This window comes from Ovis aries, chromosome 21 (genome assembly GCF_016772045.2).
Source record: "Ovis aries strain OAR_USU_Benz2616 breed Rambouillet chromosome 21, ARS-UI_Ramb_v3.0, whole genome shotgun sequence".
NCBI lineage: Eukaryota > Metazoa > Chordata > Mammalia > Artiodactyla > Bovidae > Ovis > Ovis aries.
This window is the reverse complement of record NC_056074.1, coordinates 40,556,044-40,805,699: the sequence shown is the minus strand read 5'-3', so window position 1 is coordinate 40,805,699 and position 249,656 is coordinate 40,556,044. Positions and strand designations below refer to the sequence as shown.

The window sequence follows — 249,656 nt, the reverse complement described above, 5'->3', positions numbered from 1 at the left end:
CCCATCCTCTGAAGCATTCATTGCACCAGCATCTTCTCTGGGCTCTTGGTGAACTAAGATGAGTCAGGCTGAACAGGACTGGCCAGAAGACCACAACAAGCCCCTCTCTACCCCTCACCTAGATCCACTATGCTTGCCCACCACACTCCCCATCCGGATTAGGGTGGGAAATTCTTGGGTGGCTTCCACCTTACCTCTCCTCACCTGGCCGAGGGCACAGGTGAGTGTAAGATGCCCACCCAAACTGGGCGCCCTGGTGCCTCTCCAAGGCTCATTCTCTACCTATCAAACCCTTGGTCTTCGGGCAGTCAAGGGTGGCCCCCTGCCCCCACCACCGCCAGCCACCCTGGCTCAGGCTTCCCTCCACTTGCCCAGCTGGGCCATCTGGAATTTGGTCCTTGACCCTCCTCCTCCTGGGTCTCTTGCCTGCTCCCCAGTGCCTCACCCCCACTGAGGCTATAGTCCTGACCTCGGATCTGACCCACGCACTCGCCAGACGGCCTGCAGCCTCCCCTCAGACGCCCCAGCACTGGCCATTGCCCGAATCATGACTGGGCCCGCCACACCCTTGGACCAGGCTCCGGCCCGCCCCTGAGGAGCCTCCAGAGGCTGCCTCCCCCAGCCTGCCCCGCCTTCTGCCCGGCTCTCCAGCCAGCTCCCTCCCCCCTCCCAGACTATTGCAACAACCTCCTAACTGGTCCCTGGCCTCCAGCCCCCCCTCCATCCACTGCACACCAGCCACAGGGATTTCTCATCATTCCGCCTCTGCCCTGTGCCCCTATGATGGAGACCAGCCTTCCAGGAGCAGCTCCACCACTTCCCAGGCCAGGCCTCTACCCTCTTTCTCTCTCCACTCTCCGTTGTCCCTCTCATCCTAACCGCTCTCCAGACCCAGCAGCGTCCTTCCTATTCTCCAAACTCATCAGGCGCTCTCCCAGCTCAGTAACTTTGTTTCGGCTCTGCCTTCTTCCCATCCTGCCTGCCTTCCTTCCTTACTTCTTGACATCACACCCATCTCTCAGACCACTCCAATGACTCTTCAGGATGCTGCAGCAAAAAGGGATCTAGAAGAAGGGTCTAAGGCCTTGGTTCTAGTCCCAGCCCTGCCACCGACTCACTCTAGGACTCCCTGGGCCTCCTATGCAAAAAAAAAAAACAAAAAACAAAAAACCCTTGTTGCTTTCCTGGAATCTCTCAGGTCTAGGATGGATGACTCCTGGGGGAGGCTGGTGAATGTGGGAAGCAGGTGGTCTTTGGCTACAGGTAGAATTCCACCATCCCCACTGTGTTGCCCTGAGCCAGGTTCTTCACTTGACTGAGTCTCATCCCCACATTCCTTCCTTCCTTCCTTCTTTTTTTTAAACGTCTTCGGTTTATTTGGCTGCATGAAGCATGTGAGATCTTAGTTCCCTGACCAGGGATCAAACCCAGGCCCACAACACTGAAAGCATGGAGTCCTAACCACTGGACTACCAGGGAATTCCCCTTTCATTCATTCGTTCATTCAGCAAACCCCACTGAGCAGCATCTGTGGGCCAGGAGCTTTCCTGGCTTGGGAAATACAGGAAAACAAGACAATGACCCTACAGGAATGGAGCTTCCAGTCTCCTGAGCAGGGATTCTCTAGCTGGGGCAATGCTGCCCCCAGGGGACATGACATTTGGTGATGACTGGAGTCCTTTGATTGTTCCACCTGGAGGAATGCTACTGGCATCCAGAGAGAAGCCAAGGATGCTGCTAAACACCTTACAATGCACAGAACAGTCTCCACAAGGTATCACTACCCAGCCCTGAGTCTCAGTCATGCCGAGGCCGAAAACAGGCTACTGGGGAATTCAGGAAGTGAAAAAAGTGAAACTATTAGTTGCTCAGCTGTGTCCAACTCTTTGTGACCTTATGGACTGTAGCCCGCCAGTTTCCTCTGTCGGTGGGGTTTCCCAGGCAAGAATATTGGAGTGGGTAGCCATTCCCTTCTCCAGAGGATCTTTCTGACCCAGGGATCGAAGCCAGGTTGCCTGCATTGCAGGCAGATTCTTTACCATCTGAGCCACCAGGCCAAAAAGCAAACCTATACTATGTCAAATAATGGTAAGTGCAACGGAGAAAAATGGAATAAGACCAAGGTATGGTGGGGCCAGGGGAATGTGGGATGCTGATACTTGAGCTGAGACCTGAAGAAAGTAAAGAAGCAGAGACTTCATCTCTTGCAGGAAGAGTGTTCTAGGCAGAAAAACAGCCAATGCAAAGGCCCTGAGGTAGACACGTGGCCTGGTGAGCTTAAGGAACAGCCACAGGCCAGAGTGGCTGGCGCAGCAGGAGTGAGGGGAAGGAAGACGGGTGAGAGTGGGAGTTTGCAGGGAGATCACAGGGCCTGGGGGCCGTATGTGGTGAGGACTTTGGCCTTCCTTCTGAGTGAGATGGGGGCCGCGACAGTTCTGAGCAGGAGAGTGATTGGATCTGACTTGGGTTTTAAAAAGATCTCACTGACAGGAGGGAGAAGGCAAGAGAGGGACCAGAGGAGAGGCTGTGCAAGAATCTAGATGGACAAGTGTAGTGGCTTGGGCCAGACATAGGTGGCAGAGAAAGTGGTGAGAAGCAATCAGATTCTGGATCTATTTTGAAGGTGAAGCCAACAGGATTGCTGAGAGATTGGACGTGGGGTGTGGGAGAAAGAGGAGTCAAGGATGATCTCAAGGCTTTGGGCCTGAGCCAATGGAAGGATGAACGGCCCCATATTGACTTTCCTCCCCTGAGAAAGGGGATAAATCTCTATACTTCACTGATGGAAACCTTGAAAGAACCACCTTCCTGGAATCGGGCAAGCCCTTCTGAAGCCTTGGCTCTCCAGGCGACTGGCTGCGTCTGCAGGGCCAGTCCTGCCACTGCAAAAAGGTTAGCAAGGCTGCCCTGGTTCCACCTCCCCCCAACCCAGATTTGCTCAGAAGACTAAGGAACATTTGTCTCGTGCTTTGCAGCTGACAAAGCACATTTGCGCACACTGAGTGCAGTGATACAATAGCCCTGCTGAGCTGAAGGGCCCTGGCACGTTCCCCTCATTTTGTAGGTAATGAAAATGAGGACCCAGAGAAGGTCAGCCACTTCCTGCTGTCACACAGCAGGTCAGGGGCAGAGTGGGAAGCCGAGCCAGTCCGGGGTCAGCACACGGAGGGGCAGAACTTCTCGGTGTCTCCAGCCTTGGCTCAAATTCCTGCTAGGAGCGCAGTGGGTGTGCAGGGGTTAATCTGGCAAACAGCTCCCGGGGGACCATCCTGAATGATGGTGCTCAGTGCACACGCCTCTAGAGGCTTCCAGGAAGGGCGGGAAGAGGACCCCAGCCAGGCCTACAGAGCAGGCCCTGGGGGGAGGGAGGGCGCCACACATGTGATGCCTGTGTCACACACACGTGTGCATCATTGTGTGCCCCGTGCCCATACACGGCCTCTCCCAGTCGGTCCCAGCCAGCCCTGCTCACCCTGCCTGGCCCCCTCCCCCATGCACCCAGCCCTCCTGCAGCAGGAGCCCAAGCGAAGCATTTCCTGTTTAGGGGCCGCCTCCGCCCCCTCTAAGCCCAGGTTCCCAGGGCCCCAGGCTGAGCAGAGGTGAAGGGAGGGCAGCCCCCTGCCCCTCCTCCTTCCCCCCAGCTCCCACCCCCAGTCCAGCTGGAGCCAGGAGGCTTGAGGGCAGAGGTAGCGGCAGGAGCCCTGTAGAGAAATGAGGCCGGAGGATGCCAGTGCCTGGGTGATCCAGGTGGTTCCCACACCCCGGGGCTGCACGCGACCCTGAGGGACTTTGCGTCTTAGGGCCCGTAGATGCCACCTCCCTTTCGCAGGGACACCTAAAGCGGTCAGCGTGTCAGAGAGGAGGCCGATCTGGGGCGGAGGGACAGGGTCTGAGAGAGAGCGCACACACGTGTGTGTGATGAGAGGGCCTGAGTCAGAGCGTGTTTCCACCCACAGGACGGGAGGTTGTTCACGGGTGTGATGAGGTCGCTGTGTCCCCAGTCAGATCTCCGTCAGTCTCTGGGAACGACCTCACCCCACCGCCAAGAGCCCCAGACGGCGCAGGACGTTTCTGGTGGGTCCTCCTGCCTCCTACCCGGACTCCCCAACCAGTTAGCTGAGCCTCCTCCCCTCCCTCGCCCCCCCCCCCTGCACCCCCCCCCCCAACCCACCCACCCCCTCCGCCCCGCCCGACGGCTTCCTGCTCTGGCGGCCCCGGGGGAGCGGGAGCAGGGAGCTGGCAGGGCCCCAGCCCCACTCCTTACAAGGCCCGAGCCCGGCCCGGGCCCGCCCCGGGCCCGCCTCCGGCCCGCCCACTAGAGGCCCCAGCCCCTCCCCCTGTCAAGAGCCGCCGCCGGCCGGGCCAGGGCCAGTCGGGGGGCGTCGCGATGCTGCTGCGCCTGCTGCTGGCCTGGGCGGCCGCGGTGCCCACCCTGGGCCAGGCCCCCTGGGCCACTGAGCCCCGCGCTGCCTGCTTCCCGGGCAGCTGTTACGCACTCTTCCCGCGGCGCCGCACCTTCTTGGAGGCCTGGCGGGCTTGCCGCGAGCTGGGGGGCGACCTGGCCACCCCGCGGACCCTCGAGGAGGCCCGGCGTGTGGACAGCCTGGTGGGCTCCGGGCCGGCCAGCCGGCTGCTGTGGATCGGGCTGCAGCGGCAGGCCCGGCAATGCCAACCCCAGCGCCCTCTGCGCGGCTTCACGTGGACCACGGGGGACCAGGACACCGCCTTCACCAACTGGGCCCAGCCTGCCACGGGCGGGCCCTGCCCAGCCCAGCGCTGCGCCGCCCTGGAGGCAAGCGGCGAGCATCGCTGGCTCGAGGGCTCTTGCACGCTGGCCGTCGATGGCTACCTGTGCCAGTTCGGCTTCGAGGGCTCCTGCCCCGCACTGCCTGAGGAGGTGGGCCAGGCTGGCCCAGCCGTCTACACCACGCCCTTCCACCTGGTCTCCGCCGAGTTTGAGTGGCTGCCCTTTGGCTCTGTGGCTGCCGTGCCGTGCCAGGCTGGCAGAAAAGCCTCTCTGCTCTGCGTGAAGCAGCCTGAGGGTGGCGTGGGCTGGTCGCGGACAGGCCCCTTGTGCCCCGGTACCGGCTGTGGCCCCGACAATGGGGGATGTGAACACGAGTGCATCGAGGCTGCGGATGGTCGGGTGTCCTGTCGCTGCAGCGAGGGCTTCCGGCTGGCAGCGGATGGGCACAGCTGCGAGGACCCATGTGCCCATGCCCCGTGCGAGCAGCAGTGTGAGCCTGGAGGGCCGCAGGGCTACAGCTGCCACTGTCGCCTGGGTTTCCGGCCTGCTGAGGATGAGCCGCACCGCTGTGTGGACACGGACGAGTGCCAGATTGCCGGCGTGTGCCAGCAGATGTGTGTCAACTACGTCGGTGGCTTCGAGTGCTACTGCAGCGAGGGCCACGAGCTGGAGGCTGATGGCATCAGCTGCAGCCCCGCTGGGGCCATGGGCGCCCGGGCATCCCAGGACCTCGAGGACGGGTTGCTGGACGAAGGGGACGAGGAAGAGGACGAAGAAGAAGCCTGGGAGGCCTTTGATGGTGGCTGGACAGAGATGCCTGGGATCCCATGGATGGAGGCCACGCAGTCATCAGACTTTGACCTGGCCTATAGACCTAGCTTCCCAGAGGACGGGGAGCCAGGGATGCCCTACCTGTACCCCACCTGGCCACCCCCACTTAGTGCCCCTGGGGTCCCTCACCACTCCTCAGTGCTCTCTGTCACTCGGCCTGTGGTGGTCTCAGCCACGCGCCCCCCACTGCCTTCTGCCCACCAACCTGCTATTATCTCTGCCACACGCCCACCCCTGGCCCCGGCCCCCCAGCCCCCCGTAATCCCTGCCATAAACCCAGCTTTGCCCTCTGACCACCAGTTCCCCACTATCTCAGCCAACTATCCAGACCTGCCTTCTGCCCACCGACCCCTTGTTATCTCTGCCGCACAGCCAGGACCGACCCCTGCCCACCAGCGCCCAGTGGCCTCAGCCAAATATCCCAAGCTCTTCCCCGCTCACCAGTCCCCCATGTTCCCACATACCCAGGCCACTGATACCCAGAACACCACGCCTTTGCCTCGAATCCCAGCTAACCACACCCCTCTGGTCACCACCTCCAGTCCCCCTCAACCCCCTGTGACCCCAGATGTCCCGATCCTCAAAGCCCAGGCCGGCCACCATCCCGTTACTTCTACGGTCCAGCCTTCTCGGACCACTGCTTTCAGGTCCCTTGTGCCCCCTGCCCATCAAGTCCCTGTGCCTGCTGCCTCCCAACCTCCAGCCTTCCACACTCCTCTGCCCCCTCGGAGCGCCACTAGCCAGACCTCTCTCACCAGCGCTCCACACCCCCACTCCAAAGCCCCACAAGTCCCAAGGGAAGGTACTCTTGACCCCAGCCTGGCTCCGTGGCTGTCCTCGGCAGTCCCCACATCAGCTCCTCCAGCCCTGGGGGAGGCCAGTCCAGCTGGCCGAAGCCGGAGGGATGACCGGTGGCTCCTGGTGGCACTCCTGGTGCCAACATGCGTCTTCTTGGTGGTCCTACTTGCACTGGGCATTGTGTACTGTACCCGCTGTGGCCCCCACGCGCCCAACAAGCGCGTGACCGACTGCTATCGCTGGGTCACCCATGCCGGGAGCAAGGGCCCAACGGAACCCGCGCCCCACCGGGGCAGCCTCACAGGGGTGCAGACCTGCAGAACCAGCGTGTGATGGAGTGCAGCCCCCCCCCCGTGGGGTGAAGGGGAAGGGGCATGCATTGGACTTATGGCCCAGGCTGCACCAGGGACCCATGGGGGCTGCCCAGCTGGACAGAAGGCTTCCTGCTCCCCCGGGCCCAGCCAGGCTCCTCTCTCAATCAGCCACTAGACTTGACTCTTGGGAACTCTGTTTTCTTGGCCCAGCACTCACAGTGGAGGAGATGCCGAGGCCCCCAGGACCTCAGGGGGTGGGTGCTGGGGACTTCTCCAATAAACGGGGTGCCAACCTCACCCAAAGCTTCTGATCCCCATTGGTGCCTGAGGGGAGGGTCTGGGAGGACTCAGAAAAAAAGGAGGGCATCTTCCTTCAGCTTGTTTGGGCCCACAAGGAAATAAGGTAAGACTCCTTAAGGGAGGGTATGTTTTAGAGATTCTCAAGGAAACAGGAACCCAGGGAGGGCAAGAACCTTGCCCAAGGTCACACAGTGAGCCTAGGAGTGGGAAGTTTGGCATGAAGAGAATTTCATGTTTGTTCCTCTTTTAACCAAAACTCTTAGAAGGTGGGACTGAGTCTGAAATGAGGGTTTCTGCTGACCTGGAGCCAAACTGGTGCTTAGGAGTCTGTCAAAGCTAAGCTCTAGGCCTGGTGATTCTGGGGAGTGCAGGGGGCCCAGAGGGTGAGCTTCTCCTGACTTCTGCTGGAACTTTTCTTCCTCTCCCTGAAGGCTGCAGAAGTTGGTGGCTGGGGCTCAGATGGTTTGAGTCAAGGGTGTTGTCACCCCTCTGGATTGTAGGTGCTCAGGAGGCACTCCTCTGGGAGAGCCTAGAAGGCAGGGCTGAAGAGAGCAAGGAACCCGGGAGAAAGATCCCATACCCAGCTCCCTGGGCAGCCTCCTAAGCAAGGCCTCGGTCGCTTGAGCTGCACGGAGCCCTTCTGTGTGCATGGTGCTGGGTCAGGGAGACCCCAGACTGAGAAAGGTTCGGGCTGCTCCAAGCTGAGCTGTCCCGTGAACGGGAGGAGGGGATGGTAAAAAAAAAAAAAAAAATCATCACAGCCTGTGGGGACCCAGCAACCCCCCTCATCCTGGGCTCATTGCCTTGGGGACTGCGAGAGGCGGGACCTGGGAAGGGGAGGCGCCGGTTCCCACCACCTCTGTAATTTTTCAGTTGCAGCTTCTAAGGGACCTCTAATTAGGACGGAAGAGAACCACCACGACCACCCGGGCAGGAGAGGAGGGGTGGTCCAGAGTTCCCTTCCCTACGCAGTGCCCTTTGCTACCCTCTGATACACAGGGGCTGAGCCTGGGCTGGAAGGTTCAGCTGGGCCCCACAGGACCCGGAGAGGAGAGATGGGAGTTGGGACGAATGGGGGCGCGGGGTGGGGGGCGGCGCGGAGGGGGGCGGAGGGAACGCTGCGCACCGCCCCCCCGCCCCCCCCACCCCGGTCTCACGTTCCTCTTAACTCAAACCAGACGCCCCCACCAGATCCCGCCCAAGCTTTTAAGGTCGGAGGTGCAGCCAGAGAGGTTCACTGGATGGGAGTGGGGGGTCGAGGGGTGTTCCAAAGAGTTAGATCGGAGGAGAAGGTAGGAGGCATGGCCTGTGGGGGTGGCAAAGCCCGCCAGGACGTGAAGGACTGGAATTCCCTCCTGTGACCCTGGGCAGGCGATCCAGAGCGCCTCGAGGACAGGAAGGAGTTAAAAGCACTGCTGTCAGAGGGCGGGGATGGGAGTGGGGCAGGGGGCCCAGAGCCGGCTTTTTGTCATCCTGTAATGAGCACCAGATGCGGAGCTGCGTGCGGGCCTAAACAGACGGCCTCCCAGGGCAGAGCCCCCACTAGCGCTGCATTGGGGCTCCGCCTAGAACCGGAGCTGTGCTCAGGCTCCTCCCACTGGCTCCGGCCCCGCCTCCTCCAGGCGCACCCGGGGACTGAGCTATCAGCCGGGTCTCTCGGAGCTTCGAGCCACGCCCACCCACGGCAGACTAGCGTCCCCTTGGGAACTCTTCGGAGGTCACGCCCACCAAAGCCGCAAGCCTCGCCCCTGCCAGCTCAGAGATTCTTCCGAATGGTTGACCCGCCCCTTCGTTCTTCAGCTCCGCCCAGGCCGAGGCGGTACTAGGTCCCGCCCACCTGGGCCGTAAGCCCCGCCCCCTAAGTGAGGCTTGCACTGGGAGACTGGCAATTATTATTATTATTTTTTTTTAATTTTTGAGACTGGCAATTATTAGTTCTCGCTTCAAGGTGCTCTGAACTCCGTCCAGAGTTAACACATTTTCTTCACTCAGCTCCGCCCTTTGCTGAGCTGGGGACTAGGTCCACGAGTGCAGGGAGTCCCGCAGAGACACTAACTCTGTCCGGGAGAGAGATGAAAACTCCGCCCTCCACTAGTTTACTCCTTCCTTCCTCTTCAGGCTACGCCCCAACCCAGTTACAAGCCACGCCCCCTCCCCGAATCTGAGATGGATGGCAGATAGAGAGTGAAGTCACTCAGTCGTGTTCGACTCTTTCTGACCCCATGGACTGTGGCCTACCAGGTGCCTCAGTCCATGGAATTTTCCAGGCAAGAGTACTGGAGTGGGTTGCCATTTCCTTCTCCAGGTGATCTTCCCAACCCAGGGATCGAACCCGTGTCTTCCGCATTGCAGGCAGACACTTTACTGCCTGAGCCACCAGGGAAGGCTCCCCGAGTACCCGCCCCCCCCCACCCGCGGCCAAATCGCAGAGGCGGGGCCCCAAGCCGGCCTCCCCAGGGAAGAGCTCCGCCCACATCGAGCTAACACGCCTTCCCTTCACACTGAGATAATGGCCCAACTCTAAAGAGCCCCAGGTCCCTCCGGCTAAAAATGCCCGGGAGTCCCGCCCACCCAGAGAGGGCTTCTCTCTCGGGCTTTGAACACGAGCATCAGCCACGCAGAGAACGGAACCCAACCTCCCCGCTCGAGTTCCGCCTCTCGTTAATTATAGCCCCGCCCACCGTCAGGCCCCGCCTTCTCGGGACCGAAGTCTCCGCCGCACCGGACACGGGACTCTCCGAGGTCGCTCACTGCCGGTGGGTGTGATCAAGGCCAGGATGCCGTTGGAGCCGGCCCTGGTGCTCTCTCCTTCCCTGCCCCCGGTTTCCAGTCGTCAAGATCGCGGGTTCTCTGGAGTGCGCTCGGAGTCAGTTGTCAGGAGTCCCGCGGACGGCGTCCAGAAGTGGGCCTTTGGCGCCACCTGTCTTCGGTGCTTGCAGCCACCAGGAAAGCACAGCACTGCTCAATGAACAATTGCTTCACTCGTTAAGTATTTGTGTAACTCTAACATCTGCCGACTCCCCCCAGCAGAACAGCAGATCTGCTCTCATCGTATTTGGAAGACCCTGGCCCTCAAGCTGAGTGGTCTTTGTGTCTTTATAGCAGCTTGGGGTCCTTCCTCTTGAATCCCGTTTCCCAGGGACAAAAGCACAGCCTCTCACCTGGGGGCCAAGAATTGTTAGAGGTAGGTCCCTTCTCACTAGCTTGCAAGTGTCCACACCTTTCTTGGGGGGAGGTGCGTATGGCGGGAGGGAGTGGGTTTGGGATCTGAGAGTCACAGTTTTTGGAGTAGGACTGAACTCAAGGATGTCCTCTTTATCAGTGCTCATCTCTACATTTGAAAATATTAGTCTGCTGACTCCCACGCTAGTTGGGGACTCCAGGAAGCCAGGAGATTGGAGTTCAGTGAGTGCTACGAACTCAGTAAAATATTCAAAAAATATTGGGACAGACCAGGGAGCTAAAGTTGAGGGGAATGAAAGTAACACCTACTGAGCACAACTAGGTGCCAGCACCCCCTGCTTCAGAGCCACCCCGGACAAACTCGGGGTGTGCGATGGCTTCCAGGGGAGATTCCAGTCCTGGTGTCCTGGCCTCTACCAATGCTCATGGGGCTTGGTGCCAAATAATAAGATGATAGTAGATGCCTGCAGCACTTATTTTATGCCTAGCCCAATTTTAAGGGATTTGCATTTAAGAATCTTATAAGGACCATAACATTAAAAAAATATTTAAGAACCGTAACAGTCCCAAAGAAGTGCTAGTTTTGCCACAGTTTATGGATGAAGAAGCTGAAAGCACTTGCCTGAGTACCTGTGTTAAGCCCTGCCCAATTTGACCGAGTTAGTAGGTGGAGGTTTGAATCTGATTCTGTGATTTCACCCCTAGAGCAGAGCCAGTGAATAGTGACAGCCATGTCTCTGGTCCGGAAATGCCCGCCTCCCAAGGAACTTGCTTTTGGAGGTAAGGCTGCAAGATGTGGGCTCCCAGGCTGATCATACTATGATTGGGGGGTGGGGGCGGGGGGCGGGTGAAGACTTCCTCACAGTCAGTTGTGGTTTTGATGAATGATAATGCTAACTGAGGCATTGCCTGTGACCTGGTAGGATCCAGACAAGGGGCCCAGAACAGGTGCAGCTTTAGGGTCTCTGAGACTGGCCATGATTTTACTGTGGTTTCGGTTGAGTTTGGGAATTCCTCTCCAGGAGACAAATTAGCAGTGGTTAAGACCAGGCACCCTGCACCAGACAGGCTTGCTTCCATTCCAGCTCTACTGCTTGAGGGTTGCAGACTTTAGGCAGATTCCCTAACCGTTCCTCATTTGAAAAATGGGCATACTATAATACCCATGATAGCCACAATAATCTGCTGGAGAAAAGAAAGAACTCTATCAGGAGAGACAGGTCTCTTTCTGGAACCTGGTGAGGACCTTCAAGGTGGCTGCATGAACCTCCTACAGGAAGTGCTATCTGTTTTAGCTGGCAGAATCCAGAAACTGATTGTGGGAGAGCTGAATCCCCAGAAACTGACATCTCACGCCCACCAAGTCCCTACAGTAAAGGTTCCCAAACATTGTCAGTTTACCATGTCCTGAGTGTCTCACTTGATTTTTTCATGGAGTCCCTTGGTCACCCAACAGTTCCATAGTTAGTAACTAGTTAGATATAAATAATGTAAGAAATGCTTGTGTTTTAATACTTCAGTAATCATTTGAGAAAATAATATAGAGGTATTGGAAGATACAAAACTATTTTCTTCTTAAATGACCACAGTCGCTTGCCGGTGGGGTGTGTGCACCACCTCTCAAAACTTGGAATCCGACTGGACATCATCACCTTCATTTCCTGTTCGGCATTGATTTTCACTGCAGTACTTGCTTTTTATCAAGTACTGCCAAAAATCCAGCTGTGCAAAGAGATTATGTCATCGAAAGGAATGTAGTGCAATCCGATGTTGAAACCGTGAACGGCCTCAAGCTAGCAGCTTGCCAGTTGTCTGACAGATGTCCAGTGTCTCTGTCTTTCCCTCAAAGTTCTATCTTTCATGGCACCCCATGAGTTTGCTGCAGTGCCTGGGCCCTACATCAAAGAAAGGATCTTGTTAGATGCCAGGATTCTGACTGAGGATGCGAACAAGGACAGGGAAGAAGGTGTGTGAGGTTGGGGGTGCCTGTAACCACCCCCTCCCCCTCGCTCTACTCTGTTGCCAGGTTGGTCCCATGGTAGCTAAGGAGAAGATGGAAAATAAAAACAAAATGGGTGTGGGTGGTGGGCAGAATCAAATTAGGAAGATACATCACACCCAAGGGGAATGACAGAAGCCTATGGCGAGGAGGCAGACCTAGCTTTGGGGGATGAACTCTTAAAACCAGGCAGCCAAAAAGTAAAGGTCTAGGTCTTGACTCATGCATGGTCTCAGAGGGCGTTATGGGAAGCTGGGTTTTCTTGCTCTAATGCAGGCATCCGACAGAAGCTTTGTCAGAGGACTCACAGCAGCCCCCACTAAGCACTGGCCCCATGTTGGGAAGAGTCAGGCTTCCTTGGAACAATATAGAGGAAAGAATTCCAAGGCTTCGGAGAACAGAATCGTAGTATCAATCTGTCCCACTTGGGAGCTGCCTACCCCACAGACTGATGTGTTATCAGGTCCCAGAGATTCTCCACTCTCAGTGGCCACTGAAATCAGGCTGATTAAAAAAGCCCCCAGAAAAAGAGGGCTTCCCTGGTGGTGCAGATGGTACAGAATCCACCTGCAGTGTGGGAGACCTGAGTTCAATCCTTGGGTTGGGAAGATTCCCTAAAGGAGGGCTTGGCAACCCACTCCAGTATTCTTACCTGGAGAATTCCCATGGACAGAGGAGCCTGGTGGGCTGCAGTCCAAGGGGTCGCAAAGAGTCGGACACAACTGAATGACTAAGCATGCATGCTCACCCGCAAAAGAGTGGTACAGTGGTTAAGACTCTGCACTCACAATGCAGGGACATGGGTTTGATCCCTGGCTGGAGAACTAAGATCCTGGGTGCCACCTGAAGCAATCAAAAATTGAAAAAAAAAAAAAAACTTCAAAGGGCTGATTAAAATGGGTGTTCCACCTGTATATTTCAGGATAATAATCTCCCCTTTCAAGGTTCTAACCTTAATCACATCCGCAGAATCCCCTTTTCTGTATAAGATAACATATGCACAGGTTCCAGGGATTAGGACTTGGGCATATTTGGGGCCATCATTCTGCTGACCATACTTGGGGACCAGAAAAAGGGTTCCAGGTTGGTGCGAGATCCCTCTAGCCACAGCAAGCTGGTCCTGTGGTGGAGCGCCCGGTAGGAGAGATGATAAAGCCTGCATTTTATTGTCAGCTTGTTTTGTTAGTGAGAACTTGCTACCACCTCCTGCTGCCGTCCAAGCAGCGGGGAGAGGTGCTATTGCTCCTGATTTACATGAAGCAGTCATTCCTGGTCACATGGCTCTGGGACCGGAGGGGACAGTGTGTGGACAAGCTGTCACAGCCTCGGGAGTGAAGGCCTGGGTCGGGAGATATTTCTGTGTTTCACGAGATGATGTTGACTTTTTCATCTAGGAAGCATCAGACCCTGTACGAATTTGTGTCTAGCTACTCCTCCCTCTTGGGGTCCCTTGAGGTTCTTTCCTGCCATCTGATCATAATTCAAGTCCATCTCCAGCCATCTGGGGCTATTTAATCAGTTTGAATCCCCAAAGGAGGGGAGGTCTCAAATGCTCACCTTCCAGGGGTACCTTGGCCCCCAGCGAGTCAACATCCTTTGATGACAAGCAAAACAGAAGGGAATCTTTGTAAGGCACTGGAAGCTGTGGGGTTAATGTGGGATGAAATTCAGGCCTGGAAACAAGCAGAAGCTGGGGTAGTGTGGAGGACGGAGCAGGGATTCAGGAGCAGTGTGATCAGGCCACTGCTGGATGCCTGTCTCCAGCCAGTCTCAGAGTCTTTGAGACTTTGCCTAGAATTTATATTCCAAGCATCCATTTGCCCTTTCTTGCACCACTTGCCTGTAATTTTGTTAGTTGAAGAGCAGGGGAAGCTCCGGATTACAGACCCAGCAGCTTTGTTGAAAGCAGCAGGCAACTGCTAAGTGGCAGTTTCTCTCACTAATAAGGAAATAATAAAAGAGTAGATTTTTATTTTCTTCCTAGTGGATGCTGTACCACAGAACTTGCTCACAAAAGACCCATCTTGGGTTATTTTCCTGGTTCCTGAATGTGTAACTTAGAACATTTAAACACATGCTGGGCCATGTATCCCCATGTGAACAAGGATTATTACAGGGGGAAGGGTTCAGATGGAGGCCAGGGAACCCGCTGGACACTAAAAAACAAATACATTTGTCCAGTGTTTATCAAGACACTACTGTGCCTCAGATGCTCCACAAGGGCTCAGGTCCACAGAAGTAACCAGAAGGAGAACAGTAAGAATATGTAAGATAAGGAGGGGGTGGGGGCAGGGAGAGAAATAGGTGAGGGGGATAAAGAGGTCCAGACCTTCAGTTACAACATGAATGAGTCATGGGGCTGAAACATACAGTGTGGGGAATACAGTGAATAATTACATGATAGCCTTGGGTTGACAGGTGACAGCTAGACTTATCATGGTGATTATTTTGAAATGTATACAAATATTGAATCACTATGTCGTATGCCATGAATTAACAGAGTACTGTAGATCAATCATACTTCAAAACCAAACAAACTCATGACAGAGATCAGATTTGTACTTACCAGAAGTGGGGGGTGGGAGGAAAACGAATTGGATGAATATAGTCAAAAGGTACAATGTTCCAGTTATAAAATTAATAAGTACTAGGGATGTGATGTACAGCATGACAAGATAATTAACACTGCTGGACGCTATACATGAAAGTTAAGGGAATAAATTCTAAGAGTTTTTAGAATATTATCACAAGGGAAATATTTTCCTATTTTTTTAACATTGTAAGTCAGATCATTATGCTATACACCTAAAACACATACAGTTGTTGTTGTTCAGTCACCCAGTCGTGTCCAACTTTTCACGACCCCATGGACTGCAGCACGACAGGCTTCCCCGTGCCTCACCATCTCCCGGAGTTTGCCCAAGTTTATGTCCATCGAGTCGGTGATGCCATCCAACCATCTCATCCTCTGTCGCCCTCTTCTCCTTCTGCCTTCAATCTTTCCCAGCATCAAGGTCTTTTCCGGTGAGTCAGCTCTTCACATCAGGTGGCCAAATTGTTGGAGTTTCAGCTTCAGGGCCAGTTCTTCTAAAGAGTATTCAGGGTTGATTTTCTCTAGGATTGACTGGTTTGATCTCCTTGCAGTCCAAGGGACCCTCAAGAGTCTTCTCCAACACCACAGTTCGAAAGCATCAGTTCTTCAACGCTCTGCTTTCTTTTCTGTCCAGCTCTCACATCTATATATGACTCCTAGAAAGACCTGTATGCCAACTATATCTCAACAAAAATGGGGGAAAAAGAAATAGAAAAGGTGACACCACTCAGGGCCCTGCCCAGGCAGGAGAGGGTGGTGATCTGAACCAAGGCAGAAGCAGAGTTCGGATGGGAGGGGACAGTAAAGTTGAGAGGTGGCTGGAGAGTGGATTTGGACCAGATCCAGTGACGGGCTGAAGATGAAGCCGGGAGGATGGTGGCCGCCAAGTTTTGGCTCCCCCTGGTGGTGCCATTCAGGGAGGAGGAGACCCGCGAGAAGCAGCCCTTTGGGAAAGATGGATGATATTCAACGTGGGCCCTGTCGAATTTGCAGTATTTGGAGGTCACCCAAGTGGGTCTGAATCAGACAGGAAGACACTTGGATGCCTGAATCAGAGCTCAAGGCAGAGGGTCAGGTTGAAAATGGAAATTGGAGTTTCCATTTTACCCCATGGTTGGGGGGTCCCTGAAACAACGAAAGCTGCCACTCACCTTCTCGCACAAGGGGAACTCTGATTCTTTTTGTTTTCTTGGCCACATCACTCAGCTTGTGGGAGCTTAGTTTCTTGACCAGGGATCACACCTGGGCCCCTGACAGGGAGAGTACCGAGTCCCAACCACTGGATCACTGGGGAATTCCCCTCCTGAAACAGGACCAAGGATCCTATGGTCCTAGACCCCATTTCTTCTGCCTGAGTTTGTCTGTGGAAAATTTTTAGCCAAAGATTAAGTTTAATGAGAGAAGTGAGAACAGGCAGAAACAAAGGGAAACAGTCAGAGGAGATCAAATCACAATAGTTTGGTCATTAAGCATAAAAAGGCCCTTTAGTTTCTTCTCAAGGGCTATAGATAATATTATGAGCCATATCCTGTGAGCTGTCTTGTAGATACTGAAACCTCCACCAGGCGGAGAAGTTAACTATATGATGCCCAGACTGTAGCCATAACATGAGCTGCCACAGAGAGCTGCCCTCAAGAAATGGAAACAAACCAACCCTGGAACCGAAGACTTGTTCAGTCACTAAGTCCTGTCTGACTCTTTGCAACCCCATGTACCCTACAGCACACTAGGCTTCCCCACCCTTTGCTGTCTCCCAGAATTTGCTCAAACTCACATCCATTGAGTCAGTGATGCCATCCAACCGTCTCATCCTCTGTCACCCCATTTTCCTCCTGCTTTCAATCTTTCCCAGCATCAGGATCTTTTCCAGTGAGTTGGTTCTTCACATCAGGTGGCCAAAGTATCGGAGTTTCAGCTTCAGCATCAGTCCTTCCAATGATATTCAGGACTGATTTCCTTTAGGATTAACTGGTTTAATCTCCTTGCTGTCCAGTGAACTCCTGAGAGTCTTCTCCAGCACCACATTTTGAAAGCACCAGTTCTTCAGTGCTCAGCCTTCTTTATGGTCCAACTCTCACACCCGTACACAACTACCAGAAAAACCATAGCTTTGATTATATAGGCCTTTGTCAGCAAAGCAATGTCTCTGCTTTTTAATATGCTGTCTAGGTTTGTCATAGCTTTTTTTCCAAGAAGCAAGCGTCTTTTAATTTTGTGGCTGCAGTCAGTGATTTTGGAACCCAAGAAACTAAAATGTATCACCATTTCTACTTTTTCCCCAACTATTTGCCATGAAGGGATGGGACCGGATGCCATGATCTTAGCTTTTTGAATGCTGAATTTTAAGCCAGGTTTTTTCACTCTTCTCTTTCACCCTCATCAAGAAGTTCTTTAGTTCCTCTTGGCTTTCTGCTATTAAAGTGGTATCTGCATATCTGAAGTTGTTGATATTTCTCCTGGCAATCTTGAGCCCAGTTTGTGAGTCAATCAGCCTGGCATTTCTCATGATGTACTCTACAGAGAGGTTAAATAAGCAGGGTGACAATATACAGCCTTACCATACTCCTTTCCCAATTTTGAACCTGTCATTCGGTTCATGTCTGATTCTAACTGTTGCTTCTTGTCCTGTATACAAGCTTCTCAGGAGACAAGTAAGGTGGTCTGGTATTCCCATCTCCTTAAGCATTTTCCACAGTTTGTTGTGATCCACACAGGCAAAGGCTTTAGCATAGTCAACGAAGAAGAAGCAGATTTTTTTTTTTTAATTCCCCTGCTTTTCCTATGATCTGATGGACGTTGGCAATTAGATCTCTGGTTTCTCTGCCTTTTCTAAATCCAACTTGTACATCTGGAATTTCTTAGTTCATGTACTACTGAAGCCTACCTTCAAGGATTTTGAGCATAATCTTGCTAGCATGTGAAATTAACTGTACTTAATCAAGGTGATGCTGGTCAGACCACTGATGACCAATTTCAAGATGACAGTCAGAACTGACTGTACTGTTTTGACACGTAGCCCCATCCCTCAGCCTATACAAGCTTTTGCCACTGATTGTCAGTGGAGGGGAACTGGTTCTCAGATAGGAGTTGACCTTCACCCCTGTTAACTTCTTCCAAAATAAAGTAACCTTTCCTTTCCTATCAACTCTTTTGAGAATTGGTTTGCAAGTGGTGGAGCCACCAGACCTGGATTCAGTAACACTCCAACTCCTAACTTCCTAAATATCCAGAGTCTGAATTTTTCAATGATACTATGTTTTATAAGTGTTTTTTAGAGTTGTGAGCTTGATCTTTGTTTAAATATTAGCCTAGTATTAAAATATTAGTTATAACACGTGTTTTATAACACATAAATTGAAACTCTTCTACTGAAAAAAAATCAGTATTTTAGTCAGTTTTATTTAATACGTTTCAGAAACAGCAGCCAAAAAGAAGAAAAATACACCTGTCTATTCCCGGCAACCACGAGATACAGAAAACTAGCCAGCTTTGATCTCAGCTGACATTCTGGGCAGGATCTCCCCCTTGGAGCAGTTTCGCATCCTCCGACATTTGGTGCACGGTTATCAATGTGGCCACTGCTTTCCTTTGTTCCTGTCAGATCTGACTTCCAGGAGCTTTATACCTTCACCCAGCAAGGCAGCAACTTGCCTTTCCTGCCTCGACTAAGGGTCGGGTCCTTGTCCTTTCCAGCCACCTCAGCGATGACTTCGCACTTAGGAACTCTGGAGGGCCAGAGCCCAGCGGGTGTGACCTAAGAGGGAAGATGACGGTCACAGAAACTACAGCAGCCTGCCACCTGGGGAGGTTCTGGGGCTCCAGTCGTCCTGAGTCTGGACCCACAGAGGAGGCACAAACCCTCATGGGTTTGTTCTGGATCAGGAAGGCAGCCTACACTTCCCTGGGTGCCCTTCTCGGGGCTGTTAGCCAAGGAAGATAAAGCTCCACTTCTGGGGAGGCTGGGCGAGGCAAATCTCCTTTGGCAGCTTTGGGCCACAGGATGACGTGAAATGGGCCACCAGCCCATTCTTGGGACCTTGGGACCTCAGTCACCCTGGAAGTGTAGGTAACAGCTGAAGGATCATTCACTTAATACATATTCACTGGACATCAATTGTGTGCTAGGCACTGTGCTGGCTGCTGGTGTGTGTGATTGTGTGTGTGTGTGTGTGTGTGTGTGTAATATGGAGTGCCTATTTATAATTAATAAAAACAGTATGAATGAGGATGACAGCTAAATTTATTGAGCGTTTTTTATGTCGTAAACCCTTTTTCTAAGCATGGCGGCATATTGTGCTTTTTTTTAGTATTGTAGTGATTTTATTTACGTATTTATTGAAGTATGGTTGATTTATAATGTTGTGTTGGTGTTTGTGTTGTTGCTGTTTTAGTCACTAAGTTGTGTCCAACTCTTTCGCCACCCCGTGGACTGTAGCCTGACAGGTTCCTCTGTCCACTGGATTTCCCAGGCAACAATACTCGAGTGGGTTATCATTTCTTTCTCCAGGGGCTCTTCCCTACCCAGGGATTGAACCCATATCTCCTGCACTAGAAGGCAGATTCTTTACCGCTGAACCACTAGGTGCTGGTGTCATATTATCTTATTTAATTCTGGTGATAAGCCTTGGAAGTCAGCAGATTCTATTATTATCTACTGTTTTGCAGCTGAGACAGGATAAGTAACTTGCTGAGGGCCACTCGGCCCACTGGCGAAATTAGAGCTCCATCAGATTGAGAGGTCTACACCTGTGACCATTTGCCTTCCATAATTTTAGTTCTAATAGAAGAAAAAAATCATAACCTCACGCATGCATAAATAAAAATAATTGCCACCTCTGCTGAGCAGCAGAAAGAACCTGCAGAGGGAGCCGAGGTAGGAGAGTGAATGTGTTCAGACAGAGCGGTTGAGGGTCAGGGGGAGAGCTGGGGAGGAGGAGGACTCCAGGAGCTAGAACCACGGGTGCCAAGACTGGAGGTGGGAAAGAGCCTGGCTTGTTGTAGGGTCAGGCGCAGGCCTCGGTGGCTGGGGGAATAGGGGTCTGAGGGCCAGAGCAGGAGTCTGTGTTTTCCTTGAGGCACTGGTGTGTGTGTGTATATATATGATATGAAAATCTAAAATGATCTTTTATTTATTTAAAATTTATTTTTTATTTAAGTAAATAAAATTTATTTATTTATGTATTTATTTTTGCACGACACTTGGGATCTTAGTTCCCTGTCCAAGGATTAAACCCGTGCCCCTCACATTGAAAATGCAGAGTCTTCACTACCAGGACCTCCAGGGAATTCCTGGTATGTTGAGTATGGTGGAGATGTGATTGGGTTTACATATTAAGGTGATTCTGCATGGGCTGGAGGACATTCGAGGAAGGGGAGGCCTGTCGGAGTCCAAGACTGACGCTGGAGGAGGATGCCCTGGGGGGACCTGGAGCAGGGTGGTGGCTGGGAGGAGCCTGAGGGCTGTTTAGAGAGATGTGTTGTAGGCAGGATCCTGGATGTAGATTTCATGTCAGGTGTGAGGGAGGTGTTCATGGATCAAATGCTATTAATACAACTTCCGGATCTTCAAAATGGAGGGGGGAGAAGTGGGGAGGCTGTTCAGTTCAGTTCAGTTCAGTTCAGTCGCTCATTCATGTCCAGCTCTTTATGACCCCATGAACTGCAGCACGCCAGGCCTCCCTGTCCATCACCAACTCCCGGAGTCCACCCAAACCCATGTCCATCGAGTCAGTGATGCCATCCAACCATCTCATCCTCTGTCATCCCCTTCTCCTCTTGCCCTCAGTCTTTCCCAGCAACAGGGTCTTTTCAAATGAGTCAGCTCTTCGCATCAGGTGGCCAAAGTATTGGAGTTTCAGCTTCAACATCAGTCCTTCCAATGAATACCCAGGACTTATCTCCTTTAGAATGGACTGGTTGGATCTCCTTTCAGTCCAAGGGACTCTCAAGAGTCTTCTCCAACACTACAGTTCAAAAGCATCAATTCTTCGGCACTCAGCTTTCTTTATTGTCCAACTCTCACTTCCACACACGACCACTGGGAAAACCATAGCCTTGACTAGGTGGACCTTTGTTGGCAAAGTAATGTCTCTACTTTTTAATACGCTGTCTAGGTTGGTCATAACTTTCCTTCCAAGGAGTAAGCATCTTTTAATTTCATGGCTGCAGTCACCATCTGCAGTGATTTTGGAGCCCAGAAAAAGAAAGTCAGCCACTGTTTCCACTGTTTCCCCATCTATTTCCCATGAAGTGGTAGAACCGGATGACATGATCTTAGTTTTCTGAAGTGGGGGTGTGTGTGGGTGAAATAAGAGTGATGGCTGTGATGCTGGGCGCTGGAGACAAAGGACTCTGTTGCACCAATCTCTCTACTTTTGTGGTGCTTGAAATTTTACATAATTAATGCAAAGTTAAAAAAGAAAAAACAAGAAAAAGATTGCTATACAAGTGTCAAGTTTAAGCAAGAGTGCTGACTCTATTTCCTGAGATGGAGAAGATAGAGAGGAGCAGGGCTGGAGGGGGTGAAGATCAGACATCCTCTTTTTTTTTAATATATATTTTTTAAAGTTTATTTGGCTATGCTGGGTCTTAGTTGTGGCACACAGGATCTTTGATCTTTGTTGCAATTAGTTGCCCAACCAGGGATCGAACCTAGGCCCCCTGCATTGGGAGCACAGAGTCTTAGCCACTGGACCACCAGGGAAGTCCCTCAGGCACCCTCTGTGTGGCACCGCTCTCTCTCTCTCTCCATCATAGAACGGAGACAGAGGCTTCTGGGATTTAGGGAAAAAGTTCTGGTCCCCTTCCTCAGCCATTATTCTCCTTTTGAGAATGGTTTAGAATGGAGCATCCTGGTTCACTGTTGGCTCTCATAAAGTCCAAACACATGAACAAAACACACCAGCTCAGTAGAGGGGAGCTGTCCAGTGACTCTCCACTAAGAGGTGGACGTGGGGATTTCCCTGGTGGCCCAGGGGTTAAGACTCCGAGCTTTCACTGCAGAGGGGCACAGGTTCGATCCCTGGCCGGAGAATTAAGGTCTTTCATGGTGTGACCAAAAGCTAGAAAGAAAGAAAGAGATAGAACTGGGTTCAGAGCCTGTATCAGTTACCCACTGCATGTAACAAACCTCACCAGAATGTAGTGGCTTGAAACAAGGATTCCTTATTTCTCACCAGTCTGTAGTTCAACAGTGTGAGCTGGGATCAGCTCATTGGTTCATCTGCTAGTCTCACCTGGGGGGCATTCTTGGGGCTACAGTCCTCTGCGGCTCCACTGGGGCTGACCTGTCTGAAATGGCCTCACTCCTGTATCTGGAAGGGCATGTGACCGCTCACCTCTCAGGAGGTCAGGCTGGGCAGCTTCACTGCCTGGTGGTCTCTGGGCTCCAGGAGAGTGTAGGTGGAAGCTGCAAGCCCTCTAGCAGCCCAGCCTCCAAAGTGGCGCAGCCTGACTTCTGCCACAATTTATTGGTCAAGGCAAGTCATAGGCCAGCCCAGATTTAAAGAGCGAGGAAATAGATCCCACCTCTCAATGGGAGGCACTGCAGAGTTTGCATCCATATTTAATCTACTATAGGCCAGAGGGTCCCAATAAACGACCGAAGCATGCCATTCTGCCCCCAGTAGGCCCACATCTCATATACCACCACCTTCTCCCTGAAACAAGCATTATAAAACGGTTGGAGTTCAGGAATTCCCTGGCAGTCCAGGGGTTAGGACTCTGCCCTTTCACTGTTGAGGGGCCTGGGTTCAATCCCTGGTCAACCCCACAAGCTTCGAGGTGTGGTAAAAAAAAAAAAAAAAAATCTGTTGGTGCTCATTTTGCAGACCAGTCTATAGACATTGATTGGTTAGGAATGGTGTTTGACTCATTGGCTGATTCCATTTTTTAAAAATTTATTTATTTGGTCTTAGTTGGAGCACATGGGATCTTCAGTCTTTATCACGGCATGTGGGATCTAGCTCCCTGACCAAGGATTGTACCTTCGCCCCCTGCATTGGAAGCAAGCATCTTAGCAACTTGAGCACCAGGAAAGCCCCTGATTGCATTCTGGAAGATGGCCGCTAATATATCTCCCACCTCACATGCTGATCTTACAATGTGATGCTGAGGAGCCTCCACGGAGAGGTGAGGGTCTTATGTTCCCTCCCCTTGAAACTGGGTGGGCCTTTGAAATAGGTTTAACCGATAGAAAGGGGCAGAAGTAATGTATTTGACTTCGAAGGCGAGATGGCAAACAGCAATACAGCCTTCACCAAATTCTCTTCGTGAATTTGTCCTTGGACCCTAGCCGCCAAGCTATAAGGAAGCCCAAATTTGGAGATGCCCTCTTTGGGTGTTCCAGCCAATAGCCCTAGTTAGGCCCCCAGCCATCAGCCAGCATCAACTGCCAAACACGTGAGTGAACGTTCTTTCAGATGATTCCACTCCTGGCTTTTGATTCTTTCAGCAGAGGCCCTAGAAGTCATGGAATAAAGATAAGCCATCCTCATTGTGCCATGTGTGAATGTGTGGCCCACAGAAATCAGGAGAGATAATAATGAGTATTGATTTTTAAAAAATAATTTTATTTATTCATTTATGTTTGGCTGTGCTGGGTTTTCCTTGCTGCCCTGGCTTTTCTCTAGCTGCAGTGACCGGGACTTACTCTCCTTTCTCGGTGTGCAGGCTTCTCATTGTGGTGGCTTCTCTTGCACAGCGCAGGCTTTTGGGTGGGCTTCAGTAGCTGCGGCTCATGGGCTCAGGAGTTGCCGCTCCTGGGCCCTCAAGCTCAGGCTCGAGAGTTGTGGCCCATGGGCTTGGTTGCTCCATGACATGGGAGATCTTCCCAGGCCAGGGATCGAACCCATGTCTCCTGCACTGGCAGATGGATTCTTTACCACTGAGCCACCAGGGAAGACTGATTACTGATGTTTTAAGCCACTAAGTTTTAGTGTTATCCGTGTTGCAGCAGTAGCTAGACAATAATGTAAGCTGTGGTAATAGAGACAAGAAAAAACAGTGGCTTAAACAAACTAACTCTCTCCTTTTCACTGAGAGAGTCTGGAAGTAGGAAACCCGGGGATGATATGGACATACCTATGATGTCATCAGAAGCCCAGGGTCTTTTTTTGTTTGGTTGGTTTTTTTGGCCACATCATGCAGCATGCAGGATCCTAGTTCCCCAGCCAGGGAAGCTTGGAACCACTGGACAACCAGAGAATTTTTGTCTTCCCAGGGTCTTTTTTCTTGCTGTTCTATTATCCTCAGCACATGGCTACAAGTCTCAAGGTCACCTCCTGATCCAAAGTAGCTACTGGAGTTCCAACGATCACATCTGCCTTCCAGGCTGAAGGCAGGATGAAGCAGAGAGGACAGAACTAGCCTTCACCAATATTGTTTCCATTTCGAGGAACATTTTTAGAAATCCATTCCAAGACCTTCTGCTTATATCTCATACCCTAAAATTAAGTCACACAGCCACACCATATGTGCAAGGGAGGCTGGAAATGTTGCCTTTTAGCTGAGCTCATTGCCATCTAAAGTAAAACTGGGGTTCTGGTGTTGGGGAGAGGAGGAGAATGGATAGTGACTCGTGGGCTGATGGTTGGTGGCTGATGTGTTAGAGCAGGACAGTGGAAGAGGGGTCTTCCCATGTTGGGGAGCTGGAGCTACACATTGGCCCCCAACCTGCTGCAGCCTCCTTGAATGTTTGGGGACCGCGGAATTTTCCATCTAAGTTGCTTCTGAACAAAGGATGGACTTCATTCCCTGTGAGGCAGTGGGCTGACGTATGAGGAAAGCTCTGGCCTCTAACTTCACCCTCCCCAGGTGAAAAGCAGGCAGCTGGACTTTTGCTAAAAATCTAACATGCAGCACTGAGCTTACCACTTCCTCCTTGACCACCTTGCATGGTTGCCCCAGTTTACTGGCAAATTCTTGGCATTGATGTTGAAGGCCTCAGCCACCTCTTCCACAGCTCTGCTTTGACCCCTACTTCATGCCTGGCACCCAAGCCTCTGTGTGGGTAGCTCCCACTGTCCAGAACACCTTCCACCCCTCTCTGCCTGGGAGAATCCCACCCACCTTTAGCACTCTCATGGTGCCTTTGCATGGACTAGAAAAGACTGTCCTTTATCCGGGCTTCCCAGGTGGCTCAGTGTTAAGGAATCCACCTGCCAGTCCAGGAGATACAGGAGACATGGGTTTGATCCCTGGGTGGGGAAGATTCCCCTGGAGGAGGAAATGGCAACCCACTCCAGTATTCTTGCCTGGGAAATCCTGTGGACAGAAGAGCCTGGTGGGCTACAATCCAAGGGGTTGCAAAAGAGTCAGATATGACTGGCTGAGCGCGCACGCACACCCTTTATCCAGGTGGATGCAGCTTCCAGGGCTTGAGGAGTGGTGCACAGGTGGGATTCCAAGCACATGTGCCCCTTGCCCAGCAAACATCCTACAGAGCTGTACAGGGAGATGTCACTTTAAGGACCTCCCTAGGGAGGGAGGGAGGTCCTTCCTTTACCCGCTCTGTCCTGGACCCCACGCCCTGATCTGGGGCTGGCTAGTTCCAGCTTTGCGTCCTCTGACCTGCTCAGTGCCCATTCCCTCAGACCCATGACACCAATAGCCATTCGGGGAACTGAGTTTGTGCCACAGGCCATACCTCTCTCTTCCCACTTCGGGGACCAGTCACCCATCCCTTGGGCTTCCTAGGTGGCGCTAGTGGTAAAGAAGCTGCCTGCCAATGCAGGAGACATAAGAGATGCCGATCCAATCCCTGAGTCGGGAAAATCCCCTGAAGGAGGGTGTGGCAACCCTGCAGTATGCTTGCCTGGAGAATCCCATGGACAGAGGAGCCTGGTGGGCTACAGTCCATGGGGTCACAAACAGTTGGACACGACTGAGCGACTAAGCACAGCACCCCTCCCTTAGTCTTCAGCACACCCAGCAGCAGAATGGAAACCCCTGCTGGGCTGAAAGAGGGGCCACTTGGATAGTCCCTTGGAAATGACCCAGATGCCAGTAGATTGGAGTCAGCTACTCAGAGCAACTCAAACCCGAATCTCAGAGGCCCCAGCCTGGGCGGGGAGCTCACCCTCTCCTGGGGGTGCTGCAGCTACCCCACCCCTGGCACACCACTGCCACCCCCCAGACCCTGCCAGGCCCACTGTGTTTGTTGTGGTGGCCTCGAACCCACCACCAAGAAATGCACGAGAGAAGACGTTCCATTTCATACCTTTTATTTTATCTGCATCTTCTCTGCCTTCTCCCTCCCCCACCGGCTCCTGAGAGGGGGTGGAAGCCCCAGTTGGAAGGGAAGGGACTACTCTCGCCTCCCTGGGGGAGGGACGGTGTCCCCTGGGCCAGGCCCCAGCGATGGAGGAAGCAGGGGCCTCCCTGGCAGAGCAAGGGCATCGTCCAAGAGGCTGTGGTCAGGGCTGAGACCCCTCGGATGCCCTGCGGCCCTGAGCCCCGTGCGTCATCAGGAAGGCGAAGAGCAGAGAAGTCAGGGGGCGATGAGAGGTGTGCGCATGGCTGAGAGGTGGACACGGATGTCAGGGGCCAGGAGCAGAAACTAGGGAAAGCGGACTCGAGGTGGGGCCCTGAGAAGGAACCCCGGGTTATAGAGGCGACTGGGTGCGGGGGAAGGGTGCACCAGGGAAAGCAGGGGGTGGGGTGAGTGGGACAGGGTTGTGCTCCAAGAACCAGGCTCCTGGTAGAGGGGCCGGGCTGCAGGGTCTGATCAGGGGCTGGCCCTGAGCAGAGGCCTGGCAGGGGAGGAGGACGGGGACCCTGGGAGGGGAGCGGGGCTGAGGCCGCGGTGCTGCCATAGTCAATTCTCCAGGTTCGTGGATGCCAGCCCAGCTGGGCGTGGCCCCAAACCACCAATTTGTGCTTCTGGGTTGCTTGAGGGCCCCCAACGTGGCCTCTGCCGGGCCGGGAAGGGTCCATAGGCAGCCAGCCCTCTGCAGCGGGCAACTGCTGTCCCCAGGACTCCTCCCCCAGCCCAAGTTTTCTGGAAACTTCCTTTCCTGCCCAGCCTGGGAGGTCCCCCAAGCTAGATCACCTGCCATCGCAGGGGGTGGGACGTGGTGGTGGTGGTGGCGGTGGAGGGGAGCCATGCTGGGACGGTTCCTAGACTCAACTGCGGGGGTGTCCCTTGGACCCCCAGATGACCAGGGGTCACTGCACGCTTAGTCTAAGGGCTCCACCCCACCCCCACCCCTCGTGTGCTGGTCTGGTTTCCCTCCTGTTTTGGACAGCAATCACTCAGGCACGGAAGCCCCTGGGGTGGGATGGTGGGGAGAGGGCCAGTCTGGGGGCCACATGGGTCTCAGAGAGCACCCTGGCCATCCCCCTGGCAGCCGCTGTCACCGTGGACGATGAGCACCGGGAAGTAAAGGGCGTCCTCATAGCACGGTGGGCTTTCCAGGGGCTCTGTGTCCTCCCCCCGGCGCCCCAGCGGCCCCCCGCTCAGGCTTCGGAAGACCCCCGGCGTGGCCCGACCCCCGGCTCCCAGCGAGAGGCGGCTGCGGCTGAAAGGCAGGCGGGGCCCACTGGGCCGGGCGGGCGGCAGCGAGTTGCTGCTGACGGAGCGGCGGCAGCGCTGGCAGCCTCGGAGGTAGGCGCCCGAGCCGGCGCCCATGACCACGGCCTCCGAGTAGCTGGGCACCAGCTGCCGGTTGGAGCAGATGTGCCACTCGAGCTCGGTGAAGTCCACCGTGGCCACTCGGGAGAGCGGGGGCCCGCTGGGCACGGCGCCGGGCGGGGGCGAGCTGGCGCCGAAGAGCTTCTCCACCTGGTAGTGGACGTGGGCCGTGCCGTAGGCCGCCACCACGCGCAGCGGCCAGGACAGCGTGGCCGCCGACACCAGCCAGAAGACCCAGGCGCGCGCGTACCAGGGCGGGCTGCGCGGGTCGGCGAACACCATGAGGGACTCGCGGAAGTCCACGTCCTTCAGGTGCATGCCCTCGCGGGCCTCCAGGTAGTCGTCCAGGCCCTCGTTGGCGCTGAAGAAGCGGGCCCGCTGGGTGAGGTACGAGGCCTCGGCCTCGGCGCTGCCGAAGCTGAAGCACTTGGTGAAGCGCAGCCGCGTGGCCGCGTGGTCGGCCAGGCCCACGAGCTCCTTGGAGACGTCGCGGACGCCGTGCGCCGAGTAGTCGAACTCGCCCCGCGCCGCGCGGCTGTCGGCCCGCTCGTGGTAGACCTGCGTGGTGGTGTAGGCGTCGCCGTTGCGGTAGCGGGTGATCTGGCGGGTGCGCCGCACGTAGTGGTAGCTGGTGGCCTTCCACCAGACGCAGGGCGGCGCCCGCTGCAGCCGGCGGATCAGGGCGAGCACGGTGCTGGCGTCGGTGCGCGGCGCCTGGCAGGACCGCACGTGACAGTGCCAGCACTCGGCCAGGTAGAGGAGGTAGAGGAGGGAGACGAAGGCCAGGGGGATGTACAGGTAGCCGTCGGAGCAGGGGCTGGCCGGGTAGGTGGGCGGCGGCCCCCCACCTCCGCGGGCCAGGGCGGCCTCTGGCCCCAGGACCAGCCGGGGCACCGTGGCCAGGCGGCACCAGGCCACCACGGCGCCGCAGGCGTGGATGAGCAGGGTGAGAAGCAGGCACTTCCAGTGCGACTCGCGGCACAGAGAGCTTCCCAGAGACTGCTTCAGGGGCCGCTGCTGCAGAAGGGGCAATGAGAGGGGAGGCCTGGGTCAGCCCCGTGAAGGCGGTGGGGCTTCGCTCCCCACTTTCCAGAGGAGGAAACTGAGGCTCTGAGGGATGGAGGGGCTTGCTCCTGGCCTCACCCCTCTAGCCAACTCACAGCAGAGCCGCAGGGCTCCAACTATGTGCCCTGAGCCTGGCCTCCACCGGGCCCTGTCTCCTCTCAGTCAGGCGCATGTAGGAGAAAACAGAGTCATCTCTGCCACCAGAAGGAAGGATACCCCAGCCCCTCAACGACTGGCTGTTGAGGAAACTGCCTTCTGGTCCTGACTTCACTCCCGATTTGCTGTGTGATTGCAGCCATATCCCTGCCATCTCTGGGCACTGACTCCTGGACCTGGGGGTATGGGTAGCCAGGGTGGCAGGGGGTCCTAGGGGTGGAGAGCCTAGGGGCAGCCTTAGGTGGCCGGGATTGGGTGCTGGCTCCACCACTGACTGTATGATTTGGCTAGTCCCCTCATCCTCTTTGGACCTCAGTTTCCTCATCTGTAAACTGGGATTGTTTACAGTCAATTGGGGTTGTGACAAGTCAAGGAGATCTTATGTGTGAAGATCTTAGCATAGAGTCTGGCCAATAGAATAAATATTATTCCCATTACTCTGCAATCCCTCTGGTCCATTGGTCTAACTAGGGATGGCAGGAGACTTGGGAGAGGCTTTTAAGTAAATGAGAAAGAGGAAGAGAGAGAGGTGTGAGTCTGGAGGGAGGGGAGCAGACGGAGCGCCGTCCTCCACTCCCCATCTGCGCTGAGGGAGGGGGCGGGACACAGTGCGGGGCAGCAGGGACCACTCCCTGGCCCAGGGACTCAGGCACACCCTCCCTGGCAGAGCTTCCAGCCTGGCCCCCACTTTATACCCAGATGCCCAGGGAGAAAAAAGAGGGAGGAGAGAAGGGGTGAAAAGGGGAAGAAGGAAGAGAATACAGCATAGGTGGGCTTAAGGGGCCACTGTGTCCGCCACAGTCCCACCAGGCCCCGAGAGACCCAAGAGGAGAGGAACTGTCCCCAGCCCACCACAGGTGCCACCACCCACCCCGACCTGCAGGTGCAGTCAGGTACACATACCCTCATCCACCCCCAGGATTCACTCCACGCCACCCCACCCCAAGTTCATCAAAGAATCCACCCACCAGGAATGTGATCACTGCCTGTTTATCTGACAAACACCAGCCCTCACCAGTGCCCAGGGTACAACCTCCTTCCCCATGGTGACATGGTGCCAAGGTGTGTGTGCACCTGCGTCCCGCCCCGCTGGCCCAGGGCCCACCCACCACAGGACACACAGAGGCACATACATGTTATACACTCACTGAAACCCAGGGACACACCTTACCTGTCACAGTGCACATCCCCCATCTCTACCCCTACTGCAACCTGACACCCACACCCTACAGACCCACCCACAACAGGGCTGCGCTCACACACACTCACTCATTAGCACTTCACCCAAGCCATGGGGGCCCCGGTCCCTCACCTGACTATAGGGCACAGATGTCCCATTCAAGGTGTGGGGAGCACCCACTGACATCCACACACCCACAAGCATCCTACATTCACCCAAACACACACATAGATCCACTCATCACCTATCACCCGGACACCCCACACTGGGCCCCGCACCCCTGCAGATCCTCTTCCTCCTTAGGACTGAGGAGGGGCCGTTCTGAGGGTCCCAACCAGCAGGATGGGCCCTGGGTCCTCACCTCTGGGAGAGGGAGAAGGGGTACCCAGAGGCCACCTCCCTTCCTCTTCCCTCTTCCCTTTGCTCCCTGCCCCCCCCCCCCAGTCCCTGCTACTGCTGCTGCATTGCAGGCTCCGCCCCGGGCACCTCATGAACGGCCGGCCGGGCCGGGCCGGGGGCCTGACCCGGGGGCTCTGGGGAAGAGGGACAGCGCTGCAGAATGGGGACGCGCAGGGGCCCGGTGCTGACGTCACAGGAGGGCGAGGCTGGATGAGGGGGCGTCGGGGGCGGGAGTTGTTCCCCATATCCCTTCCCAGCCGCCCCACCCCGACCCCCACGCGGGCCCCTAGGCCCCGAGACCCCTCGCAGGATGCAGATTACCCCAATGACGTCATTGACCAAAAGGGCTCCGGACTTCCCTCCGCAGGCCCCGCTTTGGGGGTCGCCCCGGCTCTTCTCGCCCTCTCCCCTCTGCAGCCCCAGCTCCGGTCCCCTATCACCCGGCGCCGGTACCTCCTCCCGCAGCGGCTCGCCGTCCGGGGTGATCTCGGGCACGTCCCCGCTGTCGCCACCGCCGTCCTCGGGCATGGTGTCCTGGCTGCTTGGGCGGCCCCCGCCCGGGCCCGGGGCATGATAGGGGGGAGCGCGGAGGACTGCGGCGTGGCCCCGGAGGGCGTCCGCTCGGCTCGGCGGCCGCGGAGGGAGTGCGCGGAGCTCGAGCGCGGCGGCGGTGGCGGCGGCAGTGGCGGCGGCGTTGGCGGCCGAGGTGCCCGGCGCCCCGCCCTCCGCTGACCCCGCCCCCACGGCACCCGCGGCGCCGCCGGCAGCGCCTGGCACCGCGGGCATTGCCCCCGCCCCCGAGAAGCCCAGGCTCGGTGGACGGACGCCTGGGTTCCCCTCCTGCCGCGCTCGCGCTTGCGACCTTGGATGAGTCCTTGCTTTCTGGAGCCCGAGTTACCCACGCTGTAAATAGAATCTCGAGGGTGGGTAGGTGGGTGGGTGCCGGCGGGGTCCTATCTCTGAGGAGTAGGCCCAGGTCTAAGCCCACTCAGACCCCATCTCTGAAGCCTCGCTTGTGGCGGTGGTACAAGGGGCAGTTACAGACCTGAATGCTGTTGTGAGCCTTATTAGCTGGACAGAGGCGCTGGGCTCTACTTGAAGTAGGCAAGCAGGAAGCCAGGACACCCTAGGCTTTGTGACCTTGAGTTGGCACCCTCCACCCCAACCTCAGTTTTCCCACCTGTGAAATGGGTACAGGAAGGTGTTGGATTCAAGGCACATTCATCATGTGGAACAGGGGTGTGGGATTTGTCCTGCACAAGAGGACCCCACCCCACCAGTGGTACTGGTGGCTCCAGTGCCACTCCCTGACCCTCAGAGGCCTCAGATCTTCACATCTGACCCTGAGTCAGAGCCTAGGCCCCAAGGTAGACAATCAGTGGGTAGGACATAGGGAGCTGCAATGCTGGGTGGATTTTGTTTTGTGATTTTTTTTTTTCCAAACAGTAACTCAAAGATCATTCTGTTCAACACCCCTACACATTTAAAGATGAAGTTGGTAACTGAAGTGATAGAGAGGAAAGGACTGAATCAGAATTTCATCCATTTATTTTTTTATTTATTGGGTGCACATATTTTTTGGTGTCATCTATATGCAAGTACTGTGAAGAATTCATAAACATTGTGAAGACAAGTGTAGAAGTGGAGAATGACACAGGTCCTATTCTCATGAAATTTACATCCAGGGCAAACTACTGCAGCCAGAGGGAGCCTGGAGCCTGGCCTCCAGCATCCATTCCAAGCCAGGTCAGGACTTTTCACTTTGTCTCTCTGAGAGGCACACGTTGAACTGACTCTCAAAGGATAATTAGGTTTGGGACAGGTGGATGTGAAGGGTAAGGACACACCAGGTGGAGGGGACTTCTGGGCAAAGGCACTGTGACTGGACCACATGGATTGAGTTTGGAGAGCAGGAAGGCCACCTGGTGTAACTGGACACTGGGCAGCTAACTAGAGGCAGGTCAAAGTGGCCCTGATCTTCCTTTGGAGAAGTAGTGGCTGGAAGTCTGTGAGAAGGGAGACCCCTGAAGACTGTCTTCAGGAGAAAGGAGTCCCTGAGGTCATGAGTGAAGCTTGGGGGTCTCACTTTGAGATGACTGCAGGGGTGAGAATGACTCAGGAGTTTCAACTGCAGCTTCTGGAGACGAACCAGCACACCTCCACTGACATCTTCTGGACCACGGGCGAGTCGATGGGACGAGCCTAGTGTAGGATCCTATTCCAACTATTACCACCCAATTTCTGGGACTTCAGACCCGGACCTCGGTTTTCAATAGGTGCAATGGGTGTGTGTGTGTGTGTGTGTCGAGAACCCAGGCCGGTGTAATGGGTTTGTGTGTCTGTGTGGTGTGTGTGTGTGTCTACCCCGTGTGTGTATATGTGCTTGTGTGTGTGTAGCACCCGGGCCCTCCGAGCACCAGGCCCCTGGGGTCTGCAGGATGGCAGCAGTGGCGGTAGGGAATTTCAGCACTAGACGACGGACAGCACCCGCGCGGAAAGGACGGGTGGGAGGCGGGAGGAGGAGTCAGAATCCCAGAGCTCGCTAGGCCCTACGGTCGTGGCTCAGCCCCAGTTCCTACCAACAGCGCCTCCCCGTGCACCCCTCACCTCCACCTCTCCTGGAGTCAGTACTGGGAGTAGAATGGAGGACGCGGAAGGAAAGCTAACGGTGAGAAGGAGAGGCAAAAGCCCGAGGGACAGGGCTTGATCACAGTTCCACCGTCCCAGTCCCTCTTGGAGTACGTCTCGGGAGTGAAGCTTCCTTCCCGGACTCCAGCCTCCGCCTGTTGTAGTCGTGGCAGGCCGAGCGTCAACTGCCCCATTGCGCAGGCGCGGAAATAATTATAACTTTAGCCCATCTATTGGCTGCTCTGCCGCGAACTAATAAACCCACTATCCAATCCGAGAGAGGCTCCAATAGCTCCGCCTATCTCTCCCGGAAGTTGATTACTGCCGAATCCGCTTCGGCGAGAGAGCGCCAGCAGCCAATTGGGAGAGGGGAGGGGCGAGCCAGCGCTGCGGAGGAGCCAATGGCAGGCAGCAGAGGATGACGCTGCCGACATGGCTGCTGTCGTCGGACAGTTCGGGGACGTGTCGGGCTTCTCGGTAACTTCGATCGGTGTCCAAGGAACGGAGCAGCTGCCTCGCTAGTATTCGTACCACGAGGCGACTCAGCGGGCCCTCGGAGAGAGCGAGCATCGGGGCCATGGCTTATCACTCGGGCTACGGAGCCCACGGTGCGTGGGGCGCGGGGCGGGCGGGGCGCGGGCCGATCCGCCCGAGGACGGTCGGCGGCGCGGCCCGCTCACCCTGAGGGAGAGGGGCAGCCGTGACTGCTGCCCAGGGCGGCGGATGTCATTCGGATTCCTGCCCCGTGAGGCTCGGCCACGCGTCCCGGACTTCGCCCTCTGCCCAAACCCGAGATCAGATCGGGCGGTGGGTGATAGCACTGTTGGGACCTCCCGTGCCCGACTCGGGCATGAATGGGGGGTCTGCCTCCCAAACTTTGCTTCCCAGCCATGACTCTGGTAGGATTCCTCACTAGTTCCTAGGGCCTCCGCGTTACCCAGCCGTCGCCTTTTCCACCCTTGTTCAAGGCGGGGATGTCCTCCCAGTTGTCTTCACCTAGCAAATTCAGCCTCCAAGATTCAGTTCAGAGATCAGTTCCCTTGAGGAGGCGCCCAGGAACCTTCAGGCGGGCAACCACTTCCAGGGGCTACCTCAGTTCTTTCTTTACCCACATTTAGCACCTCCGGAAAGAATCCCTCCTCACAGTTCTTTCTGGATTAGTTACCAGTGTCCCTCACTGATTGCTTGGTGCTCCCAAGACCCATACAGGACTGTCCAGCCTGGGGAAGGGGCGGTGGTTTGGGCTTATGCTTGGTATTCCTGTCACCTGCAAACCCACAGGCTCCAAGCACAGGGCCCGGGCAGCTCCGGATCCCCCTCCCCTCTTCGATGACACAAGCGGTGGTTACTCCAGCCAGCCGGGGGGCTACCCAGCCCCAGGAGCCGACGTGGCCTTCAATGTCAACCACTTGCTTGGGGACCCAATGGCCAACATGGCTATGGCCTATGGCAGCTCCATCGCATCCCATGGGAAGGACATGATGAACAAGGAGGTGTGGCCCACCCCCAGGGCAAGGGTGGCAGGATTTCTGGCCAGGGCTGGGGCATCATGGGATCCCACCTGATCCGCACAGCAGCCTTCAGGGAAGGAGCAGACAGAGGAGCACCCTGAGGTTCTGGGTGCAGCTCGTCCACAGCCTCCTCTCTCCCCTCCTAGCTGCACCGTTTTGTGTCTGTGAACAAACTGAAGTATTTTTTCGCTGTGGACACAGCCTATGTGGCTAAGAAGCTAGGGCTGCTGGTCTTCCCCTACACACACCAGGTGAGCTGCCTAGCAGAGGAGCTGGTAGGCCCCTCTGCCTCCCGCCTCCTGCCCCAGAACCTGGCCCCCAGATCTCAGCCCCCTCCTTTGCTCTCTTGTCTGCTCCTCCTCACCTGGCCGCTGCTGCCACCTCCAGAACTGGGAAGTGCAGTACAGTCGTGATGTGCCTCTGCCCCCACGGCAAGACCTCAACGCCCCCGATCTCTATATCCCCAGTGAGTCTTTGACCTGGGCTGGGGGATGTGGTGGGGGGACTTGTGCCTTGAGGCACCAATGAGGAGAGACAAGCTCATGTGCTGGTTCAGCATCTGCTCTCGGTGATCTTGTGTGTGGCTTTTGTGGTGTCCCTAGACACCAGGTAGACAGAATGGGGTGACCAGCCGCTTCCTGGGTGTGCTCCCAGGATAGTCCCCTTTGCGACCTCCTTGCCACCTGACCTGGACCATGTCCCTCCCCAGCCTGGAGCCCGAGGTGTAGACCTGGCTCAGCAACTTTCAGCTCTGGGACCTCACGGGGCTTCTTTCATGCTTCTGAAGAAGCTGGAATAAAAACAGTTCCTACCACAGAGAACTGTGGTGGACATTAAGTGAGATGTGTGTGCTCAGCCAGCACTTGGCACACGGGAAGCACACAGTAAATATAAGCTGTTATCACTGTACTACTTGTCCTCCAAGGCCTGCTCCAGCATCCCCTCCTCTGAGGACGTGGGCACTCCCTCTGGGTTCCCACAACCACCTGTCCGCATGGCATGGGTCAGGCCGCCCACACTGCGCTGTGTTCAGCAGACTCCGCGTCTGACTCCTCTCCCTGGCACGGCCAGGGTGGACATGCTGGAGGAGGGGAGTATGCCCAGGCTGGCTCCCAGAAGGGCAGCCAGACAGCCCAGGTGCCCTGGGAGATCCACGGTTCCTCTTCCCTCCTTCATTCCATTTCCCTCTCAGAGTCACTGCCATTCCCGTTTTACACACTGAAGCCAAGGCTTGGAGAGGTTTGAGCATCTTTGAGGACACACAGCTCACAGGTGGTAGAGCTACTTTCCTGACTCCAGACACTATGCCCTCTTGTGGGTACATCAGTTTTAGGGCTATCAGAGGGCAGAAGACAGGACTGATGAGTTTAAATTGCTGTGAAAAGGCAGCTGCCATCTGAGCTTTTGTGAAAATAGCAGAGGTGACTTTGGCACGCGAGGTAGTTTCTGAGACACAGCAGGAAGCTTTGGTGAGTTTCCTAGCATAGGAGAGGGCTTGGTGGTCCTGAGAGAAGGACATTTATACAACAGGAGGGCTCAGCAGGAAAAGGCCTCCCAAGCAGGGCACTGGGGGTCTGAGGGTAGAGGTGAAGCATGTGGGGATATTCAGGGAAGGAAGTATGGGGGTGTCAGTGGCTCTGAATACCTGGGGATGGGGTGTGGGGGCTCTGGTTGAGGAAACCAGTCTGATGGCATCTCTCTGGCTCTTGGCAGCAATGGCCTTCATCACCTACGTGCTGCTGGCTGGGATGGCACTGGGCATTCAGAAAAGGTCAGTGCCAATCCATCCCAATTCCCATCATTTCCCCACTCCTGACTCCACTCCCCACCTCCCTGGGGGATCTGTGCCAACTCCCAAGTCCATCCATGCCCCTAGTCTCACCCCTGCCTTAGGACGGCTGGTTCGGGACTCCCTTCACCCCACCCCCACATGGCCACAGGTTCTCCCCGGAGGTGCTGGGCCTGTGTGCAAGCACAGCGCTGGTGTGGGTTGTGATGGAAGTGCTGGCCCTGCTCCTGGGCATCTACCTGGCCACCGTGCGCAGCGACCTGAGTACCTTCCACCTGCTGGCCTACAGCGGCTACAAATATGTGGGGTGAGCACCTGTGGGCCAAGCAGGAGGCTGCCTGCTTCCCAGGGTTCCTGGCCTGCCCACTGGTAGCCTCGAACTGTGACTCTGGATCCCCTCTGCCCACCCAGCTCTTCTCTATTAGAGGGAGTGCCTGTTTTCAGCAGCCTCCTCATGAGCCGGTGGTGTTGCTCAGGAATGTGCTAGAGTCACCCGGGAGCTCAGGGGAGAAGGGTGAGCTGGGGTGGTGAAGGGGGTCTTGGATCCAAGTCCGAGGACCGAGTCCTGGCCTTCCCAATTCATTCTGAGTCTAGGTCCCTGGCAGGGGGTGGGGTGCAGATTGGGGGTAAAGGACCCCAGTGATGGTAGCTGGGGTCTAGGCTGGGCTCTGGGGCAGTCTCAGGCCTGGACCCTCGGGGTCTCCAGTCTTTTCTTCCTCCCTCCTGCCCCCACCCCCTGTAGGATGATCCTCAGTGTCCTCACGGGCCTGCTCTTCGGCAGCGATGGCTACTACGTGGCGCTGGCCTGGACTTCGTCCGCGCTCATGTACTTCATTGTGAGTCTGAGGCTGGCCCCTCTTTGCCTGGGGTCAGAGCTGCAGACAGGCGTCCTCCTCCCGGCCCAGCTTTAGCTCTCTCCTTTCTTCCAGGTGCGCTCTTTGCGAACAGCAGTCCTGGGACCCGACAGCATAGGGGGCCCGGCCCCCCGACAACGTCTCCAGCTCTACCTGACACTGGGAGCTGCAGCCTTTCAGCCCCTTATCATATACTGGCTGACTTTTCACCTGGTCCGGTGACCCCCATCCCCACTGGAACTGATTTTTCCATACATTGAAGATTTGATTTCCTTGATTCTGTTTGACCCTGTTTCTGGGGCTTGTGGGGGTGATTTGCTAACACTTCTCGGGCTTTGCATTGGCCAGGGGACTGGGACCGCCACTTTTTTCCAAGGAGGGGGATCCAGGGAGGTCTTCCTGGAGTCGGTGGCCTTGATACTGCCTTGGAAGGCAGATGGAAGTGTTTCAACAGAAATAGTTGTTTATATGTAGCTGGGAAAGCGCAGTGGAAGGCCTCTGATCCATCTGAGGAGGTCCTAGAGGGGTATGTAGGCTAGTGGGGTGCTTCCCCCTCTTTCCCCCCATCTCCTCTTTAAGCCTTTTAGGAGCAGAACTGGGGCCCATGTGTTTGCAGTAGTTTATTCATATTTTGTCACAAATGGCCGGGGAGGGGGTGCCGTACTCCTCCAGGCAACATAGAAAATAGGTTCAAGAGACTGGGTAGGCTGGGGTTGGGACAAGTAGGGACAGGACAGGGTCTGGAGAGAGAGCCTGGGGGAGGGGAGAGGGCAGACTAGGGGTGGGGCTGCCCCCCTGCTGAGCCTGCTCATTCCCGGTGTGGGTACCCCCCACCTGCAGGGGGAGCCTCAAGGTGGGGGGTGGAGGGGGTGGCCCAGAACTTCCAGGGTCAAGCCCTGCCCCTTGGCAGGGCCTAAATTCCCCCTGAAGAGGACAAGGCCGGAGGTCCCACCCCTTCCAGGACTGACTGCCATGCCCACAGGCTGGCAGAGGAGCTCCTGCCCCTGTTGAGAGCTCTGCCCAGCCCTAGTCCAAGGGGAGGGGGCTCTGAAGGCGGGAAGTCCCCGCAGCAGCAGTTTGGGGGGTGGAGAGGAGGCTGGGGGCACCAGTGCCCCCTCCCTCCCCAGGGCTGAGGCCTCTGTGGCCCAGGGGCAGGGCTGGGGGTGCACAGGCGTCCGGTCCGTTCTGGGCTCACTCCCTGGCCGGCTTCCCCCTTAGAAACTCACCAACGTATAAACCATACTGTGGGAAGACACGGCAGTGAGCCAAGTCACAAGCGCGCCCAACTACCGTCCACCCACCCTGTTGCACCCCAGTTATCAAGGGCAAAGGGCAGGAACTTGGGGCCCAACCATCCCTGGGATTGAAGGGATGGTGCCTAGCACATCCCTTCCCTGACTCTGACTGTAGCGGGCAGGGTCTCACCTGTACAGGTAATAGAAGAAGGAGAGCAGGTAGAAGGCGAGTTTGCACCAGGACTCCTTCTGGCAGTAGTTGAGGATGTCGGCATTCATGATGGAGACGGCGTCATACATGACCTCAGAGCCATCTGCAGGGCGGTGGAAGTACCTGGGGGGAGGGAGGGGTCTGAGTGCCCACCCTCAAGGCTCCCAACCACATCCTGCCGGCTCCCCCATCTCCCCCTCCCAAAGGCGGCGGCTGCCCTCACCTCCAGAGGTGGTAGAAGAGGAGGGGGATGTTGAGGCCCAGGGTCACCCACTCAGCTGCACACAGAAACATCAGACAGAAGAGGCCGTGGATGGAGTATTCTGGGACCACCAGCTGGGGAGTGAGGGTAAGAGGTCAGCGGCCAGGTGCTAGGACAGATCCAAGCTTCAAGGGTCCTTGGGAGGTGCCCACCCACCATGACCTCTGTGATTAAAAGGGCTTCTAGCCTCCCACTCCCTCCCACGTGGCAGAGCGGATCAAACAGGCCGCAGATGAGGAAAGCCTGGCTCTGGGTCACAGTGGGGCTGCGCTGGACTAGGAGCCTTCCGCCCCTAACGCTGACACTGACCTTCCTCAGTAGGCAGCAAATGCGTTCGATATTTTTTAAACGCTCGCGCTGTCGGGGAGGAAAAGACAGCAATGGTGAACGTGAAGGAGCGGGCACTGGATGCGCCCCGCCGCACTCCCACGCTCCCCACTCCCTGCACGTGGCCACCGGGGGGCGCCAGAGCAGGCTCTGCGGCGTTTTCGGCGGCGCGGCAGCAAAGCAGCCGCGCGGTCCCCATAGCGACCGTCACCATGGAGGGATCTTCACCCGCGTCTCCACGGCAACGGCCCAGAGCCCGGCAACTGCTGCCCCGCCAGGAGGAACCCGAGCCCTAAGCCCGCGCCAGGTGTTTGCTGGGGGCGGGGACAGACAAGAGGAAGGGGCACGGCCACCGCCCCCCCACACACACCCCCGTCTTCCCGTCTTCCCGCCGCCCTCCACCCGCGACATATGGAAAGACAGACGGACGGACACACCTCGGCACAGCACATGTATCACTTACTGCCCGCGCTGGGTTGCCCTGGTCGATAGGGTTCTTGAAGTCAGTCCGCAGCTCGTCAAAGGCTATGATCTGGGGGAGGGGCGTATGCCCGTCAGGGTTGGGGCAACAGCTTATGGCCCTCCCACCCATTCGTCTCTGGTGTGAGATTCACACATGGGGATCGACCCAGATGAAGCTTGCTGCAAAGGTAGAGAAACTGAGGCCCAGAGAGGGGGCCTGGCCCAAGGCCACACAACAGTTTGGGATGGAATTCTAGTGTGCTGATGCGCACTTCAGAACATGTCTACTACACCTCCATCCAAAACATCCCAAGAGATAGTGTCTTGTCTGCAGGCCCTGTGCTGAACACTGGGCCCCAGAAGCCTGGGACACAGCCCCTGTCTGGGAGGAACCTCAGGCTTAGAAGGACAACTGTGAACCGCATTCCAGGGTGATCGGGGCTGCACAGAAATTGGGGTGGGTGCCTGATCCAGCGTGGGGTGGGGTGGGGAGTTCAGGCTGGACTCGGAGCAGGTGTTTGTCTGGTGAACAAATGGGGGGAAGGGCAGTGGGAACAGCAGGTACAGTGGCAGAAGGTTGGAAGAACAAGGAACATTCAGGAAGCTGTAGGTTCTATGGGGCTAGAGTGAAAGTGTAAGGTGAGTGGGAATGGTGAACGATGGGCTGGAGTGGTCAGCAGTGCCAGACGTGGAGGCCTTGTAAGGCGGGACCAGATATTTGGACTTGAACACAAACGTACAGGGGAGCCATTGAGGGGTAGAAAGCAGCAGAGCGAGGGCCGTCAGGGTGATGTTCTAGGGCTCAACGAGCAGGAAGTACATACTGGCTAACAGTCCCCGCCAAGACATACACGATGCTTCCTTTATGCCAACAGGCTTTATGTTTAATGCTTGCAACAGCTTGATGATGTAGGAGCTGTATTATCACTTTCATTTTGCAGATGAGGAAACTGAGATAGATTAAATGACTTGTCCACGGCCACATAACTGAGATAGATTAAATGACTTGTCCAAGGCCACATAGCTAGTTGGTGGCAAGCCAGGATTCTAAACCACTTGGATTCCAGAGTTAAAATTGTAAACACTTTACTACACTCAAGCCAGACCAGTCAGGGGACTTTTGGATGTTTGGGGTGCAGGCTGGGTGCTGGGGGCAGGTAGGCGAGGCATGGCTATCCGAGTGAAGAGAGGGCAGCGGGGATGCAGAGGGGTGGATGGGTTCCAGAGCTATTTAGAAGCCAGACTCCGGAGGGCTTGAATGGCAGTGAAGTAGAGGCAGAGGGGCCCAAGGAGACTTTGGGTGTTGGGGCATCTGGTGGTGGGCACTGTCTTCATTGGGATGGGAACTCTTGAGGGAGCAGGTGTTTCAGAGGATGACGAGATGGACGTGAGGGGAGCTGGCCTTGGAGGAAGGCTGGCAGAGGAGCCTTCTGGGGTCCCCTCCCCTCAGCACCAGCCCCAGGATGAAGCAGTGGGCCCACCACCCCCAAGCATCCCAGACCCCATAAGGCTCGAAGCGAGAGAACATGGGCTTCCTGGAGGGAGCTGGGGCCATCTGGAGCAGCTCCCCCAATTCTCCCCCAACTCTGGGCAGCCGCCTGCCTGTTAGGCACAGCAATGGGGTCCAGCAGGGAGCGGAAGGGTGCCGTCTGTCTGCCCCAGAGCTGGCACCACCAGCAGGCAGCGGGTGTCGTGCCTCCCACCCCCCAGGCTTCCTGGCGCTGACTCAGCCCCCTGGAACAAACAACCCCCCCATGGTGACAGCAGACACGCGTCACTCATCACCAGGGTTGCCTAGTGACCAGCAGGGCCTGGGCTCAGGGTCTGTGGTGGGATCTGGGGTCCTGCCCTGGAAGGTTCTAATTCTTACCAATTTGGATTGAGAACCACACCTCCTCTCCCCAACCGCACACCCCTTGGCAAGCCTTGCCCTGGACTTACATACACTCGGCCTCATGTACAACAAGCCTACTTCACCAGTGAGGAAATGGACGCAGGACAAGAGACTTGCTATGACTGCCCAGCTAAACAGCTGAGCGAACACAGTGCCTGAGATGTAGTACGTACTCAATAAACATTTTCTGAGAACGCCTGCGCCCTTTTTTCCAGCCTGGGAGCCCCACAGGAGCAAAGCCTGAGTCTTATTCATCCTAGTCTTCCCCAGAGCCGCCCAGAGCCTGGTTCTGAGGAGCATGGACACGCTGAATGGAGGACTGCTCTGAGGACCCCCGGAGGACAGGGCCCCCCACAGAGGCTGTGGGAGGCCTCTGGGTGGGGAAAGGCCCAGAAAGGGGTTTCTTGAATTCCAGGAGACTTTCTTCCAGGAGCTGGTTAGCTCTGTGTGCCCAGCCTGTGACTCTCAATTCCTTCCAGTCCTCAGGACTCCAGCCACCACCCTACAGGATAGTCCAAGGCCCTGGCATGAGACAGAAGGCTCAGGGAGATCAAGAAGGATCCAGGGGAGATGCAGGAAGAGGAAGACAAACAGAGAAGCAGGCAGAGGAAAGAAAAGGCAACTGAAAAGCCCACAGAAAGAGGCAAAGTCAAGGGGAGAGAGGGCTGCAGAGGGGGGGTGTGTCTGAAGGTGCCTATGGGGGCTCACTCCTCACACAGGAGGGGCGCAGTCAGAGTCCATGGAATCCTGGTGTAAAAGAGAGAGGTGGCAGGGGGGCAGCAGGGGATGATGAGGGAGAGACAGGTCAAGAGCCAGAGAGGATCATGGAGCAGGCAGGCAGCAGGTCCCAGGAAAAGAAGGGAGTGATGAAGTGGGGAGACCCAGAGAGAAGCTGGTAAGGCAATGGGAAGGAAGAGGATGGAAGGGGGACTAGAGAGGGCTGGCAGGGCACAAACCGATGACCGGGGAGGTGTGCGCTGGACGTACAAGCAGAGGATGCGGAGCGGAGTGGGCTAGGGCCAAGATGCACAGGCTGGGCGGAGGGGATGGGGTGGTGGCCGAAACCTCAGGGGACAGAGGAGAAGAAAGGGCAGTAAAGAGGGGGGCAGGGGTCCCAAAAAAGAAGCTGGAGGCTGACTGACAGTTCTGCAGTGATGGAAGGGAGACAGTCAGGGGAGGAGAAGGCCCCAGAGAGTGGGGGAGAGGGACCCTCTCTCAGGGAAGGCAATCAGCATAAGGGATGAGAAACGGACATTTCGAAGAACCAGGTGTGAGGCAAGGCCGGAGCGAGAGACAGACCCAGAGAGACAGGAGACAAAGAGGAAAGTGGGGGCAGGAAGAGGAGGAAAGCTGGAAGTGCGGAGAAAACCTAGTGGGGGGAAGTCCAGACAGGAGGGGGCAGGGAAACCCAAGGTGAGCTGGTTAGATCTCTGGGGCTGCTTACAGCCAATCGATGCAGGGTCCTGGGTGGGGGTGGGGGCTTGGGGTGGGACGGGAAAGGGTTAATGGGCTCTGCGATCTGTGGGTCCTGTAAACAGATGCAGTTGCCATAGCAACCAGCTCCATCACTCTGGCTGGAAAAACCCACAAAGGGGGTGGGGAGAGCAGACAGACAAACTGCCCGTTGGACAACGGGGGCGACTAAATGGTTGGGGAGGGGGGCGGGAAACAGGAGGAGGCAAAGTAGCAAGAATCCCAGAATTTCGCCTCACACCCCAAGGCTGCATGGGGCAGGGGAGGGGGGTCAGGGACCCACTGACATACCCACAGACAGGCGGGGGCGGCGGAGAAAGGGGGCCCCCCGGAAAGGAAGCTGATGATGAGGGGGGTGTTCATGGGGTGAACAGCAGCCGACTGATGGGCGATAGCGGAGAGAAGGCTCCAAGTTTTCCGGGCCCTGAGACCATCCATCCGTCCCCCTCCCATTCCCTGTGCCCCTGCCCCCACCCCGCCCCCAGCCCCAGCCCGGCCTTACGTGCCAGATGACAAAGAAGATGAGGGAGGCGCACAGCACCAGGGTGAGCATGTAGCAGAACGCGGCGAAGGTGAACGCCATGGCCCCCGCGCCGGGCGGCGGCCCGGGGGGCGCCAGCGCGGGGCCCGGGCGCAAGGGGACGCCCCCCCGGCCCGCGCTTAGGGCCGGCCGGGCATGGCCCGCAGGGCTCGGGCGCGGGCTCGGGGGGCGCGGGCAGCGCGGCCTGGTTTGGGTCCGCGGGGCCGTGGGGCACGCGGGGCGCGGGCCGGTGGGCTCGGGGGGCGCGTCCGCTGCCGGCTGCCCGGGCCCCGATCGCTCATCCTGCGATCCCTCGCCCGCGGCTCCCTCGCTCACCAGCCCGCGAAGCCGGCGGGGCGGAGCCGGGGGCGGGGCCGCCGTGCGAGCAGCCTCGGGCGGGCGGGGCCGGGTCTCCGTGCGCCCCTCCGCCAGCCCGGCCTGGGCGCCACCCCCGCCCCAACCTCAGGGACACGTAAGCATGGACGCACATGCCCGGCATACCCCCCTCTCCCCACAACCAAACAACGAACCCACCGCAGCCACACTCGGACGGGCTCACACGGGCACACACACTGTTCTCACACACCGGCCAGGAGGCTGGGCTGAGGTCTGAAGTGCAAAGCACTTGTCACTGTCCGTCCACCGTCCGTGTGAGGGGCAGACGCACCTGGCTTGAACCCAGAACAAGCCAGGAGAGGGGGCTGAGCCAGGCGGCTTCAGGGGACGCAGGCCGGTAACACCGGGGCCGAGTCCGCAGGCCCGCCGCCTGCTCCAGCTGCGGCCCAACTCCCCATCCCGAGCCGCCTGTGTGGGTGTCGGCGGCGGCTCCCCAGGTGCTCACTGATGGCCGCTGCCTCCCTCCCTGCCGGAACCGTGCTGGGCCCGTGGGGACAGACCACAGCAGCACAAGCAGGCAGCTCTCCTAGCTCCAGGAACTGGGTCAAGGACTTCCAAGAGCAACCCTAGGACACAGCCTGAGCCAGGACCCCCGTGAAGCCCAGGGCTCCAGTTCCTTTCCTCCACCCCAGGGCGCCCCCACCACAGACCACACTCACAGACCACAACTTCCTTGCAAAAACCCTCGGCTCACCGAGGGCCAATGGAAATTTATTTATTTTTTGTCCTTTCGTCTTTCCCCAAGTGGCTTTTCCTTGCAAAATGCCTGACATGACACCAGAGGGGAACCTGGGAGTGGGGGGGCACCCCAAGGGGCAGCCCAGGGTCTTAAATACAAGCTGGAGGGCAGGGCACAGGTGGGACAGGCGAGAGACAGCACAAGGGACATGGCTTCTCAGGTAGAGACCAAAGGTTTGTCTTTGTGCAGGAAGAAGCTGTGTCACAGGGCAGAGGGCTAGGATCCTGGGTGAGGGAAGAAGTGGAGAGGCCCCTCAACCCTTGGTGGCACCCACATTCCCAGAGAAGTAGGGGGTGAGGATCCGCCCTCACGGGCTCCAAGGGACGGACAGGGCGGGGCGAATAAGCCAGACGTGCTGCCTCAGGGGAAGGAGGCGGTGCTGGCAGAGAGAGGGTTAAGGCTGGTGCCCAGCCTCTGGCACGGTGGGCCTTCCGCCTCCGCCTGCCTTGGGGACAAAGGGGCACGGTGGGCAGGCAGCACACGGGCCTGGATCTGGCAGGGCAGGGGGCGGCAGGAGCAGGCTCCCTCTGGGCTCAAGACACAGGCCCAGCGCAGCTGCCCACCCACCTGCCCTAGATGTGCTCACACCCCACCGCAGCTGGACGGCTGAAGCTCTGAGTGTGGGAGGGGTGGGGGGATGGGGAGAGTAGGCGGCTGGGCCCCTGTGGCCCCACGCCTGTCCTGAGGTCTAGCCCAGGGCCCTGGATCCCAGGGCCTTGGATCCCCTGGTCTCATTCCCGGCCCCAGGTGCTGACTGCAGCCAGGGCAGTAGAGGCCAGGGAGGCCCTCAGCTCTTGGGGAAGCAGGGCAGGTACAGGGGGAGAAGGAAGAAGAGTCAGGAGAGAGACCCACTGCAGCATACATGGGGGGCAGGGAAACAGACAGAGGCGCCCTCATCCCAAAGGTGTGTGGTGGGGTATCTGTTAAAGTCCCCTAGAGGCAGCAGCAGAGCAAGACCGCACCCCCACCCCAGCCACAGGTCCTGGGTGTCCTCCCTGGGGGGCCTGGGGCTCAGGGTGGCAGGCAGATGGGCCAGAGGGAGATTGGGAGCCCAGGACACCCCCAAAGCCACAGATTCAAATGCCCCGGAGAGGGAAGCCCCTCCTGCCCCCTCCAGGGGCATCATCTGGAGAAGGTGCCCCCTCCTGTCCCACCCCATGAACCCCTCCTAGCAACAGCCACCACCAGCCTGCTTCACCGGGGTGCTATCAATCTTGAGGTTGGGCCGCTCACCCCCCGAGGCTGCCCCGGGCCCCATCCGCTTTTTGATCTCAGCAGCCATGGTCATGAATGCCTGCTCGACGTTGGTAGCGTTCTTGGCACTCGTCTCCAGGAAGGGGATGCCCAGAGAGTCTGCAAACTCCTGATGAGGGGAGAGGAGAGGAGAGGAGGTAAGCAGTGGCAGGCCCTGGCCCCCTTGCCACGGTGTGCCCAGCGGCCTGGCCCGGCCCGCTCACCTTGGCGGTGGTGTTGTCCACCACCTTCTTGGTGGTGAGGTCGCTCTTGTTGCCCACCAGCAGCTTATTGACATTCTCGCTGGCGTAGCGGTCAATCTCTTGGAGCCACTGCTTCACGTTGGCATAGGATTCCTAGAGGAACCAGACCAAAAGGTATTTTGATCCCAACTGCTACCCCTACCCCAGGCCTGGAGAACAGGGGCCTTGAGGGGAAAGTGGATGTCCTGGGCTCCTGAGAGGCAGGCGTGCTGGGCTCAGGAAGCCAGAGGAAGCCCCATGGGGCTTAGGTCTCCTGCCTGCCCAACTCTGAGACCCCAAAAGCCAGGGCCAGAGCGGCCCAGCTTCTCCCAACGGCCCCAACACCTAAACAGCTTAGGCTGTGTCTCCCTGAGACACAGAAAAGGCCTAACCACACGTGGGGAGTGCATGGCATCAGAAGAGAGACAGGCCAGAGGGAAGACAGAAGCAAAGGCTAACAGGTTAGCAAGAATCCCACAGCAGCCTTAAAACCCCATTCACGTTGCAAACCTGGGAGCCCAGTGGCAGGTGGAGGACCCTCCCGGAGGCGGCCCTGGCCTAAGGAGGGAGACAGGGACCCTAGGAGCAGGGCCTAACATGCATCCTACTTTTGGCACCAACAGCCTCCTCACTCAGCCCAGCTCTCCTGGCAGCCTGCCATGCCCCAACCCCCACTCCTGGCATGCCGACAAAGGACAGAACTTTTAGGAACAGGATTGAGCTAGAGCCGCTTTCCCTTCTTAGGAGCCAGAGGTCTGATGATACCACACTGGGTTCAGACGTACACCTCCTGCCACATCCCAGGCTGGGCCCTGGGCTGGGCACTGGGTTCAAATAATGGAACCATGCCTGAGCCCAGCCCTAAAGCACTCAGGGGACGCACGCAAGGGCAAGACAGGGTGACCAGTGCTGTAGTAAGAGAAGGCAGGAGCTGGTGGAACTCCAGGACCATCTCATCTCGGGGAGATTACAGTTGACCTGCGCCTGCAGGGGTGAACTACCCCCATATGGGTGCTGGTTGGGGGACGGGGGAAGGTGCGGGGGGAGGAGGCAACATGGGAGGGGTGTGGCATCTTTGGGGGGAGGGGAAAGCTGAAAATTGCTGGGACTCAGGCCCTGGGCAGGGAAGCAGAGGAAGAAGAGGCAGGCCGGAGCGGGGAGGGTCCTGGCCTGGCTGAATCTTGGACGACCAGGAGCCGGCAGAGGTTTCCTTAGGAAGGGGGCAGCAGAAGCACACTTGGGTTCTGGGAAGACAGTCCTGGAAGGAGTGCAGAGGGCACATCAGACCAGCAAGAAGATGGAGACCCACTGGGAGATGGCCGTAATGAGCCAGGCAAGGAGGCAGGCGAGAGCACAGGATTTAGTGAGACGATCGCAGGCTTAGCCCCACCTCTGCCATTTACTGTATGACCCTAGATCCGTCACCTGACCTCTCTGAACCTCAGTTTCCTCACTTCAATAAAACAGTACCTCCCGGTGGGGGTGTTTTGAGCAAGAGATAATGAATGCAGGCCTGTCTCATAACAAGTGCTTAATTAGCAAGAGCTGCTATTATTCTCATCACTGCTATTATTATGAGGGGACAGATTTGAGAGACGATGGGGGAGAACAGAGGGGCCCGGTGACTGCTGGGATGGGGGAGGAAGAGTTTTCTGGTCAGGCCAACAGGGACACTGTTATAAAGATGAGGACGCAGGAGCCGGTTCAGGAAGAGAGAGTGAGACCAGCACAGGATACACTAGGTTTTGCAGACCATCCAGAGCTCTGTGGGGGGCCTAGAGGCAGGCTAGGGGCAGGAAAGGATGTGCTGGTAAGCAAAGAACCCTGGGTTCATGAACACTGGCTTTGCCTTCCCTGTCTGTGAAACCACGGGCAAGTAACTCAACATATTTCCAAGCCCGTTTCCTCATCTGGAATACAGGGACCCCACCATTTAGTTCACGGGGTAAAACCGTGAAGGTGAGAATTAACAGAGACGTAGTGCCAGCACAGCACAGGCCGCAGAGGAGGAGGTCCAGAGTGATGGCCGTTTAGCTGCAGAAAACACAGAGCAAAAGCCACACCCCAAGGCGGCCAGGGCTGCACAGGGGGAGTTAGGAGGCTGGGGGCCGTCAGGAAGCACAAAATCCGGGGTGCGGGGAGCAGCAGCGGACGGATCAGTAAAGTCACTGAAAAGAGAATCTAGGGCGCCAAGAGGTGGGAGAGCTGGAGACAGTCATTTTTTCAAGGAGAGGGAAGAGAACACAGTTAAAAGCCACGAGAGGTCAATCGTGGCAAAAACTGAAATGAGGTCACAGGATTTGGCAGTTCGAGGTCCATCGTGACCTGCGCCTGAGTGGAGCACAGTTCATCCACAGCCTGTTGGCCAGGAGGCAGCATGAGTCCCTGGCGAGCTGGAATCCAGCTGCCCCTTGGAGCAGGGACTCCTCCTGGCCTGGGGTTGATGTAAGCGTCTCCCATGTACCCAGGGCCGGACCCGCGTTAAGCAACAAAGTTTAAAAACAACAAAGCTGGTAGAATCAGTAGGCACGGGCTTTCAGGCTCTGCCACTTGAGCAGCTGCAGGGCCTAAGACCCATTTCTTCATCTGTGAAACGGGAATATAATCCAGACCTCTTTGGAATGATATGAGCATCAGAGGGCTGTGACAGAATCTGTGAACTGTAAGGCGGGGCAGGACTGTTTCTCACTGTTAACATCACCACTGCTACTGACATGCGACTGAAGTTGCCACAGCAGACTCAGGGCTCCCAGAACTCTGCTCACATGGGGCCCAGAGCACACAGCTCCTTTACTTCCTTGTGTAAGCCCCTCCCACTGCTTCGCCACAGGGTCTTTGCCCAGGAGGCCATGAGCCCAGCACAGCAACCAATCAGCTGACTAACCCACCAAACAGAGGTGCCTGGAAGGTCTAGAATAAGGTTTGACAGGGAGGTGAGGCCTGGTTCTGTCAAGGCCCTACAGCAGGGCCTGCCTGGGGAGGATCCATTTCTGCAGTTATTTGCCTCCTCGTGAAATAAATCCAGGAACAGTCTCCTTTCCGGGCAGCATGAGGAAGAGAGGATGGGAACAGTAAAAAGAAGCAAAAGCCGAAGACCCGAGGCTGAGGAGGAAAAGGGGGGACAGTGAGCCCAGGACTACCTGGTCTGTGACGTCGTATACCACGATGATGCCGTGAGCCCCCCGGTAGTAGCTGGAAGTGATGGTCCGGAACCGTTCCTGACCAGCTGTGTCCCACTACAAGACAGTCGGAGAAGGGGCAGGTCAGCCCTGGGCTCCATGCCCAGAGCCCCTCCCCTGTGAAGGCAGATGCCTCTGCACCGGGGCTCTGGGAGCAGCCACACTCACGATCTGAAGCTTGATGGTTTTGCCGTCCAGCTCAATGGTTCGGATCTTGAAGTCCACCCCGATGGTGCTGATGTAGCTCTCTGTGTATGTGTCGTCCTGGAAGACCGGGGGCCAGGGAGATGGCCTGAGCAGACAGGTCTGAGGCCCATCTGGAAAACCTCCCTCTGGTTCCCTGCCCCACCTGAGTGCCTCACTGCTGAGCCCCAGTTCTCACACTCCAACCTGCCAGCCCTATGCCCTTGCTCAGTCAGATATATTGTGGGCAGGTCCTGCCACTTCATCCCTGGTCTCCTGGGTCTTGCAACCACTGTTCTCTGTTGCCCCACCTCCCTCAGGCCACCAGCCAGGACCCTAGATGGATGGTATGGGAAGCTTCTTACTCACAGCAAACCGTAGGAGCAGGCATGACTTGCCCACGCCCGAGTCACCAATCAAAAGCAGCTTAAACAGGTAGTCACTGGAGAGAAAGGATGGGAAGATGTGAAGGAGGGCAGGGAGCCCGCCTGAAGCCACAACTACAGCATTCTCCCACAACACGATGTGTGCCTCAGATTAGGGTAATGAGGCACTCATAAGACCCTCCTGCAAGTCTGGGGCTGGGGAGGGCTGACCACACCCCATAACACCGCTGGCCCAAAGGGGAGCATCTGAATTTCCACTTTACAGAGAAGAAAACAGAGGCACAGAAAGGAACGTGACTTGCGAAGGATCACAATCAGTCAGGTGACAGAGCTGGGTATCCCAGACTGGTTCCTGATAGACTCCATGGTTTCTAGTCCAGCAGGGAAACCCTACTGCACTACCCTGGGCCTGTACCTGACTGGGCAGGAGAGGCCCCAGAAGTGGAGGCCAGGGCCCAGCCTAGAACTTATGAACTGAATTTCTACATAGAGAGCCTGGTGCGAAGCTTCTAAGAAGAGAGGGTCAACAAGTGCCAATGATGGTTAGGCAGCATCATTGACTAAGTGGACATGAATCTGAGCAGACTCCTGGAGACAGTTAAGGACAGGGAAGCCTGGTGTGCTGCAGTCCATGGGGTCACAAAGAACTGGACAGGACTCAGGAACTGAACAACAACAACAAAATGTATCAAGTTTACACTGGTGCCTGGCCCTGTGCTAAGTACTTCAAATTCATCATCTCATTTACACTTTACAACAGTCCACTGAAGTGAGTGCTTTTATTTCCAACTAATGAGGAAACCACAAGCCAGAGAACGGAAGCAACTTGCCCTAACTCACACAGCTGTTAACTTTAATACTGGAAACCAGGTTCAGACTCCAAAGTCTCGTTGAAAGCCTGTTGGTACCCTTCTCTGTTTCCCCTTATGATCCAGCTCAGAGCTTCACCCTTCCCCAAGGAAAATGTGAAGTCTGGATCTGGAGAGCAAAAAGGAAGTAGCAGAAGAGGAAGAAGATAATCGACACTTGGTGAAAGCTGTCAGTGAGAAGTCGAGGCAGAAACGCGGGCCACCTACCCGTAGGGGGAGTGACCAAGAAGTGAGGAGAGTTTGAGGAACAAAAAGAATCCCACTGGAAGGGTGGAAGCAAATGCCACATTCGTGTAAACTTCATCCGCAGGGTGACGGCGACGGGAAGGGGTGTGACAGTGGCGCCGGGGCTTGCGCAAAGGTGAGGGGAGGGCGGGAGGGGACCGGCCGCCGGGGGCGACCCGGCACTTTGATCCAGCAGCCTGGATGGGAGAGCCTGCGAGCGAGTTACCCAGAGGGCCAGCCTCCAGGAACCGGATTCCGGGAGGACCGGAGAGCAGAAAGTACCGCCCGACCTAAACGGCCCGAGTCTGGACCGAGACCAGAAACGCTGGTGACTGGCTCCACTATCAGGACTGTCGTCAGCTCCCCGATCGCCACTCTAAGGCAGCAGGTGGGGAAACTGAGGCCTGGAAAGAGCGGGGCTGCAGGGTCACCTGACCGACAAGGCCTGGTGGTGCCGGTGCCTCGGGCTCCAAGTGGTGCCCCTCGGGGTCGCAGTCTCCAGGCCCGTGTGCGAGAACTCGGGGTGTTGAGTCAGGGTCCTGGGGCCCCCGCGGGAGGGGCAGGACCCGGATGTGAGGGGGGGGAGGTCAGCGGAAGAAGGAGACCCGGATGTGGGGGCGCCGCGCAGCCCTGACCCGGGCCGGACAACCCCGGTAAGCGTACAGTCCCGTTCTCGAGATCGAGGCTGCGCCGCACGGCGCGGGCGGGGCGCACTCACTATTCGGGGTTCATGGCGGCGGCGGCGGCCCGCTCGGTCGCTCCCAGTCGGCTCTGCTCCGCCTCCCGTTCCAAGATGGTGGCCGCTCCGCCCCAGAGACCCCGCCCGCGACGCGCAGGCGCAAACGTTCCCGACTGGGGCCTCGACGCATTGCTTCTCGGAACTTGTAGTCCCCGTACGTTTTCCAACTCACTCCCGCCGCGCAGGCGTAGACCGGAGAGCCCGAATCTCCTAGCCCACGCCTCCATCGCCGCGCATTGCCTTCTGGAGCTTGTAGTTCGCCCCCCAGACGCACCTGGGCTTAAGGACCGCGCTCTGCAGCCTCACCGCGTCCCGGCTCAATTTAGTGCTGGGATTGGCGTTTCACACCTGACAGAGGCATTCATCCTTATACTCCCCGCTTCCGGGTATATTAGTAAAAGTTCACTTATCAAGGGTTTTTGGTGTGCTGGCACTCCTAACTCCCAGCCACAACCCCAGGAAGAAGGTGTCACCCACATTTTATAGGTGAAAAACTCGAGTCTCAGTAACTCGCCCAAGGTCAAATAGGTTGGTCAGGGATAAAACTCAAAATCCATGATCTATAGAATCTCAGAGATGAAGGTTGTTAGAAAAAACTCCTGAATCTGTGGGGCCCCCAAACAATTCCGGGATAGAAGCCTACTGGGCTCCAGCTGCGCGGAACCAGATGTGAACCACACACACACACACTCTCTCTCTCTCTCTCTCATACTCGCAGCCTCTCCCGACCCCACTCCCAACCTAGAGACGTAGAGACACTAGGAGCTCTCGGCCTCCGCCCAAAACAAGCCCGGCTCAGAGTCAAACCGTCTTTATTTCTACAGCAACATTTGAAAATAGAGCGCGACCGCCTCATTTCCCAACTGGGGCAGCCCCTCCTGCCACTGGGGGCCATCACTGCCCGTCTCAAGAAGCTGCAGACGCGGGAGGAGGCGTGGTAGGATGGCTCTGTGGGCGGTGCCCGGGGCGGGGTCAGGCCGAGCCTGGGCGGGGCGGGCGGGTCGGGCAGGGCAGTGCATAAGACCCGGCTGCAGGGCAGGGCCCGGCGGGGAGAGGACGGGTATAGGGCAGGCTTTCCGTCCTGGGAAACGGGGCGATGGCGGGTCCGGGCGCACCCCTAAGAGGCCGGGAGGAACGCGAGAAGGCCCAGGGAACCCTTTGGGGAGGCGCCGCCCCTGAGATGTGGAACCAGGGAGATACCACCGCGCGGAATAGGGTTGATTAAGGCCTGGGCGGTACCACTAGAGAAGGGTGGGGTGAGGGGAGGCTGGATAGTACCAAGGACGGAGGGGAGGGGTGTGGCCAATAACTTATTTCTCTATATACAGAAGCAACAGCCGGGGGAAGGCTGGGTGCTGAAGGGACCGCAGGTGCTTAGTGTTCTTGGATCGCGGGTCTGCGGAGAGCGGGCCACTGAGTCTCTCTACCTTGGAGACCCTGCCCAACCCCTCTGCTGGCCCTGAACCTAGGGAAGAGAGGCCCTGCTGGAAGGAATAAATAAGGGGGAGAGCTGGAGCGGGCGGGCCCAGCCTCCAGGGCTCAGTCTAAGATGATAAAGGGAGAAGGTTACCCTGAGATTGAACAGAAAAGATAGGGGTCCTTGGAAGAGACAGGAGGGCAAGCAGCAGGCCCATGCGCAGGGCTGGGGTGGGGACAGTGCCGGTGGAGGCTCTGGCGAATGGCTGCCCCTTCAGGATTAGCCCACGAGGGAGTTTCTTCGGGAGAGGTCCATGGAGCTGGAGCTGAGGGTGCGGCTGTCAGAGAGGCCTGTGCCTCCAGGCTGTGGGCAGAGGGGCAGGTGGCTCAGCCTTTGCTGCTGCCAGGCTGTGCTTCCCTGGCCGCAAGGGGCCTGGTCAGCCAGAGCCCCTGGTGCCCTGACACTCCCACCCACCTCCACAGTCACTGTGTTTGCCGCTGGCCACTCATAGGCAGCACCCAGCTTTCCCTCACGTTTCCCCAGGGTCCAGCCAGGCCTGGGATGAAGACAAGACCGGAAGTGTTGCGGGATGAACAGACAGGCTTGAGCAGCTTGGCAGGTACTCATGCAGGCCCGAGGCTGGGGCCTTAGCTGCCAGGTGCTGACCACTACCTACCCGTACCTGGACTGGCTCTTCCACGCTCTTGTTGAGGAAGTTGAGGGAACTGGCCCGCTTCATCCTGAGGGGAAAGGGCAGTCAGGATTTGCCCACAGAGGAACTCAGGGAGGACAGGGAAGGGTCGGTGAAAGGCAGGCTGATGCAGGGGCGGAATGGGGCTTGAGTGAGACAGAGTTCACCCTGGGTCCAGAGTTCAGCTGGGGTTGGTAGGTTGTTGGGTGGGTTCTTGAGAGACTCACCAGGGTGGAGGGCTTACCTGGGGTTTGGCGGCTCCTGGGGGCTACCCCCCTGCAGCTTCTTCACCAGCATCTCACTGCTGCGCCTCAGGGCATCCCGAAGCTTCCCGAAGGAGCCACTGCGCCGCAAGGAGCCGCTGCCATCCTGCAGGGAGGCCGACAGGTTCGTCTCTGCCTCACTGGCTACACAGCCCCCTGGGCCAGCCAGCTGCTGGACTCACCCCACTCCACTCGGCGGCAGGCCCTGCCTCCTCGAGGTCAGCCTCAGACCGAGCCCCTGCACCCCCGGGCGTGTCTCGGCTGCCACGGCGGTCTCCACGCCCACTGCCGCCATCCTTCAGGAGCTCCACCACCTTGGTCTGGCTTGCGGGGTCCAGGCCCTGAGCAGGGGCAGGGCATGTCAGGTGAGCAAGGGGCCCCAATTGGATCACACATCGGGCCACACGGGCCCTTGCCCACACCCCTTGTGTCTGTCGCCCTACCTGCTTGCGGCTGCGGCTGGCACAGTCCTCCAGCGTGTGCGCGGCTTCCAGCTTGCCCTGGCGCCGGTACAGGGCCCCCAAGCTGCGCAGGGTGGTGTTGACTGTGGGGCTGCGGACGGGGAGCAGGGCGGTCTCTGACTCCGTGCACCCAGGAATCAGGGCCCACCCTGACACCCAGCCCCCACTGGCCCTGAGGAGCCTCCAGCCAACCAAAACGGAACCCCTCTGGCGGGCAGGGCCCTGGTGGAGGTCTGTCTGGGTTCACCTCTATCTTGGGGGATCCCCTCAGGGCCCTAAGTGGGATGTTGCCCCCCAGGACTGAAAGCTGGGAACCCCGGGAGCGAGATCATCAGGTTTTCCCTGGAGGACAGAGCCTTTCTGGGACAGGTGGGCTGTGACCTGGGCCTGGAAAGATGAGCTGACAGAGACAAAGTGTGTGTTCCGAGGCTGAGCAGTATGGTGTGTGGAGCCTGGCCTTGGCACGCACCCATGATGCCGCCCCCCTCCTGCCTCTCTGTGCTCCTCACCTGTCTACTTTACAGGCCTTGTACCAGCTGCCATATTCCCCATAGGGGGTGCTGTCCCGGCGCTTATCCTGGGGGAGAGATACGTGGGAGGTGAGAGAAGGGCCCCCAGCATACTGCCCGCCTTGCCCTCTCTCCACAGATACCTGCCCCGGCCCTGCCCCATGGGGCTACCTTGCTCTCCTCCCGCTCCTCTGCGTGCATCCAGATGGGCTTGTTGTCCCCTGCCGAGGGAGAAGGACAGCCTCTCATGTAGGCCTCTCCTGGGTGGGCTGGACACAGGACTGGGGTTTTGGGGTTTTGGGTGGGGGCAGTCAGGGGCACTCAAGAAGAACCAGGGTTGGCCTTCGTTGGATGAATGAACGGACAAGAAACAGACCCCAAACATGACTGACCCTCTCCTGGAATAGAGGAATCTGGCCCAGGCCTGTGCTTGAGGAGCTTATGCCTGGGGGGTCTCGGTGAGCAGACCCTTGCAGACTTCAGGACCCTGGCCCGAGATGGTGCTAGGCCTGAGCAATGGGCTGGGTTGAAGGGGTCCGAGAGCAGGAAGTAATTGACTGTCAGGAGCCAGGAAGGTGGCTTCCCAGAGGGGAAGACATTTGGGCTGGGCCCTCCCACTGAGCATGTGTTGCCCAGTAGAGCAAGGGGTAGAAGCTCAAAGCTGAGGACACAGGTGTGCACAGGGAGGGCATTGCATGGATCCAGCCCCCTGGAGGCTGTGCCAGTGGGGGGGCGTGTGCTCACATGTGCACATACATGGCTGCGGACCAGCCAGACACCTGGCGCGAGGCCTGCCCAGCCGAGGTGTCTGCCGTGGATGCTGGTGGCTGAGCTGGCCTGCGCTGGGTGAGCCCCCGGCAGCCCTGCTCACCGCTGACAGAGCCGAACTCCTTCTCGTGAGCGCGGGTGAGGATCTCCTTGTACAGGGCCTCTGCATCCTGGTACTTGCCCTGCTTCAGGTAGCAGGAGGCCTGGAGGGGCAGGGCCCAGAGGTGAGCAAGATGGAAGGAATTGAGTCTTTTCCCCTCCTCCCCCCTCCTCCAGGCCCCCTCCGCCCCAGGACACCAGGTTGTTCTTGGTCTTGGCCACGTTGGGGTCGTCAGGCCCAAGGCGTGTGGCATAGATCTCCAGCGCGCGCCGGTAGTAGTATTCCACCTCCTCGGCTTTGCCCTGGTTCTGGCACAGTAGGGCCAGGTTGCTCAGCTGCTTGGCCACGTCTGGATGAAACTTGCCCAGGACCTAGCACCAGAGGAACCAGTGGCTGGGCTCGGGGCCAGCCTAGGGGCACCCCCAGCCCACCTGGCCGGCCCTGCGCTGCCTACTCCCACCTTCTCCCGGATCTCCAGCGCCCGCTTGCACAGGGGCTCAGCCTCCTTGTACTTGCCCCGCTTGCCATACAGGACTGCCAGGTTATTCAGTGTTGCAGCCACCTAGAGGAGGGGAGAACAGAGGCTCCGTGACCTGGGCCCTGCTGGGACCTGGGACCTACAGAGGGGCGGGGAGGAAGCCTCACTCACAGCTGGGTGGTCCTTGCCCAGAGTCTTCTCGCGGATGGCCAGGGCATCATTGAGCAGGTGGGCAGCCTCCTTGTACTTGTTCTGGTCCCTAGGGGCAGGTGCGAGCTGATGAATGGTATCCTCCAGCCCAAGGCCCTCCTCCCCAGATCCCTGGGGTCACTCCTTCTGCCTGTTCTGATGAGTGAGCACGATGGGGGTATGACCCAGGGCACTGAGAAACATGGTCAGCCCCTGCCCTCCGGCTTGGCGGGCTCTGGGCAGGAAGCACATGCAGTGCTGGGGTATGAGCCAGACACCCCCCATGCCCTGCCCTCACTGCCTCGTGCCCAGTGTTCCTTGTGGTCTATTCCCCAGGGCCTCTGCTCCTGCTGCTCTTTCTGCCAACAAAACTTCCAATCCCCTTACGTTTTGGGCAAACTCCACTTTCACCAGAGGCCCGCCTCAAGCCTTGGTGTTGGAGAGGCTGTGCCCAGCGCGCTTGTATGTTGCCCCCTCCCCAGTCTTGTCCAAGCCCATTTCCCGCACTAGACTGAGGCATGATGTGTAGCCCAGGCCCTGCTGTGGGCTCAGCCCTCTCTGGGGACAAGATCCTTCTGTCACCCAGCTTGCTGCCTAGTGGAGCCCGAGTCCTGGCCCACTGCAGGCACCAGTGCTTTGTCATCCCCAGGAAGAGTGCTCCCACAGGTGACCGTGGTCGGGGGGGTGCCTCACCGGTAGACCAGCGCCAGGATGTTCAGCATGGTGGCCACGTCCGGGTGGTCGTGGCCCGATGTCTTCTCCAGGTCCTCCAGGGCCTGCTTGCAGAGGGGCACGGCCACCTCATAACGGCCCTGGGAGGCGTACTGGATCACCAGGTTGTGCAGGGTGCGCAGCCGGGCCGGGATTTCATAGCCCCCGTGCTGGGCGGCCACATCGCCTCCTCCAGGGCTGGGGGCTGCAAAGCCAAGGAGGGGAGGCCAGATGTACCCCCTGAGCTGGGGGGCAGCTTTGACTGATCACACCCGTGGCCCTGGGCAAGTCACTGTCACCCTCTCTCACTTTCCGCATCTATAGAGAGGGTCCAGGCAAGCCACAGAAAGAGAGGGTGGAGGCCCAGCTCTGGTACTTCAAGCCATGTGGCCCAGAGCAAGCCGCCTCGCTCCCGAGAGGAGCGGCCGCCACCTCATCTGCAGAAGGGAGGCTCTGATTGGCACAGGAAACATGAGCAAGGCCAGCACTGGCCCGGGGCTCCAGCCTGGGGTTCAGTGCTGCGCGTGCGTCCTCCTTTAACCCTCGGGGGAGGCTCGGAGAAGAAAAGAAACTCTACCAGCGGTCACAGACCAAAGAGTGCAAGTCAGGGCTCGCACCCAGGCCGGGCGGCTCCAGGGCTCTGAATTGTGATGCCTGCTCCTCACGGAACTTGAGGGGATGAGAGAAGCAACAGGTAAAGCCAGCCTTTTAAGTGCTCATGCTGGGATGTTATGATCAGAAACGAGGCAGGGAAGCACCTGGTGGTCACTCAGTCAGACCTCGTTTCCTGTGACCTCTGGGTCCCAGGGACTGGTTCACCCAGTCTTCTTTTCCCACCCCCAAAGCCAGCCGCCCCTCTGCACCTGGGTTCTGCTCCTCCTCGCTGGGGAACAGGTCATCCAGAGAGTCTTTGGGGACATCCCCCTTGTCCTCCTGGGGAGGGAGACAGGATGAGCGTCAGGGAATGTGGGCAGCCCAGGGGTCAGCAGGCTGGGTGGGAACTGCGCTTGTTCCCTGGCACCTCCCCTGGTCCTGGACCTGCCCCCCACCCCCCGCAGTGGCCTTGCAATGGCTACACCGGGGCTTACGTTGGGGGGGGTGTCCTCATCCAACTTGCGGATCTGGCTCATGAACAGCAAGTGCTGCTTCTCCTCTTCGAGCTGGGCCACGGCCTGCTCGCTGCGCTGCAGCTTCTGCTGCGTCCCCGCCAGCTCCTCGCGCAGCCACTGGTTCTCCTGCACCAAGCGCCGCACCTGGGCCCGCAGTTTCTGCTTCTCCGACTCCACGGCCCCCAGATGGCTTGAGAGCGCCAAGATCACCTGTGGCAGACAGCCAGAATGGAGGTCAAAGCCCTATCCACCCGCCCCCACACCATGCCCAGCCTGGGCCTCCTGGGGCCCAGAAAAGAGCCAGGCCTGGAGGAGCTGCCAGCCTGAGGGTCCCAAGTTCTCTCATTGACAGAGTTTTGCCCCAGGGCCCCAAACAGACCACACACAGCCTGAGACCTGAACCCAGGAGGCTTGGGGATCCCCAGCTCCTTCCTTTTGCAGTAGGGACCCCTGGGCTCCCAGGCTGGCTCTGCTAGACTCTGAAAGAACCCATCATCCCCTTTCCTGGGGCCTCCAGCTAGCCCTCCGCATAGACGTCCAGTTGTTCTGATCATGAAGAGCGCTGACTGGGGTGCTGCCCGTTCTCCAAGCTGGCCGCTCTCTTCCTGTCTCTCTGAGGAGTTGTACTCAAGCCCTGTAGCCAGAGCCACTAAACCACTGCCCCTGGCCCAGGGCTAGCACTTTTCCAAAGATTCCTGAGAGATGGCTGAAAGGATACCAAGAGACCCCATCCTGACTTCTGCCCAGGGGCCACCTGCAGCTCCCAGGGAGAGGAGTATGTGTCCTAAACCCCTGGTTTTCTGGGGAACCAGAGAGGCAGGGAAGGGGATGCAGGGGCCTCAGCTCCCATCCCTCTTCCCCAACTCCCTGACTCCTTTCCTGAGCTTCCAGGCTCTTCCTGCCTTGAGGCCTTGCTAGGTGCTACCCTTTCTCCATTCCTCATGGTCAGAGTCATTTCTGCAGTGAAGCCTCTTCCCTCTTATGCTCTCGGCCCCAGGAAAGCAGGGTATCTCACCCACCCCCCCACACACCATTCTGTTGCCCACCTGTACCTGCCCTGGGAAGGTGCCCCGGTATGTTCATCTCTGTACCTAGCAGTCAACTGGCCAAGGAGTGAATGACCAACACATTGCCCTTCCAGAGGGCTGGGCAGTCTAGAACCATGTGCTTTCTAGTTGATGAGCAAACACCCAAGTGACACGTGTTTTCAAATTCCCTAAACAGCCTGGACATATATACAGCATATGGTGTGATCCTTCTTTTAAAAACAAGGAAACCAAGATAATACCACCTGCCCAGGGCTCACGGAGCCAGGCAGTGTCTCAGCCAGGATCTGAGTGGGCCAAGACTCTTTTCCCAAGAGTCTAACTCCTCGTGCACCCCAGTGCCTCCCAGATATCTCCATCTGCATGTCATCCTAGCAGCCCCAGCTCCTTAAGAGGACCCAAACAGAACTCCTGATCCATCACACTCTCTTCTCCTTTTTTTAAAAAACTTATTTATTTTTATATTTTTTATCTCTTGGCTGCTGCACACAGCGCGTGGGATCTTAGTTCCTCGACCAGAGATTGAACCCACGCCCCCTGCACTGAGAGTGCAGACTCTTAACCGCTGGAACACCAGGGAAGTCCCCTCCTCTTAATTTGCTCAAACCACAGACCTTCTCCCTCTCCTTTAGTCCATCCCCAGGCCCTGCTCAACCTACCTCCAGAATGTCTAGAACTCACCCCCTTCTTACTAGCTTCATGGCCACCCCTTTACTCCAAGTTGCCATTTCTCATTTGAATTCCAGTAGTGGCTTCCTAACACCTGCTACCTCCTTCTACCCTGACCCATCCTCATTCACTCTCCACACCTCAGCCAGAGAGTTTTTTAAAGCCTAAGCCAGGCCATGTGCTGTGACTGCTTAAACCCTCCAAAGGCTTCTTGACTTCCTAAGAATAAAACCCAGACTAATAAGGCCCCTGTCTTCTCCATAGACCTCTTCTGCCCCTCTCTTTCCTCATGAAGCTTCAGTCAGACAAGTCTTCTCTCAGTTCTCCCACCACGAGATCTTTTCTACCACAGGACCTTTGCACACACAATCTCTCATTCTCCTTTTTTGTTCTGTCACTCAGATCTTGATTTAAATGTCATTCCTTCAGAAGTGTAGCTTGACCAATAGATGAGACCTCCTGCCATACCTTTTTTTTGAGAACTCACCGTAACGTTGAATAAATATATGTGTTTCTGACTCTTCTCTTACTAGACTTGGCAGGGATCTTGTCTGTCTTGTTGGACCTGTATCCCTGGCACCTAACACATTTCCTGGCACACAGTAGGCACTTGATAACTTACCTGTTAACAAATGAATAAAAGAATAAATGAGGGGAGGGGTCCTTAAGGACTTCCTTTTTGTTTCCCTAGGCCATGCAGTCTCTGCTAGGTAGCAGAGAAGTCAGATAATCAGCCCTCCTGGGCTCAACCCATCCATTTTTTCAATAGATATCTACCAGATCCTACCATAAGGCTCCAAGGCACAGATTCTTCCTTCCATGCTGATTCTGTTACTACACTGCCAGGATTCCTCTGCAAGGCTCCATCCCTCCCGTGACCTCCCTCCTCAGCACCCCGGACCAGCCTACCTGGGCCTCGCCCAGCCCCAGCTCGATGGCCTCGAGGGAACGGCGCAGGAGGACACAGCGCTCCTGTGAGCCCGGCTCTGCCTCACTAGCTTCATGAGCGACCAGGGGAGCGAGAAGGGCACGATGCTCCCCGCGCAGGGTCTCTAGCCCTTGGATGACGGCCTTGGTGCCCAACACGATCTCATCCTGGCTCAGCTTCTCCTCCCGAGGAAGCACCATCGTGGCCATGGCTGTACCTCCTGTGAAGGCGAGAGGGCGGGCAGGGGGTGCCGGGCCTGGGGCCAAGCCGCTGTCCGCCCCAGATTAGGTAAACACCTAGGGCCCCCCGGACGCCTGGGTCCCCCGGGAGCCCGGTCCCCCAGATAGCAGCCCGCACCGTGCTCGCGCTCGGCCTACAGGGGGCGCGCTCTGCTCGTCTCGGCCCGGGAGACGCAATGCGGTGCGACCCGCGAGGCTGGACCCGGATTCGGCCCAGACCACTGGCTCAAGGCCGGCTTAGGCAACCCGGTCTCGGGGCTTCCCCAGAGGCTCCCTTAGAACAGGAGGCGCCAGAGGACGATCCTACTGGGATAGTGAGGGGTTTACTCCCGTGCGGAGACACCAGCCCCTCTCAGAGATCCGGTCCCAGCTCCCTCGGACAGCGCCCCCTCCCCAACAGGCAGGCCGAGCCACAGAGCCCTCCTCCTGGGGAGGCCGACCCTGGGAAGACGCTCCCGCTAAGGAGCTGAGATCGCGGGGTTCCTCGTCCCCTCCCCCCCAGGCCGCGCCCACGACGACCCCTCCCCGTAGGCCAGCATGACATCCTGCGGACCCCTCCTCCCCTGAAAGCTCCCGACCCCGGTCATCCAGAACCGCGCCCCCTCCCCGCGGGCCGGCCTGGTCCTCTCACGAGCCGCGCCCCAGACAACCCCTCCCCTAAGGCCGACCCCGAGCTCCCTTCCCCCAGCCCGATCGGCCCGCGCGGACCTCAGTCTCCCGCTCAGGCCCGCCTCGCGCTCCGGCTCCGGCTCCGGCTCCGGCTCCGGTGCCGCTTCACCCGGACCAGCCGCCGTGAGCTGGTCCCGCCGCCTCCATCCCGCCGGCCTTCCCAGCAGTCCCTGCGCTGCCTTAAAGGTGAAGCCGGCACCTTGGCGGCGTCGGAGGGGGCGAAACATTCCTTTAGGCCGGCAGGCTGCCTTAAAGGAGCACGCCTGCGGGGCCCACTCCAGGCCAGGGGGAGGGGCAGGGGGCGTAGCTGTTGGCGACGGGGCGTGGTCACCGAGGCGTGGGGCGTGGGCTAGACCCGCTAGTGTCCCCGCTGCCGCCGCCGCCGCCGACGCCACCTCCCAAGCTCCTGCGGCCTCGTAGTCCTCCGTTGTAACCAGCCCCGAGACCGCGGGAGTGTGGACTGGCTGGGGAGGATGTGTACCTGAACGTACCTTATTCTGCGGCCAGAGAGGACGGCGGGAGAAACTGAGGCCCGGAGGCCCAGGGAGAAGTCTCGGCCTCCTCAGAGTCCAGATCGGGACATTTGACATTTATTGGCATGGAATGAGGCGGAGTGCCACTTTCTGAGCGCTTACTGAGTGCCGCGCGCTTGGATGCCTTAAGTGCATTTAACGCTTACAAAGACCGAATAAAGTGGGCACTGCTATTATCCCAGTGTCACAGGTAATAACCCTACACTCATTTGTCTCTAATCGGTGGTTATGCCCCACCCAATTCCTTTGGAGCTTTCCTTGTCCCATGAGGTGGTTCCCGGCATCTTAGGGCTGCTTCTTGGGAGGAAGGAACAGAGGCTTCCGGCCATGAAAGAGAAAAAGGTGACAAGGGGCAGCCGGGCATTGGCAGAAACACTCTTGACCCTGTGGGTGAGCACCACCACGAATGCTGTGGACTGGACGATCAGGACAAGGTGATGTCATTCAGGGCTCAGGTGCGACGTCATCTCAGAGAGCCCTCCCCTGATTCCCCGCACCCTTATGTAGAGCAGCCCTCCAGCCCATCTCATGCACCCATCAGGCAAGATCTGCATGTCTTGTTCATTCCCAGAGAAACTCCTGGCCACCACATGGCAACACTCAGTGAATGTTAGTTTTTAAGAAGGGCGCACCTGTTGGCCCAGGTTTAGGCCTGGCACTCTGCAGCCCTGCGTTGCTGGCCACCCTGGCCTTGCCTCCACTGCTTTTAGGTCGCCATCTCTAGAAGAGTTCCCTCTGAGAGACAGTACCTGCCCAGCAACGCCTGGCACTGGTACCCAGGCATCTAGGGTGTTCCTCTTGAGTGGGGGGCGCTCAGACTCTACCAGGTTCAGTGTCCTGATGGATAAACCCTGTGAGCATCATCTCTGGCAGATGTCCTGATGCCTCCCAGCTTAAGTATGTTCGGTGGCAGGAAGGTCAGTACAGTCTGCAGTGAGCTCTAAAGGTCAGCAAGGTTTTCCTTCCACAGTCACTGTGGACACTGCTGCCCACACCAAACTGAAGCTCTGCCCAAAGGAAGGACAGCTGCTCCCTTTTGCCAAAAAGATGTTCCGGTGCCTGGCCAGACAATCCAGGACCCTTCACCCTCTCCTCCCCCCTCTCCCCTCTGGATATCTCTTTTTCTGGATGTGGCTTAGCATGTCCATCCAGACACTGCTCAGAATATGGGACTCAGTCCAGGGCGTAGGCATCCAGACCGGGAGGGAGATGTGAAGAGAGCAGAGGGCCAGTCCACTCCCAAGGAGCGCACCACCTGTCCACCGTGAAGCTGAAAGTCAGGCTGGCTTCGACAGCCGCTGGACCGTGTCTGTTCAGGGTGAGCTCGTCAATTAAAACCCTAGATTGCACGCATCCTGGTTTTAGCCAGCCAGGTTCTTCTCCCCCATCCTGTGCTTCAGTGAGTGATTTCCCCCCAGAGATTTTTAAAGGGAATTGATACATTCAGATGATGTGACATTCGAAAGGCAGGTACAAGATGCAATGAAACGTGACTCTCTCACTGACCACCTGCAAGTCTTGCAGGTCCCCTCCCCAGGAGCACCCGCTGTTATGTTTCTTGTGTCCATTGATTGCGTGGTTTGCCTCAGTGCAGAGCTTGTGTTTATCCTTGTGGGTTTCGTAGGGTCAGTTTTCCTCCAGGGCCCTGCAGGTTGGTGTCTTTTGCATTCAGAGTCTTTAGCCAGCACATCGACCCTACCTCCCGGGGTCGCACTGGCTGTGGTGTGACAAGCCTGCCTCTCTGCAGAGAGACTCCCATCAGACCATGGCTGTACTCCCAGCTGGCTGGCAAATTCACAGGGAGGAAATGGGATCCAGAGCCCAGGGCAACTTTGCTGTTCTTATCAAGGCTTTGTTGTTGATGTTCAGTCGCCCATTCGTGTCCATCTCTTTACAACCCCATGGACTGCAGCACGGCAGGCTTCCCTGTCCTTCACTACCTCCTGGAGTTTGCTCAAACTCATGTCCACTGAGTCAATGATACCATCCAACCATCTCATCCTCCGCTGCCCTCTTCTCCTCCTGCCCTCAGTCTTTCCCAACATCAGCGTCTTTTCCAGTGAGTCAGCTTTTCACATCAGGTGGCCAAAGTATTGGAACTTCAGCTTCAGCATCAGTCCTCCCAATGAATATTCCGGATTCATTTCCTTTAGGATTGACTGGTTTGATCTCCTTGCTGTCCACGAGACTCTCAGGGGTCTTAACAAGGCTGGGTTTCAGTAACTCTTGGGAGGGAACTTTGTTCCAGAAGTTCCTTCTAGAGACTGAGATTCAGTGGTGCCAGGGCTGGTCATGAATATCTCTTATTATTATGAAACTTCAGCAGTGCCCATGACATGCACCCTGGGCTGAAAGGCACTCCTTATACATCTTTGTTTTACAGATAAGGAAAGTGAGGCCCTGAGAGGGGACAGCAGCTGCACCAGCTGACCACTGTGCCCTTTTCTAATCCAGAGTCTGGTCATTTTGTCCCAGTGTGTAAAGGAGACTGACCCAACACTGTAGGGGTCAAGAGAACCAAGGTCACATTGCCTGTTCATAGACACATGAAGCACAGGCTCATACACCTTCAACACACAGCCTCAGGACTTCCCTGGTGGTCCAGTGGCTAAGACTCTGGCCTCGCAATACAGGGGGCCCAGGTTCGATCCCTGGTCAGAGAACTAGATCTCACATGGAGCAACTAAGAGGTCACAAGTGAAAGTGAAAGTTGCTCAGTTGTGTCCGCCTCTTTGCAACCCCATGGACTGTACAGTCCATGGAATGCTCCAGGCCAGAATACTGGAGTGGGTAGCCATTTTCTTCTCCAGAGGATCTTCCCAACCCAGGGATCAAACCCAGGTCTTCTACATTGCAGGCAGATTCTTTACCAGCTGAGCCACAAGGGAAGCCCAACAATACTGGAGTGGGTAGCCTATCCCTTCTCCAGCGGATCTTCCTGACCCGGGAATTGAACTGGGGTTTCCTGCGTTGCAGGCAGATTCTTCACAGACTGAGCTACTGGGAAGCCCTAGGAGGTCACACGCCGCCACTAAGGATCAAGTATGCTGCCAAACGCTTCCCAGGCGGCGCTAGTGGCAAAGAACCGGCCTGTTAATGCAGGAGACCTAAGAGACTCAGGTTCGATCCCTGGATAGGGAAGACCCCCTGGAGAAGGGCATGGCAGCCCGCTCCAGTATTCTTGCCTGAAGAATCCCATGGACAGAGGAGCCTAGTGGCCTATAGTCCACGAGGTCGCAGAGAGTCAGACGTGACTGAAGCGACTTAGCACAGCACAGCACATGCTACCAAATAAATCATTGTTAGGAAAAAAATATAGCCTCAGGCAGGTTCACCCAGAGGCACTGAAGGCCTGTGTGCCACACGTACACCTCCGCGTGTGTGGGTTTACAGGCCCGGGGACCTGCATACCAAATGTAGCCAGGGGCACACACGCCGGGCTTTCTTTGCTTGTGCTTTCTCTCCGGCTCATGACAGAGCACGTTCCTTTTATCACCTAAACAGAGAGAGCATTTTTCGGTCCCCCTTTATGGCTTGTGCTGGGTTCTTGGCTCCAGCCTTTCTGCTACCTCTCTGCAGGCTCCCAGGGTTTCTTTGAGGCTCTCTTTAGGCATCTGGCCCTGCTCCTCCCTGTGCGCCCTACAGAGGAAGGCCTGGGCCTTCCCCGCCGGGTTCCCAGGCTCTTATCTTGCTTTTGGTTCATAACCTTGCATGTGTTCAATCTCTTTAGTCACTTGGCTTTTGATCTGGTCTCTGGGGATTATACTGTGCGTCTCCCAAGGGAAGGGACTGTTACTTCCCCGCTCCCCCCCGCTGCAGCTGCTGGTCTGGTGCCAGGCTGCTGATGGGTGCTCTGTTGATGGAAAAGAAAGGAAGGCGTCCATGCCTGATGGTGATTCAGCTCCTTATGCCATTTCCACAGAGCTCATCTGGGGAAGTTGTTCTTGCTACTTTTAAGATTGTTTTCTCCCTGAAAATCACTCCCACTGCTCCCACCCCTTCCCCTTGGATCCTTGGAAGCATTCATCCCACTGAAATCTGCTTTCTTAAGTTAATCTTCTTCCGTTGGCTAGCTTCATGCCTTTTCTTTGAAGTGGTGGTCGGGGCGGGAGGGGGTACATTTTTCCCAAGCATATCATCCCCCTTGGAACATCAGCATATTGGGACTTCCCAGACAGTTCAGTGGTTAGGACTCCACACTCCCAGTGTAGGGGGCACGGGTTCGATCCACGGTCGGGGAACTAGATCCCGCAAGCCATGCATCAGGACAAAAACTAACAAAAACAGCTAAGCCCACGCACCACGACTGAGCCCGAGCTCTGGAGCCCGTGATCCACAACAGAAGTGACCGCAGTAAGAAGTCCTCCCACCGCAACAATGAGCAGCCTCTACTCACGGCAACTAGAGCAAAGCCCAAGCAGCAACAAAGGCTCAGTACAGCCAAAAATAAATGAAAAAAAAATCAGCCACCGGTTCACATCGTAAGTGCTCAAGATTGGAGCTTTCTTAAAGGCCATGTCTCACGCACGCCCCCCACTCCATGACAGGCAGCTCATCACTTTCCGAGGGGCCGGTTTCACCTTGGATGCCTCTGGTTGCCAGGTTTTCTGCCACTGAGCTGTGAATCAGCTCTGCTCAGAGCCCCCTTGAGGCTCTTGACTTCTGTCCTGGCAGCCACTGGGCACATCGGCACACACTCTTCCTTGTGGCCTCCCAGACAGACCCGAAGTGTCCCGGTCCTGCTCAGCGGGAGGGCACACAAGCTTTGGGGGCAGACTTAGCTGCATTCAGAGCCCCCCATTTTCCATTTGCTGGCTGGGGAACCCTAGGCACGTACTGCAACTTCATCTGTTTCCTTGTCTGTAAAATGAGGTTCCTGATACTGACCTTGCTGAGTCCTCAAGAGAGTGGAATAAAATAGTAAAGACTGTAACATTATGCTCGTACACAGTAGACGCTATTGGGACTTCACAGGTGGCACTAATGATAAAGAACTCACCTGCCAATGCAGGAGGCGTAAGAGATGCAGGTTCGATTCCTGGGTCAGGAAGATCCCCTGGAGGAGGGCATGGCAACCCACTCCAGTATTCTTGCCTGGAGAATCCCCGTGGACAGAGGAGCCTGGTGGGCTACAGTCCACAAGGTCTCAAAGAGTCGAACACGACTGAAGCAACTTGGCACACACGCAATGGGTGGTATTACTATTAAATCTTATCATTAAAAAAAAAAATATTATCATTAGTGCCACCAAGCTTACTATTGGACAGGTCCTGTGCTAGTGAATGGAGAGTGGGGAGAATAAAATAGGGAATATAGGGCAGTCTCTGGTTATAGCGTTGTTGGAGCGGAGACATTCAGAATGAAAGCAAGCAGCAAATGAGGCAGCAATAGAAAGGAGAGCCTGAAGATAGCAAGCACTATGATGTCTGGTGCTGGCAGTTGGTCCCCTGCATGGTCAGGACCGAGGGAGCTCAGCCTGGTTGGGAGCAATCTCCCCCTCTCCCTAGAGTCAGCTCTTCCACATGCCAAGGATGCTCAAATTTCCATCCAGCCCAGAGAAGCACCCTGTAGACCTACATACTCAATTCCACCTCTGACTAGCACACACCCACCTTGCCCTAAACCGACCATCTCCCACCCAAATCTCCTCCAGAGATGTTTTACCATCCACCTGTTCACCCCGCAGATGGCCAGTCCCCATCCTCAACTGTCTCCTTTGACCCTGTATCCTTTTCTTTTTTTTTTTTAATATATATATATATATTTGGCTGTGCCGGGTCTCAGCTGGGGCAGGTGGGATCTTGGGATAGAACCTGGGCCCCCTGCCCTGGAAACATGAAGTCTTAGCCACTGGACCACCAGGGAAGTCCCTCAACCCTGTTCTCTAACCAGCCACCTACATTTCTTGATTCTGCCTCTTTTTTTTTTTTTTTAAATTATTTATTTCTGGCTGTGCTGGGTCTTGGTTTCTGCATGGGCTTTTCTCTAGATGCAGAGCACAGACGGGCTCTTGAGCACCCAGGCGTCAGCAGCTGTGGCACGTGGTCTCATTAGCTTTGGATCCCAGGCACTGGCTCAACAGTTGTGGCACACAGGCTCAGTTGCTCTGCGGCATGTGGGATCTTCCTGGACCAGGGATTGAACCCATGTCTCCTGCATTAGCAGGTGGATTCTTTACCATTCAGCCACCAGGGAAGCCCTGATTCTGCCTCTTAACTATACAGGACTTAAGTTTCCTTTCTCTGCCACCTCTTCTTCCTGATCTTGGTCTATGTCATCATCATCTTTTCTAAATCGCTGCCTTTCTCTGTGAACTCCACTGGTCTTTATTCTTATTTCCTCCAACATGTAGCAAGGTGATCTTCCTAAATTAGATCATCTTGCTTTTCTGCCTAAAACTGTTTGTGAGACTGCTGCTGACCTCGGGATGAAATGCATCGTCCTTGCTCTGGCTCAGAGTAGTAACAGTCACAGCTAGGAGGCTCCTCAGCGCTGTGGCCACTTCCTTTCTCTTCCGCCCCATCGCTCCCCACTGCTTTCAGCCCCACTAAACCACGTGTGCTTCTCGAATAGGCAGGACTGTGTCTTATCTCTAGTCTTGCTATTTCCTGTCCCAGGACATCCGTCGTGTTGGGTGTCAGTTTCTTTGAGACATCTTCTTGGACATCCCTTCCCAGGCTGGCTCCGCTGCCCCTCCTTCGTCCTCCCAGGCAACCCTTCATGCTGTGTGGCTGTTGTCTATTTGTCTGTCTCCCCTATGAGGATCAGAGTTTCCATGTAGGTAAAGACCCAGCCCTAGATTTGTCCATGTGTCATCGTGCCTAGGACAGGAACTGGCCCATGGCAGGAACTTAATCCATGTGGGATGGATGGAGGCTTGGGAAGTTGGGATCTGAGCAGGCCCTTGAGAGATGGTCTGGAGTCCCATGACCTGGGTCAGAAATCCAGCTCCTTCTCAGCCACTCTGAGTGTATTGGACAAGCAACTTACCCATCCCGCTTTCCTTCATCTGGCCTTTGAGTGTTTGCGAGAGACTAACTGGGGTTTGGAGCAGGGTGGTTGGGAAGACCTCTCTGAGGAAGTGGTGTGCAGGCTACAGCTGAAGGGGAAAATGGGAACTTCCCTGGTGGTCCAGTAGTTAAGAATCCGCCTTCCAATGCAGGGGATGCGGGTTCAAACCCTAGCTGGGGAACTAAAATCCCACAAGCTGGAGCTAGGGCGCCTGTGTGCTACAGCAGGAGACGCCCAAGTGCCGCAACAAAGAAGAGCTTGCACGCAGCAGCTACGAATAAATAAAAGGAAAGGGGATGTTCTCTCTGTGGGGCAGGGAGAGCGTGTAAGGTGCAGAGAGTGACATGTCTGGGCTCTTGTGCAGGGAGGAGGCATCTGATCACTGAAAGATCAGGTGTGGCCCGAGTGTGGTGAGCTCTGGGGTGGTGCTGGGGGGCGTGAAGCAACTGAAAGTGAAGTTGGAGCAGTACGGGTGGGGAGATGGGGCAGGCTGATGGACTGCGGGTTGGGTGAATACAAAGGTATTAGGAAGCTGCTGAAGGACTCTAGCCAGGGAGTAGGGCAGCTGGGAGGCAGAATGGACCAGAGTCCCTAGGATGACACAGGATGACTCGTGGGTTTCTGGCTTGAGTAATAGGATGGATGCTAGTGTCATTTACTCAGTCTAGGGAGGAGCCAGGGAAATCAAGTTTCTTGATTTTGGCCATATTAAGTTTGAGACGTCTGGGTATATTCGAGTCAAGTAAATGATCAAAAATGAGAGTCGAGCATGTTGGGAGGTGCGGCTCTCTGTTGTTTGGCATCCTTCTCGGTAAAAAGGAAAGTGAAAGAGAAAATCACTCAGTTGTGTCCGATTCTTTGCAACCCCATGAACGATAGAGTCCATGGAATTCTCCAGGCCAGAATACTGGAGGGGGTAGCCTTTCCCTTCTCCAGGGGATCTTCCCAACCCAGGGATTGAACCCAGGTCTCCTGTATTGCATTCGTAACCAATTGAGCCACAAGAGAAGTCCAGGGAGGTGCTATTCTAGGCTTCCGAGGCAGCCAAGACTAGAGGGAGCAAGTCACATGACCAGGGGCAGGCGCAGGAAGGGCAGGGGGGATGGCTCATGCAAAGGCCCTGTGGCAGGGTGTGCCCAGTGTGTCTGAGGAGTATAGAGGAGGCCCTGAGCAAGGGGGAGAGTGACCAGAGGTGAGCAGCCCCCCGGAGGTCAGCACTGCAGGGCCCTGGAGGTTGTGTGGAAGGGTTTGGATTATATTCTGGGTGAGATGGGAAGCCATTGGACAGTTTGGATAAGTAATTTAACGCGTTCTAATTAACATTTTAAAAGGCTTCCTCCGGCTATTGTGTAGAGAATAGGCTACAGGAAGAGTGGGTGGAAGCGGAGGTAATTAGGAAGCTATTACAATATCCAGAGAGAGCAGTGAAAGCGGCAGGAGCTGCAGGGTTCTGGTCTGACGGGAAGGCCTATAGGATTTGCCATGGGGATGGGTGCTGGGTGTGAGAGAGGGGACTCAGGGATGATGCCAAAGAGTTAGCAACTGCAGAGTTAGGGCCTCCCAGGTAGCGCTAGTGGTAAAGAACCCACCTGCCAATGCAGGAGACGTAAGAGACTTGGGTTCGATCTCTGGGTCAGGAAGATCCCCTGGAGGAGGAAATGGCAGCCCAGTCCAGGATTCTTGCCTAGAGAATTCCATGGACAGAGAGGAGTCTGGCAGGCTCTGGTCCATGGGGTTGCAGAGTTGGACATGACTGAGCAACTAACACTTTCACGACCTGGTGGGCTACAATCCATGGGATAGCAAAGAGTTGGACACGACTGAAGTGACTTAGCACGCATGAACGCTCAGCTGCTGAGTCAGGGGGATGTCTGCACACCCGGAGAATTTCCCAAGGCCAGGAAGACGAGGAGGAAACAAAGGAGGCCCAGAATGAGGAATTAAAGAAGCAGGGGTAGGGTGGGGTGGGGAGAACACCGAGTGCCATTCAGGGCCAAGTGGCCAAGGACATCAGTGACCTTCGCAAGGGAACGCCTGATGGGGTAGTGAGGAGGAGGCCAGAAGCCCCCACCTTTTGAAGACTTTCGCTGTTGGGAGAGCGGAGAGGTTTTAGAACCAAGGAGCTATTACTGCCTGTGTACATGGGACGTGCCAGATCTGGTGTGGGGGTGCACCAATGATGCAGGGGCAGCGGGCGGGAGGAAGCCCGAGAAGGTGGGAGGGACCTGGGGCAGGGCCAAGGGGTACCCCGGGCCGGAGTGAGACTGGGAGTCAAGTCAGCAGGGAGTTCCCACTCCGGTCTCCATCATCTGCTTCCCCGACTCGGCCTGAGCTGGGGCATGCTAGTCCTGCTCGGGCCTCCCACCAGCTCCCAGGCCCCCAGGCCCTTGCCCTGAGGAGCCTCTGGGGGGCTCTGCCCGCTTCTCTAGCCCACCTCAGCCTCCCTCTCCGGGCGTTGTGTCTCACTGGCCAGCTTGTACCCTTCATCAGAGAACTGCAGTGCAGACTGCGTTTCTGGAACACCATCTGGTACCCGACTGGACTCTGCCCCTCGGGAGGCGGGCATTCGTTCCATCTTCCAGGCCCTGAGAGCCTGGGTGGCCATGTCACTGGGTCCCAGAACCTCCATTAGGTGACTGGCCACGAGGCTTGGGGAGCTGGGGACGGCCTGAGCACCTGGCCGTCCACTTTTCCAGAGCTGTGTCCTGCAATGGTGAGGGGGCACACAAGCCCCCATTACTGGGCACTTATTTGGTGAAGGAGGCTTGGTGTGCAGGCCTGTGTCCTGGGAGCACGTGAAGAGCCGGGTGTCCCAGGAGCGGGAATCTGTCACCTCCAGGGTTAAGGGCAGGCAGGAAAGCGAACTGATGGTGGACCTGAGCTCACCCCCTCCCCCCAGGCCTGAGGCTTCACCAACTTCCAGAAAATACAGCCCAGCGGGGGAGAGAAGCCGAGTTCTCATCTCACGTTGGAAGAGTGCAGATGACATGTCACTCACTTGGGAGGTGGGATTTGGGGATGGGGGTCCCTGAGAAAAATGGGGTTTCGGTGTGGGAACGGCGTGACTTCTATTCCTGACCTCAGTTTGCCTCGTGGGGCAACACACCTTCACACTGTTTCTAGAATCAAGTAAATGGGAATAGGCTTCTTTCCAACCAGTTCCCAGTCGATTTTGTTGTTTTTTCTTTTGGCCACAGCACGTGCCATGTGAGATCTTAGTTCCCTGCACTGGAAGCACAAATTCGGAACCGTGGGCTCTCAGGCAATTCCCTCCCAGGCGACTTTTAATATTTATTCGGCTGTACCAGGTCTTAGTTGTGGCCTGTGGAGCCTAGTCAGGATCGAACCCAGGCCCCCTGCATTGGGAGTGCGCAGTCTCAGCCAGTGGACCACCAGGGAAGTCCCCCTCCCAGCTGATTGTGAGTGTAGTTAGTGGCCACACTGTGCGGCGGTGACGAGCGAGGCTGGACAGATTCCGTGTCACAATGAGGCGCGGAGGCCCAAGGATTGCTCGTTGGTAAGAAATCACCAGTTTATTGAATGAAAAACCCAACATCCTCTCAGTCCCTCCCACCCTGCCCCTCTCTCCGGCCAGTGAGCAGCACAGCCCTGGAGACGCTCTGGACGGCAGGGCTGCGCTGGGGGAAGGGCTGGAGGAGTCTGGGGGAGGTATGGAGAATGAGAAAAACACTTTCCAAAATGAAGTTCTGTGCAAAAACTTCTAGAAGGGGTGAGAGGGCCACGAAGCTCTGGAGGCGAGCCACTGGCAGGCTGTGGCCGGAGCTCTGGCCCATGTGCCTCAGGTCTCCAGGATGGTGGGGGCTGAGGAGGGGCACAGGCGCCCGAGGCCACAGAGGGGGAGGCCTGGCTGGGAGGAAGGGGCCTGCCCAGGCCAGGGGCCCAGGTGAAAAGGGGAGGACAGCGCAGGGAAAGAAGACCGGCGGACACAGGGTGCAGGGAGTGGAAGGGACTGGGCCGCAGACGTGTTGGCAGGGTCTGCCTCCCACCTCTCCGGGTCCGGAGGCAGGGCTGGGGAGGAAAGTCCTCAACAGGGGGAGAGCCAAGGACGGGGACCAGCCCCCAGGCGAGTCACACTAAACCACTGAGAGACTGGTGGTGCAGAGAACCAAACAACTGCTCAGGGACACATGTGACACCTCCAGGGGACCCGGCGTGGGGGAACCATGCATGGGTGAGACCACGAAGGCTCCTGCACCCCAGAGACCCACGCATCACAGCAGCAACTCTGTCTTGGGGTGGCCTTGTCACTCCCACAGCAGTGGGAAGTGGCCTTGGTGCTGGGTGTCCCCAGGGGGAGGCTGGCGATGTGGTGTCTGGCAGCTGAGCTTTAGAAGATGATATCCTGGGGGTGGCAGGAGGAGGCTGGAATGCCGGCCGTGGGCCAGGACCCCAGGTTTCCTAATTCCAGGAAGAGAACTGGTGCCACATGGAGAAAGAGGCTGAAGTCAGGTGAGGTGAGGGGAGGCCTGGAGGCCCAGAGGACCGGGGTGGGCGCCGAAAGGCACAGTCAACATGCCTCGGGCCAGGAGCCAAGAGGGAGGGAAAGGAGGGAGAGAGGAGGGGCTGCCCAGGACTGGGCCGGAGCAGTGGCGGGGAACGGTGGCCCCGGTGGGTGGCAGTGTCCTGCAAGACCGGGCCAGGGAGATGCAGGCCCTGGGGCCAGGAAGGGGGACACTGGGCCCGGGGCCTGCTGGCCTCCCCTGGCCCGCAGGCGGTGAGGCTGGTGGCAGTGCCAGGAGGGGGCGTGGCTGGGAGACGGTGCCCTCAGGTGGCCTTGCTGCCACTGAACAGTCCCACTGGAAAGTGCTTGACGTGGGTGGGCCACTGGGCTGCCAGCTGGAAGAACTTGATGTCGCTCCACTCGACCCCGTCGATGGACACTGGGGGTGACAGGGAAGGCGTGGGGATGACCAGGGCTGCCGGGGAGGGCCGCGGCCTTCCTGCCACCCCCTCCTCCAACCCCCACGCCCACACCTCTCAGCATGGTCTGCTGCTGCTTAGCAGAGCAGATGAGGCGGCTGATGCCCTCGATGACCTGGCTTTTAGAATCCACCTCCTTTTCTCGAGGCTTCTTGCTCAGGAAGATGGTGGGAACTGGAAAGCAAGCGGGAACCACGTTGTCACCGCCCCTGGAAAGGTGGCTGCACTCTCCCCCACCCACTGCCCACTTTCCCTGGGAAGGGGGGTGATTCGTGATTCGAAGAAAGCAGACTCCCCACTCCCCCCAGCCCCGCCTGTCTGTCTCCAGGGCTATGTCTCAGGATCTCCAAGCTCCTGCCCTTCTCCCTGGGCCTTGGTATCTTCACTGAGTAATCAGAACCTGGGGCCAGATGCGCTCCGAGTCCCTTCCGGCTCGAACGTTCTGAAAGCCTGTGGGTAGGGGGCCAGCTGCCCTCTCGGGCACCTCTGTCAACCCACTCAGGTGCCTGCATGGGGCTGTGTCTGTGTGGCTGGTGGTGAGGCTACACAGAATCTCAGCCCTGGGCCACCCTCGGCGGGTCTCTGGGTGCCACGGGAGGTTCTAGCTGCGGGCCTGGCACAGGGCCTGCTCGCCCTCCCGGGGCACCTCTGAGGGCAGAGGCATGAATACAAAGGCCCAGCTGCTTTGGATGCACCCAGAGGAGGAAGGCGGGGCCCAGCAGAGAAGGAAGCCCTTTCCTGACATCTGGGAGGCAGCGAGCACCCCAGAGTCAACCCACCTGCTCCAGCGGGTGCAGAGCCAGCTGTGGGGGTTCACCACGGGAACTGACGTCGGCGAGCACTGCCTGCCCCCCTCCCGGGTGTGGGGGCTCCCGCTTCACCTCCTCAGAGTGCAGGATCCCTGCCCCCGCTGGTGCTGAAGATGTCCCCCTCCCCCCACCCAAGGGCTCTTGTCCCCTGAATTCTTAAAAACCACACCTTTTGTTCAAGAAGGCTCGGGTAGCCTCCAGGGCTGGGGGTTGGGGGCCATGGCACAGGGACGACCTCGGGCCACACCACCCACCCCTGAGGGCACTGGCCAGGAAGCCTCCCTTGTTCAGGGCAGCGCAAACTGCCTTGCCCCAAAGGTGCCGAGGCTCAGCAGGCAGGGACCAGCGACTCCCTGGGGACCCGGTTTCCTTTGTGACAGAAGGAATGGCTTTGTCCCCTGGGGGGGGGCGGGACCCCATGACACAGGTGCTTGCTGCCTCCATGCTCATCCGGAGTCTTTCTCCCAGAAGCGGACCCTGTCCTGACCCCAAGAGAAGGACGGGCAGGCCTGGAGGCCCTGGTCGCCCCTGGCCTCACGGGTCACTTGCCTTTCTTGTTCTTCTCTTTGGTGACCACGGTCATGGCCATGGTGCCGGAGAGCTGGGCCTCCCCGCCGTGGGGCAGGCGGGAGACCTGCACTGAGCGGAAGACGCTCTTGAGGGTGTTCTTGGAGCTGGCGTCCCTCTTGTCGCCTTCCCTCCTCCGCTCCCCAGGGTGGCCCAGCCAGTAGTCCACCTGGAGGCCAATCACGTCCCCGTATGGGCTGCTGGGGCTCCTGGAGAGGGGCAGTAACGGGGAGGGGGCTCAGTGTCCGCCAAGGGCGGACGGGGCGGGAGGGCCTGGGGGAGGCGCCAGCCAAGTGGCTCCCGGGTCCCTCCAGCCTCACAGAACAGGCTGGTGGGGGAGTGGGGAGTCAGGCTGACCTGAGGACATGGCCAGGAGAGGGCGAGGCCCCAAGTGCCCACAGGGGAGCCTAGGAAGACTCGCCCAGGCAGGAGGGAAGCAGAGAACAAGGAAGCTCTATGAGGGAAGAAAAATGTGTGCGTGCGCACACACACACACACGCACACACACACAAGGACATGTGTGCGTGAGCACGTGTGCAAACATGTGCACACACACGACCCCCAGCAGGCAGAACCCCCCGCCGAGGGTGGGAGAGACTAAGTGGGGCAGAGGCGGGCACCAGGCGGCTGCAGAGCAGCCAGGGGCGAGCAGCCGACCTGTGGCTTTCTCTCTCGTTTATGGCACTTCTAGCTCAGGAATAATTTTAGCTCCAAGGAGAAAAAGAGCTGATGTTTTCTTGAAAGGAGGCGTCAGACACAATAGGTACAGGCTACACAAATCATCTGATGTTTCTTTCTGCCTGGATTCAGCGGTTCCATTAAAAAACAAGCTTAAACCGGATGGGAAAGGAGGTCGGGATAAGGCGGGTCCCCAGGCCCCAGGGAGCCTGGACCGCGAGGTCACTGCGTGACCTGCTCGTGGGATTCCCTCCTCTTCCTGCACTTTCACAGGTCAGTGGCAGACCCCCGACTGGGAGCGAAGAGGGGAGACAGGGCGAGTGAGGGTGAGGGATGGGGTCCGGGCTCCACCCCGAGACGCTTAGGACTCTTTGGGGACCATTGCACTGTTGCCGGGGGTTCTGGCAAAGCCACCGGCCAGTGCCTGCCCTCTCTGCTGTTCACAAAGCGTCCCCAGGAGACCAGGAGGAGACCAGGAGGCCAGGAGGGAGCAGAGGAAGAGACAGGAGTGCCTCTGGCTCTTCTCTGCTGCCCCCTCCCCCGCCTGGGGCTGCCCTGACCCCGCATCCCACCCTCTCCCCTGCCCCAATCAGCTCCCCCAGAGGCCTCCTTGACCACCCCGTCTAAACTCTGGACATTTCAGATCCTAAAGGGATTCCCTCCCCATTTCCTAGCCACCGCTCCCTACTCGGTCACAGCACTCTCTCCGTGGCTTTGGCCTTGCTGGGGCCCAGGAGCCCGGGGTCTGACCTGCCCGCGTCACTGGCCGCGGGGGCCCTTGGGTGACGGACACACTGGGTGTCTGGAAGGAGGCCGTGCCTCCTTGGGCCAGGCGCTGACAGTAAGGCTCTTATTTCCACCTCATAGCAAAACCCCGTGGCTACGTCACCTTTACTTTCATGGGGTGGAGCCGAGTAGCTTGCCCAAGTGACTGCGATTCTTTGCTCAAACTAGTCAGTCAGGCTCCTGAACCTCTTTCTGGGCCTCAGAAAATCCAGTCCTCACAAGAACCCCCCCACCCCACACTTCTGACCACCCTGTGACTCTGATCGGGGCTCCTCACCCTCCACCCCCTCAGGAGTGTCTTCATGAGACTTCTGGCAGGGCAGCTTAGCCGGAATTGGAATCCCCCAGACCCCCAAGTTCCTCTTAGTACTTTTACTGCCTCTACCCCAGTCCTGCTCCCGCTCTACCCAGAGTCCCGGCTCCTGCTGCAGAGTCCGCCGCGGGGGTGCCCCCACCCAGGGTCCCGGCTCCTGCTGCAGAGTCCGCCGTGGGGGTGCCCCCACCCAAGGCAGCTGTTTCCACCTTCGAGAGAGTTGCTCTCGCTTTGACAAGTGTCACTGAGTGGTTTGTTCTTTAACACAAACACACACACGGTAGACGCAACTGTGTGGACATCATGCAAGTCCAACTGTCTGACGCCCAAGCCCACACTCCCTCTCCTGGACCAGGCAGTCCTACCCCCAGTACGTGCAGCAGCTGACAGGCTAGAAGGGCCTCAGTGCCTCGGGTTTCATCCACCCTTACACCCGGGAGGCAGATAGGACAGACGGGAGCAAGCTGTGTGATGACGGGCTGGGCCAGTGACCTGACTCCCCCCGCTGACCTTCTTGGGCCTCGGTCACCGTCCTACACGCTGGGGCAGCGGGGAATGAGTCAGGCGCTACCCTGATGCGATGGAGGCGCGTGGAGGGACAGATGAGAACGGACCACAGCCTTACCCCATGACGGCCAGGGCGCTGCTCATGGACGGGGAGGAAGGAGGGGTGGCTGTGGCATCTCGGCTCAGGCCTGAGCTGGAGGGCGGCGACGTGGAGGGCACAGTCAGGTTGACCACGGGTGCATCGTCACCATCGCCTGCAGGGGGACACACACAGTCAGCCAGAGGAAGCCGCCCTGACCGGTGTTGGCTGCAGCCTGCTCCGCCACTGCCCTGGGGCTCGAGCCCTGCCTTGGCCTGGGACCCCCTTGTCTTCACCCTTTGGCTTCCTGACTAGGGAGCAGGCGGGCAGGATGCACCATCCTTGCCTGGTAGAGGCCAAGGGGCCCCAGGCTCACCTGTTGTGGAAGGAGAGTCTTCGACCAGACCCACCTTCACCACCTGTGAGGGAGAAGACACCCTGCGTTAGGTTTGCCCACCCAAGCCAGACACCTTCAGGTCAGCTGGACCTGGTGGCCACAACCGCACTGTTTGATCGCAAGCTTCGAAACTCTCTGCCAATTCTTAGCAGCTGGGATCGTCAGGAGAGGTGAGCAAACCCAACTGCAAACAGTGAGTCGAGGCACAGGAGACCTGTAGCTCTTCTCTGGGGACGTGGGCAAGGCCACCCGGTGGGGCAGGAACTCCTTTTGTAACCTGATCTCATTTCTTCTGAGATCACTTGGGCAGGAGGCCGTCTTCTCAGGTCAGAGAGAAAGGAGCACCGGGAGAAAACCTCGGCAGATGGGAGTGGGGTACCGGTGGGGGCGCGAACACACTGGAACAGGAATCTGGAGGAACGCCAACTAGCAGGGGTGATCCCAGGGACCCCGGACCCCAAGCCCAGCCCTAGACAGCGATACTGATGTCAGTTCCCCAGAGAAAATTCTGGCAAGGGCAGAGGGGGCCCTCCAGCGGCCAGCAAAGGGTACAGCTAGAGACAGACCTGGATGTCAGGGCAGGGGCCTGAGGTCAGCAGGGCTGGGGGCCCCAGGGACGGCAGGGAGCGGGGGTCACACACACATGGTGGTTCCCTTGAAGGTGATAAGAGCACAGTGCTGCCACTCCGTGGAATCCGCTCCTGACTCTGCACATCCTGATTTTAATTCCTGGAAAGTGGCACACTGGTACTCCAAACTTCCTGGACACGAGTCCTCTCTCCTTGTTCCTCTGGTTGCTGCACGAGGCTGCCAGCTCCTTTGTTTGCTTGTTTCAATTTTTAATTTTTTCTTTCTGTTTTGCTGCAAGGCCAGAATGGCAGTGACCCCACAGCTCCACACAGATGTGGGTCAGACTGCCAGCCCAGGCTGCACATCACAGCCTGGGCCCTCTGATGTGGCCGTGGGACCAGCCCCAGTGGCTGATGGGGACTGACTGGACCAGGCAAATGGGAGCCTTGACAAGGATCCACCCACCCAAGCTCAGGCATTTCCCAGGATCACTCGAGGCTCACAGGATCTGGGATGAGCGGAGAGCAGGGATGGGGGCCGCTGACCCCTCACCTGCACAAGCCTCTTCCTCCCTAGAGGTGGGGAGGAACCTTCCCCCTCCCTCGGTGAGGCTGCAGGAAAAGATACCAGCTGATGCGGAAGAGAAACTCGGCCGCCTCAGAAAGGGAGATCTGAGTTCTCTGCCAGAGAGAGAACTTCTGTGTCGTGCTTCAGCCCCAGTGGGGGAGGGGCGTCAGGCGTCCCCTCTAGGCTCCCTCTCTCGGTCAGTCTCAGCCCCGGGGCCCAGCAGCTGCCAAATGCAACCTGGGCTGGGATCACCCGACGCCAAGGACACCCAAGAGGTCTTTCCTTCGTCTTCAGAATCCACTCATGCAAAGATTGTCCCCTGACCAAACAGAAGGGGAGAGAGCCCCTTCCTCTCTGTGTTCCCCACTCTGAAGACAGAGCTACTCATGTCTCAGACTCCCCTCCTCGGAACAGCTTTGTTTTCTTTTCCTTGAGGCTGGAGAACCAGTGCCCTGGATATCACCCCCTGGGATCCCAGAACCACAGTAATAACATGTGGTACCTGTGGTGACACAGGGCCAGCCCCCTAAAGGGGAAAGGACTCCAAAAGGAGCAGCTCGGGGCCTGTCCCAGCCCACGGCTTCCTCTCCCCGGATTGCTGACCCTTGGGGCTCTCTGTCGGGGGCCTGTCCTGGGCCCTGCAGGGTGGTTAGCGTGTCCCTGGCCCCACCCACAGATGCCGGTGCCACCTCCACTCCCAGCCGTGCCCAGCCCCACTCCCAGCTCTGACAGCCAAATGTGTCCCCAGACCAGACACTGCCAGATGTCTCCTGGGAACAAAATCGCCCCTGGATAAGACCTGCTATCTAGATGAGTCTCTTGCATATGAAGTCAAAGTCAGTCATGTTGGACTGTGTGCGGTGGACTATAGCCTGCCAGGATCCTCTGTCCATGGGATTCTCCAGGCAAGAACACTAGAGTGGGCTGCCATTCTCTTCTCTAGAGGATCTTCCCGACCCAGGGATTGAACTCAGGTCTCCTACATTGCAGGCAGATTCTTTACCATCTGAGCCATCAGGAAAGCCCCTTGTGTGTGTGTGTACGCGCGCGTGCACGCGTGTGCACGTGGAGGCCAGGTGGGTGGGTGGGGTACAGAGGAGAGGGGGGTTCGTACTCACGCCAATGAAGGGGATGAACTTCTGATACGAGTCTTCATCAGGGCTGTGAGAAGAGAAAGAAGAGCTTTACAGCTGGCGGGAGAGACTGAGTGGAGAGCTGGGGACCGAAGCTTTCCATGTTTTACTGAGGCTTTAAGGGAGCCCAGACATCACTTGCCATCTTCCCTCTGCCCTCAGGATGGCACAAGGAGCCTCCAAAAGGAGGCGAAAGCCCCGATTGTGCACGCTCTACCCCCTGCCCCCAAGTCTGTACTGAGGGGGCGCCCACGGGGGTGGGGGGAGGCCGGGGTCGGGGGAGGCCCAGGCAGAGAAGGGAAGGCACAGCCTCTCATACTCTCTTGGGTTCCTATGAGGGAAATGTGGTGGGGAGGAGGAGGGTATGAAAAAGCAAAAGAAATGAAGATTTATCTAGCCCACCCAAGCTGTTTCCAAGAGTCCACCTCGGGTCCACTCACAACTTGTGCCTGCAGGTGAGCATGGCCTCCGCCACGGGCAGCTGGTGCGTCACGGCCGCCCCATTGACATACTGCATCACTCGCCCCACCACGTCCAGTTGCTCTGCGGAGAAGCCGAGACGTGGGCTGACTTATTTCAGCAGGCGAACCCGAGAACCCTCTTTGAGAGCCCCCCTGCTGAGTCCCACCAGAAGACCCCAGGAGCTGAGGCAGACAAAGGGCTCTAAAGACCCACTGGTTTGAACCCAAGGAATTTTTTAAACAACGTTCATTTATTTATTTGGGTGTGTTGGGGCTTAGCCGTGGCATATGGGTTTAGTTGACCTGTGGCACAGGGGACCTCAGTTCCCTGACCAGGGTTCGAACCCATGTCTCCTGAATTGGAAGGCAGATTCTTAACCTCTGGACCACCAGGGGAATCCCAGGAGTTTTTTAAAGATATTTTCTTTGATGTGAACTATAAAGTCTTTACTGAATTTGTTACCATATTGCTTGTGTCTATGTTTTCATTTTAGATCCCCTTGACGCATGCAGGATCTTAGCTCCTCAACCAGGGATTGAACCCACACCCCCTGCACTGGAGGGTGAAATATTAACCACGGGACCACCAGGGAAGTCCCCTGAATCTAAGGAATCGTGCAGCCAAGAGCTGTCCTCCCGTCTCATCCATGCTCCCTTCCCCCTAGCCTGCTCCCTTCCAGGCTCCTGCCTCCATCTTTGCTCTGATCAGCCCTGGAACCACCTGCCACCCCCGCCCCCATCACTTCCTGCCCAGCCCGTGGGAGCACTGACCACCTCTCGGCCTCGCTGGGCCCAAGCTCGCTCCCGTCCCTGCTGCCTCTGCTCTGTATTTCAGGAAAAGACATGGTTGGTGGCGTGTTATTTGTTTATCAATAGACGCTTGGCAGCTGCTCTCTGCTTCCACATTTGATCTCCACAACCAGATACTTCCTGACACCACCCCCTCGGCCTCCTTACTTCTAAATGTGCAGAGACCAAACACATCCAGCGTGGAAGGGCTGCACTTACAGGGCCTCCTTTTAATAAAATGCTGGAAAAATGAAAAGGCCGCGGGGAGGAGAAGCAGCACACCCCCCGCCCCTGCATGCAGCTGAGCCCAGCTCCCTGTGTCTCGTCCCCCACGAGGGGCCAGTACCTGACACCGGGGGCTCCGAGCGGCTGAACAGATCTCTCCAGCCAGGATCAAGGAAGGTGCTGCTATACCTGCTGTCGACGGAGCCCAGGTATTTGGCCACCGGGTGAGAACCTGGGAGACGGAGACCAGAGAAGGTGAGCTGGTGAGGAGGAGGTCAATGAAGCCCAGCCTTCAGTCTCCCCGACTGGCCCTTCCCAGGACCCAATGCTGCCCGCCACTTCAGGGGTGGGCTCTGCCACACCCTCACCGAGGGGAATGATGAGAAAGCGCATGTAGCCCAGCCAGTCGGAGGTCTTGCTGGCCAGCGACTTGACGAAGAAGCGGAGGATGGAGCTCAGGTAGCTCTGGCCGCCCACCGCCGCCACCTTCACCGGCCTCGGCATGGAGGAGTTACAGTTGCAGCTGGGAGCGAGGGGTCGGGGGGGACAGGGCCACGTCAGGGGGTCATATCCTGCTCAGAGGAAGCCTCCCCCCAGCTCTGACTTCACTTGACCTCAACAGCCCCCAGAGGAAAAACAAACCAGTGAACAAAATCACACAGAGAGAGGCAACACACCACAGTGCTTCTGCAAAAAGAGAGAGATTCAGGGTCAGAGAGGACAGGGGACTGTCTAGAAGGCAGGCAGAACCGGTTGAGGCTAATGGGAAGACGAGTCGGCAGTGCCCTCTGGTCACAGGCGGGCATGAGCCCAAGACGTCTGAGGCTCTTCCCATGGCAGGTCCTGAGAGAGAGGGCCCCAACTCTGGGTAGGCAGGGGGCAGGAGGAGAAAGCCTTGTAGAACCCGGTCACCGCCCGGCCTTCTCCATCATGGGTTTAGGAAGAGGATGAGACAGGTCAAGGTGTGGCAGGAGACCAGGCGGGATGCCGGCAGGCAGGAGGGTGATGTTTTCATCCCGACCCTCCGGGGCCAGCAGGGATAACAGAGCACCCGGGCCTGACGCCGCCCAACCAACTGTGAGTTCCGGGTCTGATGAGCCAGGGGGCCCTCTCAGAGCTTGGAAATGAGGGTGGGAGGATGAGGCGGGAGGGGACCCCAAAGGGCAGGAGAGGAGCCGGCCTTACTAGCGCTGGATGCGGGTGAGCAGGGCCGACAGCACGGCCTGGACCTCCACCGTGGAGCACGTGCACACGACGGGCTTCCGCTGGTCCTGCAGCAGCTCTGCCACGTACTGCCGGGGGGTGGGGGCGGGGGGACCACACAGGTGAGGCCGTGCAGCAGGGACACCGCCTTCCACAGGCCATGAGGGCGGCAAGGCCCAGGCCGGGCCCACTGTCCGTCCTTTAGACCACAGCCGGCCGAGGTCAGGCTCGGACTGCCAGTCGGGAGAAGGTGGGGCCAGCCCCCAGGGAGACGGGATCAGGAGGAAACGTGGGAAGGCCCAGGACATGCAAGATTCTACACGGCCTCTGCGGCCCACACGCTGGGTGGATGGAGGGACCGGGCAGGGCTGGGCTGCTGTTGCTCCGCCCCTCCTGAAAACCAGGGCACCGCTGGCGTCTCTGCTCTTTTAGAGATAAGGAAACTAAGGTACAGAAAATTGGTGACTTTAGGCCCATCAGGCTGGAAAATGATGGGACCGGGACCAGAGCCAGACTGTGGGCTTAGGTCAGGGTAGGAGGAGCCGGAAAAGAAGGGGGTCATTTCGGATTTCCCCGTGCCCTGGCTTTCGGATCCACACCCGGGGAGTCTCTTGTTCCCCAGCATCCCTCCTTCCTGGCCCCCTGATCCTGGGTGATGTACCTGGCCCTGCCAGTCAGCAGTGTTGACGAGGATGACGTTTTCCGGGAGGGCCGCGTCCGACACCAGGATCTGGTTCAGCTGGTCATAGACCACCTTTCTGGGAATCTGCAGGGATAGATGTGTCTGTTGATCCCCAGGGAGCTTGGGGGTGGGGTGGGGTGACTTGTGGTCCAGGGTATAGAGAAGAGCTCCCAGGAACCTATGTAGGAGACCCGGTGTCCCTGGCCAGACCCGGCCAGAGCACAGCAGACTGGAGCGGGATGAGAACACTCGAAGCCAGGCCTCAGGGCCCAGGCTGCTGCCCCAGGAACATGGCGGCTGTCCTGCCGAGGCAGGAAGGGCCCCAAAGGGGAATGAAGCAGGGGCAGTGGGAGGGGAGGAAGGAGCGGAGAGCAGGTGCTCACAGGATGGAAAGGAGGGCAGCGGGGAGAGATAATGAGAGTGCGCCATGTGGGGAGTCCTCCGACTCAGGGAACAAAGGTATTTCAGGAACAGTGATTAACAAGAAGGACAATACCTCGCCCCAGGCACCAGGCTATTCTTGTCCTGGGCTCATTTTCAGCTGCAGAGCGTTAGCTCTGGAAGCCACATGGACACAAACCCCCCTCCCAAAGGTATTTATCAGGAGAACAAGCAGGCCCACCGCTAACTCCAGGAGCACAGGAGCTGGGTGAGGCCCGTTAGGGAGACTCCTTCCCTGGGAGATTGGCCTTCAGAGAGCATACGACCCCAAGGGCCAGTTCCTTCTGGGTGCCTACTCCAGCCACTCTGAGGTCTGGCACTCAAAAGTTTTATGTTGCCATGTCGGCTTCAGATCATTGTAACTAGCCCACAGCAATGCTAAGGGCATCAGAGTACAGGGCAGACCTTCCGGGAGAGCTGATGTCCCCTATTCCGTCCTGCAATTCCTCAGCAGGAGCAGATAACAAACATGCTGGACTTCTCCCTTTAGGCCTCTCTTTATTCAGAACAATCAAATACACCCCCTTCCTCTCCACCCGACCTCCCAAGGAGATGACGGACCAGAGCTGGGGATCCAGGGTGCCTGGCGGTGGGTACCTGCGTGCTATGGCCCAGGTCTGGGGACCGCTCGCTGTCGGAGCTGTTGGTCCTCTCACTCAGCGGCTTGGAGAGCTGCCGCTCCCTCAGGGGGGTGCTCCTCTTCTGCCGGGGGGTGTGCACTCCTTCCACTTTGCTGCCATGGACGTGGAAGGAGGCGGTTAAATGGCCCCCCTTTCCGAAGCCACTCTCGCCGTGCTCCCCTCCTTCCACCTGATGCCTCAGGAGCTTCTTCCCACCCTGAGTACCTGGGGGAGGCGGAGCCCTGCAGGTCCGTTTTGCTGGACTTCATGGGAGTTTTGACTTTCTCGGGCACAACCAGACTCGTGCTCATGTCTCCAAACATGTCCTGGTCAGTGATTTCCTGCCACAGAGCAAAGGAAGCCACGAGGGTGACCCTCTCCGTGATCACGAGAGCCTGATGGCTCCTGTCTGGGCCGTCAGCACCACGGGCCATCAGCCCCCTGCGCTCTTTTCCAGAAAACACATGGCTCTAAAACTCCCGCCCCCCTCCCCTGACAACTGTTTAATTCAGCTGAGGGTGCCCGCCGTGCTGGGCACTGTCGCCTGCTATCCGACCTGATCCCTACATTTATGAACCATCAGCCCGCAAACCTGGGCTGATGATCTGGCTTCTCTAGGTGGGAAGTAGAGCCTTTTACTCAGGAAGTGATGTGATGGGAATTTCATTTTTTGAAATGCCTGCTACGGAGTACAGACCAAAGAGGGGAACAGTGGAGGCTGGGCTACTTGGACTTTGGGTGAATCACAGTCCTCTTGAACCCAGCCTAAGGTTCTGCTGGACAACAGATCTGTAACACAGTATTCTTTACTATGGGAGATGTGAGCCGGAAAGAATTCCTCCTTTCAGCTGGCAGCTCCCACCGGGAGGCTGAGGTACAGCACACCCCCGGAGGGTATCCGGTCAAGTTCTCTGCTCCCTCCTCCCAGCTGGGGCTGGCCTCCAGCCCCACGTGGGCTGAGCTCGGGCCCAGGCCGACCGTGTGCTCTGGCTGGCTTTCCTCCCGACGGGGCGCCGTGGTGTTCTCATTTTGGCACTGTCAGTGCTCAGCACTGTGTGTGTGTGTGTGTGTGTGTGTGTGTGTGTGTGTGTGTGATTTCAATCTGCGTGAAACCACACTGGGTGCCCCAGGCGATCCACCCCATGCACCCCTGAGCAGCCCCAACATCTCTCAGTGGGAGGAGATGACCAGTAGGTAACCACTTGGAGAGCTGATGCTGTGGACTATCCGGCCATTGTAAAAACAACACTGGAGAAAGGGATGGTTTTTCAGGGAAAGATACTGCTCATCGTCCCCCAGGAGTAAGTGAGGGGGTGGGGGCGTCCCCTGGTGGCTCAGTGGTAAAGAATTGCCTGTCAGTGCAGGAGACACAGGTTTGATCCCTGATTCGAGAACGTCGCATGTGCGGAGGAGTGACTCAGCCTGTGTGCCACAACTACTGAAGCCCTAGAGCCGTGATCCCCCAAAAGAGAAGCCACCGCAAGGAGGAGCCTGTGCAGGGTAACTAGAGTAGCCCTGGCTTGCTGTAACAGAGAAAAGTCCCTGCAGAAATGAAGACCCAGCACAGCCAAAAGTGAATAAATCAATACATAAACATTGAAAAAAAAAAGAAGTACACGAGAGTGACAGAGAGTGAGAAAGTACTCAAACCAGCATTTGCTCAGACCTAATGAAAGAGAGGAATGGGGACATTTCTGGTTTGCTAGTTTGGGCACCAACCTGATACTCCACAGGTAAAGATTTTGGGAGAAAGAGAATGCAGGACCTTCCCAAGTCCACAGATTTAGGTGAAAGTTTCACGATGGTCCTGAGGGTCTTTTTGCCTCTGTTTCTAAAGGCACCCAAAAGTATTTTCAGCAGCTGGAAGCAGGAGACAGAACCGTACATACCAGAGCGTCTGCTTCAGTCAAGCTGTCATCTTGATTTTTAATCCGAGCAGATTTGACTTTTTCTAGCGCAGCCAATTCCATCTGCAAAAATTATAATAATTAGTCATCACCAATCCAAATAACCACCACTCTAACTTGCTCCCTAAGTCCCTTGGAAGCTTAAAATACTTTCACTTAATCTGAAGACCTCATGACATCTTTCATAACATCTTTGGGACTTTCACCTTAACAAGGAGCGTATTTTTCTGTGAAAAACCGAGCTTCAGAAGGTCAGTTATTCTGTGATCATTAAATCAGTAACATGGTGAGACGCTGAACCCAGAAATTCTGATTCTCAAAAGATGCTCTCAGGGAAGAGAGGCCCAGCCTTCAGACGGCGTGGCTGTGGGATCTGCCAGTCTTGACTCTGGGATCTGGTGAACACCCCTGCCCAGGAGGGGCACAAGGGGCCACTTCTGCTGTCAGCGGTGCTGAGAAGAAAGGGGACGCTCAGCATCCAGGTCTTTGATTTCAAGACTAAAGACATCCATGGGGGCCAAATGCGTTTGGCTTGGTGGAAACATCTAGAAAACCCTCAAACAGAATATTCTAAGCCATTTAGGTGTGAAATAATTCTCCCTTTGTCCTCAACTCTTATTAACAGGTCTCATAAATATTAAAAATGTACTTTGCAAATGCAGATAAAGAACCAGATTTTTCACACTTGCAAATGCTGCTTCTGGCTGTGCAGACACCAGTGTCAGAATCCCGAGCAGCTGTGGGGTGTGAGTCTCAGCTGTGGGAAAGGCACTGGCCTCAGTGGGTCTCTGGTTCTTCTGGGGAACCAGGGAATCAGGAAGGATTGAAGATGTCCCACACTTCCTCCCAATGACCTTTCTCTGAGTAATGGGGACATTTTTCCAAAGAGCTAAGAGCCCTATGAATTGTGTATCTTACATGAAAATGGGTCTCTGGTTCTTCTGGGGAACCAGGAAATCAGAAAGGATCGAAGATAGCCCACTTCCTCCCAATGACCCAAAGTCCTTTCTCTGAGTAGAGTACAGAGAAAAAGCCTGAAAAAGCTCATGGGGGTCACTTCGCAAACTAAAGAACAATGATCACACAAGTCAGCCCATGTCACACGCTAAGTCAGGCTTTCTCCACCTGGGACCGCTGGCATCTGCGGAGGGCCCTTCGCTACTCTGGGGCGTCCTGCACAGGATCTGAGCTGCAGTCCCGCCTCCACCCACTAATCACCCCTGCTGTGAGAACCAAAAAAAAAAAAAAGTCTCCAGTCCTTGCCTAATATTCCCTGGGAGGCAAAACCACCCTTGGTTGAGGACCACTGTTCTGAGCCATCTGTAAAATCAACCCAAGGCACTTTAGCCAGACCCCGTGGCCCTGGAGTGAGAGACAGTTTGGTTCAGAGCCACGAACGGCAGGCTGCCTCCTGTCTGCACAGCTAGCTCATTTACACACTGCCTATTGGGATAACCGATGTTAACGGTCTACAGTCACAGAACTCTGGGTCGGACTTGAGACTGGAGATGACTTCACTCAGTGTGGGATCTCAGCATGACGAGCGACTTAAACACATTCGAGAGAGGATGGAGGAGGGCGGTAACACCGCCCTGCTCGAAGGTTCTCGGGCAGCAGCCCTGTGGTCAAGCCCTCTGACAACAAAGCAGTGTCAGAGTGCTCTAACCCAGACTAGAGTTGGGGGCACCTGCCGGCTATGCACTGACTCTTCTGGATGTTCTGGTCGATCCTGCCAGGAGTAAGCTCCTGACTCTCCAAGTCCCTCTTCCTGCTCCTATAAATACTTTAGGCTTTTCTCGCCCCAGCAGCACAGCCGCTGTGTTGTCTCGCTGTGTGGCGCCGAGACAGTTGCGGCAGCCTGAGGTGTGGTGCCCGCACTCCTGTGCGTGTGGGGGGCCAGAGTGGGGTGGTACTTTAGGCTCTCACTTTTACCAACTGCTGGTCTCCAGCACCGTTCGTTACAGTGCCATGCAATTTGCAACTTTTAGCAGCAGGCGGTCCTGGCAGAACGTCTCCATCTCTTGGCTGCCCCAGCTGAAGTGCTGTCAGGGCCCATTGTTATCAGCTTCAAGGACTAGATCATCTGCTCAAGTCTTGGGAAAACTCACAACTGTAATAATTTGTGTTGGCAGAAATCCCTTCTGGTTCTAGTGATCAACTGAACTCTCTGAAATTTGGGGAACAAAAGGGAAGCTTAAGGAAAAAGAAACAAATGACAAGGCTACGAAACCAGGGAGACAGGACGAAAGCTGGTCGGTGAGTGCTCGCCTGCCTACGGCGCACCAGCCCCGTGTGTTTCCCCTCGAACGTCTCGAAGCTCGCTGTGTGAAGAGCACAGCCTCGCTCTGTAGTTCCCAAAGTGCCTTTCATCCTAAAGGATTCCAAAGTTCCACACCCACGTCAAGACATATGGGGCTCTTCAAAATAGAAATATCACAGAGAACCAGCAAAGTCTGAAATTTGGCCAAAAGAATCAGAATTTGAAGGACTCACTAAAAAGACAACTGGAGTCTATCAATTTCAGGAGTCCGGAACTGGAATGGCTCTCTGGGCCCAGAGTAACAGTGGCAACGCTGCTTACCGTACTGCTGCTGCCCCTGCTGTAAACCAACCCAAGCACCAATCAAGCACCACGCTGGAGGTTTTAGCTGCCTCCTCCCACTGGATCTTCACTCTGCCTTGCAAGGCATGTCCTTTTTACATGCAACTTGTGGACGAGGACACGAAGCCTTGGTAACTGCCCAGAACAGTCAGTGGAGTGATAAGAGTCAAGATTCAGACTCAGAAGACTGACTCCAGAGTTTGTGCTCTCAGCCCAACCCTGCCCCAAAGCAATGTTTTGCCTGAAGAGGGGTCCTTAGGCCATCACACTGTCAAGACTGATACTCCACTGATTTCTGAGCTAACTGGGCTCCTGTGCTGACACCTTTTGTTCAATTGCTCAGTCGTGTCTGGCTCTTTGCGACTCCATGGACTGCAGTTTGCCAAGCCTCCCTGTCCTTCACCATTTCCCGGAGTTTGCTCAAACCCACTGAGTCGGTGATGTCATCCAACCATCTCGTCCTGTTTTTCCCTTCTCCTCCTGCCTTCAATCTTTCCCAGCAGCTTCACTTTACAAATACAGCGCCTGAGGCCCAGACCATCAATTGATTTTTCTCTTTAAATTCTGTAAGTCATGCAACGGAGACTAAAAGCAGAGTCTACAAATTGCATCAACCCAGAGACAACTTCATTAAGACAGTTTCCCTTACTGGTTGACTGACAATGATCCCTAACGTTTCTTGAGTGTTTGCATATGTTAGGCATCAGGCTTCGTGCTCTGGGGTGCTATCTCAGTTCATAATTTGCTTGCACTGTGTCACAGGAGGGCCCTTGTTCTGCATTCCTAGGATGCCTGGAGTCAGTCTCCCCCTGGCCAGGCCCCAGGTTTCTCTCCGGAAGAGTCCGCCCCTTTTATTTACACTTGCAGTGGACTCTGGCCCCCGAAGCCAGTGACCCGTCCACGTGGACAGTGAGGACTCAGCAGGGCCCCTCAGTAGCCCCGCCAGAAAGAGCAGCTACAAGGACATCCTGAATAGAAGCAGCAGCAGTGTGACGCCTCCTCCGCGCCAGATCACAGGAACCTGGGCTGGAAAGGCAGAGAGCACGGGGTGTGCCAGGGTTAGGCCTAAGGTTTCTCCGTGGAGGGACCAGGGTCCATCCCACGTTTGCTCGCTAAGGCCACGTGGTGCCGCTGTTCCAGGGCCGGACCACACGTGCTGCGCCTTCAGCGGGAGGACGGATAAGGCGGACGACAGCGCCACCTGGTGGCAGCAGGCAGTCAGGCCGTCTCTGAGCCAACGGTTCACAGACGCCGGGGAATGGACGGGGGTGGGGGCGAATGGAGGGCCTCACCGGTTTCAGGACGTTTCCTCACAGGTTCATACCTATTTGCCGGATGAGTTTTGTATTTTCTTTGTTAAAGCAGCAAGAGCAGGAGGACTTAAAGGATTCAGTTTCTTTGATCTACAGAGAAGACACTCGGCTTTCAGCTGCAAACCAAAGACCCTACTAAAATCGGGCCGTCGGCTGTAAATGAGGGCAAGGAGAGCTTCCAAGGACTTGAGGCAGGTGCAGCATCAAGATGGGCTCCTGCTCTTCTGCTCCACAGCTGGGGAGGCCTTCCCAGGGAGGGGCAGGGTGTGGTCCGGGGTGAGGCTGGGCTCTGGGGGGGTGCCGGCTCCCTCTGGCTCACCAGGCCAAATGGAAACCTGCCCACTGAATTCTCGATTCTGAGAGGGCGCTGCCCGCTTCCTCAGCAAAGCCCACGTAATTTCTCCTGAACAGACCCTGGGGGCTTCCTGCCCCATCCCTTGCCCACCAGGAAGCAGAGTCTCTACTCTTGGCTGGATGCCACACTCCCAGCTACTGCGTGAGGGGTGCTGAGGGGAGGTGTCAAGGCACCGCGTGCTTTGGAGGGAAGGCTCCAGGTCACGGCGGGAAGAGATCAAAACGGACATCTGCCCGGCCACAGCAGTGCCCTCAAAGCACTAAGCGCCAGGCAGGACTGAGATGACGACCGAGGTTGAAAAAAGATGAGACCACTTGCAGGTCCCAAATGAGCGGGGAGCAGAGGACCCAGTGTTATCCCAACTCCCCCAGCCCCACTCTGCACGGCCCCCCTCCCTTCGTCGTGCAGGAGACCCCGTGTTAAGCCCACTCCCTGGTCCCACGCCCCCACCGCCCTTGGCCATGCTCACAGGGCTGGTGGTGTCTTTGCCAAGGCTGCCCTTGCTGTTGAGGCTGCCGATCTCCGTCTGGGAGCTGGACTGTGACATCCCCTCAAAGAAGGGCCTGTGGGCAGCAAAGAAGCACAGCGAGGGTCAGTCAGGGGCCACCAGGCCCCAGAACAGCAGCTTGTGATCAGCCAGGGAGAGCTGGTGTTCTAGAAAGATTGAAAACCCGGGCTTCAAGGATGTCGGGAGGAAGACACAGCAGAGGCTGGACAAGGAGGGGCCTGGACTGAAGGACTTGAGAGAGTTCTATGGGGGCTTCTGTCAGTTAAACGATGACCTTTATCCAGAGGGCTGGAGGTTCGTCAGGGCTGAGGAGCCAAGATCCCCTGATCACGGGGGTAGGGGAGGGTCTGGAGACGGTGCGGCCTCGGGAAGCCAGGGTGCGGGCCTCACCTGAGCTTGGGCTTCGGCGTGCTGAGGACACTCTCTGTCTCCTCCATCTCGGGGCCGCTGTCGCTGGGGTTGTACATCTCCAGGCTGTCGTACAGCTCGTCCAAGTCTTCTTCCACTTCTCGAATCTGCTCCCGGGACACATGTTCCAGCCCAAAGCCCACCTGTGGGGGAAGACAAAACCTCTGAGCTGGGGGCTACCCCTGTTCACAACATGGAGACAGGCAACTTGTTCCCACGGCCACCCTGCGCAGTGCCCTCAGGGGACTTGCCATAGCTTCACCCTCCTCAGGGTGGTCTTGGGGGCCCTTCTGTGATCTGACCCTGAGAGCAGGACATGGTGAGGCCAGGGTCCCCCCTCAGTGCCTCCCTGGCACTCCCCACCAGGACCCAGCATCAGGAAGAGGAGCGGGAGCGAGACCATGCTTTTCCCGAGGAATGGCTGGAGAAAACTCGGAAGCCTGGGACCCTGGCAGGCTCCTGCTGCCCTCCCCTCGAGTCCGCAGGGAACAAGTCTGCAGTCTCAATCCACTAAGGAGAGAGCCTGTGAGGACCGGCTCCGGCCTGCGAGAGCTGAGGGTGGGGGGGAACTGTATCTCTAGTGGCCAGTTCCTGACACCACGGAGGATGCTCCCACCTCAGGTTGCTCCTCACGATGTTCCCCATGGGGCAGGAGTGACTACTGAACAACAGCGCTGCCAGACACCCCACACCGAGGCCCGGAGTCACCCCACGGCGGGGAGCACCGCAGGCCTGGGGTTACCCCACGGAGGGGAGCACCGCAGGCCCGGAGTCACTCCATGGCAGGGAGCACCGCAGGCCCGGAGTCACCCCACGGTGGGGAGCACCGCAGGCCCGGAGTCACCCCACGGTGGGGAGCACCACAGGCCTGGGGTCACCCCACGGAGGGGAGCACCGTAGGCCCGGGGTCACCCCACGGAGGGGAGCACCACAGGCCCAGGGTCATCCCACGGAGGGGAGGACCAGGCACCCTGTGTTCAAGATGGTGGAACCTTGGGCACCGCCTGTCAATCTCTTCTCCTTCCAAGCAGCTACCGTCTCACGTGGGGGCCTGGAATCTCGACTCCCAGCGCCAGCACCAACTGCACCCCGGGAACCAGGGCGACACTCCAGAATTCCACTCACCGTCCGGCTTGGGAGTAAGGGTTCGTACCTCGTCTGAAACTTTAAACCGCTTCAGGAGGGCCACAAACTTCTGCTTGATGTTAGGTTGCTGTAGGGACAAAGCCACAGAGGTTCTCAGCCAGCAGCCCCGTGTGGAAGGCGATCACTCGTCGGAAGGGTGACCGAGGGCCCGCTTTTGTAAAGAGCTGGGGGAGGACAGCGGTGGGGACAGTCTCTACCCCAGGACCCCCCACCCCAGTAACTCCCCACCATCACCTCCTGCTCACCCCTTTCTCTAGTCTTTCAGAAACCCGGTGTGGACGGGCGAACGCCACCAGTATACACACAGGCTCCTCAAACTCGACGCTTTTCCGTGCATTTTGGTCCCCCAGCCACCAAGTCTGAACCTGGAATCTCTCCCCACACCTCACCTCCCGGCCCAGGGCCGCTGACCCCTACTCTCACCCACCTGCAACAACACTGCTTCTGTCCAGCCTCCTGGGGCCACTGACCACCCTCCGCCAGCCCCCTCCAGCCCACCTCCCGTCTCCTTCCCTCCCGAGTCCACGGCGGCTGCGCCACAGGCAGATCCCAGGGCCTCTTAGCGTCACTGTGTGTCCCCTGAGGGCTGGCGCTGCCTGTCCCCGGCCTTGCCCACCATTTAACCCCTCACACCCCACTTAGGTGGGAACTAACTGCTTACAACTCTGCAAAGCTGTGTGTGTGGTGCCCCCTTGTTGGGCCTTTTATACGGTAACTTCTGCCTTGACTAAACCTCGGCCCCAAATCCACGCGGTGAAGGCCTGCTGACAAACCCGGCATCTCTCGGCGTCTGGCCCGTGAAGCTGTCCAGCTCAGAGTCATTCACTCCCCCTACTGCCATCGCAGCCCTGATACAGTACCCGCCCGGTGCCTGCCCTACACCGTCACGGCCACTCGTGAAAATGTGTGTCGGTGGACACTGTGAGTTCCCTGACGGCACAGACCAGGCCTTCCTTGTCTCTCCGGGGCTGACCCCAGCTCCAGGGACTAGCCTGTGGCCACCAGCACCTCCTGACTGGACGGCAGACACGCCACCTGGGGATGGAGGAGACTAACTCGTGGGCGACTGAGCTGGGCCTTCGGGAAAGGGCGGGGCTCCCCTCCACGGCAGGGCACCCCGAGTGGAGGAGACTGGGAGCCACAGGGGCCGTTCAGCCAGCGTGCCTAAAACAAGCGCTCTCGGTGGAGAGAGGACGAGTGTGTGCAGGAGACAGCAATGAAAGAACAGTTCCTCTGAAACTCTTGACTGGAAAGCCCTGCAGTTAACAGGAACAAAAACACCCTCGGGGGAGGCTATCAAAGGAGTGCGGAGCGCTGGGTAACCAGGGAGGCTGGATTGACAGGAAGAGGCAGCTATAAAGCCCCAGGGGGCACCCAAGGGAAGAAAATGGGACCTCTCTGCGCAGGAAATAAAAACTTAGCCGGAATCACAAAAGACAGCCACCCTGCCTCACCCATCCGTCATCAGAGCACAAGTGGGGCTGGAGGCCAGGACGGGCCTCACTTGGCCTAGGAGCCCAATCAAGGGTGAGAAGCCTGAGGACAATGAAACAGTTCAAACACACTCTAGACGTCTCTAGAGCTCAGGGACAGCCCAGGACGCCTGGAGAGGGGACAGCATGTCTCACAGTGGACCGGGCTCAACCAGGCTCAGACACACACGCTGGGAAGGTCTGGCCTCTGCTTATTTCACTCCTGAAGGTGGTGGGAATCTCTGCTCTCAGGGTCCCCAGGCTGGCTCTGCCCAGAGAGGATCAGGGATGCCTCTGGGGACCGATGAAACCGGGAATTTCTCTTCCAAAAAGCTCCTGACATTTGTGACTCTCCTACACTTTGGCACTGGAACCCCAGAATAGGTCAGAGTTAACCTAGAAATTCAGGTATTAAGCATCAGGAGGTGCAAGAGATGCAGGTTCGATCCTTGGGTCAGGAAGATCCCCTGGAGGAGGGCATGGCAACCCACTCCAGTATTGCTGCCTGGAGAATCCTGTGGATAGAGGAGCCTGGTGGGCTACATACAGTCCATGGGGTCACAAAGAGTCGGACACGACTGAGTGACTGAGCATGCTAGCATCTCAGTCCAGGACTCTAATCTCAACAACACCAGTGGCTCCTTAGGAAATCTTATGCAGGAGACAGATTCCATGGGCACTGGTCTCTAAGGTCATGGACCCATTAAGGCAACTATTATATCAAGCCCACAGTTCCAGGCACCAGCCTATTATCTCTGGGTACGTTCAACAGATGATTTGAAGTGGAGAGTCCCCTAGAGAGGACTGGACTTCTCTATGCAGTGGACAGTACGAAATCCACAGTGATCACCTGGAGAGGGGAGGCAGGCTGTGTGAGGGGCTCTGCTCCCCGAGGAAGCATCTGTTCCAAAGCCTACAACAAGGTTTCTCAGCTTTTCTTCTACCCTAAGAGAGCCTGAAGAATGTGACAGACTGCCATCAGGAATGCCGGTTCTCTGCCACGGTGATTGGTGGTGGAGGAGGTGGAGGTGCTGGTGGAGGAGAATGTGGTACCAAGGGGTGTATCAGAGCCTTGAGGGGACGGCCCTGTGTGGATGTTATTGATTACAAAAAAAAAAAAGCCCCCAGGAAGTCTGAAAACACCACTCCCATCCTACCCGCCCCCAACTGGAAATCTCAGTGGAAACGTTCCCCGGACCTTGGCGGCTCACCCTTGTGATGGCGGATGTGGAAGTGAGTTTCCTCCGGGTCTTCTTTACTTTCCGCAGATCCTCGTCCTCGTAGAACAGGTCCTAAGCGGGCAGGGGATGGAATGAGGTTGGGAAACCCCAACCCCAGGAGGTTCTGGCGGGTCTGGAGGGGCTTCCCGGCCGGTGTGTGTGAGGGGTTGTGGGGAGTTACCTGGCCGTGTAGCGGGTCATCACTGCCCTCCTGTTCCGATGAGAAACTCTCCTCCTCTTCCTCAGAGTAATTGTCAACATCAGGAGAACGGTCTGGAAATAGACACCTTAGTAAGAGAACCTCGCAAGGGGCAGATCTGGCCTGGTGAGGGGCTCTGGCTGGCTGGCGTCCCGCTATCCTCAGGGTAGACGAGAGGGCCCCGGCCCCCTTTTATTTTCAGGGACCCCTAAACTCCTCTTTCCCAGGAACACTTTATTTCCCAGGATGGAGACAGGGGGGCTGGGCAGGGCTTCCCGATACCACTCATCTTACCAGACAGCTTGGATTTGATCCCCTCGTGGTCAATGGGCTGGCTGGACAGGGAGTAGATCTTTATTTCTGCCACAGGCACGGAGACATCCTTCACGTTGCTGTGCAGGCCGAGCACCAGGGCGCCTTCGTTCGGGTGTTGCATCACCTACGAGCACGGGTGGCCATGAACGAGCCTCACACAGAGCCCCGCAGTGTGGCCCGTTTTCAGATCCCAGCAGACACGCGAGCCACCGGGAATAGCGTTCTAACACATTTTCTTTCTCACTCTCCCCCGCCCGCTATTCTTCTATTGCCTTCAGCCTCACTTTACCTTTTTTTGGCTGAGCAGTTCAGCTTGTGGGATCTTAGTTCCCCGACCAGGGATTGAACCCCTCGACAACTGAACTGGCCCTCAGCGGTGCAAGCGCAGAGTCCTAACCACTGGACTGCCAGGGAATTCCCTTGTCTCACTTTATTTATTTTTAAAATACTTCTTTATCTGTTTGGCTGTGTTGGGTCTTAGGTGCGGCACGTGGGACCTTTCATCAGGGAGCCTGGGCTCAGGAGTTGAGGTACAAGGGCTTAGCTGCCACATGTGGGATCTTAGTTCCCTGATCAGGGATTGAATGCGTGTCCCCTGCATTGAAAGGCAGATTCTTAACCACTGGACCACCAGGGACGTCTCCGTGGTCTCATTGTAAAACTGTCTCCAGAAGTGCCAGTCATGGTTCTGGTCGTGTGCTCAGAGATGAAAGTCAAGGCCTGAGATAGAAAATGGCTGCAGTATAATTAAGTCTTTCACAGAGCAAGCAGCCCTCAGGCTCAGGGGTGGGGTGACTCCTGCAGGCCGTGGCCACCTGTGCCTGGCAGAGAGAAGGACCTAAGGGCTAGACACGGCGTCCACAGCCTTCGCGACCCCAGGCCCTCGTTCTGATACAAAACAGGAAGATGACGGAAAGATGCGCTGGGACTACCTCACCTTTTGTCGTGGCCGCAAAATTTTTTCCTGTTTGAAGTATGAAAATATAGAAATGTGTTTTAAAATTGATCTGCAGTCGCTTTCTTCTTCCCCTTTATCCGGGCTGAGAAGATTGGCTGCGCATACAGGAGAGCCTCACAAATAAGCAGACTGAGGAACATGGAGAGGAGAAAGGCTGGAGGAACCCAGAGGTGCTGACTGGGACTGACTGGAATGTGAACGCACATCCAAGGACTAATAACTGATTCAGGCAAGAATCATTAATGGAAGCTAAAACCACCGGCTGAAGATATGAGGAAAAAAGAGACTGTTACAGGGTCCTCAAACATGTGTCTATAAAATGTTTTTTTTCACTGCTATTAATTAACTTTATATTGGCAATCCCGGCACACATCATCTTCAATCAGCTGAGCGATAAGACAGCCTCACCGGTAACGGAACAGGTCAACTCGGGTGCTGCCTGCATTACTGTTGTGGTAACTCTGCCAAAAACTCGGAAGCTGAATGTGATCTTCAGAAAACATCAGACAAACCCGAACGGAGGAACATTCAATAAAGAAACCAGCTTGTCCTAAAAAACTGTCAAGGGCATGAAAGACATGGGAAAAATCTGAGAGACTGCAGGTCGAGGGAGACCAAAGGGACAAGTGAACGCAACCCTGGGCCTGCGAAGGACGTTCCTGAGCCACGTCAGTGTCCTCACCTTCATGGTGGGCGGTGCACACACATGAGAGTATTCCTATTTCTAGGAAGTTGACACGGTGCACACTAATGCGTGGGCCTCTCGGGTGGCTCAGTGGTGAAGAATCTGCCAGCCAAGGCAGGAGATGCGGGTTTGATCTCGGGGTCAGGAAGACCCTCTGGAGGAGGCCATGGTTACCCACTCCAGTATTCCTGTCTGGAGAATCCCATGGACAGAGGAGCCTGGCGGGCTACAGCCCGCGGGGTCGCAAAGAGTTGGACACGGCTGAGCAACTAAACAGCAACAACATATTAACGTGCGATGGGGCATCCTGTCTGCAGCTCACTCTCGGTGGCTCAGAGAAGTGAGCAACACGCACAGTGTGTGCACAGGTGAGAACTGAAGGGCAGGCGTGCTAACACTGGAGTGTCTGGGTGAAGGACGGATGGGAATCCTTCATATTATTAGAAGTGTTCTCTGACATTTTTTAAAAAGCTAAAGAAAAAACTTTTTGAGAGCAAGGAAGTACTGGATAAAAAGAGGCATGTCCTGAATTTCCAATAAAAGAACTAGTTTGTAACCTGGAATAAAACAGCCAGGGGGTGGCAGGCTGAGAAGAGCCCCAGCTGGGCCGGGGTCTCTCTCGGGCTCTGAAAGGTCGCCCTCTCTCACCTCCGCCATGTTGATGAGCCCCACGGCCAGGGTCTTATAGCCCAGGATGGTCCGGTTCTTGTAACGCTTTCTCCTCTGCAACATGATCTGCAGCTTGTTGGCATCTCGCTTCAGGAAATGAGGGTACTGCCAGGCACAAAACAGAGCCGGGCGCAGTTAGTCAGAGAGGGGGTCCTCGGTGGGGTCTAGTCCTGCTGGAGGACGCACCACCATCCTCTGCTTTCTTCGCTCCCCTCCGTATAAGGGGGTGATGGGGATCACTGGCTCCCCTCTGTATGAGGGGGTGACGGGGGTGAGAGGAGCATCTGCCCAGCACCAGGCTTCCACTCTGCAGCTGGTGGTCCACAAATGTTCTGAAACATGGTCTCTTTCCTTGCCAGGTGATCGAGTGTTCAACCTGGGCCACAGGGGTTACGAGGAGAGACAGACATATGAGGATGGATAAGGAGGAGAAGGGATGGGACTGAGGTTGCAATATGGGGGCAAAATGAGACTGAAGGAGCACCCTCTCCTTCGGGGAGTGGGGGCACAGATTACTAAGGAGAGGAGACGGGGTGGACTGTGGTAGGACGGTGGGGCCAACAGCCTCAGTCCAAGGAAAGAGGATGTGATGCAAACTGGTCTACAGGATGGAAAAACAACAAGGTCCCACGGTATAGCACAGGGAACTATATTCACTATCCTGTGACAAACCAAAATGGAAAAGAATATGAAGAAGAATATAATATAGGAAACAAACAAGAAAAAGGAGCACATATAAGTATGTGTGTACAAAAAGGAGTCACTTTGCTACACAGCACAAATTAACACATTTTAAATCAACTACAATTTAAAAAAGAATGAGACGTGGTGTACTTTGCAGCAGTCCGTCCAGGTCTCAGCACTCGTGGTGCAGTGGCCTCAGAGATGGCTCTGGCCATCCACGCAGGCCACAGAAGGTCTGGGCGACATTAAGCCATTGGGCTGTTCTCAGATCAAATGATCTCCAGATCAGAGCGTCGTTCGAGACCAGGGGGGACACGGCATATTAATGACCTAAGACGGAGCAGGTTCTCACCTGAAGGGAGAAGGTTAACTGGAGCTCTGTCTCCGCCAGTCCACTGGCTGGAAGGATGATTTCGTTGGAGCGAAGAATCCTTTTTGAACCCTGAAACCAAGACAAAATAGGTCAAAGCTGCATCACCAAAAATCAGACCAAAACAAAGACTATGCTTACAAACAACACCTAAACTCTGAAGAATCTTACCAGTTCAGATATTCCATCAGTCTTGGTTGTACTTGATTAAAATCAAGCCACTACCATAGACATGATTTTACATGTATTATGCTGTTTACAAAGGGTTTTCACATTAAAATGACGTGTTACTGCACCCGAGTTCTCCTTTCCCACTGCCCCTGAGGGAGAGGCAGCATGGTGGCACCCCAAAGCATGGCAGTTCACCCCAAGGCGTGGCAGTTCTCCCCGAGGCTCCCCAGCCACTCTCCTCCCACCTGACCGGCCACGCTGTCCTCTCCCTGGGCCTTTCGGCACGCTGCTTTCTCTTCCTGGGTCCTCTGTCATGCTTCCGCACACAGCTCACCAACTCATCTTCCCAGTCTCAGCTTTGATACAATTTTTTCCCAGAACTTTTGCTTTAAGTATATCCCCACTAAACCTTGTACTGGGTTAGACATCCAGTTTTTTTTGTTCTTAAAGAATAAAGTTGGGCTAAACTGTTCCTCAAAGTAAAAAGAGACCAGTCGGAGGGGCTGAGGAATGACAGTAAATTTGTAAAAATTATTTTAAAAAATTAAGTTTAATTTAAAACGGTGAAGTGACCAGACCTCCAGCACACCGATGGACAAGTCAGTAAACGCTACACCGGTGTAGCCCACCTCTGTATCAAGATGTACAAAATCTCTATCACTCCGGGAAAATCCCTTGGACCCCACCCCCCAGTCAATCCCGCACCCCTTCTCAGAGGTGAGTGCTGCTGACTCCTCTCACCAGAGACCTATCTTTCCTGCTCTAGAATTCCACATAAATGGAGCCGCACGGCGGGGACTATCTGGCTGGGCTTCTTCTGCCCAGCATTTATGTGTCTGAGGTTCACACAGGCTGTTGCCTGTATCACGTTCCCTTGGACTGCGGAGCAGAATTCTCTCCCACGAAGGTACCACGCGCGCCTCCCACTGTCCTGTTGCTGAACAGTCACACTTGGGGCGTTTCTAGTTAGCAATCACTATGGCTAAGGCTGCCATTCTGCTTTTCATGTTTGTTTATTTCTGTGTTGTTTTTGGTTGCAGCGGGTCTTGGTCGCTGTGTGTGGGCTCTTTCGCTGTGGTGCACAGACCCCCCAGCGGCGGCGTTCTGGCTCCAGTAGCAGTGCACAGGACTCAGCTGCCCTGCAACATTCAGGGCCTTAGTTCCCCTGCTGGGGCTCGAACCCGCGTCCAGTTGCATTGGCAGGTGGATTCTCAACCGCTGGACTAGCAGGGAAGTCCCAAAGCTGCCATTCCTGTACAAGTCTGTGTGGACGTATTTTCTTTTTCTTGGACCCCTAGGAGAGGGATGGCTGGGCCTCAGGGTAGACGCACTTGTAGCTTTATGAGAAACGACTAGACCTATTTCTAAGCGCTGGTGCCATTTTCCACCTGCAGCTGCAGAGTCTGCATCTCGCGGGCAATGGGCGTGGTCGGTCCAGGACACGTGGACTCTACTGCGCATGTGCAAAGGACCACTCCTCGGCACTTTGCGTCTCCCTGATGACTCATCCCCAGTAGCGCCCTCCCAGCCATTTATCGGACGTTTGTAAATCTCCATTTATGACGAGCCTGATCAGACTTCTTTGTCTATGTTGTTCAGCGTGTTACTCGATTGTTGTTTTTTTAATTTATACAAGAATTTGCCAGATACATGAATTGTAAATATTTTCTTGCCTATTCATTTTCTTAATAGTATCTTTTGATGAAGTATTTAATTTTGATCTTTTTTTTTCTTTTATGGTTAGTGCATTCTGGGTCCTAGCTAAGAAATCTTTTTCTAATTCAAGGTGGTGAAGTTATTCTGCTATACTGGAGTAGGTATTCTGCTGTGGGCCTTTAGAAATGAAATCTTTTAGTTTTTAACTTTTAGGTTTCTTACATATCTCTAATTTTTGCTTTTATAAAATGCAGGTTTTGAATAATGCAGGAAGAAACATTTCCTAAATGTAATATTTCACAATGCTTTTATAATTAGAATACCATTATGCCAATTAAAAATAATAACCTGGAGAAGGGAATGGAAACCACTGCAGTATTCTTGCCTAGGAAATCAGCATGGACAGAGAAGCCTGGTGGGCTACAATCCACAACGTAGCAACTAAACAACAACAACAAATAATAATAATAAAGGAAACTCTGCTTCATGTGTTAGATAACACTTTTCGTAACCTCTATTATGACCAAGAGTCTTGACAAAGTTTTCACCTGAATTTATTTAGGCTCTTAGGATTGAAGAAGTCTCTGGACAATGAATCCGAAAAAATGTTAAGAATCCAAAATGTGGTTTATATATAGCAGTGGTTTCAACCAGGGGTAGGAGACATTTGGCAATGTTTACAGATACTTTTTATTGTTATCAGTGGGAGTGTGTGTGTGTGTGTGATGTTTCTAGAGGGGAGAGGCCTGGGCTGCTGCTGACCAGCCTGCAGGGCACAGGACAGCCCCACGAAATTGCTGAGAAACCGTGCCCCCTCTGCTGCTTCTAGGTGTGACCGCGGGGCTTGGCGGTGGGAGGGAGTCCTCCCTGCTCCTCAGCATCAGCTCCAGAACACTCTCCCTTCCACCTCCCCCCAGTCCCACTCTGAGCTGCTGCCACTGCCTCTCTTCTTGGCTGTTATTCTTTCTTTTTTCAAATTTTTGTTCTTGTTCTTCAGTCACTCAGTCATGTCCGACTCTTTGCGACCCCACAGACTGCAGCATGCCAGGCTTCCCTGTTCTTCACCATCTTCCAGAGTGCTCAAACTCATCCATCAAGTCGGTGATGCCATCCAACTATCTCATCCTCTGTTGTCCCCTTCTCCTCCTGCCTTCAATCTTTCCCAGCATGAGGGTCTTTTGCAGTGAATCAGGTCTTCACATCGGTGGCCAAAGTATGGGAGCTTCAGCTTCAGCATCAGTCCTTCCAATGAATATTCAGGATTGATTTCCTTTAAGACTGACTGGTTTGATCTGTGTGGACTCTGGTTTGATCCAAGGGACTCTCAAGAATCTTCTCCAACATCACAGTTCAAAAGCATCGGTTCTTTGGTGCTCAGCCTTCCTTATGGTCCAACTCTCACATCCATACATGACTACTGGAAAAACCATAGCTTTGACTATACGGACCTTTGTTGGCAAGGTAATGTCTCTGCTTTCTAATACTCTGTCTTGGTTTGTCATAGCTTTTCTTCCAAGGGGCATTTATTTTTGGCTGTGTTGAGTCTTTTTTAAAAGATTAATTAAATTTTGGCCGTGCTGGGTCTTCATTTCTGTGCTTGGGCTTTCTCTCGCTGTGACGCGAGGCCTTATTGCGGTGGCTTCTCTTGTTGCAGAGCATGGGCTCTAAGGTACCACCAGGCTTCAGGAGTTGTGGCACATGGGCTTAGCTGCACCCCAGCATGTGGAATGTTCCTAGATCAAACCCACGCCCCCTGTACTGGAAGGCAGATTCGTAGCCGCTGGGCCAAGGAAGCCCCGTGCTCATTTCCTGACTTCAGTCCATCATGCGCTGTTCCTCTCCCCAGCACCCCTCCCACCCTAACAGTTCACGGTTTTGACACGTGCACTTTTGGACATCCCAGCCTCTAAACCCCTCTACCGGAGGTCTCATCCTCATCCTTGTCCAAGTCCTGCACCCACTTGATCACACTTTGGACCTTGTCATTACTGATACTGATGACTGAATCTTCTATGTCACATGGCCTAGTCTCTGACCCCCACTTCCTGTTCTTTCGAGCTCATCCTCTCTGGTGTGTCAACAATAATCCTTCAAACCCACCAGGCCTATGACCCACTGATCCTCCCGTGTTTCACTCCTCCTCATGCCCACTGTCCCCTCTGCTCATTGCTCGGCTGAAATGCCACTGTCTGGACAAGCGGTCCCTGCCCACCCCCAAGGGCCTCTGCCCGCTGCTGTTCTCTGTGCTCACCAGGTGGATTCCAATGTTGTATAAATCCGGTGGCACGAGCTGAACATGCCTGGAGAGAATCAGGTGATCTGCTCTCTGTTCTGACTTTGCCTTTATGATCCCAAACGTGACGTGGGCCTGCAGGGCTGACCGGTGATCACATTTCAGTTTCCCCAGGCTAGGCACTCGCCCCTTCATTCCATCCTCATGCCCCAAACACCTCCCCATCCCTGCCTTCACGCTGAGCTAACAGCCGTGATACCCACTGTGCCGAGAAAACTGGAGTGACAGGAGAAGAGCCTCTGCCACACGAGCTCCTGGCCATGTCCGTGTGGCCACATTTCCTCCCCTCGGTCACCCTGGGGGGCTCCCACCCCCACCCCCCGCCCCACCTCTCACCTCCTGCTCACTGACTCCACGAGGCTCTTCCAGTCATTCTTCCCTCTCCCATACAGTCAACTTTGCTCTCTTCTGGATCATTTCCATTAGCAAACAGGCTACTGATATTTCTCTCATTAAAAAAAAAAATCCTCTCTTGTCCCCACATGCCCTGCTGGGTACCGCCCCACCCTTCACCTTCCTGTTATAGCAAACTCCTCAAGAGCCGTCTATTTTTGCTCTTGAAGACTTCTCTCGTTGTCTCCTAGCTGCGCTCCGTCAGCCCTCCTACCTGCACCATTCCCACCATGGCTGCCATCCTCAGAGTCTCTGAGAACCTCCTCTTCCTCCACTGATCTCAGTTCTGACAGGGCCCGTCACTCCCTCTCTGGCCCCTCTTCCTTCCCGTGGCCTCCTACCGAACTTTCCTGGATTTCCTCTCGTCCCCAGGTCGGGTCCTTCCTTTCCTTCCTGATGTCCCAGTGATGGAGTCCCTCGGCCTCGATCTCTAGACAAGCTCTCTTCTCTGTATCCACTCCCTCCAGTTCCAAGGAGTTCATCCATCTTCTGGTCTCAGATAAGCTGACGACTCTCCAAACTGTCTCTCTCCCAGACCGCTCTTTCCCAGACTCTAAACTCACATAGTCAACTGTCTATTCAATATCTCTCCTAGGATGTTTAACAGCCACCACAGACACAACGTGATGGGCTGAATTCTGGATCTTTCCCCCAAACCAGCTTCACCCACAGGCTTCCCCATCTCACTTAAAGGCATCTCCACCCTTCCAGTTGCTGAGGCCAAAGCTCGGGTGCCGCCCTCATCTCCTGCCAGAATTGCTGTCAGAGCCTATCAGCTGATCTTCTTGATTCCTCTTTCTCACTGACAGCCTGTTTTCCACACAACAGCCAGAACGATCCTATCACTTCTCTGTTCAAAACCCTCCAAGTCGAGACTCCCTGGTGGTCCAGTGGTTAAGACTCTGCACTTCCAACGCAGGGGTGCAGGGAGTATGGGTTTGATCCTTGGTTGAAGAATAGGGAAACACTAGAAACAGTGACAGACTTTATTTTCTTGGGCTCCAAAATCCCTGCAGATGGTGACTGCAGCCATGAAATTAGAAGATGCTTGCTCCTTGGAAGAAAAGCTATGACAAACCCAGACAGCATATTAAAAAGCAGAGACATCACTTTGCCAACAAAGGCCCGTCTAGTCAAAGCTATGGTTTTTCAAACAGTAGTCATGTATGGATGTAAGAGTTGGACCATAAAGAAGGCTGAGCATCAGAGAATTGATGCTTTCAAACTGGTGCTAGAGAAGATTCTTGAGAGTCCCGTGGACTGCAAGGAGATCAAACCAGTCAGTCCTAAAGAAAATCAATCCTAAATATTCACTTAGGGGACTGATGCTGAAGCTGAAGCCCCCATACTCTAGCCACTTGATGTGAAGTGCTGACTCACTGGAAAACACTCTGATGCTGAGAAAAAGACTGAAGGCAGGAAGAGAAGGGGATGACAGAGGATGACACAGTTGGATGGCATCACCGACTCAACAGCACTGAGTCTGAGCAAGCTCCAGGAGATGGTGAAGACAGGAAACCTGGCATGCTGCAGTCCATGGTGTCACAGAGTCAGACATGACTGAGTGACTGAACAACAAATGCTTCGGAGCAGCCAAAAGATAAACAGAAAATCCAAACCCAATTCACACAGAATAAAAGCCAGAGACCTTGCTGGCGCGGCATATACCCCATCCCCCGATCTCTCTGCCCTCCCCTCCTCTTCCTCTCACTCCCCTCCAGCTCCCCCCTTCTCTCCATCCTGCCAGCACCTCCCTGCTCAGGGCCTTGCCCTGGCTTCTCCCTCTGCCCACAGTGCTCCTCCAGGTATCTGCACAGCTTCCTCCCTCACCTTCTTCAAAGTCCCTGCGTGAAAGCCATCTTCTCAGTGAGGCCACCTGTGACCACCACATATGACTGGTAACTTCCTCCACCCCTGGGCATGCTCCATCCTCTTGACTGCATATTTTATTTATTTGTCCCCCACCCCCACTGGAACATATCACCGCCTCCCAACAGCAGCGGCCCTCATTATCTGAACTCTCACTATCTAAATGTGTGCTGTGAATACCCATAAATGCTTCCATCCCAAATGCATTATCTGAACTGCAAAGTTGTGAACGTGAACCCGTGTGCGGGGGTAAGAGGATGCAAATGCAGAGCAGCTTACAAGGTCACAGCCAGCTCTGGCACTTTCAGAGCCCAGCATGGTACTAGTCTCGTCTTTACTGCCTTCCAGCAAAGATTCGGCCCCTCGTGGGTCCCAGAATTTGATTCTTCCAGGTGCCAGGCACTACCAACTTGGGTCCAGATTCAAAATTATCTTCAGTATCTTTTTAAATCTGTAGAATCGTATATCTTCATTTGCAGTAGAGAAGCAAAACAGTTTGTGTCTGATACTATAGTACATTTGGGATTGGCTTGGTGGCTCAGATGGCGAAGAATCCGCCTGCAATGCAGGAGACACAGGTTTGATCCCTGGGTTGGGAAGATCCCTGGAGGAAGGAATGACTACCCACTCCTGGAGAGTTCTAGGGACGGAGGAGCCTGGTGGTCCATAGTCCATGGGGTCATGAAGAGTCAGACACAACTAAGCAACTAAAACTTTCACTTTCATAGTACCATTATTTATGACACATAAAAATACCCATTAATGAGTCTTAATGTATTAAAAATTAGGTTACTAGTGTTTTAAATGCTTCTTTTTTAAATAGAGAAATTCTTGGTAGATTGTTGGGCATTCCCTGATGGTCCAATGGGTGTGTGTGTATACACACGTATACACATACATATATATACACACACATGTATATATATATACACACACATATATATATAATTCTAAGCTTCACTTGAAAACTCAAATGTCATTTATTTTACTGGCCAAAAAATATTCTCAGTTGTCTCCCCTCGAAGTGACAGGCTCACATTGTTCATTTTCAAGAAACAATCTTCCAAATTCCTGAGTCTGAGTAAGAGTTTGTCTGTAAGCCCTTCTTTCGATATGAACGGTGTTCTGTGAAATAGCAGCTACTTCAAGACACAGCTCAGTCGTCAGGCAGCTTCCTCCGTGAAGCAGGAGCGCTGTGTGCACGTTTCCATTTCATCATGCAGACTATTCAGAAGGTGTATGCTCCAGGGCTGAGACAAAATAAATGAACAATTCTTACTGTCCTTCTTCAAGGACATTCTTAAGCAAACCTGGCCTTTCTCCTCTTCCTTGCAGTCTGCGATGGTGGACACACGATGACTGCTGACACGCTGGGGAGGCCGCCTGGTGTGAAGGAAGGGCCAGCTGTTTTGTTAGAGGACACACTGACTCAAACTGCCCACCCTGGCTAGGGGCCACAGCAGCCACTCGCAAGAGTTATTTTACGACAGGCGGTCCTGGTAAGGAACACGGAACTAACAAGCCAGCACCCACCGGAAGAATTTGTGAAAGGTCAAAAGGAGACACCAGACTGTATGTTGTACCAATATCCCAGGTCCCCCTCGCTGGCATCCATCTTGGCTGAGTGATGAATGCGGCGCCCCCCTGCCCCGCCCCCCCCCCGCTCCTGGAAGCACCCTGAGTCAGAATGATTGGCCAGAGACAACCTGGAAACTAATCCTATCACCATAAAACCCGAGGCTGTGACCCACGTGGCAGAGTGGTCCTCCTGGGTTCCCTTTCCCTGTTGCTCTCCGCCCAGGCATCTCTTCCCAATAGTCTGCTTTTTCAGCACGTGTATCTCCTCCTCGGACAATCCATTTCCGAGTGTTAGACAAGAGCCTGCTCTCGGTCCCTGGAGGAGGTCCCACTTCCTGCAACAGTTTCATCAACCACTGCTCTTGTAATTTCAGGGCAAATGTCGACAAGGTGGAAAGGCCAAGTAAAGTCACAGTACTATCATGAGAACAGTTTTGACCTCCTGTATCCTGTTAGGGGGTCTTGCGGAGCCCAGGCTCTGCAGACCCTATTTTGAGGACAGCTGATCTATCAGCAGGTAAAGGTCCTTAAAGGCAGGAGTTTGGGTCTGTTTTGTTTGCTGCTGAATCCCCTGTGCCTAGAACAACACTTAGCCTATAACAGGTGCTCCATAAATATGTATTAGATGAATGTGTAAATGAATAAATAAGTGACTGGATAAATGAATGTGTTAACATCTGTAATTACTTTCAGCTGCTTGGAAGTCGAGCAAAAAATTTCAGATTATTTGTAGTTTTTGGGTATAATTTAAAATTTTACAGAATGTTAAATATTTGATTAGGAAAGAAAAGAAATTATTTCTTTTGGCAAAGGCGTTTAACTGCGGGGAAGGCAAAAACAGCAGGGAACTTTCCAAACCACACCAACAGTGTTTGCACTGGAAAGCACTGGCTTTTAGCAAAGGAAATAATTCCTGAAAACTGGAACACTGCCCGTGACCTAGAAACGAGTGCGAAATTGGGAAAGGAGGAAAAGACACCACAAGTTTCCACTTGCCCATCACGGCCCCTCACTTGCTTTAACTCATGGTGTCTGGAAACGTCTCACAGAATTGGGAGGAATTATCTCTGGTGGCTTAGGTGGTAGGGAATCCGCCAGCCAATGCAGGAGACCTGGGTTAAAAATCCCTGGGTCTGGGAAGATCACCTGGAGGAGGAAATGGCAACTCACTGCAGTATTCTTGCCTGGGAAACCACATGGACAGAGGAGCCGGGCGGGCTACAGTTCATGGGGTTGCAAGAGTTGGACACAGCTTAGTGACTAAAGGGCTTCCCTGGCACCTCAGATGGTAAAGAATCTGAAAAGGGAAAGCGGAGTCGCTCAGTCGTGTCCAACTCTTGGCGACCCCATGGACTGTAGCCCACCAGGCTCCTCCGTCCATGGGATTCTCCAGGCAAGAATACTGGAGTGGGTTGCCATTTCCTTCTCCAGGGGATCTTCCTGACCCAGGGATCGAACCCAGGTCTCCTGCATTGCAGGCAGACGCGTTAACCTCTGACTCACCACATTAGGTTAAAGAATCTGCCTGCAACGCAATAGCTGCTGCCGCTGCTGCTAAATCACTTCAGTCATATCTGACTTGGTGCCACCCCATAGACAGCAGCCCACAAGGCTCCCCCATCCCTGGGATTTTCCAGGCAAGAACACTGGAGTGGGTTGCCATTTCCTTCTCCAATGCACAGAAATGAAAAGTGAAAGTGAAGTCGCTCAATCATGTCTGTCTCTTAGCTACCCCACGGACTGCAGCCTACCAGGCTCCTCCGTGCAATGCAATAGATGGTTCAGTTCCTTCATGGGGAAGATCCCCTGGAGAAGGAAATGGCAACGCACTCCAGTACTCTAGCCTGGAGAATTCCATGGCCAGAGGAGCCTGGCGGGCTACAGTTCATGAGGCTGCAAGAGTTGGACACGACCTAGTGACCAAAGTCACTACGCACTGAGATGAACAGGGAGTTTCAATGTAAGCGACACGCAGAAATCACAAGGAGTAATTAAAATGTTTCGAGTGGTTTTTAATGTGTCTGTATTCCCGCAGCTGCACCAGGTCTCAGTTGCCCCCTGGGGCTCTTCAGTCGGGGCATGCGGGCCTTGAGTTGTGGCAGGCGGGACCCAGCTCCCTGACCTGGGCCTCCTGCACGGGGGTGCAGCCTTAGTGCTGCACTGGGCCACCAGGGCAGTCCTGAAATGGTTCAGCTTTTGAGGACTAAATTAATATAATGTATTTATCTCAGAAAGAGAACTGAGGACTTCAGTGTATGGTTCATGTACTAGAAAAATGCTACAGACGTGGGTTTTAATGAAGCAAAAAAACTGCTGCATAACAGGAGAGCCAGTAACCAAACATCCTGGTTCGTAGGGAGTAGACATACAGCTCACTATTTCTCCAAGAAACAGAACTCCATGAATCACAAATACACTGTTCTTAAGCTGGAGAATTCCATCATTTCATGGATCCAGAGGCTCTTCAGACTCTCAGTAAGGTAGAGGGACCCGTCATTAAAAAGGCATCGGTCAAGGAAGGTCCTTCCTGTGTTGCAGTTTAACTCTGCTTTCTACTTCTGCCACTTGGAAATCACCTGGCAACAAACAGACCCCTTGACCTTTCTGGGGCTCGGTTTCTCCTGAAACTGAAATTCCAGAATGCTTAGAATATGAATCTTGGTGAAATATTTTGGGTCCCTTGGAGATAATGAGTGAGTTCAAGGAATTAAATGTGGGGATTACTCAGAGATGAAATATCCCAGTAAATTTTAAACTGTCAAGCCGGAAATAATAACCTATAAATTTCTTTCACCCTGTGGAAAACCGCCAAAGCTGTCTCCCCAACCCATATATCTGCTTATACTCAGAAATCCCAGGAATAAGATCGAAACCTACACTTGCCACCCTAGTAATTTCTGAATTTCTTGATCTTCATGCTAATCCTGTTAATAGGCAGGGCAGGGAGAGCCACTTTTATCCTTCAGACAAAGAACTGAGACCTAAAGAGACTGCTTTAACTAAGGGGCAGAAGTGGGATTCAGTATCACGTGAGCTGGACTGCCTTCCCACAGTTGCATCTTCTTTGCTGAGTGAAGGACTCAGCAAAGGATGCTGGTCACCTACCAGCATCTCTGAAGCCCTGACATGGGCACAAGGTTATCCAGCTTCTGTGGGCCCTGAGCAAACAATCCTGCTCAACTCACCTGCAGCTTCACAGCGATGACCACCGAGTTAAGATCTTTGTCCATCTCTTTTAGCATGACGAGTTTCTTGAGGGTCAAGCTGAACAGCCTAGAAAAATTTAGAGAAAGAAGATCCAGTCAAAAGTAAGGAACTTATGAGAAAAGAGATACACCATCTGTTGCGGAAATGCTGCTTTACCTAGAGGAAGAAAGTTAGAACGCGGTTTACCATGTCCATCATCAGTAAGAGAGCACTCTTCTTATTTAACTTTTGTACTTGCTCAGAAGGTATATTATTCTATGAGTTTCTGTGGATGTCCCTTTATCTCCAGCAAATACCACCACGCCTTTTCACTCCTAATATGCAGGAGCAGTTTCGGTGGGAGGGGGGAGTAGACCGGGATTGGGGGCATCGATGTTTTCTTTGCTTGCCCAGCTCCTTCCCCACCTTTCAGTCTAACCACCCGAGACACTTACAGATGCAAATCTGTATCAACAAGGAGATGAGCCACACAGAGAGAACAGAAGCCAGAAGGCAGGAAATGCTTTCAAAGACCACAGGTTCGATTTCCGCCAAACTGGCATCAAACACACAGAAACTCTTCAGGGCCATGATGAGGACATGCCCCTTAATTAAAAGCAACAGGCTGTCCCTCACTCTGGAGTCTCAGCATCTCTAGTCTGACTCGACCTTGGCCTCCAAGGCAGGACAACCCTGGACTTCTAGGGGGAGCCGGGAGGGAAACACCAGACGCTGCCTCTCGGCTCCTGGGCTGAGTGGTTCGTGTCCTTCTGCTCTCGTCTCTGCAGGACCGAGAGGCACGGATGCTGCTGACCTGAGTCAGGTCCTCAGGCCCCCGATGCGGTCCTGCGCTCATTTTCCCCCTGCTTCGCAGTCCGTCTCATCTTTGTGCTCCCTCCTCATGCTCTAAGCTGAAATCACCTCTGCTCCTCTGGTGCCCACAGTCGCTCACCTCTGGGCCTTCTACCAAAGGGCAGGGCACAGGACGGCCACTTGGCAAATATTTGTTAATGAAGTTTAACAACTGCCTAACAGGGCCTCTAGGGAAAACCAGGTAAACAAGAATATGTGTTGAAGAGATTCATGAAAAAAAAAAAGGGGAACAAATTCAGATCAACAGAACTCAATTCACCCTTGCCCCAAACACTTGGCTAAGATCTGATAACTTCTGAAGGGAGCAAATAAATTTTTTTCTTTCCTTTTGCTTTGAGTTACAATCAAAATCAACTAAAAGAAAGTCTATCAGGTCTTTTCATATATATTATTTCATCCAGACCTCAAAAACATGACTCCGTTTGTGAGTGTGTGTTGTGTGTGTGTGTGTGAAGGGGGTGGGGTGGGTGGGTAGGGAAGGTTCATTGCTGTACTCACAGAAGAGGAAACAGATTCTAAACAGTCATGACGCAGCTAAATGCCCACAGCCAGTAAGTGATGGAGCTGTATTCTAAACTCCAGTCTCCTCGTGGTAAGCAAACAATATCCCCTAATCCTCAGAACCTGGAAACCTTTTTCACGGCAAAAAGGACTCCGAAGATGGTGTTAAGGATGCCGAGGTGGGGAGGTGATCCTCGACTGTCTGGATGGGTCACTAGTCTTATAAGTCTTTCTAAGGGGGAGGCAGGAAGGCCGAAGTCAAAGAACGAGATGTGAGCACAGAAGCAGAAGTCAGAGTGATGTGTGTCTGGCTCTGAAGATGGAAGAACCCCCGGGGTCGGGGCCATGGAATGTAGGTGGCCGCTAGATGCTGGGAAAGCAAGAAAACCGACGCTCCCTGGAGCCTCCGGAAGAAATGCAGCCATGCCACCATCTTGAATTTGGCCCAGTGAAACCCATTTTGGACTTTTGATCTCCAGAATCGTGAAAATAAACGCGGGTTTTGTTTTAAGCCACTACATCCGTGTTACAGCAGCTGTTGGCGCTAATACACTTGTCCCCGAGGCCTCCCTGACACGGCTGCCTGCTCCGCCACCGACTGGAGTTCCTGCCCTTGTGCTCCTGAAACACATTCAGGTTTGTTAAGCAGGAATCACCACAGGTTCATGCTTGCCCCCCACCCCCGGCCCCATCAATGACCACCCACAGCATCATTTGTTTCTCCTTCTGCTTGACTAGAAATGTGCCGGCCCAAAGGAACTCTGGGTCTGCCAACATCCAAGGGATTACTATACCTCACACAGTTGACAATTAAGAAATGTAACTAACTACACGGTTTAGCTGACTTCCAAGCCTTGCTGGAAAGGAAAGAGAACACAACAAGGAAAGGGAAGGAAAAAGGAAAGGAAAAAGAAAGGATGAACAAAACAGAAGAGACTGGATATGCCCAATTTTGTTCCTCGTCTAAGGCTGCTAATTATGAATGCTTCTGGTAAGTTATGTTTTTGTTTGTTTCAAAGCAGGGGCTTCCCTGGTGGCTCAGATGGTAAAGAACCCACTTGCCAATGCAGGAGACCCAGTTCCATCTGTGGGTCGGGGAGATGCCCTGGTGAAGGGAATGGCAACCCACTCCAGTACTCTTGCTTGGAGAATTCCATGGACGGAGGAGCCTAGCAGGCTACAGTCCGTGGGGTTGCAAAGAGTCAGACACGACTGAGTGACTAACACTTTCACTTTCAAAGCACCTACAAATGGATGCGCTGGTGCTAAATAAACTCACTGTAAGAAGAAGAGTCACAGGGGTAAACTGTGTGTTTCTGCCTCTGTTGTGCCTCTCTAGCACATTCCACACGTGAGTGAGCATCTCCTGAACACCAGGCCTGCAGTGGTGGGAGCTGGGAGCCTTGTGAAGACAGCCCGGTAGGGAAGACAATGACACTCCTTGTCCTCAGCAATTTTATGCCCCGTAAGATTCCAGACCATCTCTCCTTTCACACAACATATAAAATATTGCAGGTATTATGGTGGAATCCTTTTCAGGAAGGAAAAACACACTACGGACCAATAAATATTTGGTGAATCAATAAACAAACCTGTATGCCACAGCACCTGATGTTAACAAGAAAGCCAAGAATGATTCAGTCCCTTAGGTAACAAAACAATGATTAATAGCAAGACTGGATGCGTTTAGTGTTTGCTCAGAAACCAGACACACCACATATGATTTCCATACGACTGGCAGTGAGTTCGATAGGTCTTTCAGTTGTTTGCTTTTAATGGTATTACTCAAGGGGATGTGGGGACATAAATGTCTTCCAGTTCTTCAAAGCATTGGAAAAACGTCTGTAACTCATTAAGCATCTGCATGAGTGCCTGCTCCGTCAGTCGTGTCCGCCTCTTTTGTGACCCCACGGACTGTGGCCCGCCAGGCTCCTCTGTCCACAGGATTTCTCCCAGCAAGAGTACTGGCGTGGGCTGCCATTTCCTCCTCCAGATCTTCCTCACCTAGGGAACTAAACCCATGTCTCCTCCATCTCCTGCACTGGCAGGCAGATTCTTTACCAGTGAGCCACCTGGAAAACCCCTATTCTCATGTAACTCTTACAATAATTCTAAGATGTGGGTACTATACCCACCGTTCAGACAAGGATGTTGAGAAGGATTAAGAAACTTGCCCAAGGTCACACAAGAAACTGGTTGAGCCAAGACACAAACTTAAGTTTATCTTAGTCCAGAAGTCAATTAAAACCAGTACAAGGCACTTATCTGACAATCAGAAGAAATTATTTTAATTACAAGTAAATATTTTCAACATATAACTTAACAGAAAAACTCTGATTAAATGAGACACATTTCTCCTTAAATCCACACTCACACAATACTGATTGAAACAGCCTCAGATAGAGTTCTGAGGATGACTGAGCCTGGCAAGACATTCTGACTGAAGGTGTCTCAACAAACACAAGACTGAGTCAGAGGCTGATTGCAGGTTTTCTGTTAGCCCACGTGTTATCGGTTGGACACATCCTATGCAGCCAGTCCTTCCTCGATCATATGCTTGCTTTCATCCGTTCTTCTACAGCGGTAAAGATTTGGCTCTTACTCTCTAAGAAAGGCTTTAGGTGAGAGAGACGTGTTTTACATTTTAATAGGCTTCTTCTAGCTGTTCTACTAGGGCAGGATGAAGGGAAGAAAAGGGGAAGACGTGGAGAGTGAGGAAGCAGCGGCAGTAGTGCCAAACTAAGGTGACAGGTGTCTGGAGCCTGGGAGCAGAGCAAAGCGGTTTGAATCCTGGATGTATCGCTGAACACACAGGGGTTTGGATGGGAACATTTGGAAATATGCACAGGAAGATGAAGTCAGAGGAACACTGATGGCATAATCTCTGCTTCTGAGCAGTTCTTGAGAGGATGGGGATTAAGCACATCCAACAGTTCGCCAACAAATGTAACGGTGCGTACATAATACAAGTGCTAAATTACACAAAAGGAGATCATGTGTAATGGAGCGACGGTTTCGGGAAGGATATGTTATCTAAGCCCAAGTAAATTCTCTCCAGAAATTGCTTTCTTTTAGATCCTATTGGACTAAATCTGAAAGAAGAAAGAAGAAAGCTTGACAACTAGGTTGCAAAGGGAACAAAAATATATTAAGAATCTTTAAAAACCTTCTAAATTATTCTAGTTTGTGCTCTGCTGTAAGATAAAACAGAAACAGCCTTACAAATGATCCCCCGTCTGCATTTAACAGCTGTTTCAAACTTATTCCCAAGAAACTGGAACTGGATGGGCTCAGCAGGAGAGAAACAGTCGCATACTCCATCTCAGCCCCCATCTCCTTCCTGACAGGCCATCAGCGAACAGTGCAGTGGCCATATTTTGGACAGAAAAAGGGAGAAGAAAGGAGAAGCAAAGATCTGGATGAAACAAAACAATGAAAAGCCTGTCTCTGAATCAAATGGATGGTCCTTGTGGGACCAGAGCAGATAAATGCTGGACCAGACGCCAAGTGGCCTGGATTACTCTTTTGTTCCAAGAAATGGCTGTGTCACACGAGCAAGCCGTGCTTCTCCCCCCCTGCAGATCTTTAATCCTAAAATGAGAGAGCAAGCTCTGCCTTACCCGCTCCAACCTGCGTTTATCAGGATAAAGAGCACACCAGTAGAATAAAATTATGGGAAAGCTTTTCCTCTGTGGGATTAACTCTCCATTTCTAAAACTGTCTCCATTTTAACATGGCACCTGTGGAATTCTGCATGAGCTTCAATAACCAGAACACAAAAGGTAAATTTCTGAGCAGTGTTTTTTATGGCTTATGAGGTTACTTGACTATATAGATACTGAACTCATTATTTTACATGAAATGGCATAATTTTGACTGTGAAGCTAAGGCACTGCAATTAGAGAAAAGTCTGCACACAGCAGTGAAGGTGTTATTATGTTAAAATGAGTAACCTTAGGGCTTTCCAGGTGCTTGAGTGGTTAAGAATCTGCCTGCCAATGCAGAGACAGGGGTTCGATCCTTGCTTCGGGAACTAAGATCTCACACGCCTTGGGGCAACTAAGCCTGTGCACCACAGCTACTGAGTTTGTGCTCTAGAACCCACGAGCTGCAACGACTGAAGCCCGTGTGCCCCAGAGCCCACGCTCTGCAACACGAGAAGCCATGGCAGTGAGAAGCTCACACACCACAACCAGAGAGGAGCCCCCACTCACCGCAACTAAAGAAAAGCCGGGGAACAGCAATGAAGATCCAGCACAGCCAACATAAAGGCATACGTGAGCAAATCTTTAAAAAAGAACAGAAGATACAATGAGCAACCCTAAAGCAGGTTTTTAAAGAGTAAAGCAACTGAATCATCATCCTAAAAGGCACAATGTGGAAGAGATGGGCTGAAGGAGATATAGAGGAGAGGAGATTTTACCATGAACGGATAACAGAAGAAAAGATTTCCTGTCTCTGACTGTCTCACAAGAAATCAGATGGCACGAGGCACTGTTCAAATGGAGAAACACCAGAGGATGAGAAAAACTTAGACCCAAACAAGAAACAGAATCCAGGAAGGTGCTCCAGGCTATTGGATGCGACTCTGGGGAGCAGAGGACGGCCGGGTTATGGGTAAACCCCTAATTTTCAGCTACTCAGCATATAGTTATCTTTAGGGTATAAATGCCAATCACTTGCACAAGCCAACAAGATTTACAATGTTTTCCCCTCGTTCTACAAAGTCCTTGATGGGACTCTTCTGGATGGGAAAACAGGCCTTGGAAGCAGGGTAAGGTGGGGAGGAGGGGCTTTTCTATTAAAGTCAGACTTGAGAATTCTCAAGTCTATGACTTCCCCAGTGGTCCAGGGGCTAAGACTCCGTGCTCGCAATACAGGGTGCCCAGGGTTCGATCCCTGGTCAGGGAACTAGATCATGCATGCCACAACTAAAAGACCCCACACGCCACAATTAAGATCCAATATTCTGCAACTAAAACTCGGCGCAGCCAAATAAATATATAAATATTTTTTGAAAAAGATCAGATTCCCCTCAAAAACAAACAAACAAAAAAAAACACCTCAAGTCTGCAGCTCCTTAGTAATATAGAAGAGACTTAAGTGTACACTTTCTCATCTATAAAACAGAATTGCTGTGTGGACTAACAAATGCGGAAAGCACTTAGCACAGAGCCTGGCACATCAGAAGTGCTCAAAAAGGGTGCATGCCATCAGCATCGGACAAGCCCCAGTCACTTAAATTATAGCCCCTCACTGTGACAGCCCCTCAATCCATGTTTCAGTGAGAGAGGCAGAGGGCACATGTGGGAAGAACAAAACAAACAAAACCCTCCACGGTGCAGCTAAAAATAACAGGGGCAAGAACCAATAAAATACACGAAAAAATACGCCTTCCACGGAAGACTCCCAAAGCAAGCATGGCTGAGTACTAGGCACTTATTAATACATGTTATCACATTAGTAAGCTCAAAAGAAAAAATACAATTACTTTATTAGATGCTAAAAAGGGATCTGGCAAAATTCAACATGGATTCCTAATTTTTAAAAGACCCTTGGAAAAAGAACACTAGAAAAACACTTCCTAAAAAAAATACTTCCTTAACATAGATTTTAAATATATATGTTTTTCATATAGTTACCATGAGGACTGAAGCTGAGAGACCAGAGGCAGGAACAATATATGGGCCTATCTCTGCTGTTTATATAAAACTGGTCTGAAAAGCTGGGTGAAGTAATCAGAAAAAAATGATATGAAAAGCTGAAAGGAGGAGACAAAGCTATCCCATTTGCAGGTGTGTGACTGTGTTCTAGAACTCAAGAGAATGAACCAAAAAGCTAGTGGAGTCATTAAGAAAATATTAAATACACGAAAATCAAAAGTTTCCTTAATGCAAACGCTAACCAATAGTTAAGTATAACTGGAAAGTAAGGAGAGATGCCTGCTGCATTCAAGTAGGAAATGGCTTCCCAATTAACTTCAAAGTGCTTCAGAAAAAAAATGGGACCGAATTTTAATAATTGCTGAATGCAGGAAATTAATATATATGGGGCTGCACTAAACTCTTCCACATTTCTGTAGGTTTTAAGATTTTCTTCTAGGGAAAAAAGAATAAAGAAGAGGACGACACCCAACAGGATATTAACATGTATTCTAAAGCTGAAGTAATGAAAATACTTTGTTGTTGGGAAGAGAATAAACAAAGAGATCAGTGGAAGGGAACAGAGTCCAAAATTAGGCCGAGTATAGGGAACCGCCCCTTGTGGTCCAGTGGCTATGAATCCACCTTACAATGCAGGCAACATGGGTTCAATTTCCGGTTGGGGATCTTAACTCCACAGGCTGTGGAGCAACTGAGCCCGAGCTCTGCGACTACCGAGCCTGCATACCCCAACTAAGACCAAATAAATAAGTAAATAAACATTAAAAACAATTAGGCCAAGTATAAATAAGAATTTACTGTATGTAAGAAATAGATAAATTAATTAACACATAGCATCAGAAAACTGGCTAGCTATTTGAACAAAAACAATGATGAATCTCCATCTCATTCCTTACTCAAAGTAAATTTCAGACGGATTAAAGATTTAAATAGAAAAAAGAAAGCCATAAAAGTATCACAAGAAAATATGGACAATTTAAAAAGTAGTCTTCTGGTGGGGAAGGGCTTTCTAAGCATCACACCAAATCAGAACCCACAGAGGAACTGACTGAAACACATAAAAATCAAAAACTTCCATAAAGTAAATAATAAAACAGAAATTTAGAAGTATCCAAATAGATTTAAAGATTTTAACAACTAAAATGAAAAGTATTTATGATATGATAAAATGTCAAAACTTTAATATGCAAAGAGTTATTACAAATCAATAGAAAAAAACTTCAAAATAAAAATTGGCAGAGGACATTAATAGGCAATTCACAGAAAAAGGAGTGGTGAAAAAACATAAACAGGTATTTAATTTTACTACTAATCAGATAAATAAAAATACCAACCATACTGAAAGAATGAGAAAAAGTGGTGAGACCTAGGGTTGAGAAATACAGGGAAAAGGCACTCTAAATGTACTGAATGAAAACTACTAGTGATTTTCATTTTTAGAGAGCAGTTTCATAATAGGTATTACATTCTTAATATGTATACCTTTCAGAAGAACTATACAAAAAAGATCTTCACGACCTAGATAACCACAATGGTGTGATCACTCACTAGAGTCAGACATCCTGGAATGCAAAGTCAAGTGGGCTGTAGGAAGAATCACTACAAAGCCAGTGGAGGTGATGGAATTCCAGTTGAGCTCTTTCAAATCCTAAAAGATGATACTGTAGTGTTGCACTCAATATGCCAGCAAATTTGGAAAACTCAGCAGTGACCACAGGACTGGAAAAGGTCAGTTTTCATTCCAATCCCAAAGAAAGGGAATGCCAAAGAATGCTCAAACTACCGCACAATTGCACTCATCTCACATGCTTGTAAAGTAATGCTCAAAATTCTCTAATCCAGGCTTCAACAGTACATGAACCACGAACTTCCAGATGTTCAAGCCGGATTTAGAAAAGGCAGAGGAACCAGAGGTCAAATTGCCAACATCCAATGGATCACTGAAAAGGCAAGAGAGTTCCAGAAAAGCATCTACTTCTGCTTTATTGACTACGCCAAAGCCTTTCACTGTATGGATCACAACAAACTGTGGAAAATTCTGAAAGAGATGAGAATACCAGACTACCTGACCTGCCTCCTGAGAAATCTGTATGTAGGTCAGGAAGCAACACTTAAAACTGGACATGTAACAGTCTGGTTCCAAATCAGGAAAGGAGTATGTCAAGGCTATATATTGTCACCCTGCTTATTTAACTTATATGCAGAGTACATCATGAGAAATGCTAGGCTGGATGAAGCACAAGCCGGAATCAAGATTGCTGGGAGAAATATCAATAACCTCAGATATGTAGATGACACCACCCTTATAGCGTAAAGCAAAGAAGAACTAAAGAGCCTCTTGATGAAGGTAAAAGAGGAGAGTGAAAACGTTGGCTTAAAACTCAACATTCAGAAAACTAAGATCATCGGGTCCCATCACTTCATGGCAAATAGATGGGGAAACAGTGGAAACAGTGACACAATTTATTCTCTTGGGCTCCAAAATCACTGCAGAGTTGGACTAAAAAGAAAGCTGAATGCCGAAGGATTGATGCTTTTGAACTGTGGTGTTGGAGAAGACTCTTGAGAGTCCCTTGGACTGCAAGGAGATCAAACCAGTCCATTCTAAAGGAAATCAGTCCTGAACATTCATTGGAAGGACCGATGTTGAAGCTGAAACTCCAATACTTTGGTAACTTGATGTGAAGAACTGACTCAAAGGAAAAGACCCTGATGTTGGGAAAGACTGAAGGCAGGAGAAGAAGGAGAAGGCAGAGAATGAGATGGTTGGATGGTATCACCGACTTGCTGGACATGAGTTTGAATAAGCTCCAGGAGTCGGTGATAGACAGGGAAGCCTGGCATGCTGCCGTCCATGGGGTCACAAGGAGGAAGACACAACAGAGCGACTGAACTGAACCGATACCTTTTGAAAGTATAATCCCACTTTTAGAAATTTATGTAAGAAGACAGAGCAGTGCGTATAGGGAACTGATTAATAAATATCTTATTTATATAAGAAGCAATGTATAGTTTCTAGAAGGAATGATGTAGATCTATACATATAAATTGAGAAAATACAATAATTATAGTATACGTCCATTTTAGTTAACATTCCTCACATTCAGTTTTCATACAAACAGAAAATCATTTCAACAAATTTTTACAGCGGTCATTGCTGGGAAGCGGAATTCCACCTTATTCTTATTGTTTTAAGTTTTTTTGTATTGCTTACATTAAAAACATTTATTTTTCTTACCAAAAAATATATTCCCATTTTCAGAGATTTTTTTTAATAGTGATAATTATTAAAGCTAGGAGATCACCATTTTATTTTTTCTAGTTTTGAAAATTCTTAAGTTAAAAAATAAACAATTTGTTGTAAAAGAAACAGGCTGAGCAGAAATCAGAAGGCTATACAATAGGTGCATGAAAAGATGCTCAACATCATTAATCGTTAGAGAAATACAACATGGATGGGCTTGGAGTGTGTTATGCTAAGTGAAATAAGCCAAAGACAAATACTGTGTGGTATCATTTAGATGTGGAATTGAAAATATACAACTGACTCATGAATATAACAAAACAGAAGCAGACTCATAGATATAGAGAACAAATGAGAGGTTACCAGTGGGGGTAGGCAGTATAGGGGGAGGGGATTAAGAGCTACAAGCAAATATAAAATCAGCTACAAGCATATACTGTGCAACAACTATATTTTATAACTTTAAAAACTGTGACTCACCATACTGTACGCCTGTAAATCAACTAAACTTCAATTTAAAAAATCAGAGGGCTATAGTCACTAAAGAGCACTTAGTTTAAAAGTATGGTTTAAATGAGGGAAAAAAAGGTCCATCAAACTATTAATAATCCTAAGCCCACTCATATAACTGAAACAAAGGGTAAAAATCAGACAAAATAAGTTAGAATCTCAGAATAGTGGAGCTGAATGCACTATGTCCATTTCACAGGCTCTAAGAGATGAGATATGAAAAACAGAAAGCTCTTTTAAGCCAAACACATTCCCTTCAATTAGAATGAGTATAGATGCCAAAAGCTGAATATTATACCAAACCAAACCAGACTCATGTTCTCCTCCGCAAAAGTGCTACTTAACAGCTCCTTAAAGAAATCAAGGAGAAGCTTAAACAATATTGAAATGTCAAACATCTCCCTCACATGTTAAAATCACTGTTCAACTTTTAAAAAATGTTATGAAAATGGTCAATTTGACTCTGTAATGAATGTTTTAACAAAAAACATTTTATCTCACTTTACAAGGTAGAATGAAACATGATATACAGCTGAAAAATACCAGATAGGCACTCAACAGGGTGGCAACCCACTCCACTATTTTTGCCTGGAGAATTCCATGGACAGAGCATCCTGGTAGGCTACAGTCTGTGGGGTCGTAGAGAGTCGGATATGACTGAGTGACTAACACTTTTCACTTAACAGGAAAGGAAAGCAGATAACTAATAAAAAGAGGCCCAAACCAATCAGTAACAAGGAAATGTAAATCAAACCACAGTGAGATACTATTTCACAGTCACCAGAGTAGCAAAAATTATAAATCTGACAATATCAAGTGCTGTGATCAGAGTGATCAGAACAATTAAACACCGCTGGTGGGAGGGCAGCTTGGTCCATCTACTTCGGCAGAGTTGGCTTTACAAAGCAAAGCTGGAGAATGCACGTTCCCTGTGGCAGAGTCTACAAACAGACCTTAGATCAGCAGTTCTCTAAGTACGGTCTGGGACTCAGGGGATCCTTTTTGGAGGTATGTGAGGTCAAAACTATTTTCAAAATAGTTCGAAGATGTTGTTTCCTATTTCACTCTCATTCTCACTTAACTATGAAAGTGTCTTCACTAGTATGTGATACTGTAACAAATTTGAATGCAGAAGCAGATTCAAGAAACCAGTTTTCATAAAGTCAGTAAAGAGTTGTGATAAAAATGTAAAACGATGCCATATTTTTCATTAATCTTTTTTGTTTCAGAAGCTGTAGTTTTCCTTTCAGGAAAATTTTAATATTTAGTTTACTATTTTATTGTAAAATTATTATTTTAATAAATTGATAAATAAACATTTCTATTTTAATTTGTAAATATTAATAGCTATAACCCACCAGAAGACATGCCTTTAGCATGAATATTTGTACCCCCTCAAAAAAATCCGATCAAACAAAAAATTGGTTACTACCACAAATATCTATCAACATACATGCACCCACAGTAATACAATGGAACACTACATACACATCAATGGAAATGAATGAATTACAGATATACACAACAGTAAGAAAAGAGAATACAGTTAATACGATTCCACGTACATAAAGCTCAGAACACACAACTCTAAACAATACACTGTTCAGGGAGACAAATACTCAAGCAAATGACAGAAAGAATTCTGTACTGAGGGTAGCAGTTACCTCTGACGGGGACGGAAAAGGATGCGACAGAGAAGAACACACAAGGAACTCCGAATGATTAAATTCTTTTTCTTAAATCTGGGTGTTTGCTGTAAAATGATCGATACAGTATATCTTTTCTAAATATTCTTATATATCTATATTCAGTAGAATACTCAATATTCAATACGAATAACTAGAGATCACTCTGGTTCAAGACCTAGGAAAAGATGAAGCAGATCTAAATGCTAAAAATGGGGCCAAGAGGTCTGGATGCATTCACTCACTACATGTTTCTTAAGCATCCACCAGGCACTACTATTCTTAAGGGATTTTTCAAGGGAAACAAAATACACAGAATTCCCTCCCTTACGCGGCTCACAGGAAGAGAAGCTGGACTTCCACTTCACAGGAGAATGGAGAAGCTGCAGCAGATCGGCACTCCTGCCAAGAACAATGGGAAGAGCTGGCTGGGACACAGGAATGGTCTGTTTTAAAGTAGTAGAGAGCATCCAGAGGGGCCACAAGAAGAGAATCTTGAGAAGGGAGTTGACTTTTGCAGTAAATTACAGATTCTGAATATGGGCAGGAGGCAGAGAATCTGGGCTTTGTGTCAGACACCAGCAAAATGGAGGCTTCAAATCTTCAAAACTGCCTGGTTTTCTCTAAGGATGTTTGCTGAATACTGAGGGTGAGTGAGGCAGTCAAGAGCTAAGCAGAAATCTCCTGAAAAGCAGTTTTGTTACATAAAGAATGTGAGCTCTACAGGGAAAAGGGTTCTGAGAACACATAAGTGTTTCTGGAAAACCCTGGAGGGCTTGGGAGAACCAGAAGTTAGTAAATCTGAGCCTCAGCAGAGTTGCAAATTCAACTTCCATCTAGTACAGTTGCTGATTGGGTTAAGGTCATCAGCCCAGCAGAGGGAAAAGGGATCCTGTCTGGAGAAGAGTATCATCACCTGGAGCTCCTACAATTACTTTCGTATGCAAAGCCTGACGTTACTAGATGTGGTGAAAGACAGGACCACACACCCCTGGAAACTAACAGCGGGGTAAAAACAGGCTGACAGAGACCCAGAGATGATCCAGATGTTAAGTGGCAGCTGAAAAACACCTAAAAATAACAATAATTAATCTGGTTTTAAAAAATCAGGAGAAAGGTAGGAAAAGGGAGATGAAAAGATGGAGAATTTTACCATAGGACTGCAGACCTATACATAAGCTCCTATACAGAGACTTGTGAGTTACGTATCTCCTCCAATCATGAGACTTGTATATTCAACAGCTTGGGAAAGTCCCTTAGTCGTGTCCAACTCTGCGACTCCATGGACTGTATATTCAGCTGCTTACTGGCTGGCAGTTCCCCTTTGAAGTATCAATAGCATCTCAAACTCAACATGTTCAAAAACCAAACTCTCCTCAGTAAACTTCCTCCCTTCCACTGTTCACAGTCCATTCTATAAAGCAAACAAGAAATCCAGGAGTGACCTACATTAGCTCTCCCTCCCCTGCTTTCACAACCCAACCATTACCAAGTGCTGTCGACAATGCCTCCAAAGGGTTCTCAAATCCATTTCTTCCCACTGTCACCAACACCAACCAAGTCTAAGACACCACAACCTACTTCTGCAACAGCCTCCTAACCAAGCTACCTACACTCTTGCTTCCCTTCAACTTCTTTACCTTGTGGTTACAGAGATCTTTTGATTATATCTGGTGTCCCTCAGCTTCAACTAATATGTCTCCCAACCAGGCCAGTGGTGCTAGTGGTTAAGAACCCGCCTGCCAGTGGAGGAGATGCAGGAGACTTGGGTTTGATCCCTGGGTTGGAAAGATCCCCTGGAGAAGGGAATGGCTACCTACTCCAGTATTCTTCCCTAGAAAATCCCATGGACAAAGGAGCCTGGCGAATTACAGTCCTTGAGGGAGCAGAGAGTCAGACATGACTAAGCAACTGAGCATAACCAGATTCAGTGAGGACACTGCCAATGCTATTTGAGCTCACCATAGCAATCCAAGCGCCTGCCTCCAATGTGGGAGACCCGGGTTCAATCCCTGGTTCGGGAAGATCCCCTGGAGAAAGAAATGGCAATCCACTCCAGTATTCTTGCCTGGAGAAGCCCATGGACGGAGAAGCCTAGTAGGTTACAGTCCACGGGGTCGCAAAGAGTTGGACATGACTGAGCGACTTCACCTCACCTCACCTCACCTAGCAATCCAGGCACCTAACAGAGTGTCCAGCACATAGCCCTGGACATACTGTTGAATGAGTGAACATACTTTCTAGAGTTCTGCCCTTGAAAACTGAGTGGGAATTTCTGTACCGACTACTTGATCATTCACAGACCCAATTCACCAAGGAGTGTCAATTTCAGGGAAGCAAAAAATAAAAAAGTATAAGTAAAGTCTCTTAGTGGCTGACTTTAGAATAAAGAATACAATAACTGGTTTTAGATTAAACCAGCTCTAGACTGCCGTGTTTAGTAGCTCAGTGTGTCCAAATCTGCAACCCCAAGGATCGTAGCCTGCCAGCCCCTCTGTCCATGGGGATTCTCCAGATAAGAATACTGGAGTGGGTTGCCATGCCCTCCCTCCAGGGGTTCTTCCCAATCCAGGGATCGAACCCCAGTCTCCCATACTGCAGGCGTATTCTTTACCATCTGAGCCTCCAGGGAAGCCCATGAATACTGGAGTGGATAACCTATCCCTTCTCCAGGGGATTTTCCCAACCCAGGAATTGAACCGGGGTCTCCTGCATTGCAGGTAGATTCTTTACTAGCTGAGCTACCAGGGAAGCCCAGTTCTAGATTAAAGCTGCCAGAATCAGACAGAGAAGTATCTTTGTGTGGACCATCTTTCCAATTCTCTTAGGTATATATGACCACTGGAACTGCTGGGTCATATGGTAAATTTATGTTCAGCTTCTTAAGAAACTGCCAAAGTATTTCCCCAAGTGGTTGTGCCATTATGCATTCCCACCAGCAGTGTCTGAGGTTCCTGTTTTCTCAACAACCTCACAAACATTCATTACTGCCTACCTTTTTGATTATGGCCATTTTCGAGAGTATGAAGTGGTATCTCATTATGGTTTTAATTTGCATTTCCTTAATGACTAATTTATGTTTCCCCAATGACTAATGTGCTTATAATGATGAGTATCTTTTCACGTACTTATTTACCATATCTTTAGTGAAACGTCTATTCAGATATTTTGCCCATTTAAAAATTGATTGTCTGTCTTAAGTTAGGCAGGAGAAACATCAACAACCACAAATATGCAGATGATACCACTCAAATGGCAGAAAGTAAAGAGGAAGTAAAGAACCTCTTGATGAAGGTGAAGGAGGAGAGTGAAAAAGCTGGCTTAAAACTAAATATTAAAAACTAAGATCACGGCATCCGGCCCCAACATTTCAAGGCAAACAGAAGGAAAAACGGTGGAAGCAGTGACAGATTTCCTCTTCTTGAGCTCTAAAATCACTGCAGGAAAGCCTGGAAACCCACTCCAGTATTCTTGCCTGGAAAATCTCATGGACAGAGGAGCCTAAGGGCTACAGTCCATGGGGTCACAAAGAGTCAGACACAACTGAGCAATTGAGCACAGACAGTGTGTTGAAAAGCAGACACATTACTTTGCCAACAAAGGTAAGTATAGTCAAGGCTATGGTCTTTCCAGTGGCCACACACAGTTGTGAGAGCTGGACTGTAAAGAAGGCAGAGCATCAAAGGATTGATGCCTTCGAACTGTGGTGCTGCAGAAGACTTCTAAGAGTCCTCTGGACTGCAAGGAGATCAAACTAGTCAATCCTAAAAGGAAATCAACCCTGAATTGGAAGGACTGATGCTGAAGCTCCAATACTTTGGTCATCTGACACGAACAGCTGACTCGTTGGAAAAGACCCTGATACTGGGAAAGATTGAGGGCTGAAGGAGAAGAGGGCGTCAGAGGATGAGATGGCTGGATGGCATCAGTGATGCAATGGCCATAAACTTGGGCAAACTTCAGCAGATGGTGAGGGACAGGGAGGCCTGGCATGCCGCAGTCCATGGGGCTGCGAAGAGTCGGACACGACTGGGCAACTGAACAACAAGTTTTTAGTATATTCTGGATAAGTCTTTTCTCTGACAGTGGACTTTTAATCACAATAAAGGAATTCAGAAGAGACTTGAAAATATCTTCTATGTGCTGAAGAGAAAACAACTTTGAATTCAGAACTATATGCACATATAAAAAACATTTTAGAATGAGAATTAATTAAAACATTTTCTGGTAACAAAACCTGAGTTTACTACCAAAAGACCCTCCTATATGTATATTACTTTTATCTACCGCTATGTAACAATACAAATGGCTTTAAATGACACATGTTTATTATCTCACAGTTTCTATGTGTTAGAAACTCAGCAGCAGCTGAGCTGGGTGGTCCTAGCTCTGGGTCTCTCAGGAGGCTGCAGTTGGGATGTTGGCCAAGGTGCAATCTTCCTGACCAGCCTCTGCTTTCTTTCCAGGTGGCTCGTTCACAAGTATTGGCTGATGGTGACAAGTGGCCTTGGTTCCTCTCCCAGGGCTGACTGATAACCTCAGGACATGGCAGCTAAGCTGGCTTCTTCACAGAGCGAGCAGGTCCAAGAAAAAGCAAGGCAATGGTGCCATGTATTTTATGACTTAGCCTCAGAAGTCACGCTCCATCATTTTGGTGACATCCTAATGGTTACACAGGTTGGCCCTGTTCAGTGTGGGAGGGATACTAAGAGTGTGAATCCCTGACAGGGTGAATCACTGGGCACCTTGGAGGCTGGCTTGAACCTCAGTATACCTTCTTAAGGACATACTATACAAACAAGAAAATGGTACTAGAAGATCAAGGTCAAGGACAGAAATAGAAATGATGAACAAAGAAAACAGCAAAAAATGTGGATAATTTAAACAAACTGCTAATATGAGACGAGGATGACTATGTTTAATTCACCAATGGTAAATACAACATGAATGGTAAGAGGGACTGCCTGAAGTCAGAGCATGTTTTTAAGGTCCCTGAATTGTTTCAGAGGAAAATGGAAACTAACTAACGTTAAACTCCTAAGTGTACACTTTCATATTTTGAGAGTAATCACCAAGAAACTGAAAACTGAAAGTCTGAGAGTCTCTAGGACAGCAAGATCAAACCAGTCAATCCTAAAGGAAATTAACCCTAAATATGCATTGGAAGGACTGATGCTGAAGCTGAAGCTCCAATACTTTGGCCACTTGATGCTGACTCACTGGAAAAGACTCTGATGCTGGGAAAGACTGAGGGCAGGAGGAGAAGGGGGTGATAAAGGATGAGATGGTTGGATGGCATCATCAATTCAATGGATATGAGTTTGAGGAAATTCCAGGAGACAGTGAAGGACGGGGAAGCCTGGTGCGCTGTAGGGTCCATGGGGTCACAAAGAGGCAGACATGACTAAGTGACTGAACAACAACAAATCTTTCAAATTGCTAGTTTAAATGGATTGTGAGAAAAAAAGAATCAATTTATCCAGTTCAAAAGGAAATAGGAAATGGGTTTCACAAAGGAAATACAGGGGAAAAGAAATCATAATAGAAATCAGAAATACTCAGAACCAAACATCAACTGAAACATTATATATCAACTTTGTTATTGCTACTAAAGAGGTTCTTAGAGGAAATTTTATCTTCTTGTTGCTTTTCAGAGGAAACAAAGTGGTTATATTAGATAAGAAATGCCAAAATTAATGAAGTAAGCAGCCAGTAAGAGGTTAAAAAAAAACCAACCCCCCCCCAAAAAAACTCAACCCAAATCAACCAACCGAACAAAACACTAGTGAAACAAACCAAATATATCTAAAAGTAAGAAAATGATAAAGCAAATTTCATAAAATAGAAAATAAACATATATGACCTAACAGACTAATAAAATTCATAAACCAGATTCATTTTTTAACAGGACATACTCCAGACAAAGCAGAGATTTATGAGTATGCCACAAACCACTTTATGCAAATAAAGCTGAAAACTTAGATGAAAACGGCAGATCCCTAAAAAATATAACATACCAGAAATGACTAAGGAAGCTAGAGAAAAGCTGAATGGCTATGTAAACACTAAAGACATTGAGCAGTGATTTTAACTCTTCTGAAAAAGAAAACACCAGGTCCAGATAATTTTTAGAGGCAAATTCTATCAGCTATTCAAGGGAGAGATAATATTCATCTGCACGCATTCTTCCAGAGGATCAAAAACAGAGAACACTTTCCAATCTATTTCATAAAATTTACATATCGTTAATACCCAAGAAAGAAAAATTATTTGTAAAGCAGTATTAGCTGAGGTAGTACAGAATTTGTGACGGAACAGAGAGATAGACAAATGTAATGTACCAGAGTGCCCAGAAACAATCACAATTATACAGAAATTTGACAGAAGAAAAAGACAGCATTTCATTAACTGGGAAAAGAAAACACTATGAAACAAACAAACAAAAAACCAGATCCACACCTCACACCATGTATAAAAATAATCTCCACGTGGATTAAATACTTCAATGTGAAGTGCAAAATTGTAAGAGAAATATGGGAGAGTATCTTTCAAACTCTGAAGGATGGATTTCTCAAAAAAGACACTGAAAAACATCCAGAAATTCCATTATAGTAAAATTAGGAATTTCTGTTCATCAGGAGATACCACAGAGTGAAAACACAAATCATGAACTTGGAGAAAATATTTGAGACTCATAATACTGACAAAGGACCTAGAATATAAAGAACTCCTGTAGTTCACGATGAAAAACCCTGACAAATCAACAGCAACGTGGGCAAAAGACATGAACAGATGTTTCATGTTTCCAGAAGAGGAAACAGTGATGGCTAATAAATACACAGAAATATGCTCACCCTCATTATGAATCAGAGAAATGCAAACTGAAATCAAAATATCATTTTACACCCACAAAACTGGCAACACTCAATGTGGGTGACGATGCAGGGCAACAGGAATTCATACGCCGCCAGTGGGAGTTCCATCACTCAGGAGGCTATCGGGCATCATCTTATGAAGCCAAACATGAGCGAAACCCACGATCCAGCACTTTCCTTCCTTCTGCCCTGTGTACCCGGAGACACGCACAACCATGTGCATAGCACTCACTGGTTATGTGACCTTGTGCGAGCCACTTCATCTTCCTATGCCCCTGTTTCTTCATCTGCAAAACATGGATTGTAATACCAACTCTTGGGCTAGTTGTCAGGATTCATATATATAAAAGCACTAAGAACAGTGCCTGGCCCGTAGTAAGCTCCCTATAAGCTATCTGGGCTTGGGTGGATGGGTGGTGGTACTGTTTACTGAAATGAGGGAGTTAGGGGAAAGTTTTGGGGTGAATAGAAAAGCCAGGACATTGTTAGAGTTTGAGGCAGTTTGAATATCCAAGTAGAAACAGTAAGTAAACAGCTGGCTATGAGTCTTGAGCTCAATGGAAAGCTTAGACTAGAGATATGGATTTAGGAGGCATGGCATAAAGAAGACATACAAAGCAATGGGAACGGGTGAGATCTTCAGGAGGAAGATTCAAATAAGAAAGAAGGCCAAGGGACTTCCCTGGCAGTCCAGTGGCTAAGAGCCACGGGTTCAGTGGTTCAGCGCTCACTGCAGCGGGCTTGAACTCGATCTCTACCAGGAAACTAGGATCCCGCATGCCCCGTAGCAAATAAACAAATGAAAGAATGAATGTAAGCTCTATATGAGATTAAAAGAAAAGAAAAAAGAAGGCCAAGGATAGAATCCTGGGTATTCTGATGCATGAAAGTCTGGCAGAGAAGGAAGGTCCAGTAAAGGGGTCGGCGAAGCTGCCAGTGAGGGAGGAAAAGGATGCACCTGCATGAGCCTAGGGAAGAAAGCGCTTAAGAAATTGTCCAACGCTGCCGAGAAGCAGAGTAAGCCGAGGAGAGAAAACCGATCACTGTGTTTAGCAAAACGAAGAATCCTGGTGATCCCAATAGGCATTTCAGTGGAGTAGTAAAAACAAAAGCATGACGTACCCTTTCTCATGAGAAATATAAGCAGTTGTAGCTGGAGGGGAGGACAGAGGAGAAAGTTTTGAGCTGGAGAAAGCACCCTGGCACCCGGTCCCCTTCCTGACCAGTGTGTGAGTCTTTAACAATGCACATGTTCTAGCATGCAGCTGCTTGTGAAAAGTGTTGGGGCCGAGTGGCCTCACCTGAGGTTCCCTGTGGCTCTCAGAGTTCCCCTGGGGACAGAGGAAATAAGTTTCATCTGAGAGTGTGGGGAAGCGAGGTGACTGGAGACTTGAAAAGGAATAAACCAACTGAATAGAAAAGATGTATTTTGAAGTAGCTCTGGTGAGGCTCTAGAATTATATACGAGAAAAATGGCATACCACACGAGTACCCAGAAAGTTTCAATTTCTGTCCTTCCATATCATTATCCCAGGGTCACTGGACTATTTTTGAAATCACAGAGATGAGGAGCTGATCTGAATCTCCTCTGCAATGAGACTTGACTGATAAAGGGAATAACACATGAGAAAGAAGCCTTGAACTCTGCACAGTTCAAAAGAAGCACAGTAACAGCAGGAGGCTGAAACCAGAGATCGATGTTCTCGTCCCCAATTGTGGAGGCATGCACAGCTTCCCATGATCTGAAGAGCCAGGAAGGGGACACCCAGCTGCTTTCCCGACTCCTTTCCTTTCTCATTCGCCTTCTCTTTCCTGTACTTCCCCTCTCCCGACATCCAGCCTGACAGATTCTTAGAGTGTTTAAACAAACAAAAAACTGTGTAATCTGGATTCAAGATGGCTTTCTCTACAAAGAAAACATTTTAAATAATAGATCACGTTAAGGGCTGAAACAGCTCACCATTTCACCTTCAAACACATGTATGCTAAATACTGTAGACCCAGCTGGCTTCTTTTTTTCCAGAGAAAATAACATTTTTCTTTACTGTCTCTGTCTATCCCACTCCAAGGCGGGGTCCACCTTTGGCTCCAGAAAAAACAGCTGCTCTTATAGGTGAGGTCTGAGGATAATCCTTGGGCATTCTTGATGAAGGGCTTCACAGAGGAGAATCACCATTATCTAAAGGTTTGAAATCACAGGGCTTCAAAGAAGAATACTCCCCATGTTAGAGCTTTCTCTTCACAGAACTTCCACCTTGAAAAGAAAAATGCTGGGATGCAAATGAGCATCTTTCCACTGTTTCCATGCCTCCCCTGTGGGATCACAATACCTGAAGCACACACTTTAAACCTAAGATCAGAATTTAGCTTTACCTCAGAAATGTTATAAAATCAAATTAGCTTGGTCTCATAGTAATAGAGCCCAACATACTGGAGCGTGAAGTCAAGTGGGCCTTAGGAAGCATTACTACAAACAAAGAATTCCAGCTGAAAGTGTGTTAGTCATTCATGTCCAATTCTTCGTGACCCCATGGACTATAAACTGCCAGGTTCCTCTACCCATAGAGTTCTCTGGGCAAGAGTACTGGAGTGGGTAGCCACTCCCTTCTCCAGGGGATCTTTCGGACCCACGGATAGAATTCGGGTCTCCTGCACTGCAGGAAGATTCTTTACCATCTGAGCCACCTCCTAAAAGATGATGCTGTTACAGTGCTGCACTCAATATGGAAATTTGGAAAATTTGGGAAACTCAGCAGTGGTCACAGGACTGGAAAAGGTTGGTTTTCACTCCAATCCCAAAGAAGTGCAATGCCAAAGAATGTTCAAACTACTGTACAACTGTGCTCATTTCACATGCTAGCAAGGTTATGCTCAAAGACCTGCAAGCTAGGCTTCAGCAGTATGTGAACCAAGAACTTCCAGATGTACAAGCTGGGTTTAGAAAAGGCAGAGAAACCCGAGATCAAATTGCCAACATTCACTGGATTATGGAGAAAGCAAGGGAATTCCAGAAAAACATCTACTACCGCTTCACTGACCAAACTAAAGCCTTTGACTGTGTGGATCACAACAAACTGTGGAATATTCTTATCCTACCTGAATATCCATCTTACCTGCCTCCTGAGAAACCTGTATGCAGGTCAAGAACCAACAGTTAGAACCAGTCTTGAAATAACGAACTGGTTCCAATTTGGGAAAAAAGTACGTCAAGGCTGTATATTGTCACCCTGCTTATTTAACATATGCAGAGCACACCATGTGAAATGCTAGGCTGGATAAATCATAAGCTGGAATCAAGACCGCCGGGGGAAACATCAACAACCTCAGATAGGCAGATACCACTCTAATGGCAGAAAGTGAAGAGGAACTAAAGAGCTTCCTGATAAAGGTGAAAGAGGAGAGTGAAAAAGCTGGCTTAAAACTCAACATTTAAAGAACAAGATCATGGCATCTGGTCCCATCCCTTCATGGCAAATAGATGGGGCAAAAGTAGAAGCAGTGACAGATTTTATTTTATTGGGCTTCAAAATCACTGCGAATGGAGATTGCAGCCATGAAATTAAGACACTTGCTCCTTGGAAGAAAAGCGTGACAAACCTAGGCAGCATATGGAAAAGCAGAGATTATTACTTTGCTGACAAAGGTCCGTCTAGTTAAAGCTTTGGTTTTTCCAGTAGACATGTATGCATATGAAAGTTGGACCATAAAGAAGGCTGAGGGCCAAAGAACTGATGCTTTTGAATTGTGGTGCTGGAGAAGATTCTTGAGAGTCCCTTGGACTGCAAGATCAAACCATTCAATCCTAAAGGAAATTAACCCTGAATATTCTCTGGAAGAACTGATGCTGAAGCTAAAGCTCCAATAGTTTGGCCACCTGATTCAAAGAGCCAATTCATTAGAAAAGACCCTGATGCTGGGAAAGATTGAAGGCAAAAGAGGAAGGGGTCAGCAGAGGATGAGATGGTTAGATAACATCACCAACTCAATGGACAGGAATTTGAGCAAACTCTGGGAGACAGTGGAGGACAGAGTGCTGAAGTCCATGGGCTGCAAAGAGTCAGATACAACCTAAGGACTAAATATCAAGAAATGACAAAGTAATTACAAATGTTGGGTGACAAGAAGGCAATCAGGGCCAGACTCTTTCCAACAACTAGTTTCAAAGGAAGAACTGCAATCAATTTTTTAAAACTTCGTTGTATCTTTTTTAGTACTCTCTCACTCTCTAATTCTTCTATGGGCTCCCAATAAAAACAGTGAGAGAGAACAGACTTGTGGTTGCCAAGGGCTGGCAGGGGCAGGCAGACTGGGAGTCTGGGGTCAGCAGATACAAATAATTCCAATAGAGAATGGATAAGCAACAAGGTCTTACTGTACAGCACAGGGAATTATATTCAACACCCTGTGGAAAACAATAGAAAAAGAATATCAGAAAGAATGTATATACACAGCAACAATCATTTCACTATACAGTATAAACTAATGCAACACTGTAAATCAATTATACTTCGATTAAATAAAATTTCTAAAAAGGGGTTATTTTATAACGCCTTCAGGATTGTTTATATCTAAAATGGTATCTTTGACTCCTTCCTCTCTAAATTTATTGCCTATAAAATTTTAAGAGTCTTACTCAGCTTTATACAATAGATGCACAAGTCTCAGAAAATGTACTTTTGTGTGTGTGCATAAAATAATTTCACCAGTGACAACCTCAGATATGCCTTATTTTCATCTGTGTTTGTGTTACTTTCCTAGGGCTGACATAAATTACCACAAACTTGGTGACTTAAAACAAAACAACAGAAGTCTGATCTCTCAAAGTTCAGATGCCAAGAAGTCTAGATTCCAGGTGCTGGCGGAGCTGCACCCCCTCTGAAGTCCATGGGAGCACCCGTCCTTAGCCCCACGGCTCCTGGGGGCTGCTGGCAGGCCCTGGCATGCCTTGGCTTGCAGACACACCACCCCAATCTCTGCCTCCTGTCCTCACATAACCTTTTCCTTTGTGTCCATCTCTCCTCTTTCAAATTTCCCTCTACTTTCTAAGGATACCAGAAGATCCTCTCTCCACATCAGGCCACATTCACGGGTACCCAGAGTAGTACACTGACGTATCGTTTCAGGGGCCACCATTCACCCAGTGACACAGGTTAATCTCCATTTGGCTGGGCTCCTAAAATAAAGTATGCTTGCCCTTCACGTCATTTGTCACGTTCTTCCAAGAATCCAACCTGACTTGGGAAAAGCTACTACTGACAGGAAGTCAATAGAGAATCCCTTGATGCTGCGAATGCTCACTTCCTAAGCTATCGATTTTCAATTCAAATAAGGGTTTTTCTGTGGGAAGAAAATGTAGCCTATTGGATCTCCACTTTCATATCTGGTAGAGATTTCAAGTGGGAGTTCATTTACTGTTCTAGTGGAATTGGAATAGGGTCATTTCTATTATCACTATGACCCACACTTTAGATATTCCTGTTTTTCTTTTCTAACTTTTTATTTTTGAAAATTCAGTCACATAGCTTTCAAAGAGGGTGATGTAGTTAAAGACCAAATTAGCCAAGGGAAACAACATGGTTTGGTGACCAGCAACCGATGTGACATGTGGAAGGCTAAGATGACCTGTAATGCTAAGAAAAGCCATTCTCAAGGTCTTTGCTGATGGATGAGCAAGAAAGTAGACACAACTAATGCAATTTGGCACTAATATTGCAACTGATTATGCATTGGTGTTTTCCTAACACATACATATACTCTTTTTTAAACATTCTTTTCCATTATGGTTTATCCTAGGAGACTGGATATAGTTCCCTGTACTAGAGGGTAGGATCATGTTGCTTCCTAATTCTAAATGTAACAGTCTGCAGCTACCAACCCCAAATTCTCAATCCAGCCCTCTCCCGCCCCTCCTCCCCATGGCAATCACAAGTCTGATCTCTACAGACATTCTTATTTTTCTCCCTGAGTTTAAAACCATGGATTTAGTCCCTACCCCCCACTCACCCAGGAAGAAGTGATTTTCCAACAGGGAGAACTAAGATTCCATCTAACTAAGCTATACTCTCCTCTTGGCAAGTGGTAACTACTTTAGCTCCCTTCCCCACTGTCCTGCCTTTCCTCAGCCATCCTTTACTCCAGGTCATGCAAATCACATGTGTGTGTGTGTGTTTGTGTGTGTGTGGTATGAGTGTGAATGTGTGTGAGTGTTTTATGAGTGTGTATATACGGTGTGTGCATGTATACGCATATGTCTGTGTGTATATGGTGTGTATGTGTGTGCTTACTGACTCCACTGTACTTCCTGATTGCCTGCTGCACTACGAGGACTCGTATTCACTTGTATTTTCTATTCAGAGGCTGACAGAATTTCTTTAAATCTTGGCTGTAAACACACACAGGGAAGAATAACAGCAGACACAGCACTTATTCTGCCATGCCCTGTTCTAAATGCTCTACGTATATTAACTTACTCAATCCTTGTTCTATGAACAATACTATTATCCAGGTTTTACAGATGAGCAAACTGAGAGAGGGGAGGAGAGATGAGTAGATGGTGGGACCAGAATGTGAGCCCGGCAAGTGGGCTCCCGGGTCCGTGGTCTTGGATGCCATGCAAGGCTGCCGGGGAGACAACACGCCAAGATGCCTGGCTAGTCCAGGTGGGGTGGTTACGGGTGAGGATTTAAAGATGCTTTTCCACATATCCTACAGTTCCTATAATGATCATATACTAATTTTATAACCGGAAAATACTCTTTCAAGTAGGAAAAAGTTATCTGTTTGCGAGGGTACAACATAGTAACTAGCAAAGAACACGATGAGCCAGGCACTGCAGTATGTGACTTCCACACACCAATTTTATCCCCAAAACAGTTATAATTTTCCTCTTATACAGAAGAAAACAGATGTGCAGAAAAGTTAAACAGCCTGCTGAAGGTCACACAGCCAGTGGGTAACAGCCAGGATGGTCTGTATTCTAAACTAGGTTACACTGCCTAAATTAGATATAAAACTTTGGTGCTAAATTCCAGTATGACTCGCTGCTTTAGACTGCACAAAATGCGAGAAAATGCTTCACATCCTGTGACCCAAACCAGATAAAGAGACAATTAAAAATCTTCCCTTGCTTCTGTGTCTACTGCTGCTCATTTTTTTCATCCGAAATACTACCTCCTCTCCTGACTTCCCACCACTGGGTGAGCTTTTGTGCTTCGCGGAGGTCCACACTGCTTCCACTTCTTAAAGCACACATCATCAGCTTCTTCCCGGAATTACAGTCAACCCACACCCAATGCATCTGAAGGACAAGGATTCTGTCCTACTCTTACTTGAATCTCTCCAATTCCTAGCACAGCAGTCTGCAAGAAAACAGGAAATGTTTGTTTAATTGTAATCTTAACCATTTATCACTCAATGTAAATATATTTAAAGAGAAGATTTTAATGGGAGAAAAAAAATCTGCTTCACCATACTAAGTATTAAAAAGCCCATGTGTTTTCATTCTAATAGACACCTTAATTGGACAACACTGGCCCAGATTAGAGGGCATTTAAATTACCCCTTTCTAAACACTGTCACAAATGAGAATATTCTCTCCCTTGCCACCGGGTGAGCTGGGCATGTTGCCAAAACTTTTTCTAGTGAGGTCGTGTAGTTAATTTCTTAATCTGTTAGCATTTTCTTGCATCTTATTAAATGTAAAGAGAATTGGACTTTCTTTGTTTGTGTGAAAGTGGGGTAATCTTTCTATGTCAGCCTCAGAGGGACAGAATCATCATTGAACAACTGCCATCTTTTACCTATCAGATTAGTAAATAACCTAATCCCCTAAAAAGAGAGACAGACAGAAAGACACACATACACATCCCTGTAACAATGTGGGAAAGGCTGGGGGGGAAGTGGGCACTTGTTTGTGCCCACAAATCCATACACGCCTATCTAAGGAGAGCATTTTAGTCATCTCCACCCACTTTGCTGACCCCGATGCTGGGAAAGATTGAGGACAGGAGAAGAAGGGATGAGATGGTTGGATGGCATCACTGACTCAATGGACATGAGTTTGGTCAAACTCTGGGAGACAGGGAAGGACAGGGAAGCCTGGAATGCTGCAGTCCATGGTATTTCAAAGAGTCAGGCATGACTGAGTGACTGAACAACAGCACCCCACTTTGCAAGTACATACATACTCTTTAGGCTCCCCTGGTGGCTCAGAGGGTAAAGAATCTGTCTGCAACACAGGAGACCTGGGGGTTTGATTTCCAGGTCAAGAAGATCTCCTGGAGAAGGGAACAGCTACCCACTCCAGTATTCTTGCTTGGAGAATTCCACAGACAGAGGTGCCTGGCAGTTTACAGTCCATGAGGTCACAAACAGTCAGACACGACTGAGCAACTAACACTTACTTACTTCCTTACTTTATATACTCTTTCACTCAGCATTTCTATTCAGGGATTTATTCTACAGATATATGTTGTTTCTAATAGAAGTAGACTGGAAAACATAAAATTAGCATCAACAGGAGATTAGGTAAACACATCGTGATATATCTCTAGGATGGACAACCATGCAGCTATAAAACCAAATGACAACAGGGACTTCCCTGATGGTCCAGTGTCAGACTCTGCACCTCAGTGCAGGGGGCCCGGGTTTGATCCTTGGTCAGGGAACTAGATTCCATACGCTGCAACCAAAACCCAGGGCAGCCAAATAAATAAATAAATATTTACAAACAAAAGATGACTTTCTCTTTGTACTGATATGATAAGATCTCCAAGATAAACTGTTAAGTAAAAACGGGTACAGAACAGTATATACCTTTTTGACACTTATGGAAAGCAGGAGGGAAATGAATTATACATGTATATTTGCTAGTTTATGGATAAAGTAACTCTGGGAGAATCAACAAACAGTAGTTTCCAGAATGGGGCAGGGATAAAAGCTGGGAAATGCACAGGAAGAGGAATTTTAGAAATCTTATAACAGCTGTCTAGTAGGCACAAACATCAAATGGTCCCGATTAGGAAGAAAAAGGACTCTAATCAAGAAATGTCTGCATAAAAGGGGGAACTCCATGCAATAAACAGTATAAGTGAGAGGTCAGAGAAACCTGACGATATCACAAAGGCATTTTATTCTGCTAATAAGAGAAAAAGGAAAGCAATGAGAAATTCTGGGGTACAAACCATAATAATAAAGAAATACTCCAAAAAACGGAAATAATCCAAACATGAGGAAGTACGACATCATCTTAAGTAACTGATAAAATTACTGAAGAAGACGACTTGTGGTCTTTATCCTAGAAGCATTCTCCCTTGAATAAAGAAAATGTAATCTTAGTACTGCAAGTACTTAGAATTGTGGGGCTATAGTCACAATGTTTACAAAATGACAAATGTTATTTATGGTTTTTCAACTTCAAAGTGGGAGGGAAAAAAAACTGACTAAAGGTAATGCCATTAGTGAAAAGCATAATTGAAACATTTAAAGTTATAAATGTTAGCAACAACAAAAAAAAACCCCTGAAAATATATTCAATACTTTCCAAATGCAGGAGGAAGGAAGAAGAAAGAACATAAAGTGCTATACATTAGGTTCTCATATTTCACACTGGAAAGTCAATGGATCTTTTATAATTGAACAAAAAGAGGTAAAAACAAATGTGGAGTCAGGTCCCACGGGAAGAGCCCTCCCCAGCTGAGGGACCAATTCTTAGTTCATCTAAGCCAAGGAAACTAGTCTTATTCCAAGTGGAATAGAGACTAAATGGCAAAAAGAACTGTCAATAAATCTTAACCTGTAATGAATAACAACCATATTGTTAACTGGGCTTCCCTGGTGGCTCAGATGGTAAAGAATCCGCCTGCAGTGCATGAGACCCAGGTTCAGTCCCTACGTTGGGAAGATCCCCTGGAGAAGGCAACGGCTACCCACTCCAGTATTCTGGCCTGGAGAATTCCATGGACAGAAGGAGCCTGGTGGGCTACAGTCCATGGGGTCACAAAGAGTCGGACACGACTGAGCGACTTTCACATTCATATTGTTAATGCAGTGTAGGATGAGTAATTATGTTACTATTACTTAAGTTTTTCAGCATAAAATAAATGCAATGAAGGACAAATAAATTTAAAACCTCTGAAAATTTTAACTACAGTTGAAACTACCAATATGAAATCATGATTGCTTTTAAAGGAAACTAAAAGTATTGCTTAGTTCTGGCCATTGAAAGAATCATCTCAGTAGCAGTCATACAGATTTCAGTGTCTCAATATCATTTCTCATTCAAAGCAAAGTAACTGATTCTAAGTATGGGACAGAAAAAGCACAAAATGAGCCCAGAAAATCTTGTCATGCCAAAAGCAAAGAAGGTACCATATCTTCCTTGGTACCGTGGGGTCACAGCCAACGACTTGGAAGCCACCGTGAAAGAGACCACAATAGCCAAAGAGGTGACATCTGGACACCCCAATGAACGGCGGTGACAACAGACTGGAAAACATTAAATAAACAGAAAGCCCCGAGATCACAACACACACCTGACAGCTCTGAAGGCAGCTAGGGAACTAACTTATTCTGAAAACAGGGACGTGGCGGGAAAGAGTCAGGCCTTTTGTCATTTACAGCACAATCGCTAATTTTGCTTCCTCGTGGGTAGACAACAGCTGTCAACTCCTGTAATCACATCCTCAGTAGCCATCACACACCAACATCCAGAGGCAGAAAAGAAGACTTCCTTTCTTAGGTCTCTTTCTTTTAATTTTTATTTGTATCAAAATAGCTCAGATGGTAAAGAATTTACCTGCAATACAGGAGACCCCGGTTCAATCTCTTGGTCCGGAGGATCCTCTGGAGAAGGGAATGGCAACCCACTCCAGTATTCCTGCCTGGAGAATCCCATGGACAGAGGAGCCTGGTGGGTTACAGTCCGAGGGGTCGCAAGGAGTCACACACGACTGACGGACTAACGCTACTACGACTAACAGGTGTACATTATTTAAAAGAGCAAATGGTGCTACAAGGCTTAATTAACAAAACCATTTCCTCCTTTAATCCCTCTTCACTTTCCAGAGACACTCCCTTTTCAATTCTCCTGGTATTTACTTTCAACTTTCTATTTCTAAAGATAGATACAAGTATTCTATATAAAGCTTATATCTATCTAAGTTTTCCAATTTCAGACATTATCTGCTGAGTCCCTCCTACACGAGATTAAAATTTAGCTCTCTGACACCCCACAAAGACACACACATCACCCTTCCTTCATCCCCCACAACAGTTACATGGTGGTATATTAATAAATCAATATTTAGTACTTACATGATTATGACTATTGTTCTGATATTTTATCCTGTTCAGTCATGTGGTATGCTATGACTATATATTTTTTCTTATATAACTTCAACATTTGGAGGAGACTGCTTTTTTCTTTTTTTAAAAATTCTCAAACAGAACTCGTAAGATTCCTCTCAGCATAATCAATCACATGATATACTACACGTAGTCTCTGAGTCCCACTTATCCTAGAAGACACACCTCCTGGAACCTAGGGTCAGTCTGACCTGGGCCAGTTGCAAAGCTGTCATCCTGGGACTTTTCCTCACCAATACCTTGAGGGTTCCCCACATAGCCTGCGTCATACTCCTTTTTTCCCTGAATTCCAGGTCTTTCTCTTTCGTACTTTACTCTCTAGTTTTGAAAGATCACATCCTCTAGGTGTTCTAAGAAAAGGCAGACAGCAAGTGTGTCTTTTGAGACTTTGCATTTCTGAAAATATTTTACTTTCACTCTTGACTGACAGTATGGCTGAGGACAGAATCAGGTTGGAAATATTCCATCAGGCTTTAGATGGCACTGATTTATTGTGCTTTGCTTTCTAGTGCTGCTGTTAGGCAGCTTGATGCTACCTGTTTTAGACCCTTTTTATATGACCTTTCTCTACAGAAGATTTTAAATCTGCTGTCAACGTCCTCAAATTTCACAATAATGTAGTTTGTTGAGGGTTTTATTCATTCTAAAGACCATGACTTTTGAGAAAATCTTGCATTATTTCTGTAACAATGTCCTGTCCTGTTGGCCAGCTATTGGACTTTCTAGATATTCTTTAATTTTCTAATTTTTTTCTGTCTTATTGTCTCCCTCTTTGACTGTGTTACTTTCCAGATTTCCTCACCTTCAACTTACAACTTCACTTAGTGATAGCTTTAATCCTTGAGAGCATTCCTAAACAGTCTGCTGATACAGCATCCTGTTCTTATTTACTCGATGAAATACCTCTTTGAGGAATTTGATTTTTGAGGAGCAGGCTTTCTTTAAATATCTGGAGATACTTGAGTTCTGGTTAAATTACTGGTTTTTCCAGTAGTCATGTACAGATGTGAGAGTTGGACCATAAAGAAGGCTGAGTGCCAAAGAATTGATGCTTTTGAACTGTGGTGCTAGCAAAGACTCTTGAGAATCCCTCGGACTGCAAGGAGATCAAACTAGTCGATCCTAAAGGAAATCAACCCTGAATATTATTTTAAAGGACTGATGCTGAAGCTCCAATACTTTGGCCACCTGATGTGAAAAGCTGACTCAATGGAAAAATTCTGATGCTGGGAAAGACTGAAGGCAAAAAGCAGAGGAGGGAGGCAGAGGACGAGATGGTTAGATAGCATCACCGACTCAAAGGACATGAATCTGAGCAAACTCTGGGACACAGTGAAGAACAGAGGAGCCTGGCATGCTGCAGTTCATGGGGTCGCAGAGTGGGACACGACTTAGCGATGGTAAAGAATCCACCCGCAATGCGGGAGACCTGGATTCGATCCTTGGGTTGGGAAGATCCCCTGGAGAAGGGAAGGGCTACCCACTTCAGTATTCTGGCCTAGAGAATTCCATGGACTGTGGGGTCGCAGAGTCGGACATGACTGAGCTACTTTCACTTTACTTTCCCCCAGACTGGACTTTCACACACATATTCTGTTTCAATTTCTCCAGATCCTAAACTTCCCATGTCTGGCAGGAATGGGAAAGCAGTAGCGACCTGAAAGGGTGGGATGGGGATCTGGGTGCTAACTGCCATGTTTCAGACTTTCAACCAGTATTTCTGTTTTCACCCCAAAGTATATCCCACAGTCAGAGTTTCCTAAAACTTATTGTAGAACATTGTCTAGTTGTGGTTGAAAACTGGCTTGCTTCTCATTAGCCCCCCTCCATTGTAAATACTCAGAGCAAAGACACTGAAACCTAAGTCCCTTATCACCTATGCAGTTACTTTTCAGTTTTCGTAATTTTATAAGTAAAATTCTGGCCCACTGTTACCTACTCTGCCTTTCTCTTCATCCTCATAGTTTACACCTTAAAAAAAAAATCCTTTATTGTCCTTTCAGTGGGGTAAGGGGAAGAGTAGATATGATCTATCCCATTTCACTGTCATCTCTAAAAGTCACTCCCATGATACTTCTGTTCATCTGCCACTGGCCAGAACCGAGTCATGTGCACCCTCCTAAGTAGTTGGGGAAGTAAAATCACCAAGATGAAGCTGAATTATCTGAACTTGGGATATGATCAGTCTTCCTAGAAGAACATGACCACAAGGGGGAACCTGATATCCGAACAAAACAGAGGTTCCAAAAAAGAGAATAAACAGCCTGCAGCAGCAGCAGCAGGTTGAGGAACGGTGACTAGCCTTCTCTAAATAGTGGGAAGGTTTTTTCAAGGCCAACTTTTATTGGGGGATATAATTTATACACAATAAACATAAAGCTTACATACAATAAACACGGTGTAACCACCACCGCAATCAAGATAAAGAACATCTCCATCACTCCTAAAAGTTTCTTTGTGCCTTTTTGCAGTCAGTACCCCTCCCTCCTCCAGGCCCCAGGCAACCACTGATCTGCCTCCTTGTTACTATATACTGGTTTCATCTTCCAGATTTTTATATAAGTAGAATCATACAATACGCACCTCTTCGCTACTGGTTTTCTTCTTGTGGTGTGTTATCAGCAGTTCCTTTGTATTGCTGAGTAATATTTCATTGTGCTGCTGTACCGTAATTTGCTTATCCCTTCACCTGTTGATGGACACACGGATTGTTTCCAGTCTCTGGCTTTGATGACTTAAGCTGCTATAAATATTTAAAGAGACGTCTCCGTGTGTACTTTCGTATTCCTTTCTCTAAGGTAAAACTCTAGGAATGGAATTACTGGGTCCTATGGTAAGTGCGTGTGTGTGCGTGTGTGTGCGTGTGTGTGCGTGTGTGTGTGTGTGTGTGTGTGTGTGTGTGTATGTGTTCAGTCGCTTTACTCATGTCCGACTCTTTGCAATCCCATGGAATCCCCCCACCAGACCCCCCCACCCCCAAATTACTGGGTCCTATGGTAAGTGTGTGTGTGTGTGTGTGTGTGTGTGTGTTCAGTCGCTTCACTCATGTCCGACTCTTTGCAATCCCATGGAGTCCCCCCACCCGATACCCCCACCCCTGGCTCCTCTGTCCATGGGATTTTCCTGGCAAGAATACTGGAGTGGGTTGCCATGCCCTCCTCCAAGGGATCTTCTCAGCCCAGGGATCGAACCCAGTTCTCCTGCATTGCAGGCAGATTCTTTACTGCTGAGCCCCCGGGGAAGCTCCCCAAGGTAAGTATATGTTTAACATTCAAAGAAACTGGCAGCTATTTTCCAAACTAGCTGCTCTAGTTTATGTTCTCAACAGAACAGCACCAAAGTTCAGCTGGCCCCACAGACCTGCCAGCACTTGGTATTATTGGTCTTTTAAATTTTAACTGTGCTAGTGGGTGTACATGGTAATTCACTGTGGCTGTAAACTGGTTTTCCCTGATGACTAATAACGGAAGATATTAACTCCTGGCCATTAGTGTATCTTATTTTGTAGAGTACTCATTCACATCTTTTTGCCCATTTAAAAAATGGAATTAACACCTTGCCATTGAATCATAAGACCTCTTTATCATCCTTGTCAGAGACACAGATTACATCCATTTTCTCCCATACCGTGGCCTGCCTTTTCTTAACTGTACTCTCAAACAGCAACATTTTAAATTTCGATAAAATCCACTTTAGCACTCATGTATTTTATGGTCTGTGCTTTTTGCATTGTATTTAGAAAATCTTTTCATACCCCAAAGTCACAAATATTTTCTCTTATTTTTCTTTCAGAAGCTCTATAGTTTTAACTCTTACTTTTAGGCCCCTGATAAACTTTGAGTTATTTTTTGCATAGGATATTAAAGTAAGGGCTAGTGTTCATCTTCTTCCATACAGAAATTCAGTTGGTCCTGCACCATTTTTTGAAAAGACTTTCCTTTTCCCATTGAATTGCCTTGACACTGCTGCTGAAAATCAGCTGTCTATGTGCTTGGATCTGCATGTGTGTGGGTTTGTTTCTGGACTATTCTGTCTCATTTATTCATATATCTGTTCTTTTTGTATCACCATAACTTTACGGTACTACAAGCAAGTCAAATTCTCTCATTTTGTGGTTCTTTTAAAAACTGTTTTTTAAAACAGCCTATTCTAGTTCTCTTGCATTTCTACGCACATTTTAGAATGGACTTGTCAATTTCAGCAACAAAAATAAAGCAGAAAACTTTACTGAAATGTTATTAAATCTATAGATCATTTTTTAAGTTAGGCTGAGCCAGGTTGTGGCATGTGGGATCTTTAGTTGCAGCATGTGAACCCTCAGTTGTAGCCTGTTGGGTCTAGCTCCATTTCTTTGCCGAAACTTCTCTATCTGTTCATTTATTTTTCCTTTAATTCTGATCATATTTTGCTGTAACACTTTGGTCATTTGTATAACAGCTGCTTTGAAGTCTTGGTCTAAAAAATCCAACGTGTGTAACCTCTAAGACACTCAGAATCAGTTTCTATTGAGGGTTTTTTTTCCTGAGTATGAGTTACACTTTCCTGTTTATATGTCTAGTAATTGCAGGTTGAAAACTAGACATTGTATATAAGGTGTTGTGGCAACTTTGAACTCTGCTGTGTCCTTCTAAGGACTTTTTTTTTTTCTAACTGTAGTAGGCAGTTAACTTGCCTAGATTCAAACTACAAGTTGGTCTTTCCTGAGTATGCAGCAGCTGATACGTTCGTTCAGTTCTTACAGCTTCTAGCTATGACTTTTTTAGACTGGCTCCCGGGGGCTCCCCTGCACCTGTGTAATTTGGCAGATAGCCAAAGATCTGGGATGCTTATACTCAGATTAAGGGCTCTCACTTTCTGGGATTTTTGTTTTTATAGTTTCCCTCTAATTTTCCAGCTGTTCTGCCAGTCTCAAGGTCTGTCTTCTGACACTCCAAGCCAGTAAGGCTCCAGCTTTCTCCTGCCTCAACTATGTACAGATTAGGAATTAACTCAGTTTAAAAAAAAAAAAAAAAGGCATCAAACTTACAGATCTCAGCTAGTACAGGTTTATCGTTCAAGGACTAGTTTCTCTCTGGCTGCTCCCTGTTTGTTGTTTTTTCTGGGTCCCTTGGGTTGCTCCTGCACATTTAGCGTTTAACAGTTTTAATGGTTAATTTCACATGTCAACTTGGCTGGGTTAGGGGGTGTCCAAATAGATGGTGAAACATTATTTCTGGGTGTGTCTCAGGGTGTTTCTGGAAGAGAGGAGCATTTAAATTGGTGAACTGAGTAAAGCAGGTGGCCCTCCCCAGTGTGGGTGGTTATTATTCAATCCACTGAGGGCCTTAAATAGAACAAAAAGGTGGGAGAAGGGCAAATTTGTTCTTTCTCTTTGCTCAAGCTGAAACATCCATCTTCTCCAGCTACTGGACATCGGCATCCCTGGGTTTTGGGTTCTTAGACTCAATCTGGGACTTGTACCATCAGCCTTCTAATTCTCAGCCCTCTGGACTGAGACTGAATTACACCACCAGCTTCCCTGGGTCTCCAACTGCAGGCTGCAGATGGCGGGTCTTCTCCACTTCCCTAATCATGTGAGTCAACTCCTGTAATCTATCTCCTACCTACCTGCCTACCTACAGCTCTTCTATTGGTTCTGTTTCTCTGGAGAATCTTTTTTTTTTATAAAACAAACTTTTATTAAAATAATCCTTTGATCTTCTCATTATTAAATGTCCTCATGACTTTAATCAAAAGTTGACTAATAATGAATGTATATATACAAATATACAAACATATACATACCCTCAGGGTAATTATAATCATTGATGTAAATAAAATACCCAATTTAGAATTCTAACAATATTCTAGCAGTACATTTATTTTTTTTTTTCATTTTTTTTTTATTTTTAAATTTTAAAATCTTTAATTCTTACATGCATTCCCAAACATAACATCTTTCTGGGTCATCCCCATGCACCAGCCCCAAGAGGAGAATCTTGACTAATGCGACAGTCAACCAGGGATCTGGGCAGAGTTTTTATTCAGCTGCTAGGCCTCACCCTTTCTGCAGCTCTCTTGCTTCCAGGATTTCCCCTTCTATTTCCCCTGCTCTCCATTCCTGAGCCCCCTCCTCTGTCACCTCTGCCTTGTAGGGTTTCAGTCTTCCCCTATCATTTCCTTGCAGCCACCGTGAGGACTGAAGCACACCGTCAGGCAAAAAAACCCACAAGTCTGCACGTCCTACTCCTTCCAATTACAACTTTTTTTCTCCTCTAGCTTCTGCTTTTGGGTGCTTTTAGTAATTTCTTTTATTTTGTCCAGATTTGCTAATTATCATCTGTGGGAGGGCTTGAGGAACCACTTTAGTCTATCTCCTCTACTGGCAATTTCCTAATCCAACTGAGAATAATTTACAACTCAATATACTTTTTAGATTTTTTTTTAAAACAACATCTTACCTTTAAGAAACACAGCACTACACAAAACATTTATAAGTAATACAAGTTTAAAAATAATGAACAACAATCTCAATGGGAAAGATCTGATTGTTTCTAGAAATTTAAGTCAAGCAGTTCACGTGTTTCAAGCAATAAAGTCAAAGGTAGAAAAGTCTTGGGACTGTTCTTCCTATTTTTAATAAAGAGGAAACATAAAATAGAACATAGGAATGGGATGGAAGAAATGTGAATAAATTCATCAGTTTTGTTCCCAATATTTTTCTCATGTACTAAATAGACATGTAAAAAAAAAAAAAAAAAAAGGAGAGGAGAAACATAGGAGGTGGGAGGTAGAAGGCAAACTGCTGCTTATAAACAAAGCACTTGATTTAGTAAATCCCACAATTCTAAATCAGTTAGTGTCATGCTGTAGGTTACTTTTGTGTGTGTGTGTGCAAAGTATTACTGATACACTGTAGAAAAAATACTTATTTTCAAAATAAATAGCAAAGTGAAAGAAACATCCCTATAAACCTCTAAGGAAGCTCACTGTTAAAAATCCAAGGAAAAATGTGTACGTGTGTGTGAATATGCGTGTTTCTGTGTACCCCACCCTTTGAGCAGATACTTCTGTGCTTCTCTCGCTTTCCTTTTTTAACCAAATGGATCTTACTGTTCATATTTTATAGCTTATGTTGATTAAATGGACACCCTTCCCTGTGAGTAATTTTTCCGGAGGAAATCAGCAGACTGTCTTCTTCATGGTGTGCGGCCATGGTATTTCTACTCAGGGCATGTTTTTCTTTTAATTCTCATTTCTGTTTTTAGACCTGAATTCCTAGGGGGTGCCCCTGAGCCTGCAGGGTTTAGTGACCAGCAAACGATTGGTTAAAGGTCGTGCTCACACATCTGGGGCCAGCCAGGCTCCTAAGCTCTGCACGTCGATCTGTGTAGGGTTAAGAACACACAGCTTGGGTCTACCCCCACTGTGACTTTCTGCTGGACCCTCCTGCATCTCTTCTGTACATTCAGCTGCTCAGCTGACTGGAGCTGTGCAGAGAGCTTGGGGCCCCTCAAGTCTTACCTATGGGCAGTACTCGGCTTCCAGTTGGTCAGGGATGCGTGGAGAGCTTTTCAAGCCTTTCTGTGGCTGTGTCGTTTCCAGGATCTCGGCTAAGGCTCTGAGTCGACCGTGGTTTGTTGTCTGACCTGAGTGGGACAGCTATTTAGGCAACCAGAGCTGCCTGTCCACTTGCCACTGAGACCATAACTTTCACTGATGAGGGGAGCGGACTGTTTTGTTTTGTTTTGTTTTTGTCAGAGAAACAGAACCTCTTCTGCTCCAAATGAAACGGGTTTCCTCCGGCAGCCGGAACCGGTACATTAACGGCATGGGGGTGGCAGGGAGTAGTCCCAGACCAAGAATATCAGAAACTCCCACTGTCCTTATCTAAAGTTCAGCAGCTTCTTATGGATAAATGCTTCTCGATTTGCTGCTGGCATGAGTTCTACTTCTGCAGGCCTGAATTGGCTGTTTTTGCCAACTTGGTCCAGTTTATCATTGTTTATCGAGGAGAGATTTGTTCACTTCCTCACTCCCCTTACCAGAGTCCTGTCTCTGTCCTTAGCTATTTTTTGAATCTTCTTTGATCTCCAATGTATGACATGGCCACATGACATGACACCACTTTATAAGTCAAATCCGGGGTCATAAAGGCAAGTGAACATTTCTCATGCCTAGCTGTCTTCCTACACTATTACACCATGTACTTCTAGGTCCTGAGAGAGCAATATATAACTTTTTATTTTTCCTTTTTTTTTTTTTTGGCTACACCATGCGACATGCAGGATCTTAGTTCCCTGACCGTGGATCAAACCTGCGCCCCCTGCAGTGGAAGTCTGGTGTCTTAACCACTGGACTACCAAGACCCAAAATAAAACTTTTTAAAAAATGGCTCTACAATTCTTCCCTGGTGGCTCAGACAGTAAAGAACCTGCCTGCCGATGCAGGGGACCCAGGTTCAACCCCAGGGTCAGGGAGATCCCCTGGAGAAGGGAATGGCTACCTCCTCCAGTATTCTTGCCTGGGGAATTCCACAGACAGAGGACCCTGGCAGGCTACAGTCCACGGGGTCACAGAGTTGGACATGACTGAGTGACTAACACAACAAAAGTCTACCAGGGCTGAAGGTGAACCAAAAGCCTGAGTTTCCTTCAGGTCTTATCTGGGTACCAGAAGCAAGTTTCACCTTCATTCTTCTATGGAAGAAGGTGCTCAGCCACTTCCTGGTCTCCTTCCCTTAAGACACACATGCTCTAGTTGGCCGGCGTCTCAAGTCACCGGGCTCCTGAGAGCTGGTTAACCAATCCCCAGTGAAGGCAGACAGCCCTGAGAGCTTCTATATTGATCTGTACCAATAACAAGCCTGGGATTTATTTTCCATCACTCTCATAAACCTTGTTTCCTCTCTCAGTGTGATACAGTATCTTTGTGGAATAGAAACTGCAGTCTACTGCTGGAACTTACCCTGCTAATATTGCAAATCCTCACACTTTGCAACCCTCACGGCTTGCTTTGGTAATCCAGCAAACAGGTATTATCGCTGCTATCTGTTCATCTCTGTTCATTTTCTTAGAGTCCGACTCGAGAAAAGGCTAAATACAGTCAGTTATCAGTCAGAGGCAAATGGGAGTTAAAGCTCAAGGGTTTCTGATTCTTAGTTCTGCCTCCTAAAAGCATTCTTCAACATTGTTATTGTGTTGACACTGAGTTCCTGAAAAAGCATTTATTCCCCGCACCCCATCCTCAATGAACTGCAAATCACTTTTGAAATTTCTTAACAGGCATTTCTTCCCAAAAGTCTTCAGCAGCCCAAAGACTTCCCAGACTGAGTATTACACATTGATTTGGGCAAACATCATGGCAAAGGGAATTTCTCATTTATTGCTTCCCTTGGGTGGGTAGTACCATGTGACCTGTTGACGCAAGGGAGCAGAGTGGTCGCTGGCCTGACCAGATCCGGTCCAGCTGAGGACACAGTGACGGCAGCGTGATGAAATGACCACACACGATCCGCTGCTCAGCTCGGCGGCTGCTCCAGGATGTTTGCCCAGCACAAGCCTGGCCCAGGCAGCGTGGGAGGAAGGAATACGCCACCCGACGAAGGTGGAAACGCCGCAGATCATGTCACTTCCAGACAGCAAAAGGTTTTAAGTAATCCACACAGCGTCCCCGGAAGCCAGCAGTCCATTACAAGTGGAGTTTAACTGATAAGGGGGGGTGGATTACACAGAGGTAATTCAATTGCAAGACTCTTGACAACGCCATAATCTAATACTGCTCGGGAGGGAAATCACTCCTCTTGTTTGGCTCTTTCATTAACAGAACCACCTGACTGCAGTCGAAAACGCTGCATCAGGAGGAACAGCCTCTCGAACGGCCTTTACTGGATGGAATGACCTGACTCACCTATAAATCACAGCATTTCTAGTCTAGTCAAACAGCCGAATCAGTGTAGACTAAACTTTGGATTGTGAGTCACTCTGTTTTCTCCGTGATGGAATTCCAGATATAAACACCATTTAGGGGAATTTGGGGTTTTTCAAGTGAAGGTGGCTAGCGTGTAAAGGGAGAGAAGGTAAAAACACTGGACACCATTCAGGTCAATGCAGCGTCTCAGGGCTGTTCCCGCAGAACGCTGCTGTTGTTCAGTCACTGAGTCGTGTCTGACTCTTTGTAACCCCGTGCACTGCAGCACGCCCAGCCTCCCTGTCTCTCACCATCTCCCAGAGTTTGTTTAAACTCATGTCCACTGAGTCGGTGATGCCATCCAGCCATCTCATCTTCTGTTGCCCCCTTCTCCTTTTGCCTTCAATCTTTCCCAGCATCAGGGTCTTTTCAAGGAGTCAGCTCTTTGCATCAGGTGGCCAAAGGACTGGAGCTTCAGCTTCAGGATCAGTCCGTCCAGTGAATATTCAGGGTCGATTTCCTTTAGGATTGACTGGCTTGATCTCCTTGCAGTCCAAGGGACTCTCTTAGAGTCTTCTCCAGCACCATAATTCAAAAGCATTAATTATTTGACACTTAGCCTTCCTTATGGGCCAACTCTCACATCCATACATGACTACTGGAAAAACCATAGCTTTGACTAGACAGACCTTTGTTGGCAAAGTGATGTTGTTTCTTTCTAATATGCTGTCTAGGTTTGTCAAAGCTTTCCTTCCAGGGAGCAAGTGTCTTTTAATTTCATGGTTGCAGTCACCATCTGCAGTGATTTTGGAGCCCAGGAAAATAAAATCTGTCACTGCTTCCACTTTTTCCCCTTCTAACTTCCATGAAGTGATGGGACCAGATGCCATGATCTTAGTTTTTTGAATGCTGAGTTTAAAGCCAGCTTTTTCACTCTCCTTTCAGCCTCAGCATGAGGCTCTTTAGTTTCTCGTCACTTTCTGCCATTAGAGTGGCATCATCTGCCTATCTGAGGCTGTTGATATTTCTCCTGGCAATCTTGATTCCAGCTTGTGATTCATCCAGCCCGGCATTTGGCATGATGTACTCTGCATATAAATTAAATAAGCAGGGTGACAATACACAGCCTTGACATAATCTTTTCCCAATTTTGAACCAGTCCGTGTTCCATGTAAGGTTCTTACTATTGCTTCTTGACCTGCATACAGGTTTCTCAGGAGATAGGTAAGGTGGTCTGGTATTCCCATCTCTTCAAGCATTTTCCAGTTTGTTGTGATCCACACAGTCAAAGGCTTTAGCAAAGTCAATGAAGCAGAAGTAGATGTTTTTCTGGAATTTCCTTGCTTTCTCTGTGATCCAATGAATGTTGGCAATTTGATTTCTGGAAGCTCTTGGTTCATGTACTACTAAAGCCTAGCTTGAAGCATAACCCTACTAGCATGTGAAATGAGCGCAATCATACAGCAAGCAGTGTTAGATGGCAGCTGACTGGAACTTTCCCTGCTCTTCCCCTTCAGGAGTTCCAGTCCTGTTTGGTTTAAACTAATAGCTCTTAATTATAGAAAGCACCAGGCTTAACATATGACATAAACAGTTTACGTCCTCTTTTTTCATAAGATGCTGATTCATAAGAGAAGAGCACATTCTACCTAGGTTCTAGAAAAACTCTGTGTGTGTGTGTGTGTGTGTGTGTGTGTGTGTGGTGGGGGGCGGGGGGTGGTTCCCTGATGGCTCAGTGGTAGAGAATCCGCCTCCCAATGCAGAAGACATGGGTTTGATCCCTGGATCAGGCAGATGCCCTGGCGAAGGATATGGCAACCCACTCCAGTATTCTTGCCTGCAAATCCTCATGCACAGAGGAGCCTGGCATGCTACAGCCTATGGGGGGGTCACAAAAGAGTTGGACACAACTTAGCAACTAAGCAACATTACACACACACACACACACACACACACACACACACACATTCATATATGTATCTTATGCACATATATGTATTTTAAAGGCTGAGCCAAAGAATTGATGCCTTTGAATTATGATGTTGGAGAAGACTCTTGAGAGTTCCTTGGACAGCAAGGAGATCAAACCAGTCAATCCTAAAGGAAATCAGTCCTGAATATTCATTGGAAGGACTGATGCTGAAGCTCCAATACTTTAGCCACCTAATGCTAACAGCCAACTCATTGGAAAAGACCCTGAGGATGGGAAAGAGCGAGGGCAGGAGAAGGGGGTGACAGAGGATGAGATGGGACATGAATCTGAGCAAACTCCAGGTGACAGTGAATGACAGGGAAGCCTGGCATGCTGCAGTCCATGGGGATGCAAAGAGTCAAGACACGACTTAGCAACTGAACAAAAACAACAATGTACTTTAAATCTATTCGGTGTTAATAACATTAGTGATGAGAAAATACTTTCCATATCCACCAAGATGTAACTTAAAGATATAAAAATAATATCGCATTAAGTATATAAAAAGTTCAAGATAAATACCTTTCAAGACTTTATAAAGTGGAATAACACTGCTGCACCACAGACAACAAAATACAGAATGCACATAAAACAATGGATGTGATGAACATATTCTCTGCAGCACTGTTTGTCATAGCAAGAAAGGGGAAACAATATAAGCTTCTTTCCTCGCTTTCTGAAATAAAATCCATGAGGAACTTCCCTGAACATTCCTAACCAATACCCTCTTATACTTCAGGAAGATTTCTTAGCTAGAAGTCAGTCAGAACTCTCCCTGTTTCTGAGTTCTGCAGCTGTAGCTCAGAAGCTTCAGCATCACTTCAGAGCCCGTGAAAGATGCAGAACTCCAGACCCACCAAATCAGAAGCTGTATCTTAACCTGATGCCCAGGAGATCCGTACACATAGTAACATTTGAGAAGCAATGGCCTGCAGCACATTTTCAATGAAGCTTTCAATGACATGTAAGAGCTTGATTTTGAGTCCACGTTATGAGAGTCATCAATACAGGGGTGAAGATTGGTTTTGTCAAATTCAAGGAGGCTTCTTTTACCTGTGGTCTGGCACTATCTGAGCAACCACTGTCAGTATTTGGGACTCAGCACATCAGACAAGCTAAAGCCAATTGGTTCCATGATGTTCTCAGGTTGTAAGCACTAGCTCACAATAGGATTTATTTAAGAAATTAATACCAAAAGTCAGAACTTCTAATCTCTTTTCATGGTGTGCCTGAGAATCACGCTTCTCAAACTTTGGTGTGCCTGAGAATCACCGGGGGAACTTGCTTGAAAAGGAAGAGACTAGTTCAACAGTAGTGAGACTGAACAACAAGGGGGCTGAGCCCAGGGGGCTATGGTCCATGGGGTAAAGAGCAAGACTGGCACCTGAGCAAACCTGAGAGCAAATGCCTCCTTAAATATTGCAGCCAGAGCTTCTCGCTGGACTTACCCTGGTCTCCATCCTGTACAGAGTGAGTCTATGGACCAGCAGCACCAGCATGGACTGGAGCCTTACTAGAAGTACAGAATCTTGGTCCAACTCCAGAGCTAGTGAGTCAGAATCTGTACATCAACCAGATTCTCAGGTCATTCCTATGCACATTAAAGTTTGAGAAACAATGAAAATAAGGGATGTCCAAATAAAGTCTTGCAAAAATACTAAAATTCCACGGTCTTTCTAACATATCATGTTGCATCTCTGCTACAGGAAAGAATTAACAGTGGCCTTCCACCGATGTTCAAAGGACAGCCCTACACTGGTCTTTATTTCTGTCACTCTTTTAATCGATGACCTGGATAACGACAGAAAAGAGGTGCTTATTAACCTGCAGATGGCACAAAGCAAGAAGCTGCTGGTGCAAGAAGCAAGAACCAGGCCATCCTGATGGGCCAGATGACAGGCTGAACAATGAACTATAATAAGTATATTAAAAGTTTTACATTTCAGCTAAAAATTTTAATAACAAGGGTATAAGAAGGGTGATGGCTTGCTTGGCAGCAAAACATATGAAAAATCCTGGGAATAAGTCCAAGGGTATATCACAAATTTAACACAAGGCATTTCAAATCAGTGGGAGAAAATGAATCATTTAATAAACGGTGTTAGAGTAACTGGGTACCTCACTGAAAAACAAATAAATTTGAAACTCCACCTCACATTTTATATCAAAATAAACTCCAGAAGGAATCAAAGATTTAAACATTAAAAACAAATCCATTAAAGTACAAGAAGAAAGTATGCAGAAAATACTTTTAAGATAACCTCAAAGTGAGTGAGGTCTTTCTAAGCGGGAACAAAATCCAAAGGATATAAAATCCAGAGGCTGTTTTTAAAATGTTGATACATTTTATTACTGTAAGAAAAAAAAGATCAGGACTTCCCTGGCAGGCCAGTGGTTAAGACTTAGCACTTCCAGTGCAGGGGGTACAGGTTTGATCCCTGGTGGAGTTACTAAGATCCTACATGCTGTGTGGCATGGCCAGAAAAGAAAAAACCAACCAAACAAACAAAACACCAAAGCAAACCCCCAAAAAATCTGCATGGTAAACACCACTATAAACAAAGCCTGAAGAAAAATGACAACATGAGGGGAAATTTGATAACTCAAAGATGTAGGGCTAAAAACTTCCCAAATCATCAAGAAAAAAGCCCAACATGCCCAAGAGACAGCTCAGCCAAGAAAGACTCAGGAGGCTGAGGGCCGGCCTCCAGTAGCTGAAAGGCGTTCTTAGGGAAGAGTGAAAAAAACTGAGTCATAGGTTGCTATAAATGGCTGACTCGGGATTGATGGTGGAAATTCCCATGGGTTTAAATGTCAGCTGAACATACAGAAGAACTTTCTAAGAATTAGGCCAAGGCTAACTGGCCAACTTTTAGGAAATTTTTGGAAGGGAGGACCCCATAAGGTGGGAAACGAAGCAACATGATCTTTGAGGTTCCATCAAACTCCGAAATTATACAATCCTGTCCCAAAGATGACATCACCTCTGGAAAAGTTAACCGCACAAAATCAAACAACGTGAGGCACTCACAACGCCAGAAAGACTGGGAACCATGGTGCTCCTCACTTTCCACTCTAAGTACAGTGCTCTCTCGGGGAGGGGAAATAGGGGGACAGGATAAATGATTTATGGACTCATGACTGCTGTCCTCAGCAGTACTTTGAGGGGTTTTTTTTTGTGGTGAGGTGTTGGCCAATTCTGTTTCATTCATTACTCCTTCCCCTTCATTACTAAAAGCAAAAGAAGGGTTTTGAAAGAGAGTGAATTAGGGCTGGAGAGGTAAGTATGAGGTCTCAGCAGTGTCGTTCTTTGTTGCATAAAACTCCTGATGCATAACCCATGAGAGATCTGTAGATGCCAACGTTGCTTTCTCTACAGTCTGATTATGAGCTGAAAAACACAAACAAAAATTCAGCTTGCAAATGGGCTATATTCCAGAAGTGAGTTTTGCAAGTCAGCTGGGTAGAATTTGAAACAGCACTAAAAATGTGGGGAGCTGGAGAGGGAAGGCCAGGAGGAAGCAGGCTCCTCAGCCAGCCTCTCAGGCTGGACATGGTGAATCCACCAAGTGTCTGAGATATTGAGCATCAACACCTCTTCCGGGTAGCAGGAAATCCCACAGGAATACTTGTACTTGATAAGGTAAAGTGAAATTGAAGAAGCGTTTTATTTATTTTGAATTCTAATACCGTGGACAAAGCAAATTTAGTTGAAGGAGGTTGAGAGCAGGAACAAAAATCTATTAAGATTCTGAAGGGAGGGACTTCCCTGGTGGTCCAGTGGCTAAGACTCCGTGCTCCCAAAGCAGGGGGCCCGCGGTTCCATCCCTGGTCAGGGAACTAGATCCCACAAGCCCCAACTAAGAGTTCACATGCCACAACCAGAAAGATCCTGTGTGCCACAGCAAAGACCGGTGCCGCCAAACAAATAAATAAATATTAAAAAAAAGAAGAAAGACTCTGAAAGCAGCTCTTGACGGACCCCAAGAGCTCTAGAAGTTGGCCACAGTGAGCCTTTATTGTGGCATCTAATTTCACTTCAAAATCTGGTGCTTCCTTTTGCCTTAATAAGGACATGTCACTAAATGCTTTTTAGCCATGATGGGGGAAAGCTTTTAATTCAAAAGCATAAAGCAAAGATCCCCATGGCTCCCCCAGCAGCAGCCTCAGTGGCCCTGGCCCACCTGGTTTCCTCTGCCGGTGTCTCGTGGTTTTATTTCTGTCCTTCTGTCTAAGGCAGGATACAACAGCCTCAAGCCCTGCTTCTTTCCACCTGCGACACAGAGCTTGAACGTTGTGTATCATGGCTTTTTGTTTATTTTGTTCAGAAATTAAAAGTAAACCAAAAAAACAAATACATACAATGAAAAGAGTGGGGACAAAAACCAAGATGCTTTTGGGGTAACAGATAAATCAATAAGAAGCCCGAAGAGGAGGTAAGAAGGGTTAGCTGAAGCATAATTATCTAAAATGCAAGATGGAATAAAAGCGCATCAAAGGGAGGTAGGGAGAGAAACCCTCCCCCCCACCCCGCGAGGGTGGGAGCAGAGGAAGGTGGTACCGTGGTCGTGTTCTCCACGGGCCATCAGGGGGCGCCATCAGCCAGGACAACCTGGCTGCTCCAGGTGGGACTGTCTTAGAGGATGCTCCCAACCTGGGAAAACTACACTAAGCTATAAACCACTGGAACTGCTTTCAGAGCCAGGCGACTAAGAGAAAAATAACAAAAACAAACAAGACCAGTTATCTGCCATCTGCTTCTGTATTTGCTTGTCCAGATCAGAAAGGGCAGGGATAAAGCGTCACTTCAGGCCCAAAAGGAAGAAACGCCAGGAGGGAAAGCAGGAGGAATGTCTTCCAGGAGCCCCTGCTGCTCTGACCCCCGGCCCATCCTCTAGCAGCACCCAGCCCACTGAGGCCCCTCGCAGCCAGGCTGCAGGGCAGGAGCTTGAAGTGGAAAGGGATCTGGGGTGAGGGCAGGGCTGAGAGGCCTGGAGCAGTGACCTCAACGATAAGTATGTTTCACAGATGTGCTGAAGCTAACTCTTCATATCTCTGAGAAATGAGAATAAACACAGGGTGTATTTCACAGGCGGCTGAAAAAGTAGGAAGCTAAAGGTCTCACCTAGTATCACACTTAACCCAGACAAATATTACTGGTGTAACTATTTTACTGGTCTGTTTTTTTGTTTTTGTTTTTGGTTTTTTTTTCCCATTAGACTCTACAGATTCACAATTAAAAAAAAAAACAAAAACAGGCAGAAAGTATTGCTTTAAGGTACATTTCACAAAAAGATCTGCCAAATATCGGAGCCTGGACAACACACGCAAGCCAATCTGTTCCTTCAGAAGCAACTTTGTGTGGCCCTCCTCCCCCAAACCTGCGTGCAGGCAGAATCTTTCCAAGACCCTTGACCTGTATGATATTACATTACAAACCAGGAGCCTCACGGAGTCTCACTGGCTGTTCCGAAGACCTGGACGAGGGTAGGCAGCATCCTCAATCCCAAGTGTCAGTCAGCAGCGATGCCTCCGGCAGCCACAGGAGAAGGCAAAGAGGAAAGCAAGAGAAAAGAAGGCTGAGGGTTTGTGCAGAGAAGAGAGAAGAAAGGGAGTAGAAAAATGAACACACAAAATAGACAGAAAGGGCAAAAGCTGGTTTCGTAGCTGAGACTATACAGGGTGTCCCCAATGTCATCCCGTGATGTCCTGGGGACTGACTCCTCTCCCCTCTTCCTACAGTGAAACAGGGATAATAATTCATCTATGCAATTTTAACAATTTTGGCTTAACATGTATACAACATGACTACATAGAAGAGATACAGTTTTGTTTGTCTTCTGGCCGTGCTGTGTGGCTTGTGGGATCTTAGTTCCCCCACCAGGGATCAAACTGGAGCCCTTGGCAGTGAAAGCGCAGAGTCCTGACCACTGGACCGCCAAAAAATCCCCTAGGAATACTGTTTTCACATCAGACACCAGTGTTTAGGAGCTGGCCCAGAGCAGGTTATGGGCTTTCAGAATTCAGGACAGCAGCTTTGCTTTGAGACAGAGGGTGGGGGGCACAAACTGCCGGGTGCCTGGTAGGTGTTTTCACGTTATTTCATTTACTCCTCACCGAACTCCCAGGTGGCGCTAGTGGGAAAGAACCTGCCTGCCAACGCAGGAGACAGACCTAAGAGACGTAGGTTCGATCCCTGCGTTGGGATGATTCCCTGACGGAGGGCATGGCAACCCACTCCAGTATTTCTGCCTAGAGAATTCCATAGACAGAGGAGCCTGGTGGGCTATGACCCATAGGGTCGCAGAGTTCGACATGACTGAAGCGACTGATCATGAACATCAACAAGATATGCATTGTTATCTCTGCTCCATAAATGACAGAACACATCTAGCGAAGATAAGTGACTTGCCCAAGGCCTCAAAACCAGTAAGCAGCAGAGCCAGAACCTAATCGCAGGCGCTCTGAAATGATAGCTGCCTGCCTCTCCTTGAGAAGCCGAGAGCAGCTCCTCCAGCCAGCAGCACACCGACCGTGTGGGACTCTTGACTGCAAGAGACAGCGCCTCAAAAGCCCATTCATTCATTCGAAATAGATCTCCTGCCACAAATCTAGAGGACAGCTACAAACACCAGTACCATGAAGGACACAGGCTCCGGCACCCTAGTCTCGGAAAGCTGGCTGTAAAGCAGTGTAAGGGAGTGGGGTAATGAATATGCCCGAGAGATAACACGCCGTCAGAGAGCAACAATGACAACCCAAAACAAGACGGAGACAGGAGAGTGGGGCAAGGGTCCTAATTCAGACTGAGCGGTTAGGAAAGGCTGAGAACTCAGACAAGAACCAGCCATGCAAATAGCGAGTGGCAGAACATTCCAGAAGAGAATCACATGCAAATGCCCCCAGGAAGAATCAGGCTCAGAGTGCAATAAAGGCCAGACCTGTCTGGCTGGAGCAGAACCAGGGATGAGATTAGATGGATACACAGAGGGGTTGTGTTGGTCCCGAGGCTAGGTAAACAGAGTCTGGGTTGTATTCTGATTGGAAAGGATCAGAGGGTTTTTAAACAGGGAAGTGTCGAGCTCTGCCCAGTGTTTGGAAGAGGCTCCTCTGGCTGCTCAAGAACTGGAGGGAGGCTACCCTGAAAGCAGGGAGGCCACGACCGGCACCCAGAAGACAGATGATGGTCCAGACACGGTCTAGGGCAGGGGCGGGTGGAGCTGAAGAGACAGCGACAGATTTCTGATCTCTTCTGGAACTGTATGGAACAGGACTTGCTGATGGATTGGAGGGTGGAACTGAGAAAGGAGAGCAGCAGAGAGGCCTCCGAGGTTGTCAGCTCAAGAAGCAGGGTGGATGGTGGTACCATCCATTCATTTTCCTTAGATGAGTAAAGACTGCAAGAGTTGTTTTTTTTTTTTTTTTTTAATGGGAAAGGGATAAAATAAAGAGATCTGTTTTAGCAACTTTAACTTTGAGATGTTGTTGTTCAGTTGCTCAGTCGTGCCCGACTCTTTGCGGCCCCATGGACTGCATGCAGCATGCCAGGCTTCCCTGTCCTTCCCCATCTTCCTGAGTTTGTTCAAACTAATGTCCATTGAGTCGGTGATGCCATCCAATTATCTCATTCTCTGTTGCCCCCTTCTCCAGCCCTCAATCCTTCCCAGAAGCAGCGTCTTTTCCAATGAGTCCACTCTTCGCATCAGGTGGCCAAAGTATAGGAACTTCATCATCGTTCCTTCCAATGAATATTCAGGGTTGATTTCCTTTAGGATTGACTGGTTTGAACTCCTTACTGTCCAAGGGACTCTCAAGAGTCTCCTCCAGCACCACAGTTTGAAAGCATCAATTCTTTGGTGCTCAGCCTTCTTTATGGTCCAACTCTCACTAGAGAAGGGAACGGCAAATCACTTCAGTATTTTTGCCTTGAGAACCCCATGAACAGTATGAAAGAGCAAAAAGCTTGAGATATCTGCAAGATATTCAGATGGAGCTACGAGGGAGGCAGGGGGTACACAAGTCAGAGATGAAACAACCAAAGACGCAAATTTAAGAGACACAGATAAACCTAATGTGTTTCTTCTAATTAGAAGAAAATATAGGATAGTTTCTTAGTGACCTGAGGATAGTAAAGGGTTTCTTACGGTATCAGAAATATAGGATTTCTGCTGAATAAAGGGCACTTTGAACAAAGTTTACAGATGGGTCAGGCCAGGAGATGACAGCTGCGTCGTCAATAACTAACTCAAGGATGGCTCAGACAGTAAAGAATTTGCCTGCAATGTGGGAGACCCATTCGATCCCTGGGTCGAGAAGATTCCCTGGAGAAGGGAATAGCTACCCACTCCAGTATTCTTGCATGGAGAATTCCATGGACAGAGGAGCCTGGCAGGTTACAGTCCCTGGGGTCGCAAAGAGTCAGACAGGACCAAGCACTTTCAGGATTAAAACCTAGAACCTATGAGGAACTTGACTGGAAAAATGGGAAAAGGATATGATCAGGTCATTCAGAGGGGCTTCCCTGGTAGCTCTGATCGTAAAAAGTCCGCTGCAACACAGGAGACCCTGGTTCAATTCCTGGGTCGGGAAGATCCCCTGGAGAAGGGATAGGCTACCCACTTGAGTATTCTTGGGCTTCCCTCGTGGCTCAGACAGTAAAGAATCTGCCTGCAATGTGGGAGACCTGGGTTCGATCCCTGGGTTGGGAAGATCTCCTGGAGGAGGGAATGGCAACCCACTCCAGTATTCTTGCATGGAGAATTCCATGGACAGAGGAGCCGGCAGGCTACAGTCCCTGGGGTCACAGAGAGTCAGACACGACTGAGCAACTAACACTTTCACTTACAGGATTAAAACCTGGAACCTATGAGGAACTTCACTGGAAACATGGGAAAAGGATATGACCAGGTCATTCATAAAAGGGAAATCCCTTTATACATCCCTGTAGTATACACAGAGATCCTCGTCCTCACTTAGCAATCAGAGGAACAGGAATTAAAATAATAGCGGACACCCCTGGTGGTCTGATGGCTAAGACTAGCGCTCCCAGTGCAGAGGGCCTGGGTTCAATACCTGTTCGGGGAACTAGATCCTACGTACTGCAACCAAGACCCCCGTGCAGCCAAATAAACAAATAACTTAAAAAAACCAAACCAAACAACAAAATAACATGCTACATCCATCAACTGACAAAAGTCTGACAATCAGATCTTGAGTGCTGCATTTTGTGGCGGGAATAGAAAGGGAGCAGTCATGCTTAGCAGTTTAACTTCATGCTTCGTGAAGTGTGAGTGAACTCAGAGAACTAACAGGCTTGTTGGTATTTAGCTGGAAAAACTCTTGTTCAAGCTCCTAAGAAGATACACATGAAGTCTTTCATCAGAGCACTGTTTACAGTGTAGAAAGCTGGAGAACAAGCTAAGCATCCATCTCTAGGGGGAAACAGAGAAACAACACAAGGTAGCTGCTAGTCATAAAGTACAGTAAAGGAGCCGAACGCAATACAAACGCAACAACATGGAGAAAACTCAAAAACATGGTTTTAAGTGAGAAGAGGGTCGAAATGAGAAATGTGACATAGTATTATTTAAGATAAACTTACAGAAAACATCATACAAGGATACAAACATATTCAAGGGCAAATATTAAAGGCATCAGAGAAGAAATGAACAGGAGTAGGGGACCGGGCTAGGATAAGAGATGATGGTAAATGACAACCACGACAGTAATAACCCCAGAGAGATCCTACAATGTCAGCACAGTGTAGTATGATAAACTCAGCTCTGCATTAGCGATCTAAAAGAAAAAAGTAACACGTTTCACAGGGCAAAAGGAATGTTCCTTCTGTTCCAGCTGCCTTTCCCAATCTGCCTGACATTTTGCTGGCTGACTCATCGGACTTAACAGGCGAGGAAGGGAGCTGAGAGGGAGAGAGGCGGGCAGGGCACCAGGGCACGATGTAAATGGAGCCCCCGCAGTGTCCCGCACCCCCCTTTATCACCATGGCGCTCGGCACACTGCTGAAATCACACGCATCCACGACCATCTCCCCACCCCGAGAGTCAGATCACATTCATCCTTGTAAACCCAGAACTCAGCACAGTGCCTGGAGCGAAGAATACACTCAACGCGGACTAGCTGACCAGTTTGCTGCTTGGTAGACTGTATGAAAAATAATTAGAACTCAGTTGAACTTTCCTGACTGTGATAATGTAGCTAAATGAATGTTCAGGGATTATCGCTGGCGATGGCTACACGTCCTTCGCGGCATCACTTATTCTAGCGTCAAAAGGAACGTCCATTTGGACGGCAGACACATCAACAAACCTATCACAGAATTCAAGTCAAAGAGAAGCTAGAGCAACACCAGAAATGCAAATGATAAAAGTTCATTTTAAGTGGGGGGTTGGGAGAGGCAGCAGAAGTCAGGTCATTCCCACTCCCGGGGGGTCAGGTAGTATCAACCTCTGAAATGACCGTTTGACACTTTGTGAACAAAATGTGAACACTCTTCTTACTCATTTTAAATTAATTTTTAAATAAACTTGATTATGGTATAATTTACATACATATATCTTCTTATATTTACATACAATAAAATAAATCCATTTTATTTCTTTTTTTTTGGCTACACCACGTGGCTTGGGGGAATCTTAGTTCCCCAACCACGGATCGTCCCCAGGCGAAGGCAGTGAAAGCTCTGAGCACTAACCACTGGATGGCAAAGAATTCCCAAAATGCTTCCATTTAAAATGAACACTTTGAGGGGTAATATTAAAAAGGTTTACTTACTAGAAAATTTTAAACACACACAGAGTAGAACAGTCTCATGAACGTGATTTACCCAATACTCAGCTTCAACAGTTTTTAATGCACGACCAGTCCTGTCTCATCTCTACTCCTGCCCACAGCCCTTAGTGGATTATTTTGAAGCAAAGCCCAGACTTTATTTCTCTGCATATGTAAATACTTCAATTGTGATTGTTCAGTCACTAAGTCATGTCCGAATTTTTGTGACCCCCTGGACTGCAACACGCCAAGCTCCTCTGCCCTCTACTGTCTCCCTGAGTTTGCTCAAATTCACGTCCATTGACTCGGTGAGGTTGTCAAACCATCCTGTCCTCTGCTGAGCCCTTTTCCTTTTGCCTTCAGTACATATCTCTAAAGGATATTCATTTAAAATGTATCCATAATACCACTTCCACACTGAAAACAATTAACAATAACTTCTTAACACCATAAACTAACCTGTACCCGCATTTTCCAGATTGCCTCACATGTTTTCCTTCATTACGCTTGGCAGAGTCAGCACCATAATCATCACTGGTTCAATCACTTCTCAAGTCTCTGTTTATCTACAGGTGTCCCCTCCATCCTTTCTTCCCCTCATTACCGTTTATTTGTTGAAGAAACGGGTCTGTCCTATAAAACATCTGCAGTTTGGAATTTGCTGACTATAGCCCTAAAAACAATTTCCCATGTTTCTGTCCCGTGTCGTCTCTATAAAACTGCAGTTAGATCGAGGTTTAAACGAGTTCTGGTTAAGAGTCGGGAGGCAACGTTACAGGTGGTATCACAGACCTCTGTAAGGAGACATATCATGTTCCAGGTGCTCTTTGTCTCACTTTTTGAAAAACATAATCTTTACCTCCACCAACTGAAAAAAAAAAAAAGCATTTATGATTGTTTATAAGACTCATTTCATCTAGAAAAGTGTAACAAAGTATAGGACATCAACCCCCATTTAACAGACTGATTCTGGGCTGTGGTGTCCCTAAGGAAGGAAAAGTAGGCTTTGAGTCACCGTCTCAAACACTGAAGACGGTCCCACCCAGCGTATCCATGAATCACTTACTTGAAGCCATACACCGGGCGCACACTGCCGTGTCCACCTTCTGCGCATGTCTCAGCTCCCCAAGGCGGGGGGTTGGGGGGCAGCCCTGGCCTCTCCTCCATCCCAACACAGACAGCTCTGCACACAGGCAGCCCCCAGGCGAGGGTGACTGCCGTGCACTTCTCCAAGCAAAGGCCCTTCTCTACCCCTGGTGAGGTCCAGCCTCTTTCATTAGCTCTTCACAACTTTCCTCCAGAGTCAGCAACATCCACATTTTACCAACCGAAAACAGAGGCACAGAGAAGAAATGTAAAGCGTGAATCAGTGGGAGGGTCCAGCAAGAACTCAGTGATCAGCGGTCGTTCAGGGAAACCTGCTGAGCTGTGTGTGTTTCTGCTTTAATGCCTCCTCCTTCCCTTCAGGGAGATGCGTGACTCTGAACAATCTGAGTCTGTGAGGGAAGGACAGCCGTGGACGCTGTCTAGACAAGGAACCAGAGGGCCCGGTACAGTGACCTTCCTGCTCTCTTCGTCAGGACAAGTCCCTGCTTGACAAGAACTGTGTGTGTGTGTGTGTGTTGTGTCCGACTCTCTGTGACCCCATAGACAGTAGCCTGTCAGGCTCCTCTGTCCGTGGGATTTTATAGGCGAGAATAATGAAGTGGATTGCCATTTCCTTCTCCAGAAGATCCTCCTGACCCAGGGATCGAACCCACATCTCTTGCATCTCCTGCACTGGCAGGCAGATTCTTTACCACTAGCACCACCTGACATGAACGAAGTTATCACAAAAGAGAATACGAATCAGTTCATTAATTAGGCAATTAACATTACCCATGAAGACTCCCCTGGTGGTCCAGTGGATAAGGATCCGCCTGCCAACGCAGGGGACATGGGTTCCATCCCTGGTCCAGGAAGATCCCACGTGCCACAGAGCAACCAAGCCCCTGAGCCACGACTGCTGAGCCCAATCTCTAGAGCCCAGGAGCCCCAACTACTGAAGCGCGTGTGCCTAGAGCCTGCGCTCTGCAACAAGACAAGCCACCGCGTGAGAAGCCTGTCCGCCACAGCGAGAGAAAGCCCTCGCAGCAACGAAGACTAGGTGCAACCAAAAATAAGTAAAACTAATTCATTAGCTAATTAATTTAAAAGATAATAAAGAACCTGCGAAATCTGGGCTGGGGGAGAGGCAAGCAGTTATATACTCCAGCCTCCCCACAGTCCAGTGGCGAGGCCTGCCTTTAGGGAGCCCTGCAGAGGAAGTCGGGGTCCCTGGCAGGAGGACCAGGATCTCTCTCTCCCCACTCTGAGAAAGCCCTCAGCCACCAGCAGCACGACGCGACACCAGTAGCTCCAGGGCCTTGTGCTGCCCGTCACCTCCTACTCACCTCCGGGCTTGGCTGGCTCTTTACTGCCTCCAGAAATAAAGGTTCGAGTATGATACTTCTTGTGCCAGTACCTATTGTCTCCTAACCCAAGCTGCAGAAGCACAGGCCACTGCTGACAAACAGCGTAACCTTCAACACAAAAGGATCACGCGCTCCCTCATCCTGGCCCCCACCTCTGGACCAGAGCAGATTAAATTAAGAATTCTCAAAATTCCCAACGGTGTCACACACATTTAAAGTTGCCGGGTCAAAGATTCATTCTGGCGGCAGACAACCACAAAGGATTTCAGTGTTACATACAGTGGAAACGATTGCAAGAAATTCTAAATATGGACAGACCAGTAATTTAAATTTCTTTTTCTAATGGCGAATGCTTTTCTTTTCAGTTCAATATCTGATTCGAAGTCAGGCTCCAATTAAGGAAAGCGAGACCCAGTTTTCTGGTTCCACTGGGGTTTACTTCACAGGGATTACCTGTCGGTCGGTTGCGAGTGTGTTTCCAGCTAAAGTGTACTGCTGGGAACCTTGTCAGTGACTAACTGATGTGTTTCAGGAGAAGGAAACACCCTGATTACTAGCAGTCAAGGGCAAAGCCAAGCCCAAACAAGGAACTCTCCCTCCTGGTCTGGTGCTTCCCCAGGCAGGCCACGGCCACTTGCCTTGAGCGGGCTGGCTGGGTGAAGCTGGCAAATCAACCTGCCTAGGTTTTGATTTCCTTTCAGCAGCTTCACTCCCCACAGCCAAAAGGTGGAAATAACCCGAAAGTCCAATGATAGAGACAGAGGGACACCAGGAAAAACACAGTGCCTCTTCCTCAGCTGGACCTTCTGGGGTCTACCTGAGACAGGGTGGGACCTGGGACCCCTTCGCTGCAGCGCCATCACCAGCACACACCTCTCTGCCAGCAACGGAATATAAAGAAACTGTATGGGACTAAAAATCACCACGTGCATGCCCAGCTGGGGCAAATTCTGGACAAGACACAGAGACCAAAGAACTCAACTGCCACTTCTGAATTTGTTGATCAGTTGCTCAGTCGTGTCTGACTCTGCGACCCCATGGACTGCAGCACACCAGGCTCCCCTGTCCTTCACTATCTCCCAGAGTTTGCTCAAACTCATGTCCACTGAGTTAGTGATGCTATCTAACCATCTCATCCTCTTCTGCCCCCTTCTTCTTTGCCTTCAATCTTTCCTACCATCAGGGTCTTTTCCAATGGGTTGGCTCTTTGCACCAGGTGGCCGAAGTATTGGAGCTTCAGCTTCAGCATCAGTCGTTTCTAAAGGGCCAGGAGCAAAAGCAGCGTACTGCGCATGCCCTCTGCACAGACCACCACCTAAGGGGCGGGACAAACACTTAAGCCGCCCCTCTGGCCAGACCCCTGGACACACTCCTATCCTCACCCCCAAAAAGGAACAAACTCGTCCCCCTCGGGGAGTAACCAGCACTGGAACCTGTCACTTGTTCTCACGCCCTTGAGCTGCAGCAGGGGCCCAACAAAGCAAAACCTTGCCTGAAGTTCTTGTCTAGCCTCTGATCAATTTCTATTGACTGAGGAAGGCCAGGAACCTTGGTCAATAACACATCTGTGACACCTGGAGTGGCGACATTCCTCCTGAGACCAGGGGAAGCAGCCAGGACAAGCCAGTGTTTGGGGATGGCAGGGCAGGAAGAAAAACGCACATGGGTCCTCAGCTGCTGAATTAACTCGCTTTGGCATTACCCTACCTCTAGACTCTTTGTTATCTGAAATAGTGCCTGGGTGTTTAAGTCACTGAGTTGGCTTTTGTTTTCCTTGAAGGTGAAAGCATTCCACCCGATAACACTTATTGACCTAAAAGGTTTGCCACAGCATGAGCTGTGTGCGGCAATGAAAGGCAGAACTGGATCTCTATAATTAACACAAACACACAAGAAAGCAAAACAAAATAACCCCTGTCCTTGTCATTAAAACAAGAGACAGGCTTTGGGACAGGTCAAGAGCAAGGTTACCAGGAAAAACACAGTAAGTGAATCCACATGTTTAGCAATTCAATAAACAAGCTTGGACCAGGAAACTGCCCTGTAGGAACTGATTGTGCTTCATTTCAGAAATACTGATTAGAAGATGACTTTAAACACAGTATTTATGTGGATGACAATCCTCTGAGGTAGTCACACTATTTCCATTTTACAAATAAGAAAACGAAAGCGCAGAGAAGCTAAGTAACTGGCCCAAAGTGACCCCGCACATGCAGTTTCCTCCACCTGGAACTCCCCCATTTTCCCCTCCCTAACTCCTAAATATCTTTCAGGTTCCAACTTGAAGCAACATCACTTCCTTACAAAAAGGCGTCTTTGATGTGTCCGGACAAGGTTCAAAGCTCCCGTTACACTCCACTGCATGCAATGCTCTACTGAAGCCCTGTGTACCCTCATGATTATTTAAATATTTGTCTTCCCCAAATGTACAGGATGTACATGCCCTGAGGACAGGTCGGTCCTGTGCCCTGCCACACAGCATTGCCAAAGCTGAGCAGAGGGACTTTCCTGGTGATCCAGTAGTTAAGACTCTGCGCTCCCAATGCTGGGGGCCTGGGCTCGATCCCTGAGTCAGGGAACTAGACCCCGCATGGCACAGTGAAGATCCAGCATGCCGCAGCTAAGGCCCAGCTCAGCCAAATAAATAAATCTTTTTTTAAAAGCTGAGCAGAATGCCTTGCCCTTAAGAGGCTCACAGTCTGAGAGAGAGACTGCAGATGAGCAGTTCTTTACAACTCAATGTGACAGGCAGAGAGATGTGTGCACAGGGCCCGGCAGAAGCCCGAGAGTTGGGGCGGGGGCAGGGTTCATGGAAGAGAATCCCAGAAACCGAGCCCTGAAAGATAAGGAAAATTAGGAGAAAAGGAATACAGGAGAAGGGTGTTCTAGGCAGCTCGAGCATAAAGTACACATTTAGAGAAGAACGAGGCCATGGAATTTTAGGGGAACTGCCCCACAAGCTCACTATGGCTGGAGTCTGAGATCAGTGATTAAACGAAGCCTGAAAGACAGGAAGATTCAGTTTTACATTCAGAGACAGCAGTCCGTTGTGTAGGCCCCTAAAATAATCCAGTAACAATGGATATAAGGACACACTCACCACGCCAAGCACCTCAGATTTATAGTCATTTCATCTTCCAACTGCCCTTAGGATCATTACTCCCACCAGGAGGGAAGACCACACATGCTAGCAAATGGCAAAGCCAGGCTCTGACTTGCAGTTGTGTTACAGGACCCCAAAGCCCGTGCTCTTAGCCACAATCTAATCCTTGCCTAGCTTACCATTCATTGATATGATCTTACATAGTTGCAGGTAATTTAAATAATTATCATGATCCAACTAGGAAAGCTGGCTATTTAAGAAATCCCGTATCTTTGTCATTAAGCAAATCATAAACACAAATATCTCATACATTGAGATTGCTTAAAAGATCCGAAATACTAATAAAGTATTAAGTACTAAATAACTAATATTCACTAGACTTTTTAAGATAACGATCAAATGAGAATTATTCAAAGACAGAAAATGCAGTATCCTGACAACTGACAATCCAACTCTGTCTCAAAAATTATGTTACCTCTAAAATCATCAAAAATTATGCAAAGAAAACACAAGACTGTCTCAGTCTAAGTCTCCTCATCAAAACTAACCTTCCTGGGGACTTCCCTGGTGGTCGAGCGGTTGGGACTCCATGCTCACAATGCAGGGCCCAGGTTCCATCCCTGGTGGGAGAATAAGATCCCACATGCTGTCCCTAAAGATCTCATGCCCCGCAACTAAGACCCCATGCAGCCAAATAAATAAACAACAAAAAATGAAAATAAACCCAACCTTCCTAGGGAAACTTAAAATTATTAATCAAACAATTCAGTTATTGAGAATGGGTGGAAAGGAAAGACAGTGGCTAAGGCAGAGGAAAGCTGATACAACATACAAAATATCTTTTCCCTCCTATCATTTGCATAGTAAATTGAAATAATCACTGAATGTGTTCACAAGGCAAGACATAACACTCTACGTGCCAATTCCAGTTAAAACATGAGCAGAAATTTTTCCCAGTTAGGGAAAGTCTTGGTTCAAAGAACTCACATGTTTTGGAAGCCCGTTATCAGCAAAAATGCAAACATACTAAGTCACAGTTGATGGGCTATTAATAAATCATTACCACAAACTGCTGGGAGATCACTGCTGTTTTAAAATGTCTCATAATATATAGCAAGAGTTCACAGACTGAAAATAATTATCATGGTTACACCAGATTAAACATTTATTACTGCCAGGAGTTTTTAGAACAAGCGATCACTTCCTTCTTTTTTTTTTTTTTTTGGTTTCAACATTTATTTATTTATTTATTTGGCTGTGCTGGGTCTTAGTTTCAGCATATGGGATCTCTTTAGTTGCAGCATGCACGATCCTTAGCTGTGGCATGTGGGATCTAGTTCCCTGACCAGGGATGGAACCTGGGCCCCCGATGTTGGGAGCACAGCCTCAGTCACTGGGCCACCAAGGAAGTCCCTCATGTCATTCTTACGATTACAATTTCTGATGAGCTAAGGCACAGAGAGTTTAGATCAACTGCTCAGGGTCACCTGGGAAGGAAGTAACCAAGCCAGGATGCACACACAGGTCTGTCTGGTGCTGGCGTTCATGCTCCTTCCACCAAGCAGCATCGTCTTTTCTGGGCTGAAAGGCAGGTTATCTGGTATACTCACCAAACAGCCCTATCATTGAAAGAGACCTGCGGGGACAGTAAAGGACTTTCCTGAGGTCCTCTGGCCCAGATCTCCTACCCTGAGGTGAGCACAGTCTATAATCATTTTGACTCATACCAGATACTCTCTTTCTGAGACTACTAAAAAATGTCCCCATAACTAAATTCAAACTAGACAAAACAAGAATGACACGTGTAAATGCCTGTCACTATGCCAGAGCTGTGGGGGCATCATGTTTTGGTGGGAGACAGGACAAGAGGCGCCGCAAACACTTCCTGTGCATTACTTGCAATCAGCGAGCAGAAGATAACAGGCTTTCATGCATTCCATTTCACCACCATCATCTCTGCCGCCTCCTGCCTTTTAGCAGGGAATTAAAGCACGTAAGTGGAAAAAAAAAAAAAAAAAGCAGACACAGACAATAAACAAATGAGCCTGGCTACATATAAAACTCCAATAAAGTTTTATATGTAGACTCAAAGATTTGAATTTCATATCATTTTCACATGCCATGAAATATTATTGTTCTTCTGATTTTTTTCCAGCTACTTTAAAAACTACAGCTTTCGGTCTGTAGAAGAACAGGTAGTGGACCAGAGGGTATCAGGTGAACCTGCATTAAACCAACGAAGAGAAAGTCAGAAGAGATCAAAGGAAAAGTAGTGAGCCACAGAGCAAGGCTACAGCCTTTCACTTTCTTCTTTTTTAAATTTATTTAGTTGGTTATTTTTGGCTGTGCGGGGTCTTCATTGATGCACGCAGTAGGCTTTCTCTAGTGCGGCAAGTGGGGGCTACTCTGATGGCAGTGTGAGGGCGTCTCACTTCCGGGGCTCCTCTTGTTGTAGAGCATGGGCTCCAGGCGTGGGTAACTTCAGTAGTCGTGGCGCCCATGCTCAGCTGCTCCACAGCATGTGGAATCCTCCAGGACCAGGGATCGAACCCATGTCCCCTGCGCTGGCAGGCGGATTCTCAACCACTGGACCATCAGGGGAGTCGTGCAGCCTTTTTCTTGACTCAGTGCTGGAGCCACTGATTCGGGAGGCCTTCGCAGACCCTCCTCCACTCCCACTTGGGGGAAGTGTCCCAGTTTTGAGTTCTCACTGAAACTTGGGCCTATCGCTACCCTAACACTTACCATAATATACCCAGTCAATCATCTGCGTATGTTTCTGTCTCTTTTTACATCTATATTCCTAGCCAACCCCATGGACAGAGGAGCCTGGCAGGCTATATATAGTCTACGGGTTCCCAAGAAGGGGGCACGACTTAGGGACTAAACCAGCCAACATAGATGCTCAAAAAAAAAAAAAAAAAAAACCTGGAGGGAAGGGTGAGAAGGAAAATAAAAAAGGAATAAGCTCAGAAATTCTTTTTTTCATATAAACACAGACACCAGCACAAGGAGTTGACAGCGGTTCCATGACACACACCTAAGGAGTTAAGTCAGTGGCTTATCTACATTTCGCATCTGTTAACAATCTCTGTTGTTTATGGCCCATAAATATACACCAGCCCCTCCATCTATTCTTTATACTCATGCCTCCCCTCAAGCCAGGCATCTGACTAACTTGTTTAGATGAATCTGGATGAAGAAGGTCCAAGCATCAATTTAAAATGACCACTGAGTCTCCAGAAAGGCTTGGGGTGCCCTGGGGGATCTGCGGAACACAGATGAAAAAATTACTGTCCCTGGAACATTAGCCCCCAGGACGAATGATGGCTTCAGATGGTTTAAAGAAAACCTGAGAAGCCACAATTACAGCTGCAATATGAACATCAACACGGGAAAGTCTACCGCACCATTATCACAAAAAGCATAAAAGAGAGATAAACAGCTTCAATCACACGTGGTTGGACGGATGGCCTTGTGCTGGGTCATTAACTTTCTCTGTGCCGTGGGTTCCTCTGGCAGCCCAGAGAAGCCAGCAGCTCCTTTCTCAGAACAATGGTTTTGAATACATAAAACCGTCTGCGTAGTTTAAAAAGGAAGCGGGTTATCGTAATTAGCCCACACGACCTCTCCCTGACACTTCCTGTCTCCTTTCCTGGCTTCATTTTTTCTGCTGGCGTTTGTCACTATCTAACACACGGCACATACCTGACTTGTGTTCTCTCATTTGGTAGATGTCTCCCCAACTACAACCTTGCTTCCATGAGGGCAGTGGAGTTAATCTATTTTGTTAACCACTCTATCTCCAAAACCTACAAAATGGCTGGTATATAACAGAGGCCCGAGAAAAATATGTCAAATGTGTAAACAAACCTCTTGTCTCCCAGGAGCTATATTCTAAGAGGAGTCGGAGGCAGTTCTAGGATCTGTCTTTTGGACCCCAAGGACTGTAGCCCACCAGGCTCCTCTGGCCATGGGATTTCCCAGGCAAGAACAGTGAAGTGGATTGCTGCTTCCTTCTCCAGGGTTCTTCCCAACCCAGGGATCGAACCTGAGTCTCCTGCTTGGCATGCCGGTTCTTTACTGCTGAGCCAGGGAAGCCCTAGAATACACACCTCATATCTACTCGTACCTTCTTAGCAGCACTGGAAACCTTTTATAAACGCAACCTCACGCACCTATAATAAACTTAATAGCTGAGGGCAAAGAAAGGATGTGCGGTGGAGAAGTTAAAGGCCCCCAGGTTAGTCAGCGAACAAAATCCACCGGTCAGGTCTCCTGCTGACCCACCCTCCCTACACTCTACCCTCGTCCTCCGAAGCTTCTGCTGCCTGGCCTTCAGTCTCTTTCCGGCTTAAGTGTATTAACACCTAACTGCACAGTGACGGTAAGAGACAACTCATTCACAACAGCCACACTCCTCTGCAACAAGGTTCTAGATTTCCAACTTCTTGCCAAGGCAACTCTTAAAGAGAGGAAATGTTTTGTTGCTAACTCATCTTATTCACTGTAAATTAAAAGGTTAACAGGAATGTAAACCCTCAGCCGTGACAGGCTGCCTACATTGTTTGTCTCACAAAGTCCTAAACGAAAGGAAGCTCAGCGCCCAGACAGCTCAAAGCTTCAGAGAAATGCAATAACTTCCACCAACTGCAACGCCTTCACTCTGCAGTGTGCCAATGAATTAGAAGAGCCAACCAGAAACTCGAGAAAGAAAGGTGGGGTGGGAAGAGGAGGTTGACATCAAGGTCAGTTAATAGGACAGAAACCGTGTCCTTGAACGTTTCACAACGGCAGGGCTGTCAGCACCTCACAGGAAGGCAGTCTGGGCTCTTCTTGGGTGGCCAGGCAAACATCAGCCCGCTCCTCGCCCTCACAGCTGGCCCAAAACAGAGTGGAGGAAATACACTTGTATCAGCAGGGTTCTGAGACACTCAAGCCCATGTACTTAAAATATTACCTTCTAAATCTCCTTAAACATCAGAATTATCCATGTATGTGCATCATACATAGAAGGAAACAGGAAGACATAGGGTTTTTTTGTGGGTTTGTTTTCTGTATGTGTTTTTTTTTTCTGAGGGGGTTGTTTTTATTAATAACATTTCAAGTGCCAGGAAACCAGCAACAGCTGGTCATCGACGACAGAAAGTTCCATGGTAATGATGTGTATTAAGAGGATTTCAAGTTGAAAAAGAGAGCAAGAGAAACAGTTTTCACATAGGCTTGACTCCAGCTCAGTGAGAAAATACCAACCGAGAGCAACCTTTCTAACCAACTGCCGACCTCTTGTACTGTTCTGGTTCTGATCCTTAGAGGTAAACTCTTCTTCTGAACTGGCCCAATAAAAACTGTAATATAATTCTGTAACTACTCATAGTGCTCTTGCTTTATAGTCACACTTCAAGAGAAAGCCCTGAAAACACAATGATGAATAAAGCCCACGAGCACGGAAAATTTATTTTCAACCTTTTCTTTCAAAGCAAAGGTCTTCAGTGTCATTCCAACTTTACAACATCAGTGAGGTACCAATAAGCTTTTTTTAGAATCCGTTGTACAGGTAATTACATAACTGAATAAAAAAAGAAGTGAAAAACCCTAAAAACACAAATTGTTTACATTCATCTAATTTCACTGATTGTTAAAGTGAAAACTGGAAATAAACTAACTATTCATTTAGTGGGATTAGTTAAACAAACTGTGTTTTGTCAATTTCATGGAATACTACAGAGCCATGAAAAAGAATGGGAAAGACCTCCAAGTACAGAAACAGAAGAACCTCCAAGACACCTCTGTCACAGGAAAAGGACAAGCTAAACAACTCATGGTGATTCTGCTTACGTAAAACATTTAAATGAGTCTGTACAAATGCTGTATTTAAATACTCAGGACAGTGTGTCAGGGGACCGGAAGAGAAGTGAGGGAGTTTGGGGAAATTTTTCACATCATTCACAGGCTGTTGTGTATTTTTTAAAAAAATCTTAGTATGGAAAAAGGGCTAGATGACTCTATGAATCAAAGGGAAGAAAAACAAAGAAGAAAACCTATTTATTAATGTCAGAGCAAGAGTGTGATCATTGGAGAGCCTTCTATCTGCCACACCTCAAAACAGTGTTTACTTCAGCTACTGTACTGATAGAAACAAGATGAATCATGAACATTAAGAACAAGATTTCTGAAGTGGTAAGCCTACACCATGATCAAAGTACACAAGTCATCGTCTCTAAGAGAACTGAGAGTTTAAAACGCACACTTCTCACATCTTCCTGTCAACTCAGACGAGCTGCATTTTCTGGTTGTTTTGTGGAATAGCCATACTTCCATGGCACGTACTTGTCCCCTGGTACTGAAGCCTGACTAGCCTTGACGGCAAGTTCCAAGAGCATGCCTGAAAATAAGCGACAGCACTGCAACTTAAAAAGTGCTTTGCTAGGGCTTCCCTGGTGGTCCAGCGGTTAAGACGCTGAGGTTCATCCACGTTGCACCCGGAGCAGTGCTTCAGTCCTTTTTTTTTTTTAAGGTGCTTATCATGCTTTATCGAAACCATGCTACCTTGAATATACTCTGCAGGTATCTTTGATATCACATTCTTTATGAGGTATACAGGCTCTTTCTTTTCCTGTATCTGAGTTATTCCATCAATTGATTCCCGAAGGAGGTAATGTTCCTTTTTCTCCTTTTGTGAACTGTGCCACACAGCATGTGCAACCTTAATTCTCCAACCAGGGTCTGAACCTGTACCCTCTGCGTTACAAGTACAGACTCTAAACCACTGAGCCACTAGGGAAGTCCCTTTATTCCTTTTTAAGGCCAAGTAATACTGCACCGTATGGACCACAAATTGTTTATCCATTCATTTGTTGATGGACATTCGGGTTGTTCCCAGTTTTGAATCAGTATGACTAAATCTGATGAGCACATAGGCACCAGAAGCTTTTGACTCCTTTCATTTTCTACTTCAGCACTGCCATCTACTCTCAGCTCACCACCAGTCCTATTCTTAGATTGGCCCTATGTGTAATGGGAAAAGCAATCGCTTATTCTACAAACATATATGAAAGACCTACTGTTTCCAGGGACTGTTCAGGCACCAGGGACACAGTAAGGAACAAGACAGAATAATCCCTCCTCTGCAAAATTTACAGTCTTTTTTGAGGGGAGAGGTTGCAGAAGGAGACAGGTAAGTGTAAAAAAGATAACTTCAGATAGGACATGTAATAGGAAAAGTTAAAAGTAACATATTCAGCAAGTGGTTGGAAGCCCGTATGTCTACTTCAGATCTGGCAGCCAGGAAGACCTACCTGAGCTGAGACCTGAATGACACCAAGGAGATGGCCAGGTGACTATCTGAGATCAAGGCATCCCAGGTAGAGAGCACTGCAAGTGCAAAATCCCTAGAGACAGACTGAACCTCTCCTTGTCAAGGACTCACAGAAAGGCCAATGTGATAGAAATGCAGTGAACAAGGGTAAGAGGGGAAGCTGGAGAGGCTCACAGCAGCCAAGCCAAATAACCTTCATAGGCCAAGAAGCCTGGGTTTCACTGGAGGGTATTAGCAGGGGGGAAAAATAATCAGGTTTGCATTTTAAAAACATCATCCTGGCTGCCTGGAGAACTGTTAAGGGAAAGAGGAGAAGCAGATCAGTTAGGTGGCTACTGCATAAAACAAGTGGTGGGGATGGCTTGGGGAAAGCAGAGAAAACAGGAGAGATGGTGATGGTGTCAAGATATCTTAAAAGTAGATAAGTAGCTCTTGCTAATGGATTAGATGTAGCAGGAAGGAAAAAAGAAGAATCTAGGATAATTGCTAGGTGTTGCAAGTAGGTGGATGACAGGACCATACACTGAGGTGGGGAAACCTGGAGGAAGAGGTTTAGACTTGCAGAGAGAATCAGGAGTTCTAGTCTAGTCTGGTCTAGTCTATAGATCTGCAAGATGCTTTCTTTGCTTTCACTGTGGTCCAAACATTGCCACCAGAGTGAAGCTGTGATACTGATTAAACGTCCAAATGCAGATGTCAAATAGGCACTGGGATATACGAGTTTGAAGTTACTAGAAGTCAGGGCTGGATACACTCTCAGTGAAGAGTGGATTTGTGAAACTGAGACTGGGATTATACAACTGTGCTTCTGAAGCAGCAGACACCTGCTCCAGAGCCCCGGGACCGCACCTGGTGAACAGGACCCTAAGAGCAATTTCACTGGGGTCTGGGGCTGAGTGGGCAGGGAGGGATGAATTTTATATTTGAACACACACATATAAAGTCCAAAGTGCTGGACTTACACAGGTTTGCAAGATTCAGTTCAGTTCAGTCACTCAGTCGTGTCTGACGCTTTGTGACCCCGTGAATCGCAGCACGCCAGGCCTCCCTGTCCATCACCAACTCCTGGAGTTCACTCAGACTCACGTCCATCAAGTCAGTGATGCCATCCAGCCATCTCATCCTCTGTCGTTCCCTTCTCCTCCTGCCCCCAATCCCTCCCAGCATCAGAGTCTTTTCCAATGAGTCAACTCTTCACATGAGGTGGCCAAAGTACTGGAGTTTCAGCTCTAGCATCAGTTCTTCCAAAGAAATCCCAGGGTAGATCTCCTTCAATGGACTGGTTGGATCTCCTTGCAGTCCAAGGGACCCTCAAGAGTTTTCTCCAACACCACAGTTCAAAAGCATCAATTCTTCAGTGCTCAGCTTTCTTCACAGTCCAACCCTCACACCCATACATGACCACTGGAAAAACCATAGCTTTGACTAGACGGACCTTTGTTTGAGAAGATTAAACATAAGATTTCAAGGACATCTTGTGTTTGCAGCAGGCAGTTTCTGAACTATACTATAAGACACCCAGTGACACATCTGCATGTATTTCTTGGAGTATTTCAGGAAAAAGGTTGGAGAAGTATCAGAATATACAACAGTTAATCAGCAAAAATGTATCACATGGACTAGACCTCTGGGCCTACAGCTACAGGGCTTACAAGAAGACAGAGTAGCGCAGCTGCTAAGGACGTGGACTTCAGAGTCAAACAGACCTAGGTTCAGATCCCATCTCTGCCGCTCATTAGCTGCGGACGCACAAGGTCACTGTAAAGGTTAAATGACAGAATATTGCAATGTGCGCTTAAGCTCAGCCCCTGGTTAAACACTGACCCCAATATTTCCTCTCTACAGGGTCTCGGTGTATAATAAGCTCTACAAGACATAAATTTATAGGAGCATAATAATAAAAGTTACATATGAAAAGTTCTAAATGTGGCTGGTAGGATTGGTCAGGAAAGCATGGAGATTGAGCTGAAGAAGACTGATATAGGAACTTCACACACCGCTGGTGGAAATGCAAAATGGTGCAGCCAATATGGAAAACAGGATGGAGATTCTTAAAAACATTACAACTAGTGCTACCGTATGATCCAGCCATTCTTTTTTCTGCGTATTTATCCAAAGAATAGGAAAACACTAATTTGAAAAGAAACCTGTACTCCCGTGTCCACTGCAGGACTATTTGTTAGAGCCAAGGTATGGACACAACCTAGGTGCCTGTCAACAGATGAACAGATACAGATGTGGCGAGTGTAACACACACACACACACGGCTCCATACACACAATGCAGTATTATTTAGCCATAAGAAAAATGAAATCTTGCCATTTGCAACAGCAGAGATGAACCTGGAGGGAATTATGCTAACTGAAATAAGTCAGATACAAAGACAAAAACCGTATGATTTTACTCACATATAAATATAAACAACAAGATAAAGTACAAAAAAGCAATATAAAAAGACAAACATTTTTGTAAAATATAAAAAACGTACAAAATAAATGAACAAACCAAATCAAACAAAAACAGATATGCAGATACAGAGAACAAAGCAGTGGTTACCAGGGGGGCAGGCGGTGGGGGAGGGGGAGGATGAACTCGGTAAAGCTGGTCAGCTGTATGGTGTCAAACGGAAACCAAGTTTTCGGCAGTGAGCACGCTAGAGTGTGCACAGAAGTAGAAATACACATGTTGTTCACGATGTAACTTACATAAGTTATAAACCAACATTACCTCAATTTAAAAAGGGTTTTTTTTGGACTTCCTTGGTGGTCCAGTGGGTAAAACTCTGTGCTCCCAGAGCAGGGGGCCGGGGTTCGATCCCTGGTCAGAGAACTAGATCCTGCGTGCCACAACCAACGAGTTCACGTGCTGCACCTAAAACCTGGCACAGCCAAACAAATAAACAGTAAAATATATACATATATTTTTAAAGATACAAGAAGACTTTTAGCTTTTTACTTTTTTAAACCTAAGGGGGAATAAAGGAAAGAAGGTAAAATCAATGCAGAGAGTACAAGAACCACCAGTGACTGAGAATTCCTGCCTGTCAGCACTTTTTTAAAAAAACCTCTTTTGAGATATAACTTACATGCTCTATAATTCATCCACTTAGGTGTACAACTCAACTGTTGTCAGTGCATTCACAGAGCTGTACAACAATCACAGTCCATTCTAGAACATTCTCATCATCCTCAAAAACACTATACTCATTGTCATTAGCAGTCACTCTCCAGTTTCTTTCAACTTCACAAGCTCTAGGCAACCGCTGGTCTTCTTTTTGTTTCTATGGACTTCCCTATTCCAGACATTTTATACGAATAGACTCATACAGCGTGTGACAGTCTGCTTTCCCTTAGTATAAGATCTTCAAAGTTCACCCCTGCGACAGGATGGGTCCGTACTTCATCCTCTTTTATTGCTGAATAATATTCTACACCACATTTTACTCATCTACCCATCAGCAGGTAGGATGGACAGGTAGGTTATTTCTACTTTTCAGCTATCATGAGTAACACTGCTATGAATCTTCATGTATAAGTTTTTATAAGAACATGTGTTTCCATTTCTTTTAGGCATATATTTAGGAGTAAACGCTTGGGGAAGAAAATGGCGACCCACTCCAGTATTCTTGCCTGGGAAATCAAATGGACAGAGGAGCCTGGCAGGCTATATAGTCCATGGGGTCGCAAAGAGTAGGACATGACTTAGTGACTGAGCACCAATACCAACTAAGAGTAGAACTGCTGGGTGCTATGGTTAAACTGTGTTTAATCTTTTGAGGAACTGCCAGACTTTTAGAGTCAATACAGCTAGCTCCAGGTATTCACATAACAGTAACTTTTACGAGACAAACATCTTGGGGCCCCTGAAGTTACTGTCACTTCTCATATTTTCAAATTGTTTCATGATTTTTAAGTTGGTAGTAAAGAATCATTAACTTTGCCAACAAAGGCCTATCTAGTCAAAGCTATGGTTTTTCTAGTAGTCATGCATGGATGTGAGAGTTGGACTATAAAGAAAGCTGAGAGCCAAAGAACTGATGCTTTTGAACTGTGGTGCTGGAGAAGACTCTTGAGAGTCCCTTGGACAGCAAGGAGATCCAATCAGTCCATCCTAAAGGAGATCAGTTCTGAATATTCATTGGGAGGACTGATATTGAAACTCTAATACTCTGGCCACCTGATGCAAAGAACTGACTCACTGGAAAAGACCCTGATGCTGGAAAGGATTGAAGGAAGGAGCAGAAGGGGATGACAGAGGATGAGATGGTTGGATGGCATCACCAACTCGATGGACATGAGTTTGAGCAAGCTCTGGGAGTTGGTGATGGACAGAGAAGCCTGGCGTGCTGCAGTCCATGGGGCTGCAAAGAGTCGGACATGACTAAGCAACTAAATTGACTGATTCATAAAGAATCTGTAAAAAAAAAAAAGAATCTGTAGGAAAAAGTAAAACACATAGGAGATAGCAGATTAGAAGGCTGGAAAGAGAGAACACTAAACCTTTATTTGCTCCTTGAAAACACTGAAAAGCTTCATGGGACAAACTAGATACGAAAACCAAAATTACAGTTATTTCTGAGAAATGAGAATGAGGTGCTTAATGTCACCTAGGTGCATCTATGTATGAGAATGAGAATGTATGAATGGGAAGGCTTTGACTGAGCGAAATTTTTTGCCAACTCTTGCATCCTCTTGAAGTCATGTTGGAAAAGGCTTTCTTCTGCATCTTCCATCCTCTCACCGTCCAACATTAAATAAAACATACTGTTGCTCAGCTGTGTCAGCCAAGTAACTTTGGTTCGTGCTCCAAAACAGGCTCACCGCCAAAGTCAGAAAGTGTGCGTTTTTGATAAACATCACAGTTGCCTGAGGCAGGATCATCTTACAAGACTGTCCAAGAGCTCCGTGATCCAATGTGGTTATAACCACTGACCACAGGTGGTTGCTGAGCATTTAAAATGTAGCTAGTTCAACTAAGAAATTATATTTAAACTTTCTATTTAACTTAGATGAATTTTAAATTTAATAACTGAAGCAGCGGAAGTTCTTTTTTATTGATCATATTTACTTTAGATATAATGGGTTAAATAAGATACATTATTAAAGTTAATTTCATCTGTTTCTTTTTCCTTTTCTCATGTGGCTATTGTAAAATTTTAGAGTGTGCATGTCTCTGTGAATATACTAAAAACCAGTACACTTTAAATAAAGTGAATTGTACAGTATGTAAATCACATCTCGATAAAGTTCTTTGTAAATACATGTGCAGCTCACATTGAATTTCTATTTGACAGTTTCTCCATCGATGAAGGTACCATGAGTCAGTTAAATAATGAGACAGAACAAAGAGAAAATCACATGTACTTCCCTGTTTGTATAATAGCCTTTGTGATAGACCTGTTTACAAAACAAGGCTAGTAAAACCTGAAAGCTAATAACAGAGAAAAGAGAATCATCTGCTGAAGAAATTAACTTCACTAATTACAAGCAACAGCTGTCAGAGTATCAGAAAATATTCCATGAGAGGATGGAAAAGGAAAATGGGTTACAGAGACAAAAAAACCGTATGTGAGAGAATATCTATCAGATATCCATCAGCCTCCGAGTATCTTACGGAGCGTGCGATGCACTAAAGGCAGGCCACGAAAATCAGGAGGTGTTTGGTAGGAGTTTCGGTGGTTTATCACAGGGTCAGGAAGCAGTAAGGGATAAGAGCTTTTTTATTATTTCAAGACCATGAAGCATTAATGAGACTGAGGCCGAATGAGGCTACTCCCTCAACAGCCATGCTCTTAGAGAAATTGGTGACTCTCTCAAAAACACTCAGCGAAAAAATTTTCGCTAAAAATTTCGCAAAAAATTTCACTCAGTCAAAGCCTTCCCATTCATACATTCTAAGCAGAGGCAGGAAGGACAGCTCAGCTTAAAATGCATGGCTAGGTGAAACAAACAATTTAATGGCATGTGTATTCCCTGGAGAAGGAAAACGAAATATTGGCTTCCAGTGTGTGGAATTCTCTGGAGTCATAACTTGTCAAATCACTTGTGCTATTTGTATAGCAAGAACTTCACAAAATGCTGCGTCGGTAATTGCCATCTTATAAAAGGGCATTGATGCTGGCTGACAATCTCCTTTGGCCTTTATTCGTGGCAAACAGGAGGCTCTGATGGGAACAGCTCTCACTGAGCACCAGGAACTGCCTCTGCAGAAAGCTATGAGATGAGAACAGAAAGCTAAATGTTCAACTCAACTTGTTAAGGAAAAGTAATAAGGAAAAAAAACACACAGTAACTTTCAACAGAGAATGAGGAGAAAAGTCATTGATTACTAAAATAACAGGGGATGTTGGGGTGGTAAAGGTCGAGGAGAAGCTGGAGAACTAAAGCCAGGGAAAGACAAGGAAGAGGACTGAGGCTGGAGTTGGCAGGAGCTGCCCTCCTATTACTGTATGTGTGAACCATTACCGTATTATTACATGGTATGCTATGCTGCTGTAACCAAGGATATATTCATTGACAGGTCTGCAAGAATAGTGTAAGAGAGCTTCTCAAGCATGCTTTCCCTGACACCTGCGTGCACCCTCATAGTATGCGTCGCCCTGCCTGGTCTCTGCTGAGCCATGGGCTTCAGGACGGCAAGGAAAGGGTATGTCCTGCACAGAGCATGCGATCTGGGACACGGTTAGTTTAGTTCAATAAATGTCAGCTGAAATACTAGAGAAGGCCATACCACCTGTGTGCTGTCTCACCTGAATGAAGCATGTTATCCGCTCCAATCAGAGCAATGCCACTCATGGACTGAACTGTCTCCTCCCCTGCCCACGCCCCTAATTCTCATCGTGAAGCCCTGACCTCCAAGGCAACTGAGTTTGGAGACAGGGCCTTTAGGGAAGAAATCTGGGTTAAATGAAGTCATTAGGTGGGGCCCTAAGCCAATAGGACTGGTGTCCTTATAAGAAGAGTAAGAGATACCAGGGGCTTCCTAGGTGGCTCAGTGGTAAAGAATCTACTTGCCAACGGAGGAGACACAGGAGACGTGGGTTCCATCCCTGGGTCGGGAAGATCCCCTGGAGGAGGAAATGGCAACCCACTCCAGTATTCTTGCCTGGAGAATCCCACGGACAGAGGAGCCTGGCAGGCCATGGCCCAGGGAGTCGCCAGGAGTTGGATGCAACCAAGTGACTGAATAATGATATTGAATATCTCTCTCCCTCTCTAAGTGTACAGAGAGGAAAGGCCCACTGGAGGCATGGCGAGGAGGTGGCTATCTTCAAGCCAGGATGGGAGGCCCCAGCAGGATGCAACCCTGACGGCACCTCGCTCTTGGATTCCCAGAACGGCAAGGAACAAACGCCTGTTGCTTAAGTGACTCAGTCTGCGCTATTTCTCATGGTGGCCAAAAAACATGAGAGTTCTGCTGGTCTCGATGCCAGCTGTGAAGATGCCCCAGCAGGGAGTTCCTCAGCAGTGGATGCTAAGCTGAAGCCACGTGCTGGAGATCTAGACAAGGTCAGCACGGGCCCGTTGAGGCCAAGTGTAGACTTCTCAGAAGAAGGGAGACTAGCACAGGGTGCATAAGGCACCAGAGCCAGTTAACTAGGGCAGATTCCAGAGTCATCACTGTAGGCTAGACTTCTTACATCCTTGCATCGTCTGTACTCATTTCTCCATTGTTCTTAGCACTCAAAACGTTTCCTTGAACTCCCTGCCAATCTCAGTGATGCCAAAGCAGAACCAAGAGAAGATGTTTTCATCTTTTTCATTAAAGGGGGAACAGAGCATCAAAATCAGGTCAAAATGGTAGAGTAATAACAATTACGTAAGTAAAATTCCAAGTGGAAAGTGAAACTCAGGGTCCCAGAAACTGCAAACATTTGACAAATATTTCTCTCTCTCTCTTTAGTTGCTAAGTTGTGTCCAACTCCTGCGACCCCATGGACTGAAGCCTGCCAGGCTCCTCTGTCCATGGGATTCTCCAGACAAGAATACTGGAGTGGGTTGCCATTTCCTTCTACCAAGCACTAACTGCGCAGCTGACCCTGCTCTAACCACTAGGGGTGCAAGAGTGAACCAAACCAACAAAAATCCTTACCCGCATGGAGCTTCCATTCCAGCTGGGAAAGGAGTTGTACAGTCACTAGTCACGTCCAACTCTGCAATCCATGGACTGTGGCATGCTTTCCTGTCCTTCATTATCTCCCAGAGTTTGCTCAAACTCACGTCCTTTGAGTTAATGATGCCATCCAACCATCTCATCCTTTGTCACCCCATTCTCCTCTTGCCCTCAATCTTTCCCAGCATTAGAGTCTTTTCCAATGAGTTGGCTCTTCACATCACTTAGCCAAAGTATTGTAACTTCAGCTTCAGCATCAGTCCTTTCAATGGATAGTCAGGGCTTATTTCCTGTAGGATTGACCGGTTTGATCTCCTTGCTGTCCAAGGGACTCTCAAGAGTCTTCTCCAGCACAATTTGAAAGTACCAGTTCTTCAGTGCTTAGTCTTTATGATCCAACTCTCACATCCGTACATGACTACTGGGAAAACCATAGCTTGGACTATACAGACCTTTGTCAGCAAAGTGATGTCTCTGCATTTTAACACACTGTCTAGATCTGTCATAGATAGCTCTTCTTCCAAGGAGCAAGTGTCTTTTAATTTCGTGGCTGCAGTCACTGTCCAAAGTGATCTTGGAGTCCAAGAAAATAAAGTCTCACTGTTTCCACTGTTTCCCCATCTATTTGTCATGAAGTAATGGGACTGGATGCCATGATCTTAGTTTTTTGAATGTTGACTTTTAAGCCAGCTTTTCACTCTCCTCTTTCACCTTCATCAAGAGGCTCTAGTTCTTCTTCACTTTCTACCATTAGGGTGGTGTCATCTGCATATCTGGGGTTATTGATATTTCTCCCAGCAATCTTGATTCCAGCTTGTGCTTCATCCAGCCTGGCATTTCACATGATATACTCTGCATGTAAGTTAAACAAGCAGGGTAACAATATACAGCCTTGACGTACTCTTTTCCCAATTTGGAATCAGTTCACTGCTCCATGTCTGGTTCTAACTGTTGGTTCTTGACCTGTATACAGGTTTCTCAGGAGGCAGGTGAGGTGGTCTAGTATTCCCATCTCTTTAAGAATCTTCCACAGTGTGTTGTGATCCACACAGGCAAAGGCTTTAGCATCATCAATGAAGCAGATGTTTTTCTGGAATTCCCTTGCCTTTTCTATGATCCAACAATGTTGGCAATTTGATCTCTGGTTCCTCTGCCTTTTCTAAATCCAGTTTGTACATCTGGAAGTTCTCAATTCCAATGAGACGGGAGGAGACAGTAAACAACAAACATAACACATGAGGAAATTATATAGTGTGCTGCTGCTGCTGCTGCTGCTAAGTCGCTTTAGTCGTGTCCAACTCGGTGTGACCTCATAGATGGCAGCCCACCAGGCTCCTCTGTCCCTGGGATTCTCCAGGCAAGAATACTGGACTGGGCTGCCATTTCCTTCTCCAATATAGTGTGTTAGAGGCTGACAGCTGCTATGGACAAAAAGAAGCAGGAACCGTTTGGGGGAAGGGGGGCTCAGGGGAGACTTCGCCGGGAAGGTGACACTTGAGCAAACAAAGAATGAGCATGAGCCCTGCATCCACCTGGTGGAGGCAGTGCAGAGAGGCAGGTCATGCCTGATATTTTCAAGGACGCGCAAGAGGCCCACGTGACAATGGGGTGACCTATGAAGAAGTGGCAGGTGGTCCAAGCTCGGGGGGGAGGCGCCCCGGGCAGGCAGTCTTATCACATAGGCTCTTGCAGACCACTAGAAAGACTGCGTTTTACCTTGAATGAACTGAGAAAAGATACTTCATCATCTTACCATTTGCTAAACCTGAGAGGCGATATTTCAGTTACTATTCTCTTTGGTGGGAGTTTAGTAGCCAAGTCATGTCTGACTCTTTGTGACCCCATAACCCACCAGGCTCCTCTGTCCATGGGATTTCCCAGGCAAGAATACTGGAGTGGGTTGCCATTTCCTTCCCTGGATCTTCCCAACCCAGGGATCAAACCCAGGTCTCCTGCTTGGCAGATTCTTTACCAGTGAGCCACCTGGGAAGCCCCATTATTCCCCTAAAGAGTAGACTTCTGAAATTGTGAGATCTGTCTGTATTTTGTTTTGCAATGCAGAATTCTAGCCCCTGACAAGACACTCAGACGAAGTCTAGAGGCCACGGCTGAAGTATCAACTCTATATAACCTAGAAACGTAATTATGTAGGACAAACACAAACACCTATTTAAACAAAAGGGCTGTAAATGCACCACATCCTTGGAAGATGTATAGAGAACAACAATTTTGCACATGGAGAAACTGAAGAACAAAGAAAAGATTTATGCATAGATTTCATTTTTAATTTAAAAAAAATTTGGGGGGGGGTGGCCACATTCCACAGCAAGTGGAACCTTAGTTTCTTGACCAGGAATTGAACTGGTGCCCCCTGCATTGCAAGGCAAATTCTCAACCACTAGACCACCAGGGAAGCCCCTATTCATGTTTTTAAAGGCAGCCTAAAAGTGAAATGAGAAGAAAACCACATGACTGCTCAAATGACTATATCCCCAAGAAAATGTGGAAAAAGAACAACCGGTCAGAACATGAATCTCAGCATAACAGGAAGGGGGAGCCCAGCTCTCACAAAAGGCAAATATAAGATATTCTCACCCAGACCACTCCTTCCTACCATGCCCATTCATGTTCCCTTTCAAATAAAGGGGCTTCTGTCTAAATGTAAGCTTATATTACACCCAAATCAGGCTCCAACCAAGAAAGCTCACAGGCATATCCTACTGGGAGGTATGCGGCAGTAGTTTACCCAGGGGATAAAGTGAAACATGCACCCATAATGCCCACCCACCTTCCCAATACTAACTCTAATTTCTGATTACTGCATTATTTGTGACCCAAACTAATGGTTACATTTCTGGACATGCTGCAGAGGTATGTGCATAGGGCGGGCGTGGAAGGCATAGAGAAACCATGAATTTTTAAAATCACTATTGAAAATATGAGAAAACAACAGCATTAAAGAAAAATCCAGAGAGAAAAACTATCTAAAAAATCCACTGTCTTAAAACAATCATTTCATTTTGCATTATTTTCTAGTCTTCATCCATATTCATATACATTTCAGAGAGGCAGTGTGCATAAGATTTTGTCCAATTATAAACATGTTCCCACATTTCTACACTCTTCATAATTACTAGTTTTAGTTGCTGCTTAAGACTCTATTGTATTGATGAAACACTGTCCTAAACTTTGGTGGCAGAAAATTATAATGCATTTACATAATAGCATCGTCACCTAAGAATACATCCTTCTTGTCCCCCAAGAAGCTCCAAATGTATCTAAGGCAGAAGCGGAGCAAAAACACTAATGCATTCACCTATTTATTCAACAATTATTTACTGAGTGTTTGCTAAGCTTCTGGCATTAATCCAGACCCTGGGGATGGAGTAGCTAACAAAATAAGCCAAAATCCCTGACTGGTAGGAAAGACAATAAACAAGATCAAATCAAACAGACAGAGAAATTCTTAGAGATATGGACTTTCTCAGGCTATCAACTGAATGATGAAGTCAGAACTAAACAAATTCCCACCCTTCTCATTCCTAAGCCTCACAAAGCCACAGCTGCTCCTCACCAGAACATTCAACATAGCCTTCTGACAGCACTAAATCCAGGACCCAGTTTCTTCTAGAACAGGGGTGAGCAAACTTTTTCTATAAAGGGCTAAACAGTAAGTAACTGAGGCTTTGCAGGTCACAGGGTGTCTGTTGCAATCACTCAACTTTGCCTCTGTGGGGTGAGAGCAGTTGTGGACCATGTGCCCATGAATGGATATGGCTGTGTGCCCAAAACTTCATTTACAAAACCCTGGCTGGGAGTAGGACATGGTCTGCCCACCCTGTTCTGTATGGCTTGAAACAACCACTCAGTACCGTTACCCAGAAAGAGAGGGAAGATACACCTGCCGTCTGCAACAGTGCAATTCCATTGGCTTTTCCTCCACAGTGACTCATCTCTGCCATTTTATCTCCATGTCCATTGCTGCAGCCCTAAACCAGACTCGTACCACCTGTCACGCATATTTCCCTGCTTCTGCAGAGACTGTTCCCCGCAACCTGAATTCCCTCTTTCCCACTAACAAAATTCTTCCCACTAGAAAATTCTTCTCTCTATAAAGTACAATTCAACTGACTATAAGGAGTTAATATTAGGGACTTACTGTCAATTATTTTACAAAGGATAAAGGCATCGTAGTTATATGCTTTTAAAATGTGCCCCTACTCCTTAGAGATATATTGAAATTGTTACAGTAGAAATCCTATGTCATCTGGGATGTGCTTCAATAATCTGGAGGTGCGAGTCGGGTAGGAAGTGGGGATACAGATGAAACAACCTTGAGCTGATAATGAAGCTGGGAGGTGAGGTCACAGGGATGCATCACGCTTTCTCTACTTTGGTATATTTCTGAAATTTCCCACATCGAGAAGCTGAAAGCAAAAATTCCAGTTCAAATGCCAGTTTCTATAGAGGAATTAATGCCCTCTTCTGTATCACCACAGCATGTACCTCTGTGTGTGGCTGATTTCAACCTGCTTTGTACAACTGTCAGCTGTTTCCACCAAGACAATGAGCTCTTTATGGCCAGGCCTGTATCATACTCATTTTGGTAGTTTTCTGAGCACACTTCACAAATAGTTGACATCTGGTGTTGTCTATAGAAGTTATCTTGGGGGGAGGGGGTGGGGGGGAGTCCAAAGAGAAAGAATAATAACTAGAGCACCCTCACTCACTCCACACCCCCCCCATCAAAACTAAATCTGAAGGACATTTATCGTTTCAACTTTACCACTGACATGGAACTTGTGGGCTAGCCTAGACTTGAGCTTCAGAAACCCAATCTGAAAGCAGAAAATAAGAACAGTTACCCCTCAACTTTTCAGGAGCCAGCTGGGGGGTATGGAGAACAAGATTTTTGTTCCCTAAAAGGAGATGGCATTTTAATTCTCCATTGCTGACTTCAAGGCCACCAGTATTCTAAACATCATCACCATCATCATCCCAAAGGAACTGGTGTGATAATCAGCTCTAGAGCCTCGGCAGAATCACTTGTCTGCTCTATTCATTTTGCATCCATTACTTAGCTGTATTACAAATCCATTCTCTAACATAAAAGGAAAGAGGGGAAAAAAAAACACAACCTTTCTTCAGCCATTCAATGATGTTAATTACCTCATGCAGCCTGGGCTGGTTTGATCTGAGAGAAGAGATTAAGGAAGTTCCCATCAGGCATCTCTGGTTTCAAATTTTCAACGTCTTACATGTCTCCAAAAGACTAGCAAACTCACACAGCTCTATTTAGCAGAAGGTTCTCTCAGTCCACACTACATAAAATGAAAATAAAAGCTCTGCTTCCAGAAGAACGGACAGAACGCAGTGCATCAGCTGTAAACACACAGGACCCTGGTGTCATGAAGTCTCCTGCGAACAGCACATATTGGCCAAGCCACAGCTCTCTCTCAAGTGATCACCCATTTCACAGCTCTGTCTATCAGCCCCAATCCTCTCCTTGGACCAGAGTGCCTGTCCTGTGCCTTCAGATGCCTGGTAGGCAATTTTAATGTACTCAGAAACACTCATTTCTCAGACAAAATCCATTAAGATGCCTCCCCACAGCATTTTTCCAACCTCCTGTCCCCTTCTGTGGCTTGTTTGGTCTGAGACCCTGGGAATACTGATCGAATACTCCTCTCTCTCTTCCTGACTACCTTTTCCTTAAAGCCTGTCCCTCTCCATTCCTATTTCTTGAGCTTAGTCTCCTATACTTTCATGGTCAAATAACCAAATCAGAAAACAGAATATGTGCAGCCCTTAAGAAGAACAAAACAGAATAAAATCTCTTGACTGAACAGGAATTTCTACAAGGTGCTCAATGAGTAAGGATGCAAAAAACAGTTCCAATATGACTCCATTTTTTAAAAGAGATCCCCCTCACTCTATGCATGTCTGTGTATACCTGAGCATGGAGAAAAAATACGTTGTTGTTGTTTAGTCGCTAAGTTGTGTCTGATTCTTTGGCAACCCCATGGACTGTAGCCGGCCAAGCTCCTCTGTCCATGCGATTCTCCAGGCAAGAACACTGGAGTGGGTTGCCATTTCCTTCTCCAATGCATGAAAGTGAAAAGGGAAAGTGAAGTCGCTCAGTCGTGTCTGACTCCCAGCGACCCCATGGACTGCAGCCGGCCAAGCTCCTCTGTCCACGGGATTCTCCAGGCAAGAATACTGGAGTGGGTTACCATTTCCTTCTCCAGCGGATCTTCCTGATCCAGGGATTGAACCCGTGTCTCCTGTATTGGCAGGTGGGTTCTGAGCCACCTAGGACGTTCCATGGAGAAAAATATGGAAGGATGTAAATATGAGTTAGCTGGTAGGGAGTAATGAAAAATGAGAAAGTGAAGAGCAAGGAGAAAACAAAGGAAGCAAAAATAGAAACAACAGACTTCACTAAATAATACATATATATATGTGTGTATATATATCTCTTTATATATATATATATATATATATATATATACACACAGATGTACATGATACGAATCCTATACGATTTCTTTTATGAATCTAGGTAAAAGCATATATACAGGGCTTCCCAGGCGGCACTAGTGGTAAAGGACCTGCCTGCCGACCCAGGAGACTTAAGAGACACAAATTCCATCCCTGGGTTGGGAAGATCCCTTGGAGGAAGGCATGATGACCCACTCCAGTATTCCTGCCTGGAGAATCCCATGGACAGAGGAGCCTGGCGGGCTACAGTCCATAGGGTCGCAGAGAGTCGGACACGACTGAAGTGATTTTGCACCCCCACAAAAGCATATATAGACATATTTTTTAACTTTTAAACAAAATGAATGAAAAGTACTAAAAAAAAATTCAACTGTACAAATGAAAGAATCTCTCATTCATTCAGAAAAGATTTTAAAATATCAATACTAAGCTGGTTTTAAAACATGTCTAAAAATTCTTTGACAGTCCTCTCATGAAAAGGCAAAAAGCAAAGATCCCCTTGAATATGGGTTGGGTTTAGTGATTCGCTTCTAATGTCCCAGGTCATGTGAGCAAAGGCAATAAGGCTTCCACCTGGCTCTCTCTCTCTCTAGTGATGCCAGCCCTGGGAACCCAGACATCACGATGTGAGGAAGCCAAACAGCCACGCAGGAAGGCCACCTCTAGGGGTCCCAGCAGCAGCCCAGGCAGTGAGTGAGAGCCTGCACCAGATTCCAGCCCCCAGCCTCCAAGCCGCCCAACTGACCTCGAGTGGAGCGGAGCATCTTTGCTGAGCTCAGCCTAAACTGCAGATCTGTGTGCCAAAGAACTCTGTTCAAATTTTAACCAGCTAACTTTCAGAGTGGCTTTTTTGTTTTTCACACAAGAGTAAATAACTGGGACAAATACTACTTAAGATCTTATGGAGTGAACTGAGTTGCTTCTCCCTTTCCACTGCTGCTGTCTTAAGTGTCAAGGTTAAGAAGTCCACTGCCAGGCTCCCTGTTCCCCAGCTTCTGCCTGCTAGTGCTCAAGGACCCAGGGTGTGCTGGGGCAGGGTGCAGACGTGGCAGAGCGGGGAGAAGGCCAGGGGAGCTGGGAGATCACTTACAATCAGCAAATAAGTAAATATACTGAGGATAATGAAAGCCAGACTCCTCACTCTTGGCAAAGGCACTAGCAAACATGGGAAGGGGCAGGGCTGCGGAGCAGCCTGAGGCACTATGTGGGAACCGAAGATGTTAGTTTGAACTCGGGGTATTTTATAGTTAAAAATAAAATCCAGGTTTTCTACAGAAATAGAGAAACTCGTGTGTGTGTGTATGCGTGTGTGTGGTATGTGCTGAACTCTGTGTGTGTGTGTGTGTGTGTTATGTGCTGTGGATACACACATTTCCAGGCTCCATCTTCTGAACACGTCTAGAAGCAATGACATCCTGTAACAGTGAGCACAATAAACTCCTGATCTTGGTTTCTAAATGCCATCCTCCACTAACAGAACCAGGACTTCTTAGAGAAATGGCTGATTCCTGGGCCAGGACATGGAAAACACAAGATAAGCCTGGAACATCTTGTTCTAGAAAAATTAGAAGTGTTCAAAGAATACAAAGGACGTATAAAAGGGAAACAGCTTGAAACAGCTCTTACTGACCAAATCTGGGGTAGTCTGAGCATCAAAATAAATCATAATACTAGTAAATTACAATGAATAAATCACAAATCCATTAGTCTATACTGAGAGGAAGAAAGAGAGCAAGGGAGGGAGGAAGGAAGGAAGGAGACGAGCAAGGCTTACCCTTACAACAGAACGATTTATAAATGTAGAAGGAATAATGGAAACAAAAAAACACCATTTGGCAAACACACAGTTGTTGCTGTTTCAGGCAAGACACTAATGCTGGTAAGTTTGAAGTATGATAAGAAATAGGATATTGACCTGATCTTACACTGTCTCCACACAAAACACTCATCAGTTACAAAAAGAAAAACAATGCCTTTACAAGCAGAAAAATCAGAGATGCCACGCAGACACCAACACGACCAGATGATCGAGGTTAACATCACCAGTAACGGGACTAGTTAACACCATGTGCTCTATGATGGGACGGACTGAGAACATCGAAGCATCACGGCCTGAGACTGGACACGAGGACACAGTAACAGATTCAGCTTGCAGATCATCCTCCTGAACACACCGCTTCTGAGGACACGAATGACAAGCAAGCACTGAGCGGTTACCCCAGAGTGGAGGACACGAAAAGGCCTGACACCTAAACCCAGTGCGTGCTCCACGATGGGATCCTGGACTAAAAGCAAAAGGAGGTGCTGCTGGGCAACTGGCAAAATGCGAGCAGGGTCTGTGCACTGGAGAGGAGGGCTTTATCGATGCTGACGACCTGTCTAAGAGGGACTGAAGTAGTTATTTGGGAGTGCACTTGATTAGGTGGAATGATTCAGGGGAATGTTTCGGGAAAGAGGGAATCATATACATAACTTAGTCTCAAATGGTTCATAAAGACTAATTTAGAGAAAACTGTTCTGTTTTTATAAGAATAGCACAGAATAAATTGTGGTAAATACAAATATAGATGTAAATATAAGTAACTGTTAGTTGCTCAGCTGTGTCCAACTCTTTGTGATCCCCATGGACTGGAGCCTGTCAGGCTTCTCTACCCATGGAATTCTCCAGGCAAGAATACTAGAATGGGTTACCATTTCCTTCTCTAGGGGATCTTCTCGACCCAGGGATTGAACCCAAGTCTCCTTCATTGGCAAGCAGTTTCTTTACCACTGAGCCACCTGGGAAATCCAGTGAGTCATGCAAATTGAAACCACAAGGAGCGAACATCTCAGATCTGTCCACATGGCTAAAATTAAAACAGACTGACAAAATGAAATGCTGGTGGGAATGTGGAGCAACAGGAACTTCTGAACACTGTCTGTGTGAGTTACCTACTGCTGCACAACAATATGAGCACAAGTGTAGCAGCTGACAATGACACACGTTAACATCTCACAGCTTCCGTGGGGTGGAAGCCCATGCATGGCTGGGCTGAGTCCTCTGCAAGGTTCCAGTCAAGACGCCCACTGGGTCTGTGATCTCACATGAGACTTGAGCAGGGCAGGATCTGTATCCAAACTCACCTGCTTGTTGGCAATGAACATTCAGTTCTTCATGGGTTCCTGAACCGGGGGTCACATTTCCTGCTGCCTGTGGACTTGAAGCTGCCCATGAGGCAACACAGTCACGTCCATCCCATCACCTCTGTCATTTTCTATTAGGAAGGAGCAAGTCACACATCCCACCCACTCTCAAAGGGAGGGGCTACACTAAAGCATAAATACCAGGGGACAGGGATCACGGGGCCACCTTAGAATCTGCCACAGTAAGCGAGAATGTTAAGTGACACAACCACTTCCTCTTAGAAACCAGAAGTTTCTCTAAAGTTAAGGATAAACCATTCCACTGCTAAGGATTTACTCACAAAGAAAGGAAAGTGTAACTCCACAAAAGACCTACACACAAACACTCACAGCAGCTTTATAAATAAAAGCCAAAATCTGCAGGGACTTCTTCGGAGGTCCAGTGGTTAAGACTCTGCCTTCCAGTGCAGGGGGCACGAGTTCAATCCTTGGCTGGAGAATTGAAAATCCCACATGCTGCATGGTGCAGCCAATAAATAAGTAAAAATAAATAAATTTTTTAAATTAAAAAAAAAAAAAAACTATTGCAAACAACCTGTTTTTCCATCAGCAGGAGAACAGATAAATAAATTCTAATATTCGCCTCAATGAAATACTACCCGGTAATAAAAAAGAATGAACCACTAACATACAATGTGGATGCATCTGGAAAAAGAAGGTTAATACAAGAATATGTAGTATATGATTTCACTTATATGAGACTCAAGAACAGACAAACATAATCGATGACACTACAGTAAACCAGAACAGTAATTGCCTGAGAGGTGGGGACTGACTGGAAGTGATACACATGTTCTTGATTAAGGTGTTGGTTACATGAATGCATATTTTTGTCAAAGCTCATCCAACTATAACCCCAAGATCTGTACAATTCACTGCATTCAAATGTTAACTCAATTTTTACGAATGTTTAAGTGCATATTAATAGAAAGTGGAAAAAGTGCAGCACAGTAGCTTAGAGTATAGATTCTGAGGCCGGACTGCCCGGGTCTCAACTCTGGCAATGTTGCTTTCCTCAGCAAGTTACCTGACCCCTCTGCACACCCCTACCTGTCTGACAATTAAATGAACCGACACACAGACGCACAGCAATTAGCGCAGCACCCAGTACATATTATGCATCCAGTTAACATTAGCTACCATCAAACAAACCTAAAAAGGATGATTATGAATGCTTGGAAAATCTAAACGTTGGCCAGGAAAGGCAAATCATAGTTGGTGACGAAGCACAACAGTGACTTGCCTTTCTAGAATCATAATAACACAAGCCCTGAAGAATCGTCTAACCAAAATTACAATTTTAGTGGGAGAATGAGGTGATGGTGAATAGGCCAAACCATCTTCCACATCTGGAATTCACCAGATAATAGCCAAAGACGGCTTTTGATTTGAAAGAAGCCTTGTAGAACTACTCGACTCTCCGAAATATGTGCATCACTTTGACTAGAAATAAATATGACACCTAGGGAAAACAAACTAGTAAGGGGAAGTGGACTAGTTACAAAATAAAAACAGACTGGAAAATAATCAAATGCTGAAACTTCAAGTGAAACCAAAATGTAATTAAAACGAGCATCTGAGGACTCCTCTGGCGGTCCAGTGGTTAAGACCCCATGCTTCTACTGCAGGGGTCATGGGTTCGATCGCTGGTCAGGGAACTCAAGATCCCACGTGCTGCAAGGTGCAGCAGAACACGTAAATAAATAAATAGCAAGCAAGCATCTGTGTGTATGAGAAGGTGCACTCCAGAGTAATATTAACTACAGAGACTTAAGGTCATGGGGGAAGTGAGGAGATTACATTGTAATTATCATACGAGTATTAAGTCTATTCCTTGTTAAAACTGCATAGACAGTATCCTTCCTCTCTCACAACTTAACATTCGAAAATCTTATCACCTTTCCATCCAGTAACAGGCCAGGGATTTCTCAATCCTTTGGCTGGAAGCCCAGGATTATAGTGTATTAATATGCATGAGAATTTGACTATAATAATGTATCACCTAAATTCACATGGAAACTTTCAATGAGGAACATAAAATTTGCTTAAATTTTACCAGAATCCTCCCAGCATTTCTAAGCAGTAAGATGACGAAGGAAATGCAAAGTGAGTGGTTTGCTTACTTTCTTTTTGAAAACCAGAATTAAGACATAGGAATCCCAGCAGAGTAGTATTTTTGCTGCCTTCCTATAAACACACGCCTTTTAAAAAGCAAACACCACTTTCCATAAACAAGTTATCTCTAAAGTGGCCACACTCATAGAACCTCAGACTGGGCGGATTCACACTGTTCAAGAGACTTCACCTTGGTAATCACACCTACAGCCCCAGCAAAAACCAGACAGCAAACTCACAGACGAACTCAAGGGCTTTTCCACGGTGCTTGAAGACTTAGAAGGTATCTACAGATTGCTCATCTGTTCTTCCCAAAACCCCTAGGTAGTCAGCTCGACAGTCATTTTTATTCTGCCCATTCTGATGAGATGGAGACTCAAATAGTAACAAATCACAGCTGTTGTTCACGGCAGGATTTAACTCTTCTGGCTCCAAGTCCAGTGTTCAATCCACTCTACCAGTCTATCTATATAAATAGGAGTCTGTGAAGATTAAGCATTTGCTAATTTTTAAGGTCTAGATTAGGGATGACACCATTTAAAATTACTGGCTTATTTTAGCTCTCTTCCTAAAACAAAAAAGTCAAACCCACTTACTTCATGGACTATCATAACTGGAATATAATGGTGTTGGAGATGTCTCCAGAGGGCCTTCTGGATTGTCACAGGGATTAAGGACTCCACTGACATTCAGTGGTAGAAAAAAAACAAGAATACCAGGCCTCCTCCAAACCACAATTCCTTTGAGTCCTGCACAGTTAAGAAATGACTACCTTTCTACACAATTTCCGACATTCGTATAAGTGGAAATGTTCTAATCAGGGGCAGAACTAGGTCTTGTAGGGCCAAAGTTTATACAAGCTGGAGGGTCCTCTAAAGGAAAGCACACAAAATTACAGTTACAACATTAGATCTCAGATTTCAAAATATTAAATACATAAGAATAGATGAAAGAGTTGCAAAACTTCCATGTTAAAAGTGCAAAATCAATGAAAGAAGGTCTAAATATGTGAATGGAAGGACATGACACACCCATGGATTGGAAGATCCAATACATTAAAGATTTCAGTTCACTCCAAATTAATCCACAGAGCAATGCAATCCTAATAAAATTCTCCAAAAAAAAAAAATTCAGGGAAATTGAAAAATTGATTCTAAAACTTTTAAAGGAAGAAAGAGCAAATATTAGTCAAGGCAATCATGAAGAAACACAAAGCTAAAGACTTGCATCACTCGGTAACAGGCCTATTATAACGATGGAGGAACAGAGACGGGGGAATCAGTGGTACAAGCAGGCACACCCTGACCAACCGTACAGACAGAAAGTCTAACAGGCTCACACGCCAACTGTCACGTAATTTACAATCAGGGTGACACACAGAGCAGTGGAAAAGATGATCTCTTTTTCAGTTTAGTTTTATTTTCAACTTTAATATAATAAGCTTCACCCATTTTGAGAGTACAGTTTCACGAGTTTTGACAAATGTGTAAGCGTCATCATAATCAAGACAGAACATTTCCATCGAAAAGATGATCTTTTAAATAAACGGTGCAAGGTTAATGGAAGATCCCTGTGGGAGGAATGTATTTTAACCCTTCACTTCACACATAGATCTCAATTTCAGATGAACCGTAGATATAAACATGAAAGGCAAAATAATACAGCTTGAGAAGAAAATATTACAGAATATCTTCATGATCTTGAATGGAATATGATTTCTTAAATAGGGGACTTCCCTGGTGACTCAGTGATAATAAATTCACCTGCCAATATAGGAGACATGGGTTCGATCTCTGGTCCGGGGAAGATCCCACCTACCTCGGAGCAACTAAGCCTGTGGGTCACAACTACTGGGCCTGTGCTCTAGAGCCCAGGAACTGCAATTCCCGAAGCCTGCATGCCTAGAGTCCGTGCTCTGCAACAGAAGAAGCCACCACAATGAGAAGCCTGCGCATCACTACTAGCTCCCACTTGCCACAGCTAGAGACAAGCCTGGGCAGCTACAAAGGCCAAGCACAGTCAAAAATAAATGAATAGATAAATTTTAAAAATTAAAAAAAAAAAAGATTTCTTAAATAGGGCAGCAAAGATACTAAACAAAAAGGAGAAAATGTATAAATTGGGCGGATTTAAGATTAAGAACTTGTGTTCATCAAACAACCACTGAAAGAGTAACAAGGAAACCCACAGAGTATGAGAAGGTATTTGTAAGAAAAAAGAACTCCTACAAGTCAATAAAAAACAGACAACCAGATAGAAAAATGAGCGAATGACCTCAACAGACAGTTCATAAAAGAGGATACCAGACAGTTGGGAAGCTTAGGAAAAGGTTCGAAACATCATCAGGGACATGCAAATTAACACCATGGGGGCAACCTCCAGAGCAGAACTGAAATGAAAATGACAACAGCAACTGATGCTGGAGACGTGGAACTCACACAGCCCATTAATTCCACTCCTGGTTTTCTACTGAAAGGAAATGAAACAAACTGTACGAGAGTGCTTATCACCTCCAACAGATGGGTAGGAATGGCCACAGCAGCCCTATACATGACATGGGAAATCTCCCACATGACTAGCCCAGTGATTACATAACTTGAGATACATTCAAACAATGGAATACAATATAGCAACAAGAATATAAGAGCTGCAACCACAGGCAAACAAACATCATGATGAGCAAAAAAAGACAAGATACACAAAGTGGTGCAGCTGCTATGGAGAACAGTAAGGAGGCTCGTTGAAGAACTAAAAATAGAAGAGCCGTACATATGATCCAGCAATCCCACTGCTGCGCATATACCCTGAGAAAACCATAATCCAAAACCACACATGTGCCCCGATGTTCCCTGCAGCTTTATTTACGACAACCAGGATGTGGAAGCAATCTAAACATCCATCGACAGACGAACGGATAAAGAAGACGTGGTACATATATACAACAGGATATTGTTACTCAGCCATAAGAAGGAGAGAAACTAGGTCACTTGTAGAGACGTCAACAGACCCAGAGACTATCATACAGAGTGAAGTAAGTCAGAAAGAGAAAAACAAATATTGTGTATTAATGCATACACGTGGAACCTAGAAAAATGGTGCGGATGAACCTATTTCCAGGGCAGGAATAGAGATGCAGACATGTGGGCACAAGGGGAGAAAGGGAACAGGGAGGGGCCGTCTGGGAGATTAGCATTGATATATTAATACCTACACTACCATGTTCAAGCTGGTTTTAGAAAAGGCAGAGGAACCAGAGATCAAACTACCAACATGCACTGGATCATCAAAAAAGCAAGAGAGTTCCAGAAAAACATCTATTTCTGCTTTATTGACTATGCCAAAGCCTTTGACTGTGTGGATCACAATAAACTGTGGAAAATTCTGAAAGAGATGGGCATACCAGACCACCTGACCTGCCTCTTGAGAAATCTGTATGCAGGTCAGGAAGCAACAGTTAGAACTGTTCATGGAACAACAGACTGGTTCCAAATAGGAAAAGGAGTACGTCAAGGCTGTATATTGTCACCCTGCTTATTTAACTTCTATGCAGAGTACATCATGAGAAACGCTGGGCTGGAAGAAGCATAAGCTGGAATCAAGATTGCCAGGAGAAATAACAATAACCTCAGATATGCAGATGACATCACCCTTATGGCAGAAAGTGAAGAGGAACTAAAAAGCCTCTTGATGAAAGTGAAAGAGGAGAGTGAAAAAGTTGGCTTAAAGCTCAACATTCAGAAAACGAAGATCATGGCATCCGGTCCCATCACTTCATGAGAAATAGATGGGGAAACAGTGGAAACAGTGTCAGACTTTATTTTTTTGGGCTCCAAAATCACTGCAGATGGTGACTGCAGCCATGAAATTAAAAGACGCTTACTCCTTGGAGGAAAAGTTATGACCAACCTAGACAGCATATTGAAAAGCAGAGACATTACTTTGCCAACAAAGGCCTTCTAGTCAAGGCTATGGTTTTTCCAGTGGTCATGTATGGATGTGAGAGTTGGACTGTGAAGAAAGCTGAGTGCCGAAGAATTGATGCTTTTAAACTGTGGTGTTGGAGAAGACTCTTGAGAGTCCCTTGGACTGCAAGGAGATCCAACCAGTTCATTCTAAAGGAGATCAGCCCTGGGTGTTCTTTGGAGGGACTGATGCTGAAGCTGAAACTCCAGTACTCATGCGAAGAGCAGACTCATTGGAAAAGACTCTGATGCTGGGAGGGATTGGGGGCAGGAGGAGAAGGGGACAACAGAGGATGAGATGGCTGGATGGCATCACCGACTCGATGGACATGGGTTTGGGTGAACTCCGGGAGATGGTGATGAACAGGGACGCCTGGCGCGCTGCGATTCATGGGGTCGCAAAGAGTCGGACACGACTGAGCGACTGAACGGACTGATCTGACTGACCATGTATAAAACAGATAGCTAGTGGGGACCTGGTGTATAATACAAGGAGCTCAGCTCGGTGCTGTGATGACCTAGAGGAGTGGGACAGGGTCGGGGGGAGAAGGTCCAGGAGGGAGGGGATACGTGCACACATGCAGCCGATCTGCTTTGTTTACAGCATAAAGTAAGATAACGTTGCAAAGCAATTTTTCAAAAAGTGGCAGCATTTGGAACATGCAGAAAAAAGAAAAAGAGTGAAGCAGAGCAGGCAGAGCTAACTTATGCGTTTACAAGTTAGGATGCTAGTCTGTTTTGGGCTGTTGGTAATGTGTTGTTTCCTGATAGGGGTGCTAATTTTGCAGGTATGCTCGGTTTATAAAAACTCATCAATTGTACTGATGATGTATATTCTTTTCTAAGGACTACCATACATTATACTTTTTCAATAAAAAGGGTTTTTTAGTTAGGTATAGGGCCTTGGAAGTAGCCCGTACACATAAAGGGCCTTGAAGCTTAAGTTTCATTAGCTTCATAATACATTTGTCTTTGGTGTCTCCAGACATACACATATAAAAATAAAAAGCAGTTTATAATGTTCTAAGTCTAAGATTTAAACAGATTTTATGTAGAAACTTCACTAATTTTTCACCAATCAATATACACTGAATTTTCCAGAAATGTAACTACTGTAAATAAAGACTGTATGTTGTTTGTATAGAATTTGATGAAGATTTATTCACCACTTTAGAAAACCATGTCAGCAATGATATAACCACATATCATGAGGTCCCCACAGGGTACACCTGTGTCAGTCTCTACCTACGGGTGCCATATCCACAGCCCGTGTGCAAGCACGTGGCAGCCACGGTTTCCAACAGGCTGTGAACACTTACTCATGTCTATGGAGAATCTACATATAGAAATACTTGCTGTATTACAGACAGCTTTCCTTGTATGTTTCCTTTATATTGCAGTTAAGACACTGTACACATGTTGATAAATCTTATCTGGGAAATTTCATTTCAGGATAGAAAAGGGGCCGTAAAATCTGAACTGTTGAGAACCAGTTACAAACCATCAAATAACTGTAAAGAGAATCCTAACTCTTGAGTCTGATAACTGTTCTTTTATACTACTCACATTACCTAAATCACAAGTAAAATACTTATCTAGAATGTTTTAAAAAATAAAAAAAGAAGAAAAGAAAAACTCAGCTACCATTTTCAACAGCAATTACCTAAATATATCTATTATAAATATTATCTAGACATGGTGAGCAGAACAAGAGGGAAACAGGAGTTCAAACTACAAGATCTAACTGAGCCCTTTTCCTTTTAAGTCAGCAAGATCCAGTCTGGCATTCGCAAGCAAAAGCTTCCATTATTTTTCTGTTCTCTTTCAAAAATAGCTCCACCTTCAAGATTACACAAATTAGATCATTCTGCAGCAGGATTCCTCCTTATAGAGCAGCTCCTAGGAAGCACAGACGGGCTGTCTGCTGTAGAAAACCAGTCATTAAAAAAAGAAAGAAAGAAAGAACAACCAGATGTTTTTTACTTTTCAGTTCCACTGGATTAGTGACAAAGGGTATGTGCTGTGGCTATTAATGGTAGCTCTCTCTCTCTCATCAAACACCATCAAACAGGTGAGGATGAGAGCGGAGCTCCCAGACCAAACTAACATGACAGCGGAATGATTAGGGACAGTGAGACGCCACTGCTCCAACAGCTTCACCAGGGCCTATGGCATAAAAAGAATTTATCTAGATTTTTAACATCATCTGTCACCAACCTGTGGATTATTCCATCACCCAGTAAATCCCCAAGGAAATTTACTCCCAATTAATCACAAGGGGCAAATGGAGGAACAAAAAAAGTTCCTCAAGAGCTCTGAAGAGTTCTGTTTACACAGATCTCCTTCTCAAACCATGTCACTTAATGATAAAGAGATGACAATAATTATTATTTTTTTTAGTGAAAAATAGAAAACTGACACAAGGAAGTTAAATGAAATCTTGAAGTCATTCCTGAATCCTTTTCTTCTGTCTTATCCCAAATAAGCAAATCCTGTAGGCTTGAAAAGACCGTACCCAGAATCTGATGACTTATCTTCTCTACCACCCTGCCTGGAGCCATCATCAGCTCCTAGCACATCACTTCCATACTCCTAAGAGGACCCCCTGCTCTTGCCCTCGCTCTTCCTCTTCTACACACAGGGGTCAGTGGTTATTTTAATATGTAAGTCATTATCATGTCTCTTCTCTGGCTTGAAATCCCAGTGGCTTCCTCATCTCACTCAAGGTCAAAGCCAGAGTCCTACAAAGGCCTGCAAGATCTGGTCCCTTCACTCTCTTTCTCTCCTGTTATTTCCATCTCATTCACTTGCCTCCAGCCCGCGGGCCTCCTGGATGTTCCTGGAACCTACTAGTACTTATTGTTCCTCCACTGGCTTGCTCCACACCATTGCTCCCCCTCTCTGGGTCTTCTAAACCACCTTATTTCGTAACACACTCTCTGCCTCACTTATCTAATCCTCTCCTGCTTTAATTTTCACCATCTGACATTCCCCATCATTTTCTCACTCATTTACTTACTGTCTGCTGCCCACTTTGCCCTGAGAAGCTGACTGCCAGGAAAGTGAAAGTGAAAGTCGCTGAGCCGTGTCTGACTCTTTGCAACTCCATGGACTATACAATACAGTCCATGGAATTCTCCCAGCCAGAATACCAGGGTGGGTAGCCTTTCCCTTCTCCAGGGGATCTTCCCAACCCAGGAATCAAAGCAGAGTCTCCTGCATTGCAGGTGCATTCTTTACCAACTGAGCTATGAGGGAAGCCTAACTCCCAGGAGAGCTGGATTTTATTTGTTTTATTAAATGCTCTTCCCAGGTGGCGCAATGGTCAAGAATCTGCTTGCCAATGAAGGAGGTCTGGGTTTGATCCCTGGGTCAGGAGGATCCCCTGGAGAGGGGAATGGCTACCCACTGTAGTATTCTTGCTGGTAAAATTCCATGGGGTTGCAAAGAGTCGGACACAACTGAGCAAACACATGTACATACATTAAGTGCTCTCTCCTCAGTGTCTAAAATGATGACAAGGCGTCACTTTCCTGGTGCTCCAGGGGTTAAGACTCTGCACTTCCAATGCAGAGAGTGTAGGTTCGATCCCTGGTCAGGAAATTAAGATTCCACATGCCATGCAGCATGGCCAAATAAAGAGAAATAATAATAATAATAAATAAATAAAATGGTGACTAGGCATCTCCTGTCTGTGTGTTATCTGCCAACTGAATGATGTTACTAATAGGTAGAGGAGGAGCCACAGAGACCCAAACCCAGATGGTGAGGAAAAGCCAAATTAGAAACCAGACTCCAGAGCCAAAGCATTTCTGGCACGTGGTTTTAAAGAGATTAGAGCAACTTGCTGACTTTTTTCCTCCAGATATAAGAATAGGAGGAAATACCTGAATGAGCATCAAACAAAACAAAGCAAAACCGAACAAAACCCAAACCCAGACAGGGCCACCATCCCAGTCATTTTTCTATAAAACATTCTCTTAAATGGACTCAATCAGACAGTTCTCTTAAACAGTTTATCAGTGAAATTGCCTCAGGAGGCCCTCCAGGAATGTAAGTAAACACACCACTGGCCTAAGGCCAAAGCACACCAAACTAATCCTATGCCAAAGCTTAGCTTAGATCCTGTCCCATTTCCAACCCAAACTTTTGTTTCCCCAATGAGATGGTACTTTCCTTTCCCTCCATGGAGAGAAAAGTCAACCAAAAAGATCAATGGGCAGTGTTTAATAACATTATGGCTGCTCCTTTTAATAAGTTTTTTTTTTTAAAGGAAAGATGGAGGGGATTATCTACAAGTAATAAAAACAAAGCGATAATGCTCTTGCATATGGTTAATGAACCATTTTCCTCATTAAAGATAAGGGTATAAACAAGTTATTGCACATCTTGGTGGCAGAAAGGAAATACAATTAAATCCATTAATAGCCACAAGAGTTTTTATGTTCCCAGAGGACCCTGGTTTCCAGCGCTGCTTATTCATTTTCATCCACAGCCAAAACGATGCATAGCAGGGATGACCGAAGGCTGTGTGGACTATCCACGTATTTCAATTTTAAGGAGACAACTCTTTTAAACAACAGACTTCAGGTAGATGATGCTGCCACATTCTATTGGATATGAGCTGACCTGACAAAAGCCTACCTGGAGAGACAAAGCAAATGGTGACTAACATAAATCAGGCCTACAGATGCTCGACCATCACACTCACGGTTTCAGTACTGCTTCCCAAAGATGTCAAGGTAACGATCTCTGTGAATAGAGATGCTCAAACACTTTACAACTATATGAACAGAGATGCTCAGACACTTTACAACTATATGAACAGAGATGTTCAAATACTTTACAACTATATGAACAGAGATGCTCAAATACTTTACAACTATATGAACAGAGATGCTCAAACACTTTACAACTATATGAACAGAGATGCTCAAACATTTTATAACTATTTTGTTTCTCTGCATAACAAGTCAACAAGGACAAAAAAAACGTATCTCCACTAAAAAAAAGTCAGGTAAAAAAGAGGTAATCAAAACAAATTTAACTAAGCACTAGATATGGGGCTTTACTTACTAATCCATGGTAGTCCAACCCCAAAGGAAAATGTGACTTGTATCTCCAACTACATCTTCAATAGGGTCTCTGACTCCCTAAGACTTGAGATTAAATCCCTACCCTCAACTCACCAGCAAGCCTGCCTGGCGAGCACAACCTGGACCAGGAGGTGAGCAAAACAGCCCCACTGTGGGTCTAAGGCTCTCAGATTATACTCCCTGTTACTCTTAGCCTCATACTCAGAGCCCATTCCTCCTTAACATACTGACTACCTGGTTCTTCAGTTCATAGAATATCAGAACCAAAAAAGCAGAAAGAAGGCATATCAATAGCAATACGGAGGAATGAAGGCCAAAACCAAACTAAAAAAGCAAACATGTGACTTTAAAAATAGTTATGCACCATGCACCAGTCCACACTCTTCACTTCAAGCCCATGAGGGTCTCATTCATCCTGACGATCCACATGGGAGAAGAGGTTAACCCATGTTTTATTCATTCTCAAGGAAGAACCAGAAACATGTAAATATATTTTTAGGTTTATAACCAAAATGGGAAATAAAGTCTTGGTGCTTATTACAGGAGAAACTGACACGTATACAAAGATCCAAGTGCTTCAGGATAGACCTTAATTGCATTACCAGGTTTTCCTATAAAAGTAGGATACAGTTTTTCTATAGTCTGAGACACAAAAAGGAAAAGTGAAAAAGATCAACTCTGCTTAAATCCTCATTTTCCTAGGAGTCGCTCAGCTTTTATTGGTGATAAATGGCTAGCTGTAAACCGGTTTAGTAGCTCTTCTGGCTGCCAAAGCAGAGCTAAAGAAGTCAGCAGGTAGAATAGGGAAGCTGTCAAGTCAAGCTGGCTCAAAACAAAGTTGTGGTTTGCAGGCGGGGCCTGAACCATCTCTTCCGTTCATATAAGCTGGCAGGATGTAGAAACAGGATCCCGACGCAGTCACTGCTTCAGAGAACCAAAATATTTTCCTTTGACTTTCTAGTCTATTAAGCTTGGGGTTTGGCAGGATCTGTGTCTACAGTGAACCCAAGACCTTATAATGGTCCCTGGGAGGAAATCGGAATATAAACAAGGTAGCCCTGATTCTAGACAGAAAGCAGTTTTTGGAGGGGTATCGAGGAGAGACAGAGAAGCCAGGCTGGCAATAAAGACAGCAAGAGTAACAGTAATATTAAGTGTTTTCTATGTGCCACAAAAGCAATTAACTTGTATTAATCTCCCTTAATCCTCATAATACATGAATGGTAGGGGAATTATTATGCTCATTTTACAGATGAGAAAAATGAAGCATTAGAGAGGTTAAGTAATTTGCCCAAGTCACTTAAACAGTAAACCAAGAGTCAGGATTAAAATCCTGGCTAACTGGCGCCAATAGTTGGGCCATGTGATGCGAAGAGCTGACTCATTGGAAAAGACCCTGATGCTGGGAAAGATTGAAGGCGGGAGGAGAAGGGGACGACAGAGGATGAGACGGCTGGATGGCATCACCGACTCGATGGACGTGAGTTTGAGAAAGCTCTGGGGGCTGGTGATGGACAGGGAGGCCTGGCGTGCTGCAGTCCATGGGGTCGCAGAGAGCAGGACACGACTGAGCGCCCAAACAACTGGCTCCAGCACTGACACCTGCAGACACTAAGCTACGAAGCCTCTCACTGTCTGTCGTTTGGTAACAGAGCAGCATTCTGTAATCCCAACATCACAGCGTGCGTGCTAAGTCACTTAAGTTGTGCCTGACTCTCTGCGACCCAATGGACTGTAGCCCGCCAGGCCCCTCTGTCAATAGGATAACATTACAGCGTCCAAAGCATTAAACATTATCAATCATGAGAGCCAGAGAGCGCTCAGGGGACACCAAGTTTAAGCAGAGAAATGGTTCCCGAGTCATGAGACAAATCCCAGCTCCACCTCCCTTTAAACTGGGGAGCCCTACAGAAATGCCTTCCCCTCCCTGGGCCTTGATTTCCCTTCCTGGGGAGTTGACGGTTACCGTGCACACATCAAAGGCTCAGCAGTCTGCTTCTCTTCACCTGGGCATCAGCCTAAACACCCCCTCACCAGAGGCCTCCTCAATCACACCGCCCAACCCTCTCCAGTCCCCACGCCGCTTTCTCATCATGGCACCACCTGCCTGTTCACTCTGGATCTACTTACCAGTTTATCACCTGTCTCCCTCCTCTGGGACGTTCACTCTAAGAGAGAATGGACTTCGTCAACCTGCTTGCTGCTGGTTCCCCAGCCCCTGGAGCAGTGCCTGGCACATAGAAACACTCAACAAATATTTGTTGAATGAAAGAACCATGTAGGAGAGACTTTCATTCAATGAACTATACAAATAAACAGGCACTGTTCATTGACAAATATATTTATCAAGCACCTATAAAGTAACTATGTAAACAGACAGGCTTATTTCAGATGGCGCTAACTGGTGTGAAGATTTCTAAACTCTCAGGATGGACCGGGCAGGTGAGGGCAGCTTTCCAAGTAGCGGGTCAGCTGAGACCTGAACAATACCCGGGAGCCAGTCACACGGTGATCAGGGGACAGGGCATCCCGGCAGAGGGAACAGCAAGTGCAAAAGCCCTGAGGCAGGGCGGCCACGCCGGGGCCCAGCCTGTGGAGCCAGGCGCTCATGGGCAGCACGGTGGAGATGAGGTCGAAGCCATGGGAAGGACCCCTCCAGGAATTATCTCCCAAGTCAGAAGAAGGCTTTTACTCTATGTGTGATGGCAAGTTACTCCATAGCGTGTCTTATCTTCACCAGTGACTCAGTGGTAAAGAACCTGCCTGCCAGTGCAGGAGAAGTGGGTTCAATCCCTGGTTTGAGATCTCCTGAAGAAGGAAATGGCAACCTGCTCCAGTGTTCTTACCTGGGAAATCCCTGGGACAGAGGCTACGGTCCATGGGGTCGCAGAGTCAGACAGGACTTAGCAACTAAACAACAATAAACTTATTTTCGCCCAGCAGATTGTACACTTTATGAGATGAAGGATTTTGCTTGTGGCACATACTGACTGGTCTACAAGCATCTGTTAAACGAATGAACTGGGGAGAGTATGAACAGAGAGTGACATGGTCTGATTTTCATTTTAAAGTATCGCTTTGAACTTTTACCTTCTGAGAGGAGACCAGGGTGGCAGAGGATGGGGAAATTTACAAACAAGGACATCAGATGTGCTTTCAGGGCACTGTAAATCAGAGACAGGGGAAGAAAAGGCTACAGTCTAACCCCTGAAGCCATTTGGTGTTTTCAAACAACAGAGAGGAAAAGGTCCGTGAGGAGGGACCAAATAAATGACAACTGATGTCCTAAGCCTTTCGTGTTTTTCTAAACTGCTTAAACCACTACAAAGAATCTCTGTCTCACTTATAACAAGAGGAACAAAAGGAAGCTCAAAGCCAGACACATACACAGCAGACACACACAGTTTTGGAGAAAAACTGTAAAGAAAAAACACCTTCCTACATCTAAGAAAAATAACCAGGCTAAATTTCCTCAGGGACAATTAAGATTCTACTTAGCACATCCAAACTGTTAGCTGGGGGGGATCTTGCTCAGAACAAGGCTCTGAGAGGCAGACTGCCACCCAGAGGAGGTGGCAGACTAAGAGAGGAGCAGACTCTGTAACAGGGACCAAGTTTTAAAACGCCACTCCTTTTGCACGTACCTATATCCGCACCCAGTCACTAAAAAAAAAAAAACATCCAGGGTAAAGCACTCACACCTGACATGTTTACTACCTGTCTCCCTCCACTAGAATGCTCATGCTAGGAGAGAATGGACTTAGTCTATTACCTGAATTTCTAAGAGGTACATTATAGTTCTAAAAAAACTTTTGCCAACATCATCTCTGGATACTACCACGTGCCTCTCTTTACAGAACTGAAAGTGCTGAAAGAATGAATGAGACACAGGTTCATCTGGGAGTTGTGGAGCATCATTACTTCTAAGCGGGGGGAGAGGAAGAACAGTATTCGGGGTGAGAAAAATTGGCAAAGCTATTACTAAACTCCAATATCAATGCCCCCTCCTCACCTGTGCCTTGCCACCCATCGCCACAAAGAGGGCAGAGGGCAAAGCGCTCTCCAGTCACCATTTCTGCTATCAATAAAGATGAGCAAGCAACTCTAGAACTGAGAAAGGAGCGTGAGGAATAGAGTGAACTCTCAGCCCCCACCGCCATGCCTCAACTATCCAACCTTTTTTCACAGCTTTATTGTGATATAAACTGTGTAAGTTTCCCTCCTTTGACATACGTGTACAACCGAGTACAGTTGACACGTATCTTTAGATATTTATTTATTTTTAAAATATTTAAAGTGTTTATTCATTTGGCTGCACTGGATTTTAGTTGCAGCATGTGGGATCTAGATCCCCGACCAGGGATCAAACCCAGGCTCCCTGCATTGGGAGCTCCAAGTCTTAGCCACTGGAGCACCAGGGAAGTCCCTAAACATCTATTTTTAAAACAACATTTACTGGTCTTTTCTGTAATATGTGTTTATTACAGAAAGTCTGGAAATCACCAAAAAATATACAAGGACAGAAATTAGTATCACACATAATCCTACCAACTGAAAACCATTTTGGAGTAAACGCCTCCAGACAGTTTTCTCCATAGATATTGACTAAGACCGAAATTTGTGAGAAACGGACAAGGAAGCGTCAGGAAGCAAATTCTCTCCAGGAGGAAGCAAGCTGAGCAGAAGGTAAAAACGTTTAAAGAGGGGAAACTAACAAAAGAAAACTAATGGGCCCTTGGAAGAGAGAAGAAAAGGGACATTTTAAAATAACTTGGAAGAGGACAGACTGAGGACTCAGTCTAATTAAACGAATAAGGAGAGACCATAAACACGGCAGCCGCAGGTGACTGCTGTGACATGAAATGTGGCCAGAACAACGAAGGAAGGGGATTTTAAATTTTACTCAATTTCAATTAATATTTAAGTAGCCACACGTGGCTAGTTGGCTAGCTGTATTGAACAGCACAGCTTTAAAGAGAAAATAGCCTATGATCTTAAGACGTAATTGAATGTCAAACGAAATGTTTTAAGTAACTGACTTCTGGAAGATATAAAAGCTAAGCAATAATACATCATCACTGACTGGCCTCCTCCATGGCGCTACCCAAGGTAGAGGCCAGGCACCAATCTGCCTAAGTGGCTCCCCGAGCTGTGACTACAGCTATTCTCCGGTGTGTAATAACAGAAAAGGGAAAGCGGGTCCAGCAGGCTTTCTCATCAGATCGCGACCCTGTGAATGAATCCAGAGGTGGCGCCCGGGCACACACGTTCATTCTCTAAAATCCTCCCAAGCTATGCTGGTTATTCCTCTAACCAGGCCTAAAGAAGGGAGGATTCTGTCAGGGCTCGCCAGTCTAGAACCAAAGCACCTTGCTCAAGGCCAGCCCCGTGGCCAACTTCAAGCTCCTGTCTTTTCTCCAGAGCCCCTAATACCACTCCAAACTCACACTGGAAAAAAGACCCAACCCTTGCCATCATTCCCATGGCTTCCTTGTTTTCTCAAAGTGCTCCCAGAACGTGACACCACAGATTCAAGCCAAGTTGACTGCAAATTTCAGAGGACCTACTGAGCCTTCCAGTCCAGGCCAAAACAGGACAAGCCTCCCAGAATGAAGCAGTAAAAACACACAGCCCCAGCACTTTCTGGCTGGCACCTTCTAATACACACGGAGATGTTACCAGAAGTAAGAACAGTAGCAGCTTATTGGCTCAGCTAAGAAACTGGAAATCTAGTTTAAAAGGAAATCTCATAACCACTCACGTGTCCAAAAGATCTGTAAATCAATACATGTAAAAACTGACTCTGTGAAAGTCATTCTGTCTCTGACTTAAGGAATCTGAGCTTCCACAGGGACGGTGGATAATATTACCCCGATAGAGAGGCTATTGTATTACGACACTCACAATGTGAAATTCAAATCTTCTAAGGTACAGATACACTGTTCAGACTTCCAGTGCTAGGGAAATAATAGAAATTTCCCCAGGTCTCTCTTTGATCAATTACATTTACTTCGTATCTATCATTTAAGAAGTACTTTCTCCTGTAGACCTATAGGTCCTATTTTATCAACTGTTTCTTTTTCTTTTTTTTCTATTTTTCAGCCATACCACGAACCATGTGGGAGCCATGTGGGAACCATGAGTTCCCCCACCAGGGATCAAACTCATGCCCCAGTAGGGGAGGTGTGCTGTCGTAACCCCTAGATCACCAGCGAAGACCCTATCCCTATTCTACATTCATTTCACCCACGTATTAAAATGGATAGTAAGTAAAAGTATTACCAATCAATAGACCAAAACACCAAGGCACTGAAGAATTTGCCCCAGCACAGGAAGAACACAGAGCAGTATATCCTGGCCTGCCTAGTGCTTTCATGGTTAGAGGGGCACCTGGCCTCAAGGGCCTTCATGAAATCGACACTTCTACTGCAAGTTGGCCAGTGACGCCAACTTGGCCATGGTCACATCCTTTTTTTTTCTAAATGTGGCCTAAACGAGAAGTGGCTGATAACCACTGAGCTCCTTCCCTAAGCATACATACAGATAAGAATATGCAAATGTGCTCTGGGCTCAAAGACAAATGTGATACAGTTTGTGAGTGACGCGGCAGAGCACATGGTGTCCCCTCACAGTCAGTTTGACACTACAGAAAGAATTCAGGACACTTCTGACACTTAATCATCTTTCTGGCTCTACTTACACAACTCAGAAAGAGGAAAGAACATGCGGGGAAACGTCACCGTACAAACAGCATAGAGAAGGGATCGATGAGACACTAAAACCCTTCCTGTGACATCAAGCAACTTGCCACCTGGTGCCAACGATGATGCCACACCACTCTCCACACTCCGGACCACAGACGAGGCAGCACTCCCCTAAGTGTGAAGTGGTGCCGACTTCAAAAGCTGTGAATTTCATACCGGAACTGTTATAACAGACCTCCCCACTGGCTGTTGTTCTTTAGTCACTAAGTCGTGTCCAACTCTGTACGACTCCATGGACTGTAGCCTGCCAGGCTCCTCTGTCCGAGGGATTTCCCAGCAAGAGTACTGGGTTGCCATTTCCTTCTCCAGGGGATCGTTCTCATGCAAGGATCGAACCCAAGTCTCCTGCACTGGCAGGAGGATTCTTTGCCGCTGAGCCATCAGGGAAGTCCAGAATCTTAACAGCCAATTATATTCCACAATGCTTACCTCTGGGGAGTAAGAACAGACATAGGGACTTTCCTTGACAATTTTCATCTTTCTGTACTGCTTGAATTTCTAATCATGGACATGTATTAATCTTTTTATTTTAAGCCACAGAGGAGTCATACACAACATATACAACATATGGTCAGTGCTACTGCAGTAAGTTTGTATGGGGACAGACGGTTACTGCTGCACCCTGATCAGTTCGTAATGTATGCAAATATCAAATCACTATGCAGTACATCTGAAACTAACATAACATTGCCCATCAACTATATTTCAGTGAAAATTTTGAAATTCCAGGTGAGAAGAATAAAAATCTACTGGTTTTTTTTTTTTGGAAAAAACATCTTTTATTATAAAAAAATACTGATAAAAAATGGTAATGAATAGAACAGTTTAGTTATTTTTAAAGCCAACTACAGATATGCTCTTCATTCATGAAAAAAAATACTGTGGATTCTGAAAGAATTTAGTAGCTGTTAAGTCAGAGCAGAGTACCTACTTGAGAAACAATTTTATTTAAACACCTAATAAAGGGAAAGCTGTTTTTTTCCTTCCCCAAAAGTACATTATACTTCTACAGGGATCAAGAAAAGGAGCGTGACATTCCCTGCGCTCAGCTTTTCAACTCTCATCTTCACACCAGGCAGAGGATGACGTTTTCACAAGACTGAATCCCACGACATTTCATACATACCTAACCTTGGGTCATACAATCACACTGACATTTCTCAAGTGCACATAAATCACACGTTTATGTCTCATTGAGCTTCACGAGATACAAATGTTAATTCAAGGTGAAATTCAGTGTGTCGGATACAGAGTGCAGACTGCCAATATACCCTCAACAGCATGAACAAGTATACCAAGGAGCCCTCAAACTCACTGGATGGCTCCAGTAACGAGAAGGGCCAAGAGCAGGCCATTCTCTCTCCACAGGGTGTTATTTTCCATCCTGCAGATAAAACAACACGCTCCAAAGAGCACAAGTGTTCCACAAGGAGCTGGGAGGCATGAGGGTGACAGGTGGAAACGAAGTCAGAGCAGGACAGCTGACAGTCCCAAGGACTGGTTAGTAGACATGACCTGACTGTATGCTCCCTGCAGGTGACAGCAATAAGCCAGCCTGAGGCGCTCACACCACGCCAGCATAATAATTCCTGATTTCATCAGGATGCCTAGCTGTTTCTTGGGCGAAAAATTTATTCTGTGGACCTCTCAGTGACCAATAGGGACAGACTGGAAATCAACAGCCATCGGTGACTTTATTTATCCTCCTCGCTGGCACAGCAGCTTCTTGTCAGCAAGCTTACGCCTTTTCAATCTAACAAGCTAGAGAAGGCAGCTGTCCAAATGTCACCAAACGTAGTGATAGATGTGAAGGAAGGACAGGCAAGCCTGAATTACTCACACAGGACCCAGGGAGGAAGGGACTCAGTGCTCGTGTGTTTGAAAGAAGTAGATGAGGCTATTTCAGCTATAGATAGGCCTGAAGAGAAAGAGAAAGGCAGGCCTGCTTAGGACCAGGAGGGGTAAGCCACCACATACTAAACTCCTAGTTGAGTCGTGTATGTTAGGGTGTTGACCAAACCAAAGCAAACTGGTGTGGCTCTCGATTGCCCTGAAGAAAGGACAGAGAAGAAAGAAAGTAAAATCAGTGAAGCGAATGCTGAAACACAGGGACACCAAGAGCAGAGGGGGGCTGATGGAAAACAATCCAGCATGATCTAAAAACATTCCAGATGTATATCCTTCCAACCGCAACTCTACCCCTACACACAAAGGCATCCTAAAGAAACTTTTGCGGGAAGCGCCAAGAGTCCTGGACAAAAATATTTATAGCATTACTGTTCGTGTTAATAAACAGGAAACAACCCAACTGTTCATCAAAAGATTTATGATATATTCATACCATGAAATTCTTACCCCTTAGGGAAAATGTTTCGAGTTACCATACAGCATCGATGATTCTCACAAACTTAATGTTGAGTTCACACACACACACAACACACACAGACACAAATAGGTTACAGAACACACACATTATGATAGCATTTATATAAACTTCCCAAAACATTCACAACGAAAAAACATTGTCTAGAGATGCACACACGTAGTAAAACTAATTTTAAAAGACCGGGAAATGAGGGACACACAATTCAGAATAATGTTTACCTTTGTAGGGGGAAGCAGGGGACGTGGTGGGGAAGAAGCACCCAGGGCTCCAACGCAACTCTAATGCTGTTTCTCAAGCTGAGTCAAGGACAGATATGCGCTTCTTGTCATTTTTTAAATTTTAAAGTCCTCTCTAGGACATACATCATTTTGTATGCATGAAACAATTCAAAACAGAAGGGGGCTGGAGAAAAAGGAGAGTTGAAGATGTAACCAAGCCGTGCTCCCTAACCCCCACTTACATGTCCATCTGCCCAAGACGGGGCTTCCAGAGTGAGGAGCAAGTCACACTCCAAGACAACAGAATCAACTCGATTTAGAGGTGACAGGAAAAAAGACCATCTTCAGGCACTTCTCTGGGCTTCCTGGCTGAAATCAACTCCACAGTGTCTATCTAGTCAAGGGGTAAGCTGTGAGACACTGCACACTGTCTCCAAAGTGTGTGAGAAGACTACCTTGCCCATACGGAAACAGAAAACAGCCCAACTCAGGAATATTTTACCAATGGAAAGTCCCCAGATGGTTCCAACAGACAGGAATGGATTGCAGTTAGGAACAAGGCAGTAGTTTTATGTGCCCTGCAGAGCTAGGAGAATATGTGACCGGTTACTGGGGGTGGGGAAGGATGAAAAATACACTTGAAAACACACTAAATAGGACTTTTCCAAGACCATAAAAGCCTGGACAGAATGTGTGTATCTGGAGTACAAATGGACGTGTGTTTTGAACACAAACTAGAAGCCCTAAGGGTTAGTATGGGCTTTACCCGGCAGAAGATGACAACCAAGTTTGGCACATGCCAAGTATATTGGGAAATAATAATATCTAGAGAGATCTATACCACATCCTTGTAACACAGGTACAGCCCACGGGCGCTGGCGAGGCAGGGAAGAAAGTCTGTGACTTTCACGGGGAAACGGACAGGAAGGCCGGATTCTGTCAGAAGGCCCAGGGCAGAGAATCCACTGGGCCCCGCTCTGGGAGGGCAAGAGGGTGGTCCCGGCCCGAGGCCGAAGGTGGGCATGCCAGAGGAGGGCGGGGTCCCCTCGGGAGGAGTCCCCGGGAGGCCGGGCAGGGACGCAGCGGGGCAGCCGAGGGGGAATCCAGGGCCGGGGCGCCCCCCTTGGCCGACGGGACGGGGAAGAATAGGAAGGCGGGGGCCTGTCACAGCCCCGGCTGGGCGGTCCCCGAGGGCCTGGTCGCCCCCCGCCCGCCGCTCACCTGGGCACGCAGCTGGACGAGCTCCGGTCCACCTCCCAGGTGGCGTACAGGTTCATCTGCACGGGGGCGGGGGTGCGGCCTGGCCCCGGGCCGCCGGGAGTCGCGGAGCCCGAGGCCACCGCGACGGCCATGGAGGTGGAGGTGGACGAGGACGAGGACGAGGCGGCCGCCGCCGAGGTGGACGAGGACGACGAGGTGGCCTGGGCCAGCTTGGGGGGCGTCGGCTGCTGCGGCGGCGGCTGCTGCTGCGGCGGCGGCGGCTGCGGCGGGGATTGGGCGACCCCGGAGCCCCGCTGGCCGCTGCCGCCCCCGGCGCCTCCGGGACCACCGCCCGGCCCTCCGCGTTCCGCCATGGCCCGGCCGGGGGCGGGGAGGCGCGGGGGTTACGGGGATCGAGGCGAAGGCCGAAAGGACCGCCCAGGCTTCTCTCGCGGCGGCCGCGGGGGCTCGATTCGTCTGCTCAGCCCGCCCGCTCGAGCGCGCGAGCGCGAGCTGCACGCACGCGCGGGGCCTCGCGGCGCGCGGTCCTCGCGCTCGCCCGCCGCTGCCTGTTGCGGCTCGCGCCGCCGAGACACTGGGTGGGCGTGTCCGGGGAGGGGGCGGGGAGCCCCGGCCCGCGCCCGCCCCACCCAGCGCCCGGGGGCGGGGCCGCGCTCGGGCGCGCGCCCCGGGCGGGCCTGTGGGCGCGCGCGCCCCTCGCTCCTCGGGGGAGGGGGTCGGCGGCTAGGCGCCCTCCGCCTGGTCCTCTCCTCAAATTCGCGGCCCGGCGGCAGCCCGCTGAACCTCGCCGCCCGTTTCTCTCCCCTCTCCTTTTCCGCGGTGGCAGCAGAGCCAAGCGGAAACTCCGCTTTTCCGGGGCGCGGTCCCGGCCCGGAGAGGGCTGCCGCGGGAGCGCGCCTTGGCCCCCTCCGGTCTGTAGACCTGAGGCCCGACCCGCCGCACGCCCAAACCCGCTTTCCGACCGCCGACTTGGCGCCCGCTCTGCGGCCCCGGGGGGCTTCTTCGCCACGACCAGCAAAGGGCGCCATGGGGACCCAGTGGTCTACTGGACGCCGCTGGGCCAGGCAGTTTCCGCCGCTTCTCCCCAGTGTGGGCAGGGGCTCAGACCTAGAATCCAAAAAGCCGTTTGGCACGGGTGAATTCTAAAGCTAAGCCTTTATTTTCTGACCACGATGTCCCCCTCCTAAAGAACCATTAGAGTCCCAAGTCCCCATCTCTGCCCTCAATTTCTTATACTTTGACTGTTTTTCTGCCTCATCACTTACTATATTTCTACAATCCTATTCCTTCTGAGGTCTTACTCAACTGCCTTATCCTCCCTGGAGTCACCCACACTCCCCGCTCCAGGAAGCATCTGGAAGCCTCCCGCATGGCAGCTCCTCAGATGGTGCTTAACACCAGCATGAGTGGTACAGCAGCACTGTGTGACTTCTCTCCCCAGTGCTTGGCAACTGCCGGTGGGACCCATGGGACCAACCCAGTCCAGCCTGTCAGAAAGACTTCCAGGGACACAGGGGACTAGAGCCTAGGAAAGCAGCCCCCAACCACACCCCCACCTCCAAAACCTAGAGATGGTTGATGAAATCACCCAGGGGCTCATATGGACTCAGGACAATCTAGAGGATTTGAGCTGCGTTCTCTCCAGGTGAGGACCTGGACTCGGCCACAAGGTCTGTTAGGAAGGCCTGACCTGGCCTACTTCCCAAGCCCACTGCACTTCCTCAGCCCAGCTGGGCACTAAGCTGGCTATTTTTAGTCCCCAAGGACACACTAGTAAGGTCAAACCAGACCTGGAGGTCCTTCCTCCAGAGCCTTCCTACAAAAGCGGGCAGTGGTTAAAAAAAAAAAGTCTCAGAGTGGCTTTAGCTTCATCACCAGTCTCAACTGTAACATCTTCTCTAGGTGCCCGCCCCCAGATACTGGACCACTTTAGGCCACAGAAAATGGCTGTTTTCATCCTTTTGCGGGAGGGAGGGGACTAAAAGAGGGAGGACCAGGAGTGTTACATATTCATCTCTTTCCTTGGGAAACAGCTTTATTTACAAAACAGGTCTAAAATAAGAACATGAAAACGACAAGGCCTTGGGAATAGCAGGAGAGCTGGTTCTTCGTGCCCAAGTATCAAGCAGCCCAGATGTCCAAGCAAAGGGCCTTAAAGAAGGCCAGGTGTAAGACGGGGACTTAAAATTTGAACTCCTTATATTTCTTGCTGCCGCCACGGCTGTCCTGAGGCTGAGCTTTCCGTTTCTTTTGCTGTAGGAAAGAAAAACAGGTCACAACAGGTTAAACAACCCGCTGATTCCCCAAACAAGGGTGGGCAGCCTGATGTGGCCACATACGTCTGTGGGAAAAGTCTAGAAACTGGAATCCTCAGACTCAGACGAGTTCCTTCCCCTCCCTGTGTCTCAGCTTCATCGACCTTAAAGAGGGCACCCCACCAGAGGATTCCGAAGGTTCCCAGCACCCAGGAAGCTCAGGGCAGCAGCCACTGTGTCCTCCCTTCCTCTCACCACTAGAGGGCACCACCCCACGGGGAAAGGCAGCCCTGGTCCATGGCTCTCACACAGCCAGCCCCGAGTGAGCGCCCACCTTCTGCTTGGCAGCATGCTCAGCCACCATGTCACTGAAGTCTTCTTTCTCCACTTGTGCCTGCTGCTCCCGCACGTGCTCCTCATACTTCTGGGTCATGGCCATGGGATCCAGCTCCAACTCTTCAGGTGCCAGGGCCACTTCCACACCCTGCAGCTCCGGGGCCGGGCCCTTCCGACTCATAACCTGGAAAAGAAGTCAGAGCACTGTCTTCTCCAAAGCAAGGCTCGGAAGCTGGAGCTCCTGCCCACGCTCCCAGCCCCCTGAAGCACTGTCCTCCAAGTGCTCACCGTGGACATGTCATAGATGTGGGTTGAGCCCATCATGGCGCCCCCTACAGTGGCCGTTCTCTTCTCCGGCAACACAGTGAACAGCTGAGGCGTCTCACTTCTGTGAAGGACAAGGAGGCAAACAAGGGGGTCAACCCCAAAAAGAAAGGACGAAAGGGTCTCGAGAAGGGACAACAAAAGGAACAAGGGCAGCGCCCTCACTGAGCTCCACTGAGCTCCCCCGAGAGATTCCAAGACACCCAGGGGAAAAATAATGTCCGAGCTGCCTCTACAGATCATGGAGATAAATGAGATGAAAAAGTGTCACCTATTTCAAGAATTCTACTCAAAAAACAAGAGCAAATATACCAGTATCAACCCAGACCATGACTTCCTCCCCACCACTTCCCCGGAAGAGGTGGAAATCCATCCTCACTAAGCAGCCAGCCGTAAAAAGAGATTTCAGATCCTGTCACTCCTCTGCCCCAAATCCTCTGTGGCTCCTAATCATTATTTGAATAAACCCAAACTCGTCCCCGTGACCTAAAAGTTTCATAATCAGGCCCCTTATTTAATCCTTCTCATTAGGTCCTAGCCCCAGTACCCTTTCTTTTTCTTCCTTGAATATACAAAACTTGAGACTTCTGCTTCTGGACAAGGAGTATAGGACCACGACCAGATTTACCTTCCTACCTGAAGCAATCAAAAACGGGACAAAGTACATGAAACAGTGGTTTTTAAGTCACTGGACATGAGCAACAAAGGAGAGGGATTCCTGAGAGACAGGAAACAAGTGAGGTGATTCCTACTGCACTGAGAGTCTCCAGGCTACAGGACAAGGAGGGGGAGCTCCTTGTAGAGCCCCGAGGACTCCAGGAGTTGAAGGGGTGAAGCTGGAAGCGCAGGGAAATAGAGGCGACTAGAGATCACAGGACAGAGAACCTAAAAAGAAAAAGCAGAGACTTGAAAACTCAAGAGACCTACAGAGAACCCCCTCCAGTCCTCAGTTCTCAGGCGAGGACTGTGTGGGAGGAAAGTACCAAGGCCAGAGAAAGAACCACCCGAAGGCACTGGCAGTTACATACATGCCTGCTCTTCCCTCAGGTCTGGGAGCAGGGCCTGATCAACAGGATACAGGGCAGAGTACAGGGCCTCGTGCCTTAGCAGTGGAGAACTGAGCACTGCTTCAGTCCTGCCTAAGGAACCTGAAGAGCAGGACCTGAAAGGATCAAACTATTTCCAAGCACCGTAACTGTAACAACCCTGAACGAAATTAAGGATTTATAGGAACCTTAACCTGACAAGGCACATTTCACAACCTCAGTAAAAAATTATCAGAAAGACAAAGAGGCATGAAAATACAATTCTTACCAAGGAAAACAATCAGTTCATTTAAACCAACCCAGAACTGGCACAGATGTTACCAACAGCAAGCCAGTACCTTAAAATGTTATTATAACAGGACACTTCCCTGGTGGTCCAGTGGCTAAGACTCTGCCCTCCCAAGGCAGGAGGTCCAGTTCCACCCTTGGTCAAGGAACTAGCTCCCACTTACCCGCATTGAAGAATTTGCATACCACAACTAAAGATCCACACGCCCCAATGAAAATCTCATGTGCCACAACTAAGAGCTGGCGCAGCTAAATAGATAAATATTTTTCACATATTAGCATAACTGGATTCCATACGTTCAAAAGTCAAAGAAAAGACACAGGAGGTATAAAAAGACCCAAATCACACGGCTAGAGATGAAAACTACACTGGACGGGATTAATGTCAGATTAGAAATAGAAAAAAATACTAGCCAACTTGAAGACACAAGAATAGAAAAATTTCTAAAATGAAATACAAAAAGAAACGAGAAAAATTTTAAATAAACAGAGTCATCAGTGAGCAGCAGGACAACTTCAAGAAATCTAGCAGATGTACAACTGGAGTTCCCAAAGGAGAGGAGAAAGAGAAAGAAACAGAAAAAATAATTAGAGAAATAATGGCCAGAATTTTTCTAAAATTAATAAAAACTATAACAGCACAGATTCAAGATGTGTAACAAGCCCCAAGTAAAGAAATCCAAAGACGGGAATTCCCTGGAGGTCTAGTGGTGAGGACTCTGTGCTTTCTGGGGCCCAGGACTCAGGTTCAGTGCCTGGTTAGGGATCTAATTCCCCAAACCTCGAGGCAAGGCCAAAAAGAAAATGGAAAAGAAAATAAGAAAAGAAACTATCAAACTATTAAAAGGAAGAAACAAACCCAAAGAAAACTAATGCACGTCATAAACTGTTCCAAACAGCGATAAAAAGAGAATCTTGAAAGCAGCCAGAGGAAAAGGACACAAACGCACAGAGGAACAATGGAAGGATGATGACAGATTTCCTGGCAGAAACAATGCCGGAAAGACGACACTGGGGCAACATCTTTAAAGCAAAGAAAGAAGAAAATATTGCCAACCTAGAACCCTGTAGCTTGCAAAAAGGCAGGCTACTACATGGTTATTATTTTTGTTTAAAATGGTCAATTATCTCAATTATCTTTTAGAGAAATTTCAATCATAAGAATCGCACATTATTTGAACATTTGAATGTCTCCAGTGTTCGTCCAATTGCTCTTGCAATTCCTTCTGCTCCAGCTCTTAACCCAAATACCTCCTCCTCGTGGGCCTTCCCAAACGTTTCCCCACCACCCAAAGCCCTCTACACCCCATTATTCAGCCTCCTTCCGCTACATGTCCGATCCCATCTGAAACTGTCTTGTTCTCTGACAACTTGTTTACCTCACCTGACTTTTTCTTTTTTCAACTGCTGATCCCCCCGTGCCTAGAGCAGTGCCTGGTACAGAGCTGGTGTTCACTAATTGTTAAAAAAAAGTACAAGGCTAGTGTGTGGTGGGGTGTGGACATGGGAGGCGGGAGGAACAAAAGTCAGCCCGTCTACCTAGAAAACCCTCCCCTCTCAGCCCTGCCTGGTACCCTCACCCGTCCATCGCCTCCTCAATCTTCTTCTTCCTCAATTCAATGAGTTCGGGGGTCTCCATTCCGGCTGGCACTGATGAGAACCCTCCAGGAGTGATGAGGCCACTGTGGAGAGAGATACAAGCTCTGGAGTAGAGACAAGGTCCCCACACACAAACAAACCACTGCGAAGAGGCAGACTCTCTTGCTTCCCCCACCTGTCTGCAGGGGTAATGAAGCCAGTCTCATCTGGCTTATCTTCATCACTTTCCTCCTCTTCCTCTTCTTCTGAAGACTCTTCATCAGATGGCTCTAGCTCCCCCCAAGGGGTCCGATCAATCTCTTCTTCCTCAGTCTTGGTCTGAAAAACACCACTCATTCATTCAATGAATGTTTACTATACATGTATCCTGTGTCAAGTGGCTGTAAAAGGGAGAGATTTAAGAGTAAACAGACAGATAATAATCCCTACCCAGAGAGAGCACCTAGTCTAGTGGAGAGCTTGAGTTACATCTCAGGGAAACGTATGCCCCTTTCTCAGACTTTGAACTTCAGAACACATAGCTCTCTAATAATGAAGCTAGAAACCAACTATCTCTGAACTTCATGACCTAAAGTAAGACCAAGCTTGCCAGTCACGGCCCATACCTGGAATTCAGCAGCATTGGTTCCAAACACATCCCCATAGAGGGGTTTCCCGGTCTCATCTACTGGGGGTTTGCCCCAGCCACCAGCATGGTACCCAAAGGAACAGCTCTGCAAGACAGGAAATGCAAATCACTTCCATGCCTGGGCTCCAAGAAACACTGATGCCCGAGAGAAAAGTCATGCCCCAAAGTACAGAATTAACATTTGGGAACTCTGGAGATTATAACTGCAGAGAAAAATCAAATATTTTAAAGCATTACAAAGCAAAATTAGCAAACAACAAAAATCGAAGGTAACAGGATGGGAGGTGGGAAGCAGAAAAAATGCTAATACTTTCAGCCTTTGTAGTCACACTCTGAAACTGAAAAAAGGTACTTTAAAACCCACGGCTCCAACTTCTTACTGATTTTTCCTAACTTTGGCAAGCTTTTAGAATCTGTTTCTGTTAAGGAACAGAAAATTTTATCTGAAGTTTAACAATTACTTCTTTTGTCTTCACTTTAATGACTTTGTTCATTTTTTTCCTTATTTACTGTTTTATTATTGTAAAATAACGGTAAGTTTAACACTATTCTTCAGATAAAATTTTGTCTATCCATGTGTATATCACAGAGATATCTGGGAACACATTCACCACATATTAAATTTGATTGGTGAAATGTGGATGGTGTTTTCTTCTTTGTACTTATCAATTCTGGTTAGACATTTTATGCATTTTATGACAAATATCTCAGGGTTTAAAAAAAAATTACTCCTTTAAATAAAAACACCACCACATTATAGAATGAGAAGAAAAAAGTCATCCTCTAGTGAAAATGTAGAGCCAGCTAAGAATGAAAGCAAGGAGAGGACTCACCTCAGGGATAGGCGAGTTCAGCCCCGGGATTTTCAGGTTGGGGTACGATGGGGGTGGTCCATATCGCTGCATGGCAATCAGCCATGGGGGAGGGACCTTGTGGGCATTCTGCAGGAGAAAGAGCACAGGATACCATCTGCCCAGCCGTATCCTTTTGTCTCCCTCCCGCCTCAATTAGCAGCCCCTTCTCTTCTTTCCCAGTCGGGTAACTGGCACTCACTGGTCCTACTGGCATCCCCAAGGAAATCCTCAGCTCATCAGACAGATCTCCTGGCTTCTTCTCCTTCAGCCGCGTCTCAAACTCCTTCCCCTGAGGAAAAACCCAAGCATGCAGTACTGTGGACTCCAGACACATGCGGGGAGGTCAATTGCAAGAGGACATGGGAACAAAGGGGAGAAGTCCCAATCCACATCAGACACACAGTCCCAGTGGGGGCTGCCATTCCCACTGACTCTCATCAGTTCTTTCTCTGGCTACAGTAGGGAAAGGAATAAAGGCCAGGAAGGAGGGGGAAAGGCAAGACTCCCAGCGCAGTCATTAACCCACTATGAGAACATTAAGTTCAAGGACTGGCTTTCTCATCTGCTAAATGAAGACACCTGAGAAGATCCAAGGTCCTTCCACCTCAAAATTTCCAAGATATCACGGCGATGAATATGCTAAGGCTCAGAAAGAAAAAAAAAAGTTTTTCCTACCCTAATACGAAGCGTATCTAAAAAGCACCCGCCTTTGGCCTCTCTATTCCCAAAACACCCACCATCAACAACGATCACCTCAAAAACATGATCTGCCTATCTCCTTCAGAGGACCACCTTATTCCAAATTCCATCCCATCCAAAGGGAGTTGATGGACAATGTGAAGGCTGAGGGGAGGGGCCACCGTACCTGCTTCCAGAGCCCTTCTGACCCAGAGTGACACAGCCATGACCGAAGGCCCAATGTTGCCTCCCCGCCCCACCCCCGAACCTCATAGTACAGGTCCCCATGGATGGTCAGCTTTGGCTTGGTCTGCCACTTGAAGAAGGCGTCGTGCAGTTTCTGGTAGTCAATGTCGATCTTTCCCATCTTGGGCCGAACCTTCTCTCGCATTTTTGACTTCATGGTTTTCTGTTCTTCCTGTGGAGAATGGCAGAAGACACACCATAAAAGGTATGCACCAAGTTCAACTCTTGACAGGCCCAAATCCCTACTCCCAAGAGACAGAGGGAAACCTCATTTATCTCATCACAGAAGCCACCAAAATCCTTCCTGCTCAAGTCCCTCAAAATGTGATCCACACTGAACAAAACATGTAACATACGAAATCACCCTCAGCTATGTATGTTAAATATTTTGAAAGCCATCTGATCAAGAGATTGACCTCATCAGTTGCCTCTGCAGAAAAGTAGGTGACAAGAGTCTACCTCGGAGGCACGCTTTGCACCACATACTTTGGTACCTCCTGAATCTGCGCACTACACACAAAAACACTCTAATGACCTAACCAGAGTATTTAATCAAAATTTTTGAATTTAGGAAGTTAAACAATCAGCATACATTTCTAGCCTCAAGGGCATCAGTTCACACAGCAGGCAGAGAGCTACAAACAGCCAAAAGCAACCTGCAGAGGAAGGAGTCACGGTGTGCGGCTCAAACAGAGCTTGCAAAGCGCAGGCAGGCAGGAGGACGGGGAGACAAAGGGGCAAACAGAGCCGCAAGGAACCAGCAGTCTCAGCGGGGGCAGGGAGCCAGCTGAGCAGAGAGGTGAGGTCTGCCTTCAGGAGCTGTCCTTCCCCTCCTGCCCTCCCAGCCCCATGCGTCCTATGCAGTGCTGACTTCCAAACTAAAGGATCAACAATCAGACAGTTAACATGGAGGGGGGTTTGGGGAGCCAGATACAATTCTGAAGCAGGCGGCAGCTAAGGAGTGGATCCCCCACCGCAGCTCTGAGCGCCAGCCAGGCCCTCACCTTCTCCTGCAGGGCCTCCCGCATCTCCTGGATGCCTGTGCGTTTGATGAAGTCAGGCAGCTCAAAGGGGGGCTTCTCAATGCCTCGTTTGCCCTGTAGATACTTGCGCTTGAAACACCAGTGGCGTGGCACAGGCACGGAATTCCGCGTGGCCTTGAGGTGAACCAAGAGCTTGGGGTCCTGTGCGGTCACATCGTGCATCTCGACGACATCGGGCCGAGCCACAAGCTGGAGATACAACAGCAGCCCTCTGCAAAGTCTGAGCTTCTCAGACCTAAAGCTGCCCTGCCTTCTCTTCCTCTAGAGGGCCCATCCTGGGCCTCCTTCAAAGCCCTCCTCCCCATACCCTGGAGGTTCCCGGAGCTCCTGGGCTCCAGGGCCTGCGGGAGCACCTCAGCCTCTCAGCCCTCACCTGCTTGAGCTCAGCCACGGTGAAGCGGTTCATTCGGCGCAGCTTCTTCTTGGACAGTTTGGGGGCTTCCGGCTTCTTTTCCTAGAGCAGAACAATCCTCTCTTGTGATCGGGACTCTTAGGTGACATGAAACGTCCCAGCTTACTCTGAAACTTAAGCTACCAAAGGACTTCTCCCCTGCAAGAGGTCGCCACGGTCCCTTGAAGGATGCATCTCAGCCACTTGCCCCCAGAGCCCTTGTTTCCCCGACAAGGGGCGTGGCCTCACCTGTTCATCATCGCTGCTGTCATCGTCACTGTCCTTGTGCTCCTCCTCAAAGCCCTTCTTCTTGGGCACCGCAGAGTTCTCCATTTTGTCAAGTTTCTCTGGCTCCTTCTCCTTCTCCTTTTTCACGTCATCGGTGAGCTAAGCAGACAGACAGCTTGGAACTCCAGCTGAAGCTGGTTCTGAAAAGACACCCCCTCACCCCGCCCCGGCTCAGCAGTGCCCCTTCCGAGTGCGCTGCTCCTTGTACCTTGAAAGCCTCAAAAATCCTCTTGAAGAAGATGAAGTTGGGCTCATAAATCTCAGGCTCTTCAGTCACGTACTCAATTTCCACGTCGGCCGCTGGGGATTCCGAGCCCCGAGAGCGGCCAGACTCTTTGTCTCGGTCCCCAGAGCTCTCAGAGGACGCCGCCCGCACCCGCTGGGGCTTTTTCTTCTTCTTTCGGTTCCGGCGCTTCCGATTTTTCTGCCAAAACACAGTAAATAGACTAGGTCAGAGATTCAAAGCACCATGCCTGCCTCCCAACCCCTGATCACCTCACCCAATTTTCCCCAAGCAACTGCAAAAAGAGGCCTTGAAGTCAGACCACAAAGTTCAGCCCCTCTCAAACTGGGTGTCTCTGAGTAAAGTACTGTACCTCTCTGAATCTCAGTTACTTCAGTTCTAAAATAGAGGCATGCATCACACTCAGAACTCAAAGGATTTAGGCCAACTGAATAAAAAAATATATATCTGTAAGGTGCTCTGGACAAGGACCTGGCAGGAGACAGCAGCTACTAACTTTTTTTTTGGCCTCACTGTACAGCATGTGGAATCTTAGTTTCCCAACCAGGGAGCAAACCGTGCCCTCTGCAGTGGAAGCACAGTCTTAACCGCTGGATCACGAGGAAGTCCTAGCAGCTACTAACTATTGAAGATCTGAGACAGGATTCTTTTACTGGCCAAACCCTCTCTCCAACATCCCTTCCCGATCCAGCTCCCCCCATACCTCCTTCTTGGATACAGACATCGTGTCCTCCTCAGTCTCTGATGCTGAGTGGCCCAGGGACGAGCGAGTGTCTGTTTCCATTTCCTCTTCCTCTGTAAGGGAGGAAGATGGCCATCAGCCTCTTCACGGTAACCCCTCTGTCCCCAGGGCCAGTTTCTCTCTTGAATCCTCCTCGGGGGAGGGAGGCGGAAGGCAGACTCAGGCCCAGCTCTGCAGGCTCCGTCCTTATAGCCCTTAGGACTCACCCTGCTGAGAGTTCATCTCTTCCTGGCGGCTCTCCTTCAGCTGCAGGATTTTTTCCAAAGCCTGGGGGATCTTAGGGCCCACAGAGGGGTCATCCATCTGCCAAAGACAAGCCAGGAAGAGGGGGTGACCACAGGGTCCTTTTTTCTCGACTTCTACTTCTTGGACTTGAAAGGCTGCTGGCCAGGCGTTGGGAACATCGACAGTGGACACCAAGTGGATTCAACTACACCTTAGCATCCCTCAGAGTGAACCCCAAACCCCACCCTAGAAATGTCTGCCAGACTCGACCGACTTCCTGCCCTACCTAAGTGTGTTTTAAGTAAATATGGATCCCCTCCACCAACCAGCCCCACCCCCACAAGTTCTCCCATCTTCTCTCGAGTCCTCTTCTAAAACACTCTCCTGTTCCCAGGAAGAACCCTGCAATCTCACCTCTCTGTTCTCATCTCCAGGGGGTGGTGGGGGACCACGAGGCCGAGGAACGGGGGCCCCCATAGGCAGAACAGTGGGAGTAGGGCCCACTGGAGCAGCCACTGAGAGGAGGGAAAAAACATCTAATGTCAGAAGAGATAAGTCACACATTTTAAAACTTACTTCCTTGCTTCAGAGCCAGGGTAATGGTTACTCTTGGGAGGGGAGGAGGGGCTAGAAGGGAGCAAGGAGGACTTCTGGGGTGCTAATAATCTTGTTTCTTGGACCAAGTGCTAGCAGTATAGGTGTGTTCAGTTTGTGAAAATTCACTGAACTGTACACTTACAACACGTGCACTTTTTTGTGATTCATACTGAAGTTAAAAAATTCCATCACCTTCCTTGCCCTTCCCTTCTTTCTAGGATCTTACCTCGAGGACCCAGAGGCGTGCGAACACCAATCTGGCCCATGTCTTGTGGGGGCCGAGGGACAGGGGTGCCCATCTTGGCAATCTCCTGCTGTCGTTCCTGCTCCAGTAGCACAGCTGCCTACGAGAGGAAGTAGGAGCTGGGGACACAGCTCTGGAAATCCACAGGGCAGGCAGCCCCCAGCAAATGCAGCCTTTCAGCCAGGTTACCAGATTAATCAGGTACCAGCACAGATTAATCAGGTACTACCAGCACTCTGATATCCTTGCCACCCCCATGCTTCCACACTCTTGATCTAAATGAAGGAGCCCTCTCAAAACAAAAGAAAACTCTTGGAAATGACACGAAGAAAAACCCAAAGAAAACGCTGGTTCCTAATATTTTTTTTTTTTTAATATTTAGTAAACACTGCCTATTTTTTTAACAAGATTTTTCTTCCCAAAAGATAAAGTTATTTCTAAGAACAATAAATTATTTTCTTATACTGACTCCTCAAGATCTACCACAATATAGGCAAAGACAACACCCTGTAGATATCTCCATGTTTGTTCCTGTCAATGTTTATCTCCTAATACTCCTAAATAAGCTAGTTGGTGACAACTAATACAATGCATCTCAGTAACTGAGGATCTTATGTATCATTCCCTAACTTAAACACACCACATTTGAACTAAATCTGATACAAATGACTAAATTAGCCCAGAATCCTCTCCAGTGTACCTAAAATGATATCACGTAAGACTAGTAGGGATCGTGCATGCCTGAGTGCTTAGTTGCTCAGTCATGTCTCCATGGGCTATAGCCTGCCAGGCTCCTCTGGTCCATGGGATTTTTCAAGCAAGAATACTGGAGTGGGTTGCCATTTCCTTCTCCAGGGGATCTTCCCAACCCAGGGATTAAACCCACATCTCCTGTCTCCTGCAGGCAGACTCTTTACCCACTGAGCCATTGGGAAAGCCCAGTAGGGGTCAGGAAATTTCTTCTGTAATGGGCCAGTCAGTAAATATTTTAGGCTTTCTGGGTTGTTTGTAGACTGTTGTAAATTCCTTTCCCCCATCTCCCCGAAACAACCCTTCAAATATATAAAAACCATCCTTACATCACAGGCCATACAAAAACAGGCTATAGTCCACAGATTACCAATTCCTTGGCTATGTGAAAGAAAGAATTATTTGGGAGATAATGGAATTTAGATGAGGATGAGGTAATCTCCATGGGAAACCTGAATGGCACGGCTAATTTTAGACAGTAAGCACTAGAAGTGACAGACGATGGATTAGACCATGGAGGTCAAAGGTTAGGAAGAGGGAGGCATTACCCGCTTCTGCTGCTCCAAAAGCTCATGTTCCTTCAGTGAATGATCTCCCTGCTTAAGAAAGAAAACGAGCTCATTCCAGTACCCACACCCCACCGGCCAGTCTACCACAGCTCTGCTTCCTGGTCTGCTCTTCCAGCCGAGGCCCTGAAGACTTGGGTCCAGACCTTCCCAGAAGCCTTGGCCCCAGGATCCGGCTCCCCTGGAGGCCCTACTCCCTTTTCAGGACCCTGGTGAGACCCAGGCTCAGGCTGCCACCTGCCCTACCTGCTTGGCACGCTCCTCCTGCTGCATCAGCAATGCCGCCTGCTGCTGCGCCAGCTTCAGCCGCTCTTCCTCAGACAGCGCCACGGGCTCACCCACCCGGAGAGGAGGAGGAGGCCCCAAGTTTGGCGGGCGGGGTCCAACTGCCATAGGAAAGCCAAGGCCAAGGCCAGGTGGGGGTGGTGGGGGTGGTGGAGGGGGTTGTAGAGGAGGGAGACCCATGGGTGGGGGCGGCATGGGAATCCCCGAGAGCTGTGGGGGGAAAAAAAGGCCATTAACTATGAAGCATTTATGTAATGGCAGGCATTTGCTGGGGAACTAATATAAGGCTGGCACTGGGATTCAAAGTCAAATGATGCACAATTCTTGCATTCAAGAAAATGCAGGGCTTCCCTGAAGGTCCAATGTTTAAGAATCCGCTCAACGCAAGGCACATGGGTTCGAGCCCTGCTCTAGGAAGATTCCACGTGCTGCGGGGCAACTAAGCCCATGTGCCGCGTGTGCTGCAGCTGCTGAAACCCGTATACCCTGGAGCCCGTGCTCCGCAACCAGAGGCCACTGCGATGGGATGGCCGCACAACACAACTAGACAGTAGTCCTGTGCTCGCTTCAACTGGAAAGGGCCTGCACACAGCAATGAAGACCCAGAGCAGCCAAAGACATAAAGGAAAAAAGAAAGAATACTCTACGGCAGTATCGAAAGAAGAGCATTTTAACTTTGTGCCACCAACTGATGAAAGCTGTCAACTCTGTCCCAGAAGAACATCATGAACACAGACTTCACATACAATTTCAGGAGACTCACGGACACCTCTAAAGGCCTTCTGAAAAACTCCTCAACCCCTCAAAAAATAAAAACCTTCTTATGCCACACATAGAAGTCCCTGGACCCCAAGTCAGGGCCACTGCTCTACAGAAAAACTATCAAATCCTGGATCAGAAAAGACATGGAAATTGAGAGTATTTAAATAAATAAGACCCAGTGTGCCCCAATGACTGATTAAATATAGAAGGTATGAAATTAAATCAGAGAGTAAGCCCTAATTTCTCATTGAATAACATGGGAACTCTGCACAGGGAGGGCAGAGAAGAGAGTGATTACTTCCAGCTGGGGAAGGATTATGTCAGGTTTCCAGATATTTAAGCTGAATCTTAAATGACACATGAAATTTGGAGGAACTGACACTGAGAAAGGAAGTAAGAATCTGGACGAAGGAAGAACTGAAGAGTTCCCAGTTCTTTCATCAGTGTACCTCCCTGCCCAGTGGGCTACGTGTATCCCCCTGTACGCTCAGAGGAGGAGCTACTCTGAGTAGAAAAGAATCTTATCAAGTGAGACAGTCTTCTTACCTGTGCTGACATAGGAGGAGGAGCAGCTTTGTCCCCATCTTCACCTCTCAGAACGGGACGATTCAGGACGATGCCAGTCTGTGAAAGTGAAAAGAATCTAGGGCAGTCTAAAAGGAGCTGGTGCATGAAACAGCGTTCGCTCTCGTCTATTCAACAAAATTTACCCAGTGACTGTCTGCCAGAGCTCGGAATGGGCTCTGGGAAGAAACGATATATACAAAAGCAATTATAACACAGCAGATACGAAGCAGCCAAGACCCCACTTGCTGTACCGAGATTCGTAAACAACGAAGACCGAGTTGTAACGGGTCATTAATGCCTCCTGCAAACGCTCGGCCTATCCTCATGTCCCGCCACCAACACTTACTTGGCGAGTGTAAGCCTGCAATCGCTCCACAAGCTCCTCGCGACTCCCTGCTAAGCAAAGCACAGGATCAACGGGGTAGGTCAGGTCGAGCAGGCCAGCCTGCCCAAGTCAGGCCACCGCGGCCAGCCTCTAACCCCCGCCCCCGGGTCTCCGGGGTAACCAGCTCCGCTTCCCCGCAGGCCTGCACTTTCCTGCCCTTGACTTCCCATGCTCCTCACCCTGGATGGGAGCTCCGATCTCTGCTAATTTGGCCTGAAGCTCCTGGGCAGCCCAGGCACCATAGTGTCCAGGAGGCGGCGGCGGCGGCAGCTGCAACTCTCCCTTAGGAGGCTCCGGATGCTCGGCCGCCATCTTAGCCGCAGGAAGGCGCGCGACCAACCCGGAAGCTCGGACCAGCCTCCGGACCCACTTCCCGGAACTTCCGGTAGGGCGATACGCCACGTCCGCTCGAGGGTTGCCAGGCAGTTCCCATCAGGGCCCACCCCCTACCGTTCTCCAATGCTCCTTAGGCCGCCTGGTCGCGAAGCCTTCTGGGAGTTGTAGTGCACAGGTCACGATCTCTGCGGATTCAAATCCGGGAGGATCGCGGCCGGCCGCGACGCGGGGAACTCTGGAGGCCAGAGCCGGGGCGGGGCTGTGGGGAAAGCAGGTCCTGCCCGAAGGGCGTGCTTTCTGCATCTCACTGGCCTCAGCGCAGACCTCCCGCCTTGCGGCGCTACTCCCTGGTTGGACTTGAGAGGCCTGGACGCTCACGTTCTCCAGGGACTCGTTCCCCCGGCGGTCGCGCGCTGTGGGCGCCAAGCGGGAGTTTGCCGCCGATGCCTGTGATAAAACAGTGTCTGATTGTCTGCCCGCCCATCCCCGGCCCAGGCATGGATGAATGGGCTGAAAGGAGATCGGAGACGGGAACGAAGCCGGCCCTCCGGGCTGAGATCCAGCTGCCGACCTGGGGGAAGGGCCACACTAAAGCCCCTTTTTCCACCTTCCTGGCCGTCTCAAATGTCATCTACGTTAAACTGTCTCCCGCCTTTCCTGCTCTGGAGCGGCCAAACCTCTACCATTTGTTTTGAAATCTTTCTTGCCCTTTTCTGCACTTACAACTCCCAAGACATGAGTTTTTACGGTCTCACAGTACCTGGCGTTAGAAGTGCTCAATGAATTATTACTGAAAGGGGGAAAAAAAAAAAAAAAAAGCAGTCTTAAGCGACAAGATTTGGATCCTTTTTTAGTCTTGAAAATAAACGCAGGGGAATTCCCTGGTGGTCCAGTGGGTCGAACTCAGTGCTTTCCCTGGGGAAACCCGGGTTCCATCCGCGGTCAGGTAACTAAGATCCCACAAGCCGCACCGCAAGGCCGAAAAAGAAAGAAAATAAACTCAGGACCTTTTCTTCCCTCATCCCCACCAGCTTACTGGCGCAGCAGACCCTGTCTGGTGCTCTCCTACCCCACCAGCGGCCTGTGCCCCTGAGGGAGGGATGGGCAGGTGGCCCTTGCTTGCCCCCTTCTGCTTCTCCCTGTCCTGATCAGTCAGTTCAGTTCATCTTCCCACCTCTGCCTCCAGCTCTGAGATCCCGTTCCCATTCTAGTGCTGCTGTCTCACAGACAGCCAGGTCGCAGCCAGTGTGCATGTATGTGTGTTGGATGAGAGAGCGGGGCAACTCAAAATGGTCTCTATTCCCTCTCCCCTCCCTCCACACCCGCATCCCTCAGATCTTCTCTCTAGCATGCTCTATTTCACGAATCACCCCCAACAGAGCAGTACCTGGGAGGAGGGAAAAAAGAATGGGAGGTCAGGTCCAGGGAAGGTGAGGTTTAGGATAGACAAAGGACTGGGCCAGGAAGGTTGCTTGCAACCTAACCCTGGCAGGAAATTCTCTTTGCTCCTGCCCAAACCTAAACCCTCCCCCTTTTCATCACTACCATCATCCCAGTCTCCTGACACTCCCAGAGGAGATGCCAAACCCAGAAAGGACAGAAGAAAGAAGAGCAGTGCTCCCCAGCCCTCCAGCTTGTCAGCCCACTCAGGCAGAACCATTCCTGATGCAAAGGAAATGTCTTTCTGCTTACTGTAACTGGAGAGCCACTGGCAGGTCATCTGAGGCCAGAGGCCCCAAGGCATATGTATGTGCTAGGGAAGAACTTGGGGGTCTCTGAAGCAGGATAAACTAAGGGCTGATGGGTAGGATGCAGTGTGAGCAGGGCTAGAAAGGGACAGGCCAGGCAGTGGGGTTCATTTGATGATAACAGCCTTGGGACCTGGGCAGGATATGACCCTCTTCCAATTGTGCAGAAGGGAAGACAGGGGCAGAGAGAAACTGACATCCCGAAGGGACCAAATGGATCACAAGCAGTTCTCTTAACTCTGAGATTCCCCATTCCCTTCTCCTGCTTAGTAAGGACCCTCACACAACACCTATGTATCTGTGTGGGTCTAGAATGGAATCCAGCCCCTTCCAGCCCCAGCTTTGGGTGGCTGCCTCAGCTCCAGGATTCTGGCCACACCGGGCCCAGACGGCAGTAGAAAGCAGGGGTTCACGAGAACCACGTAACTCAATGTGGGGCTCTGGGTGTCTGGGAGGACTCAGCTTCCAGGTGGTTGGAGCGGAGGACTAAGAAGGCAGTAGAAAAGTCAGGACCGTTCTCACAGAGGCTTCACATGGATCATCTCTGCAGCCTCAGAACAGCTCCACAAACAGCTCCCTATAGTAGATCTGGAAGCAACCAGGTCCAGGGAGTTGCCTCTTAACCCTAGAATTTAAGTTCACCCCAGGTTGAACTTGAGTTCCCTGATTCCCAGCACAAAGTGCCCAGGCAGGGGTCCTGGGTCCACGGAAGCTCTGGCCGGGAATACGTGGATCCGGACTTCTGGTGCAAAGGAGGAGAGGGTCAGCGGCAGACTGGAAGGGAAGGGATCTCCAGGGGTGTGAGGACAGATGGAACCAGCCCCCAGGTATTTCTCTGCTGGAGGGGGAAAGAGGAGAAGGGGGTGGGCGGAAAACATGTGGGGACTTGCGAATGTACCTGCGTCTCTAATTCCCCTGGGACCGACCTGCCAAGGGTGACCAGTGGGGGCCCAGGAATGCCCAGCAAGGCTGGAGTGCCCAGACACCTTCCAGGCCTTAGTTTCCCCTCCCGAAGAGGGAGGGCAAGCAGCTGACCACCCTGGCGTCCAGACTCTGCCAGACTGCCCAGGGAAGATGCCCGTATTCGAAGACACCCCTGGGAGAGGGTCCCGCGGGCAGCCCCCTCCTCTTCCCATTCTGCCCCTCCCCCTCCCGTGCTCGCCGGCCCCCGCCCCCGCCCCGCCTCCGCCTCCGGTGTGCGATGGGGGGCGGGCAGCGGGCTGAGCCAAGAGCAGCGGAGCTGGGCCGACGCTGCCACCTGATCCCATCCAAGCGCGGAGAGGCCAGCGAGCGACCAGCACTCTGCGTGGTGGGCCCCCAGCGCCCTCGGACCTTCAGCGGATTTCGCCGCAAGGTCTGGGGAGATAGCGGCGACCCCCCTCCACGCGGGTCCCGGCAGAGTCCGGTCAGCGTGAGTACTGCAGCGGCCGGCCTGGAGCTGGAGGGGCGGAGGTGGACTGGACCTGAATGAGGGATGCCGGCTGGGGCGGGAGAGTGTCTTGGGGGCCGGCGCCTGAAGAGCATGAGGAGGGAGGGGGGCTCTTGGCCCCCGGCAGAGCAGGAGAGGAATGGGTGAGAGCGCGACGCTGGCCTATCCCTTACTGGGGACCAGATCCCAGTGACCCGATCTCTGGGGGAGGTTGGCATGCAATTGAGGGAATGGGGGCTGGGAGAGTGGGGGCCACTGATGGACAGAGGAGGATGAAGGGAAATCAGAGGCAGGGAGGAGGTGGCCGTGGATGACAGGCAGAGGGGACTGGGGGGCGGGGGTGACCTGGCGAAGGCTGGTGGGAAGAAAGGAAGGAAAAGAGGGAGCTGGAAAGACATTTCATCTCCTGGGCCACTAGTGTGCAGCCCTCTCTGTCCTTGGCCCCTTCCTCCTCAGTGCAGGGGGCAATTGCCCTCTTCACCTGCGGTGCCATCCTCAGTAAAGAGGCAGTCTCCAGGTCACCCAAGGGTCAGGTCCAGGTGGTGGGGGTCAGGGTGCCCTCCTCCTCCAAGGGCATCCATATCAGCCCTAGAGCCCCCAGAGAGCGAGCAGAGGGCTTGTGTGGGAGTGGGTGGGCATCCGATCAGTTTTCAAAGCTTCGGCCAGCTAAGCCGTTTCTTCTTTGGTTCCCTGGAGAAAGGAAAGCAATTTGCAAAACCAGGCGGCAGCCTGCGGTAGATTGTTCTGACTAAAATTAGCACTGATTTTCTCACGAACCCGGGCACCCTGACTTGTCTGGGACACGACTGAGGGAAACTCTCATCGGAGAAGACAGAGGGGAGGCCGGGAGAAGTCTGAAGCATGTCTCAGTTCTGATCCCAGCAGGCTGCCACCCGCCCCCACTGACCTAGGGGTTACCGAAGGAAACCGAGCCCCAGGTGGCCCCCTTCCTCGGTGCCGGTGGCCTGACCCCGTGTCCACAACAGGCATCGTGGAGTGAATTTGCTAAGCGAAGGGGCACCCTCCTCCAGCACCCTCTCTCGGGACCTGGAATGTTTAGCCTGGCCGAGTGCCCACCCAGAGGAGACAGGGTTACTGCTTTCAAATACCTGAAGGTCTGTCATGGAGAAAAAACTTACAGGGTTCCTGTGGCCTAGCAGGGCAGCATGAGCAACCCCGAGTGTGGAATGTGGAAGGGGACAAGCCGAGGAGGGCGCAACCAGCAGTAGGCTGAGTCTAGCTGTCCCAGAAAGAACTTTTGAAACAGCCAAGGCTGCTCAGAAGCAAACCAGGCAGTATCTGCAGGCAGTGAGCCTCCAGTCACGGACGGGGAGCATGCAGAAGCTGCTGCCTACCTTGGTGGACTGGCATCCAGGGAGTTCTTACGCGGATGATACCCTGTATCCGGCCTCTCAGACTGGCTGGCTCCCCAGGGCTAGGCCATGGCAGGGAGTGGGATGGAGGGCACCACCAAGCACCCCATTACCTTTCTCCCTATGGCCTCGTTGAAGCATCTCCCAGGCAAAGTCCCACTGTAGCTGTCCCCAGGCTTGACCTCCTGGGCTGACCTGGAGTCTCAGAAAAATAGACTGGTTTCAGCAACTTAGAATGTATGTAATCTGGGATTTTAGCTCCTGAGTGTATGTACTTTGATGTATGTTTCTTCACCTTTTTCTACTGTTTTAGTAAATGAGCCATTTGTGTAATTTCTATTGCCAAAAAAAAAGGCTGGTTTCAGTGAGTTGAGCAAAGATAGGAATTGGTGGTCCTCCATGTGGCCCCAGTGAGAAATTCCCGCCTGGTCACCAAGTCCTCTCGGCAGGATAAGTGACAGGGGAGAAGGTGTCCTGAGAGGGCTCTGACTCCCTCGTGCCTCACGTGGGCAGCACCAGCCCTCCTCCGCCCTCGCAATCCTTGAAGACGGGGCTCTTAGCCTTTCTTTGCTGCGCCCTTGGTTGCCCTCTGTGGCTGGGTGCTTCACATCCCTTGGCTCCGGGAGGATTAACTCTGTCTGCAGGCTGGTGGATGAAACCAGGTGAGGGGGCCTGGAGAGAAGGGAAAGGCATAACCAGGACATCTTCACACCCAACAGGCTTCAGTGTAATCCAGGATCAATTAGGGGGAGGAGGGGCTAAAGGAGAAGGACGGGAAGCCAGGCCCAGGGGAAGGTCATGGTCAAAGAGTTTTCACATTACTTCAACCCTCCTGAGACTGAGGTGTCCTAGTTCCACACACATGCACATGCCCAGAAGGTTCCAGGCTCCCCCTTCCCTTTGGAGAGGGGTGCATGTGAGGACGAAGCCAAACTCGAACCTGGAGACGGAGGCCCCTGAGACAGAGACCCCCACCCTCCCCAGGCACTGAAGCTAACTTTCCACTGAAGCTGCCAAGCGTCAGGATGCCCTTGAGCTAACACATTCATGCGGGGGCAGGTGACTGGCCAGACACCAGGCCCTCCTCCAGCCTCTCGCTCCTGCTGCTCAGCTGGGATGGAGGCCACCTTCCCCTGGAGAATCTCTGTAGGGCATCCCCTGTACTCCCCTCCCAAATCCCAGGCGGCCACCCTCTTCCTTGGCCAGGCATCTCTCACTGCCATCAGCCGACAGGGCAGCCAGGGTTTCAGGTGACTTGGGATGGAATTCAGATAGGGTTCCAGGATCTCAAGTCCTTCCTTTCTTTCCCTCATGGATCAGAGGTATGCAGAATTGCAGAGTCCAGGGCAGGGATGGGGAAATCAGTTCTCCGTGGAAGCGGCACACATGCTGTCTGAGGGCATGGACTCTGGAGCTGCAAGTATCTGGAAGCAGATCAGAATCCAGATCCTGCTAATACCAGCTGTGCGATCCAGATAAGTGACACCAGCCCTTAGAGCCTCAGTTTCCTTGTCTGTAAAATGGGAACACCTATGTTAGGGCTGCAGTGAGGATTAGATGGAATTAAGTGTGCAGTCGTATAATACACATAGTAAGCCTCTTCTTCATATGAGAGACTCAAGAAGGTCAAGATCTGGTCAGCGTTTCTGAGGAGCTCAGTGTCTGGGGAGTCAAGACTAACTGCTGGCTGAAGAAGTCAGGCAAGGAATCCTGTAGGAGAGGAAACCCTGAATTGAGACTTCTGGGCTAAGCCAGGCGCTGGTGCTAAGACAGACATAAATGGCCACGAGACAAAGATGAATTAGGGGCAAGCAGAGAAGCAGAGACTTGGCTCAAGGGAGGGAGTGGCTACAGCCTGAAGGGCTGGCCAGACCCCAGAGCCTGTAATTCCACCCAATACTGAGTTATCTGGAGATAGGGTCATGGTAACAGGAGGTAGGAATCTGATCTTCCTTGGCCTCTCTGCGCACCCCACCCTTCGGAGCTCTCATTTGCAGCAGTCCTGTTGGGGCTCGGCGCCCATCTCCTCTGCCCGCTACAAACCTGTTTTCCTCCTTCTCCTGCCAGACCTCACAGGAACACTGGCCTTGCTACCGGAGCCCCAGGAGCCCCCATGAGTGCCGGCGAAGGGAGTCCTGGATAGTGAGGCCCTGGCTGATCCAGGGGTGGGTACCCCATCATGCCGCCCATTCTCCAGCGCCTGCAGCAGGCCACCAAGATGAGCCGCAGGAAAATCCTGCTGCTGGTGCTAGGATGCAGCACCTTAAGCCTCCTCATCCACCAGGGGGCGCAGCTCAGCTGGTAAGGGGGCGGGGTCTCGGTGAGGGGGCGTGGCCCGGGAATTGCTTTCCTCCAGAGCTCAGCTGCCTGGTTAGCGGATGGGAGCTCTCCTCCTCCTCCCTTCTCGTTCCTTAAGCCTGACAGAAGAGTCCACCCTCTTCTTGGCTTTGCTCTTTCCTGTGTTCTCAGAGCACTTTCCATACATTCTTTTTAGATCTACACAACCTTCCTGAGAAGGACTTCACAGAAAGTGTTGTGTGTAATGGATGTGGACGTGAAAGTCGCTCAGTCGTGTCCAACACTTTGCGACCTCATAGACTGTAGTCCGTGGATTTCTCCAGGCCAGAATACTCGAGTGGGTAGCCTTTCCCTTCTCCAGGGCATCTTCCCACCCAGGGATCAAACCCAGGCCTCCCGCATTGCAGGCGGATACTTTAGCAGCTGAGCTACAAGGGAAGCCCAAGAATACTGGAGTGGGAATAGAATACTATCCCTTCTCCAGCAGATCTTCCCAACCCAAGAAGCAAACCAGTCTCATGCACTGCAGGAGGATTCTTTACCAACTGAGCGGTCAGGAAAGCCCTGAGTGTGTAAGCTGAGAGTCTATTCCAGCCCGAGTCTTTCCCTCGCCATCACTTCTGAGTACCTGATGGATGGGAGGCAGAGAGGTTGAATATCCTACGAAGTGAAAAAGAACTTTAAGATCAAAAACAGAAGTAACTCCATATAAACTGCACTTAATAACTTTACTATGGTAAGTTACATACAGGCAGGAAGGATCTAGTAGGTGGAGGATCCAGAGGCATTCACAGTGGCATCGAAAGGGGTACAGGGAGATTTAAAGGGGCAAAAGCTAAAAACAGAATGTGACTACTCAGGAGTACATCCCCATGGATGGACAGGTGGTGGTGTCCTCCACCTGGAGTGGGGGGTTGGGGGTTTTGTGGCCATTAACTATCTGCATCAGCAAAAGACAGTCTTCCAGTTTTCACATGGGATGAAGGCAAGGATAAAGTCTGACAGGGAATTTGCCTGGCTTGAGTGCACTGCTTATGAGTAGGCTAAAGCGCAGTTACACAAAAAAGGAAGGGTGTAGGGCTGCAGGCCTGTGATGGAGTCAGTGTACTTCAGCCACACACTCCCCAGAGAACTGCAAACAACTTCACACTACTGTTTTTCTGGGCAAGTCTCCTCACTTCTCTGAGCCCATTTGCTCATCTAGAAAACGACAATGACACTGTGTGTGACCCTGCCAGTCACCCTGATACAGGATACAATGTGATGATGAATAGGAGCCCTGACCCTGCTCCTGGCTCACTGCGGGAACCAAATAAATCCCTGCGCCCCACTCAGGGCCTGTTTGCCATTCTCTACATGGTCATCCATGAGAACAGTGTGAATGGGCTCAGTCCCTCCTGCCAGATGCCTTTCTGGTCTTATGGACCATCCGTGTAGACATCCTGAACCCAAACCAGAAAGGTAATCTCACTAGCATCCTCAAGGCTGCTTAAGAGTTGCCCTTGTTGCCTGATGCTTAGGATGGTAGAAAAGAAAGAGGAAAGTGACTCAAAGTCTGGCATGAACTTACAGGTCACCTAGTAAGGTCACCTTGAACACCCTTGTTTTAGGAACAAGAAAACAGAAATCAAAGTTTTATGAAGGGTGGGATTATTATGGTTTTTATACTATTATATTTCTGGACCCTAGAACAGCTCCTAGCATATAGTAAATTAGTAGATGCTTAAACAAACAAAAACAACTACTACCTGAATGAATGAATGAGGTCCCAGAGGACTTGATGGAATCATGTAACAAGCTGCTTCAGAGTCCTTGCCATTCGTCTACAGTGTGAGGAGCCTGTTGTTGTTCACTTGCCAAGTAGTGTCCAACTCTTTGCGACCCCATGGACTGCAGCACACCAGGCTTCCCTATCCTTCACTATCTCCCATAGTTTGCTCAAACTCATGTCCGTTGAGTTGGTGATGCCATCCAACCATCTCATCCTCTGTTGCCTTCTCCTGCCCTCAATCCTTCCCAGCATCAGGGTCTTTTCCAATGAAATGAAGAGCCAGGGGAAAGAGTGAAAATGAGAAAGACAACAGACAGCAAGAGGGTTTGGCGATTTTATCTGAGTTGCTGGACTTATAGAAATGATGTTCCTCCTCCTGTTCTCCAGTTTGCACACCTGTAAAGTGGAATTCCTCAAGGGTCCCCAAGGGCCTTTGTCCTTGTATTATTCTATTTTGCGTTTTAAAAACACTAAGGGTTTATTTGTTTGGTTGTGCTGGGCCTTCGTGCCGCACACAGGCTTCCCGTTGAAGTGGCTTCTCTTGTTGCAGAACACTGGCTCTAGGTATGCAGGCTTCCGTGGTTGTGGCTCGGGGGCTCTAGAGCGCAGCCCTGGCAGCTGTGGCACAGGGGCTTAGTTGCTTAGCAGCATGTGGGATCTTCCCAGACCAGGGATCAAACCTGTGTCCCCTGCACTGGCAGGCAGATTCTTAACCACTGGACCACCAGGGGAATCACTGTCCTTGTATTATTTTTTATGGGTAACCAAATACCACAAAACTTAAGAGGTTGAAAACATCTAACATTTATTATCTCATTCCTGTGGGTCAGGAATTCAGGCTTGCCCTAGCTGGATGCCTCTGGTTTGAGGCCTTTCACAGAGTTTCAGTCAAGCTGGTGGTTGGAGAAGGCGGTTTAATATGAAGCCCTGATTGGAAGGGCTCCCCTTACAAGCTCCTATATGTGGTTGCTGGGGGAGGCTTCAGCTCTTCAAGCAGGTTGATGATGGACTGAGGGCCTGGCTCCTTGAGGACTGACTGTTCCCACCTGGTACCTCACCCTCACCCCCTGCAAGAGTTACCCTAGAGAGTGAGAGAACGATACTAAGACAGTGGCATAGTCTTTTTATAATGTAATCTCACAAGTCACATCCCACCATTTCTGCCCTATTCTAACTCCTTAGAGGCATCAATAAGTCCCACTCATATTCAAGAGGTGGGACATACACACGTGTGTGAACAAAAAGAGGCCAACAGGTAAAAGGTTGTGGCTGAACCACGAAAGACTCCAGGATTTTTGGCCTCCAGAAGAGAATTCAATCTGGGGTCAGGGATGAGGCTTGATTGCTCAGAGTTTTTGTGTAATAAAGTTTTATTAAAGTATAAAGGAGATAGAGAAAGCTTCTGACATAGACATCAGAAGTGGGCAGAAAGAATACCTGCCTGCTAGTCTTTAGCTGGATGTTATATAGTTACTAAGTAAAAAGTAAAAGTAAAAAGTCGCTCAGTCGTGTCCGACTCTTTGCGACCCCATGGACTGTAGCCTACCAGGCTCCTCCACCCATGGGATTCTCCAGGCAAGGATACTGGAGTGGGTTGCCATTTCCTTCTCCAGGGGAGAAGTTACTAGCAGTCTGTTAATGAAAGAAAGGAATGTCTCAAAAATCAGAGAATGGCACCAGGCCCCCCACCGACAAGATCTTTGCACCAGGCGAGTTATCCCAGTCCATAAAACGATTGATTTGAATCCTGTAGAAAGGCAGATTCAGTTCAGTTCAGTCGTTCAGTTGTTCCGACTCTTTGCAACCCCACGAAACGCAACACACCAGGCCTCCCTGTCCATCACCAACTCCCAGAGTTTACACAAACTCATGTCCCTCAAGTCAGTGATGCTATCAAACCATCTCATCCTCTGTTGACCCCTTCTCCTCCTACCCTCAATCTTCCCCAGCATCAGGGTCTTTTCCAAGGAGTCAGTTCTTCGCATCAGGTGGCCAAAGTATTGGAGTTTCAGCTTCCACATCTGTCCTTCCCATGACACCCAAGACTGATCTCCTTTACGATGGACTGGTTGGACCTCCTTGCAGTCCAAGGGACTCTCAAGAGTCTTCTCCAACACCACAGTTCAAAAGCATCAATTCTTCAGCGCTCAGCTTTCTTTATGGCCCAACTCTCACATCCATACCTGACTACTGGAAAAACAATAATTTTGTTTACATAGATTAGGAGAACAATGTCTGAGTATAACAAACTGGTTTGTCAAGTCAGTTCTGAGCCTAAATCTGAGCTTTTAGGTGGCACCAACTTGAAGATAGAATCAAGGGTAACTGCATAGTATGTTAACATAGCTAAAGACAAACATTTCCATTAAAAAATGCATTGGTTAGCTCAAGATTTGAGAAATGTTAAGTTCAGATGGAACCAGATGTCATCATGGCAACACAGTATTTTAAGAGAAACCTCTTTTTAACTTTGTATACAGAAGGGGAAATTTTTTAACACTATTTTGTCTCCTCCTGCTGCTTAAAGTGAAAGTGAGGTTCAGTCCTGTCTAACTCTTTGTGACAGAGGGTCCATGGGGTTCTCCAGGCAAGAATACTGGAGTGGGTTGCCTTTTCTTCTCCAGGGGATCTTCCTGACCCAGGGATCCAACCCGGGTCTCCCACATTGTAGGCAAACACTAGAGAGATTTTTTTTTTTTAATGTCTGACACTTGCAACCTATTTCCTCCGTTTGGAGGCCCTTGGCCTTCCTGCCTGTTACCCTCTCACAGGGACTCCCTGGGGGTGGTCATCTTTGATGCCGGTACCATGCGTGTGTGTACTGTTTGGTGGGTCAAGCCCTGGGCCCATCCCCAGCATCCTTGGGGAGAGGCCGGGTCAGGCGGCACCCTTCTCACACCCTCCTCCCCTGCACACCCCGGACCCTGCAGGTACCCCAAGCTGTTCCCTCTGAGCTGCCCGCCTCTGCAGGACTCTCCGCCGCGCCCCAAGCACATGACCGTGGCCTTTCTGAAGACGCACAAGACTGCGGGCACGACGGTGCAGAACATCCTGTTCCGTTTCGCCGAGCGCCACAACCTGACGGTGGCCCTGCCGCACCCGAGCTGCGAGCATCAGTTCTGCTACCCGCGTAACTTCTCGGCGCACTTCGTGCATCCGGCCACGCGGCCGCCGCACGTGCTGGCCAGCCACCTGCGCTTCGACCGCGCGGAGCTGCAGCGCCTCATGCCGCCCGGCACCGTCTACGTCACCATCCTGCGCGAGCCGGCCGCCATGTTCGAGTCGCTCTTCAGCTACTACAACCAGTACTGCCCCGCCTTCCGGCGCGTGCCCAACGCGTCGCTCGAGGCCTTTCTGCGCGCGCCCGAGGCCTACTACCGCGCGGGCGAGCACTTCGCCATGTTCGCGCACAACACCCTGGCCTACGACCTGGGCGGCGACAACGAGCGCAGCCCCCGCGACGACGCCGCCTACCTGGCGGGCCTCATCCGCCAGGTGGAGGAGGTCTTCTCGCTCGTCATGATCGCCGAGTACTTCGACGAGTCGCTCGTGCTGCTGCGGCGCCTGCTGGCCTGGGACCTGGACGACGTGCTCTACGCCAGGCTCAACGCGCGCGCCGCCAGCTCGCGCCTTGCCGCCATCCCCGCGGCGCTCGCGCGGGCTGCGCGCGCCTGGAACGCGCTCGACGCGGGCCTCTACGACCACTTCAACGCCACCTTCTGGCGCCGCGTGGCGAGTGCCGGCCGCGCCTGCGTCGAGCGCGAGGCGCGCGAGCTGCGCGAGGCCCGAGAGCGCCTGCTGCGGCGCTGCTTTGGCGACGAGCCGGTGCTGCGGCCCGCGGCCCAGATCCGCACCAAGCAGCTGCAGCCGTGGCAGCCCAGCCGCAAGGTGGACATCATGGGCTACGACCTGCCCAGCGGCCGCGCCGGTCCAGCCACCGAAGCCTGCCTCAAGCTGGCCATGCCTGAGGTGCAGTACTCAAGCTACCTGCTGCGCAAGCAGAAGCGCCGAGGCGGCATGCGCCTCCGGCCCGAACCGGTCCTAGACAACCCTCCTCCTCGGCCCATCCGGGCGCTGCGCCCAGGCCACTGAGCTCCAGGTGGGAATCTGGCCCCTGACCTGCCCACCAGGCTCTTTCCTAGGGCTGCCTCTGGGTTCCACCGCATCAGGGCCCTTTCTCCCGAGAGGGGCTGCACTAGTAAGTGGGGGCGCATCTCCCTGTTTGAGCCCACCTCCCAGGAAGGTATAGGCCCGATTGAACCCCAGGCCACTCTCTCCTTCGTAACTGGTTGGTGGCTTTGCCAAGAGATTTGAGCCCCATTGAGAACTGCCCACCCTGCCTTCTTAAGGGGATTGAGGACCCCCCCCCCACCAACCTGTCTTTTCCGAGTGGATGAGTACATGCCACAGAGAGGGGCTGAGCTCTGGAAAAGGCTACTCTGCCTGTCAGGCTCCCCAGCTCTTCTTCCTGCCAGGGGTCAGGCCCCCACACTGTCTGTCTTCCAGGTTCCACCGTCCTAACAGACCTAAGCTGCTCCCAGACCCCCAGAACCAGAAGTTCTTGGGGTGGGCTTTTTGTTTGGTTGGTTTTCCTTTTTTAAATAAAATATTTTAAAATGTGCACGTTGTATGTCAATCTCTGAAAGCCAATTACCGCCCCCCCCCTCTTTGAGGATGAGGCAGATGCCTAAGAATAGATGTCTAGGCTGTTACCATGAGAATGGGGACCCAGTGAAACCAAGCAGGATCTTGTGGGGCTCCTGGACATAAAAGCCTTTCCATGTCTTTTGTTTCTTGTTTGTAAGCAGCAGACTCCAGCCTCCGTGACCTTCCCTGAGTTCCAAAGGGCAGATTTGAACAGTTGCTCATCAAACAAGGTAGAAGATGCAGAGACAAGACAGGAGCAGCAGCCTGGGGGCAGGGTCCTGGCTCCACCTCAAGGGATACACATAACAGTATCTTTTGAGCTCTTTATAGAATTGAAACCTCCAATAAATGGCAGGCATCAGCGTTCTTCATTCCAGAGAAGACCACAGAGGCCAGATTAAAGACCAGAGAAGTCTCTCAAGAGATTGTTGTCCTTTAGTCGCTAAGTCCTGTCTGGCTCTTTGCGACCCCATGGACTGCAGCACACCAGGCTCCTGTGTCCTCCGCTATCTCAGGAGTTTGCTCAAATTCAAGTGCATTAAGACAGTGATGCTATCTAACCGTCTCATTCTCTGCCACCCCTTTCTCCTTTTGCGCACAATCTTTCGCAGCTTCAGGGTCTTTTCCAGTGAATCAGCTCTTTGCATCAAGTGGCCAAGCTCTTAGAGCTTCAGTGACAGTCCTTCCAATGAATATTCAGAGTTGATTTCCTTTAGGACTGACTGGTTTGATCTCCTTGCAGTCCAAGACATTCTCAGGAGTCTTCTCCAACACCATAATTGGAAAGCATCAATTCTTCAGCGCTCAATCTTCTTTATGGTCCAAATCTCACATCTGTACATAACTACTAGAAAAACCATAGCTTTGACTATATGGACCTTTATCAACAAGTGATTTCTCTGCTTTTTAATACACCGTCTAGGTTTGTCATAGCATTCCTTCCAAGGAGCAAGGGTATTTCTTCCAGACCACCTGACCTGCCTCCTGAGAAATCCATATGCAGGTCAAGAAGCAACCGTTAGAACTGGACATGGAACAACAGGCTCGTTCCAAATAGGGAATGGAATACATCAAGGCTGTATATTGTCACCCTGCTTATTTAACTTATATGCAGAGTACATCATGAGAAATGCTGAGCTGGATGAAGCACAAGCTGGAATCAAGATTGCCAGGAGAAATAATAACCTCAAATATGCAGATGACATCACCCTTGTGGCAAAACAAAGAAGAACTAAAGAGCCTCTTGATTAAAGTGAAAGAGGAGAGCAGAAAAGTTGGCTTAAAACTCAAACATCAGAAAACTAAGATCATGGCATCTGGTCCCATCACTTCATGGCAAATAGATGGAGAAACAGTACAGTAACAGACTTTAATTTGGGGGCTCAAAAATCACAGCAGATGGTGACTGCAGCCATGAAATTAAAAGGTGCTTGCTCCTTGTAAGAAAAGTTATGACCAACTCAGAAAGCATATTAAAAAGCAGAGACATTGCTTTGCCAACAAAGGTCCATATAGTCAAAGCTATGGTTTTTCCAGTAGTCATGTATGGATGTGAGAGTTGGACTATAAAGAAAGCTGAGCGCCAAAGAATTGATGCTTTTGAACTGTGGTGTTGGAGAAGACTCTTGAGAGTCCCTTGGACTGCAAGGAGATCCAGTCAGTCCATCCTAAAGGAAATCAGTCCTGAATATTCATTGAAAGGACTGATGCTGGAGCTGAAACTCCAATACTTTGGCCACCTGATGCGAAAAACTGACTCACTGGAAAAGACCCTGATGCTGGGAAAGATTGAAGGCAGGAGAAGAAGGGGACAACAGAGGATGAGATGGTCGGATGGCATCACCGACTCAGACATGAGTTTAAGTAAGCTCTGGGAGTTAGTGATGGACAGGGAAGCCTGGTGTGCTGCAGTCCAAGGGGTTGCAAAGAGTTGGACACGACTGAGCGACTGAACTGAATGGAACTGAACCTATGTTTGCCTACAAGAGTCATAGAGATCAAAAGTTCGTTAACTTGGGTTCAATCCCTGGTTGGGGCACTAAGATCCTACAAGCCACATGGTGCGGCCCCAAAAGAAAGAATCCGCCTGCCAATGCAGGGGACATGGGTTCAATCCCTGATCCAGAAAGATTCCACATCCTGAAGGGCTATGAAACCCGTGAGCCACGACTGAGCCCTCGTGCCCCAACTCCTCGAGGCCCGCGTGCTCTAGAGCCTGTGCTCAGTACAAGAGAGGCTCTGCACTGCACTGCAACCAGAGAGTGGCCCTGCTCACCACAACTAGAGAAAGGCCCCTGCAGCAATGAAGACCCAGCACAGCCAAAAACAAACAAATATAAACATTAAAAAAAATAAGGTTACTGTATCGGCCAGGATTTAATGAGAGAAACAAAATTACTGGTCACAATTATATGTAGTCAAGATGTATCCTAGGGATAAGACCCTGTATAATTGTGAGGGCTGATCATAGAAGACTGCTGTTTTTGTTTCTGGTGCTGGAGCTCAGAGACAGCAGGCAGACTGTTGGAAAGCATGTGATGTGAGGTGAGGGAAGCAAGAACAAACTGGCACCTGTGAGGACTAGCTAGCACCCACAGGATGGACCAGAACGCAATCAATCTCTCACTGCACCTAAGCCTCTAACTTTAATGAAGCAGACGGTTCACAGGAGAAGCTGGCACTCTATCCGGGAGCTGAACATGTGCCTGGAACAAGAAGAGCAGAAGCAGGAGGAGCTGTGGACCCAGCTATTGCCCGATGCCAACATGCTGAGCCAGCAAGTGAGGGTCACTGTGAGAGAGGTGCCCCTCTCGGGGGCCCCTGCACCAACCTGCCTCAAGGAAAAAAGTATTCAACTCCTGTTTCACTTCCACTTTCCAAATCTTACACAAAATGTCACTTGTGGGCCACATTAACAGAACTATGCAGGGAAGAGAATTCTGGGAAATAGATCCAGCTTAGTTAAAGTGACACAGTACAAATTCACCACAGTTTCAGATGTTAATTTGAAAATTATTACCCATGGAGACCAATTAGCACCAAAGGATTTGAGAGATGAAAGGTCACATTCCTGAGGCCCTCAGATTCATGCTGTGGTTGTTTCCCCTGTCCCAGAATTGATTGTGAGATTAGTGCTCAGTAGCTGGCAGACTCCCATTGGTTCTCTGCCACTGCCGTGTGGACGAATATGGCAAAAAGGACCAAAAGGAAAGCCCTGGAATTGTCCCCTCCCCCACCAAGTTGTAAACCAGGTAATACCACAACCCTGAAGAAACTGCAGAGATTAGTGCCACCATTAAGGGTTTGAGAGATGCAAGAGATGCAAGGAATATGATGCCAGTCATATTCCTACCTGTTTGCAGGTGGAAAAAGCAAACAGTGTGGCAGTGCCAATAACAGCTGCAATTCTATTTTAAACCATAAAGAAGGCTGAGCACCAAAGAACTGATGCTTTCAAACTGTGGTGCCGAAGAAGACTCATGAGAGTCCCTTGGACAGCAAGGAGATCCAACCAGTCAACCCTAAAATGAATCAACCCTAAATATTAATTGGAAGGACTGATGCTGAAGCTCCAATACTTTAGCCACCTGATATGAACAGCTGACCCATTGGAAAAGACCCTGATGCTGGGAAAGATTGAGGGCAGGAGAAGAAGGGGATATGATGGTTGGATGGCATCATTGAACAATGGACATGAGTTTGAGCAAACTCGGGGAGATAGTGAAGGATAGGGAATCCTGGCATGCTGCAGTCCATCAGGTCACAAAGATTTGGACACCACTTAGTGACTGAACAACAACAACAAAATATTTTTTAAATGTATTTATGCATTTTGGGGGGGTTGTGC

General features: G+C 50.0%; 9 protein-coding genes across 22 annotated transcripts; 3 read left to right on the top strand and 6 right to left on the bottom strand.

Annotated features, from left to right (window-relative positions):
* The first annotated feature begins 4,370 nt into the window (after positions 1-4,370).
* On the top strand, positions 4,371-6,987 carry CD248 (CD248 molecule). Its single transcript, XM_027959597.2, has one exon. It carries the CDS (start codon positions 4,388-4,390, stop codon positions 6,707-6,709), a length of 2,322 nt encoding a protein of 773 aa, XP_027815398.2. The 5' UTR covers positions 4,371-4,387; the 3' UTR covers positions 6,710-6,987.
* Positions 6,988-25,970: 18,983 nt separating this feature from the next.
* TMEM151A (transmembrane protein 151A) lies at positions 25,971-30,899 on the bottom strand. The gene is made up of 2 exons (XM_027959753.3): positions 30,650-30,899; positions 25,971-28,413 (listed from the first exon to the last, which is right to left on the bottom strand). The coding sequence occupies exons 1-2, from the start codon at positions 30,722-30,724 to the stop codon at positions 27,082-27,084; spliced, it is 1,407 nt and encodes a 468-aa protein (XP_027815554.1). The 5' UTR covers positions 30,725-30,899; the 3' UTR covers positions 25,971-27,081.
* Positions 30,900-33,244: 2,345 nt separating this feature from the next.
* YIF1A (Yip1 interacting factor homolog A, membrane trafficking protein) lies at positions 33,245-37,255 on the top strand. Of its 2 annotated transcripts, XM_004019691.6 has the most exons (8): positions 33,245-33,432; positions 34,106-34,317; positions 34,482-34,586; positions 34,723-34,801; positions 36,049-36,106; positions 36,276-36,431; positions 36,867-36,960; positions 37,054-37,255. In XM_004019691.6, the coding sequence occupies exons 1-8, from the start codon at positions 33,402-33,404 to the stop codon at positions 37,198-37,200; spliced, it is 882 nt and encodes a 293-aa protein (XP_004019740.1). In that variant the 5' UTR covers positions 33,245-33,401; the 3' UTR covers positions 37,201-37,255. The 2 variants fall into 2 exon arrangements, with proteins under 2 accessions (XP_004019740.1, XP_011957543.1); XM_012102153.5 differs by lacking the exon at positions 36,276-36,431.
* Positions 37,256-37,583: 328 nt separating this feature from the next.
* Positions 37,584-43,720, bottom strand: CNIH2 (cornichon family AMPA receptor auxiliary protein 2). Its single transcript, XM_004019690.6, has 6 exons — positions 43,345-43,720; positions 39,477-39,545; positions 38,996-39,043; positions 38,648-38,760; positions 38,404-38,547; positions 37,584-38,220 (listed from the first exon to the last, which is right to left on the bottom strand). The coding sequence occupies exons 1-6, from the start codon at positions 43,423-43,425 to the stop codon at positions 38,193-38,195; spliced, it is 483 nt and encodes a 160-aa protein (XP_004019739.1). The 5' UTR covers positions 43,426-43,720; the 3' UTR covers positions 37,584-38,192.
* Positions 43,721-44,427: 707 nt separating this feature from the next.
* RAB1B (RAB1B, member RAS oncogene family) lies at positions 44,428-51,604 on the bottom strand. The gene is made up of 6 exons (XM_027960031.2): positions 51,533-51,604; positions 49,704-49,776; positions 49,320-49,415; positions 49,113-49,208; positions 45,955-46,086; positions 44,428-45,860 (listed from the first exon to the last, which is right to left on the bottom strand). The coding sequence occupies exons 1-6, from the start codon at positions 51,544-51,546 to the stop codon at positions 45,666-45,668; spliced, it is 606 nt and encodes a 201-aa protein (XP_027815832.1). The 5' UTR covers positions 51,547-51,604; the 3' UTR covers positions 44,428-45,665.
* Positions 51,605-52,348: 744 nt separating this feature from the next.
* KLC2 (kinesin light chain 2) lies at positions 52,349-62,051 on the bottom strand. 3 transcript variants are annotated; one of them, XM_027960027.3, is made up of 16 exons: positions 61,840-62,051; positions 60,874-61,162; positions 58,229-58,459; positions 58,004-58,073; positions 57,123-57,345; positions 56,412-56,499; positions 56,223-56,324; positions 55,960-56,133; positions 55,766-55,865; positions 55,066-55,115; positions 54,895-54,962; positions 54,368-54,476; positions 54,107-54,265; positions 53,906-54,030; positions 53,647-53,710; positions 52,349-53,333 (listed from the first exon to the last, which is right to left on the bottom strand). In XM_027960027.3, exons 1-16 carry the CDS (start codon positions 62,025-62,027, stop codon positions 53,250-53,252), a joined length of 2,124 nt encoding a protein of 707 aa, XP_027815828.1. In that variant the 5' UTR covers positions 62,028-62,051; the 3' UTR covers positions 52,349-53,249. The 3 variants fall into 3 exon arrangements, with proteins under 3 accessions (XP_027815828.1, XP_027815829.1, XP_027815831.1); XM_027960028.3 differs by having other exon boundaries at positions 53,653-53,710; XM_027960030.3 differs by having other exon boundaries at positions 60,874-61,112.
* Positions 62,052-72,851: 10,800 nt separating this feature from the next.
* PACS1 (phosphofurin acidic cluster sorting protein 1) lies at positions 72,852-217,236 on the bottom strand. Of its 7 annotated transcripts, XM_060404095.1 has the most exons (25): positions 216,865-216,950; positions 180,034-180,184; positions 111,069-111,156; positions 99,906-99,995; positions 98,849-98,974; positions 96,537-96,681; positions 96,225-96,316; positions 96,035-96,115; positions 93,359-93,418; positions 92,188-92,348; positions 91,759-91,852; positions 87,002-87,082; positions 85,338-85,453; positions 85,090-85,225; positions 84,031-84,135; positions 83,352-83,458; positions 82,535-82,689; positions 82,288-82,398; positions 81,132-81,234; positions 80,677-80,719; positions 78,401-78,443; positions 78,064-78,199; positions 75,644-75,870; positions 74,340-74,459; positions 72,852-74,245 (listed from the first exon to the last, which is right to left on the bottom strand). In XM_060404095.1, the coding sequence occupies exons 3-25, from the start codon at positions 111,123-111,125 to the stop codon at positions 74,130-74,132; spliced, it is 2,505 nt and encodes an 834-aa protein (XP_060260078.1). In that variant the 5' UTR covers positions 111,126-111,156; positions 180,034-180,184; positions 216,865-216,950; the 3' UTR covers positions 72,852-74,129. The 7 variants fall into 7 exon arrangements, with proteins under 7 accessions (XP_060260078.1, XP_027815339.1, XP_060260079.1 ...); XM_027959538.3 differs by lacking the exon at positions 180,034-180,184 and having other exon boundaries at positions 216,865-217,236; XM_060404096.1 differs by lacking the exon at positions 180,034-180,184 and having other exon boundaries at positions 195,043-216,950.
* A 1,630-nt stretch (positions 217,237-218,866) lies between these two features.
* Positions 218,867-232,544, bottom strand: SF3B2 (splicing factor 3b subunit 2). 4 transcript variants are annotated; one of them, XM_012102152.5, is made up of 22 exons: positions 232,387-232,544; positions 232,169-232,218; positions 231,802-231,879; positions 230,455-230,703; positions 230,191-230,241; positions 228,875-228,992; positions 228,466-228,566; positions 228,033-228,129; positions 227,788-227,879; positions 227,049-227,264; positions 226,802-226,939; positions 226,535-226,615; positions 226,123-226,350; positions 225,141-225,290; positions 224,394-224,483; positions 224,174-224,281; positions 223,318-223,425; positions 222,888-223,030; positions 222,694-222,795; positions 219,744-219,843; positions 219,454-219,639; positions 218,867-219,117 (listed from the first exon to the last, which is right to left on the bottom strand). In XM_012102152.5, the coding sequence occupies exons 1-22, from the start codon at positions 232,517-232,519 to the stop codon at positions 219,046-219,048; spliced, it is 2,691 nt and encodes an 896-aa protein (XP_011957542.2). In that variant the 5' UTR covers positions 232,520-232,544; the 3' UTR covers positions 218,867-219,045. The 4 variants fall into 4 exon arrangements, with proteins under 4 accessions (XP_011957542.2, XP_027815065.1, XP_011957541.2 ...); XM_027959264.3 differs by having other exon boundaries at positions 230,191-230,238; XM_012102151.5 differs by having other exon boundaries at positions 232,169-232,215.
* Positions 232,545-235,544: 3,000 nt separating this feature from the next.
* On the top strand, positions 235,545-245,783 carry GAL3ST3 (galactose-3-O-sulfotransferase 3). 2 transcript variants are annotated; one of them, XM_042237649.2, is made up of 3 exons: positions 235,545-235,696; positions 239,161-239,394; positions 244,093-245,783. In XM_042237649.2, exons 2-3 carry the CDS (start codon positions 239,273-239,275, stop codon positions 245,252-245,254), a joined length of 1,284 nt encoding a protein of 427 aa, XP_042093583.1. In that variant the 5' UTR covers positions 235,545-235,696; positions 239,161-239,272; the 3' UTR covers positions 245,255-245,783. The 2 variants fall into 2 exon arrangements, with proteins under 2 accessions (XP_042093583.1, XP_014958678.2); XM_015103192.4 differs by having other exon boundaries at positions 235,545-235,702.
* The last annotated feature ends 3,873 nt before the right edge of the window (positions 245,784-249,656 follow it).

What these genes read in the sequence shown, in the direction of transcription:
- CD248 (XM_027959597.2), top strand. Translation starts at nt 4,388, where the DNA reads ATGCTGCTGCGCCTGCTGCTGGCCTGGGCGGCCGCGGTGCCCACCCTG.
- TMEM151A (XM_027959753.3), bottom strand. Translation starts at nt 30,724, where the DNA reads ATGCCCGAGGACGGCGGTGGCGACAGCGGGGACGTGCCCGAGATCACC. An exon ending in GCGAGCCGCTGCGGGAGGAG is followed by an intron (nt 28,414 to 30,649) that starts GTACCGGCGCCG and finishes CCCCTTCTGCAG; the next exon opens with CAGCGGCCCCTGAAGCAGTC.
- YIF1A (XM_004019691.6), top strand. Translation starts at nt 33,402, where the DNA reads ATGGCTTATCACTCGGGCTACGGAGCCCACG. An exon ending in CTCGGGCTACGGAGCCCACG is followed by an intron (nt 33,433 to 34,105) that starts GTGCGTGGGGCG and finishes GCAAACCCACAG; the next exon opens with GCTCCAAGCACAGGGCCCGG. An exon ending in TCTTCCCCTACACACACCAG is followed by an intron (nt 34,587 to 34,722) that starts GTGAGCTGCCTA and finishes TGCCACCTCCAG; the next exon opens with AACTGGGAAGTGCAGTACAG.
- CNIH2 (XM_004019690.6), bottom strand. Translation starts at nt 43,425, where the DNA reads ATGGCGTTCACCTTCGCCGCGTTCTGCTACATGCTCACCCTGGTGCTG. An exon ending in AGGGCAACCCAGCGCGGGCA is followed by an intron (nt 39,044 to 39,476) that starts GTAAGTGATACA and finishes CCTCCCCGACAG; the next exon opens with CGCGAGCGTTTAAAAAATAT. An exon ending in TTTGCTGCCTACTGAGGAAG is followed by an intron (nt 38,761 to 38,995) that starts GTCAGTGTCAGC and finishes CTCACTCCCCAG; the next exon opens with CTGGTGGTCCCAGAATACTC.
- RAB1B (XM_027960031.2), bottom strand. An exon ending in GCCTGCTCCTACGGTTTGCT is followed by an intron (nt 49,416 to 49,703) that starts GTGAGTAAGAAG and finishes CCGGTCTTCCAG; the next exon opens with GACGACACATACACAGAGAG. An exon ending in TATACGACGTCACAGACCAG is followed by an intron (nt 46,087 to 49,112) that starts GTAGTCCTGGGC and finishes TGGTTCCTCTAG; the next exon opens with GAATCCTATGCCAACGTGAA.
- KLC2 (XM_027960027.3), bottom strand. Translation starts at nt 62,027, where the DNA reads ATGTTTCGCCCCCTCCGACGCCGCCAAGGTGCCGGCTTCACCTTTAAG. An exon ending in GGAGTTCGGCTCTGTCAGCG is followed by an intron (nt 55,116 to 55,765) that starts GTGAGCAGGGCT and finishes CTCCCTCGGCAG; the next exon opens with GGGACAACAAGCCCATCTGG. An exon ending in AGGAGCGGGAGGAGAGCAAG is followed by an intron (nt 54,963 to 55,065) that starts GTAGCCCCATGG and finishes TCTCTCCCCCAG; the next exon opens with GATAAGCGCCGGGACAGCAC.
- PACS1 (XM_027959538.3), bottom strand. Translation starts at nt 217,217, where the DNA reads ATGGCGGAACGCGGAGGGCCGGGCGGTGGTCCCGGAGGCGCCGGGGGC. An exon ending in AGTTAACCTTCTCCCTTCAG is followed by an intron (nt 98,975 to 99,905) that starts GTGAGAACCTGC and finishes TGTGCCTGGCAG; the next exon opens with TACCCTCATTTCCTGAAGCG. An exon ending in GATCAAATCCAAGCTGTCTG is followed by an intron (nt 96,317 to 96,536) that starts GTAAGATGAGTG and finishes GTCTATTTCCAG; the next exon opens with ACCGTTCTCCTGATGTTGAC.
- SF3B2 (XM_012102152.5), bottom strand. Translation starts at nt 232,519, where the DNA reads ATGGCGGCCGAGCATCCGGAGCCTCCTAAGGGAGAGTTGCAGCTGCCG. An exon ending in CCAATGCTGCTGAATTCCAG is followed by an intron (nt 223,031 to 223,317) that starts GTATGGGCCGTG and finishes GGTGTTTTTCAG; the next exon opens with ACCAAGACTGAGGAAGAAGA. An exon ending in AGCATGCTGCCAAGCAGAAG is followed by an intron (nt 219,118 to 219,453) that starts GTGGGCGCTCAC and finishes TCTTTCCTACAG; the next exon opens with CAAAAGAAACGGAAAGCTCA.
- GAL3ST3 (XM_042237649.2), top strand. Translation starts at nt 239,273, where the DNA reads ATGCCGCCCATTCTCCAGCGCCTGCAGCAGGCCACCAAGATGAGCCGC. An exon ending in CAGGGGGCGCAGCTCAGCTG is followed by an intron (nt 239,395 to 244,092) that starts GTAAGGGGGCGG and finishes CGGACCCTGCAG; the next exon opens with GTACCCCAAGCTGTTCCCTC.